The sequence below is a fragment of the Pocillopora verrucosa genome, chromosome 4 (assembly GCF_036669915.1).
Source record: "Pocillopora verrucosa isolate sample1 chromosome 4, ASM3666991v2, whole genome shotgun sequence".
Lineage (NCBI taxonomy): Eukaryota > Metazoa > Cnidaria > Anthozoa > Scleractinia > Pocilloporidae > Pocillopora > Pocillopora verrucosa.
In genome coordinates this window covers 24,892,234-25,171,648 of record NC_089315.1, presented here as the reverse complement: position 1 = coordinate 25,171,648, position 279,415 = coordinate 24,892,234, and the positions used below count along the sequence as shown (strand labels likewise).

The 279,415-nt window shown below is 37.5% G+C and overlaps 25 protein-coding genes, 3 long non-coding RNA genes and 3 other non-coding genes across 66 annotated transcripts; 19 read left to right on the top strand and 12 right to left on the bottom strand.

Annotated features, from left to right (window-relative positions):
• Nucleotides 1-4,113: 4,113 nt before the first annotated feature.
• LOC131774669 (uncharacterized) lies at nt 4,114-10,885 on the bottom strand. Its single transcript, XM_066165238.1, has 11 exons — nt 10,422-10,885; nt 8,967-9,075; nt 8,426-8,539; nt 8,106-8,151; nt 6,593-7,485; nt 6,418-6,510; nt 6,242-6,334; nt 5,741-5,914; nt 5,006-5,103; nt 4,653-4,783; nt 4,114-4,364 (listed from the first exon to the last, which is right to left on the bottom strand). The coding sequence occupies exons 1-11, from the start codon at nt 10,883-10,885 to the stop codon at nt 4,204-4,206; spliced, it is 2,376 nt and encodes a 791-aa protein (XP_066021335.1). The 3' UTR covers nt 4,114-4,203.
• Nucleotides 10,886-15,040: 4,155 nt separating this feature from the next.
• Nucleotides 15,041-24,641, top strand: LOC131774678 (uncharacterized). The gene is made up of 13 exons (XM_066165407.1): nt 15,041-15,144; nt 17,002-17,508; nt 18,882-18,990; nt 19,120-19,128; nt 19,352-19,585; nt 19,879-19,924; nt 20,174-21,207; nt 21,293-21,385; nt 21,483-21,575; nt 21,841-22,014; nt 22,515-22,612; nt 23,739-23,863; nt 24,191-24,641. The coding sequence occupies exons 2-13, from the start codon at nt 17,042-17,044 to the stop codon at nt 24,349-24,351; spliced, it is 2,643 nt and encodes an 880-aa protein (XP_066021504.1). The 5' UTR covers nt 15,041-15,144; nt 17,002-17,041; the 3' UTR covers nt 24,352-24,641.
• Nucleotides 24,642-26,200: 1,559 nt separating this feature from the next.
• LOC131774691 (uncharacterized) lies at nt 26,201-32,607 on the top strand. The gene is made up of 11 exons (XM_059090747.2): nt 26,201-27,127; nt 27,575-27,683; nt 27,893-28,009; nt 28,302-28,350; nt 28,471-29,480; nt 29,573-29,665; nt 29,764-29,856; nt 30,122-30,295; nt 30,640-30,737; nt 30,975-31,105; nt 31,394-32,607. Exons 1-11 carry the CDS (start codon nt 26,607-26,609, stop codon nt 31,546-31,548), a joined length of 2,550 nt encoding a protein of 849 aa, XP_058946730.2. The 5' UTR covers nt 26,201-26,606; the 3' UTR covers nt 31,549-32,607.
• A 4,042-nt stretch (nt 32,608-36,649) lies between these two features.
• On the top strand, nt 36,650-52,823 carry LOC131774694 (TNF receptor-associated factor 2-like). 5 transcript variants are annotated; one of them, XM_066165186.1, is made up of 10 exons: nt 39,639-39,684; nt 40,867-40,971; nt 42,189-42,326; nt 46,092-46,279; nt 46,532-46,586; nt 46,715-46,819; nt 47,255-47,419; nt 47,812-47,889; nt 48,267-48,356; nt 48,702-52,823. In XM_066165186.1, the coding sequence occupies exons 4-10, from the start codon at nt 46,140-46,142 to the stop codon at nt 49,755-49,757; spliced, it is 1,689 nt and encodes a 562-aa protein (XP_066021283.1). In that variant the 5' UTR covers nt 39,639-39,684; nt 40,867-40,971; nt 42,189-42,326; nt 46,092-46,139; the 3' UTR covers nt 49,758-52,823. The 5 variants fall into 5 exon arrangements, with proteins under 5 accessions (XP_066021284.1, XP_066021283.1, XP_066021281.1 ...); XM_066165184.1 differs by lacking the exon at nt 42,189-42,326; XM_066165187.1 differs by lacking the exons at nt 39,639-39,684; nt 40,867-40,971; nt 42,189-42,326 and adding an exon at nt 36,650-36,721.
• A 2,154-nt stretch (nt 52,824-54,977) lies between these two features.
• LOC136276922 (TNF receptor-associated factor 2-like) lies at nt 54,978-68,275 on the top strand. Of its 3 annotated transcripts, XM_066165190.1 has the most exons (10): nt 54,978-55,108; nt 55,672-55,817; nt 57,484-57,604; nt 61,274-61,461; nt 61,734-61,788; nt 62,169-62,273; nt 62,689-62,853; nt 63,238-63,315; nt 63,689-63,778; nt 64,124-68,275. In XM_066165190.1, the coding sequence occupies exons 4-10, from the start codon at nt 61,322-61,324 to the stop codon at nt 65,177-65,179; spliced, it is 1,689 nt and encodes a 562-aa protein (XP_066021287.1). In that variant the 5' UTR covers nt 54,978-55,108; nt 55,672-55,817; nt 57,484-57,604; nt 61,274-61,321; the 3' UTR covers nt 65,180-68,275. The 3 variants fall into 3 exon arrangements, with proteins under 3 accessions (XP_066021287.1, XP_066021286.1, XP_066021288.1); XM_066165189.1 differs by lacking the exons at nt 54,978-55,108; nt 55,672-55,817; nt 57,484-57,604 and adding an exon at nt 59,977-60,038; XM_066165191.1 differs by lacking the exons at nt 54,978-55,108; nt 55,672-55,817; nt 57,484-57,604 and adding an exon at nt 60,645-60,754.
• Nucleotides 68,276-69,253: 978 nt separating this feature from the next.
• Nucleotides 69,254-92,605, bottom strand: LOC131774697 (mediator of RNA polymerase II transcription subunit 27). Of its 3 annotated transcripts, XM_066165197.1 has the most exons (9): nt 92,384-92,605; nt 90,509-90,656; nt 90,037-90,158; nt 89,665-89,755; nt 89,265-89,372; nt 88,466-88,504; nt 87,941-88,018; nt 87,400-87,578; nt 84,070-87,331 (listed from the first exon to the last, which is right to left on the bottom strand). In XM_066165197.1, exons 1-8 carry the CDS (start codon nt 92,581-92,583, stop codon nt 87,429-87,431), a joined length of 936 nt encoding a protein of 311 aa, XP_066021294.1. In that variant the 5' UTR covers nt 92,584-92,605; the 3' UTR covers nt 84,070-87,331; nt 87,400-87,428. The 3 variants fall into 3 exon arrangements, with proteins under 3 accessions (XP_066021295.1, XP_066021294.1, XP_058946736.2); XM_066165198.1 differs by lacking the exons at nt 84,070-87,331; nt 87,400-87,578 and adding an exon at nt 69,254-69,371; XM_059090753.2 differs by having other exon boundaries at nt 84,519-87,578.
• LOC131774703 (TNF receptor-associated factor 2-like) lies at nt 77,050-84,002 on the top strand. Its single transcript, XM_066165192.1, has 8 exons — nt 77,050-77,089; nt 79,267-79,454; nt 79,744-79,798; nt 80,185-80,289; nt 80,705-80,869; nt 81,259-81,336; nt 81,710-81,799; nt 82,145-84,002. Exons 2-8 carry the CDS (start codon nt 79,315-79,317, stop codon nt 83,198-83,200), a joined length of 1,689 nt encoding a protein of 562 aa, XP_066021289.1. The 5' UTR covers nt 77,050-77,089; nt 79,267-79,314; the 3' UTR covers nt 83,201-84,002.
• A 134-nt stretch (nt 92,606-92,739) lies between the features above and the next one.
• On the top strand, nt 92,740-100,924 carry LOC131774699 (glycosaminoglycan xylosylkinase). Of its 2 annotated transcripts, XR_010717202.1 has the most exons (9): nt 92,740-93,553; nt 94,364-94,450; nt 94,969-95,078; nt 95,826-95,997; nt 96,619-96,731; nt 97,369-97,450; nt 97,781-97,840; nt 98,584-99,781; nt 99,834-100,924. XR_010717202.1 is itself a non-coding variant. In XM_059090756.2 (8 exons), the coding sequence occupies exons 1-8, from the start codon at nt 92,952-92,954 to the stop codon at nt 98,807-98,809; spliced, it is 1,452 nt and encodes a 483-aa protein (XP_058946739.2). In that variant the 5' UTR covers nt 92,740-92,951; the 3' UTR covers nt 98,810-100,924. The 2 variants fall into 2 exon arrangements, 1 of the variants encoding a protein (XP_058946739.2); XM_059090756.2 differs by having other exon boundaries at nt 98,584-100,924.
• LOC131785022 (tumor necrosis factor receptor superfamily member 23) lies at nt 100,923-105,269 on the bottom strand. 2 transcript variants are annotated; one of them, XM_059101867.2, is made up of 5 exons: nt 105,138-105,269; nt 104,010-104,097; nt 102,659-102,963; nt 101,810-102,207; nt 100,923-101,386 (listed from the first exon to the last, which is right to left on the bottom strand). In XM_059101867.2, exons 2-5 carry the CDS (start codon nt 104,082-104,084, stop codon nt 101,316-101,318), a joined length of 849 nt encoding a protein of 282 aa, XP_058957850.2. In that variant the 5' UTR covers nt 104,085-104,097; nt 105,138-105,269; the 3' UTR covers nt 100,923-101,315. The 2 variants fall into 2 exon arrangements, with proteins under 2 accessions (XP_058957850.2, XP_058957851.2); XM_059101868.2 differs by having other exon boundaries at nt 104,010-104,094; nt 105,138-105,252.
• Nucleotides 105,270-105,384: 115 nt separating this feature from the next.
• LOC131774681 (uncharacterized) lies at nt 105,385-114,898 on the top strand. 4 transcript variants are annotated; one of them, XM_066165193.1, is made up of 7 exons: nt 105,385-105,688; nt 107,360-107,399; nt 108,676-109,459; nt 110,238-110,324; nt 111,246-111,323; nt 111,774-111,860; nt 112,760-114,898. In XM_066165193.1, exons 1-7 carry the CDS (start codon nt 105,678-105,680, stop codon nt 113,077-113,079), a joined length of 1,407 nt encoding a protein of 468 aa, XP_066021290.1. In that variant the 5' UTR covers nt 105,385-105,677; the 3' UTR covers nt 113,080-114,898. The 4 variants fall into 4 exon arrangements, with proteins under 4 accessions (XP_066021290.1, XP_066021292.1, XP_066021291.1 ...); XM_066165195.1 differs by lacking the exon at nt 105,385-105,688 and adding an exon at nt 105,888-106,002; XM_066165194.1 differs by lacking the exon at nt 105,385-105,688 and adding an exon at nt 107,067-107,201.
• A 5,254-nt stretch (nt 114,899-120,152) lies between these two features.
• On the top strand, nt 120,153-126,767 carry LOC131785020 (uncharacterized). 3 transcript variants are annotated; one of them, XM_059101862.2, is made up of 7 exons: nt 120,153-120,532; nt 122,191-122,230; nt 122,835-123,582; nt 123,760-123,846; nt 124,803-124,880; nt 125,273-125,362; nt 125,720-126,767. In XM_059101862.2, the coding sequence occupies exons 2-7, from the start codon at nt 122,207-122,209 to the stop codon at nt 126,028-126,030; spliced, it is 1,338 nt and encodes a 445-aa protein (XP_058957845.2). In that variant the 5' UTR covers nt 120,153-120,532; nt 122,191-122,206; the 3' UTR covers nt 126,031-126,767. The 3 variants fall into 3 exon arrangements, with proteins under 3 accessions (XP_058957845.2, XP_058957843.2, XP_058957844.2); XM_059101860.2 differs by lacking the exon at nt 120,153-120,532 and adding an exon at nt 120,724-120,853; XM_059101861.2 differs by lacking the exon at nt 120,153-120,532 and adding an exon at nt 121,879-122,023.
• A 3,966-nt stretch (nt 126,768-130,733) lies between these two features.
• Nucleotides 130,734-135,182, bottom strand: LOC131785015 (tumor necrosis factor receptor superfamily member 19-like). 2 transcript variants are annotated; one of them, XM_059101853.2, is made up of 5 exons: nt 135,007-135,182; nt 134,392-134,469; nt 132,906-133,210; nt 132,075-132,484; nt 130,734-131,704 (listed from the first exon to the last, which is right to left on the bottom strand). In XM_059101853.2, exons 2-5 carry the CDS (start codon nt 134,443-134,445, stop codon nt 131,625-131,627), a joined length of 849 nt encoding a protein of 282 aa, XP_058957836.1. In that variant the 5' UTR covers nt 134,446-134,469; nt 135,007-135,182; the 3' UTR covers nt 130,734-131,624. The 2 variants fall into 2 exon arrangements, with proteins under 2 accessions (XP_058957836.1, XP_058957837.1); XM_059101854.2 differs by lacking the exon at nt 135,007-135,182 and adding an exon at nt 134,595-134,622.
• Nucleotides 135,183-135,945: 763 nt separating this feature from the next.
• LOC131774685 (uncharacterized) lies at nt 135,946-144,525 on the top strand. 3 transcript variants are annotated; one of them, XM_066164852.1, is made up of 6 exons: nt 135,946-136,133; nt 139,017-139,071; nt 140,543-141,458; nt 141,918-141,995; nt 142,451-142,510; nt 142,762-144,525. In XM_066164852.1, exons 2-6 carry the CDS (start codon nt 139,069-139,071, stop codon nt 143,088-143,090), a joined length of 1,386 nt encoding a protein of 461 aa, XP_066020949.1. In that variant the 5' UTR covers nt 135,946-136,133; nt 139,017-139,068; the 3' UTR covers nt 143,091-144,525. The 3 variants fall into 3 exon arrangements, with proteins under 3 accessions (XP_066020949.1, XP_066020948.1, XP_066020950.1); XM_066164851.1 differs by lacking the exon at nt 135,946-136,133 and adding an exon at nt 138,657-138,835; XM_066164853.1 differs by lacking the exons at nt 135,946-136,133; nt 141,918-141,995 and adding an exon at nt 138,657-138,835.
• Nucleotides 144,526-146,484: 1,959 nt separating this feature from the next.
• Nucleotides 146,485-152,702, top strand: LOC131785018 (uncharacterized). Its single transcript, XM_066165833.1, has 7 exons — nt 146,485-146,641; nt 146,743-146,802; nt 147,287-148,061; nt 148,861-148,932; nt 149,283-149,363; nt 150,201-150,284; nt 150,699-152,702. The coding sequence occupies exons 1-7, from the start codon at nt 146,639-146,641 to the stop codon at nt 151,031-151,033; spliced, it is 1,410 nt and encodes a 469-aa protein (XP_066021930.1). The 5' UTR covers nt 146,485-146,638; the 3' UTR covers nt 151,034-152,702.
• A 5,055-nt stretch (nt 152,703-157,757) lies between these two features.
• On the top strand, nt 157,758-160,482 carry LOC131774702 (uncharacterized). Its single transcript, XM_066164998.1, has 3 exons — nt 157,758-158,695; nt 159,124-159,189; nt 159,936-160,482. Exons 1-3 carry the CDS (start codon nt 157,783-157,785, stop codon nt 160,262-160,264), a joined length of 1,308 nt encoding a protein of 435 aa, XP_066021095.1. The 5' UTR covers nt 157,758-157,782; the 3' UTR covers nt 160,265-160,482.
• On the top strand, nt 160,235-169,541 carry LOC131774682 (uncharacterized). Of its 4 annotated transcripts, none has more exons than XM_066164997.1 (7): nt 160,235-160,253; nt 164,042-164,096; nt 164,846-165,761; nt 166,204-166,269; nt 166,872-166,949; nt 167,381-167,440; nt 167,704-169,541. In XM_066164997.1, exons 2-7 carry the CDS (start codon nt 164,094-164,096, stop codon nt 168,030-168,032), a joined length of 1,452 nt encoding a protein of 483 aa, XP_066021094.1. In that variant the 5' UTR covers nt 160,235-160,253; nt 164,042-164,093; the 3' UTR covers nt 168,033-169,541. The 4 variants fall into 4 exon arrangements, with proteins under 4 accessions (XP_066021094.1, XP_066021093.1, XP_066021092.1 ...); XM_066164996.1 differs by lacking the exon at nt 160,235-160,253 and adding an exon at nt 161,076-161,208; XM_066164995.1 differs by lacking the exon at nt 160,235-160,253 and adding an exon at nt 163,176-163,656.
• A 1,237-nt stretch (nt 169,542-170,778) lies between these two features.
• On the top strand, nt 170,779-175,566 carry LOC131774696 (uncharacterized). Its single transcript, XM_066164999.1, has 5 exons — nt 170,779-171,418; nt 171,535-171,594; nt 171,990-172,767; nt 173,306-173,386; nt 173,941-175,566. The coding sequence occupies exons 2-5, from the start codon at nt 171,568-171,570 to the stop codon at nt 174,312-174,314; spliced, it is 1,260 nt and encodes a 419-aa protein (XP_066021096.1). The 5' UTR covers nt 170,779-171,418; nt 171,535-171,567; the 3' UTR covers nt 174,315-175,566.
• Nucleotides 175,567-176,014: 448 nt separating this feature from the next.
• LOC131774704 (tumor necrosis factor receptor superfamily member 16) lies at nt 176,015-183,705 on the top strand. Of its 9 annotated transcripts, none has more exons than XM_066165967.1 (6): nt 176,015-176,220; nt 176,344-176,403; nt 179,419-180,241; nt 180,550-180,630; nt 181,083-181,178; nt 181,548-183,705. In XM_066165967.1, exons 1-6 carry the CDS (start codon nt 176,143-176,145, stop codon nt 181,880-181,882), a joined length of 1,473 nt encoding a protein of 490 aa, XP_066022064.1. In that variant the 5' UTR covers nt 176,015-176,142; the 3' UTR covers nt 181,883-183,705. The 9 variants fall into 9 exon arrangements, with proteins under 9 accessions (XP_066022064.1, XP_066022063.1, XP_058946748.2 ...); XM_066165966.1 differs by having other exon boundaries at nt 181,080-181,178; nt 181,548-183,703; XM_059090765.2 differs by having other exon boundaries at nt 181,080-181,154; nt 181,548-183,700.
• On the bottom strand, nt 183,354-187,451 carry LOC136280557 (uncharacterized). Its single transcript, XR_010717298.1, has 3 exons — nt 187,352-187,451; nt 186,855-186,920; nt 183,354-183,468 (listed from the first exon to the last, which is right to left on the bottom strand). It is a non-coding gene; the product is annotated as an uncharacterized lncRNA (long non-coding RNA).
• Nucleotides 187,452-188,737: 1,286 nt separating this feature from the next.
• On the top strand, nt 188,738-193,843 carry LOC136276738 (tumor necrosis factor receptor superfamily member 16-like). Its single transcript, XM_066164910.1, has 6 exons — nt 188,738-188,855; nt 188,979-189,038; nt 189,879-190,704; nt 191,227-191,307; nt 191,738-191,821; nt 192,234-193,843. Exons 1-6 carry the CDS (start codon nt 188,784-188,786, stop codon nt 192,566-192,568), a joined length of 1,458 nt encoding a protein of 485 aa, XP_066021007.1. The 5' UTR covers nt 188,738-188,783; the 3' UTR covers nt 192,569-193,843.
• A 3,402-nt stretch (nt 193,844-197,245) lies between these two features.
• Nucleotides 197,246-201,767, top strand: LOC131785019 (tumor necrosis factor receptor superfamily member 16-like). The gene is made up of 6 exons (XM_066164911.1): nt 197,246-197,352; nt 197,476-197,535; nt 198,252-199,062; nt 199,583-199,663; nt 200,097-200,180; nt 200,601-201,767. The coding sequence occupies exons 1-6, from the start codon at nt 197,278-197,280 to the stop codon at nt 200,933-200,935; spliced, it is 1,446 nt and encodes a 481-aa protein (XP_066021008.1). The 5' UTR covers nt 197,246-197,277; the 3' UTR covers nt 200,936-201,767.
• Nucleotides 201,768-202,429: 662 nt separating this feature from the next.
• On the bottom strand, nt 202,430-208,805 carry LOC131785013 (uncharacterized). 4 transcript variants are annotated; one of them, XR_009340246.2, is made up of 11 exons: nt 208,540-208,805; nt 207,982-208,011; nt 207,006-207,047; nt 206,332-206,481; nt 205,942-205,992; nt 205,321-205,387; nt 204,999-205,040; nt 204,279-204,334; nt 203,576-203,618; nt 202,871-202,959; nt 202,430-202,541 (listed from the first exon to the last, which is right to left on the bottom strand). It is a non-coding gene; the product is annotated as an uncharacterized lncRNA (long non-coding RNA). The 4 variants fall into 4 exon arrangements; XR_009340245.2 differs by having other exon boundaries at nt 205,004-205,040; nt 208,540-208,804; XR_010717154.1 differs by lacking the exon at nt 203,576-203,618 and having other exon boundaries at nt 208,540-208,804.
• On the bottom strand, nt 204,017-204,089 carry LOC131785024 (small nucleolar RNA SNORD24). The gene has a single exon (XR_009340250.1). It is a non-coding gene; the product is annotated as a small nucleolar RNA SNORD24 (small nucleolar RNA).
• LOC131785026 (small nucleolar RNA snR60/Z15/Z230/Z193/J17) lies at nt 205,105-205,178 on the bottom strand. Its single transcript, XR_009340252.2, has one exon. It is a non-coding gene; the product is annotated as a small nucleolar RNA snR60/Z15/Z230/Z193/J17 (small nucleolar RNA).
• LOC131785025 (small nucleolar RNA SNORD24) lies at nt 206,817-206,894 on the bottom strand. Its single transcript, XR_009340251.2, has one exon. It is a non-coding gene; the product is annotated as a small nucleolar RNA SNORD24 (small nucleolar RNA).
• A 435-nt stretch (nt 208,806-209,240) lies between the features above and the next one.
• On the top strand, nt 209,241-213,473 carry LOC131785014 (endoplasmic reticulum chaperone BiP). The gene is made up of 5 exons (XM_059101851.2): nt 209,241-209,473; nt 209,721-210,057; nt 211,116-211,413; nt 211,649-211,884; nt 212,097-213,473. Exons 1-5 carry the CDS (start codon nt 209,328-209,330, stop codon nt 213,087-213,089), a joined length of 2,010 nt encoding a protein of 669 aa, XP_058957834.1. The 5' UTR covers nt 209,241-209,327; the 3' UTR covers nt 213,090-213,473.
• A 937-nt stretch (nt 213,474-214,410) lies between these two features.
• On the bottom strand, nt 214,411-227,991 carry LOC131785010 (E3 ubiquitin-protein ligase COP1-like). The gene is made up of 23 exons (XM_059101849.2): nt 227,708-227,991; nt 227,488-227,547; nt 225,480-225,577; nt 224,990-225,060; nt 224,703-224,766; nt 224,432-224,484; nt 223,845-223,913; nt 223,572-223,631; nt 223,149-223,238; nt 222,740-222,816; nt 222,238-222,413; nt 221,641-221,776; nt 221,276-221,336; nt 220,635-220,717; nt 220,282-220,390; nt 219,934-220,015; nt 219,193-219,309; nt 218,541-218,658; nt 217,374-217,498; nt 217,019-217,107; nt 216,131-216,190; nt 215,608-215,652; nt 214,411-215,145 (listed from the first exon to the last, which is right to left on the bottom strand). Exons 1-23 carry the CDS (start codon nt 227,845-227,847, stop codon nt 215,128-215,130), a joined length of 2,001 nt encoding a protein of 666 aa, XP_058957832.1. The 5' UTR covers nt 227,848-227,991; the 3' UTR covers nt 214,411-215,127.
• A 1,317-nt stretch (nt 227,992-229,308) lies between these two features.
• Nucleotides 229,309-236,520, bottom strand: LOC131785009 (WD repeat-containing protein 5). The gene is made up of 12 exons (XM_059101848.2): nt 236,237-236,520; nt 234,951-235,047; nt 234,243-234,316; nt 233,851-233,940; nt 233,413-233,502; nt 233,030-233,113; nt 232,482-232,537; nt 232,014-232,060; nt 231,789-231,864; nt 231,555-231,663; nt 230,746-230,833; nt 229,309-230,264 (listed from the first exon to the last, which is right to left on the bottom strand). The coding sequence occupies exons 1-12, from the start codon at nt 236,360-236,362 to the stop codon at nt 230,164-230,166; spliced, it is 1,038 nt and encodes a 345-aa protein (XP_058957831.1). The 5' UTR covers nt 236,363-236,520; the 3' UTR covers nt 229,309-230,163.
• A 439-nt stretch (nt 236,521-236,959) lies between these two features.
• LOC131785012 (phosphatidylinositol 4-kinase beta-like) lies at nt 236,960-251,523 on the top strand. The gene is made up of 20 exons (XM_066165202.1): nt 236,960-238,266; nt 239,439-239,482; nt 239,830-239,920; nt 240,404-240,510; nt 240,897-241,059; nt 241,671-241,817; nt 241,957-242,047; nt 242,331-242,473; nt 242,838-242,935; nt 243,572-243,623; nt 244,238-244,315; nt 245,075-245,171; nt 245,268-245,349; nt 245,979-246,057; nt 246,846-246,886; nt 247,240-247,357; nt 248,282-248,388; nt 248,942-249,074; nt 249,165-249,285; nt 249,932-251,523. The coding sequence occupies exons 1-20, from the start codon at nt 237,838-237,840 to the stop codon at nt 250,114-250,116; spliced, it is 2,406 nt and encodes an 801-aa protein (XP_066021299.1). The 5' UTR covers nt 236,960-237,837; the 3' UTR covers nt 250,117-251,523.
• Nucleotides 251,524-252,562: 1,039 nt separating this feature from the next.
• On the bottom strand, nt 252,563-266,514 carry LOC131785006 (uncharacterized). Of its 3 annotated transcripts, none has more exons than XM_059101844.2 (17): nt 266,426-266,512; nt 264,528-264,609; nt 264,034-264,109; nt 263,842-263,893; nt 263,121-263,683; nt 262,136-262,432; nt 261,483-261,767; nt 259,074-259,358; nt 258,279-258,569; nt 257,793-257,964; nt 257,404-257,612; nt 256,620-256,804; nt 255,677-256,186; nt 254,333-254,544; nt 254,168-254,208; nt 253,846-253,942; nt 252,563-253,209 (listed from the first exon to the last, which is right to left on the bottom strand). In XM_059101844.2, the coding sequence occupies exons 2-17, from the start codon at nt 264,573-264,575 to the stop codon at nt 253,068-253,070; spliced, it is 3,465 nt and encodes a 1,154-aa protein (XP_058957827.2). In that variant the 5' UTR covers nt 264,576-264,609; nt 266,426-266,512; the 3' UTR covers nt 252,563-253,067. The 3 variants fall into 3 exon arrangements, with proteins under 3 accessions (XP_058957827.2, XP_066021677.1, XP_058957828.2); XM_066165580.1 differs by lacking the exon at nt 266,426-266,512 and adding an exon at nt 264,874-264,981; XM_059101845.2 differs by lacking the exon at nt 253,846-253,942 and having other exon boundaries at nt 266,426-266,514.
• Nucleotides 266,515-274,543: 8,029 nt separating this feature from the next.
• Nucleotides 274,544-276,156, top strand: LOC131777439 (uncharacterized). 2 transcript variants are annotated; one of them, XR_010717316.1, is made up of 3 exons: nt 274,544-275,058; nt 275,227-275,268; nt 275,545-276,156. It is a non-coding gene; the product is annotated as an uncharacterized lncRNA (long non-coding RNA). The 2 variants fall into 2 exon arrangements; XR_009339628.2 differs by having other exon boundaries at nt 274,549-274,912.
• Nucleotides 276,157-279,415: the final 3,259 nt, after the last annotated feature.

Below are 279,415 nucleotides of genomic sequence, written 5' to 3'. Positions count from 1 at the left end.
ATTTCTCTTGTACGCATTGTAAAATCGAGTCTCCTTGGTCTGGACACGCATACTCTCTCTCTCTCCTTCACTTAAGAATGCTTCGATTCTAGGGGAAGCCCATTTCTTCCACTTTTATATGGGTGTGTGACCAAGGGTCTGTATAATTGCCAAGAAAAACTGATGATTGATGATAAGTAGACTAATTATTGAAATTTCCATGATTGAAAGGAAGTTGATTGAGAAACATTGATGGAAATTCGAATCGAAAGTCACGTTCAAGGCCACCTTCCATGACCTACATTTGGCGGATTATTAACTACTGCTTTTAAAACATTGACATTGGAAATGAGTTAACCATCTCTTTGGAAGAAGAAATATGAACTGAATAACCTCCTTCGGACTGTCATCGTTACTTGGATATCCAAGTCACATGTTTATATAGTCAGTGAACTGACCCTACGTAATTGGAAGTGCCAAACTAAAATGGTCACCATAACTACAGGCTGAAACGCGACTGATTTTGGCTTGTTTTGAGTCATTGATCCAAATTAGAATAATTTAGAGTTGTGGATTGCAAAAGCAATTATTTGAAGTAAAATGCAGTTCCAAACCATCTGTTCACTTTCAACTTTCTTTCATATGCAGGCAATTTAATCTTAAGCAAGTAATTGCACTATGTCTTTCTTGAAAGACAATTGTTAGACAATGTAGTTCTATTCGAGCAACCATTGTTTGTGTCCATCAGTAAAGATACCACCGTCTCAGAACTCAAACATCCCGTAACCATTTACTTAACTTTACTATAACCTTGTGTATGGTTTATCCAACAAAACCCACGCATATTATATTTCTGGAAAGAAACTATAGTTTTGTGTCCTTAGAAAAAGAATGAACTGCAGCGACGGAAGAGTTTTGATTTGCATCATACCACAACTTTGGCGTTCCTTTGTTTCGGAGAGAAGCTGAGGAAATGAAACATCAACGATAATTGATCTGCTTGAGCCTCAACATCCTGTGTGTCTCCACAGGAGAAATGGCACTCGTAAAGGTTACACATTGGAGGGCATACAACAATATATGAAATAACACTCCAAACTTACTTTCAAAAACAGAGGAATTAGAACAAAAAGCAGAGAAAGTCTTTGCGTGGGTATACGGTATCTTGCGTAAAAGAATATATTTTTTTTGACCATTCGCTTGGAGAGGAGTCTGTGTATATTCAATCATTCTGCGTAATTACCAGTATGCTAGACAGGCATGTGAATTAAGATTTAAATCAACGTTGTTACCTTTCGTTTGGAAGCAAACTTTTGACGGTTGGAGAGGCAAAACCAGTAGGAATTCCACCAAACAGAATACTTCAAATGCCATTGCTTACGCATTTTGCACGCATTTGCCAACAGCCTCGCTTGAGCTAATTTGAATCGAGAGTAGGAAATTGGGTACATCAGAAAATAGTAGATTTTAAAAAGTTGAAAGCTGATGAAAAAAATTTTAAGGGTGAACTCGAGCCTATAGGGCACTTTTCTGTGCAAAGTGAACATGAAATTGAATTCATATTTAGAGTTCTCATCAATTCAATAAATTTGCATTGCAGCCATCAATTTATAATTTGCTCTTGTCGCGCGGTTGTTAAGTAACTACACCGACATTAGAAATTTACAGAGTGCTGTTCTATTATGGAAAAAAAAGAAAGGTTCTGGGGAAATTTAGATTGACTATTATGTTTTAGTGTTTATTTTGCATTGGCTAGGAAATGCATGCGATTTAGAGAAAAGAAATGGTGCGATTCGTGACCCCAGTCAGATTGCAGGAATCACCAGGGATTTTCAAAGTGAATATAGTATGCGCATTTATTCTGCATACTCTGTCTGCTGGTTCACGATATTTGGACCCTTGAAATACGCTTCGAGATCTCTAAGCGAAATCAATCCAGAAATCTCTCTGGGAAAAAAAGAGCCAGGTAAATTGACCGTAATAACGAAAGCTCGGTTGGAAAGTGTCTTTTCAGTGGCCTGCACTCGAAAAATTGCTAAGGCAAGACAACTTTCCGACCTGTCTATGCGATGTGCCAGTGTCGTAACAAATAAGAAATTTCGGAAAGTATATGTATATTTTTTTTTTCAGTAATTGAAGTATAAGTTTACTATAAGGTTTGGCAGATTTTCTTTACTTGGGTCACGTATCCTGTCCAGTGCAAACGCATTCATGAACATATTCAGTCTGACAGATTTACTCAGTCAAGTCAATAAGGCTTGGGGACTAGGCGACTAGGCAATTAGGTTCTCTGAAACCCAGTCAGGTATGGTTAATCGGAACAACCAGACACTCCTTGGCTCGTAACTAGCTAGGTCAACAAGTTGGAAAGTTCTTGAATTTTTGCGGTGCTTTTAATGTCCACGTACATTAAAAGAGAAAGCAACCCATTTTTCTTGCGACTAAATTTGATACCACTCAACCATAGAATCGAAACGTTTCAATAAAGGAGAAAATAGAAAACCATTGGAGACAAAAGGCCCTGATTCCTTCATTCGTTCTCAGCCGTACTCTTACTACGCATGTTCAAACTAGCGAGCCTAAAGCTCTGTCAGGTTCGATCATCCGGAAGGAACAAGCAAGCACGTACGTTAAGATAGTTTGGATTTATTTATGACTGAGTTGATAATGTAAATTGACCACGGTAGAGAGTTTCAAAGCTGACGTTTCGAGAGTTAACCATTCGTCGGAGCGAATCGTACTCGGCCGTACTCTTACTACGCATACTCAAATTAGCTAGCTTGAAGCTCTCTCAGGTTCGTTCACCTGGAACAAACAAAGACGTATTTTAACATATATTACTTGGTTTTATTTATAACTGAGTTGATAATGTAAACTGGACACGTTAGAGAGTTTCAAAGCTGACTTTTCGAGTGTTAGCCCTCCGTCAAAGCGAATGGAAACACCCACCTAAGATTGTCTTTTCCTGTTGCAAACTGAGGACGTCCAAATGAAGTATCGCAATGGTTGTCTTTATTTCCAGTGTTAAAAGAAACGCACTACCCTTAATTGTAACTCAATCGTAAGGAATGTCTCTCCAACTGTCATCCAGCCTTCTTCAGAGACAGTCGTCCTTTCAAACAACCCTGAGTATAATTTTCCTGTTTCTCATCAAAACATGCGGAGGTAAAGTAAGTTACATGGGCTGGAGTGTCATTTGACGATAAGCACACGATTTAGGTATCAAATGTTTCAAGGGTCGATGTCAGCATTGTCGGATAGTGACTTTGTTTACTGAACACGTGTTGTCACGCAATTTCACGTGTAAAGTAGCTAATTGAGCGTGACCCTCGTGGTGAACACCAGCTGGATAACAACAAACACCAATACTAGCAACCTATCTTCGTTCGAAGTCTGATGTTTTTATTAAAATAATAACCAAAGAAACTTTTTTACCCTAACGTAAGAAATTGAATTTCAAAACACTTTAACTAAAATGAGGAGAAAGGAACAAGCTGGGTACGATCAGAGGGTGTGAACTGTAATATTTTTCTTACATTTCAGTCTGCAATAGACTTAGTATTTCCACGGCTAATTTTTATTTTTCACTGAAATCTTAATTAAAGATTCGTCAGTTTACATTTAATCTTGTTCTTGTTACATTTTTTAAGTAGGATATGCTGGTGTAGATATTGACTCTAAACAACCTTATTTCGAAGCCTGAACAAGGAATCTTTCCCCCCTTTCCCTTCCTTTCACCCTCCCTTCCCTCCCTGCCCTCGCTTCCTACCCTCCCTGTCCTCCTCTCCTCGCCTCATTTTCTTATGGTTGAAAATTTGTTTCAAGCATAATTAGGACTGCGAACATGACCATTACCAGTTATTCAAAACCAAAAATGTCATAATACATGTAACTATAATCTATGAAAACTTCTGCTTGCATTTTCCACCATTGATCTAAAGGGTTCACATTATTTATTCCGAGATGTGAACAGTTTTCTGAGCACGAGGTTCGAGGAAAACTTTGAGCTATCAATAGAAAACAAGAAGATCTAAACAATTTTGAACATTGATAGACTCATTTTCAATTTGAAATCTAAACAAGAACAGACAGAAACGAACTATACAATCTCTTTGATTTTAAAACGAAACAATTAGCAGTCAAATCGTGTAGGCCAAAATCGTGGGCGTGTTTGTGCAATGACCTTCAAGTAGGTCGACGGATCCTCCACACATAATGCAATTTTCAAAGTTTTGAGTCCTCAGAACAAGAATCCACCACCACGATGGAGGTATTGTGACTATCATCCAAGCTGTGGTTTGACGTTGCTTTGACTCCCAATGGACATTGGTAAACTTGAACATCAAACGACGATTGGCCGTGTAGAGCCTCAACATCTTCTGAAACTAGAAGAATAAATTAACAGAAGAAGTTTTCGTTGACAACAAAGACAACCAAATGTAATACTAACTAATAAACCTGAAGCTCTCAGTATAAAACCGGCAGTACTAAATAGACGCACAACAATCACGAGGTAAATGCATTTACACAGGCTTGTGTCATTTAATAAGATTATTAATTTAAACAAAGGAACGCTTGTTACCATTGCGTCAGAGGGTAGTTCAGAGTATTTGCAGTGATTCTCCATACGTTACCCAAGTTATAGACGTCTAACAGCTTGACAATGTACTTACCTTTACTTTTGCAGATAAAGTTAGATGGTTGGAAAAACAAAACCAGCAAGAATCCCACCAGAGTTAACACTCCAGGCGCCATTACAAACACATGCTGTACGTAGTTGCTAACCGCCTTATTTGAGCTGGTTCTAAATTGAATAAAGGAATTGAGGAGTTTACTAATCGTGCATAATTTTGAAACTGTTGTTAAAATTTCAAATTGTCAAGGATGGCCTGGTCAAGCCGGTAAAGACAAACATGTTGAATGTACTTTTCGAGTTTTAACAAATCGGCTGGTCATCCAAATGTTTTAAATACCATGTTTCTTGTTCCTTCTAGGGTAAATTACAGTAAAGATTTGATAGACCAACCTTTCTTCCGGATAAAATTCCTGTATACCAATGATAAGTGCACCGCTTGAGATTCTGGCGATTACAGTGATAATGGAAAACACTGATCCACTGGTTTCCTGACAGGAAATCACCGTATTAACTCATTGATCTCAGATGAGAAACCATCATTAGTACTAACATTTACGTATATTTTGATTCTTTACTCAATAAGACCAACAGGTCTTTAACTTCTCCTGACAGTGTCAATGCTGAATTAAACATTTACGTCAAGAGACAAAAAGGTAAATGATCGCCAATCAAAATAAAGGTCTTGAATGTTAGAAAAATTCTCCTTGTTAGTTTCATGGTAAATTTATAGAGAGCACTATGGAAAAATATTCACCCTGATCATGGGGTTAGCCAAGTTTCGGAACTAGTCCGCGAATGAAACGGTTCTTTTTCATTACCCTCTGTGATTAGCCTTGAAAACTTGCAAACAGTCTCTCAACTGATCAGATGTAACTCGAAATTTTACCAAACTTCAGGCGACCTAACTGTATCCACTTTAAACTCTCAGTAGCTGCTTGTAAGAGTTTATTTCGTTCTGACATAGAGTTGGGATTAGTTTGGATTTTGTTTTGCGATATTCAAAAGAAATTCCATGTCATTTCAAATTAAAAAATGGCTGGTTGGAAATGCACTATAACTGAACTGATCAAAGTTTGCGACTTGCTCTTTCTTCGAAACCATTCAAACTTGTTTCAAAATACTAACCTTATTTTCCCCGATCAGCTCGGTGATGAAGACCAGTGCCATGACGTACATAATGGACAGACCACTTCCTATCATAACCACTGGTGCATAAGTTGATTGTCTGATGGAGAAGGTTTGAAAATAGCTCCAAACAGCGCCACCCATCACTAATAAGCTTGCCAGAAGGTAGCTCCACTAGATGTGCATATCAATGAAAGTATGAAAGTTACTAAGACTAATTTAACAAATAAAGTTGTTCTTGGTTCTGTAACAAGCAAGACACAAAGAAAAGATCTGAGAATCCTTTGAGGAATCGAACTTCTAACTATCGTAAGTTGAGAAAAGATGGTTCATTTGTCGAGTTAAGTTAAATAAAGCCATTAAGATGATCGTTGATTTATTGACCCTCTCAGCCACTCATCATCAACAAGTAAATAAGCTGACGTTTGGCGCAATCAATGCATTTCCACTATCACAAACGTGGAGTGACCAGCTACAAGAACCTGTTAATCTAGATCTTACCTTACTTCCAATTTTCCTTTTCAGTTTCTTACAGGCTGAACTCGCTAAAGAGCCACTGGTTAGGAGGACGAGTGGAAAATAAGCGGTAGCTGCCTGATTCAGGATAAAAACACGATGAGATTATTATAATTATCAATGAGTTTTAAAACAACTGAGCACATCAGATTGAACTATACCTTGGGGAATGATAATCTCTCTGTGAGGAATAGCGGTAAATAGCTGTATACAGAGTCCTGTGCAAGGCGTGTACATGTAAAGATAATGGCTACCTGAAAATTGAAACAGGAGAAAAACATCACAGAGTGTCAACTAAATCAAGAAACAACGATAGTTGGAAACGGGAGGGTTTACCATGTACACGTTTGGATCTTTTAGCCAGTTTTTGATTCCCTTTGGACGTCTTCCCTCAGATGTAGAACTTGTCGATTGAATAGGGAGACCATGAAGATCAGGGTTATCCGCTGAAGTTAGTGAATTATCTGTGGTATCGGAACCTTCTATTCTTTCGATTTTTCCGCCGTGTTGTTTTGGAATACTTTCATTCAGACTCGTTTTGTTGTCAGGCGTGTGATCGAGATTTAATCTCTGTCGTTCTGTTCCGTTCATTAACAGCATTTCAAGAAGTCCAGAAGGATCGAAAGTCACAGACTTTTTTTGCTTCCTAACTGATGTAACGCAAAGGCTTTCCTTCTTATCATCATCATCTCCATCATCTTCAAATCCGGAGTTAGAGAGACCAAATTTACCATCATCCGGAAAAAGCACCATTCCATGTTTTCTTTGCTTAAATACGGTACAAAAAGATGTTTTAGAGCCCGCGCTGTTGGTCATTTCCCACATATCTTTTTCAGTAGTGTTTTTGATCTCTTCTTGTCTAGCGTTCCACAACTCTTCACCAGTTGCATGATCGTCGGCTTTACCGTCTATTGTAACTTGGTTTTCCATGACACCAAAACATGTTGGTTGTTTCTGCTTTTCGTGTTGTAATCTCAACAGGATGTCGTCAAAATCAAGCGTTAGTGGACTCATCTTGTGTTCACGATCAAGAAGCTGTACTTCTAGATCAGTTTTCCCCTCAGCAAACATAGCAACGACAAACTTCTGCAGAAGACTTCGCTTTCTGACACGCAATTCATGGCTTTTAGTTTCTCCACATCCGTCCATCTCACTTTGATGTTCTTCATATTCAGTTGAAGCCATAGCCATGTTAATAAACTTAAAAGCAAGACTGGTCCGTCTAGAATCTTGAGCAAAAAAACAAAACAAGCAATTAACGAGCGTCTGTGTCAGGGTTCAACGGTGGAACTAAATCGTGTCAATTTCAGGAACATTAGTTTTTGTTCTACTTCTTTTCCCGTTGGAACTTGTTAGTGAAAAATCTGAGTAACCCAAGCTAAGCTTAAGGTTTTGCGCTTCGCTGAGAAAAAAGTTTTAGTAAAGTTGTCTAAAAAGACGATCCCTAGAAGGGTAGGTTGACGGATGAAATTCTTTGCTCCATCCTTGCCATCTACTTGGCTGGTTCTTCGAAGTAAAACTCGAGCTACTAATGTAGTCGACATTAGCCTGTTAGCGGAATGCAGTCTAGAAATAACTGAAGAGAGCTTGAGGGTTGGATATCCTTACTGTGACCACTAATCTTAATCTCCAGTTGACATGCACTTCTGAACTAGATATTTTGCTTTAAAGAGGACGTTGTCTAAACATTTCGAGCAAAATTGGTGCTGTCTCCTGATTGGACAACCTGTATCAAACTTGTGGCATGCCTGCACACAGTCATGAAAAATAGATTCTCAAAAATACCGAGGCAACAATACGTTTTTGCGTTTTTCAATTTTTGTCGTTCATTATATATCCATAGCCTTACTTGCATTTTCGGGTCCAGACTCTTCAATGAATTTTCCAGGAGCTTTCTGCAAAATAACGGGAAAGTGGTCAGAGTGAATTACAGGTTGCTTCAGATAATGTGTAGACCATACCTCTATCCCTCTGGTCACGCTATGTAACTTCAAGACCCGTTCAGATTAATAGACCTGTTGTATATAAATCAAATAAAGAACGAAGAAACAATCGCACGTGCGCGCCGCTATTAGCTCCAAGGTGTTGTCTGCTTTACGAACGCAAAAATAAGCTTTTGTATGACCATTATTTGAAAAGGAAATATCTTTTTTTTGCTTCCTGTCTTACCGTAAGATCCGTTGTGGCGCTTTCTTTACTCTGACATTTTTGAGGTTCCTTTGTACCAATGTGGAAGATGGCTGCAAAGAAGAGTCCTGTTCCAGTAGCAATCCACGAGAGGTACTGAATAGAAAAGAATTAACCGACAAGCATCTTAACCCATTAACGCCCAGAAATGGTTAACTTGTAACCTCTCTCTCTTATCCATCCAACAGCTGATGAAAATACTCATACCTATCAGATAGAAGTTTTTAATCTTGATCTAACACTAAATTCTGAAAATTAATTTACAAGGAGATGCAAAGCAGCTCTAGGAGAGAATTGACAACCAGATCTTGAAAGTTGGGATGTTAAGCACAAAAAAAAGATTTTTAATGCCAGCAGAGATGTGTGAAGGGAGGCTGACAGGCTGACAGGCAGTGCAGGGAGAGAAAACTAAATTGCTGCAACCTTTTTTTAGTTGCTTTTTTTTTTAGTTCATCGTATTGAGATTCCGCCTGTTTGTCAAAGCATATCGTGGCATAGAACTATTAACGAAGCTGCTACTTACTACAAAATCTGGAAGGCTCTGAGGTCCCAGAGTATCGCTATTGTCTTGTCCGAAAAGGCTCCAGGCGATCACGTATATGTAAATACCACTAAGGAAGCTGAACATTGTCCTTTTGAACAAGAAAAAGAAAAGAATAGGGAAAATTGTTCTTAGATGTCACGTTTATCATTCAGGATAAGTTAGGTAAAAATGGCCTCAGAGTGTCCGTGCTTGAGTTGAGTTATATAAAGTTATACAAGTGATTTATACAAGTATATTTAAAACAAATACGATTGCTGTTTGAACTATGTGTCTTAAAAATAGTCTTTTTAAGCAAACCTCATGGCACTAAGAGCTGTACATTCTCGACGGATTCAGTTACAGTTGTAATAAAGGTGATTTATCTCCACAATACTCAAACAAATGTTATACACCGAGATCAAGAAGATGTAATAGACAATTGAAAGCCACCCATCATGATTTCTATTACAAAGAAAACAGCGGTTAAAGAAAAAAGGAATGATAATGCTCATTAAAACTGTTATAAAAAGGTGCCAAGATTTTCGCCCGCCGGGATTCTTTGAAAGAAAACTTTTAAATGAAAAATTAAGCTGCCGCCAGAGGTCGTTGAATAACTTTCCTACCGCGCACAATAGCGAATCTCTTCTCCGCATTTTAACCAGAAGGTAGACGTAACCAGTTCATATGAAAACTTCGCAAATTAGTTGGATAAAGATTCAACATAATTATCTCGAATCATGTACAAGTTAACTTGATGCTGTTCTTAAATGCAACTTCAAAGACAGATCCCTGCGTAATTGGCTGCTTGAAACTTCGTGGGGTGTTAGAACTGGAGCAACTGATCCGAAACTTGAAGACTCACACAGGAATACAATTTGCAGTCCATTATGGCCAATAAGGTCAATCAACGGCTGAATGCATGATAAAAACTGATGAATATATACGAAGCTTAATTTCACATATGTGAGCACTTAAATTGGAGGTCTGACAGACATACAGATAGGTAGAAGGTTTTTCATTAAATTAGTGTTATTTCACATGACTTTTACGAAACAAGAGGCAATGGTGCTTAAGTCAACCGACTTACGCTTACATTAGCGGTGCAGTGAATAGTAACTTTGGGAGAGTTTGATTATGAAACAAAAACTTTGCGTCATCATCTGATTAACAAAATTATTACATTATGACGTGCTTCCGTTTTGTTATAGATCAAAGATGACGTCAGAATGTGCTCGTGGCACACGAGGCGCAGCCGAGTGTATAATTGGTGTTCTTACCACAGTTTGACATATTATTCAACAAGTAATCTGTTTGTTTTAGATGATAAAAACACAAAATTGTGCGGATGGCGACGTAAACTATGCGTCTGTCCTCCAATAGATCTTTGGTACGAGCCAAACAAAATGGGTGAGCAGTTAAGTTTAATTTGATATAATACTTTTAAAAATAGCAAACCTCGTGGCGCTAAGATCTGTTCGTTCCTCAACCGACACAGCTGAAGTTGTGATGAAAGCCAGGTGATTTATCTCCACCACGCTGAAACACATGCTATACAGTGAAAATAAGAAACTGTAATAGACGATGGGAAGCCAAGTTTGATGACTTTCACTACAGAGAATGCAACGGTTGAAGCAGAGAGGAACTACGATTCCCATAAATACCGTTGCCAGGAGATGCCAAGATTTTCGCATTCCAATTTTCTGTGAAAGAACGGGTACTTTAACCATATCACCGAGATAACCAGAGATTACTGAAGCCAACGAGTCGACAACTTGTCCAATGAGTATTATAAGTCCGGTGTCCGCGGCTGAAAGTTCCATTACCTCCATGAAAAATAAGAGACAAAATGAAAACATACGCTTGCAAAGGTCATTGAACATACTTCCCGCTGCACACAGTAACATTTCTCTTGTACGCATTGTAAAAGCGAGTCTCCTTGGTCTAAACACGCCACTCTCTCTCTCTCCCTCACTTAAGAATGCTTCGATTTTATCGGAAGCCCATTTCTTCCACTATTATGTAGGTGTGTGACGTTCCCACCTGATATGGAAATCGTGCACCAATCACAGCTCGCTTTTTGTTTTCCAGATTTCCTACCCCAGCCCTCACAATATTTTACTCTGACTAAAACGAATCGAGCTCGAAACGCATTAAGTTAATCTTTTGCGTCATTTGAAAACCTAGATACTATGACTGAGTGCTTCTTTTCTTGGCGGTTTTAATGACTTTTTTAGGATATATAATGTTTGGTTTCTCCATTGAAAATCACAATAGATCGTGAAAGACCACAGAAATTTAATTTGATTTCTGGTGCAATTCGTATCCACAGTAAATTTTTTGTTCTTATTACACACACAATAAATTGACCTTCCTTAGAGGAACTCGCTAAATCATAGATTAACGCTAGAACTTGGTTATAGTTTATTATTCTTGACAGTCATCAAATTGATAAAGATCGAGGTTGATGATAAGTAGACTAATTATTGCAACTTACGTAATTAAAAGGGAGTTGATTGAGAAACATTGATGCAAATTCGACGAAGTCTCGTTCACCGCCATCTCTCATGACCTTCATTTGGCCGATTATTAAGTAGTGCTTTTAAAACACTGACATTGGAAATGAGTTTACCATCTCTTCGGAAGAAGAAATATGAACTGAATAACCTCCTTCGAACAAGGAATTATCGTTATTTTGATATCCAAGTAAAATGTTTGTTTAGCCAGTGAACTGACCCTAAGTAATTGAAAGTGCAGAAGCGCGATTGATTTTGGCTGGTTTTGAGTCATTGATATAAATGAGAATAATTTAGAGTTGTTGATTGCAAAAGCAATTATTTGAAGTGATATGCAGTTTCAAACCATCGGTTCACTTTCAACTTTCTTTCGTATGCTTGCATTTTAATCTCAAGCAAGTAATTGCACTATTGTTAGACAAGGCAGTTCTATTCGGGCAACCGTTGTCTGAGGTCTACTTCAGTAAAGATACTGCCGTCTCAGAACTCAAACATCCCGTAACCATTAACGTAACTCTACCATAACCTTGTGTATGGTCTGTGCAACAAAACCCACGCATATTATATTTCTGGAAAGAAATTATAGTTTTGTGTCCTCAGAAAAAGAATGAATCGCAGCGATGGAAGAGTTTTGATTTGCATCTAACCACACCTTCAGCATTGCTTTGTTTCGGAGAGAAGCTGAGAAAGTGGGACATCAAACGATAATTGATCTGCTTGAGCCTCAAAATCCTCTGCGTCTCCACAGGCCGAAATGGCACACGTAAAGGTTATGTATTGGAAGACATACAACCATATATGAAATAACATTCCAAACCTACTTTCAAAAGCAGAGGAATTAGAACGAAAAGAAGAGAAAGTCTTTGCGTGGCTAAACGATATCTTGCGTAAAAGAATAAATTTTTGTGACTATTCGCTTGGAGAGGAGTCTGTGTATATACAATCATTCTGCGTTATTATCATTATGCTACACAGGTATGTGAATTTAGATATATATCAACGTTGTTACCTTTCGTTTGAAAGCAAACTTTTCACGGTTGGAGAAGCAAAACCAGTAGGAATATAACCAAACTGAATACTTCAGACGCCATTGCTAACGTACTTTGCACGTAGTTGCCAACAGCCTCGTTTGAGCTAATTTGAATCGAGAGTAGGAAATTGGGTACATCAGAGTATAGTAGATTTAAAAAAAGTTTAAAGCAGTAGAAAAAAAATTGTAAAGGTGAACTCGAGCCAAGAGGGCAATTTTTCTGTGCAAAGTGAACATGAAATCGAATTCATCTTTCGAGTCCTCATAAATTCAATAAATTGGCATCGTAGCCATCAATTCTTAATTTGAGTAACGGCGAAACTAAAAGAGACTCTTGTCGCGCGGTTGTAACGTAACTAGACCAACATTAGAAATTTACAGAGTACTGTTCTATTATGGATAAAAAGAAAGGTTTTGGGGAAATTTCGATTGATTATTTTGTCTTAGTGTTTATTTTGCATTGGCTAGGAAAAGAATGTGATTAAGAGAAAAAAATGGTGCGATTCGTGACCCCAGTCAGACTGCAGGAATCATCAGGGATTTTCGAAGTGAATGTAATATGCGCATTTATTCTGCATAGTCCGTCTACTGGTTCACAATATTTGAACCCTTGAAATACGGTTCGAGATCTTTAAGCGAAATCACTTTAGAAATCTCTCTAGAAAAAAGAGCGCTATGTAAATTGACCGTAAAAACGAAAGCTCGTTTGAAAAGTGTCTTGAAAAGTCTGTTCAGTGGCCTGCACTCGAAAGATTGCTAAGGCAAGACAACTTTCCAAGCTATCTATGCGACGTACCAGTGTTGTAACAAATAAGAAAGGTCGGAAAGTATATGTTTGTGTCCAGTAATTGAGCTGTAAGTTCACTGTAAGTTTTGTCAGATTTTCTTTCCTTGGGTCACGTATCCTGTCCTATGTAAACGCATTTATGAACATATTCAGTCTGACAGATTTACTCAATCAAGTCAATTAGGCTTGGGGGACTAGGCAACTAGGCAATTAGGCTCTCTGAAACCCAGTCAGGTATGGTTAATCGGAACAACCAGACACCCCTTAGCTGGGAAGGTCAACAAGCTGGAAAATTCTTGAATTTTCGCGGTGCTTTTAATGTCCACGTACATTAAAACAGAAAGCAACCCATTTTTCTTGCGCCTAATTTAGATACCACTCAACCATGGAGTCGAAACGTTTCAACAGAGGACAAAAATGGAAAATCATTGGAGATAAAAGGCCCAGATTCTCTCATTTGCACTTGGCCGTCTCTTACTACGCATGCTTAAACTAGCTAGCTTGAAGCTCTGTCGGGTTCGATCACCTGGAACAAACAAACAAGCACGTATGTTAAGATAATTTGGTTTTATCTATAACTGAGTTGATGATGTAAACTGGGCACGTTAGAAAGTTTCAAAGCTGACGTTTCTAGTGTTAACCCTTCGTCAAAGCGAATCGTACTTGGCCGTACTCTTACTAGGCATGCTCAAATTAGCTAGCTTGAAGCTCTCTCAAGTTCGTTCACCTGGAACAAACAAAGACGTATATTCACATATATTACTTGTTTTTATTTATAACTGAGTCGATAATGTAAATTGGCCACGTTAGAGAGTTTCAATGCCGACTTTTCAAGTGTTAGCCCTTCTTTAAAGCGAATGGAAGCACGTATCAAAGATTGTGCTATCCTGTTGAAAACTAAGGACTTCCAAATGGAGTATCGCATTAAATCACTCTTCGTTTCAATGAAGTCGATATTCCCTGAATGTTGCACGATTGCGGGATAGATTTAGATTGAATTTTAAGCGTTCGCGTGTGCCGCAAGAAAAAAAAAAGTAATTATAAAACAATAAAAATGATAACAGACTTGATAAGCACGAGAAATATAGCATGTTGAATCTTCTTACCCTTATTAGATTTCTGCCTTGTCTCTAACGGCCGTTTGTAACGATATTTCATCAAATTTCTTTGTACCGCGTGTTGTGCACCATAATGATAAGGATTTTGGCTTCTACTTCACTTAATTAACATGTGTTCAGCATTATAGATATTCCTGCTTATGACATCTAAACCCCGAAATCACACATGATACGCTTGGGCCGCCTGTAATATACCCCGTTTTGTGCACACGGAAAGCCAAAGATATAATCATGGCGATACAAATCGTTTCCGTCCTTATCTCCCTTATAAGTTTATCCTTAATCTCCTTTCGCCAATTTATTTTTCGACATTTACAATTCGGTAATACCTGTAAGAGACATATAGACTTTAAGTTGCATATCAATTTCAGTCTAAAAATATAAACTTGGTTTGTTGTGATTCAGTACTTTCGTGTTTCAAGCTAGTATTTCCATCCCGAGCATACCCTGTTCATCAGACTGTCTCAAATCTAATTCGCATGAGGGCATTCTAATATAGTCTTTAAAAATCCTTTGAAAACTGAATTGATTAACTGAAAACAACTTTTTTAGCCCTTGTTACTATCCTATACAGCGAAAGTGTGAAGCCTTAATGAGTTCGAACCTCATTTCCTGTAGAGGAAATGATTAAAGATAGGTACACGTAAGTAACGTAACGCTGACGGAGACGAACGCTCAATTCCATAGGAGATTGTCTCACTATGCTAGGAGATTTTTAGGCCAACAGCAGGTAAGGAATTTCAGATGTGCAGAATGTCATTGATCATTACGCATGATGGTTATGTATAAGGCATCAGTCGTGTAACGATACTCAGAGCTGTTGAAACGGTTAAATTTCAAGACAAGCTTCGTCCAAACGTTGCATAACTGATTACACAGCAACCCGCAGGAAGAGTCTTGTAAAAAAAAAAAGAAGGAAAAAATGAGAGCTTAGGTGATCCCGTAGGTACCTCTATGGTTTGGACCGATTTGAACCATTGACACGGCATTTTACATGCGTTATTAGAGATACAAAGATCGACAATGGGTTGATATATCAGTGCAGCGAGGCAGCCAACAAACAGATACTGCGGAAACGCCTCTCATATGGTTTCATTACTCATTATATTCCTTCTGGATCTATGAGTCAAGTTTGAATGCCAAATTTTGCTTATATGAAGTTTTCGAGGAAAAAAGATGGAAATCATGTCCAGTTTATTTTACGCTTTCACGCGGTCAGATTGAAATAGCAATGTGGGTACGGAAACTGACTCAATATGTCTGCAAGTTCAAACGCAAATTATTTACGATTGGATTGAACTCGCTCACGCATTTTTAGGCTCGTGCTACTGAGGCTTTGTATTTTTTTTAACCCTCTAAAAAGCCGGGAGACTCAAGCGAACCTGACTAAGATTATGAAACCCTTAAAGAGGCAGAGTATTGTGGTATCCAACTGAGAAAAAAATATACATTATAACAGAGCGCGCGCACAAGTCCTACCTAATTCCTTTAGGAGCTACTACTACGGGTGTTTTTGGTAAATGAAACCCTTCAGGCGGCTGAAATGTCGGCTGATAATGTCTGCGGCTGAGATATTGTTCGAAAAAATGAATATTTGGCCGAGAAGTGAAGCGTCGAGGTTAAATGTGAAATTTTCAGGATAATCTTTCAGCCAAGGACATTATCAGCCGACATACCAGTAAGCCAGAAAGGTTATAAAACATTATCATATTCCCTTGATTTATTTTACTGCCCTTTAATTTTCGTAGCGCGCGTTGACAAAATTATGTTTACTTTTTGGACTTTCCACAGCAGCATTACCACCCTTTTAATGTCACTACCTGTGAACTCAACGGAACGAGTTCGCTTTTCTTCGATGTAGAGCAATAAAGGTGAAAAAGTGAAGCTATCGAGCAGGTTTTAGCTTTTTTTCTTTTCGGCGGAAATAATCAAAAGACAAATAACGACTTAAGGGGGGTTAATGAGTAATAACTGTCCGGTGATTACGTACCACGTGACGTAAAGTAGCTGATATACTCGCACGAAAATTAATCGGTGGGTTATAAATCTCTACATATATATACGCACGGCCGTGCGCACATAACATGACGTGTTTAGTTTAAATTAGGCTGCAAGTTTCTGTAAAGCTTAGCCGCGAGGTTTCGATCCTTTCAAAATTGTTTCTTATCAACAGTAATTCGAGCGCGGTGAATCTACCACGTGGGTCTCTTAAAAATATATATTGTACGTTTATTGAACAGTAAATATTATTTTCAAGTGTTAACATGTCCTGAAAGTATTCTCTTAATTATTTGAAGATTTGGTCTCTAAATATTTCTTTTCTTTCGCTTTTGCCTTACCTTCAATCACAGTTTTTGGTTAAAAACACGATTACTCGGTAAACCCGACATTATTGTAAAAACAGTCTTTCTTCGTGCACTTGGGACGTTTGGAAAGCACTCCACGAGCTAAATTTGCTCTGGGCGACGCCCTGAACAACTCTTACAATTCTCTTGTGCTCTCTTACAATTCTCTCTTGTGGTTCAGAGAAATCTGCTTTTTCTTTTTTTCTCTTTGCGTTTTTATTATTTCTCTTCCTATTTTATAGGTTATCGAGGACGAGAGGATTGGATTAAAGCTTGTTGAAGATGCGAATTAAGGAACGATTGTCATGCGCGGTTGGAAATGTATTCAACGACCTCTTCCGGCAGCTCGGACAATCATATGAACTCTTTTTCTTCATGAAAATTGTTGAACTTTCCCCTTCAGAGGCAGCACTGATTATTCTTATTGGACAAATTGCAGACGCGTCATTCTCACCCATTGCTGGATACCTTGGTGATAGTGCAAACGTACCTTTTCTTTCTAAGAAAATTGGCAGACGAAAATCTTGGCACTGTTTGGCAACAGTATTCATGGCCATCGGACTTCCCTTTTTCTTCAACCGCTGCTTGTTGTGCAGTGTCAGCAATCAAAACTGGCTTCGACTATTCTATTTCTGTTTCATTTCAGCATTGATAAACATCTGTTTCAACGTAGTGGAGATTAATCATTTGGCATTTATCACGACTGTAGCTGCTTCTGTGGAGGAATGCACAGTTCTTAGTGCGATGAGGTATGTTCTCAACGTTACAGTTTGAATCTTAAATCATGTCCATTTGAAGCACACTTTTGTTTTCTCCATCTATGTCCAGTATTTTCATGATCATAATACAGTAGGAAAATTATTAGAAGAGTTCTTACCTGCGGTTCTGAAAGTTAAGAATTAAGTTTGATTATTGTAAGCAGTATTACATCCTCTTCTTTTTTGACGGATGAAAACGAAATTCAGGTTGAAGATTCTTACCCCTAAGATGAAAAAAGTGGTTTACTTAATTGACTGTATAACGAGCCTATGACTGAAATAAGTGAAAATTTATATGAACATACAATGTAATAAATTGCGACATGCTGCGGGCGTAAATATTACCTAATTCCAAAGGAGATACTATGGCGTAAATCTGTATGTACGCACAGCTGACGGCATTCACTACATGATGTGTGCAGTTTACTTCGGCGCAAGTTCCTGTCGATTTTAGTCGCGAGGTTTCAAAACCTTTTAAATTTTTTTCCGCCATACGGATTGAGATGGACCATTCGGAGCTCAAAATGAACGTAAACAAGCTAAATACCACTCGAAAACAGCGAGCATGTAGCTCTTTCAAGCGACCAAATTAGTTTTGGAGTTAACGATATTTCATTCCCAAAGGTGTGAGAAGGTTTTGTTCTAAAGTCGTACATTTTGCAGAATTTCAACACAGAGCTACGCAATTTTCTGGTCATTGGTCCTGGTAAACAACAATTCAATTATGGTAAACCTAACACGAGGGTCTCGTAAATGCAAGACATTTTTACGTTTGGGCTTCGTTTTTCGAACGGTAAATATCATTTTCAAGTGTTGATATGCCCTTAGAGTATTATTACTCACTAAATTTAAAATAAATACTAAATACTTAAAATGTCAAATTTCAGAATTTTCACAATTTGCAACACAATTTTATGTGCATTTCTGTCCATGAATTATAGTACACAACGATTCTAGGTCTCATACTTACAAAAAAAATTCCTTGCCTTCGGTTCAATTCTTTGATTATAGCTTAGCTCTCACAATATTTCTTGGTCGTTTTTGCCTTGTCAGTTATTGCTAGTTTCCGAGTAGAACCCGACACAGGGTCTACCAGGGTTTACTTTTTTCCGTGCCCAAATTGTGTCTCTATACTATGTTACAAAAGAATTGGTTTACGCTTTTAACTGAGCGTATATCGATGAAGTATATCGTGAAGTTTGGAGAGCACTCAAGAGGCTGCGTCACGAACAACTCTTACGCTTCTCTATAGCTCTCGAATGCGCGCTAAGCATGAACCAACTCATTAATGTATGTACGCGCCATGATGATATTCATATAATCTTAAATGAAGTTCTTCTGCTTCCTTTTTCTGTCACCTTTAGGACTGTGTTCAGCTTCCTAAGTGGTGTCTTTATTTATGCAACCGCCTGGGGTCTTCTCGGTCTTGATAGTGGCGATGCTTCGGGACCTAACAGCCCTTCATATCTTACGGTTAGAAGCTTTCCCCCTAATCGTTTTAGAAGTAATATACTCCAGTGAAGAAACCTTGCTCTAAGCGAAAATAAATACACTTGTCAAACAGCTGAAGGTAAAGTCACTTTATGACCTATCAGAATCCAGGATTTTGCGGTAAAAAGCAGCTCTCGAGATACTAGTTTAAATGAAATTTCGCGTAGAAGTAAAATCGTTGCTTCTAGGAATCGCTATCTTCCTCTGCTGAACTAAAACTACATAATGTGCCTGAGATACGCAGTCAGGATTATCTTCCCATTACTTTGCTAGGACTTCCTTTTCTTAGCTCCACCCCCGTAAAGACGCCCTTTTTGTCATTTCCCTTGCTACTTATTTGCAGTACCTCTCATGGATAGCGACTGGAACAGGAGTCTTCTTTGCAATCATCTTTCTCATTGGTGCAAAGGAACCTCAAAAACTGAACGAAGTGGAGAAGCAACCAACATGTGTTGGTAATATTGAAGATCATGTTGCAATGAGTGACGAAGATGGCAAGAATGATGAAAACAGATACCATGCTACAAAAGAACCTCAAAGACGTGTACGCACAAATAGCACATATTCAAGTATTATGGTAAGTCAAGATCAAGATCCTTGTGGGAAAGCCCCGAAATGATAGTTGTGCCCGATAAAATATTTTGGTATTAGCAGCTCCTTCATCTCATTTTGAACAATACTCGTATTACTCGAAATGAATTAAAACCTGAAGGACTTATTACGTACCCCGCACTCTTGTAGCCGACATTTTCAAGGCAGGTATTATGATTGCAGAATCTTTAGGGGATTCTGCAAATGTCACAAGTTCTATTCGTTGCTCGAGTTGTGAAGTGGAAAAACTCAGTCAGTTACCCTTCTTTTTCATTGCAGAACGCTGCTGGAATGATATTGACACCGTTTGAAAGTAAAAATACAGGCAAGTTTATATAAAATGTACGCTTTTAAACTAATCGCTTTTACCTTTAGGAACCGGCCGGTTCCACAACTTACACATCTTACTATAATAATACACACTTTAATTTGGATAACCATCGTTGAAAAATAATGTCACTTCCGTCAACAGTGTAAAAGCATTGCTGATGCCATATATAATACTGAAAATATACAAGCTGAGCTTTAAACAAAAGTATATAAACTGATTTTGTTCATTTCTTCAATTGGAAAGACTCTTCTAGGGACGGTCTCGCCCATAGATTTGTGGGTATGACTATGGCTTCGTCTCAATTTGAAACCTACCACTATGACCTCAACGGAAGTGAAGATATCCGATGCCATGGGCAGCGTGAAAGAAAGAAAAATTTATTGCAGAAGTTTGTTCCTGCTATATTGAATGACGAAGGAAATGATTCGGGACACAGTCAATCAAAAGTTGACGCTGAAGGCGCAGATAACAATCAAGAAAGTGAGAACACGAAAAAACGGATATGTTCAGAGGCAGAGCATTTAGATCGTGAGCGCAAGAAAAGTCTCCTGTTGTGGGTTTATGACGGAATCTTATCTAGAATGCAACACCCAGAGGAAAGGCAAACAACATGTACTGGCAGCATTGGACATCAAGCAGCAGAGGGCAATAAATATGACGGGTATATAACTGGAGCAAAGTACTATAGAAAAGAAGAGGTGGGAACCATTCCTGAAGAAAAACACAGGAAAACTTCCCACAGCATGGATTCAAGCAAAAAAGGGAAGAAGATAGGAAATGATGATGAGAAAGTGATCAATGACATCTTTGAAACGTCAATTTCGTTCGACCACGGGCAAAGTGAATATGGCCACCCTACTATTCCAGATGAAGATGATCGTGGGCTGCCTAACTTTGGATCTACCTATGATACTAGTGCAGATGAGGTGAAAGGAGACTTTTCCAATACTTCAATTAGGAAGCCGAAAAAGGCCGTGACTTTCAGTGCGCCTCTATTACTAGAAATTCCGTCAATACGCGAGGACCAGACAAAGGAATTGGATTTTTATGACATGGCTGGAGAAGCAACGCTCCTGAATGAAAGTGCTCGTAATTATCTGAGACAGAGTTGCAAAAACAACGATACTATAGTATCCTACGAGAGAAGCAAAAATTACTCATCTTCAGAAGCCAATCCTGATCTACATAGTCCTCATGTTTCATCAGAAAATTTTCGGTCTGAGCGAAAACATCCGAAAAGAATCAAAGATTGGCTGAGAGATCCGAACTTGTATAAGGTAAAACCAAATAAGCCTCTTAATTGTCTTGTTTGTTTGCTCCTAAAGTTCTTCATCTTTTTTTCTGGTGTGATTTTTTTTTCAGGTAGCTATTATTTTTACATGTACACGCCTTGCACAAGACACTGTGTACAGTTATTTACCGCTATTCCTCTCAGAAAGGCTAAAATCTTCAAAGGTATGATATTGAAGTCCCTTCACTTTACAATATGCAATGTTCACTTGCTTACAAAATGAATGGGTGTGATTTCACTGTGTTTTTTCCCTCTTATCAGGAAGCTATCGCTTATATCCCACTTATTCTCCTTGTCAGTGGCTCCTTGTCAAGTTTGATATGTAACAGACTTTGTAGGAAGATCGGAAGTAAGGTATGGCCATTAGATAAGTCTCATAATGAACAGTTATCTTCTATCAAGGGGATTGTGTGACCCTAGGCCTATTTCCAAATTGATGTCCAAACTGCTTGTTACCATAAATCCATTGGTCATTGCTTATTGGTACCCTTGCCAAGTAATAAATCAGTGAATTTTCGTTTTTTTAAGTACAGAGAAAAGTGACGTTTCCCAAAATAAGCCCTACTTAATTGTGTGAGTCTACTAAATTTCAATTTTTTTAATTGGTCGCGAAAATAAGTGGAGCTTTTTACTGGCGGCTTTCCTTGTAATGGGTGGTGCCGTTTGGAGCTATTTTCTGACCGTCTCCCCCAATCAGTCAACCTATGCGCCTGTAGTAATGATAGGAAGCGGTTTGTCAGTTATGTACGTCATGGCACTTGTCTTCATCACAGAACTGATTGGAGAAAATAAGGTTGGTGTTACCATCGTTAAACTAAATTAATGGTTTTTTGGAAACAGTTGATATGAGAACCCCTAAAACAATTTCCTCGTAACAAGCTCTCCCATCGACCGCATGATGAGTAATCACTAGCGGTGTTGGAACTAATTTTAGAAATCATCGGTAACATAATGAAGTCAACGAGAAAAAAAAATATTAGACAATTAGTCTGCTACCAGGTAGTCCGAACTAAGGAGTGTGTAGCAGTATCGCAGCCTAAGCAACATGAGGCGACTATAATTATTGCTTATTCCCCTAGAAAATTATCCTAAGTATTTCGCCAGTTCTCCCTGACAGTTTCTTACACTTCTGAGTTGAGGGAGGCACCGGGAAATGTTATTTCCTGTGCAGGAATGTACATTATAAATACTACCACTAGCCAGCGTTTGAACCTGGATGATTAGACCCAAAGTCCGCCGCCTTTAGCTCTACACTATCGTATATAATTTCGGTCAATAAATTGTCAATTTCAGGAAACCAGTGGATCAGTGTTTGCCATTGTAACTGTGATCGCTAGAATTTCAAGCGGTGGACTTATCATTTGTATACAGAAATTTTACCCAGAAGAAAGGTCAGTCAGCCACGTATGATCGACAGGTCACGTTACAAGAAAATAGACTTGTACTAATATGGACAATATACGAAATTCTAAGGTTACAAAAGCTCTAACTAAACATCAGACTTTTCTTTTGGCCCACTTTGCAGAGGGAAATGCCTGCTATGTTCTTGGTCGAATCCACTTTTTTGCACCATATGAAAATATCGTACACGCATAAAACTTTTTTAATTTACTACATCTATTTTGAAATAGCTGGTGACCCTTGCAATCTGATGGGTTCCCATCGGTGCGATTTATTGACAAATCGCACCATTTTATGCTCTAGCTCGCGCTCATTTGATTTTTAAACCATGCGTATGATTTCAGGCCTAATCATACACATGCAAAAATTTCAGCATGCTCATTGGCTGAGAGCACGTAAATTAATCTCAAGCATTGCAGAAAATTGAAATTGAGAGCAAAAAGTTGAAATTAAATTTACTGACAGCTAAATCACGAAAGCACAAAAAAACAAACAGGAGGACAGGTGAGGAGAAAGTAACATTTTCTCAGAGTTTGAGAGAGAATGCAAAAAAATAAAATTCTCGAGTTTTTCGTAACAATTCGACCGATACCTAACAGAAAAAGAATACAAACGCTCAATTATTCGCGAGAGAGGTTTATAATTCGAAGCAAATTCTAGAGGAACAAGCCCCAACTCTCCGCAACAAAGAAAATATAAAGGCAAGGAGCCGCACTGGTGAGCCACAACCACACCACTAATAAAGACAACTGAAACGGAAAACAGAGTCATTTTTGCTTGTATAACCAGTTATTTTAAATTCTTTTAAATTTTTTTCAAAATATAGCTATAGCCTTTGAAAAATTTATTCGTGCTGATCCATCCCAAATTGCACTCGAAATCATGCAATTACCTATACAAATTGCACTCCACTCGTTCAATTACCATTATTAATCACTTATGTAATGTTCTGATTGGCTAAAAATTCTCCTCTCGATTCAAACCAGCGCAAATTTTCTTGGTCGAGTCCACTTTCTGTATCATATGAAAATACCGTAGCGACATCAAACTTTTAATCATCTTCGAAAGCCTGTAATGTTCTGATTTGCTTAATTTCCCCCTCTCGTTTCAAACCAGCTCAAATATGGCGGTTGGCAACTACGTGCAATATGTGTTTGCGATGACGCCTGGGACGTTAACTTTGGTCGGATCCATGTTGGTTTTGCTTTTTCAACCATCAGAAGTTTCCTTCAAAAATAAAGGTAAAAACACAAATGTTTTGCTGTAGTTTGCTTCTTGGGCTAAAATATCATCGTTTAGAAGAAGTGCATGACACTCCCATATCTTTAAGAAATCGGTCTTAGCCTTTTCAGGATGTGCAGACAATATCTTACTTTGAAATGAAAGGGGCTATGCAATTTCATATTGTAATGTTTTAAGTTACTCCTCTGGTAATTTAAGAGGTTGTTGTGTGTTGAATGATATCCTTCACAGTGTTTCATAAAGAGGACATGATGTTCTATTACAGCCTCATGTGTTTGTATCATTTCCGATGCATAAGCTTACCTTCTGCCATTTCACCTGTTAAGGCTCACAGAGTATCGAGGATCAAGCTGACCAATCATCGTGTGACGGCCAAGTTCCTCAGTGTACGTGTGAAATTGAGACAACGCCAAATGTCTGCTTGGATGAAAATCAAAATTCTTCCAGCGCTTCGGAGCTTTCTTTTTCTGAAGACACAAAACTTTAATTCCTTCCACTAGTTTATTATGTGTCGGCGATGTTTAACCGACCATTCAAAAGCTCGTTACAAAGTTTGTTCAAGGACAACATTTCTATCAAAATAAGTATTTGTGACTGATCTTTCTCGGTGTTGGGAAGAAGGGGTTAATAAAATTATATATCACAAACATATTATAATCAAAAAATAATTTTACAATCTCTGAATGACGTGGAAATAGTATTCTAAGTTCATACCATTCAACTCATTGTTAGCTGTTATCAATTTTTATTAACTCATACCTCCTCTAGATCTGTACGTGAAATAGGTAGGGAACATTTGATCAGATTCTTTTTGAATGGCCATTCCAGTAAAAATGCGTCGTCTTAAATGTTTCCTGAATGTAACAAATAATTTGGATGCACGATGCACTCACTTTTACTCAGTTTTTTTTTCTGAACCGGAAGTTCCTGGAAATCAGTAGCTTTTAGAGGATTATTAATGGTTACTACTTTTTTAAGTCTCTTAAAGTTTTTTAGTAATCTAAAGTCAGATTTTAATCCTTTCATGTCGATTTCGGTGAAGAGTAACGCCGAATATTCTAGATGTTTTTACGCGCGCACAATTACTGTTTTTTTGAATTCGTGATGGGTTCATGCGTCCCGTGTGCAAGTAGCGCGATTCTAAATTGCAAAGGGCAGAATCTTGAACCTTCCTCATGATCTTCAGCTATGATCTGTCAAAGAGTCTTTGAGCAGTATTTCCTTAAACTGTACAAATAATATTAACAATTGTTTTTATCCTCATACTGCTGCTTTGCTAGATCCCAAAATAGTTGTATATTAAATTGTATGGTGCTTACAGTTAAGATAGATCTACAAGACTAACATTGCGAAGATAATGATGTCTATCAGTTATATAAACCCTGATCGCCGTGATTGAAGCCAGTAAGACAACAGAGGTGGATAATCATCACAAGGTTTACAATTGCATTTCGTCTACCGTAGTTGTCGATTCGAACAGCTATTTTGAACTTATGTTATATTTAACCATCCATGATCCTTATCAGTAACAATTATACAACTTGCAGCTTGGATGGAAGTTTGCATTTGAACCACTCGCTTTCCATGTATTCCTCCGGATATTAAAAAAGCGATAACTCTTGATTCCAATGAAGCCACTTTCTTAACTTTTTGTTTTTCAAGTAAGGCACGCTAGAGTAATTTCCATACACTTATAATTGATAAAATGCCAATGTCTGAAGGGCACAATCCATTAGGGTCATGGGATTTGTCTCATTAGCAACAATATTCTCAAGGCACTTTACAAAACTGATTTCATAATCAGCGTTCTTAAAAAAGAAGCAAACTGTAACAAGATAATTTTGTTTTTATCAACTGAGTTATCCGGAGTTCACATGTATGATTTTCATGTATTTACAGTCAATTGGGTCGAATAATGTAAATTGGCCACCATAAAGAGTTTCAAAGCGAAGGGCTCTGACCAAGGGCTAACGCTCGAAACGTCAGCTTTGAAACTCTTTACGGTAGCCAATTTACGTAATCAACTCAGTCGATAAAACAAAGCAGAATTCAAGATCTAAATGAGTTCTATATTGCTGATAGTTTAATTTAGAATCGCTTTCTGTGTTCTTGGTAGGGAGCTGAACTATAAGCTAGCATGTCATGGGATTGGGGTAAAGAACGCGAAAGTTCTAGATGTATTGTACACACGTTATAACAATCAGTTATGCAAATAACAATATTTGTTTGGGTAATTAACCGCCCATCTTTAGAGAGTTGATACCTTTCCAACAACCAGATCTAGTCATGCGGCAATTCACGGTTAATAACTCCGTCTTTACTGAATGAGTGGGCATTACCTTGAATGTAAAAGTCACAAAATTAATTTGGAAGCATTTTATGCTTGAATTTCACGCTTTTCAGCATCGAACTGAAAGCATCGTGTTCCTATGAAGTTTTTCAGAAATTCTCCACCCAGAAGGAATCAATGAAACGAGGATCAGTACGTTGATTTCATTCTATTGAGTATCTAGGAATGGTTCTATTGTCTCTATCTAGGGATAGTTCCATTGTCTCCAAAAGACACATTTTGACACGCATTGTTTTGTATGATTCTATGGGCAGAGTAAGATTTTGGCGGGCCGAGATAGCATCCATCGCCGTCTTTCATTTCTTCTACCAAGGGCTCTTTGGAAGCCATTTTGTAAGCTGTATCTCTTTAACCATTCCGCTGTATTTAATTTTACGGTCGGGGTCAGTTTGATGATACGGAATGGATTGAGCTCGGCCGCAAGATTCTTCCTGCGTTATTTTAAGATGCGCGTTTGGGTAAGGTTATCGTGTGCAGTTGGAAATGTATTCAACGACTTCTACCGACAGCTCCTCCAGTCATTTGAGCTTTTATTCTTCATGAAAGTTGTTGAACTTTCAGCCTCAGAAGCAGGACTAATTATACTTATTGGAGAAATTGCAGACGCATTATTCTCTCCAATTACTGGGTATCTTGGTGATCTAGTAAACTTACCGTTTCTTTCAAAGAGGATTGGCAGGCGAAAATCTTGGCATCTTTTGGCAACAGTCGTCATGGCCGTCGCACTTCCTCTTTTGTTCAATCGGTGCTTTCTTTGTGCTGGCAACCATCAAAGCTGGCTTCCCCTCTTTTACTTCGGATTCTTCTCGGCGTTGGTAAACATATGTTTCAACATGGTAGAGATAAATCACATGGCTTTCATCACAGCTGTTGTCGAGTCTGTAGAAGAGTTCACAATTCTTGGCGCACTTAGGTTTGTTCTGAATAATTTGTTTGAGTTTGTATAATTTACGTCGTATTTGAAATATCTTACTTTGCAATGCATGCCTGTCTGTCTCATCCGTGTACAGAAGCTAACACGAATATGTCGTTGAGTTTTCCTCACCGCTGTGTAAAAAATGCCAAATTTACTGAAGTATTACGACGGGTGGATGTTTAGGATCAAGTTTGATTATTTTTGCCCCACAATATCATGAAATAAGCTGATAATGATAAAGCAATTCAGTTCAATGACTAAGCCACTTAAATGAGAAGTTTTTATTGATTAGTTTATTTACTATCGGAAAGTTTCTCAGGCGTATTGTAATAAATGGTGGTGGGGTGTTATAATGAATGTCAATTTGATGTCTTGTGTTCCGCAATGATGTTGCTCGTGATATCTGACAATAATATTTTCCTGTCTCGTAATCGGGTCATTAAGGACTGTATTTCGCTTCCTGAGTGGTATTTACATATACGCCATCGCCTGGAGCCTTCTGGGACAAGACAATGCAGCTGCTCTTGGACCTGACAGCCTGTCAGATTTTGCGGTTAGTAGCAGCTCTCAATAATTTATTTTGAAAAAAGCTTCGCCTGAAAGGGAATCCAAAACTTCAGGAAATGCCTTATTTTCCTTTGCCTCACTCAAATGAAATCGTTGGTTTCAAAATGGCGAGAGAAAGAAAAGTGAAGTAGTGTCTCCATTTTTTCTTCTGAAATTTCCCCTACAATTGTAATTTTACTCTCTTTGAATTTGCAGTATCTCTCGTGGATTGCTACTGGAACTGGAGTCCTCTTTGTAACCGTCTTTCTCATTGGCAGCACAAAGGAGCATCAGAAACGTTTGAGAAGAAGGAGCAGATTATCGGGTATTTTGGTAGGTCAAAACCTGAATGGAAAAACCTTTTGATAAATTCAAAGTCATTGATCAATGCAATCAAACATTTTGGTGGATCTCTGTTTGAATCATGCATATCTTACCGTAAATGACTTCTACTTTATTGGTAAATACTTTTTATTTCATATCCTAGTTTTGGAACCCTCGTATTTGGGTAACTAGATTGTTGCAGGCAGTGCATATAAAGGCATTTTGAAAAATGCTGTATGTACTATTTGACTAGATGGTTGTGGAATAGACGAACTCAAACTGACATTTTCCTTCATTGTAGAACACTCCTGGGATATTTGTAACAACACCTTTGGGAAGTGAGAACGCAGGCAAGTCTTTACTCGTCATACAAAATAACGTCAGTCTCGTTCGAGAAGTCAGCTTCAAATCTAGCTCCTTGCAACATGTTGCTGTTTATAAATGATTTTGTCTTTTTTCTAATGTTTAAGGTTCTCTCCAAGACAGCCTTGCTCATAGATTTGTGGACATGATCATGGCATCGTCTCAGTTGGAAAATTATAAGCAAGAGATGAACGATTGGGAAGAAAGCCAAAGTCGAGAGCTGCATAATAGAAAAAAAAGTGTATTGCAGAAGTTTGTCGCTGCTATATTTTCTGAAGGGGATAACTACATTGTTCATGCTCGATATAAACCCGTCTTCGAGGAAGAAACGAAGGACCCAGAAAGAGTGGATACAAAAAAACGTATGGTCTTAGAAGTACAACAATTAGATCGTGAACGTAAGAAAAGTTTGATGATGCGGGTTTTCGACGGACTTCTGTCAAGACTAGGACATGAGGAGGAGGAGGAGCAACCTAAACTCACTGTCGGCATTGAACACCAAGTTTCAGCAGACAATGAGCATGAAAGGTATCTAGCCGATAAAGAGTGCTGCAGACATGAAGAGAACGAAACCTTTCGTGAAGAGGATACATGGAAAATGCCCAACAACAATAAAGCTGTCGACGAAGAGGCGGGAGATGGTGTAGAAGAAAAGTTCCCGGGCACCCTAGAAACATCCATTTTGTCCAAACGTAAGCAAAGAAAACATGCTATCGTGATGACTTCAGTTAATGGTCGTAATAGCGTATTAAACTTGGGATCTGAATATGATACAATTGATGATTCGGAAAAAGAAAACTTTATACGCACTACCGTTAAAAACCAGAAGAAGTCTGTGACTTTTGATGAGCCAGGACTTTCCAATATTCCTTCAATGGATGAGGGGACACAGAAGAAATTAAGTCTTGAGGACTTGCCTAAAGACGGAAAGATCCTCAGTGAAAGTGCTCAGAGCTATTTGGCACAAGATTGCGCCGAAGATAACACAAGAGAATCGGCAGCTTTAGATGATAATCCTGATCTACATAGTCTTCCTGTTCTTTCGGAAATTCTTCCAACTGAGAGAAAACGTCCAAAAAGAATCAAAGATTGGCTGAGAGATCCAAACCTGTATAGGGTAAGACCAAACACATTGCTATCTAGTTTATTTCCACGTTGAAGACTTTTAATTTTAACTTTCTCCTTTTCTGTGCCGTGTGTCCTTCTCAGGTAGCCATTATATTCACAAGTTCACGCCTTGCGCAGAACGCTGTATACAATTACTTACCGTTGTTCCTTACAGAGAGGCTGCTATTTGCAAAGGTATAATAGTCGAATCTTCTCTTATCCCTTCACTTCATTTCATAGTTTGTAGTGTTTATTTGTTTTATGTTCACCGCTTTTTTTTTGTCTCATACAAGGAAGCCATCGCCTATTTCCCACTTATTCTCCTGATCAGCGCCACTTTCTCAAGTTTATTCTGCAACAGCCTGAACAGGAAGATTGGAAGTAAGGTATGATGGTAAGATTTTTCCCATAATTAACTGATACTTTTTACCTTAGCATTCCCAAGTTTGACTTATTTTTTTATTTTTTGTAAATTGAAGTAAATTGTTTTTAATGCATTGGTGCGCTCATTCATCTCTCTAGGGTCAGTTCCTGATCTGCACGTTTTAACATCGCGAGAAAAATGAAAATCTTGTAAAATAAGCTTCAATAAGGTTGAATGCGTATATAAAGTCTTCTAAGCGTCATTTCTACTTTGGTTTCGACATTTAGTGGAGTTACCTTTTGGCGGGTTCCCTGGTGATGGGCTGTTCTGTTTGGAGCTATTTTCAGACTGTCTCCACCAAGCAATCAGCTTATGCAGTGATGGTTATAATGGGAAGTGGTCTTTCCGTTATGGACGTCATGGCACTTGTCTTCATTACAGAGGTGATTGGAGAAAATAAGGTTAGTGTTGTAAAACGAATTTCTTTGTTTTTGGAAACAATGAAATTAAATCATCTCAAAGGTTCTTTTTCTGACAAGCCATTCATTAAACAGTCCAAAAGTTGGAATTACTACAAACAAACATCGGTATGTAAAGAAATTTTAGTGTTGAAAAAAGTTGAGAGCTGTGCTCTAACCAATAACCCGGACAACTTAGCCCTCTCGTAGTAGTAAATACTAACATGGTGATCCCTGGTGAAATGTCTGGTTTCAATGACACGACGCTGGATCCATTGGTGTAGAGAGACACTGTGCGGATAAAGTCTCCTGTCCAATAACGCAACAGTAGGATCCTTATCTTCTAGGAAACCAGTGGATCAGTTTTTGCCATTATTACTGTAATTGCGAGACTTTCAGGCGGTACATTTATCATTGGCATACAGGAATTTTACCCAAGAGAAAGGTTGGTACGCCATTATCAAGTCGTCATACAAATAATTTAAATACCGTATATTCCTTTCAAAGTTGCAATGGGTAGTTGGCGAACCTACCGAATTGACAAGAATCCTAAGTTTCTACGGTACAAATGATTTTCTAGTTCTTCTGTGTTTTTAGGCGCAATTTCACAAATATGGTTACAGCTCTAAACTTTTAGTTATCCTTAAATTTTTATCAACGCACTTTAATTCTCTCAATTCAGAATCAGCTCAAATGAGGCGGTTGGCAACTACGTGCGACATGTGTTTGCACTGGCGCCTGGAATATTGACTCTCATTGGATCCCTACTGGTTTTGCTTTTCCAACCGTCAAGAGCTCACAGCAAAAGTAAAGGTAACATCGTCAATGTGTATACTTTATTCTAGGCTAGCTCTATAATAGAGAGAATAAGTGCGTACCGCGCTTCGTTTAAGTAAAAAATAGTCTTAATCATTTCTGCGCCTCTAAAATATCATCCTATCATGTAAAATATGACCATGAAAATAAAAAATGTTTTTTTCTTTAATGAAGCAGAGTGTACGTTAGGAGTGTTTTAGAGTACGTCCACCTTTTTCCCTAACAGCCACACGACGTTGCAAGTTTTCTGATCCATAACGTCCTTATGCCAAATCTCCTATGTAGGCTTCCAGGATGCCGAGGCTCAAGCTGACCAATCGTCGTTGGATATTCCTCAGCATCCACGTCAAAGTGAAGCAATTCCAGACGTCCGCCACGATGAAAATCAAACATCTTTCATCGCTACTGTGCATTCTTATCCCGAAGACACAAAACTGTAATTTCTTTTGTTCTATTGCGTATTCATCGGTGTTTTCTTATTTGAACTATGCATAGTTTGAAGATTTTAGATATATGAAAATTTCACATATTTGCACTGCGGTGGAGAGATGAAATTAGGAGATCCTCGCAGCTAAGAACAGTACTGAAAAGAGTAGTTGTAAATAGGACCTGAAAAAAAATTCAGGCCCGTACGGGATTTGAACCCATGACCTCTGCGATACCGGTGCAGCGCTCTACCAATTGAGCTAACAAGCCAACTGGGAGCTGGTCAATGAATTGGGTACAAATAAACATCCAAGTGAATGAAGATTTTTTTATGCATAGTTTGTTAGAGACAAAACTGCTACCAATACCCTTTCAATTGAGAACGTATTTGCAACTTATCTTGGTGGTCCCGCTAAGGATTGACGTGACTGACGTGTCTGTATGACTTTAATTAACATGATTCGTTAAATCGGTGTGACATGATGATGATCGGTTACCACAACCTTAAAAGAGGAAGATAAAATTCAACCAAGGACACAATTGAACCACAGCAAAAAGAAAGCCAAGTTTTCCTTACGTAGTTCTGTCACATGCGTTGGTCACTTAATTCTCACATATCAATGTTTTTGCTTCTTTAATTCCGTAAATATTTACAATTCTGATCCTATGTGATGAGTGCGTACGTATAGTCTTAACCATTTCTGTGCCTCTAAAATATGATCCTATTATGTAAAATATCAATGTTTGTGCTTCTTTAATTCCGTAAATATTTACAATATTTACACCGACGCAGATAGTGGCGTAAAATCGTAGAGTCTATAGACTGTGTTAGTCACATATTACGTTGTTATCTAACTACCGAACTGCACGGAAGATTCGTTCAATAACCACTTTGCATTTCAAATTAAATTCAACAGCATAATCTCACAAACAATAGATCCTTTAGACAATCATTTGTTGTTGTTACCCAAATGACACTTATTAACGCAAAAAAAAAACAAACTTTAACACTTGACAACCATATTTGGTTCGGTTGGAAATTCATCAACGCCGATGATAACGTCTTCAACCACGCGTTCCATCCAGATGCAACCTAAAGATGGTAATTTTCCCCTCCTCCTCCGGTAATTGCACCATAGTCGATCCAATAAACGAACTTCCTCAACAAATGTTTTTCAATTTTTCTCGCGAACAGTCACTGAGGCATCAGTTTGTCCGTTACAAGTACAAGTTTGCGTTTGGTCTCAATTCCAGAAGGAATATTCTGAGCTGCATTTTTCCTCAAACAGTGGATTTTAAGGTAAAAAAAAACTTTTATTTACAAAAAGCTCGGTAACTGAACTACAGAGAAAGAATTGCGAGTGTAAATCGCGAAACTGATATAAAATATGTTCATGGCTTTGGAGGATATATGCAAAGGCTGACAACTTTTCTGTCATCAATGGGCTCTTGCAGTCCTTTATCTGTTTTGGTTGTTGTTTTTTTTTTTAGTGTTTTATTCGATATTTGTCTCTTTCTTTACGAATTTGGCTATCTGCCTAGCATATTGATATATTTAGCCGAGCCTTAAAGTGGAGCTGTAACTCTCACGGTGACCATAATAGTAGGATACTTTGCTGAGTCTGGGTCATTTACAAAAAAAAAGTTTTAACGAACCGACGGACATAAGTAGTTACCTTTCGAAACAAAATGGAAGTTCCTCAAACAGAATGTCTCTGAACAACACGACAATCATGGTCCATTCAGAAAAAAAATAAATTATGTTCGAATTTAATATTACGAACATTGATTCAAATAAATTTAAATTTCTCTTCACTGACTATTTCTTCAAAACAATCATTATCCGAGAGACCCGGCGGAGGGGAAGGGGGCATTTGTAACAGCAGACTTTGAGACAGACTCCGAAAATTCGGAAGGAAATAAATGTTATCAAGCTTAGAAAGGAATTTTAAGGAAAAATTTACAAAATATGCACGTTTGCATATTAATTCAATATACCGCAAAGGTTTTCCGGCGAAGAGGTTTCCACCAGAATCTTCCATAACTGAAAATACTTCATCCTACTGATTTTTTAATTGATCATGAAATGTGTCAGAGCAACTGCAGTATATTTTCATAGTTTGTAGAGGCGTCACCTTGAATATCGTTTATTTCAGAAACAAATTCCAAGTCTCTTTTGCGTTTTATTTGGCGTTATCTTGAGGGTCTCAATGGGGTTAACGGTCAGCCGTAAAACGACTAACATATTTAGTCGTTAAGCGTAAAAACTGACAAATTGTAACCGTTATTCGTTGAAAAAAATAACAGTAAATTAATTTTCTGGTTCCAACAATGGAAATATTTTAACTGTTGGCCGTAACAGCCATCACTCCATTGAGACCCTCTTAAATAAGAGAGACGTTGCGATCGATTGTGTGATACTTGCAAATTATTGATGGACAACGGAATCACTGACTGTGCAAAACAGAAGTTCTGATTGTTGTAAGTTTACCCAAATGACACTTCTTAACGCTACCATATTTGGTCTGGTTGGAAATTCATCAACGCGACTGCATATATATTTCCCAGTTCGCCAACAGGAAATACATAAACCCAGGAAAACAATGGTCCGCCGCTGAGATCGTACTGTCCACATCGTTTCACATGGCTCGTAGGCAATACATAAATTCAGGAAAACAATGCTACTAAATTACTGTCCACTACGTTTCACGTGGCCATCAGGAAATGAGTAAGTTCATGAACACCATGCTACTAAATTATTCCGCCACCGTTCCGCATGGCCTACTTCTACGCCCACACTAATCCTCTTATCTGCCTGTTGACATAGTACGTACGTGTACGAAAGTGCAATGTGTCAGGCAGATGCGTCGAGGATGAACGTGTAAAACACCTCCAGACCGTTTCAAGCGAAAGATAATCAAACGAAGCCATTTCAGAAGAAAATGCAAATCGTTTCCAAGGTTACTAGAAAATTTTTTCGATTGCTTTTAGTTATAATGAAATTGTGCTTGTCCTCCGCTTGTCGTCTGATGAAATGCATTATGAAGGACGATCAGCAAAAGACAGGAGCCATCGAACATGACTGGGGTGAAGGTAAGAGAAGGTGAACTTGGATATGATAGGTGATATTTTCACATGTAAGCATATTTTTCCTAAGTCAGTTTAACTCTTTCCAGTGAGAAGCGAAGTATTTTTATTTCATGGTCATTGGTAATAGATATGTGCTATGCAAAATAACAAAAGCATCCTATCAGTCACAACGATTTTCTACTTGGTCATGAAGTGCTGGAGTAGAAATCCTCGTACAAATATCTTGGAGTGCACTTGGACGATCAAGTGTCTTAAGCGTCTTGGGAAATTTTTAAGAACTATTATAGTATCTCTATTCATTCTCAGGCTACCAGTAGCAATGGCATAGATATTTTAACTCCCAAGGTTAGAACAGAAGTGGTAAAAAAGGGCTGTTTTTATGCTGGGGCCGAAGCATTCAATGATTTGTCGCCTGAATTGAAATAAACTAAGTCATTATTAAATATTTCAATAAAAATAGGAGAATTTGTAAATGATTTTTAGTCATCATATATACATATTTAGATTTTTAATAATTATCTTTGATTACGATTGATATTTTAGATTTATTTTTTTATTCACTTCAGGATTGTTTTGTATAATTTACCAGGGCACCCATTGATATCAGCAATTGCTGACGGGTTTACCCGGGCTAAAGATGTCATTAGTATCACTGATATTCTTTTTAATGCCTCTTCGAAATTTTATCATTTTACTTTTATCAGAGAGAGTCCCCGTTCAGTGCTCAGAGGATGCTTTAGACGACCCACTACTTGCTGACTCGTTTCCACTAATCCACAAGCAGAGTAGCGTAATCAACGAGAGAAGCCAAACAAGCCAGGCAGAGCGTGTGATAAATCTCTAACACTGATAAATCAACAACACAATGGAAGAACTTTCTTAATAGCTCATCTGACAAACACCATAGTACTTAGTGGCTGTGATTTTTATTCATTTAATTTTAATAGTTGTAATATCTCTCCACTACAGAAATGCTATAATTTTTTCATTCGCCATAGTCTAAGAAGCTTATCACGAATAAAGCGCTTATTGAAATACCACTCACTTCATTATGTAAATACTTTCTGTTGACTGGTTGATATGTCGGACAGGTTTTATTTAAGGTGATGATAGTGTCTAGAAGTCACACAACAGCGATAAACTAATTGTAGCATTATGATAAAAGTCGGTTGGTTGTCCCATATCCTTTAACTACACTGAGGCAGTAAATAGAAATATCGATAAACCTTTTTTGCGCTGATTTCAGAGGATCTTCTTGTTAGTATGCTCATTTTTAAAAATGCAATAAGCTCTATAGGATGTTACCACTTGGACGCGCATATCAAAGTTTGTCCTTTTATATTGTTATGTTCCCGCAATTTTGGAAATGCCCTTCAGATTAGATTTCTTGTACATCCCTAATAATGCACAGAACGGCCTGTCCCCCAAATGATCGCCAGCACCGCCTAACGTTTCAGAAGATATGGATCACCCGGTTGATCCCTCAAGGAAAGACTCGTTTACATCTGGAGGATCGTTGTCGTCCTAATCCAACGGGTCTTTATTGATAATCATGTGCCCTGGTTTCAAAATAATTGACTCGATCGTTTGAAGCGATCGCTGTGCCATAAGATCATGCAAATTTTCTGTTGTAAATTTGTTTCTTAGGAGTTATCCGAACTGCATGAATCTTTAGTACACTGTGAACTTGTGGTCGCCTTATTGCGAGTGGCTTTGTCGGCGTCTGAGAAATTTATGATATTGCAACTGTGGTTAATTTACAGTCAATACCGCCTACCTAGTTTTCACATTTGATCCACACCGCGCTTCTGTTTGTCAAATGCTCGGCAGTTATTTTTGTTCACTCTTCGACGGTTTTTAATCATGCTGCGAACGACTTGTTTCTAAAACACAGTGTAGGACAAAAAGAAATTCAAATCACCCTGTCTTATCATGCATCGATTGGCTTTCGTTACTCGGGGATTCCCCTAATGAACAGAATACAAACAAAAACATATTTTCTTTCATATTGGCGTTCCGCTTCTTCTCAAAGAACCAGGATCGGCACAGAATGCTGCACTCAAATCGTAGAAGTACGTAAAATCAAGACATCTGAAGGTAAAATATATATCTTTAAATTTTATTTTTAAGTTTTTAAACAAGGATAGCACTAAACTGCGTTTAAATACGGTTCGTAAATCGTGATCACTTTATTATTTGGTGGAGTCCAATTACCGATTGAATGTGGCTTAGACTCTCAAATCTTATACTACTGCTTTTTGTGCATCGTAAAATGATACTTCAGAAATATATTTAAATTTAATGGTGACCGAACAAGCAAAAACTGCAAGTCTTGAATTGTTAACCATTGCTGTCCAAGTGAAACCCGGATTCTCCGAAATAACTGAATGTCGCGCCCTGGCTCGTTGAAATATCAATAATGTTTTGTTACCCCAAAAATGTCTTCAGATTTTCCCACCCGTAGCAAAATATAACACTGTGGAAACTGATTGGGTTTGCGCAGTGAAACAAAGTAGTTTCATTGCTCCGAGCTTTAGACCAAATAAATGTCTTCTTCTACTGCGTTTCGTCGCTGAAGTAATTTTTTTCTCATTTCCTGTTTTCGCCAAACGTCTTCGACAAATTTCATTCTGTTTATTTACTCAAGTACTCTGTTCGATACTGAACAAAATCTTTGGCGATGTTACTCTTGGTTTATCATCAAGAGTAGTCTTTAGGACCCACAAAAGCAGTAAGAGGTTTCTATATTGTAATTATTGCAAACAGGAGGTTTTAGCTTGAATCATAAGCCGTTTCATTTTCCATTTGAATACCTCTCCAATAAGAGGCGCATGTATCGTTATCTATATCTATATATATATATATATATATATATATATATATATATATCCAGTGCTGTTCGCTTGAAGCATTAGTGTTGAAACGAAATACTAGTTTCCGCTGATTTTGTTTAAATGACTTTTTTGTATCACTGCCTGATCAATGTGAAACTGAAAATCAACTACTACCCTTTGGATGCGCAGTTGATTTGCGTTAAACTTCGGTTTCGTCCGAGAAAAACTTTTGTTGGCATTATTACTGCCCACCTCGAAACCATAAATTTAAATGCATTTTGCAAAGGTGTTTGCAATTCTGTGAAGACCTTGACAGATTTTACAATTTCAATCAAGTGAAAATGGAGTTTCTCTGGATATAAAAAGGCTAGCCGGAAAGCACAGACGATTATTTCAGCGCTGTCTGGGAATGATGTACTGATATGAAGAGATACTAATTAAAAGGATGAAGTCACACAACGCCCGCCGGTTTTTTTTAAAGAAAGTTCTCGGTCGATTATACTTATCGTCTGTCCTACGTCACACGCAGGGGGCTTAGTGGATTCTCAAGTAACCTCAGTTAAACATTGATAAGAACAAGTTTTCTCTGGAAATACAAATTAACACCACTTAAGCAGAACTTTGATTCAGAAAGTTTGAGGGAAAGCATGCCGTTTCTTCGCCGAGGACAAATAAAATTCTTTCGATGCTGTTTGGGAATAATAAAGTGGTGCATCACGATCGTTTGGCGTCTGACGAAATGCATCATCATGGAAGGTCGTCAAAGGACAAAGCCTACTGAACATTTCTGGCGCAAAGGTAAGAGAAACTGAATTTAGATATTTTGGAAAATATTTAAGCAGTAGGAAAATTGATTGTGTATGTGCGGTTAACGGTTTGTATCATAAAACAAGTATCAATAGGCTTTTACAAGTAAGGAGTGCCAAGTATGCACTGTCAGTGACAATAATAAAGGAAACATTTTTATCGGGATTTTTTCGTTTTGAAAAGCCTTGCTGAAATTGAGGGATTGATACAAGTTTTTCTTTCTTGATCAGAGAAAATCCCTGTTCAGTGTACGGAGGATGGTGTATATGACCTGCTGCCAGTTTGAGAAAACGCAAGCTTCCTTCTTCCGTAGGATAATTGCAGAACAATGTCTTCGAGGAGTAAACAAGAATAGAAAAATGAACTTGTTGTAACTACGGGGCAAATAAAGTCACTTCTGTATCCAAATGCAAGACTGATTGATTGAAGAGGCGCTATTGATGTTTGCAATAACTTAGTAAAATGTTCTCCGTCGAGTTGCTAATTAGATTGTTCACTGTTGGGATCTCGTTCATATCATAGTGTTATTTCGTAAGCTAGGTGCTAAGGTTGATTGCGAAGAACTGGATAACGACTGGCTGTGCATATGAGATAAAAGGAGAAAGATTAGTCTCTACTATTAAACTATTACAGGATGCCAATATAAAGTTCGTATTATTGATGGTAGGCATTTTCCTCCCGGTAAAACATCGCTGAAAATGTCATTGTGATTAGAGAATGTAACATCAGCATGATAAAAAGTTCCTCTGTTGGATTTCCGTTTATTCTCGTTTCATTATTCACGTTAACACGTATAAACATTCCTTTTAAATCTGAAACTGAGATAATATACTGACAAAAATTTCAGCACGCTCCATGGCGGAGAGCATTTCAAGTAATCCAAAACACAATAAGAGGAATACATATGCTTTAAAAAAAGTGGAGAAAGCCGCGCAAGATTCGCGTCCCCAACCAGTGATAGAGATCGCTTGTAAAAATTCCATTTCATCTTCCTCGTCAAGCTTTATTTTACACTAGGATAATCTATTTCCGTTATATTAAAAGCGCGAAACTCGACTTTGTCACTTTCCCAACCAAATGTTTGCTTAATAAGTGTAACTTAACGCATAGAAAATAACTGTATTTCGAAGTGCACAATTTTTGACGGCAGAGATCAATTTCCGAATCGCTTAATGAATATCAACGGAAGACCTATCAGTAAAAATACTGTCGTTATAATGGCTAGAACGACTGAAGTTCGACCACCCAAGGGTTATGAACTGGCGCGATTAGTTCCCTAACGGCTCAATTGCTTTATGGTGATTGGATGTATCCAAATGAGCGTCGAATTCAAACTATCAAATACACTTACGGAAGCAATTTTGCTGTGACTTGCTGTTGTGTGCAGGCTAAACTTATGAAGAGAGAAAGATCACGAAGGTAAGGCCTCTTTAGTCTCGTAACTCTGAACATTTCAACATAAAAGAAAAGGATTATCGCGATGGATAAACTAAAAGAAAACGTAGACTGCACAGTAACGCTGGAAGAGTGCAAGCGATACGTACCGTCAAAACGTAAGCCAGTGGGCAGAAGAATGTCCATTTAGATCGAATTGCTATCAAATCCTCTGTACCCTTGGAGATAATTTACCACAGCCTTACTTTCTGAGGATTTAAAATTGATTAACAAGTAAGCTTCAGCCGTGTATGTGTGCTTCTATATACGATAAATACGTCAGATGCAGCATTCGACGACATCAGGAATCAGTAACGTGAAACTCTAAAATTAATTTCGCCAATTCATCGCTACTTGCTTCAGAGATATGAACCTTTCTAGAAACAAACTCCGCGCAAATGACTCAAAGGCAAGGGTTTCTTTAATCCTCTGGTCTCAATTCTACAACTGTTCTTGTGGATCTACCTTCAAATGCTCTCTCAGCTAATCAAGATTTGGCGGTCGATCTCTTGTCAACTAGCGTAAATGAGATATCAAGGTTAATTCCCCTCCTACGTTCATTATGTCATCGCTATAAATGTCAAACATGCAAAATATATTGGAAATGGCTCCTGCCTTTCACTCTATGGTGGAAAATTTCTATTCAAAAAATTTACCGTTCACAGTCGACATCAAAGTACGATCGGGCTAAAGTGAGTATTGAAACTGAAAGTCGACCTCTACTTTCGCAGTTGATTAGTTACGAAAATTTGCATATGAGTGAAAATACCGTGACCCTGACTCTTAAAGAAAACAATGAAACATCCAGGACCGGCAAAGGGAAATATTTTACTCTAGGAAGATGTTCCCGAATAAGAGAGACTTATATGTACCAAAGCTTATTGAATGAACAGATCTATCTAAAAATGAGTAACGGAGGGTCGAAAGATAAATCCCTGTTTCCTTCACACCGCTTAGTCATTATGACTTGTTGCGTTATTTGTTACGGGCCGTTTCGTACTTTCGTCTCATGGATGTCTCAGCGCAGGGATTATACCTTCTTCAACCAAGCGTTCCATCCTGATGCAACCTAAAGATGGTAATTTTCCCCTCCTCCGGTAATTGCACCATAGTCGATCCTATAAACGAACTTCCACAACAAATGTTTTTCAATTTTCTCGTGAACAGTCACTGAGGCATCAGTTTGTCCGTTACAAGTACAAGTTTGCGTTTGGTCTCAATTCCAGAAGGAATATTCTGAGCTGCATTTCTCCTCAAAGAGTGGCTTTTAAGGTAAAAAAAAACTTTTATTTACAAAAAGCTCGGTAACTGAACTACAGAGAAAGAATTGCGAGTGTAAATCGCTAAACTGATATAAAATATGTTCATGGCTTTGGAGGGAAATATGCATAGGCTGAGAACTTTTCGATCAGTTATTGGGCTCTTGCGGTCCTTTATCTGTTTTTGTTTTTGTTGTTGTTGTTGTATTTTTTTCTGTGTTTAATTCAATATTTGTCCCTTTCTTTACGAGTTCGGTTATCTGCCTCTCATATTGATTTAGCCGAGCCTTAAAGCGGAGCTGCAACTCTCACGGTGACCATAATAGTAGGATACTTTGCTGAGTCTGGGTCATCAACAAAAAAAGTTTTTACGAACAGACGGATATAAGTAGTTACCCTTCGAAACAAAATCTAAGTTCCCCAAACAAAATGTCTCAGAGCAACACGATAATCATGGTCCATTCAGAAAAAAGTAAATTATATTCGAATTTAATATCACGAACATCGAGTCAAATAAATTTAAATTTCTCTTCACCGACTATTTCTTCAAAAAAACATTGTCCGAGAGACCCGGCGGAGGGGAGGGGGCATTTATAACAGCAGACTTTGAGACAGACTCCGAAAATCCGGAAGGAAAAAACGTTATCGAGCTTAGAAAGGAATTTTAGGGGAAAATTTTAAAAATATGCACGTTTTCTTATTAATTCAATATACCGCAAAGGTTTTCCGGCGAAGGGGTTTCCACCAGAATCTTCTATAACTGAAAATACTTCTTCCTACTGGTTTTGAATTGATCATGAAATGTGCCAGAGCAACTGAAGTATGTTTTCATAGTTTGTATAGGTGTCATCTTGAATATTGTTTATTGCAGAAACAAATTCCAAGTCTCTTGCGCTTTATTTGGCGTTATCTGAGGGTCTCAATGGGGTTAACCGTCAGCCAAAAAACGACCAACAAATCTAGTCGTTAAGCGTAAAAACTGATAAATTGTAACCGTTAGTCGTTGACAAAAATAACTGTAAATAAATTTTCTGGTTACAGCAGTAGAAAGATTTTAACCGTTGGCCGTAACAGTCATCACTCCATTGAGACCCTCTTAAATAAGAGAGAAGTTGCGATCGATTGTGTAATACTTGCAAATTATTGATGGACAACAGAATCACTGACTGTGCAAAACAGAAGTTCTGATGCAATTCGCCGACAAAACTATTCAATTGCGTTCTCTATCAGTAATTACAACCTACGTGTTAAACCGTGACTAGTATCGGCTGCAGTAAATGTTGCTTCATCACAAAACTGAAATCAGCGATACCAACCGAAGGAACAGATCGTCAAAGGACTTAGCTGCGGAAGAGGAACTCTCGGAGTGTAAGTGATGCTATACTTTTATCATGGGTGCTTTATATTAAGACATTTCATTGATACGTTCACTTATTGTAAAATAGGAAGAGCTTGGCTAGTTTACTGAGTCAAACAAACCAGCGACAAAGATGCTAACACCTAACACAAACAGTACAGCCAAACCTGTATTAAGCGGTACTGTATTTCGCGGTCACCCTGTATTAAACGGTCAAAGTCCCAAATTTGTTTCTCTTGGTCACTTTTCTTAAGCGGTCACCTCTATTAAGCGTTACCCTTTTTTGGTGTACCAAGTCTATGATTTGGGAAAACATTAGGTTTTGGTTTTCTGAAAAGTGTACTACACTGGATGTTTTCAGGGATTTGAAGTCATGATTATCTGTCTGAATTTACCGTTCCCTTACCCACCTGCATGCGACAAAATTTTGTTGTTATAACAACAACACGAAAGATCGCCAATCGAAGAAGCAAATACACAAGTCAATAATTCATGTTTTTATTTGTTGTAACACAAAATAAATACGGAGATTGAACTGCTTATCACCTGTTACACGATTAGGGCGCATGTCGGGCTCGGTAAGCAGTTTTATAATTTAAATTAATGCGCCATATGCGTGTTATGTATTGCACACTGTCATCTGTAATCCCAAACCATTGTGACATAAACGAATTCTGTGGTTAACCCTATTGACCTCGGCTTTTTTATGTTATTGATTATATCTCAAAGAAGGATAATGATACGCATATATTAAATAGTATACAGAATGACCATTGGACCGGACCTTTCCTTTCTAGCTGACCGATTTTTGATGAACCCCTAAGCGTATCGAAATTATGAACGACCAATCATAAAACAAACGGCGTGTTTATTTGTGACTGACCACAGTGTGTGTGACAGCGTGGTCCTCACACTAGAAAGAATTAGCTGAACTGCAAGAGAAGAACGACAGAAACTTTCCTTGGCACTTTCGTCAGAAGAGAATAATGGTCATGAATCGTCACCTTTGCAGAAAGATCTCTCGATGCTCCTTGGCAATCATGCAGTTGTGCTTCGCGTTATTTTTTTGGTTATACCAGTTTATCTGCGGGCCGAATGATCAGAATAAACCAGATCCCACTGAAAATCATTGGTTTGCAGGTAAGAGTCAATCACTTTGGTTAAGTGACGAATCGTTTTGATCTGAGGGACAATTTTAGATCATTTTTCAAGTTATTGGTTTGGAGTAGCCAACCATAAATCTCTCGTTTGTTCGCTTTCCTCCTCTACTTACAGTAATTTTTAATTCTCAACAAGCCATTGGACAAATTCGTTGAAAAACGAAGTTACAAATAAAGTTGAATGCACTTCATATATTTGCTTTTTTTGTTTTGGTAGGCACAAACCCAGTTCAGTGCACAGAGGATGTCGTAGATGACGTTCTAGGCTTGAGAAAGATCAAGATGGGAACGTTGACCAGAAACAAACAATAATATTTGGTTTCGTAAATTGTGAAGAACTTAATTGTGGAACGTTTTATAAAATATCTCGCTGATTTCAAATCAAACCCATAAAAACTCACTTGTAATCGTTAATCGAAAATTTAATCATATTAGGTCTAAAGAGCGTCTGTCCCTGGTTCCTCTTCAATTGTTATGTCCGTTTCGAACTTTCTACCACTAAACAGTTGGCGCGTGAAGATTAGTCCATATGTAAATAATTTCTGTTCATAAGCCAATCAGTTAGCCATAGCATACAGGTACTTGGTTTAAACAATGACATCATCGTAACTTTAGGGAAGCCAAAGAGTCGCTGTCACAACTTTGCTAGATGAAATGAAAGTCTACTTTGTAAATTTCCTTTTTAGGAAATTGACTATAAACACGATTATATCTTTACAAATTTACAATCATACATTTGATCAAATACACTTCTACTATACTGGCACATTATAGTGTAATGAAGTCCATTTTTGTCATAAATAGCAAAACCGTTGATAACTCTCGGTCAGTTTATTATTACAACAATATGTGCAATAAGTGGAATATGTGTTATTAGTAGTTAACGCGAAAGCTTCTAAATAACAGTCACAGTCTTAAGAAGTGGATGTACATTATTCAGGCCAGAACTTTCGAAGTATTTTTGGCTTGATCAGTTTATACCAACGAAGCAAAACCAAGAATATTTCCACACTGAGTTTGCGACACAGTCCATCGGCGCGTTTCCGTCATCGCACATTTAACAGGTGACGGTGGTCTTTCCATGTGTAAACTGTTTAAATCAAATCAAATTTTAGCCCTAAATTCACTTAGGCAAACTACAGAGTATAACGGAAAATAACCGTACGAGACAAACCCATCAGTAGCAGTTGCAGCGCTTTGTTTTTTGTCTTATTGTGTGACCTCCGAAGATAATTCGGGGATTCCCCTTATAAAAGTTGAACAATACAGTTTAAAGTCTCAAAACGTCTGGAATATTTATTTACAAAATACTGTGCCTTGACGCCCACCTTGTTTTGCAGAGATGAAATTCTCCGATAATCAATCTTACACATGTAAGTGAAGAATATTTATATGTTGTAAAAAGAAGAGTGGGTGTAGGTACAACTTGCATTTGAACGAATATGGCCCGATATCGACAAAATACTAATGCTAATCGCACATTTGAATTATTCCTAGAATTACATGAATTTCTTTCTAAGATCATAATATACTTTACAGTAAAGTTTCTCCGACCTTAAATCGCTTCGTTCGGTTGCATATCGTGTGCTGCTGTGCCTAGGACCTCTTGAAACTAAAATACGATCGGAGAAATAACGAAAAAAGGTTTTAAACCATTGATCGTTGGTATCAGTGCCGCTTGATTTCTCAGAATTCGAGTCGTGCCTCGACTCGTCGCAATTTACATTTGTTTTATTACTTTAGTTCTTTCTTTTAGTCATCTCCCTCTTATTTACACATAACACTGCTCTAACCGACTGGGGCTTAAGTGATGATCAATGTTTTCTATGCGCCTTAAACTAGGATTGTTTCCTCGATATCTACAGCTCTGAAGCGAGATATTGATGCAGAAGTAAGCAAGGCTTGTCTTGTTTTGACAAACTTGCTTCAGTTACTAAGCAGGGGGAAAGAACAACATCGACGAATGAACACGCATTGAGAGTGACCCTAGGAACCCATAATACTAAAGACCCTAGGAACCACAAAAGATTTTTTTGCAAACGTTGCTATCCGCTTGCTTACAAATCGAGTTTCAAAAAAACCTCCAAATTTCAGACAGAATGAACTCTGGCGAAATGATGATTGACCAATTTAAAGCACTGCTACGCTGTCATACACACTAAGTATGTGGTAAAGATAATCGCCCCAGTTTTCTGACTCTTCTGTCGATTAACTGAAGCTTGAGTCGCATTCATAACTAGCAAAGGCTGGTCATGTTACTCCGTAGCATATTTTCAATCCCCTAATTTCAACCTTACACCACTGAGTTTTAAATTTGCATTGGCAGGTTGACATTTTGAACTGTAAAGTAAAACTTCTTTGTTTATTTTAATAGGCCTCTGTTCACACTCATCTGCGTATCTGCGCATCTTTGGTTTTCTTGGGACCACACAACTCACGCACTTGCTCGATCCCGGGGCACTAAGTTCCGAGTTGGGCCCACTCTAAATTTCAGTTATTATCAGTATTTTTAGGAGCTAATTTACAAACAACTACTATGAATACGCTGAATACAATTACTATAAATACATGTCACTTATTAGCTGATTTCAAATTCTCTTATCCATTTCTTTTAAGGGAGTCATCAACACCAACCTGGAAGGATACACCACTGATATCTCCTGAATGCCAGGGTATACGTTTTCTATGAACAGCGCCGTTGATTCACGCTATTTGTGTTTACTGTGCAAAAACATCCTCAAAGATCCTGTCCAGACGGGTTGTGGCCATGTTTACTGCGCCTCTTGCATTCCTCGCCTCAAGAGGTAACCGAGTCACTGATCATAATTTCAATAAATTTCGAAAAACAAGCCTAAACAAGGCTTTGTTATAGGAACTCTGCAATGCGAAATAATCTCAAGGGTTCATGCACCTTTTGCAGAGGTGTGTAGTAAATGTAAAAAGGTTTTGGTTGGCCGAGTTAGCGTGGGATTAGTGAAATCAACTGTAGAATTGCCTCTATCAGCATCATCATTAGTGCATCCAAATTTCACCGTTACGAATTTTTCAATTAACAGGGATGATGGGACCTATATTTGTCTTGTTGACAAGATACCCTTCGCAGCAGACCAGGTAAATTTGTAAGGACACATTCTTAACATGAAATGGTATAGTTGGTGTTAAAGGATCCAATATTAATCAGGCCGAAGACCCGCTTTGATAACTTTTTTAACGGAAACGTCTCTTTAATTTGTATGCAGATATTCCCTGACAACTTTATGAAGCGCGAAGTTCTTTCCCTCGTAGTCAAATGCCCTAATTCACCGGATGGCTGTAAGTGGAAAGGAGAAGTAAGATATATTGAGGTAAGTCATAGTCAGAAAAGCCAAAGAACCAATCACGCTACAAATCGCAAGTAGGATTTACCATCTGGTAGAGTAAGGAGAAAGTCTAAATTTCATTGGTTGAGAAGGGGGCCCAATCCTTTGGAAAAACAAAAGTGCCAATGGCGATCGAAATCGCTATCTCTTTTACCTGTAAATCATGTCTTCATATTCCCTGCTAATCTCCTCTCCATTTTTAGTCTGTTGTTTTTCAATGCGTTCTGACAAAAAAATATAAACTTTTCCCAGCCACGCGCACCAATGGGCAAAGAGAATAAAACTACTGAGTTTTCTTAATTGTACAAAGTGTATTCTTAGGACTACTGTAAAACTATATCAAGCGAGGAAAAAGTCAAACAATACACAAAGAACGGCGCTTGATGGAGGCATTATGATTTTCTTTTCTGTCTTGTGTAGAAACACCGGTCTACCTGCCCTGAGGAAAAAGAAAACTGCTCCAACCGTAACTGTCAAGAACGTGTGAAAAGATCCCATCTTCAGCGACATCAGGAACATGAGTGTCTTTATCGCACCCAACAGTGCTCCTTGTGCGGTGATTCTATGACTGCTGCTGTTCTTAAGGTCAGTTTGATCACCCCTCTAAAGCTACTTTTACCGCAATAACACTTCTAATTCAGGCGCTTTTTAAATCATATGACCAGTGTGGTTTAGTTTGTTTCAAGGACAACATCATAATGCCTTGCTTTTCGTATATGCGTATGATTAAAATTAACTCTACACCATTTGTAATAAGTGACAAGAAATGGCCAACTCCTTTTAACATGTCGGAAGCGCCTCTTTCCTTTATCATCGGTTTTCCACGTACACTTGAATTCATGCGTACCTTTATTGAATCATCTTCAAAACAAATGAATTCTCACCAAGAACTTAACAGAAATTATGACAAAAATGGTTCCGATCCTCGTTCTTGTTTGTTATTCACTTCTGTTTTTGCCTCGATTCCAAATTTTTAGACTCATCAAATACAGGATTGCAAAATGTATCCCATTCAATGTCGCGGATGTGGCAAAGAAGGAATTCCGCGAGGAGAGGTAGCCATGTTTAAAACGTCAACTAATTGCATGCACATTTCTCCTGGTGGACAGCCAAAACAGTTGAACAGAATTCGATTATTACTTTCAGAAATTTATCTCAAAGCTAAGGAAGAAGTTTTACCCTATTCTTATGAAGCGCTACATTTGCATCAGTATGTGTTATTTTTGTTGTTGATCTATTTCATTTTTATAATGCACTTAAGTCTGCAGAATTAGATCGTACAACTTAAGTGTCCACCTTTCCTTCAAAAAAAGCAATAAACCAAATATTACACTGCTCTTCTAAGACACGGAAATTTAGAGAAACCCTTCAGAGTTGTCGACATAAGCTTACAAATAAGATTTTTACCCTCCTTTAATTTCAATCCTCACAGATGGATAGCCATGTTAATCCCATTCATGGTGACTGTGAGGCAGTCGAGAGGACCTGTGCATTTCAACAGATTGGTTGCAGCAACAACAAGGTTCGTATCATAATGAAGGTTTCACCTAGTTGCCTTTTTAAAACTATTGAAATAAAATTTATCCTTCGTATGGGCCACCTACCGAAGTGATAATATAGTTCCCCGGTGTTTCACTACTCGAAACACTGGCGTGTTAAATGAAGTCCCCTTAAAAGCCGTTTTATTGAGATGTCTAACATCTTCAAAAACGGCTGAAAAAGAAATTCAACCGGGGACACTAAATCTACGAAAAGTTGCAATAAAAGTATCAAAAAAGCAAAGACGATTTGTCAAGTAGAAATTTCGTTTACACACACCAACTACCAAATAATCAGGGATGATTTTCTTAAATCCCTGCACTAACAGAAAATGAAGCAATCCGAGGTCAAGAAACATAATGAGCTGAGTGCAATTTTGCACATAAATCTACTTTTGACGAGTGTTCTTCGGCTGGAGGAGCAAGTTAAAAGTCAGCTCTCTATGGGTGGTGCATGGGGTGGTGGCACCTCCGATCAGTGGATGAGACGATCGGAGATGACCATCGCTAACGCCATATCAAGCATCGACACAGTGGTACGCGAGCAAACCGATTTACGACAGAAGCTAGAAGATAATTCTATGAGACTTGTGTCGATGGAAAAAAGAGTTTCAACCCATAGAGACCAGTTCCCACAATCGGCAACTTTCTCTTCGTTACACCCACTCCCCATTTCGGACGAGATTTCACGACGTCTCACAAATGCCGAAAATGGCACCAATAACATCGAGTTCTTAGTAAACGAAACAAGGCGTGAGTTGAACGAAGTGAGACAAGAAGTATCGTCTGTTAAACGCCAATTGGATGGCGCAGTGGACAGTATTAGACAAATCGAACGAAGAATGGAGTCTGTGGAACACAATTTGGCGCTCAGAAATGTTGTTTTGTCGGATATCGAAGAACATGTTCAACAGCAGCAAGTTTCTACATATAATGGGATCTTACTCTGGAAAATATCGGATTTTGCACGTAAGAAAAATGATGCCGTAACTGGGCGAGAGGTCTCAATATATAGCCCGTGCTTTCATACCAGTCAGCATGGTTACAAAATGTGCGCGCGACTTTACTTAAACGGCGATGGAATGGGTAAAGGAACCCATCTGTCGCTGTTCTTCGTTGTCATGCGTGGAGACTACGATGCATTGCTCCGCTGGCCATTTAGACAGAAGGTGACCTTCATGCTGTTAGATCAAGATAACGTAGAGCACGTGGTCGATGCTTTCAGACCCGATCCAAACAGCTCATCGTTTCAAAGGCCACGAAGGGAATCAAACATTGCGAGTGGGTGCCCGATGTTTTGTTCTCTATCGGAGTTAAATAACCACGCCTATGTGACAGACGATGTTATGTTCCTGAAAGTTATTGTAGACACGACAGATCTCTGAAAATGTCGGAGCTTTGAGTGAGGGTGAGGAAAAAAACGGTAGAGATATCTAAGAAATATCCAAAAAATTGAATACTTTCATGAAGAAAAGGCGAGTAGTTTCTGTGAAATTATGCGAGAAAAAACAGAGTAGAAAAAAAATGTTCCATAACATTCAAAAAATTTTCCTTGACAATCATTGATATATGGAATGCCCTATTAGTTCTTATAACACAGTAACTGTAGGAACGACTTAAAATCGATAGAGTAGTCCTCCGCATGAGAAGCGCATGCGAAAGGTATGTAAAGAAATGTAGTGCAAATGCAAGATGGATAACTTTGTAAACTGCCGTTCGTTTGAGGCACTTTCACGTAGGGCCCCTTTTGACATTCTATATAGAGCCTTTTATAATCCTGGTTACGCCGAAACAGGATTCTGGTGTAGTGCATGAATACTCTACGAAAAGGTTTATATGAAGCCAACTGATTAGTCGTATTTGATGCGGCATCAACAGTGTGAATTTGACTTTGTAAATCCCCTTTAAAACTTTTATCCAGCATTTAACTGATCACATATTTTTTGAAAGTCTTAAGCGATTTACGTAAGTATTTTCCGAGCTCTGCCCCAGGAAGAAAAAGCAGGGGAAGCTAAGAAAAATACAGCGTGAGGGTCGAATTGTATTGAAGCACCAAGTAATTCACGAGTAGAAGATATTCAATATTTTACAGCATTTTCGCACAACCGAGGGGTGGCTGACCTTAGCTAAATTCGCCGGTAATTCCAGTAGATCCTTGGAATGCAAATTCTGCAAATTAGAGCCATATTCAATATTGCTGAACAATTCTTTTTATCGATATTCTCTTCACCATATCAACCATTCATCGAATTATACCAAAATAGTTAGAATGTACGTTACGTTTGCATGTAAGGCATCAGATACAAAGTTTTTTTGGAGTAATCGACTTTGATGTGTCATTACAACGTTTTCGCTTACAAAGGCAAGTTGCAGTAATTCATACAGTGAGGAAAGTGCCCTTGTTGTTGTTGTTTTTTTTAATTTTATTTTTCAAAACCTAAAACCCATACAAAAACCACTCGAAGCCAGTTGTTACAGTGGGAAAGATTTTTTTGGTCGCTTCAACCGATAGCATAATATGTGCCATCAGCTGACAGTTGTCACCAGCAACGGCGATTTTTTAACGTCAGTGTCAAATGAAATTTTTCTCAATATCTGATAAAGTTTCAATGATAAGCCAAAATCTTTCAGAACAATGAAATTCACACGTTTCATGTCTTAGCGTTTAAAACGAGTGAAATCTGAACTATTTCTATCTTTACTTATCTATCTTACTTTACATCATTATAATTATTATTATTATTATTATTATTATCACTATTATTACGTTTATAATTAAGAGTTTATAGGTTCGAAATGTCTATTACGCACAGCAATAGACAGCGATTGATCTAATTGCTTTCGAAAAAGCAAAGTTTTTCAAATCTCAGCAATAAGGCAGGCTCATTTCTTCATTGAATAATAGCTTATCATACGTGCCACACACTTTACTAAATGTTTAGAAACAAATAGAGAGCAAGTAGCGCAGCCAATAAGATTGCAGCATCTTTCATAGAATGGTGGAAGATTATGTCAAGTACTATCGTTTGTATTTTTGTCATAATTTGTCTCTGCATTGTTTAAAGGCAGCGAACTTTTTGCTTTTGAGTGGTTAAATATAATCAATTAAAGTGGTAAAAAAGTCTGGTAAGAATAGAACATATTCTTCTAAGAAACTAATAAAACGATGCGGACTCATTTGATAAACATGGCGAGTAACAAAATAGAGAGAAATTTATGGTTTAAAATTTACGGCATAAATTTCGTGTTTTATTTTGATTTGGCTGGTCTTTGTTCATGTCTTATTGAAAGAAGTAAAATAAAACGGGGAAACTCCTAAAAAAAGTCTGTAAAAGTCGGTAAAACAAAAGCACACCCCGTTAAAATAGAACCAGGCCTCAGTTTGATGGTGAGTTTTGGAGGCCAGAAAAGGAAATTACAATGTCTAATTTCCAGTATGTCCACTACGCTTTGCTACAGTGTAGAGGTTGGATATGTCAATATATATATGAACTGAAGATTATCATATAGCATTGTTACACTGAGTGTTGGGAGTAGTCGAGACCTCCTCGGTTTTCCTTTTATGACTTGGAATATTTTCGATGATCACTAACATATATATATAATATATATCGCGCTCTACTTTTACGTATCGAGCACTGTAAAACGGAAAAATCAAAACAAAAGACTTCCTATATATATATTTACTTTGCAGCTTCATGTTATAAATTCAGGTTCTAGTGTTTTAGGCACTACAAATATAAGAACCCTTACTATTAGGGTACTTAGTTGTGGTAGTCTCGTTTATCATTTTAGCGTTGTAAATAGAGTGAGTTTGCTAGTATTGTAAAAGCAAACAAAAAAAAAGCAAAATATATTGTCGCGTTTTTTTGGATATAAACATCACCATGTTTCATAATTAAATTGTTGTAGCTTGTTTGAGATGTGATAATAACTGTAATTTTCGCCATCTTATTAATGTTCCAGTTTTGATGACCATGTGCTCTGCACTGCAATCGTCTCTGTTAGGTTTTGTCGTAGTAAACAAATGTCGCATTATGGAAATACCAATTTAGACAACTGCTAAACAGGAGAGCATGACGCTTCTCCTTCGGGCGTTGAAGAGACCCAAATTTTTCGACCAGACCCTAAATTCTTGGCTTTTTCTCGAGGTAATTTCGTTACTAGAATAGTGCACTCGTATTGCAGGGATAACACTTTGAAATCAAATAAAGCCCTGATTTTTCTCATTTTTTTGAGTTCCTTTATCCAGTTGCATGAATTGGTAATTCCACCGCTTAGAAACAAGGCAATGTATCATAACATGCTGGATCCTTACACAACAGTAATTTTAATACTTCTTTAAAATACTTGAAATATTGTAAGTATTCAACTAGATGTTAAGTTTGTGATTAATTTTTTTAACTATTGCTTAAGAATTACTTTGAATTAGTTTCTAGCGCTCAAAATTAGTTTAGAAAAGAGAAATTAACACAAATAAAGTTTCTTACTCTATCTTATCTCATAGTTTTTTCAGCTGTTTTCCTTTAACGAAAGGAATATCTAGAAACGTATCTACCCTACAATTCTACGTTCTTTTAAATTAATATATTCAGTCATCTTTCACCACGCTATGAGTTCGTTTTAAAAGACTCTAGGCATAGACAAAACTGAGCACTGCGTGATATTGTCTAAATGACTTATCTAAAGTTCTAATAACCCCTGCTTTGAGTTTTTTCTTTGATTGCACCGCTCTGTTTCCTTGTTTGCAGTCTGTCTGTAATTTTTGATCTCGTATTGGTTGATATTAGGGCACCATCACTACCGTACCTATTTACTGCTGTGATTCAACTAAGAAATCATGGAAATAGCGCCTCGAGTCGAAGTATAATGTTATCTCCACAATGTGAGCGTTTTCCAAAGACTTAATTAGAGGTAGTTAATGCTGCATGTAAATTTTTCCGCGGATGGCAGCTAAAATATCACACCACCACACAGGCACCTTACTGTACAATGTTCTAGACTTTGGCCTACGCTGTTTTCGCCAGCAAAATTCTTCGTTTCAGTGCACAGACAATGGCAGCAGTACATCTTCTTACCACGGTCGCAAGTTTGAAATTAGTCACTTGCCTGGTTTAGATTTGGAATTGTACCAATTCCTACCAAACATACTGCATTTATTATTTAATAGACTTACTGTTTGACTCTTCTCCACCTTTTCACAAAATAAACACTTTATAGGATTTCCAAACTGAGATCCTGGGTCAACAAGATAATAACTAAGAGGTTTCTAGGCAGGGCAGCTCGAAGTTTAACTCTCTATGTAGCATATTGTAAACCTCGCACAAATCGTGCGCCAACCTCGTCCCATTGTTTAACCAACCACGCATCATTATTATGACAACTGTTTACCAGTTTTGACTGAACCTTGCACAAACGATATCTCTCCTAGAAATGTGTGCCATTTTTTCCCCGCACAAAAACCTGCGCAAATGCTACCAAAGCGGCACAATGACCAAGGTCTGCATTGGTAATGATAGAGTGATAGATCTTCGAATGTCCGCCAGCCAGGGGGAAGGAAGACATTTTCTGTCTCCTCCTTTAAGTGAAAGCCACAGCCGACACACTTAAAGGAGAAAAGAGCTTGAAAGCTGTTCAGCCATTTTTGAAGGACAAAATAAAAATGATCACGCAAGTTTCGTTTTTGTACCGATAGATCAATCTTAGAAGTGTGCGCTTCAGGAAGTTTCCTTATTTCACTTCCAGCTCTACATTTGCGAATGGCTCCGGGTCATATTTTCTTCGTCTTTTACTGCCACTGGATATCAATTTGGTTTCGATTTCACCACGATGCTCTCCAAAGAACAATCACACTTGTATTTGCGTCAACTCAGGCGTAAAAAGCTGCATCCATTGAGTTCAAGCTGCGATGTTTTCACCATGGATATCTGAAAATAATCTCCTTAAATTTTAAAACCACCCAACCCTTAGAACTAATGCCAGACAAAAAATTATACTTAACTTACCAGTAAGCCTCTCACTTGAGATGTAGGATCACTTGGGATTAATGGTGTGATACAACTGAAGTTGCAGAATCTGTTATCTGATGGATAACAATTGCATGTGAGCCATCAGATATCGCCCAATAGCAGTATAACACGAAGCATCCGCTAGTTATACATGTACATTAACTCTTCCCAGATCATGTGCGCTCATTTCTTATTCTGTAATATCACTTTTAGTTCGCTTCTCTCTTCTGTCATTTACCCACCCTTTCCCACCCGTGGACTGCATCAGGGGAAAAAGGGCTTCGGTCCTACATGTACCTACCCTTGATGAAGCTTTGCTTGTTCTGGAAAACAACAAGATGATTTTGTATATGTCTGTACGATTGTTGTTTCTTAGTGCTTAGGATTATAAGAGAGAAGGACATAATTATTCATTTTTGTGCACACATTTTGTTCTAAAAAGCAAAGTCACTTAATAAGCTTCTAAACACAACTAAATTCTATGCACGACACGAAAAGATACTCACCTTTCTGAAGAAAGCATTCAAGAATATTTATATGTAAGTTTTAATTTGTAAACTTATCAAATTGATTTCAACACTTCATATCAACTGTTTTAGCATAGGCTGGACACAAAACTTGTCATACCTCAACAACAGGAGCTCCATGCGCTATTGATGTTGACAGCTCTAAGCAAGGATACAAAGATTTGCCTTCACCCAAAGCTTTCTGAATTTCCCTGCAACATTGTGAGTAATCAAAAAGTCATAATCAATATCGCACACGTTGCAGAGTTGTTCACCTGCCCACAAACGTGACTTTGTCCATTATAACATGGCAATCCATCACACTACATGAAATAGCAGACTGACAATATCTGTCAATCCAACGGGCCAAATGCACCCTAGAAAAAGCAACATTTTTGCAAAAAAACGACCCCTGCGCTACTTTAAACATTGTGCATATTGCATTTCAAGATTAAAATTAATGAAATAAAGGTTGTCATAAGAACCTTTTAATTTTTTTTAGAGTCTAGTCTGAAATGTGCATGCAAAATGCCACTAACCACAGTCTTGTAACGACAACTAGTGTTAATTAGTAACACAGTATCAGCAGCTTGCACCGACCAAAATGTCAATATTTAGCAATTATGAAGCAAGGCTGAGCAAAACATCATTACATGTCATTGGTGAAAGGGTCAATCATACCCCAAAGCCCAATTTATCTTCAAGACACAGACTAGTCACTCTATTTTGCAACAACAAGTTAGGCATTCAATTTGCCAAGATTGTTTGTCACATTTATTTTCCAGAATCTCAGACAGCTTTGGCAAGTAATCTGCCATTTTCCAAATACATAACTTCCCCAGATCAGTATAATAACTAGCAGCGAAACTGGGATAGAAGGTGTTACCCAAGAGGGAACCCTTATTTGAAGGAGGTTATTCACCCGTCACAGGTAAGCTCTTGGCCAATGACAAAAATAAATGCAGCGCATTATTATAATATTGTGCAGCCCCAAATATTGACACAAATGCTATCTCTTAACACTTAAGGAATACATATGCTCAAAAGAAATGGGAGGAAGCCATGCAAAATTCACGTCCCCAACCAGTGATAGAGATCGCTTGCAAAACTCCATTTCATCTTTGTCGTCAAGGTTTTTTTTAAGTTAGGATTATCCATTTCCGTTATACTGAATACGGGTAACTCACTTTCCTGATTACACGTTTGCTTAATATGTGTAACTTGAAGCATAAGAAATTATCGTATTTCGAAGTGCTGGATTTTTTATTGTATCATCGTCTATCCTATAAAAAAAACTTTTACAAAAAATGCTTTTCAATTTTCCTCTGGAAAAGTAACTGAAGCATCAGCTTGTCCGTTACAAGTACAAGTTTGCGTTTGGTCCTAATTCCAGAAGGAATATTCTGAGCTGCACGTTTCCTCAAACAGTGGCTTTCAGTTGAAAAAAAATTGTTTACAAAAGACCTGGTAATTGAACTACTGAGAACGAATTGCGAGTGTAAATCGAATAACTGATGTAAAATATGTTCATGGCTTTGGAGGAAAATATGCATAGCCGGGCTGAGAACTTTTTTATCATTATTGGGCTCTTGCGGACCTTTATCTGTTTTTGTTGTTGTCGTTTTTTTTTTAGGGTTTAATTCAATATTTGTCTCTTTCTTTACACGTTTGGTTATCTGCCTCGCACATTGATGTATCTAGCTGAGCCTAAAAGTGGAGCTCCGCCCTCAACTGATCATGCATCCTCAAACTTTGATCGGACGCGAGTATTGGAGTGAAAAGTTTGCATCATAGAACTGTCAAGATCTCACGGCTCCGTGAGTTCCCGAATTTATTTCGATATAGGTGTTCTCAGTAGCTCTGCAACTCTCACGGTGACCATAACAGTAGAATACTTTGCTGAGTCTGGGCCATCTACAAAGTTAAAAAAAAAAAATGTTAACGAACCGACGGACATTAGCAGTTACCCTTCGAAACAAAATGTAAGTTCCCCAGACAGAATGTCCAGAATGAACCCGACAATCATGTTCCACTCGGAAAAAAATGAATAATGTTCGAACTTAATACTACGAATATCGTATCGACAAAATCTTGACGGCCCCCGTACTCTCCTTTAAGCTCATTTAACCCGCGGTTACCAATTCATCGAATGTGCAGCAAAAAGTAAATAACAAAAATTGAATATATAAACTCAGGATGATTGCATCGTTGTATTTAGAATAAACGCTTCAGGTATCACCAGTACCATAAATTATATACATATTTTGAATGAGTAGAAGCCTTTGTCGCTCTAACTACGAGTGCAAACCAGCTACCTTGTATGGGTAGACTCCATCACCTTTTTAGTTGAGGTGTAATCTCGAATATCGTATATTTCAGAAACAAATTCACATGCTATTCCAAGTCTCTTGCGCTGTATTTCGCGTAATAAAAGACAAACGTTGCGATCGATTGCGTAATACGTGCAAATTATTGATGAACAACAGAAAACAGGGATATGCTAAAGAATATCGCTGACTGTGCAAAACTAAAGAAGTTCTGATGCAATCCGCCGACATGCATAACTGTTTTATTACGTTCCCTATCATTATTTACAGCTTACGTGTTAAACCGTGACTACTCTCGGCTGCAGTAAATGTTGCTTCATCACAAAACTGAAAACAGTGATGCCAACAAGAGAAACAGATCGATGACTAAGCTGTAGAAGAAAAAATCTCGGTGTGTATATAATGTTATATTTTTAACATGGGTGCTCTTATATAAATTTCATTGATTCATTAACGTATTGTAGAGTAGGAAGAGCCTAACTAGTTTGCCTAGTCGAAAAATCTTGTGGTTTGATGTTTGGAGGGATGAAGATGCTAGTACTTACCACAGGTAAATATAATTATGGCGCGCCAGCTGTAGCATGGCGCCATACGAAGCGGATTATTATGACATTGCTACTCATCCACTGCGAACGATGATGACGTTCGAAGAAGATTATCATTAAGTTTAATAATTACCCGCTTCGAAACTGATTGTCATGGAAATGAAATATGGGACCGATTGGAAGTGAGATTCAAAATGGTTAGTCGTTGCCTTTGCGTTTAACTGTGAAATGGCGAAGAGTTGTCGTACCACCCGGCGACCGTTCAATGCAATAGTTGTTTCCCTCTTAGGTTGATTTTTGCATAAAAGGGTTATAAAAGGTAGAAATCAGTGAAATAAAAGGCTACTTCGGTCTCTCTTCTACTTTAACTGTTGGCGCCAGTAAACAGAAAATGACCAAATGGCACTCCGTTCCGAATAACTCCGGTAACAAACGTAAATTTGATTAATTAAGTTGTCTTTTTTCGAAAATCTTAAGAGTCTGAACCTGTCTTAACTTGTAGTCATCGAGAACCATAAATGTTTCCTCTAACGAAATTCCAATTACTCCTAATACGTGAAATAGTCTCTTTCGCAGTCGTTCTTTGGGTTGTTATTGTCGGCCTTCCGCGCCATGTGTTCTTTACGCGCAAACATATAGCTGTTGCTATTTGACACAGACACAAACAATGCATTTATGCAAAAAAGCGACCAATCAAAACACGAACAGTGCGTATTTCATGTAAGTGAAAAAGAGCAGTCCAAGTTCAAGAGGAGGCAGCTAAACTGCAAGAGAAGAACGAACGACAGACACTGCTCTTCAGTTGACAACTTTGTCAAAGAGAATAATGTCCATTAATCGTCACGTTTTCAGAAGGATGTCTCGATGCCCATTGGGAATCGTATAGTTGTGTTTCTCATTATTTTTGTGGTTATACCATCATATCCTCGCGCCGAAAGATCAGAATTGAGCATCATTGGTTTGAAGGTAAGAGCCAATCAGTTAGGTTACGTGACAAATAGTTTTAATCTAAGGGAAAATTTTAGACTAATTTCTACAGTTATTGATTGGAAGAACCCAAAGATAAATCTTTATTTTCTTCGCTTTCTTCTCTGAAATCTCTGCAATCATGTCAACAACTTACCTACCATACGCAATTTTTTCCATTCTTTTGTAATTATTCTAGTGGACAACATTTTACCAGTGTTATTCGTTAAAAATGTCCTAATAAAGTTTAATGTACTTGATACATTTGCTTCTTTTTGTTTTGTCAGACACAAACCCAGTTCAGTACACAGAGGATGTTGCAGATGACGTTGTGGTTAAGAGAGAGAAGATGAAACAATGTTTGGTTCCGTGTAGTCACGTTTTGTGAAAAATTCAATTATGGAACATTTTACAAAATACTTAATTAACTTTTAATCAAACCGTTCACAAACTCAAGTCAATGATAATCGTACCTACATGCAATTGTGCGGGCCAAAGGAACGACACGGTGTGTTAACTTTTTAGTGCCCTCTTTCCGCTTGTTTATGTTAATTTCTCGCCGGATACCGTCGGCTAAGCTAAATGAAACAATGATGTCATAGAAATTCACTGGAAGCCAGTGGATCGATGCATATAATGAAAGTCTATTTTGATAATTTCGTTTTCGGGAACTTTACTGAACAGGATCACATCTCTACAATCCTAGATCTTGTTTTCGACACTTTTACTATACTGGCACATAATTCGGAGTTTAAAGCTCTTAAGTAATATTTCCAGCATAAATTGACATAACGATGCCAACTCACATTCAGTCCATAAAACCCTACCTGCAATATGTGAAACACGTTTCGTTAGTGGTTAAAACGGAAAGTTTTCAATATACGTCAGAGTCTTGTTTAAAACTAGATATACCTAGCCAGAACTTTCCAAAAAATATTTTTGGCTTGGTAAACGAAGCGAAATCAATTATATTGTCATTGCGACACTGTCCATATTACCTTGTTCCCGTCAACACAGGTTTAGCAACTTATGGAGTTCTTTCTATCTATGAGTTTTTATATTGTTCTTAGAAAATCACCAGTTACAAGCGAAAAATCACCGAGAAGAACCCCGGCAAACACATCAGTCACAGATGCAGCGTTTACGTTGCTTTGTGTGACTGTTGATAAGATTCGGGGATTCCCCTTCAGTAGCTAAAGTAAAACAATATGTTTGACCTAAAGTTCTCAGTGATATTAGCATATGTCACAGTGCCTTGACGCCCTCTTTGCTACGAAGAAATGGAATCCTCTGATAATCGAGCCTGAAACACATGTAAGTGAAGTGTATGAATGTGTTCTGAGAAGAAGAGAGTGTACAGGGAAAACTATTGGATTTCGACAATTAAGGAAGTCGACTACACTACCGAAGAACCCATATTTTGAGCACTCCTAGAGTGCTAATTAGGCACCTAATTTGTTGTGAAGAACATTAGATGCATTGTAGTCAAGTTTTCCAACCTCACGTCGCTTCGTTCGGTTGATTATCGCGTAGTGATATCTTGGAAACCTTTTCATAGTCAAAAGCGATACGAAACAACTAATTTAGGTTTCAAATTATTAATTATTGTCGTCTGCGTCGTCCATACTTGAATTCTCGGAAATGGGGTCGCGCCCTGACTGGTTGGAGTTTCGATTAGGTTTGTTATTTCAGTTACCCAGGTATCTAATCCTTATTCACACATAACACTGCTCTAACCGACTGGGCTTTAGTGTTGAGCAACGTTTTCTATGCATCTTAAACTAAAAGTGTTTCCTCGTAAGCTGTAGCTACGTAGCGACGTATTGAGGCGGAAGTAACACCTATCTCTTACTAGTTTATAAAAGCTCAGGTTACAAACTTGCTTCAGTTACCTAGCGGAAGACGAGACCACTATTGACAAGTGAACAAACTCTGTTATAGCTCCTACTTCATCATCAAGAATGACCCTTCGAACCCTCGTTCACAGCCGCCAAAGAACATTTTTATTTCAAAAGTTTCTTCTTTAAACTGTGAGGAATTTGTCTTTACTACTTTCGTGTTCTAGTCATTATGTGTTGAAAATCGATTTTATAGGTAAATGCAAGCGCATTGAGACTTGAAATGCGTTCATAGAAACGTCATTATTATTATTATTATTATTATTATTATTATTATATTGCTAAATCATTTTTACTTCCACCTTCGTTTGTTTCCTACGAGGTAGATAACGTTATCTCGAAACCAAACGGTCTTTTATATAAAGCTGGTCTTTTATATAGACATTGAAGTGCCATATTGATGTACTAAAGCTAAGTTTGAGTATGAGATGATTCTATTTTAACTTGTTTCATTGTTAGTGCGAGTCACATTTAACATTTTCAGGAAAGGAAAGTCGTGTTCGTGTGAAGTTTGTTCGGACTGAATGATGTTTATTCAAGTAACTTAGGGGGTCTTTAAACACAAGGCCTAATCATCACCGGAATTCCTTCTTTCTTTCAAACATGTCACTTATTAGCTGATTTCAAATTCTTGTATCCATTTCTTCTAAGGGAGCCATCAACACCAACCTAGAAGGATGCAGCACTGATATCTCCTGAATGCCGGGATATACGTTGCCTATGAACGGCTCAATTGATTCACGCTATTTGTGTTTGCTGTGCAAAAACATCCTCAAAGATCCTGTCCAGACGGGTTGTGGCCATGTTTACTGCATCTCTTGTATTTCTCACCTCAAGGGGTAACTGAATCACTGATCATAATTTCAATAAATTTCGAAAAACAAGCCTAAACAAAGCCTTGTTATAAGAACTATGCAATGTAAAATAATCTCAAGGGTTCATGCACCTTTTGCAGATAATGTATGAAGGTTTTGGTTGACTGAGTAAGCGAGGGATTAGTGAAATCAACTGTGAGATCTTTTGCTCACGTGAATTTGCCTAAAGAACTGCTTACATTAGCATCATCATTAAAGCACCCAAATTTCAACATTACGAATTTTTCCATTGACAGGGATGATGGAACCTACATCTGTCTTGTTGACAAGGCACCCTTTGCGGAAGACCAGGTAAATTTGTAAGGACACGAATATGGAAACGATCCTCGCAGTTACGAACACTACTTCAGTACGCAGTGAAACTAAGGCCTGAAAAAATTCAGGCCCATGCGGGATTTGAACCCATGACCTCTGCGATACCGATGCAGCGGTACCAACTGAGTTAACAAGCCAACTGGGAGCTGGTCATTATGTTGTCATATACGCTTCCATATTCGTTTCTTCAACCACAGTTCACACGTATGATTTCACATATTCACAGTCATTTATTGCAATGACACATTCTTAACATGAATAGATATTGTTGGTGCTAAAGGATACCATAATAATCAAGCCCAAGACCTGCTTTGATAACATTTTTTAACGGAAAACGTTTCTTAATTTGTATGCAGATATTCCCCGACAACTTTATGAAGCGCGAAGTTCTTTCCCTCGTAGTCACGTGCCCTAATTCACCAGATGGCTGTAAGTGGAAAGGAGAAGTAAGATATATTGAGGTAAGTCAGAGTCAGAAAAGTCAAAGAACCAATCACAATACAATTCCTAAGTAGGATTTACCATCCGATAAAGTAAGGATAAAGTCTGAATTTCATCGGTTGAGAAGGGGAACCAATTCTTTGGAAAAAAAATGAGGCAATGGCGATCGAAATTGCTATCTTTTTTACCTGTAAATCATAAGCCTTCATATTCCCTACTAATCTCCTCTCGAACCCTAGTCTATTGTTTTTCGATGCGTTCTGCCGAAAAAAAAATTAACTTTTCCCAGCCACGCACACCGGTTGGCAAAGAGACTAAAACTACCGAGTTGTTCATAGTGTATTCCTACCACTACTGCAAAACTATATCACGCGAGGAAAAAGTCAAACAGTACACAAAGAGCGGCACTATAATTTTCTTTTCCTTCTTGTGTAGAAACACCGATCTACCTGCCCTGAGGAAAGAGTAAACTGCTCTAACTGTAACTGTCAAAAACGTGTGAAAAGATCCGATCTTCAGCGACATCAGGAACATGAGTGTCCGTATCGCACCCAACAATGTCCGTTGTGCGGTGATTCCATGACTGCTGCTGTTCTTGAGGTCAGTTTGATCACCCTCTAAAGTTACTTTTACCGCAATAACTCTTCTCATTCAGGCTTTTTTTAAATCATACGGCCAGTTTAGTTTAGTTTGTTACAGGGACAACAACATAAAGCCGTGCTTTTCATATCTGCGTATGATTAAAATTAACTCTAAACCATTTGTAGTGACAAGAAATGGCCAACTCCTTTTAACATGTCGAGTGCGCCTCTTTCTTTATTACCAGTTTTCCGCGAACACTTGCATTCATACGTACCTTTATTGAATCATCCTCAAAGCAAATGGATTCTCATCAAAAACTAAACAGATGTTAACAAAAATTGTTCCGATCCTCGTTCTTGTTTGTTATTCACTTCTGTTCTTGTCTCGATTCCAAATTTTTAGACTCATCAAATACAGGATTGCAAAATGTATCCCATTCAATGTCCCGGATGTGGCAAAGAAGGAATTCCGCGAGGAGAGGTAGCCATGTTTAAAACGTCATCCAACTGCGTACACATTTCTTCTGGTGGACAGCCAAAACAGTTGAACTAAATCCGAGTATTACTTTAAGAGATTTATCTCAAAGCTAAGAGAGAAGTTTTACCGTATTCGTGTGAAGCGCTACATTTGTATCAGTATGTGTCATTTTTGCTGTTGATCTATTTCATTTTTGTAGTGCACCAAAATCTGCAGAATTAGATCGTACAACTTAAGTGTCCACCTTTTCTTTGAAAAAAAACAATAAACCAAATATTACACTGCTCTTCTAAGACACGGAAATTTAAAGAAACCCTTCTGAGTTGTCGTCCTGGGCTTATAACTAAGATTTTTACCGTCCCTTCAATCCTCATAGATGGATAGCCATGTTAATCCCATTCATGGTGACTGTGAGGCAGTCGAGAGGACCTGTGCATTTCAACAGATTGGTTGCAGCAACAACAAGGTTCGTATCATCTGAAGATTTTACCTAGTTGCCTTTTAAGAACTATTGAAATAAAATTTATCCTTCGTATGGGCAACCTGCCGAAGTGATAATAAAGTTTCCCAACATTTCACTATTCGAAACACTAGTGTATCAACTGAAGTCCCCTTCAAAGCCGTTTTATTGAGATGTCTAACGTCTTCAAAAACGGCTGCAAAATATATTCAACCGGGGACACTAAATCTACGAAAGTTGCAATAAAAGCATCAAAAAAGGCAAAGACGATTTGTCAAATAGAAATTTCGTTTCGACACAAACCAACTACCAATAATCAGGGATGATTTTCTTAAACCCCTGTACGAACAGAAAATGAAGCAATCCGAGGTCAAGAAACATAATGAGCTGAGTGCAATTTTGCACTTAAATCTACTCTTGACGAGTGTTCTTCGGCTAGAAGAGCAAGTGAAAAGTCAGCTCTCTATGGGTGGTGCATGGGGTGGTGGCACCTCCGATCAGTGGATGAGACGATCGGAGATGACCATCGCTAACGCCATATCAAGCATCGACACAGTGGTACGCGAGCAAACCGACTTACGACAGAAGCTAAAAGATAATTCTATGAGACTTGTGTCGATGGAAAAAAGAGTTTCAACTCATAGAGACCAGTTCCCACAATCGGCAACTTTCTCTTCGTTACAACCTCTCCCCATTTCGGACGAGATTTCACGACGTCTCACAAATGCCGAAAATGGCACCAATAATATCGAGTTCTTGGTAAACGAAACAAGGCGTGAGTTGAACGAAGTCAGACAAGAAGTATCGTCTGTTAAACGCCAATTGGATGGCGCAGTGGACAGTATTAGACAAATCGAACGAAGAATGGAGTCTGTGGAACACAATTTGGCGCTCAGAAATGTTGTTTTGTCGGATATCGAAGAACATGTTCAACAGCAGCAAGTTTCTACATATAATGGGATCTTACTCTGGAAAATATCGGATTTTGCACGTAAGAAAAATGATGCCGTAACTGGGCGAGAGGTCTCAATATATAGCCCGTGCTTTCATACCAGTCAGCATGGTTACAAAATGTGCGCGCGACTTTACTTAAACGGCGATGGAATGGGTAAAGGAACCCATCTGTCGCTGTTCTTCGTTGTCATGCGTGGAGACTACGATGCATTGCTCCGCTGGCCATTCAGACAGAAGGTGACCTTCATGCTGTTAGATCAAGATAACGTAGAGCACGTGGTTGATGCTTTCAGACCCGATCCAAACAGCTCATCGTTTCAAAGGCCACGAAGGGAATCAAACATTGCAAGTGGGTGCCCGATGTTTTGTTCTCTATCGGAGTTAAATAACCACGCCTATGTGAGAGACGATGTTATGTTCCTGAAAGTTATTGTAGACACGACAGATCTCTGAAAATGTCGGAGATTTGAGTGAGGGTGAGGAATAAAACGGTAGAGATATCTAAGAAATATCCAAAAAATTGAATACTTTCTTGAAGAAAAGGAGAGTAGTTTCTGTGAAATTACGCGTGAAAAAACAGAGTAGAAAGAAAAATTTCCATAGCATTCAACATATTTTCTTCGACAATTATTGATATATGGAATGCCGTATTAGTTCTTATAGCACAGTAATTGCAGGAACGACTTGAAATCGATAGAGTAGTCCTCTGCATGAAAAGCGCATGCGAAAGGTATATAAAGAAATGTAGTGCAAATGCAAGATAGGGCCCCTTTTGACATTCTATAGAGCCTTTTATAATCCTGGTTACACTGAAACGGGATTCTGCTGTAGTGCATGAATATTCTACGAAAAGGTTTATATGAAGTCAACTGATTAGTCGTATTTGATGCGGCATCAACAGTGTGAATTTGACTTTCTAAATCCCCTTTAAAACTTTTATCCAGCATTTTACTGATCACATATTTTTTGAAAGTCTTAAGCGATTTACGGAAGTATTTTCCGAGCTTTGCCCCAGGACGAAAAAGCAGGGGAAGCTAAGAAAAACACAGTATATGGGTCGAATTGTTTTGAAGCACCAAGTAATTTACGTGTAGGAAATATTCGATATTCTACAGCATTTTCGCACAACTGAGGGGTGGCTAACCTTAGCTAAACTCGCCGGTCATTCCAGTAGACCCTTTGAATGCAAATTCCGTAAATAAGAGCCTTATTCAATTTCACTGAACATTTCCTTTTATCGATATTCTCTACACCATATCAATCATCTATCGAGTTATAATAAAATAGTTAGAATGTACGGTACGTTTGCGTGTAAGGCAGCAGATACAAAGTTTTTTTTGCGGTAATCGACTTTGATGTGTCATTACAACGTTTTCACCTACAAAGGCAAGCTTCAGTAATTCATACGATGAGGAAATTACTTAGTTGTTGCCCTTGTTGTTGTTGTTGTTTTTATTTATCTTTTCTTTTTCAAAACCTAAAACCCATACAAAAACCACTCGAAGCCAGTTATTACGGATTTTTAAAGATTTTTTCGGTAATTTCAACCGATAGCATAATGTGTGCGATCAGCTGACAGTTGTCACCAGCAACGGCGATTTTTTTAACATTTCTCAAGTTAATTTTTGCTCAATATCTAATAGAGTTTCAACAATGAGCCAAAATCTTTCAGAACAATAAAATTCAAACGTTTCATGTCTTAGCGTTTAAAACGAGTGAAATCTGAACTATTTCTATCTTTACTATCATCATCACTATAATTATTATTATTATTATTATTATTATCACTATTATTACGTTTATAATTAAGAGTTTATAGGTTCGAAATTTCTATCGTGCACAGCAATAGACAGCGATTGATCTAATTGCATTCGAAAAAGCAAAGTTTTTCAAATCTCAGCAAGAAGGCAGGCTCATTTCTTCATTGAATAATAGCTTATCATACGTGCCACACACTTTACTCAATGTTTATAAACAAATAGAGAGCAAGAAGCGCAGCCAATAAGATTGCAGCATCTTTCATAGAACGGTGGAAGATTATGTCAATTGCTATCGTTAGTATTTTTTTCATAATTTGTCACTGTATTGTATAAAGGCAGCGAACTTTTTGATTTTGAGTGGTTAAATTTAATCAATTAAAGTGGTAAAAGACAACGAAAAAGATTAATTCTGGTAAGAATAGTATATATTCTTCTAAGAAACTAATAAAACGAGGCGAACTCATTTGATAAACATGGCGAGTAACAAAATAGAAGAGAAATTTATGGTTTAAAATTTATGGCATAAATTTCGTGTTTTATTTTGATTTGGCTGGTCCTCGTTCATGTCTTATTGAAAGCAGTAAAATAAAACGGGGAAAATCCTAAAAAAAGTCTGCAAAAGTCGGTAAAACAAAAGCACACCCCGTTAAAATAGAACCAGGCCTCAGTTTGATTGTGAGTTTTAGAGGTCAGAAAAGGAAACTACAATGCCTAACTTCCAGTATGTCCACTACGCTTAGCTACAGTGTAGAGGTTGGATATGTTGAACTGAAGATTGTTATATAGCATTGTTACACTGAGTGTTGGGAGCAGTCGAGACTTCCTCGGCTTTCCTTTTATAACTCTGTCTTGGAACATTTTCGATGATTTATATATATATATTATGTATTGAGATAGGGAAAATCCCTATCTCAATACATATCGCGCTCTACTTTTATGTATCGAGCACTGTAAAACAGAAAAATCAAATCACAAGACTTCCTAGATGTAGATGTATATATTCATTTTCAACTTTGTAGCTTCATGCTGTAAATTCAGGTACTAGTGTTTTAGGCACTACAAGTATAAGAACCCTTACTATTAGGGTACTTACTTATGGTAGTCTCGTTTATTATTGTTAGCGTTGTAAATAGAGTGAGTTTGTTAGTATAGTAAAAGCAAACAAAAAAAAGCAAAATATATTGTCGCGTTTTTTGGATATAAACCTCACCGTGTTTCATCATTAAATCGTTGTAGCTTGTTTGAAATCGGATAATAACTGCAATTTTCGCCATCTTATTAATATTCCAATTTTGATGACCATGTGCTCTGCACTACAACCGTCTCTGTAAGATTTTGTCGTAGTAAACAAATGTCGCATCACGGAAATGCCAATTTAGACAACTGCGAAACAGGAGAGCATGACGCTTCTCCTTTGGGTGTTGAAGAGACTCTTCTTGGCTTTCCTCACGGTAATTTAGTTATTAGAATAGTGCACTCATATTGCCGGGATAACACTTTGAAATCCCATAAAGCCCTGATTTTTCTCATTTTTTTGAGCTCCTATATCTAGATGCATGAATTGATAATTCCACTGCTTAGAAACTAGGCACTGTATTATAACATGCTGGATCCTTACACAACAGTAATTTTAATACTTCCTTGAAATATTAGAAATATTGTAAATATTCAATTAGATGTTAAGTTTGTGATTAATTTTTTTAACTATTGCTTAAGAGTTACTTTGAATTAGTTTCTAGCGCTCAAAATTAGTTTAACTAGTGGAAATTAAACACAAATAAAGTTTCTTACTCTATCTTATCTCATAGTTCTGTCAGCTATTACACTTTCAACGAAAGGAACATCTAGAAACATATCTACCCTACAATTCTATGTTCTTTTAAATTAGAATATTCAGTCATTTTTCACCACACTATGAGTTTGTTTCAAAAGACTCTAGGCATAGATAAAACTGAGCACTGCGTGATATTGTCTAAATGACTTATCTACAGTTCTAATAACCCCTGCTTTCAATTTTTTCTTTGATTGCACCGCTGTTTCCTTGTTTGCAGTCTGTCTATAGTTTTTTTTTCTTGTATTGGTTGATATTAGGGCACCATCACTACTGCACCTACTTACCGCTGTGATTCAACTAAGAAACCATGGAAATAGCGCCTCGAGTTGAATTATAATGTCATCTACACAATATAAGCGACTTAGAGGTAGTTAATGCTGCATGTACATTTTTCCGAGGATGTTAGCTAAAATATCGCGCCACCAAACAGCACACTGTTCTAGACATTGGCCTACGCTGTTTTCGTCAGCAAAATTCCTCGTTTCAGTGCACAGACAATGGCAGTAGTACCTCTTCCTACCACGGTCGCAAGTTTGAAATTAGTCACTTGCCTGGTTTAGACTTGGAATTGTACCAATTCCTACCAAACATATTCTCCACCTTTTCACAAAATAAACACTTTATAGGATTCCAAACTGAGATCCTGGGTCAACAAGATAATAACTAAGAGATTTCTAGGCAGGGCAGCACGAAGTTTAACTCTCTTATGTAGCATACTGCAAACCTCGCACAAATCGTGTGCCAACCTTGTCCCATTGTGTTACCAACCACGCGCCATCGTTATGACAGTTGTTTGCCACTTTTGACTGAACCTTGCACAAATGGTATCTCTCCTTAGAAATGTCTGCCATTTTTCCCCTGCACAAAAACCTACGCGAATGCTATCAAAACGGCACAGTGACTAAGGTCTGCATTGCTAACGGTAAGGTGATAGATCTTCGAATGTTCGCTAGCAAGGGGGAAGGAAGACATTTTCTGTTTCCTCCTTTAAGTGAAAGCCACAGCCGACACACTTAATGGAGAAAAGAGCTTGAAAGCTGTTCAGCCATTTCTGAAGGACAAAATAAAAATGATCACCCTAGTTTCGTTTGTAATTTTGCATTATAACATACAGCTTAGGAATGTAATCTGCCTTTTTCCAGGAACAAAACTGCTCCAGATCAGTACGATAACAAGCAGTGAAACTGGGATAAAAGGTGTAACCCAAGAGGGGACCGTTATTTGAAGAAGGTTATTCACCAGTCACAGGTGAGCTCTTGGCCAATGAAGAAAATAAATGCAGCGCACCATGATGATATTGTGCAGCCCTAAATATTAACACATATGCTACCTCTTAACACTTAAGGAAAACATACACTCAAAAAAAACTGGGAGGAGGCAGTGCAAGATTCACGTCGCCAACCAGTGATAGAGATCGCTTGCAAAAGCTCCATTTCATCTTTCTCGTAAAAGTTTATTTTAAGTTAGAATTATTTATATTAAAGTTCACACGGCAACCAGGTGGACAATCAGACATAGTTTGAAGCTACACTGGTTTGCAGATTTAATGAATGTAACCGAAGAAGTTACAATTCATAGACCCAATGAATATGTTAGAATTATTTATTTCCATTATTCTGAAAGCGGGTAACTCGACGTTGTCACTTTCCTGATTATACGTTTGCTTAATATGTGTAACTTGACACAAAGGAAATTACCGTATTTCGAAGTGCTCGATTTTTGGCAGCAGAGATCAGTCCGAATCGCTCGATGAATTTCAACGGGGAACCTAACAGTAACAATGCTGTCGTTATCATGGCTGGGACAACTGAAGTTAGGCCACCCAAGGGTTATGAACGGGCGTGATTAGCTCCCTAACAGCTCTCAATCGCTTTATGCTGTTTGGATGTATCCAAATGAGCGTCGAATTCAAAATATCAAATACCTTTACAGAAGCAATTTTGTTGTAACTTTTTGATGTGATCAGGCTAAACTTATGAAGAGAGAAAGTTCACGAAGGTAAGGCCTCTTTGGTCTCGTGACTCTGAACATTTCAACATAAAAGAAGTTGGTTATCGAGATGGAAAAACTAAAAGAATACGTAGACTGCACAGTAACAATGGAAGAGTGCTAGGAATAAGTACAAAACGTAAGCCAGTAGGCTGTAGAATGTCCATTTAGATCGCCTTGTTGTCAAATTCTCAGTACCCTTGGAGATAACTAACCACAATACAAACTTTACTTTCTGAGGGTTTAAAACTGATTAGCAAGTAAGCTTCCGCCGTGTGTGTTCCTATATACAATAAATACGACTGGCAAAGCGTTCGACGAATTCAGGAATTGGCAACACATGAAACTTCTGAAATTAATTTCGCCAATTCATCGCTGCTTGCTTCAGCAGTGTAAACCCTTCTAGAAACAAACTCCGCGCAAATGACTCACAGGCGAAGGTTTCTTTAATCCTCGGGTCTCGATTCTACACCTCTCATTGCTAAGTCAACTTCAAACGCATTCTCAGCAAATCAAGATTTGGCAGTCGATCTCTTGTCACACAAGGAAAAGTTAGCGTAAATAACATCAAGGTTAATTCCCCTTCTACGTCCATTGTCTCATCGCTACAAATGTGAAACACCTAAAATAAACTGGAAATGGCTCCTGCCTTTCATTCCATGGTGGAAAATTTCGATTAAAAAAATTTACCGTTCACAGGCGACATTAAAGTACGATCGGGCTAAATTTGAAACTGAAAGCCGAACTGTACTTCCGCTGTTGATTACTAAGGAAAAAATTGCATATGGTTGAAACTACCGTGACCTCTACTGATAAACAAAACAATGAAACGTCCAGGACCGGCAAAGGGAAATATTTTACCCGAGGAAGATGTTCAAAACGTTCCCGAATAAAAGAGACTTATATGTACCAAGGCTTATTGAACCAAATAACAAATGAGTAACGAGAGGGTCGAAAGATAAGTCTCTGTTTCCTTCACACCTCTTAGTCATGACGACTTGTTGCGTTATTTGTTACGGGCCGTATCGTATTTGTCTCATGGACGTCTGAGCGCCGATGATAACTTCTTCAACCACGCGTTCCATCCTGATTCAACCTAAAGATGGCTATTTTCCCCACATCCAGTAATTGTGTCATTATCTATCCTATAAGAGAACCTCTAAAAAAATGTTTTTCAATTTCCCCGGCTCTGGAACAGTTACTGAGGCATCAGTTTGTCCGTTACAAGTATAAGTTTGCGTTTGGTCTAAATTACAGAAGGAATATTCGGAGCTGCATGTTTCCTCATCAAATGGTGGCTTTTCAGCTTAAAAAAGATATATCAAGCTGTGAACTTTCCATTTTATCAAAGTCGAAAAACAAACGTAGCAATAAAAACAGTCGAAGATTTAAAAGCTTTTTTTCTAAATTTCGTCCCTGAATCGAAATGGCTACGCGGTGTAGAATCATTACCAAAGTCTATTATGAACTAATTACTCAAGGGTAACGCCATAACAAGAATACAAAGTTACCAAAGCAACGATGTTCAATTAACACACTGATTTGTCCATGATTAAATTTATTGATCATTTATAAGTTCATCAGAGTCAAAGTCAAAGTCGTCAAAGCTGAAAAGTGCACCATTAATCAAACATTGAGCAAATTCAGTAGCTTTGAGGGTTATCCGTTCAACTTGGCAAAGGTCATTTCAGCTTGGGATATTGATCACAACTTTAAACTTTGACAAAGCCGAATAAACTGCATCTATTGTTGATCGGCAGTAGACAATAATACACAAGAGTGTAACGGTATATTATTAAAAACAAATGACAACTCAACGGTGTCGGGAAGCAGGATTAGGTGGGTTCTTTGGTTCTTGTTAAACGTCACCCTTATCACTTGCAAAGGTGAGTTAAAATATATTTCTTCTTTTTGTGATTACAAAGTATCTTATCATAATCTCGCCTCAGCAACGATTTACCGAAGAAGGTACCAGATGAACGTTGCTGCAAACAGAAAGCGGAAAATAATGTCGCGTCTACGAGTTGTTCATGATTTTTTTATGAAGTCCTGCTCAATTTCCTGCTGCCCTTCAGGGTTCGTCCCCAAATCGTGTCTGCAATAAGGAACAGTTGCAAAAAATAGTGCATAAAACAAATAGTGCAGCCAAGTTTCATTGACGGAAAACAATTAATGTGCTGTACTCTAAAGTTAGGATCTGTTGTTGAGAAATACTTCTGAGCTACCAAACGAGACGCAGAAAGAGGTTATCGCATGTACCATGTTTAGATTTTTAGCATTTCGAGCTATGTTCATTAACAATATCTCCCGAAATCTTTATTTTGATAGGATATGGTTTAAGATAAAGCTGGTACAACGTTGTCTAATTCAATGTATGATCAAAGCGATTCTCAAAAATACTTAAAAAATATAATCATAGAGATTAACAAATGCCCATTAAAGACAGCTAGACGTGATTAATATTTTTTTCTATTTTATCTCTGACAAATGTGTTAAATGAAAGCGTGTGCTCTGTTCGCTGTGGAAAGAGAGCCATAGAAAATTTCAAATAAATCAAAAATAGCGTGATGTACTGTAATTACAGTCTGTCAAGGTCTTTTGCGATGCTTTTTTTCATGCAAATTATCAACAAGTGACAACATGATTTCTCGTGTAAATTCTGCCCTTAGGGCTCGTGCAATCTTATTGTCTTTGAAAATTTTACTTTTGTTTTTTTCACACCAACTTGCACTCGACATCATCCTATTACCAATAAAAAAAACCAATTATCGAATTTTTCCGTAGATTGACACAAACGAACAATATACTGACGTAAGCAACGCTAGTGAGAAACAAGCGACCAATCACAAACGAACAGTCCAACTATTTGTCTACTTGAGTGCAGCTAGACTGGAAGAGAATAACGAACAACAGACGCTGCCCTTCAATTGGCACCTTTGTCAGAAGAGAGTAATGCCCATTAATCGTCACGTTTTCAGAAGGATGTCTCGATGCCCATTGGGAATCGTACAGTTGTGTTTCTCTTTATTTTTGTGGTTACACCAGTATATCCTCGGGTCGAATGATCAGAATAAACCAGGTCCTGTTGAGCACCATTGGTTTGAAGGTAGGGGCCATCACTTTGTTTACTTAAAGAATATTTTTAATCTGAGGGAAAATTTTAGATCATTTCTCAAGTTATTAATTGGAAGAACCCAACGACAAATTTTCATTTTCTTCGCTTTCCTCTCTGAAATCTCTGAAATCATGCCAGCAACTTAACTACCATACGCTATTTTCTCCATCTTTTGAAATTATTCTAGTGGACAACAGGTTACCGACGTAATTCGTTAAAAATGTTATAAATAAAGTTGAATGCACTTCACACATTTGCTTCTTTTTGTCCTGTCAGGCACAAACCCAGTTCAGTGCACAGAGGATGTGGCAGATGATGTTCTGGTTTAGAGTGAGAGGATAAAACAACGTTTGGTTCCGCATGGTCACTTTTTGTAAAAAACTCAATGACGGAACATTTTACAAACACTTAGTTAACTTTAAATCAAACCGTTAACAAATTCATGTTAATGATAATCGTATATACATATAATCGTGTGGGCCAAAGGAATGACACCGTGTGTAATCTTTATCGTGTCTTCTTTCCTCTTGTTTATGTAAACTTCTCGCCGGATATCCCCGGCTGGTTAGTTTAGTTCATTTGTATAAATTAGCTAAACCGCGCAGGGGTGACTAAATCAAGATAATGATGTCATAGTAATTCACTGGAATTAGCCTAGCTTAAAAGTGGATCTCTGTCTTCAACTGAGTATCCTTAAATTTTGATCGAACGTGAGTATTGGAGGGAAAAGTTTGCATCATAGAACTATGAAGCTCTCACGTCTTGATGAGTTCCCGAATTTATTTCGATACAGAAGTTTCTCAGTAGCTCCGCAACTCTCACGGTGACAATAATAGTGAGATTTTAACAAAGTTAACAAAATGTTAACGAACCGACGGACATTAAAGGTTATCCTTCGAAACAAAATGTAAATTCCTCAAACAGAATTTCCCAAAACAACATGACAATCATGGGCTTCTCAGAAAAAATTGAGTAATGTTCGAACTTAATATTACGAACATCAAGTCAAGAAAATCTTTACGGCCCCCATACTCTCTTTTAACCTCATCGAACCCACACACACCTATCACACTTTAATGTCATTAAAAAACTGGATAAAGCTGGCATAAGCACGCAATGACAAGCAAAGTCTACCAGCCAAGTGCCAGATTCCCAAGTTTGTAGCTCTCATAATTCGAAGAACAATAATAATATTCATCCCGTTAATTCATCCGGCAGAATATGCCTTGAATTGCTGGACTCCAAATGCGGCTTCTTCCCTTCAATAGTTCAGTAGACCATGTCTGCTATATGTAAGTCCATATCACTACACGATCTAAGCACTTGTAAATTTATTTTAAATAGTGCTCGTGCAGTTTTTTTTTCTCTTTGAAAATTTCACTTTTAATTTTTTCACACCAAATTGCACTCGAAATCATCTTATTACCTTTACAAAAACCAAGCATCGAATTTTTCCGTAGATCTGTTTCGCTCCGTCGTAAGAACTTGATTTATACGCTGAGCCGGAAAATATAGTAGGGGTTAGCCCTTCAAGTAGGTAACAGATATGCTTTTTGTATAGAGCCAGTGAAATTTACGAACTTTCTTTCAATAAATAAATTGTGTGTAAGGTACTGAGCTGGCCCTTAATTGTGTTAGCAAAAAATGGAATAATATCACAAGTTTACATTCGAAGAATTTTGCTGTTACTCAACGCTTATGTTAAGATTTGTACAAACAGTAGGGAGTTATTCGCGAATTTAAAACACTCAGTATAGATAATTTCAAAATGGCGAATACATTTCTTCATAACATCACCTGTATTGAAACACTTCGCAATTGACACGAGATAAAGGCAAACACGGCTACATATGAATCCGATAGATAGAAATACGAAACTAAATGTCCGATTTCTACGCCCACACAGATTGATCGATCCATATACATTGAAAACGGCTATCTTCCAAGTTAACTATCAAGCTGTGAAGATGAACTTTCCATTTTATCAAAGTCGAAAAACAAACGTAGCAATAAAAACAGTCGAAGATTTAAAAGCTTTTTTTTCTAAATTTCGTCCCTGAATCGAAATGCCTACGCGGTGTAGAATCATTACCAAAGTCTATTATGAACTAATTACTGACGGGTAACGCCATAACAAGAATACAAAAGTTACCAAAGCAACGATGTTCAATCAACACACTTATTTGAGCTTGGGATATTGACCGCAACTTTAAAACTTTGACAAAGCCGAATAAACTGCATCTATTGTTGATCGGCAGTAGACAACCATACACAAGAGTGTAACGATATATTATTAAAAACAAATGACAACTCAACGATGTCGGGAAGCAGGATTATGTGGGTTCTTTGGTTCTTGTTAAACGTCACCCTTATCCTTATTTCTTCTTAAGATCATGCCAGCAACTTAACTATCATCTGCAATTTTTTCCATTTTTTTGTAATTATTCTAGTGGACAACATGTTACCGGCGTAATTTGTTAAAAACGTTATAAATAAAGTTGAATTCACTTCATATATTTGCTTATTTTTGTCCTGACAGACACAAACCCAGTTCAGTGCACAGAGGATGTTGCAGATGACGTTCTGGTTAAGAGTAAGAAGATGATGAAACATGAATGTTTGGTTCCGTGTAGCCACTTTTTGTGAAAAACTCAATTATGGAACATTTTAAAGAATATTTGGTTAACATTCTATAAAACCGTTTAAAGGTAAACGTTAATCGCACATAAATATAATCGTGCGGGCCAAAGGAGGAACACGGTGTGTAACGTTACTGCGCACTCATCCTTCACTTGCTTTTGTTATTTTCACTGACGTGATAGATCGGTTACACGTGGAGGCCCATAGGTATGAAAATACATGTATTTTTAGTTCACTTACCAAAGCAAATGGGCTGAATAATTCAAACAATGATGTCATAATAATTCACTGAAAACCAATGGGTCAATTTTTCGGGAACTTTACTGAACTGGATCACATCTTTACAATCCTACGATCTTGCTGTCTACAATTTTACTATACTAGCACAGAATTCGGTGTTCAAACCTCTCAAGTAAAATTTTAAGCATAAATTGAGATAACGACGGCAATTCACATTCAGTTTATTGTTAAAATCCTATGAGCAATATGAGGAACATGTTTGTTAGTGGTTAAAACGAAAGCTTCCAAATACATACGAAATTCTCGTTTAGAACTGGATTACCTGCAGCTCACCTGCAGCCGGAACTTCCAGATATTTTTGGTTTGGTAAACGAAGCGAAATCAATTATATTGTCACTACGACACTGTCCATATTGCCGTGTTTCCATAAGCACTGGTTTAGTAAGTTATGGAGTTCTTTCTATCTGTGAATTCTTATATTGTAAGTTATGGAGTTCTTTCTATCTGTGAATTCTTATATTGTTCTCAGAAAATCAAATTTTGCCCTAAATTCACTTACGCCAACTACGGTTACTAGCGAAAAAATCACCAAAAGAAACAAACACATCACAGTCACTGGTGATTCGGGGATTCCCCCTCATTAACAAATGTCAAACAACAAGTTTCCGATTTCATTCCCGCATGCAAAACTCTCAAAGATATTTGCATATGTCACGGTGCCTTGAACCCCTTTCTTGTTTCGCAGACGGAGATGGAATCCTCTGATTATCCAGCCCGCAACACATGTAGGTGAAGTGTATGTATGTGTTATGAGGGGGAAAGCTATTGCATTTCGACAATTAAGGATGTCGACTACACCAGCGTAAATCCCAGATTTAGAGCAACCCCAGAGTTCTAATTAGGCACTGGATTTGTTTCGGAGAACATAGGATGCATTGCAATCAAGTTTTCCAGCGTAAAGTCGCTTCGTTCGGTTGAATATCGCGTACTGATATCCCGGGAACTCCTTTATGGTTAAAAGCGATTGGGAACAACTAAAGTAGGTTTTACTATTAGTTATTGTCGTCTACGTCCTCCATACTTGATTCCCGGAAATAGGGTTGTGCCCTGACTCATTGGAATCTCGATCGGGTTTTGTTATTTTAATTACTTCTTTTAGGTATCTCACACATATTCACACATAACACTGCTCTAACCGACTCGGCTTTAGTGGTGAGCAACGTTTTCTATGTGCCTTAAACTAAAAGTGTTTCCTTGTAAGCCGTAGCTCTGTAGCAACGTATTAAGGCGGACGTAACACGGGTGATGTCTTAACTGTTTACAAAAGCTCAGGTGACAAACTTGGGTCAGTTACTGAACGGAAAACGAGAACACGATCGAAAACAGAACAAACTCTGCTATAGCTCCTACTTCATCATTAAGAATGACCCTCAGAACCCATAAAAACTGTGGAAGATTTTTTTGCAAACTCGAGCTTTTCATATTTTTCAAAAAACTGCCGCACGTCACACCAGCCCTTCGAGAACTTTACTGGCTTAAGGGTTGAGGCATGGATAATGTTCAAAGTTCTTATTACCTTCGAGACTCTTCATAGACTTTCTCCGACCCATTTATTGACACGAACGCTACGTTCATCCTCCAAATCACCTCTTATAATTCTTACCGTAAACTCTGTGACACACGGTCAACGTGCGTTTTCCTTAGTCTATGCACCTTCATTATGGAATACTCCCGTCCATTCTCTTAAAAGTGCTAGCTCAGTTTCGCCTTTCGAAGTAGCCCAAAAAACATTTTTAATTCTGAAGTTTTTTCTTAAAACTATGAGAAATGTTTCATAGGTTTCTAATTATTGCATGCTTTAGCTATTTTGTGTTAAAATTGATTTTATTGGTAAATGCAAGCGCATTGAGACTTGAGATTCGTTCATAAAAACATTGCTATAATTATTATTATTGTATTGGTTAAGCATTTTCACTTTCACTTTCGTTTGTTTCCTACGAGGTTAATAACTTTACCTCGGAAACCAAATGGTCTTTCACATAAAGCTGGTCTTTTGGATAGATATTGAAGTGTCATACTGATGTACTAAAGCTAAGTTTGAGAATCAGGTGATTCTAATTTACCTAGTTTCCTTGACTGTGCAAGTCAGATTTAAAATTTGCATATATGGAAAGTCGTGTTCGTGTGAATTTTTTTCCGAGTGAAAGATGTTTATATTCAAGTAACTCAAGGGCTCTTTCAGCGTTTGTGAGAAATAGACATTTGTTCACGCTTAACTGCGCATAAACCAAGTAACCACTCTACTGTGACCGAAAAAAATTATATCATGTTTTGTTGTTATGACAAGTATACTATGTTGCTTACTTATCGAGGTCGTCAATAAATATCGGAGTCAGCTCACTAATCTATCGAGTTTCAATGACACCTTCAACTTAATTTTCATCCGAGAAAAACTCTGGCGAAATGATGACTGACCAATTATGACACCACAGCTTTAGATTTTGCCGGATCATGGTAAAGCACCTCTCTAGTGCATGATGTGAGCAAAAAAATATCAGGGTCTGCTTGCTAACATATAGAGTTTCAACGAATCCTTCAAACTTGGGTCTCATACAAAATAACTAATTGATCATAAAACATTGCGACACTGGGAAACAACCCATTGAGTAGGCGAGAAAGATAATCGCCCCAGTTTCTATCTGAGCTTTTCTCTTCCTCAGTACATTAGCTTGAGTCGCGTTCCTAACTAGCAAAGGCTGGTCATTCTTGTGACCACACAACTCACTCACTTGCCCGATCCCAGAGCACCAAGTTCCGAGTTGGGCCCATTCTAATTTCAGTTACTATCAGCATTTTTAGGAGCTAATTTACAAACAACTACTATGAATAGGATGAATACAACTACTATGAATACATGTCACTTATTAGCTGATTTCAAATTCTCTTATCCATTTCTTGTAAGGGAGCCATCAAACCCAACCTAGAAGAATACAGCACTGATATCTCCTGAATGCCGGGATATACGTTGTCAATGAACAGCACAGTTGATTCACGCTATTTGTGTTTCCTGTGCAAAAACATCCTCAAAGATCCTGTCCAGACGGTTTGTGGACATGTTTACTGCAGTTCTTGCATTCCTCACCTCAAGAGGTAACCCAATCACTGATCATAATTTCAATAAATTTCGAAAAACAAGCCTAAACAAAGCTTTGTTACAGGAACTTTGCGATGTAAAATAATCTCAAGGGTTCATGCACCTTTTGCAGAGGTACGTAGTAAATGTATGAAGGTTTTGGTTGGCCGAGTTAGCGAGGGATTTAGTGCACTGTGAAATCAACTGTAGGATATTTTGCTCATGCAAAAAACCTATAGAATTGCCTCTATTAGTATCATCATTAGTGCATCCAAATTTCACCGTTACGAATTTTCCAATTAACAGGGATGGTGGAACCTGTATCTGTCTTGTTGACAAGACACCCTTTGCGGCAGACCAGGTAATTTTGTAAGGACACGAATATGGAAGCGATCCTCGCAGTTATGAACAATACTTTAGTAGCAGTGAAACTAAGGCTTGAAACTGAAAAATTCAGACCCGTACGGGATTTGAACTCATGACCTCTGCGATACCGGTGCAGCGCTCTACCAACTGAACTAACAAGCCAGCTGGGAGCTGGTCATTATGTTGTCATATACGCTTCCATATTCGTCTCTTCAACCGTAGTTCACATGTATGATTTCACATATTTACAGTCATTTATTGCAAAGACACATTCTTAACATGAATACATATTGTTGGTGCTAAAGGATACCATAATAATCAAGTCGAAGACCTGCTTTGATAACATTTTTTAACGGAAAACGTTTCTTAATTTGTATGCAGATATTCCCCGACAACTTTATGAAGCGCGAAGTTCTTTCCCTCGTAGTCACGTGCCCTAATTCACCAGATGGCTGCAAGTGGAAAGGAGAAGTGAGACATATTGAGGTAAGTCAGAGTCAGAAAAGCCAAAGAACCAGTCACGCTACAATTCGCAAGTAGGATTTACCATCCGATAAAGTAAGGATAAAGTCTGAATTTCATCGGTTGAGAAGGGGAACCAATTCTTTGGAAAAAAAATGAGGCAATGGCGATCGAAATTGCTATCTTTTTTACCTGTAAATCATAAGCCTTCATATTCCCTACTAATCTCCTCTCGAACCCTAGTCTATTGTTTTTCGATGCGTTCTGCCGAAAAAAAAATTAACTTTTCCCAGCCACGCACACCGGTTGGCAAAGAGACTAAAACTACCGAGTTGTTCATAGTGTATTCCTACCACTACTGCAAAACTATATCACGCGAGGAAAAAGTCAAACAGTACACAAAGAGCGGCACTATAATTTTCTTTTCCTTCTTGTGTAGAAACACCGATCTACCTGCCCTGAGGAATGGGTAAACTGCTCTAACTGTAACTGTCAAAAACGTGTGAAAAGATCCGATCTTCAGCGACATCAGGAACATGAGTGTCCGTATCGCACCCAACAATGTCCGTTGTGCGGTGATTCCATGACTGCTGCTGTTCTTGAGGTCAGTTTGATCACCCTCTAAAGTTACTTTTACCGCAATAACTCTTCTCATTCAGGCTTTTTTTTAAATCATACGGCCAGTTTAGTTTAGTTTGTTACAGGGACAACAACATAAAGCCGTGCTTTTCATATATGCGTATGATTAAAATTAACTCTAAACCATTTGTAATAAGTGACAAGAAATGGCCAACTCCTTTTAACATGTCGAGTGCGCCTCTTTCTTTATTACCAGTTTTCCGCGAACACTTGCATTCATACGTACCTTTATTGAATCATCCTCAAAGCAAATGGATTCTCATCAAAAACTAAACAGATGTTAACAAAAATTGTTCCGATCCTCGTTCTTGTTTGTTATTCACTTCTGTTCTTGTCTCGATTCCAAATTTTTAGACTCATCAAATACAGGATTGCAAAATGTATCCCATTCAATGTCCCGGATGTGGCAAAGAAGGAATTCCGCGAAGAGAGGTAGCCATGTTTAAAACGTCATCCAACTGCGTACACATTTCTTCTGGTGGACAGCCAAAACAGTTGAACTAAATCCGAGTATTACTTTAAGAGATTTATCTCAAAGCTAAGGGAGAAGTTTTACCGTATTCGTGTGAAGCGCTACATTTGTATCAGTATGTGTCATTTTTGCTGTTGATCTATTTCATTTTTGTAGTGCACCAAAATCTGCAGAATTAGATCGTACAACTTAAGTGTCCACCTTTTCTTTGAAAAAAAACAATAAACCAAATATTACACTGCTCTTCTAAGACACGGAAATTTAAAGAAACCCTTCTGAGTTGTCGTCCTGGGCTTATAACTAAGATTTTTACCGTCCCTTTAATCCTCATAGATGGATAGCCATGTTAATCCCATTCATGGTGACTGTGAGGCAGTCGAGAGGACCTGTGCATTTCAACAGATTGGTTGCAGCAACAACAAGGTTCGTATCATCTGAAGATTTTACCTAGTTGCCTTTTAAGAACTATTGAAATAAAATTTATCCTTCGTATGGGCAACCTGCCGAAGTGATAATAAAGTTTCCCAACATTTCACTATTCGAAACACTAGTGTATCAACTGAAGTCCCCTTCAAAGCCGTTTTATTGAGATGTCTAACGTCTTCAAAAACGGCTGCAAAATATATTCAACCGGGGACACTAAATCTACGAAAGTTGCAATAAAAGCATCAAAAAAGGCAAAGACGATTTGTCAAATAGAAATTTCGTTTCGACACAAACCAACTACCAATAATCAGGGATGATTTTCTTAAACCCCTGTACGAACAGAAAATGAAGCAATCCGAGGTCAAGAAACATAATGAGCTGAGTGCAATTTTGCACTTAAATCTACTCTTGACGAGTGTTCTTCGGCTAGAAGAGCAAGTGAAAAGTCAGCTCTCTATGGGTGGTGCATGGGGTGGTGGCACCTCCGATCAGTGGATGAGACGATCGGAGATGACCATCGCTAACGCCATATCAAGCATCGACACAGTGGTACGCGAGCAAACCGACTTACGACAGAAGCTAAAAGATAATTCTATGAGACTTGTGTCGATGGAAAAAAGAGTTTCAACTCATAGAGACCAGTTCCCACAATCGGCAACTTTCTCTTCGTTACAACCTCTCCCCATTTCGGACGAGATTTCACGACGTCTCACAAATGCCGAAAATGGCACCAATAATATCGAGTTCTTGGTAAACGAAACAAGGCGTGAGTTGAACGAAGTCAGACAAGAAGTATCGTCTGTTAAACGCCAATTGGATGGCGCGGTGGACAGTATTAGACGACTCGAACGAAGAATGGAGTCTGTAGAACATAATTTGGCGCTCAGAAATGTTGTTTTGTCTGATATCGAAGAACATGTTCAACAGCAGCAAGTTTCTACATATAATGGGATCTTACTCTGGAAAATATCGGATTTTGCACGTAAGAAAAATGATGCCATAACTGGGCGAGAGGTTTCAATATATAGCCCGTGCTTTCATACCAGTCAGCATGGTTACAAAATGTGCGCGCGACTTTACTTAAACGGTGATGGAATGGGTAAAGGAACCCATCTGTCGCTGTTCTTCATTGTCATGCGTGGAGACTACGATGCATTACTCCGCTGGCCATTTAGACAGAAGGTGACCTTCATGCTGTTGGATCAAGATAACGTAGAGCACGTGGTTGATGCTTTCAGACCCGATCCAAACAGTTCATCTTTCCAAAGGCCACGAAGGGAATCAAACATTGCGAGTGGGTGCCCGATGTTTTGTTCTCTATCGGAGTTAAATAACCACGCCTATGTGAGAGACGATGTTATGTTCCTGAAGGTTATTGTAGACACAACAGATCTCTGAAAATGTCGGAGCTTTGAGTGAAGGCAAGGAAAAAAGGGTAGAGGTAGCTAAGAAATATCCATAAAATTCAATCGTTTCATGAAGAAAAGGTGAGTAGTTTCTGTGAAACTATGCAGCGAGAGAAAACAGAGTAAGAAGAAAACATATTCCATAACATTCGACAAATTTTCCTTGACAATCACTGATGTGTAGAATGCCCTATTAGTTCTTACAATTCAGTAATTGTAGAAACGACTTGAAATCGATAGAGTAGTCCTCTGCAGGAAAAGCGCATGCGAAAGTTATCTAAAGAAACGTAGTACAAATGCAAGATGGATAACTTTGCAAACTGCCATACAAGCATTCGTTTGAAAGTGCTTTCACGTAGAACCCCTTTTGACATTCGATAGCGTCTTCTATGGTCCTCGTCACACTGAAACAGGATTCTGTTGTAGTGCATGAACACTCCACGAGAAGGTTTGTGTGAAGCTAACTAATTAAGTCGTACTTGATGCGGCATCAACAGTGCGGATTCGATTTTGTACATTCCCTTTAGAACTTTTATCCAGCATTTTACCGATCACACATTTCTTGAAAGTCTTCAGCAATTTACGGAAGTATTTTCCGAGCTCTACTGCAGAGAGAAAAAGTAGCGGAAGCCGGGAGAGCTACAGCCTATGGGTTCAAAGTGAGCCTGCGTTATAAAGATGACAATTGTTTTGAAGCACTGAGTAATTTATGTGCAGAGGATATTCAATATTACACACCACTTTTGCACGACCAATGGGGTGGCTGACCTTAGCTAAACTCGCCGGTGATTCCAGTTAGAGCCTGATTTAATTACACTGAGAAACTTCTTTAATCGATATTCTATACACCATATCAACTGTCTGTCGAATTATACTAGAATAGTTAGAATGTACGTTATTTTGCGTGTAAGGATGTCGACGTGTCATTGCAACGTTTTTACCCTAAGAGACAGTCTCATAGTTTCAGTAGTTCATACTACCATGAAATTGCTTATTTGTTGCCCTTGTTTTTGTTGTTGTTTTTTTTTTCCCATAACTTAAAACCCATATATAAACCCCTCGAAGCCAGTTGTTTCGGTGGGAAAGCCTTTTTGGATATTTCAACCAATAACATGATGAGCGCGATGACCGATACTTCTCACCAGTAACGGCAACTTTCTGCCATTTTTCATGAGAATTTTTTTTATTAATATCTGATAAATTTTCAACAAAAAGCCAACATTTTTCAGAACAATTAAATTCACACGTTTTATTACTTAGCGTTTAAAACGAGTGAATTATGAATTGTTTTTATCTTTACTATCATCATCATTATAATTATTATTAATATTATTATCACTATTATTATGTTTATAATTAAGAATTTATTGGTTCGAAATTCCTATCATTCACAGCAATAGACAGCGATTGATCTAATTGCTTTCGAAAAAGCAAAGTTCCTTAAATCTTATCAACAGGGCAGATTCATGTCTAATTGAATAATAGCTTATCATAGGTGCCACACTTTTTACTCGATATCTATAGAAAACTAGAGAGTAAGTAGCGTAGCCAATAGGATTGCAGCATCTTTCATAGAACGGTGGTAGATTTATGTCATTTATTATCATTAGAACTTTTATAATAATTTTCATTATTCTCGTCACTGCATTGCAAATAGGCAGTGATTAAGTATAATCAACTAAAGTGATAAAAGACAACAAAAAAGATTAAGGTCTGGTAAGAATACATTCCTCTAAGAAAGTAATAAAACCAGGCGAATTCGTTTTATAAACATGATGAGTAACAAAATAGAAAAGAAATTGAATTTAAAAAGACGATGAGTGTTCGAGTAATGTTTCCTTTCTAAAAAAGGATTGAAAACCATACATGTAAACAAGTAAATGGAGTTTGAAATCGTTCATCACTAGAATTATTTTCCGCTGAATTTGGCCATGGTTTGTTTACTGTTACAGTCCATTTCGATAAACTTAGGGTCCTAGATATTTGTGGTTAGAAAATTATTATTTAAAATTTACAATATATACATATATATAGAGGGTGCTAGTTTGAGCACTCTGGCATGGCTTAGATGATACAAAAGTGTGGGATTTATTTGGGGTGGCTATATAGCTTTACCTCCATCCACGCATCAGCACTGCACTAATGAGGCCCTGATGACCGAAACAGTACTGTCTGGAGTTAGATCGATGTAAATATGTTTGTTCATTTAAAACTTTGTAGATTCATGCCATAAATTCAAGTACATAGTTTTAACTTGGGAATATAGAATTTCAAAAGAACTCCAAAAGATGACAATAAGTACTAATGTTTTAAGCAAAAACTGAAAAAAAGCAAAATACATTGTCGAATTTTCTTGTATATACATGTAAACATCACTATATTACATCATTAAATCGTTGTAGCTTGTTTGAGATGTGATAATAACTGCAATATTCGCCATCTCATTAATGTTCCAATTTTGATGACCAAGTGCTATGCACCACAATCGTCCCGGTTAAGTTTTGTCGTAGTAAACAAAACACGTGAACATGAAAGTTACTACACTTTTCGCAGAGTGGAAATACCAATTGAGGCAACTGCGAAACAGGGGAGTATGACGCTATGAGACTGCATCCCCCATAAAGGCCTGAGCCTTCAGTAATACCTCTTTAAGCTATTGTTAGATCACGCAAGTTTTCTCCAAGATTTCAGCAGGATCTAGAAATAGCCATCAGGAGTCGCAATTTGCTCACATGGATATCACGTGCGACGTCTGTTCGTGCTCTGACACGCGAGACGAAATATTTTGAGTCTAAGATGATCTCTTACGTTGAATTTAGTCTCTTAACTTGATCTTCTCCTTTGGGTGTTGAAAGGACCCGAATTTTTCGACCAGGCCCTGAATTCTTGGCTTCTCCTCATGGTAATGACTATAGAGTAGCGACTACAAAGCCCTGATTTTTCTCATTTTTTGAGCTCCTTTGTCCAATTGCGTGAATTGGTAATTCCACCGCTAAGAAACAAGACACTGTATTATAACATGCTGCATCCTTACACAACAACAATTTTAATAATTACTTAAAATAATTAAAATATTATAAATATTCAAATGAATGTTAAGTTTGTGATTTTTTTTTCCAACTGTTGCTTAAGAATTACTTAGAGTTTTTATTGAGCGCTAAAAATTAGTTCAACTAAGAGGAAAATTAAATAAAAATAAATTTCCTTACTGTATTTTATCTCATAGTTTTGTCAGCTGTTATACTTTCAACGAAAGGAATGTCTATAAACATATGTACCCTACAATTCTACGTCCCTTTAGAGTCATTTTTCACCAAGCTGTCAGTTCTTTTCAAAAGACACTAGAAAAACTGAGCACTGTGTGATATCGTCTATATCTATCTATCTATATCTATATCGTCTGTATCGTCTGTATCGTCTAAACTACCTATCTACAGTTCTAATAACCCCTGTTTTGAGTTTTTTCTTTGATTACACCACTGTTTCCTTGTTTGCAGCCTGTCTGTAATTTTTTTTCTTGCATTATAAGGGCACTATCACTACCGTACCTATTTACTGCTGTGATTCAACTAAGAAACCATGGAAATAGCGCCTCGAGTTGAAGTATGGTGTTATCTCCACAATATAAGCGTTTTCCAAAGACTTAATTAAAGGCAGTTGATGCTGCATGTACATTTTTCCGAGGATGGCAGCTAAAATATCGCACTACCACAAAGGCACCTTACAGTACAATGTTCAAGACTTTGGCCGACGCTGTTTTTGCCAACAAAATTCTTCGTTTCAGTGCACAAACAATAGCAGTAATACATCTTTCGACCACAGTCAAGTTCTTGCATGTTTGAAATTAGTCATTCACCTGCTTTAGATTTGGAATTGTACAAATTCCTACCAAACATACTGCATTTAACTTCGACTCTTCTCCACCTTTTCACAAAATAAACACTTTCTAGGATTCCAAACTGAGATCCTGGGTCAACAAGACAATAACTAAGAGGTTTCTGGGGAGGGCAGGTCGAAGTTTAACTCTCTTATTGCATACTGCAAACCTCGCACAAATCGTGCGCAAATTTTGTCCCACTTGTACCAACCACGCGCTATCGTTCTGACATTTGTTTGCCAGTTTTGACTGAACCTTACGCAAACGGTATCCCTCCTCAGAAATGTCTGCCATTTTTCCCAGCACAAAAACTTGCACAAATGCTAGCAAAGCGGCACAGTGACTAAGGTCTGCATTGGTAATGGTAAGGTGATAGATCTTCGAATGTTCGCCAGCAAGGGGGAAGGAAGAAATTTTCTGTCTCCTCCTTTAGGTGAAAGCCACAGCCGACACACTTAATGGAGAAAAGAGCTTGAAAGCTGTTCAGCCATTTCTGAAGGACAAAATCAAAAACGATCATGCAAGTTTCGTTTTTGTACCGATAGATCAATCTTAGGAGTGTGCGCTTCAGGAAGTTTCCTTGTTTCACTTCCAGCTCTACATTTGCGAATGGCTCCTGATCATATATTTGTCGCCTTTTACTGGCACTTGATATCAATTTGGTTTTGGTTTCACCACAATACTCTTCAAAGAACAATCACACTTACATTTTCGTCAACTCAGGCGTAAAAAATTGCATCCATTGAGTTCAAGCTGCGATGTTTTCACCATAGATATCTGAAAATAATCTCCTTAAATTTTAAAACTACCCTACCCTTAGAACTAATGCCAGACAAAAAATTAGACTTAACTTACCAGTAAGCCTCTCACTTGAGATGTAGGATCACTTGGGGAGTAATGGTGTAATACAACTGATGTTGCATAATCTGTTATCTGTTGGATAACAATTGCATGTGAGCCATCAGATATCGCCCAATGGCAGTATCACACAAGGCATCCGCTAATTATATATGTACATGAACTCTTCCCAGATCATGGGTGCTCATTTTTTATTCCGTAATATCACTCTTAGTTCGCTTCTCTCTTCCGTCATTTACCCACCCTTTCCCACCCGTGGATTTCAGCAAGAGAGAAAATGGTCTCGGTCTAACGTACACCTTCCCCTTGATGCAGCTTTGCTTGTTCTGGCAAACAACAAGATGATTTTGTATATTTCTGTATGATTGTCATTTCTTAGTGCTTATAGGAGAGTGGTTACTGATTATAGGAGAGAAGGTCAAGATTATTCACTTTTGTGCAAAAATTTTGTCATAAAAAGTAATGTCACTTAATGAGCTTTAAAACAAATATATTCTATGCATGATACATAGAGATAATCACCTTTCTGAAGACAGCATGAGCTGACTGAGACCATGATTCCTACGAGGAAAATGCATTCATTGAAAAAAAAAAACCATAAATTGATCCAAAGAAATATTTCAAGTATTACCATTTTGTGGTTTCTAATTCCTGGATGTTAAAATTCACCATCGTGGATTTGGTGAGTTTCACACTAGCTAATTTGCTAATGATCGACTCTAAGCTGTATTTTAGTAAAAGTGAGGCTTGGATTACATGTTGCACAATGAAATTGTACTATAAAATTGGATAAAGATGAATTTAAATGTAAGTGTTCAGACGTAAACACTGTGTATTACACCGGTACATATAGGTCTTAGTCTTTAGCTCACATGGCTTCCTCTATACATGTACACGACTCCTAATACCCTATGCCAGTCTCTTGGTCAGTGGAAGCAAATGAAAAAGTAGGCACATGAAAAAATGACATGGTTCAGGCAAGGAAGGAAAAAGAAGAAAGTGAGCCTGTAATACTTGTTTGCCACCAACCACTAACAGGGAGGCTACCACAAGCTAACTTCAACTGGAAAAATACGTGTGTGTGGAAAATTCTAATAACACTTACTTGTGCTTCGGATATTTTCTATTATTCAATGTGACGTTGGCTGTGTTCAAATTTGATTCATGGGATATTTGAGAGGGCTTGCCTTCCAGTCTTCTGGAAAGGGGGGGGGGTTAATTGTCTACCATGTTAAACAATGGACCAACCTTTTTTCAAGTAAGTAAATTCCACCGAACTGTGAGTAAAAGAAATACTTTTAAAGGTTGATCAGCTATTTACCTCCTTATCCAGGAGCTTGCTCTCCTGTATTCCTCTTATTACGACTTGGTCAATTTCTGACATATTGCGAAGAATCATTGTCGCTTTCAATGTCTTTGGTACAACAACCTAGTAAACATTATTAAAGATCTCCTTGAGTTTCACTCAGTACCACATTTATGTAAGGGCAGTCAGAAAAAGTTCTACTTATTCCTGTGCTTAAGTTGTACTTCAATCAAGTAACACAAACATTACAAATGCAATTTGAGTGAAAAAATATAAATAACAAGACTTGCACTGCTAATAACCAATCACATTCAAGAATACTTATATGTAGGTTTTAATTTGTACTCTTATCAAATTGACTTCAACACTTCATAGAGACTGTTTTAGCATAGGCTGGACACAAAACTCTTCATACCTCAACAACAGGAGCTCCATGCGCCATTGATGTTGACAGCTCTAAGCAAGGATACAAAGACTTGCTTTCACTCAAAGCTTTTTGAATTTCCCTGCAACATTGTGAGTAATCAACAAGTCATAATCAATATCGTACATGTTGCAAAGTTGTTCACCTGCCCACAAATATTACTTTGTCCATTATAACATGGCAATCCATCACACTACATGAAATGGCAGACCGACAATATCTTGTCAATCCAACAGGCCAAATCCAACATAGCAAAAGCTACATTTTTGTAAAAAACTACCCCTGGAAATTACTTTAAACATTGCACAAGTTGCATTTCAAGATTAAATAGATTTATAGAGTTTAGTTTGCAAAAACATTTACCCTCGTAGGAACTCCCTTGAGTTTGCCTTTGCCTTCTTTGGAGATGGTGAAGAACGATCTGAACCATGCAAGGGATGATGTCTTTTCAAACATGATAATGCCTGTTGAGCCTCTGAGGTCAGCTAACATAAAAATTAAAATAAAACAACAAAAGACGTTATTTCTAATAGTGCAGTAAGAGATTGTATAATCATATGCACCTGCACAACGTAAATTTACACACCCAATTTTAGTGCAGAAACATTTATTGATTGAAAGGTTGATGTGACATTGAATGAGCTCTATTTGATCTTGACTTGGCTCAATCAATAACTTAAAGACCATTTGATACTGAGACAATATAAACTGAACTACTTAATTTAATGTATCTCTTCATTTGAGGGATAATTTTCATTTCTCTGGTCTTGTACTGCAATAATATGACGTTAAAGCCTGTATGCATCAGTCACTAAAACTGAATTATCATTAATACCTTCTCATGCCAGTCATATGTGTCTAGAACCTTGTCATACAGTGCAGTCTTGTCTTCAATAGGATCCAAGCTTAATAATCCTGTATTTCCCAAAGAAAGAGAGCCACTTGATGATGTTGGTAGACCCTCGCATGTTTTATCCAACTCACTGGCAAAATTGAAATATAGCAAATCAAAACACTCAAGCATTCTTTGTTACTTTAGTTAACAAAATTAACTTTGTAACTTTGTAACTTAAACTTAAGATGGAGGAAATCTGTCAAATACATGTAATACATACATTCTTGAGATTCACACTGAAAGCTAAATTTCTACTTATAACAAGCAGCTTCCTTATTCTTTTTAGGTTGATTTTTATTGGTGACCGAGCTTGAGTCGGAGTCTAAATCATAAGATGCAACCAAGTGAAAATCAAATCAACAGAATCAAAAGAAAAATACTTACTACTCTGTTGCTTACGATTCAGCAAAAACTACAGTAAATTGTCTGAGTGGTACATGGAAGACTGTGCTGGAAGGGCCTGAGAACTGTTATTATGATTGGGTGATTCTTCCTAGTCTGCTTCTATCTCCAACAATCAAGTTTTAACTGATCATAAACATCAGAGTCATAAGTAGTCTAATCCAAAGAACATGAAACCAATCTGATTCTCAATACTCCAAATCTGCCTAGCTTATAACTCTGCTTATGACTTCGACTTTCAATTTTCACTCAGCTGGAAGCACTCTTACAACTCTGATGACTCTGACTACAACTCTGACTCTCACTCTGTGGCCAGTAGACACCAGCCTTACATTCCCTTGTTACAGGCCCTAGTTTACTGTTTTTGCATTTCTTGATTTGAGGGAAAAAGTTATATAAGGAAGTATATTTCATAATCTTAGGAGGTACTTGAAATAAGAGAAAAATTGCCAAAATTACTTGTTTTAAAAATCATTGTCGTTTTGGGATGTTTTAATTACTATATGCCCTTCTTTTAAGCAAAGAAGTTAACTTATATTCTAAATTTTAAAATCAGGATAAGATTCATTGAAAATCAATGATTGGAAATCTAATGAATCAATCAGTTTCCATAGATGTATATCAGTTAATTATTATCAATTGGTATCATACAATCGATAATGACATGAAAGTGATTTGTGTTTGTCATTTATCAGATGAGGGATTGGAAAGAACATTTCTCTCCACAAAATATCTTAACTGCTTTCACCTTCTGCATCAGGAGAGTGATCACTAGGTGGCATGATGTGTGCTGTTGTGTGAGAATGCCATTTCCTATTATAAATCTGAGTAGACTTCAAGTACACGTGATTGAAGTTCACTTGAAATTTGGTTTTCATAGTATTTCTTTTCTGTTGGGGATGAAAATCGACTATATCGATAATCGATGAGAATCGAAAATCACAGAAACTTTCAAGTTCGGTTGTTTATCGATTATCAATATCAATCGATTCATTGTTATCGATTTTCACCAATCATCGATCTCATCGATTGTTCGGGTCCTGTCACGTAGTAGCTCCCAAATTTCAATGGAAGTTTTAATTTTCTTTCGCTTAGTTTGCGTAGAAAGCGGGTACTTCTTTATGTTTTTTTACGTTTTATTTACAAATTTTGCACAGGAAATTTGCGCCCAGCTGGCTAGAATGGATCTCTTCGTGCATGTCTGACGTTTGACATTGATGCTAAGTTTTACACACTACGGAAATGCTAAGTTTTACACACTACGGAAATGCAAAAGCTGTCCAGTACTTATATCTGTTTTCTTTTCAACTTTGTGTTCGAAAAACATTTTTAAGCGACCTTGTAGAGTATGAAATAATTATTTCAGCAGCAGTTGCAAATTATGGAGATAAATCGGTCTTAACTAGAGCGTACCTTAAAACCTTGTGAACTTCGGTGAGATTCTTCTTTAAAAGTCGGGTGATATTTTCACCTTTACTAGACTCTGAGGATTCTGCTTTTTCTCTTTTCACTCCAGGAGAAGCTGCAAGATCTTGAAATACTTTTCTCACGGTTGTTCTTAAGTTGTTTGCAGTTAAAATGCATTCATCAATACTCTTCACTTTGTCCGCCATTTTGCACTAAATACGACAAGAGTTTCTGTCTTCGAGGGAAATCCGCTGAGCTTAGATTAAGGGAGTGATCTGGGAACGAGGAAAATAAAGTATACCATTTTGCTAATCAATTTAGGTACAAATTTGTGAATATTTCCCTTCAAGAGAGCCGATATGAATATAAAATTGCATTTCTTCAACCAGATTACTTTAAATATGTATCTTTATGGATGATATGTCACGAATAATCTTTCAATATCTCCGAAGAGTGAAAAGTTACTGTACAATGCGGGCTCGTTTACTTTCATCAATTACTAATGCAATACGCCTGGTAAAGATCGTACCAATATGAAAAGAACCATCGACACGATGGTAGGTGGCTCTTAAAAATGTTGGACCTTTGGCCGTTATCCGTCTTTTACCGTGTATATTTTGGAACTATGAAGTTCAAAGAGCGTTTTGCGTTTTGTATTTGTATTGTTCTTCTCGTTATTCCATTCATTTGGTTACGAATGCGCGCGGCGGACGAAAAGCATCCATTGTTGTTTTCTGTTAGTAGTCAGAATTCACGATTTCTTGCGGATGAAACGGATTATAACGGAATTGATCATTCTCATGTCAATATACAACGATCAGAGGAAGGAACAAATCATCTCAAAACGAACCGAAAAGATGTGGATCGATCGCTAGAAAAAAGATCTGCACCTACGGTTACGAATCATGAGGACAAGGACGGTGAAAAGAAAGTAGAGAAAAATATTGGAAAAAATAACGATATAGACTACGAATTTGATGATCCCTGGTCTTTATGGGAAAACATGGTAAAGTCACGACAAATAACGTCTCCAGACGATGTAGATGGGGTGAATATGATACTAGAGGGCATGATGTATAAACCGATTGTGGCGGCCAACGTTGGCGTTAGAGGGACGCAGTTAAAAGCCACCTTAACTCTTGAGGGTAAACAGAGAGTAGTATTTAAGCCAATGCGGTAAGAGTGAGAAGCTATCATGCACTGAATAATAATAATAATAATAATAATAATAATAATAATAATAACTATTAAAACCCTTTATAGGGTCAAAATGGCTCTCAAATGATAGATTCTTGTTGTGAAGTGGCTCACTTGAGTGGCAATGTTAATACAATATCAACATCTTTATTTTTCTTACTTTAAAATGCTCTATGGGGCCAATGTTGTGTAAACAAAGTATGTTAAAATAGAGCTGAATAGAGTTAGAAGGCTAATGGGTCTTTTCATATACATGATCAATGAAGAATGAAGAACGTTTGAGCATCAGACTGAAAAATTTGTTTGGCTTTGATCACATGTGTCTCTCTAGCTTGATCTAAAACAAGGCTAGATCAGGCCTGAAGCTATCCCGAAGATGGGGTAACCATCCCACATTTCTCTCATGCACCAAATTTCAAAAATCAAGGATGAACTTTTATAGCATCACACCTCACCTACAAATTAATTTCTTATTATTTAAGTACTATTTTTAGTAGTATTTTTTTGTTGCTGTTCGTTTTAATTCAAAGAGGGCGGTAGTCAATGTAATCCAACCAATGTGATGCCAGTGCATCAGTCATTTGCATTGATTGGAACCACACTCACACTACTAAACATCAGAAGAAAAATTAATTTGCATTAGGGTTAAAAGCTTCTCAACTGAAGTGTTAATCAAGACATGTATGTACTTAGGCTAAATATTGCATTTGATATTGAGAGTATCATCTAAAATAGGCCTAGGTGAAATAAAGCAAAGTCAGATTGATTTACAATTTATGTTTTCTTCAGGTACCGCAGAGATTTTATAGTAGAGGGAACTCCATATGCTGGTTTTGATAGACACAATGGAGAGATTGCTGCATTTCATTTGGATAGGTAAATCATAAAAATGTCGTAGAATGCTATGATAAGAGAGCCCTATCAATACACTTCCTGAATCCAGTTGTTGTTAGACAACCAGATCTTGGCTCATAATCCACTAAAACCCCATCACATTAAACAGACTTTGTATGGAGATGTTTATCTCATGCCATCCATCTTGGACACAAACACAGAAACTGATGACTAAATATACTTTTTCATGGAAAATTATGTAAATAAAAGTGAGAAATAACTAATGATAGTGATAAACAAATGATGAAAATTATGATAGTAACAATTTAAATATCATAGTAAAAAATATTTCATTAGTAATAATTATGAATTATAATTATGTTGTTACCATTGTTATTATTATCATAATAATTATTAAACAATACAAGATGTTTAGTTTAGTTTTGGATCTAGTGGAAATTGAGTTTTGGTAGCTATTTATTTTCTTGATTATTTTGGGATTAAATTCTGATCACACAATCATGAAATCAATTTTTCTTACTATCAATTTATTTTTGAAGAATTTTAGGTTTCTACCGGGCACCACCAGTTGTTGGAAGAAAAATAAACTTAGAAGATGAAATAGAACCAATTGGAGACAAGAGGCTTCTGGACACATTCTTTAAGAAAGGTAAGGTAGCTTTCAACTATTTAAAGAAACTGAGAGGGGAATTTTCTAAGCATGTCCTGTTTCCTTTTCTTTTTTTGTTAACAAACTTAAGCTCCAAAATGTATATAACTGAAGTATCTGCATTGTGTCTTTGATAAGCTCTAGTCTACCTCTCATAAATTGTAATTTCTTTACCAAGTGTATAAATAAATATTGGTTAATATGTAGAGTAAGCTAATTATTGATTTAAAATTTGTAATGCAAGTAGGGTAAGCAGCATATAATTGGTAATGCAAGCTAGTTTAAGAGAAAAATCCCTTCGTAAGTATTCTTAAACATGAGTATTGATAAATAGAAATAGAAATAGGGTTTGTATAATAAGTAACATAAGCATTGTTAGTATCGTAATTATTATAAAGACAATTTCAGAAAAAAATGTTTTCTTGTAATGATCCATAAATATGAATCAGTTAATCACAGAAGACTTAGCAATCTACAGCTGTAAATCTTACTTAATGTAACCCTTCACACCCTAACATCAGTATCCACATTCTCCATAGTGTTCTTTATACCTTTGTTTGGTACTGAAAAGGAGAATTTGTATGACAATCAAGAACATCATAAATTTGTGATCATTTTCGTTATTCTTATGACCTTTAAATTTGATTTAAGGGTGGTACTGTAAGGAGAAATTAGAAGCCAGTCGCTTGTAGTGGTTGAATGGTTAAATGAATCAAAATGATGTGGTGATTGTTGTTTTTCTTTCAGATGGAAATACTTGCTTCTATGGCCAATGCTACTATTGTAACAAAAAGGATGCTGCCTGTGCCAATGGTACAATCATGGAAGGCTCAGTAACACTGTGGCTACCAAAAGGATGGAATCTTGGAAAGTGGGCACATCCTTGGATAAGAGCATACAGTGGCGCCAGAAAGGCTCTGTGAGTGAATTGTATGATGCATCTTGTGTATAGTCCCTAACATCAGTATGTATATTCTCCATACTGTTCTCTATATATTTCCTTGCTTACAAGGAGAATTTTTTTAAACAATCTGAGGCTTCTTTAGTTGATGATCATTTCTTTGATTCTCTTGACCTTAATGTATGATTCAGGGGTGATATTGTGAAGAAAAATTAGGCGGTTGTCACTCTTTGGGCTTAAAGGATTTATAGTATGCAAAGGACTGACTGTTGAAGTCATGAGGAGAAAAGTGTTGGGAAACAGAATGAAATAAAGACATCTTACTATTTTCAGAAAAACAAACCATTGGGAAAAAAACTTGTCTTTTTGGTATGGAGTTAGATCCTTGAGGGTGAGCTCATGGGGACAAAGGTGTCAGGAAATTGGAAGAGATAGAAACATCTAAATCTTTGAAAGAAGAAAAAAAGGAGCTAAACTTGTCATTCTGGTTTCTTGCATCTGTATATCTGTACATAAAAAAAATGACATACCAGTGTAGTGCATGTTAGTGGCAAAGTTGTTTACAATTTTCTATCAAGAATTAAACACATATTGAACAGAGAAAGGATTGAACCCCTACCGATGGTTATCTTTACACAGATGGGAGACTGACAATAACTACTGTAAGAACAAGGTATTGAACAAGCCTCCATATAATTTTGGTCCTCGCTTGTTAGATCTCTTGGACACAGCACTGTTTGACTTCCTAATCGGTAGGTACTCCGTTCTTGGCTGACAGTATTCATTTGGTATTGTCTGTGAGGGAAATGGTGGGCATTTGGTGCCGCTCATGCTCATCAGAAATCTTACAACAAAATAAGAGTCAGATCTTTTTGTCTTTTTACACACTATTATGTCTCAGTAAATGCATTTACTGAATTCTAGTTGACTGATTTCGTGTAATTTACACGCGTTTTGCACATAGTCTAGCATCTTTTGTTACGCGTAGGTGCGTGTAGTGACGCGCAGTCTTCGTGTTTCGTGCGTTTAGTGTGTGGTAAGTGCACGTGAGTTGAGCCCGTGTAATGCTATTGTACGTTATAGCGGCACTATAAGTAATGAGGGTTTTCGTTAATTTAGCGTATTTTGATCAGTAACTGGAGTAGAGAATGTGCACTATTCTTTCAACTAATCACATACAAAAACTAAAAGTATTTTGGCTTGGTCATCCGCGTTTTCCTCATTTTTATGAATCTACCTTGAGTTCTCATTTTGTTTCTGTGATTACTTCCCTTGCTCCAGAATGATCCATTCCAGCTTCAATTGTTCAAGTTCTAATTAATAATCCTTGAATATTGAATATTTTACGCTATTGAAAACTTAGAAAAATTCGAATCTATGATTCATTAGGCAATGCAGACAGGCATCACTACGAAACCTTTAAAGACGAGGGAGACACTGGAATGCCACTGCATCTGGATAATGCTAAGAGGTACGTGTTTTGCGATGAGTCGTTAGAACTTTATAGAGCGTTCACTGATCTGTTTATTTTATAAGTTCATCATTGTTTTAGAAAGACAAAATCAACAGACACAGTAAGCTGACCATTTCATTTCTTAACAGTGTGTAACAAGTGACAACTTATCCAAAGCGAAAGACATTCCTGAAGGTTGCCAGCCTAAGCTGTTATCTTAATATGCCAGCCCAGGAATACACCTTTGTTTTATTTCTTCCGCTCGCGTGGTATAATTTACCATTTCACATTAACATGAAGTGATCTAAAATGAGGGGAATTTTATTATCCTTTTTTTTCCTCTTTCAGCTTCGGCGATCCTTATCGCGATGAAATGTCCATCTTGGCACCTATCTATCAATGTTGCAGGTAAGAAGGAAAAGAGGCATCTTAGATGAAATTAATATCTAAATTTGTGTGAGAAATATAAGTGGCCTCGTGGTAACACCTCTTTCTCTCTCGTTAATAAACCACCGTTTCTTTCAAAGGCTCATTAAGTTTCTTTCTCCTGCTATCTCTCCCTGTTAGAGCCCTACAGGCTGTATATCTGCTCAGTGAACTCGAGAAATTGACCAATCAGCGCTTTTGCTTGGATTTACTGATTTCGCTAATAATAATAATAATAATAATAATAATAATAAAATATTTATATAGCGCTCAATCCACTATTTGTCCATGGTGCTTTACATTAAAAAAGATATTTAAAAAGCTAAAAGTTCTACAACATTATAAAAAGAAAGCATCACGTAAGTTACATCTGATGTTGCATTTAGTTTTAAACGAAAAAAGGAGCTCAGTCTCCGACCTCCTTGAATTTTCGCTAGAGAAATATCAATTCCCCTTTTTTAAATTTAATTTTTTGTTGAGGTGGTTTTGAACAAAAAAAAAGTGTGCTGTCGGCTGTTATGTCGTCGTCAATCAGAACATCAAATCGAGCTCTCTTGGCATTAATGCGAACGTCTCAGAAAATACATTTCCGTTCGAGAGACTGTCTTTAAAAAGCTTATGGGCATAGATATATCCTAAAGGCTGAACTCGAGCTTTGCTCTCTCTCTTTCTCTCTCCTCTCATTTTCTCTTGGTTGACTGAGTAATCTCTTACCTCACTTTTAGACTTCGCCTTTCCACTTGGAACCGCTTTCAATCTATCGCCAGAGGGAAGATGTCTCTAAGTGAACTTTTACGGAAAGCCACCGAGAATGATCCTGTGTCACCGGTACTTTCCGATCCACACTTCAAAGCCATCGACAGAAGATTGAAAATTATTGTTAACACAGTAAATAAGTGTCTTGAAGATCATGGAGAGGAAAGAGTTTTAATTATCGAAGATATGGTTTAAAATTTCATCTCAAAAGCAGTATTTATTTGGAATATGTCGACCTTAATTAGAAAATATGTTAGGTCAATCTATAAATGTACTTTCGTGGATATTTTTGGAAAGGGGGGTTTCACGTTCTTCTCAAGAGTACATGATATGTTTTATGTTATACTGTAAGAATGTTTCGTTGAAGTTCACGTTTCATCTATAAATCCCATGATCCGAATAGGAACTTTCCGCTCAGCTGCTTCATATTATTTTATGGACTATACGCCCTTTTGGCTGATTCGTTTTTCTATTCTCATTACCTGCGGGCTGGATACGTACTAAAACTGTGAGGAGAAGTTAAGCTTTAATTAATTGCAGAAGATGAATGTTTGTTGCACAGGTTCTCTTCGTATGCCTGGGAACTAGGCTGGCTTTTACTCGGCTAACAAGCTTGTTCCAGGCGTTCAGTCAGTAAAATGGAGCGAAACAGTAAGCGGCGCGATAAAAAAAAAAAAAGCGAGGGAGGCCTGGGTCGCGTCGACCCAAGCCTCCCTCATTTTTTCGCTCCTCCGCTCCTTCTCCCCATGCTTACTATCACGCTTCGTTTAACTACTAGAATGCTTGCAACAGGCTATCGGCTAACCAGTCGCTCTAACGGAGGGCTAAGGCTCGAAACGTCATCTCTGGAATTTCTCTGCCGTAGCCAATTTACATTCACCCGAGTTGATGAAGCGTAATTATTTCTACCTCTCAAAACTTTCTCTCTCTTAGGTGACCCAAAAGAAATTTCTCCTCACAGTATACATGCGTTTATAGCAGAAGGGTGATGAAAAGAAAGAAAGACATCAACTTAGAGATAGTTTGATTTGACATTAAATTTTAAGAACGAAAATTATTAGAAATGGATTGCAGATAGTGAGGAGAATTTGTATTTAGATCATGGGATTGAAAAAGTTTATCTAGTATTAGGCTCCTTGTGGGGAAGGACTCCTTTGGACTCTTAAGGTCCCTTATGGCACTCGTGTGGGGCAAGGAAGGACTCCTTTGGACTCTTAAGGTCCCTTATGGCACTCGTGTGGGGCAAGCAAGGACTTATAAGGACTCTAGTGGGGCGAGTCATTTTTCAACGCCTGGGGCGTGGAGGGAGGATTTTGGATTTTAAGGGGATCACATGGTTTTTGGGGGAACAAAGGGGAAATCAGTCGTCGCCAACAGAGTATGGTGGGAATCGTATGTATTGGGGGGGGGGGGGGTTCCAGGTAAATTTTACTATGACACAATCAAAATCCTCCTAAACCTCTTCCTTTCCTCCTCCCCTAACCGAAGGCTGAAGTGAAAAGTATTAAACTGTTGGGTCCAAGATGGGCTCTCTATGAAAATATGAAACGTAGAAAAATAACTTATTGAATTCCTTTTTGGAAGATATTTTCTTTGTAAGGGCTTAGTTATCCATGTTTGCAAGAAAAAAATGCTTGAGAACAGGATGATTGTGCCTTTTGTCTACCAGACTAAACCCTCAAATAGTCTATTTGAAGAGTTAAAATTTATATCCGAGACGTATTCATTTATAAATGGATTTATCTTCATACTTTTCGTGAAATTATTCAGAAATACACTCACGTATGTTAAAAGACCGTTCAAAACTTCTTAGAGACATACTTACGTCATATTTAATGAAACCAAAGTCAAATGCAAACTACGGTTAAAGATAATGAATCATATAAGAGTTATTTTAAAGATTCATGAGATCATGCTGTACGACTTTTTAAGGGGGTGAAATTGGTTTTGATAGCTTAATTTATTCTATGAGTCAAACGTCAAAATTACTAGTTTTGCAGGTTATTAACTTATTCTTATATACTTTATCTATGAATGTGTTATCCAGAATTCTAAAGATGTTAAGTTATTTTTTCAATTTAGAAAAAAGTTGGTTATGGATAACCGTTTATGCCGTCAATAACCGTTTGTGAATGAAAGCTCTAATGTCAATTCGTCGTACACAAAAACACGTTAATATATTTTGATAGGGTTTTTTCCATGGGAACATATCTACCAATAGATATCGCGTGAATTTTGTGAATATTGGCCATAGGTGTAATGGGACAGAAATAAACAGTAATATATATTTCACACAATAAAAAAGTGATTTCAAACAAAACAGACTTTAATTGACACTCATTTATAGTATATTCGCTTTACTGTGACCGCGAATTCTAGGAATTCCTTGAGCGAAGTCAATTTAGATTTAAGCCCTAAATGTCACCCAGTCTAACTCTCTTCTTTGCAAAACGTGGTCTTCACCGGAGGTGAAAGGCGGTCTTTCCAACGGAAATTTAAGCTGAATTTTTTTTTAACGTGTGAAGCGTCCTCTTAGTCAATATAACTGACCACGAAGAATATCAGCAGCCTACACTGTATGAGTGGAACTTTAACTCAACTTAGTACACTGAAAAGTCGTAAAGGTATAATGTCAGGAGGTTATCTCATTCCTTCAAGTGTACTTGGCTAGGAAAGTTAATGGGTATGGGAAATCGTAAGTTCATTCACACGCTTTTTCATTCCCAAACACAACCTTGGTGGTCAAAGGCTGATTGCAATCCGCTTGTGTTGCTGTAAGAGATGCAGAGGTCAAGATCAGAGATGCAGTATCAGATTTATTATACTGTGCAATTCTAGGGAGATTACCCTTGGTTGCACAAGTAAACTAGCAAGACACAAGTTAGCTGAAACATCCGCCGAACTTGACGGTTTCTTCTAATACTCCGGAGGCAACGACTTACAAAAGCTTAAGTTTATGTTGTCCTATTTGTTCATTGACTAAAATAAGATTAAATTAGATCCCAGTCGAGGGAGATACTCATAATTTAGAGGGATGAGTATGAAAGTATAAATTAATTGATTTTCTAGGCTCAAAACTCACGATTTTGGTAAGGAAAGGGAGGGAGGTCCGCGTTAGTGTTGTGGAGAAATCATTTTTACCAGAAAAAGTCTTACAGGCTTATCTATGAGATTCTCTCGCCCTTGAATACTTACGAGTTATAATCACACGGTCTATACGTCCGGAGCACCAAAGCGAGGTTAGTATTTTCTTTTTGTAACAAAAAGCCAACATCACTGCAAGTAAAAGACACACCAAGAAAGCAAGACAGCTTGCAAACGAAATGAACCACAGGGTGCTACCACTCTTTCCCTCTTTAGTGCGGGCAGCCATCATGTCTTGTGACATTACAGGTGCCGTGGATACCAACACAGCAGGCGCAGTTGTCCTGTATGCTGTAGGCGCGCATTTGATGGTGTCAACATCGTATCGACATATTTGGTTTGCTGGGAGGTTGGTCTGTGCTTTGCACTGTTTCTCTATATCTTCGTCCTTACTATCAGCACAACATCTCATGCAAGGTTTGCAATCTCCAGTTGTAGCTCTATAGAAGCTGTTATATGAAAAGTTGAAACATGAAATCAGCCTTTACGATAGGTTTTTCATCAAAAATGCGCTTCACATCTGTCCTGTGAATAATCCTGGCGGGCACAAAATAGTAAAGGAAGATTTGATTAAGTCAGTCGATACAGACGAGGTAGAGTTGGACAAAAAATCTCAGGTCAGGCTCTATTTTGATGACCAAACTTACATACATGTTTCCGATATAAGAACACGGGACGTACAACGATAAAGGCACAAGCTGAGAAAGTTGTCTTCCTGCTGACAACTAATGATTGAAGGGTCGGGAGTAGGGATAAACTCTTCAAATAATGAAACTGAAAATGATTTATTATCGATACGTCTCAGTTACTGAGTATCTATTCTCGAACCTGAAAAACGACGAGAGAGATTTTCATCCCAGATGCCGCTCTTCTGGTAAAATTCAGCAATGACTTACATACCCAGCATTGCATTCTCCACAAACCGCATTCTTCGTGGCAGTACAAGGGCTGATCGTTTCTTCGTTAGGGTCACAGATGGTGCATGGCTTACACGAGGAGATATCTTGCTTATCCGAGTACGATTTGCCAAGTTTACATTCTACACACTCCACTGTGACGTCAGCAGTTATACGCGAGCCACACTGCGGGACCATGCCTTGACCCTCGGGACATTCTGGACAAGGAGAACATACGGCTCCCTTGGGACGCAAGATAGTCAGCTGATTCCATCTGCAGCTTCTGTTACATGCCACTTGCACTGGAAACTGATAATGTAAGAGTTTGCGCTAATCAGAAAGCAGACATTGACAAGTACGAGTTTTTCCCCTCTTTTTTTCTCTGAGTCCACAAACAACTCAGTATTTTATGGTTTTGTCACCCATTGGGTAATGTGATTCATAGCCTAAATTTTCTTCGATAAAGTTTGAAATTTGCAATTAACCATAACTCTCTCTCGTTTTGTTGGTTAAGAAGGAGACGCAGTTTTTTCAGATTAATCATTCAGCGAAGCAAATGCAATTTAAAATGGCGGGAATTTTTCACGGTTTTATCCAAGATCAAGGTCCTCCGTACATTACTGCGCTGACAGTCATTTCTTATTCTATAAACCCGGAAAAGGCGAAATTAACAGGCTGCGGCAAAACCCGCAAACGCAGGTGATATTTTTAAACCTACCCATGACAACCGGATATTTGATATCTGAAGGGACACGAGTATTTCACGTGAGAAGAAAATATTGTGGAAAAAAAAAAGTTTGTGTTCGTTCAGAGATATGGACTATCCAATTTTTTTTTCATTCCCATGCATGTTTCTTCAGTTTTTGTCCATAGATAATCTGATCTTCGGATCTTCATTGTTTATTTTGTAAGTTTGATTGATTAAGTTCTCAACCAGTGACAATCGAGTCGACTTAGGAGGTATTTTCCCTTCTTCCTCGGAGACAATTAAAGTGTCATCAAACCTTTGTTTTCGATGGCTCTTTCGAAAGTGAAAGTAACCGCACTTTGATAGGAGGAGGAGGTTTGTAATACTCGCTGCATTAGTTCACCCACTGTTTAAGTTTCTGTCAGAAAACAGTATTGCAAGTTCGTAAACTATCGAATCGAATCGAATAACAGCACCTGACCTAATATGCTGACTATGCTACTTCTTTAGTAGCTTTACGGAAAGTTAAATATAATTATACGACGCCCGCAGTAACTCAGTTTTTTATACTCAGTATTTTCCACAGAACGATGAATATAATACAAAGATATACCTACAATCAAATGAATTTTCATAAAAATAGTTAAAACATAATTTACGTACGCACCATATAAACAGTACAGATGCTAATCAGCATGAATAAATCAGTGTTCATCTGAGCAGACATGACAGGCTGTGCCATGTACCTTGACCTGCTTTGCAAAAACATGCAGAAATGTCATTATTTCTGAATAGTTTTAGTACTGAAAATTTCTTTCATCTGTGATTGCTTTTAGCCACCATAAACGTTATATCTTAGCAGCTTTGTTGTACATATTTCAAATCCAACCATAGCGTACCTAAAATGCAACAGCCCACGCAATAATGCCTAAAATTTCCTAAGAAAACTCTCTTTATCCGACTTCTTTGTTATATAGCCCTTGTTCATCATTAATTCCACAGCCACTTTTCTTGTCTAACTCGAATTAATCATTTTATTTTTTTCCTCTGCCGTTAGAATGAGCACATTCATGAAATCCGCGAATTAAACTAGCTTCGTTTACATAATTTCTGATCACAAATAACTCATAATATTATATTGAAACGGAAGTCCTTATTTCTTTTTCTTTGGCGTATGTGTGTTTTTCAATCCGAGTTTCAAATTTCGAAAGAAATATTTCTCTTTTAAAATCACGTAAGACAGATTGTTTTAAGGGAATATTTCCGACACAAGACAACAGCCCACGCAAGTATGTAAAAAATTTTCCCAACAAAATTCACTTTATTCGACTTCTTTGTTATGCAGCCCTTGTTTATCATTGATTCCACCGCCACTTTTCTTGACTGACTCGAATTATCCAATGAAAATGTATCATTTTTTTCCTCTACCGTTAAAACGAACACATTTATGAAATCCGCGAATTAAATTTGCTTCGTTTGCATAATTTCTGATCACAAATAATTCACAATGTTATCTAGAAACGGAAGTCCTTTTTTCTTTTTCCGTCGCCTCTGTGGTTTTAAATCCTAGTTTCAAATTTCGAGAGAAATATTCCTCTCTAAAATCACGTAAGAAAGGTTGTTTTATGGGAATATTTCCCCCACATCCAATGTGCTTAGTCATCAGTTTTTTAATCAGTGTCCACCACGTAAGAAAAATGAGATAAGTGATTAATTTTTAGAACAAGACCTTCTCAGTAAAGCTACCTCGTGCACACAAGCAAACCTCGAGAAATTGAATGTTAAGATTAAATACCTGTTGCTGGAAAGCTTTCTCGAACAATCTTCAGTGCCCTAGATGCGGCTCGTTTTGCTAAAATATGCATACGAAGGTCACTCAGGCGCGAGCGTCTTGATGGTCTCGAAGGGAAAAACCCCTAAGAGATAACTTGTAACTTAAGTAATTTGATATGCTTCCTTCTTTTCGATTCAATGTGAACATCACTTACACCAGTTCTTGGCTCTCAAACAGAAAGAAATCGAGCTCTAAATATGCTTCACTTACTCTCCAATTTAGCCTAAGGCAATTTTTCAACAATGTTTCGAATCACCGCATTTCGAGGAAATTGACAGTTCAGATCAGACATGGGTTGCACAACCAAAATAGCGCTACCCGACTCCGCTATTTCTTTACCTCGTGACTTAGTGTAAGAATGGACTAATACATGAACTGACATCAGAAAACTGACATTAATGCAGTCTGTCAAAAAGATAGATTCATTTTGTACGAAGGTAAAGACGCGATGGAACGTTCAGCCTTGGATCGCGCCTCAAACAGACGTCGCAAGGACACAAAATGTTGTCAAAGTAAGCTTGTTTACTTATTTCGTTGTATCTCTCCATCTTCTTTGGCGATGTTTTACGTTTTCCACACAAACATCTTCATATGGCTGATTACCTCAGCGCTAAAATTGAGATTTTCAACCGCCAATGTTGTGACGTATAAAGATTTCCGGTTCTTTGTATTTGATAACTAATGAACTTCGTTCACAAGTTCTACTTAACGAAGGGAAACAAACGATTTGAAACTGATAAACTCCCAAAACTGCGAACAAAGATCCAGCTTGGTTATAAGTTGTACCTCACAGGAGACCCCATTAGCCAAACTTGTGAAGTGAACGGTGAGATATCAGCCAGACCTGGCTTTTTCAGATTTAGATAATACTGGAGTATATCACGGCTTTACAATACTATGTTATCGTAGCTAATTAAGCTTTAATACCCATAGGAGAACAAATATATTATACCACCCTGTCATTTGTATTTCGAATACATTTACTTCCGCTTTCGTTTGCCCACACGAGTGTTTTCGAAAAGTCTACTCTGAAGACCGTTTTAGTGTGAAAGGCTAATCTCACCAGGTTAAAATGCGTTCTCGGTGTTTGAAAAATTTTGTATATAATATTGGAAAATTTTCATGCAATTTCCCTTCCTTAGAATGTTTAAGCTTCTTAAATTTCGCTCGACAGTTTTCCACTTTTCTAATTAATGCTCCGTTCACTCTTGTCCGAATAATTTTGCTAATGTTTTTACTAACTATGCCTTATTATCATAATTTGAAGAAGACTTACAAGTGTTTAATCATTTGTTTCATGATTTAGAGTCCCTATTAAGTGTAGATCACTATACTATTAGTTTTAGTCACTCGTAGGAAGCTTGGTTGACAGGAACAAGGCAGATCAGTCTTTTGTTGATCATATGCAAGGATGTTGTTGGGATATCTTTGCTGACCATGATGATAAAAAGGATGCTAAATCGTCCCACTAATAATTCAAGCGTCACTGTCAATTGTAAATTCAAGACGTCAATTGAAGATCGCAATGTTTCGACCATTATTTAAATTGCTAATATTTGAGGGGCGACGAAGATTCGTTGCACATAGTAAATCAATCAAAACGGGGCCCGGATAATTCTCTTCTCTATTTGTTTGTTTTTTCATATTTTTGTTTGAAATTTTCACGTCCGCATCAAGTGTCACCCATCAAGAACTAAATGTAGATCGTTTAGCATACCAGACAACCTTGAGTCATCAATGGTCACGGGTGAACGCACGAACATTCGTTGAAAAGTCAACAGAAAATTTACTAGTCGCATTCGTGACGTCGTGTGACTCATCTGCTTAGGGAAATCCCCCAGTCTTCCTTGCCTGCCAAAAAGCACCCCGCGTCATTAGTTGCACCATCACTTTCCCGTGCGCTTCTATCATTAAGATCGTCAGCGGAATACAATAAATCAACTTGGAAAGGGTTTTAATTACCACAGATTTTCTCTATTCAACAAGAAGAAACCTTAATTTCAGTATCCAAGCGGGCTAGAATGGGTAAGCAGTGGTGTGGCCTAAATCTCTCTTTTTGCCGTTCCTCCCGATCGAGTCGATTCCCTTTTTTGTATGCATTTATTTTAGTGGACTGGCTATTCATACCGCTAGCAACCTGTGGACAATTTTCGATCAATCTTTCACGTTTGTTTCTCTTACAGTTTTCTCTCATATGGTATGAAGAGCGACATCGAGCTCAAGGTAAGAGGGGATTTGTGTACTATTCAAATTTTTGGTCATATATTTCATCGTCGCGCAAAAGAATACATTCGAGTTCGACATAGATACCTGGTCATTGTGCAGAATGTTTGTGTTATGAACCTGTTGAAAAGCCAAACTACCACGACCCTCCTTAGGGCCTGTTTACATAGGTGAAGTAACCCGCCTTGCCGTGGTCGAAAAATAACCCGCGTTTACAGACAACCTTACAAGCCCGGGATTCTCGAGGTTGTCATCGCACTTGTAATTACAGAGTTAAAGATGTCACTACGGCGACTTGTGGGAAAACTTTGCCGAAAAAACGTGATGTATTTTGCTCTAAAATTTTCGCCAATAGCTCGATGCGTCAACCGTACCATGTCTTCACTTCGGCGTAATATGTGGATGGACTAAAGAAATGGTGTCTTAACGTTTTAGCTTTGTATGGGACGGGTAGGAGATGTACAAAGTTTTGACACTCTCGTGTTTCGCAATTGTTTGGCTCATTTGATCTTTTAGTAACATGAACACAACACCGGCAACGCGCCTAGGTGGGTCACCCCACCTATCATGTAAACGCGATCAAGATGAAATAATAGATTATATGGACAAGTGGGTTACCTCAACTACCTGGGGTTCCTCACTTTCGTGTAAACAGGCTCTAAATATCCATTATAGGGGCATCCGAAGACATAAATTCCACTTTGGTTAGGTCATTCTTGTCATACTAAGAAATTTCATCTTTCAAAATTATTGTATAATCTTCAGAGGGTATATTATAATGAAGGCATTGAAAGCCTTCTCTGAAACCAGCATCCCTGTTCCACTTAAGTGAATACAATCATGACTTTAAATTGTCTACAAGCTTGAGATACATGTATGAAAATGTATTTATATGAAATAATTTGTACTTCAGGTTAAAGTCCTACCAAAGGGATGAACAGTAAATGGTTATAGCAGTTGCCCATTTCCAAATCACCTTTGGCCTTTTTCAAAGCAAGACCTGGTGCTCATCCTTTCATATGATTATAACTTTTCATTCCTATGCAAAATAACTTCATTTTCATATGAATGATTGAGTATGATGCCTTATTTTGGAAAAGAGGCAAAAGGTAATTTGGAAATGGCTTATTGAAAAAGGAATAGTGTAACAATTTAACCCCTCCTAATGATGTGGCTTTTTCATCTTTATGTCCCACTGCATCAAGAATTTTGTTATAGATATTTTCTAGAATCATGCTCACAACGGATTAATAGTTCTTCTTTTTCTTTCCCTTAGATAACACTACTTTGGTTACTATGGCTGCAGTCTCTGGTAAAATGTAGACCCATACCTTGTCCTCTGTCGAAAAACATTGTACGGTATGGTCCCAATGGTGAAATAGTGGACTGTGTTCCTTGTGCAAACTGTCCCATTGGACAGGGGTTGTCATTTCCTTGTGGATCCAAGGTGTCAAATGACTCAAAAATTGAGTGTGTATTTTGTGAGCCCAACAAAACTTACTCTGATGACCATGGAAAAGGACACTGCAAAACATGTCAAGATTGTGGTGTTAGGAATGTGATTCAGGAATGCACAATCAACCAGAACCGTGAGTGTGGGAAAACATGTCCTAAAGGGTATGATTTTGATAATACATTTGATGACTGTGTGGAAGAGCCAGAATCAGAGATGTCCACAGCTATTTCAACACATTCCACAAAAACTGTTAAACTGGAAACCAGTGGCAAAGAAACAACTGAAACACCATATAAAAGAGAAGCTCATGATGTTACCACTACTGCCTCAAGTAATTCTATCAATATAAACAGCAGTCAGCCAAAATTTCCATCAACAGGTGTTGATAATACCCCTTCACAAGGGACATCACTGAAGGGAACTAATAACTCTCCATATGTGTGGTCAACAAAGGAAGTTCAGCTTCAACAGGACCACAAAGCACTTTTAATAGCTATCTATGTTTTAATAGCTGTAGTGATTGTTGTGATTATCGTAGTGCTGGTGATTGTCTGCAAGAAAGGGCAAGATCACAGCACTTCAAAGAGAGATGGAGAGCCAAGAGGTAGGATTTTAATACTTATATGGTCAAAAATCCTGGTGGCAAGTCCTCTGATCTTGTCATCAGGGAACTGATAGCAGGAAAACCTCAACCCTTTAACTCCCACAACTGACCTGAACATAATCTCTTCCCACAATATCATCACAACATGAAGCAGACAAGTGATGAGAATAAAGCAAAATATAAATTAGAGGATTATTTATTGATCCATTACCAATTTCTCCAATATCACTCCTGGAGAATTGTATGACAGACAGTAAGAAGAATTACAAATGAGATCATGGGAGTGAACAGCTTACCTGAAACTGATAAAAAAAATTAACATCCAGTTTTATGTCAAGAGATTTAAGTTACCCAGTAGTTTGGGAAAGCAGTCAATTCTTAACATTCCCCAAATTGGAAATGTTTTATTTTAGATCACATATTCACCCTCTTCTACCTAAATTTTGCCTTTTCAACTATTTCAGTAAAGGCATCTCTCAATTTGACAATAAGCCCACATCTCAATCATTTAACCCTCTAACTACAGGGCAAGGAATGACCAAGACAGTAAGGTGAATACATTATGAGATCTGGGAGTGAGAGGGTTAAGATCTTAATCCTTGTGACAGACTGAATTTATTCATAAAATTCTATTAAGATTTTAATTTTGGTGATTGTAACTTTAAGTTTGTTTAACAATTAATTTTAGCTCTCCTGTTTATATTTTTGCAGAAGTCTATATACATGCAGTGCTTGCCTGGTCAATAATTGCAATTAACTCAAAACATACAATTTTTAGATATTGCAGAGGAAAATATTCCACTGACTGAAATTGATGAAAGTGAGGGTTCATCACAAGCCACAATTAGTAGCTCTTCAACACAAGGTATTTCAAAGTTTGAATTCAACATAGGATAGGTTAGCGTCATCTTACAAAAACAAAAAAACAAAAACAATAAGGACTGTTTTGCTATTTTTTTCTAGTTCTGGGGATTGAAAGGGGTTAAGTTTCTGGTGAAATTGCCATGCTGCGTCGGTGGGAGAGTACAACAGGGTAATAATTAATACCATGAAATGAGTAACAAATGTAAATTGGCCACCATTAAGAGTATAAAAGCTGACATTTCAAGCATTAGCCCTTCCTCAGATTGATTGGAAGAATTGTAGGTTAATTGTGTGTTTATATATGCGGATATTATGGAGCCACACTATTTGTGGGAATATGGTGAAGAGATAACAAGAATAAATTTTAGTTAAACTCTCTCGAACTAGAGATTTAGTTTGCTACTCAGTATAATAAAATTCTATCATGACACCTCATTTAGCATAAACCAAGCAGCAGTCACCCTTTGATCAGCTATCCAAACCTGGCTTCATTTAATTTTCATGACCTGAATTGGTAATTTCACCTTAAATCAAAAAGATGTATGTATCACGTATTGCTTTTATACAATTAGCATAAATATTTGAACCAAAAATTTCATTTTTTTGTCGCAGTGCAACAGTTATCATTGTATTACCAGAAATTGTGGCTTTATCAATTAATGGAGTCTAAATATTGACTTCTTAAACTCTAAGATCTGATTCATTTTAAATTCTCCCTTCTATAGTGGCATCTGTTTATTCCAGCCCCTAGAAATCAGGAAGCCAGGAGTATTTTCTTTAGCTGCCGACAAAGTTTGAATTCTCATTACCCGGTGGCTGGTTCAAATATCAAAATTGTGTGGATCGAGAACATGTTAATTGCACCAGAGAAATTAAGAGAAAGAGCTTCAAGTTTTTATGCTTTTTTCATTTTTTTCATTAGAGGATTTGCGTGATCCTGCTCTTGAAGATAATGCCACAGAACCTCTTTTAACACTGGCATCAGTGGACATTCCTACAGGTACAATTGAGTCGAATAGGCCATTTTACAATTGTGTACTTCATTGCCTTTGATTGGAGTGAGGCTGAAGGTGACCATGTTGTAATAGAGACCAGTATCTACTGGTAGTTGGTATGATAACAAAGTAATTAATTTACATTTGAAAGCAGCAAGGTTAACTTTGTATCATAACAACGTCACCCTTATCCTCACTCATGTTTGAAGGCTTGGCAACCAAGCACACAACTGTAAAATGGACTATTGCATTATGACAGTTTTTCTTTTCAATTTTTTTCTCTATATATCTCAGTATCCCTACAATTGCCTTCCAGTAAATTAACCGAAAGGTTGCACATTCTATGAAATATTCTAAACAATAATTAAAAAAGGCCTGCATTTTGTTGTTTGCTTACCAATGATTTTCTTGAAATAATATGTAAAAATAATATCCATCAACAATTATCTTTTTAGATAACAACATATCAAGAAATGAGGTGTCTTCTCATGCCAGTGATGCTCAAGGGGAGGATGACATGAATGTAGAAAATATTCCTGCAGGTGATAATAATTTATAGTCATAATAGCAAAAGCCTCATTCCAAGGTTGTAAATCTTAATATAAGGTGATGAAAACAGTACATGCCGATACTTGTATTGCAATGATAACATGATAAAAACTCATGCAACTAAAATGGAAGATGACTTTGACCAACCATTTATCCATACATCAATACATAAATACAGTTAATATCCTGGCACCTCCCTGTAATTCATAAAAACTGCATAATTTATTATAAGTGATTCCACACAAATGTCCCCAAATCTGAAAAAATTGTGGATGTGAAATGCACACAACTCAAAATTGTGAAGTGAATATTGGTCCGTCGGATGAAAACCAAATTACGTGACTCTGAACAATCCCGAATCGTATGAATTTTACAAGAATTTTATTCGATCTGAAATAATAAAATAAATAACATTCCTAAACAACAGAACCTAACCAAAAATAAGAGACCTAAGTACATCATATAATCTTAAAAACAAGAACAGATTTAACCGCTAATTACATGCGGCCTTACAGAAATTACACCAACAGAAATCAACGCGAATAATTGAATGTAACAAAGCCTAAGAAAACCAAAAACGACTTAAAACAACTGACTTACTTCGTGACGGGATTCCAGAGTTAAACTGAACTGTGTAACCATTAAAAACGGGAAAGCCATCTTGATTCATACCTCCGACACGACACGTGTAAAAACTTACTAAAAACCACAAACTTACTCATGTTTCAATGTCAATCAATGTGATCAATAAGTGAAAAGAAAAAGTGAAATATTAAACTAAATAAACTTTTAAACGTAACGCAAATGTCACGCGAGCAATGTTCTTCTCGAAACAAACATGCCCCAAATAATTTCAAATATTTATTAACTTCCTTTCCTCTCTGTCTCATAGATGTTCTTGTCTCTGGTATGGAAATGTTTTGTGATAAGAATGGTAACTTGTTCAATTATGTTCAAAAAAAACTTGATGCCCTGGAGTCCCATACTCACAAAACATGGCGCAGCATTGGAAGAGAGCTGAAGGTTAATCCTGATACTTTAAACTTGATAGAAGCTGACAGAAGAAGTCCCACAGCATGTCTACTTGAAACATTAAAAACTTCTGCAAAGGAGCCTACAATGAGGGAATTTGTTCAAGCCCTCAAAAATTGTGGAAGAAATGACATTGCAAAATACATCTGCAACAGGCCATGGGCCTCAACAGAACATTAAGGGAGAAAGGAAAGAATACGTGATATTTATCTCAAATAGTATTTTTGAATGATAATGAATTTTTTACAGTCGTGCACCTAGTTTCTCCCTCAATAGCATCAGAACCAATCAAAATATTTCGAACAAAATTCTCAGACAGAACAAGACAGGGGAAAGTGAGAAAAATTCTGAGAATCTGAATGAAGGCATGATTGCATTATGCTTTAAGTGCAGTAGACAAATGGTTTCTTACAAAATAGACTCGGACAAGGATGAACAAGTTGAGGGATAATTAATATTATTAGACGTAGTGTGGCCACTATAAGCCAATTGTATCCCAGGGTTCAAAGATGAAGTTCTCTATGGAAGCTTCTGGCAGCTTGAGGCTATAAGCACACTAGCTATAGTTGGCTACCACAATGCTGGTAAAATTGTTACATACATGTACACTTTTATACAATTGACCTTTAAAGGCTCATAGGACAAACAGAAGTATACTCATTTGAGTTTCAACTCAAAATCCTCTAACAGATGCAAAACTCCAGTAAAGCAAAAAAGAGTAACAAGCAAAAAACCCACATACAATGCATGCACAATACAATGGGAATTTCTGTACCAGAAGAATATTGTTGATAAAATATTGATGTTTCTATGCATGAAGTTATTGTGTACGTTTTGTGAAGCAGTTTAACTTAAAACACAAGTACGTAATTGCTTAATATAGCTATTACAGCATATAAGTGAGTATGACTTTACTTAACAAGATGCTAACTGGGATAAATTACAAGTACGTAATTGCTTAATATAGCTATTACAGCATATAAGTGAGTATGACTTTACTTAACAAGATGCTAACTGGGATAAATTAACAAGCATCTTTACATCAACATTAACAAGCATCTTTTATTTTCATTTCCTAAGGATGGAGTAATGGCAGCAAATTCAGCGTTCATATTGGTGTACAAAATATTTGACAGTTGCTGTGGCAACAACAGAAATGAGATTATAACGTGGCATGGTTTACTAAATTAGTCAGGGCAGACTGGAGCTGCATTAAACCAATTCAAGTTAAACATATATTTAAAGAAAACAATATATGTATCTCAAATAGTATTTTTGAATGATATCTTAATTTTGTTAAACCATGAACCTTTCTGGTATTTTGTTCTGAAAAATGGTATGGTATAGATAATTTAATTGATACATAACTAATGCCTTAAGATTAAGAACTACACATTAGAGACAAAGTGTTTGGGTTAACTTTTGGCATCAAAAGCTGTCTTTCTGATTTAATTGATGAGTGTGAATTAATGAGAGGTGGTTATTGATGAGAATTTCTGACCTCTATTTTTACTTAAAATGTACTTTATTAGGGATTTGTATCATGCAATCTTCTTTGTTTAATTTTTTAAATGCTTACTTGAAAATCACTCTTAAATTTAATAAGCTATGGGATAATAATTTAAAGCTATATGAAAATTATTTAATGCTAGGAACTTTTCAACATTTAGTGAAGAAATGATGTTTCCACTGTGACTCATTACATGTCTTTTACACTGCTTATTAATGTCCAGGATTGTTTACAAGACACCAAGGGAAAAAAAGACGATTAATGCAAGGTTAAGATTTTAACAGTGTTACAAGAATTAGAGAACATGATTTGATTGGGTGAAAGCTGACTGAATATTATTTGTCATCACTGGCTTTCAAAGGTGTATTTTGGACCTCTTAAACCTTTCAAAATTTCATTCTGTTCCATGATCTTTCCTACGAAACAAGGTTAGGAGGGTGAAGCAAAATAGGACGTCCATGTGAGCAAAACTCTAATTGGAGAATTGGTAATTTCCAGGCTGCCCCCAGGTAAAAATATAAGGTGGGATCCCGCCAATCCCACCTGGGATCCCAGGTGTGTCCCGGGTGGGATCCTGCCTTTTTCAGGTGGGATCCCGGGTGGGATTATGGAACATCCCGCATGGGATCCCACCTGGGATTATGGAACATCCCGCATGGGATCCCACCTGGGATTATGGAACATCCCGCATGGGATCCCACCTGGGATTATGGAACATCCCGCATGGGATCCCACCTGGGATTATGGAACATCCCGCATGGGATCCCACCTGGGATTATGGAACATCCCGCATGGGATCCCAACTGGGATTATGGAACATCCCGCATGGGATCCCACCTGGGATTATGGAGCATCCCGCATGGGATCCCACATGGGATTATGGAACATCCTGCATGGGATCCCACCTGGGATTATGGAACATCCTGCATGGGATCCCACATGGGATCCCGCCTTAAATTCCTAATAGCATCCCACCTGGGAAAGCACATCCCGGGCAGGATTAAACCTAGAATCCCACCAATCCCTCTTGGGATCCTGCCTCAAATTTCAGATAGTTTCCCACCTGGGAAATCATATCCAAGGCGGGATTGCATCTGGGATCCTGCCAATCCCAGTTTAGACCCTGCATAAAATTACAGATGGCCTCCCACTTTCAGAAAAATCCTTTGAGGGATCCTGTTTATCACTGGAGACCACAGATTTATAAAATGTACCAGATAGGATATCTTATCAATTCCTTTTGTAACCTAATCCGTAAAATTAAGAGGATAAATATTTTCTAGGTGAGCTATAGACCCCATCAATCCACTGAGGGTCCAAAACTTTCCAACTAGGTATAGAACATACTGACACCTCCAATGGGATCCCATTGTCTTACCAAGCTGTTGATCATAAATGATTCAAACAGTACATGAATACACAGACTACATGTGATAAAGATCTCATAATTTATTTGCAATGAACCAGCATGTGTTTGATATGTTTCATTAACAAATTTCTTAACCGAACATTGTTAAATAATAACAGCACAACTCAGCATATTACTTTTTCTTCATCATTTAAGCAGACCATCTACAGTGTAATAAGGCTCCACGTTTAAAAAAATTGGCTGATGTGTATCAAAGAAGAGAAGAAAGACAAAACCTCAATAATTCATGTTATCAAAATTTTGACAAAGGTACTGATTGAAAGTCTGCTCTCTCTTCAGTCGAATTGTTCAAAGCAAAGCAAGGTCAGAATGTTCCCAAATGTGACTAAAGTAATCTTGAAACCTTACTCATAGATTTATTTCATTGTAAAGTGTAAGCTTAGGAAACTGCAGCATGCAAGTGACCAATTCGATTCTCAGAATTATTTGAGTTTCAGTTGCGCTGAGCGTTAGGTAAGCTTAATCCAAGCCGTTATTTCTATTCTTTGATAAGATTTTGATCACGTAACGAATATGGCAATTTGTACTCACCACAAACTTCTAAAAATCCTAGCTTTAAATGGCCACTCGATCGTTGTTTGAACCAGTCGATATGTCAACTGTTAATTGTCCCTTCTTTTAATTCCACGGCGCCAACGACTTTCTTTTCATTTAAAACACTCACGCTGTTCTCGTTTTCCCATTGAACCACAATAAAACTCATCTTTAGAAGTGTTATATTACGCAAAACAATTGAGAAAAGAAACAACTTCAAGCAAGAGCGGTTAACCGACGAAAAGTACATTCAAAGATGAGCGCCAAATGGAGTTTTCTTTGTTTCCGATCACGGGCATGATCACGTGGACCTTTTAGCAAAGAGAATCCGCTGGCTTGACCCATTGCAGTCTCAAGAGAAACGCGCAACATTATTCTGTCTCTTCTGATCGGTTCTCCTCTCATGTTTTGATGATGACATAAATAATAATGTGAATTCACTCTATGTAGAAATAATCGACAAGAATCAAACAAGAATGCACGATTTGTGGCCGAAAGTTTTCGAGGAAAGAAAGACTCGAAACCCACTTGAGTTATGTTCACGGCGAAGGTGAGAAACAACACAAGCCAATCACATTAGGAAGTATAAGAGATACCTAGATGATCCCAGTGTACCAGTACCCAAATCAACAAGGCTTGACCACAACAAGCGTTCAGCAACACGTTCCAACACAGCTAGCCATCTCGATTCCTCAGTCGGTCTTTCCACTGAACTAGCAGTGGTGCCAACAGAGTCGAGTGCGTCTCATAACGGAGAAAACATTTGCACGAGAGACAGAAGCAACTACATGCGATTACAGAGGTGCATTGGAATTCTCGTCTGCAAATGGTTTTGCACAGTCCGAAGTGTTCCCGAGCTTGGAAAGGGGTGGAGAGGACGAAGATACAAGGTTGTCATTTTATACTACAAGTAAAATTTTATACCAGACCTACAAGGTATAGAAAAATTTTGTTGATCGCTGACTCAGAGAAGAACAACAAGTAAACTTTAGAGCTGTTATTATTGAACTGTGACTTGTACTTTTCATTTGTATGTAAAGAAGGAATTGTATTTTGCACCAAAAATATAAAGAAGTAATATTTTTTAGGAGGTCCAGTGATTGGGACATTTAAGAAATTAAGTAATGAAAAGAAACTCGGTTTGTACTTCTCACTACTAACAAGGCTTGTTTTAAAAATATTTTCAGATCAGAGTTTCAAATAAAGCAAATTGAAGAAGTCATTTAAAAGGTGTATTTTCTCGAAGGGAACAGTAACCACCTCTGTCTTGTCCGCATGCCAAATATTTGCAGAGTGTGTGGATGATCCATAAGTATTGGAACTCTCACAAAAATGTTTTGTAAGAATAAAAACAGAAAAACAATATTTTCGTGGGTGGGATAAAGAATCCCAGGTGGGATATGTAAATCCCGACCAGGATCCCAGGTAGAATGCATAAGTCCCACCTAAGATCCCGGGTGGGATGCAGGAATCCCGCATTAAATGCGGGATCCCAGGTGGGATCAAATTTTCATCCCAGGTGGGAAAGGTGGGATCCCACCACCTAGGGCGGGATCCCACCATTCCCACCTGGGATCCTGGGTGGGATTGCCGGGATCCCGCCTGACATTTTACCTGGGCCTCCTAATAAAATTCTGAGAGGGATGGGAGTGACATAGACTAGCAAGCACAGAACCATGCAATTGGTTATGTATTACAGATTTTGATTTATCTTTGTATTCAGGTATCATTTAGTGAAGTGTAAATAGGTTTAGTCTTAATTCTTCAGAGCAAGAAAGGTTCTCTTACAAATTATCCAGAGAGTATCTTTGAGCAACCAATTTTACAAGCGAGAATTTTAATTCAGGGATTTCACCTTAGCTCTAACGTGAGACAACACTGGAGGAAAAAATATGCGCAATTAAAACTGACTACAAAGCTGCAAAGCTAGATGAAAAATTGTTGGCTAACCATCGGTTAGATTTATCGTGTTTTGAACAACGCGGCCCAAGCCCACATCAGGCAGCACCTTGGACAGGAAGAGGCCTCTGTTGCGTTGTTCTCCTTATTCATTTGCTCACTAGTACTTTTGAAAGCAAAAGCTTGTTTCCACACGAAGAATCTCAAAGTCTGCAATAAACACCTCTAATCATACGGAAGCCGATAAGGGGAAATCCCAAAAACCTTTTAATTTATTCTTGTGTTCAAGATTTGTAAATGTTGTTTAGATCGTAAATCTTTTCAAACAGGATTTTTATTTTTTAACCTTTGAATTTCAAAAACATTTTGGGATTGCGCCTGATCCCTTATGGACTTTCGTAAATCAGGGCTTACTTATACATTTAACTAAAGCAAAACAGTCCGCGGCAAAACTGTTTGACACATATCATAAGCATCATTCACGCTACTCCTATTAGGAAGATACAGGATCATATAAGGGATGGAATTGATGAGCTCTTCCAGACTATGAATGTGGTCCCTCTGGTAATGTGGCAAAAATTTTGTTGCCGATCGTAGCCTCCCATATCTGATCCACAATGTATCTTATGTGTTGTGTTAAAGGCTACCATAAATTATGTAATTTTGAGTCCTAACGAGAGAAAAAGGATCCCGAGGGAGCCCTCCTTCACGCCTTGTTTACACCTTAAATAGAAGCTCCGTGCCAAATTTCGTCGCATTTGCAAATAGCTCACTAACATAACTAACATAGGATTAAAAAATAAACATGAGCTAATACTGTAGTCTAACCCAAATAACTTTATTTTCCTCTTCTTTTATAAATATAATGTTGAGTTAAAATATGCTAACATTTTATCCACGGGTTTCAGTCAGGTTTTTCGTCAGGGACCAGTCATTTTTTATACCCTGAGGAGGGGGAAGGGGCGGAGGATGGGGGGGAGGTCGGGGGGGATTAGTCGTGTCCAACAGAATGTATAGGGGAGACTATAGAAAATCGACTGCCAATTAATTTCCGATGAGGTGGGGTGGGGTGGGGTGGGGAAAAACTATAAGAATATTACAGAGCCTCGTGGGGGCCCTTAGTAAATTTTGTAGTGAAACAACCATTTTCCCCTAGCCCCTCTTTTCCCAGCGATAACTAATGGCCCCTTAGATAGAATCCTGAGTGAAATTAACCGAAGCATAAGCAATGTTTGTTTCTATGTTTAGCTCCCTTTTGGAGACAACTAGAAGCAGCACCTCTAACGGAAATCTGTTGTGAGAGATTACTCAGCGTTAACTGACTTCCGGTTGATTTTTTGCGGTAAGTGACCGATGATTGTAGATATCTCCTCCTGTTCACTTGGCTATGGAAGTTAAGGAGTTCATACGATTTGCAATTTAGGAGAGTCATTTCCAGTCACAATCGGAAGACTTGGAGGCTGATTACATACCATTTAGGTTGCTGTAAAGGAAGCAAACTTGTACGCTTATTAAAACTAAAAGTGTAACTTCTTTTCTACGCTCTGACGAAGGGCTAACGCTCGAAACGTCAGCTTTTTTACCCTTTACGGTGGCTAATTTACGTTTTCAACCCAGTTGTTAACACTAAATTAACTACTTTTGACAACAAGACCTTTTTAGTAAGGCTGCCTCGTGCATAAAAGAAAACTTCAGAAAAATGAATATTAGAATAAGACACCGGTTGCTGGAAAGCTTTCTCGAACAATCTTCAGTGCCTTAGATGCGAGAGGTTTTGCTTCAGTACGCATGCAAAGGTCATTCAAGCATATTGGAGGGAAAAACCCCTTTGGAGTGATAAGTAATTTGATATACTTCTTCCTTTTTCATTTCGATGTGAACGTTACTAACCAGTTCTTGGCTTTAAAAGCAGAAAGAACTCGAGCTTTAAATATGCTTCACTTAATTTTCAATTTAGCTTAAAGCAATTTTTAACCAGTGTTTGCGAGTCGCTGCAAATTATGGCAACGGTTTCGAGGAAATTGACAGTTCAGACATGGGTTGCATCACCAAATTAGCGCATTTCCGACTTCGCTACGTCTTTGCCTCGTGTCTTCTGCAAGAATGGCCTGATAGTCATGAACTGATAAAAAAAACTGACGTCAATGTAGTGTGTCAAAGAGATGGAGCTAGTTTGTAAGAAGGTAAAGACAAGATCGAAAACTAAGCCCTGGATCGGATCGCCTCAAACAGACGTCACATGGACACAACACGTCGTCAAAGTAAGCTTGTTTACTTATTTCGTTGCATCTTTTCTTCTTTGGCGATGTTTTACGTTTCCCACACGAACATTTTCATATTGCTGATTACCTTTGCGCTCAAAGGATATGACGTGTAAAGTTATGTTAGCGTAAGATTTCCGGTTCTCTGTATTTGATAACTAATTAAGGGTTCACTCGTTCTTCTACAAGTTCTACTTAAAGAAGGAAAACAAACGATTTGAAACTGATAAACTTCCAAAACTGCGAACAAAGATCCTGCTTGGTTGTAAGTTGTACCTCACAGGAGACCCCATCAGCCAAATATGAGAACTGAATAGCGAGGTATCAAAATATCATTCAAAATAATATTTCGGCCAGCCAGACCAGGCTTTTCTAGATTTAGATTATACTGGAGTATATCACGGCTTTACAATAATATGTTATCGTAGCTAAGCTTTCATACTTATAGGAGAACAAATATATTGTACCACCCTGTCATTTGTATTTCGAATACATTTACCTCCGCTTTCGTTTACCCACACGAATGTTTTCGAAATAATCTACTCTGAAAACCGTTTTTAGTGCGAAAGGGTAATCTCATTAAGTTAAAATGCGTTCGTAGGAAAATTTTCATGCAATTTCCCCTCCTCACAATGTTTAAGCTTCTTCCTCCAAAATTTTCGCTCGACAGTTTTCCACTTTTCCAATTAATGCTCTGTCCACTCTTGTCCGAATGATTTTGCCAATGTTTTCATTAACCATGCCTTATTATCATAATTTAACAAAGACATATGAGTGCTTAATCATTTGATTCATGATTTAGAGTCCTTATTAGGTGTAGATCGCTATACTATTAGTTTTAGTCACTCGTAGGAAGCTTGGTTGACAGGAACAAGGCAGGTCTTTTGTTGATCATATGTAAGGATGTTGATGGGATATCTTTGTTGACCATGATGATAAAAAGATGCTTAATCGTCCGAACAATAATTCAAGAGTCACTTTCAATTGTAAATTCAAGACATCAATTGAAGATCGCAATGTTTCGGCCATTATTTTAATTGCTAATATTTGAGAAGCGAGAAGATTCGTTGCACATAGTAAATCAATCAAAACGGGTCCCGGATAATTCTCTTTGTTTGAAATTTCCACGTCCGCATCAAGGGTCACCCACAAACAACCAAATGTAGAACGTTCAGCATACCAGGAAACACGAAGTCGTCTATGGTTATAAGCGAACACACGTACACTCGCTGAAAAGTTAAAAAAAACTGACAGAAATCGTTTTAGGGGAATCCCCCCTAATCCCCAGACCCTACCTCGTTCCAGTCTTCCTCTACTGTCATAAGAGCGATCCGCGGCGTCGATTGCACCATCACTTTCGCGTGCGCTTCTGTTATTAGGATCGCGAACTGAATACAAATAACTCGACTTGAAAAGAGTTTAAGTTACCACAGATTTTCTCTGTCCAGCAAGAAGAAACCTAAATTTCAGTATCCAAGCGGGTTAGAATGGGTAAGCAGTAAAGTCTAGCGAAGGGGCAGAGGTCCCTCTTTTTGCCGTTGTTCTAATCGAGCCGATTCCCCTTTTTATCTGCATTAATTTCAGCAGACTGGCTATTTATATCTCTAGCAACCTGTTGACAGTTTTCGATCAATCTTTCACGTTTGTTTCTCTTACAGGTTTCTCTCACATGGTATGAAGTGCGAAATCGAGCTCAAGGTTAGAGGGGATTTGTGTAATTAAAATGTTTCGTCACATATCAGTTTATCATCGCGCTAAAGAATACATTCGAGTTCGACGAAGAAACCTGCTCAGTGTGGAGAATGTTTGTGTTATGAACTTGTTGAAAACCCGAACTACAATGATCCTGTAGGGGCGTCCGAAAACATAAATTAAATTTCAGTTGGGCCATTCTTGTCAGACGAAGAAGTTTCAAAATTATTGTAAAATCTTCAGAGTATATATTATAATGAAGGCATCGAAAGCCTCCTCTGAAACCAGCGTCCTTAAATACTTAGGTGAATACGATTGTGATTCTAAATTGTCTTTAAGTTCGAGATACATGTATGAAAAAACATTAATGTGTTACAATTTATACTTCAGTTTACTATCAATACTAAATGGCTACAGGCCTCATTTTGGAAAAGAGGCTAAAGGTGATTCGCAAATGGCCTATTGAAAAAGGAACAGAGTAACAATTTAACCTATCCAAATGATATGGCTTTTTCATCTTGGTGTCCCACCGCGTCAAAATTTTTGTAATTATTATTTTAGAGAATCACGCTCAAAATGGATTCATAGTTCTCCTCTTTCTTTCCCTTAGATAACACTACTTTGGTTACTATGGCTGCAGTCTCCGATAAAATGTGAACCCATACCATGTCCTCTGTCAAAAAACATTGTACGGTATAGTCCCAATGGTGAAATAGTGGACTGTGTTCCTTGTGCCAACTGCCCCATTGGACAGGGATTGTCAGTTCCTTGTGGATCCAAGGTGTCAAATGACTCAAAAATTGAGTGTGTATTTTGTGAACCTAACAAAACTTACTCAGATAAGCATGGAAAAGGACACTGCAAAATGTGTCAAGATTGTGGTTTGAGGAATGTGATTCAGGAATGCACAGTTAACCACAACCGAGAGTGTGGGAAAACATGTCCTAAAGGATATGAATTTGATATTAACATTGATGACTGTGTGGAAGTGGAATCAATGATTCGCACAACTACTTCAACACATTCTACAAAAACTGTTAAATTGGAAACCAATCGCAAAGAGACAACTGAAACACAATCTAAAACGAAAGCCAATGATGTTACCACCACTGCCTCAAGTCCTTCAGTCAAAGTCAAGATAAACAGCAGTCGGCCACTAACAGGAAATTATGACTCTGCAAATGTGTCACCAACAAACAAAGTTCAGCCTGGACAGGACCACAAAGCAATTTTAACAATTAACTATGTTTTGATAGCTTTAGTCATTGTGTTTGCTCCAACTATCTTAGTGCTGGTGATAGTGATTTTCTACAAGAAAAGGCAAGATCACAGTACTCCAAGAGATGAAGAGTCAACAGGTAAGATTTTAACTCTCAAAAATTGGTCAAAAATCATTGTAGCAAGTCCTCTGATCTTGCCGTCAGGGAACTGATAGCATGATATCACAAGTAAAAATGCAAATGCGAACCTCAACCCTCAAATGCATGCAGTGCTTGGTCAAAAATTGCAATTAACTCAGAACATACCATTTTCAGATAATGCAGAAGAAATTACTCCACTGACTGATACTGGTGAAAGTGACGGTTCATCGCAGGCCACAGTCAGTAGCTCTTCAACACAAGGTATTTCAAACTTTGAATTCAACATAGAATAGGTTAGCATTATCTTACAACAAGAGAAAAACAAAAACAATAAGGATTGACAAGAAGTAATTTTAAAACATTTTGTAATTTTTTTCTTTATCTCAAGTTCTGGGGATTGAAATGGGGTAATTAAGTTCTTTATTGGAAGAGTATAACAGGGTAATAATTAGTAATATCAAATGAGTTAATAATGTAAATTGGCCACCATAAAGAGTTTATAAGCTGACATTTCAAGCATTATAGCCCTTCATTAGAGTGATTGGGAGAATTGTGGCTTGTATGTGTTTATACATGCAGATATTATGGAGCTACGCTATTTGTGGGAATATGGTGAAGAGAAAGCAAGAATGAAATTTAGTTAAACTCTTTCGATATAGTGATTTAGTTTGCAACTCAGTATAATAAAATTCTTTCATGATATCTCATTTAGCATAAACCAAGCTGCAGCCAGCCTTTGATCAGCTATCCAAACCTTGCCTCATCTAATTTTCATGACCTGAATTAGTAATGCCACTTTAAATCTAAAAGATGTTTGTATCTTGTATTGCTTTTATACAATTAGTGTAAAAATTAGCGTAAATATTTGAACCAAAAATTATATTTCAGTTTTCTGTCATAGTTCAACAATTGTCATTGTATGACCAAAGATTGTGGCTTTATCAATTAATGCATTTTATATATTGAATTCTTAAACTCTAAGATCTGATTCATTTAATTCTCTTCTATAGCTGCATCTGTTTATTTCGGCCCTTACATATCAGTAAGCCAAGAGTATATTCTGACAAAGGCCCTTTAGCTGCCAACAAGCTTTGAATTCTCATTACCTGGTGGCTGGTTCAAATATCAAAATTGTGTGGAGAACATGTCAATCACACCAGAGAATTTAAGAGAAAGAGCTTCAATTTTTTATGTCTTTTTTCATTTTTTATAATTAGAGGATTTGCGTGATTCTGCTTCTCAAGTCAACGCAACAGAACCACTTTTAACACAGACATTGGTGGACATTCCTACAGGTAAAATTGAGTTCATTAGACCATTTTACAATTGTGTAAATTGATTGGAGTGAGGCTGAAGGTGACCACGTTGTGATAGAGACAAGTATGAAGTTGGCATGATAACAAAGTAATTCACATTTGAAAAACAGCATTGTTTGTTTGCTTGGCAACCAAGCACACAACTGTAAAATGCACAATTGCATTATAACATTTTTCTTTTCAATATTTTTCTTTACATATCTCAGTATCCCTACAATTACCTTCCAGCAAATTAACCATAAGGTTACAAATTTTATGGAAATGTTCTAATCAATAATTAAAAAAAGCCCTGTATTTCATTTTTTTGCTTAACTATGATTTTCTTAAAATTATAGGTACATAATATTATTCATCAACAATTGTCTTTTTAGATAACAACATATCAATTAGAAATGAGGTGTCATCTCATGCCAGTGATGCTCAAGGCGAGGATGATGTGACTGTAGAAAATATTCCTGCAGGTGATAATAATTAGTCACAATTATAGCAAAAACCTCACTCCAAGGTTGTAAATCTTAATATGATGAGATGAAAAAGCACATACATGTATTGCAATGATACATGATAAAAACCCACATAACTCAAATGGAAGACAACTTTGATCAACCATTTATCCATATATCAACACATTAAAGGATACAGTTAAAATCCTGGCACCTGTAATTCATAAAAACTGCATAATTTTAATGATTTAACACAAAAGTCCCCAAATCTGGAAACTTATTGATGTGAAATGTGCACACCTCAAAATTGTGAAGTAAACATGTCTCAAATAATTTCAAATATTTACTACCTTTCCTTTTCTTTCTGTCACGTAGACGTTCATGTCTCTCAGATGGAAATGTTAGGTGATGTGAATGGCACCTTGTTCATCTATGTTCAAACACAACTTGATGCTGGCGAGACCTGCACTCGCAAAACATGGCGCAGTGTTGGAAGAGAGTTGAAGGTTCACTCTGATAAGTTAAACTTGATACAAGCTGATGGAAGAAGTCCTACTGAATGTCTACTTGAATATTTTAAAACTTTAGCAAAGGAGCCTACAATGAGGGAATTTGTTCAAGCCCTCAAAAATTGTGGAAGAAATGACATTGCAAGATACATCCGCAATTGGCCATGGGCAAATTGAGGAAGAAAGGAAAGAATACAGTATATGTGCCTCAAATAGTATTTTAAATGATAATTAATTTAATTTGTACAGTCACGAACCTTTCTCCTTCAATAGCAACAGAACCAAAATATTCCAAACAAAATTCTCAGAGAGAACAAGACAAGGGAAAGTGAGAACAATTCTGGGAATTTGAAGGAAGACATGGGTACATTATGCATCAAGAGCAGTGAGACAAAATGGTAGTCCCTTCTGGGACAAGACCATCTTTTACAAAATAAACCCAGACAGGATCAACAAGTTGAGTGATAACAAATACTATTAGACATAGTGTGGTCGCCATAAGCCTTGTATCCCAGAGTACAAAGATAAAGTTCCCTACGAAAGTTTCTAGCTGCTTGAGGCTAAGCGCACTAGCTATAGTTGGCTACCACAATGCTTATAAAATTAATACATACACATACACTGCACTTACATACAACAGACAGATAGATTAATTGATTGACAGATAGAAAAAAGTAAATAGACAGACAGATTGCTCAATCAATAGGTCAAAAGATAGATAGATAGGTAGATAGATAGATAGATAGATTTATTTTGCCAGAAAATATTTTCAATATTTATAATTGAATAACAATTTTGTTTTTCTGACAAGGCAGCTTATTTGCAAACCATGGGGCTTATGACTATGAGCTGCCCTAAAATACATTAATCATGTGTGGAATTACTAGTGGAACAAAGAACACAATAAATCTTTATTTTGATCATTGTTAAGTTCGACTTACAGCACAAACAATTCAATTTGTTCTTTGAAATTCCAACAAGGTTGTACAATAATTATCAATCTAATTAATGTATTTAGAGTACAATTTTTTCTGTCAATGTGCTTCGCACAAAAAAATGTTTTCTCTTACTCAACCAAAATAAGAGAAAATTACAACCAAAAAGTGCAAGGCTCAAGATTATTTCTTAGTATTGTACTGTGCATTTACACTGCCATAAAATGGCAACTTTCCACTCTCTGGTGATCCAAAGTTCCCCTGGGAGCAATATCTTCAACAGGGAGTGCATTTACCTAATTATGATTCATGCTCCATATGTCTTGAAATCAAGGAATAATTTGCTTCTCAAATTTTGGTTCTTATACTTTGGTAAGAAGATAAAATGACAACCTTTGAAAATTGTCCTGCTGCTCCCAAGAGAGTAAAATGGCAACATTTAAGGTTTCTGAGATAATCTACCAAAGATAACATTTGACCAAAGTCAATGTGCACATTCAATTTCATACGAATGACCTTTAAAGGTTCATAGGACAATTGGAAGCATACTCATTTTGAGTTCCAACTTGAAAATCCTCCAACGGATGTAAAACTACAGTAAAGCAAAAAAAAAAAAATAACAAACAACAAACAAAAAAACCCATATACAATGCATGCACAGTACAATATGAATTTCTGTGCCCAGAAGAATAATATTTTTGATAAAATATTGATGTTTTGAGATACATGTAATTCTCTATGCAGGAAGTTATTGTACACACTTTGTGAATGCCAGTTTAACTTCAAACACAAGTATGTAATAGCTTAACATAGCTATTGCAGCATAGTATAACTATACTTAACAAGATGTTAATGGGGTAAATTAAAAAGCATCTTGAAGTTTATGACACAGATTGTGAAATTTGCAGTTTTTACACAGCCTCCACTAAGGATGGAGTAATGGCAGCAAATTCAGTGTTCATATGGGTTAACAAAATATTTGCCAGTTGCTGTGGCAACAACAGAAATGAGATCATGACGTGGCATGGTTTACTAAATTGGTCAGGACAGACTAGAACTGCATGACCTACCCAAGTTAAACATGCATATTTTTAAAGAATACAATACATGTATCTCAAACAGTATTTTTGAATGATATATTAATTTTGTTCAGTCGTGAACCTTTCTCCCTCAGGGTGTTTTCGTGTCTTGTCCTGCATTTGGGTTTTCAGCAAGCTAAGAAGATTTTTCCAGTAAACAGCAAGCACAGTCATTCATTAAACTCTTAATTAAGATGACTTATGTGTATGATAAAACTACTGGTATTTTTTTATACGTATGGTATAGATAATTTAATTGATACGTAACTATTGGCTTAAGATTAAGAACTACACATTAGAGATGACGTGTTCAGGTTAACTTTAGGCATTAAGAGCTATCTTTCTGATTTAATTGATATGTGTGAATAAGAGGTGGTTATTAATGAGAATTTCTGACCTCTATTTTTACTTAAAATGTACTTTATTGGGTATTTGTATCATGCAATCTTCTTTGTTTTGTTTAAATGCTTACTTGAAAATCACTCTTAAATTTAATAAGCTATTGGATAATAATTTCAAGCTATATAAAACTATTTAATGCTAGGAACTATTCAACATTCAGTAAATAAATAATGTTTCCACTGTGACTCTTTTACATTGCTTATTTGTCCAGGATTGTTTACAAGACACTTAGGCAAAAAAAAAAAAAAAAATGAATGCAAGATTAAGATTTTAACAGTGTTACAAGAATAAGGGAACATGATTTGATTGAATGAAAGCTGACTGAATATTATTTGCCATCATTGGCTTTCAAATGTGTACTTTGGACTTCTTATACTTTCAAAATTTCATTCTGTTCCATGATCTTTTCTGAGAAACAAGGTTAGGAGAGTGAACAAAAGTAGGACATCCATTTGGATTGGTAACTAATCCAAGCCGCTTCCTAATAAAATTCTGGGAGGGATGGGAGCGACATAGCAATACCTTTAGAGACTAGCAAGCATGGAACCATGCAAGTGGTTCTACATCACAGCGAGAATTTTAATTCTTGCATGTAGTATTGTTAAAACAGTTAAGCATTATAAAACCTTTAACCATCAAAAGTGATTAACATGTAACTTCTCCCCTCATACATCCATACATTATCCAGAAAATGCTCAGTGAATAGTCAGACATATCAAGTAGAAGATGTTATCTTGATTTAACACCAAATTCTCGTAAGCAACTCACAAGGAAGTGTTTAACAGTTAGAGGGGAGAATTAACAAATTATCAAAACTTGGGAGCCTAATAGGGTTAATTTTCTAAAAGCTCTTATTTCCAGAAGATACCTAGGATGAACCTCTCTACCGCGTACTGGTACAATTTCAAGCAGAAAAGTGACGATGGTGAAGAAGAGAGAGAGAGAAATATCAGTTAAGGGGTCACAAGAAATTTACGGCACACAGTGCAAAGAAGTTATATTTTGATCTCGTTTGGGAGAATTGGGATAGCATAATGCAAACCGTACCAGTTCTGACATTAGATATAACAATTTTACGTTTGTTACGATTATTTGCATTTACTTGATTATACTGCGGTAAAATCGAATAATTTTTCACTCTGATGAACTCACCAACCTTTCCTGAGCCTTAAAATGAGTCTCGAGTTTTGAAAAAGTGCTAATTTGGGACTAGCTTATCAAAGAAGAACCTTTGTGCAGAATTCTCCTGGCGAGCATTAACTGCCACATATTTTTCATTCTCGGTACGATTGAGACTAAGGTCACTTCCTAGCCCATTTGGATGCTTAATAGGCCGATAAAAATTCAGCTGGTACTGGATACAGCAGGAACCTTTCCTTTTTCTTGTGGAGCTAGCGGTTATCGTTGTTGTCGTGTAATAGGCGGGTAATGTACTGTATAGTGATGGCGATGATCATGATGATCATTCTAAACATTTATGTGATCGTTATTATTATCATAATTATTATTATTACTATTATTGACACCATTATTGATATTATTATTGTTATTGCTATAATAATTACTGTTATTATTGTTATCGTTTGTATTTTCATTGCCCGTGCTAATAAGACAATTGGCATCTCTGATCTTTTTTTCCGCTGGCTCTTAGCAATTAACTTGTAACGGAATAAATTAATTAGTAGCTCTTGCGGTTCTGGACCAGAACCCGATAAGAGCTTAAATAATTTCAGTGCATTATGCACCACTACAAACAAAGGGTTTTTTTCGTTTTGTTTTTATTTTTTATTTTTTTGTTCACAAATTTTTAGCCAATCTTTTTGGCTGATTTTTACCATGTTACTCTTAGGTAAGGTTTTTTTTTTGCCATTACTTTATCTCGATTATGAAAGCGATCTTACTTAATCCTTTAGCGTTGCGCATTTTCGCCTAAGATAGAAGTGCATTATAAAGCTTTCTTCGAACGCACCAGAGCCCAGTTGTGCAAAAAGACGCCGGCAATAATCCGCGATTAAAAGTTTAACTTGTCATTGTCTTGAAATAAAGCGTATATTTGGGCTTACGTTTTCAGGGATTTCACCTTAGCTATAGCGTGAGACAAAACTGGAGGAAAAAATATGCGCAATTAAAACTAACTGCAAAGCTGCAAAGCTAGATGAAAAATTGTTGGCTAACCCTTGGTTAGGTTTATCGTGTTTTGAACAACGCGGCCTAAGGCCACATCAGGCAGCACCTTGGACAGAAAGAGGCCTCTGTTGCGTTGTTCCCCCTATTCATTTGTTCACTAGTACTTTTGAAAGCAAAAGCTTTTTTCCACACGAAGAATCTCAAAGTCTGCAATAAACACCTCTAATCATACAGAAGCCGATAAGGGGAAATCCCAAAAACCTTTTAATTTATTCTTTTGTTCAGGATTTGTAAATGTTGTTTGGATCGTAAAACGTTTTAAACATAATTTTTATTAAAAAATCCTGTTTCTACGATTAAACAATTTTTTGGATTTCAAAAACATTTTGGGATTGCACCTGATCCCTTATCGACTTCCGTAAATCAGGGCTTGCTTATACATTTAACTAAAGCAAAACAATCCGCGACAAAACTGTTTGACAAATATCAATGGCATCGTTCACGCTACTCCTATTAGGAAGTTTTAAAAAGTAACATGATAAATTAACGACAGTTCTCTTTAATACCCTCTTCTTCAATTCAATGTTGCACAATCAAAGGAAACAAAGTGCAATATTGAAAAACTGGAGAAAGAGGGATGGAGGGATATAAGGGATGTAACTGATGAGCTCTTCCAGACTATGAATGTGGTCCCACTGGTGATGTGGCCAAAATTTTTTCGCCGATCGTAGCATTCCATATCTGATCCACAATGTATCTCATGTGCTATCAAGGCTACTATAAATTATGTAATTCTGAGTCCTAACGAGTGAAAAAGGATCTCGAGGGAGCCCTCCTTGTTTACACCTTAAAGAGGAGCTCGGTGCCAAATTTCGTCGCATTTGCAAATAGCTCACTAACATAACTAACATAAGATTAGAAAATAAATATGAATTAATACTGTGGTCTAATCCAAATCACTTATTTTCCTTATCTTGTTAAATATAACGTTAAGTTAAAATATGTTAGCATTTTATCCATGGGTTTCAGTCAGGTTTTTCGTCAGGAGCCGGTCATTATTTATCCTCTGGGCTGCATCGTCTTTGTTAATAATGTTGACTTGGGTAAATGTCAGTAGTTCTTTATAATCAGAATATTAACCAAAAAAGGCTACGTGGGCCGCAATGCCATGCAGGTGTAGTGTCTGTAGATATCCCACCTGTTCACTTGGCTATGAAAGTTACGGAGGTCATACCATTTGCAATTTAGGAGAGTCATTCCCAGTCACAATCGGAGGACTTGAAGGCTGATTACATACAACTTGAGTTGCTGTAAAGGAAGCAAACATGTCGGCTTGTTAAAATCAAAAGTATAACTTCTTCTTTTCTACTGTATATTTGAGGGGAGATTACACTCAGTTCTACGAATAGAACAAATGCTTACCTGTCCATCCACCAAAATCGATGATTTCATTTAATTTATCAGAGGAAAGGATAGACTTAAGCTAAAGAGTTTCTATAAATGACCTATTCTAAAGCAATTTTAACTCCGAGAGAGGGGTATGGTGTGAAAACAGCCGATATGATTCAAAACATATTTTGGTCGCTACTTTTAATTTTGTAACCAAAATATGGTTAAAAATATGAAAAGATGTGTGTAATTTCTTTTATCCTGGTCCTGAGCATGACTAGATACTTACGAGTTGAAGTCACGAAGTCTCCGTCGGCATGCGCTCTTGTGTAGCACAAATACAGTGACAAAAATTGCTTTCTGTAGCAGACAAATAACATCACTCCAAAGGAAACACACACAGTAAAAGCAACACAAGCCACAACGGCTATAAGCCAAATAGTACTAGCACTGCCTCTGTCCTCAGAGCGGTAGGCCATCTTGTCATGTGTGATTGCAGGAGCCGTGGATACTAACACAGCAGACGCAGTTGTTCTGTAAACAGTAGACGCGCATTTGATGGTGTTGACATCGTATCGACATATCTGGTTTGCTGGGAGGTTGGACTGATCACTGCACTGTTTCTCTATATCTTCGTCTTTCCTGTCAGCACAACATCTCATACAAGGTTTGCAATCTCCGGTTATAGCTCGATAGAAGCTGTCACGAAACGCGGAAAAACATTCAGATAACCTTTAATCATGATATTTCACCAGTATTGCGTTGCGTATCTTTTCTATGCATAATCATTATAACGCGTGCATGATAAAAAAAATTGCGCTTTGATAACTTCAATTGATGAGGATGAGGTAGAGTTTAAAAAAAATCTCAGCTCAGGCTTTTTAAAATTGACCTTTTACCTCCCAAGATCCGATTGTTAATTCTCCCCTCCAGCTGCTACATATCTCCTTTTAAATTAGTTACGAGAATTTGGTGTAAAAATCAGCATAAAAATTACTCCGACAAATGAAAGTTGGACTAAACTGTACAAAGAACAGCACTGCAATTTTTCAACTGACAGCATGATGATACACTATCTCTTTAGAGATTCTTTTGCCCAAACACCGCTTTGTTTACATACCCAGCATTGCACTCTCCACAAACTGCATTCTTCGTGGCAGTACAAGGGCTGATCGTTTCTTCGTTAGGGTCGCAGATAGTGCACGGCTTACACGAGGAGATATCATGGTTATTCGAGTACGATTTGCCAGGTGTACATTCTACACACTCCACTGTGACGTTCGTGGTGACACGAGATCCACACTGTGGGACCATGCCTTGGCCATCGGGACATTCGGGACAGGGAAAACATTCAACTCCATTGGTGCTCGAGATAGTCAACTGATTCCACCTGCAGCTCCTACTAAACGCTACTTGTACTGAAAACTAACAATGAATTGTTGTTTTAGCCAGTGCATTGTTAAATAATTGATGTATGGTTCAGCATCTGTAGATAACTTAACAGACTATACATTTGGGGGTGAAATATTTTCAAAATACTGAGGAAACAAAAAGAAGGTTCCATCCGCCCCGTCCTCGGTACTTTATGCGCCCGGGGGGGTTGACTTGATCCGGAAAGCAGGTAAAGCAATGGTATAAGGAGGCAGGAAATACCTTTCTGAGGCTGTGTCTTTACTTATTAAACGGTCGGTCACTTCACAGAAGTCAAATCTTGCCCGGAATGTGTTTTGATCAATGAAGAACGACGCCCAACATTTGGCAGCTCTGTCATTCGAGATAGTGCTAACAATGGTGAAATTCAAGTTACCGTATTTATTTTGCTATAAGCCGAGACCCCTCAGCGGCACCATCACGAAAAATTAAACCAAAACATTCGGTTACAAGCCGAGACCTTTTCCAAATATTAGTGTGAATTTTTGTAAAAATCGCTCGGCTTATAGCCAAATAAATACGGTGTGTTTCTTGCCGTTGTGCAAAGCGGGCGAAATATTACAAATAGTATTACGGAATTTCTTGTTTATTTTCACTTTCGATATAGCTCATATACTTGTTGAGATCGCATCGAAAGTGAAGGGAAAAATCCCTTTTTAATCAAATAATTCTTTACTGGTTGCGGATTTGAAAAATAATCACTGAAATAGCTGCGAATATCATTAAAACCTTATCCAAGGCTAAAAGATAAGTAAAAAAATGGAAAGAAAAAAGTAAATACAAAAACAAGTCAACAAGCTCCCAAACACGTTTTGCTTTCGCTTTCTTTACAGCTGTCGGGTTCAACGAAGTACTTCCTTTAAAGCAAAGTCCTTGCTCGATCCCTAAAATAGGTTGCCTAATCTTTAATTAGATGATCGGGAAGTTTGTTGGGTTTTAGCGAATTGTCTGCATTTTTCAAATAATACAATCGCAAAGGAAACACTTTTTCCGTTCATGAATTAATCCTAACCGCTCTCGGAAATAGTTTAGATGGTCTTTTTGTAATGCAAAAAACTGATAAATATTCATTCAACGAAATCTTTTTGCCATGCATAATTGAACATGGCTTACTTCGTGTTTTGAGTTACACCAGGAGGCAAATATTTTTAATGAAGATTTGCTTATCAACCTACCATGTAAAGAATTGAAATCGTCACAAACAAATCTGTATTAGGTATAGCAGACATGACGTACGTTTCTTGTACTTTGACCTGCCGAGAATAAAAAAAAACAGTGATGTAATCAAACTAAAATCTAAGAAACCTTTTAAAAAAAACATAAATTTGAACAAATGCATGGTAATTTTTAGTTTTCAGTTAATGCGCAGTAAATTTACCAGTCATTGTTCTTGGATGACAAAGAGAGACAGAATGCATTCTCCTACCCAAACGAGAAGAAATAAACTCTATCAACACAATTAAATTTTATTCTTTTGAATACCTATTTCAAAGATCAAAAGGTACAGGTAAGTATTCTGTGTGCCAAGTCTTTCGCTCGCCTACCACTTCCTTTTTATATTCGTTTTTAAAATCTCCCCGTTGTGAGTACTTATTTCCGTTACAAATGTTTCGCAATATAAATTTCCTTGTAGGGATGACTCCGTCAGTTGCGTAGTCGGCAAAACTGAGTTGAATTGAGGTTTGACGGAAGAACAGTTGAATGTGGCTATCACAACGCGAATTGTTGTGCTATTTGTAATTGTTCGAAAAAAGTTTGAAAATATTTATCCAAATGGAAATAACTCATACCTGAGAAGGCTTCTAAAACGATCTTGATTCTCGGGAGTAATCAGTCTGTTTCAGTGAGCCAGCAAATTTCACAAGCAAATAATGCCCCCGCGGAATCCTATTTGATTTGATGACGCAATGTTAGGGGAAACCCCGCATTCCACAAGGTCTGAAAAATTACTTTCCTTTTGCGAAATTAAGGTTTTATCCACCTGAATTAAGATTTCTAACCAGCGAAACCTATGGATTTGTTCTCATTCGTATATCTTATAAACCAATTTGAAATCATTGAAAGATTACCGATGCGCTACGACCTAAGAACCTGTCTTCCCTGGCATGTTAACTTATTAAGCTAAACACTACTGCGGCTCACGAAAATTTGGTACATCGTTAAGAATCTTCACTGAAGGCGTCCGTTCACTGACAGAGTGTAAGAATTGACGCATTAATACAATTAAATGTGACTTGATTTTATATATTGTCAGTTATTTTGGCGATACATGCAAATGAGGTTATTTGTGTTCTTGATCAAAGATCTCCGTTGGACAAGTGTGAACTTGTTCAAGTCCGTGGACTGGAAACTTCTAGAAAATTTGCATGTGGGCCTAGTTTCTAACATACCGATGATGTCACGTTTTAGGTATTTCTCTAAGATCCTCTAGAAAGGTGTCGCTTGCGGAAATTGAGATATCGTGAATTGCATCATCAGTCATCATTGACTTTGAAGTGATTTCAACATAACAAATCTGATTGAAATTTTCATTGTGGTTAGATACTAGGTTGAAAACGGATACAAGCACAAATTTTCACAGTCTTTAAATTTAGATAGACGAGCTATCGAGATAGATAAACATCTAAGAAATGTAACACCGGATGGGTCACGATTGCGTGGTCCGCCCACTCGCATATGTCATCGCTTAAATAAAATCGAAGACTGCTTTTTGTGCTGCGTAAGCATCTAGTACTTTTACTTGGTGTAATCAGGAGCCATAACCTGGTGCAATTCGAACTTAAGTAGGACCAAGGCACCAATATCGTGGTGAATTACCACAAGCAGAGGACAGCTTTAACTAAATTGCCAAAAAGCAACTCTCATTGAGACTGTAGCGCAAGAGTCAAATTGTCACGAAATCAAGCCTTGTGTTTTGGTGTGTGTATGCCTTAAATGGCAAAAGGTTTACCTTACCTGTCAAAGGTTTGATCATCATTTATTACCAAGCCTGCAAAAGCTTCAGTTTGCGTGTTTCTTGGTGGGGAATAGGGATAGAGCTGGAGATTTCAGGCAGTAAATATCACGGCTGGTGGCGAAATGCGTAGTTTGCAGAACGTAACATTAAACCTCAAGACTCTGAAGAGTTTTCCCTTAATATCAAACACAGTCACAATCATAGTCGGTCAGAAGCTATCTTTCTTGAAAGCTTTTTACGAATGTGCTTAAGATCGGCATTTTTTCCTGTTTCGTCATATGCAATTCATGCCGAGCAAGCATACTTCCTCCCTTCGTAAATAGTCACGGTGAACTGTGCGTCGTTAACAAAAATTATTGCAAGTCTTTGGTAAAGACCTTGAATAGCATTACTAATTAATAGTTTTGGTCGAATTATGCTTTCAGTCATCGATGATTAAAAAAGAGTCAAGTTCTGATAAACTTAAGCGGCTATTTGCCAAACTCGCTCCACTTCCTTGCACTATTCCTACTACTCAGACACAAATTTGCATAACTATCTAATCTAACCAGTGTTAGCAAATGATACCTGAAAAATCGTGCGATCCACCTAGCTAATTTTATCCTATCTTGAAACCTCATTGACCTTTGCGATGAATCTTCATATCTCTCAAGTTTCTTTCAAAGTTCTTTAAGTGTAGGGTTTGCTCTTACAGGCGAGGATCTAAAGTGTAAAGTAGCTTGGAGTTGTGGTTATGATCAACTAAGGTCTGTGTATGATCACCTTCAATCGTCCATAATTAATGCGATGTAAAAGGTGATATATCGCTGAAAGGAACGCATAGAGAATGTCTAAACTCTGATGCAATATCTTTGCCCTTATTTATTACGGTACCACACAAGAATGCGAATGAAGTGATGGTAATAACTGTAGAGTTCTCGGTTTCGAATTTTCAGCGTCTCACGAGTCTTGGATTTCAGCATTCACCACCCCTCCTGTGGCTAGACTGTGAAATTTTGCATTTGAAATAATGCTTAATTTCTGAACCTACACAATTTGAATTTTTCGCCTTCAATCACACGCAAAATGAGCTGTGTAGTACATATTTATTCTTAGAGGTGTATTTTCCCTTCTCTCGAGAGAATGACATGAGAGTTGAGCCAAATTTTCATATGACCTTCGTAACCAAATCCCAGCATTTTGATTTGTTGTTCGTTTGTTGTTGTTATGTCTGAGGTCAGACTTTTACGGTGGTTGATAAAATCGAACATTGACAGTTCCTGTACTCGCCCTGTACCGTTTAAAATGCTAAAACAAGAGCTGTGCAGTAGTTCAGTTGATATTCAAGGGTGCAGAATTAGCTTCATTCTCCTTACGGTTGCCTTTGGCGTTTCACGAATCAAGAATATTAGCCACGATGACAACAGACTAAAATCAAGTAAACATATTTTTTGGAAATTAAACATTTTGCTATACTTCTAAAAAATATATTAGACCTAAATCAAAAGAGGATTCAAATTATGCCAACTAAAGACAACGTAGGGGATTTTTTTTTTCTCTCCAACATATAATCGACATTTCACTGCTATTGAATATTTAAAGAAATAAAGTGATTAAAAAAGAAGAAAGTCGTGTTTTCCCATAAGCAAGCCCGCATCCGGTTCAGTAAACACACCAAACAGAATAATCCTGTTAAAAAAAAAAAAAAACAGCTCGTTTACAATTATTTGTTGGTTTTGGCTATGATTTTCTAGCTCAGCAATATTTCATAAAATGTTTATTCGGCGTTAAAATCGCTGAGGAGTGGCACGTTCTCAATAGCTATGATCTCTATTATGATCTCTCAATCTCGGTCGCTTACGACAGGCATGTCATGTCTATTCTGCTTAACAAAGCTTATTCAGGCTGATTTATACTCTTTGTACTGTAGATAAAACAGATTTAACTCAACATGTTTGTCTCTGTAAGAGCATTTATACTTCTGTAAGAGTGTTCATAAAAAGATTTCGTTATTTTTCATAAAACTACTGGTCGCAGATTTTACCATATTTTAATAATGCAGAGGTTAAATACCTCATTTTCAAACAATTAAGTGTTATTTATTAATTAACCCTTGGCGGAAAATGGAGGAGAAGTGTCAATTTTCAAACACATCAATGATGTCGTGTCTCTAGACCACCCGAAAAGCGAAAGCGGTCATTTATTTTGGAGTATGAACTCGCGAGTTGAATCGTCAAACTTTCGCAGGCTAGGTGCATAAGTGACCTTGAAGTGATTTCAAAATAACAAAGCTGATTGAAACGCCCGTCGTGGTTGTGTTTTTGAAGGTTGTAACTGCGACGCACAAATGCAGTAATAATTGCTTCCTGTTTTTTTTCCTGCGAGGTTTTCGTAGATTTAGCGCAAACCCACGTCTAACAGAGGACGATCACATGACTGATTGATCCGCCCCCTGTCGTCTCACTTTGCGTCATCCCCAAGTAAAGAAATATTCTGTCAAAGCTCCGTAAGCAATTAATATTGCGATCCAATATACGCCGGTAGCACTGATAAGGTGGCGAGATATCTCAAGCGGAGGACAGCTGTGACTTAATTTGGCAAAAAGCGATTTATTTGTTGCTCATACTGCGAGCATACTTCAAGAATCAAAAAGCACACCGTCACGTAATCGTGATTGCAAACGGGTATGAGTATGCTATACTTTGAAAGCGATGACATGTTCCCTCGTCTGCGGTTTGATCACTAACTAAGACGCGACCTTCAGGAACTTTGAAAGATTTTAGCTTGGATAAGTAAATACTTAGCCGAATTTCCCCGGCAATATATATCACGGTCGATATTAAAGTGTGTGTTTCTTGTTTCCAGAAACCGTCACGCCGCAAGCCTTTTCAAAAGGAGTTTCTCGTTGATATAAAAAATGGTAAGTGTCCGATCCCTAGACTGTTTGAACATTTCATTAGCTATTAATAATGTACCAATATATATAAGAGAAGGATTTCATTTTTTTTTCCATCATTTTGAAATCACGCTGAGTTAGCACATTGTTTTCTTTCGCAAATATATCGCCTTGGGGAAATCAACAGTTTAGTTTTGTTGTTTGTAAACTCTTAGAAGTTCTGCTCGCCTCATAGTCTTACCAACAACGTTGACTTGTATATTTAGTTCTTAAAGGAAAAAAAGAATCTAGATCCTAAAGTTTATCTCGCTCCGCTGCATAGTATGTAAATGATTATTTAATGCAAATTATCATGTGATTATTTCTCTAGTTAGCCTAAGTGTTGATTTTAAGTTCACTACATGCCTATTTTCAGGATTATATCTTGTTTCGTTAGTCTCAACCAGAGTTTTCTGTGTATTATATACGGAAAAATTAATGGCCCTCTCTCTCTACTGTGACGTATGTCTAGTACACACTTATATTTACATGTTTAATTAAGCCCGGCGCACACTAGAGCTATCAGCTGAGCTGAGCGTCACTCGTGGCTGTTGGCATAAGCTGTTTCCTCAAGTGTGCGGTGTCATGTTCTGCGATTTTTGTCACGCGTGCCATGAGCTCAGAATATTCAACATGTTGAATAATTTCGTGCACGAGTGAACATTGACTCACAGTGTGCGCGCGTTTTGAGCTATCAGCTTAGGAATCAATGCGAACGCGCATGCGTCCTTGCCATGTTTTATTGAAGTCAAGATGGCGGCAAACAACTCGATAGTTGCTGATGCAGTGCTGGAAGATAAATTAGCTGATTTATGGCCCGATTATCCTTGTCTTTACGACGTTCGGTGTCCAGAATTTAAGAATCGGGAGTTACGAGATAAAGCGTTTCAAGAACTGGCCGAAAAACTTGGAACAACATGTAAGATAATTCAAAATTTTATAAGTGTAAAAAATACCAATATTTGGGGCCGTTTTGACCGGACAGCAATTCAATTATTCATTCTAGGTGAGTGGGTCAAAGCTATTGATTCCTGAGCTGATAGCTCAAAACGCGCGCACACTGTGAGTCAATGTTCACTCGTGCACGAAATTATTAAACATGTTGAATATTCTGAGCTCATGGCACGCGTGACAAAAATCGCAGAACATGACACCGCACACTTGAGGAAACAGCTTACGCCAACAGCCACGAGTGACGCTCAGTTCAGCTGATAGCTCTAGTGTGCGCCGGGCTTAAAGCTGAAACAAAGAGTTTCCGGTTGGGTGGTTGATAGCTCCTTCCGGTCACAGACGGATCGGATCCAGTCTTCGGTCCTCCTGCGCGGGAAGGAGCACGGGCGCAATTGCCGAACAGCGGTTAGAAAGCGCACACGGATTAAAATGAACTGTTTTTTACGATTAAGTACAGAAATTGTAAAGAATGGTCAATTGTATTGCCTTCATTTTAATTTTTCAGAAAACAATTCAACGTCTGTTTCTTCTCTGGATGATGGCATCCGTGGTAGAAGGTCAACACTTATGTCCAATGGCTCAAAACTTTTGGAAACTGAGTACCAGCGGTGAATTCAAAGCATGTATACCGTGTCCAGAGTGTCCTGAGGGTAACGGGCTGAACATTCAATGTGGTTCATTGATCACAGATGATACTAAGATAGAATGCGTCCAATGCAAAGAAAACGTGACCTACTCCAATAGCCATGGAGTGGAAAGCTGCAAACCCTGTCAGGACTGCGGTCTACGAAATGTCCTTCAAGAATGTACCTCGGACCAAAATCGCAAATGTGGACGTAAATGTCCCAAAGGGTATTTCTTTGATGGCCACATCACTGATTGCAGAGAAACTACGCCAGCAACAGTCTCAAACAAAACTTTTTCAATACAACCTTCTCCTAGCATTTGGCCACAACTTTCATCTCCTTTAGACGGCGGCTCGTCTACAGCAATTGTAGCGTCTATGAAAGATTTATTATCAGTAGAAAGTGTTACCTCGACGAGTATAGCGTCGACTCCGAGCTTAAAGCCACAGCGTTCGTCGCTGATGAGCGTTTTGTCTCCACTGGTACTAGGAAACCGTTCCTCTACAAGCATAGAATTCACGCAGGTTATCATGCCAAGACCATCGTCATTGTATCGTGGAATCGTATCAACTTCGATTCCTGGAGGTATAGGAGTTCCAATACCTAAAGGAAACGACGCCTCTGCTAGTGTTCCGGGGGAAAAAAAGACTCAGGGACGGAAAGGCAAAGCTTTGACACTGTTGACTATATTGGGAATAATAGGATCGATAGTTTTTATCGTCATCTTTACACCGACTGCAATAGTTTGCTGGATAAAATGCAGAATTTTTGAGAAGACAAAGCCAGAACAGACAGGTAGGATTATACTAAAATAAATGAGGATAGGAAAAGCGTTAGTGAAGGGTTCTAAATAATCTAAGCGACAAGGAGCCTCGGTCTAATAGCCCTCTTGAGTGACTTGAGTGGGATCCATAATTTGCTAACTCGAAATATATATATTTTCGTAACATTTTCCTTCGCAACGCGACAGATATCATGATAAAAGCCCGAGTCTTCAATAGTTAACCCACCCTGTCTTCTCTGGAATGGAAAGTTCAAGCACAGGAGACTGAATATTTCATACGTAGTCGACTTTTTATCTTTTTATCTCTTTTTATCTCTTTTTCATACTTTGACTTTTTATCTCTTTTTCATACTTTTTGGTACCTGCTGAACGCTCAGACAAAATGACCCCTGTGGAGGTACCTGTATGAGTCACTCTAACTCTGAAGACAATCTCATTTGGGTTTTTTTTTTTCACCATTTGATTTTCAGAAACCGTTGGCTCTTTTCATAACAACACTGACTCTGCTGAAAGTTTAATGGCTTCTCAAGGAAGTGAGTCCTTAGATGGTGGGTGGTTCAAAATTTTCACGTGCCTATTTACTAGGTTTATTGATTTTCTTTAGCACTCAGATAAATGGAAGCCAAAACCGCACTATTGTTTCCCTGTGAAATTGCCTTCTTGAATTCTTTTAGTCTCCGTTTGACCAAAATGGTAACCGTTAAACACCCGTGAAATAGTTCTCTGAACAAAGCCCTTCATTTGGCGCAGTTCCTCATGAGCGCTGTTGCCTCTTCTCTGATATCTAATGCAATCAAAAGGTTTTATTTTTTTAAAGTTTTTAACAAGACTTGCAAAACAAATTGCCTGATACTAACCGTTAAGTTTGATGAGGGCCAAACTGAATGAACCACATACACTCTCTCCCTTATCATCATACCTTTCCATTTATGCAATAATCCCCGGCAACTGGAAAAGCCAAATTGTCAGTGAATTCACCATAATTAAATTCATTTAATTACAGTTCGCCGTGATGGTCAAGGAGACGACAAAGATTTTGTTCTTACCAAGGACATCCCCGAAGGTATGGAAATAAGTGACAAGTAATGAATCCCCGTCCTTTGAGTGTAAGATCAATGTTATTAGCAACTTAAGAAGCCTTCATTACTCCCTGTTCCCGCCTGCAGTACCCACTCGTCTTCTAGGCGTTAGCGGGCAGCTTCCACCGGGGGTGTCCTCAAATGAGCATTATTGTGATGATGATAATGATGATTATAATTGTTACTTTTTTTTCCTTTTGACTTTGTCAATTTGATTGTTCTTTCGTTATATTAGACTTCAAGCTCGCCGACTTTCCATATGATGTCGAAGATTTTATTCTGCAACTAGATTCTGATTCCTCGCCAGTTCAAAAGAACTGGAAACATGTCGCTTACGGGTATGAAATTACCAAACAAGACATTCAGCTGTTGGAGATAGAGAGCAGGAAGCCAGGAGTAAGCGCAATAAGGCTTTTGATTGAAAAGTTGTGTAGTTCCAAATGTGCGACTCTAAAAGAGTTCGTGGACGTCCTCCAGGAGCTGGAACGCAACGATGTTGCCAACGACATTATCAGCTGGTTTAGGAAAAAACAGGACAGATGTTCAGAGGAGGGTAAGAATTGACAATACCCAGGAGGCTGTTGGGTGTTTCTTTAATATCATGTTCCACGCATGGACTTTAAGAACAGTGACAGTTGAGAGTTATTGAGTTGGTCTTGTAAATAACGTAACTGATTTTTTGTATTAAGTAAAATCAAAGTGATCTGAACAAAATTTTTGGAAAGTAGGGATACACGTTGTTCGAGAGATTTGTTTTAAGATTAGACTACAGGATCGTTTTAAACAGGTGTTTTGAAGATTTAGGCAATTTTTGTTTTGAAATTTATGTTAGGTAGTTCGATGAAAATTTTACATAATTTTTCTAGGTTTTTGTAACCTTTTTTAATCTTTGCTCTTAGTTGTAAGGTTGTAAATAATTTTAGGTAACGCTCTTAAGTGCAATTGAGGACGAAATTTTTTTAATGTTGTGCATGGTCAGAGTTTCTTTATTGTAGCAAAATATGCCGGTATCCTATATATCTGAATGTTTCAAATTTCAAACAGGCCAGTGGTATAGCACACGGAAGGTTGTCTGAAGTTATCTTTCCTTGTGGTATTCCTTAAAGTACTATGAGAGGTTAAGAAAATACTGCAGCCTAATTCGCTTGGCATTGCTTGATCTCACATTGAGAAGAAAGTAAGCACTGCGTGCTGAATCTACTTTAACAAGGATGTTTTCGATTTTATGCATGCTCTGAGGTCATCCTGTATGTGACCAGCAGAAGTTTTAAACTTGGCTTAATTAGTCAGGTTAATTACTTTTCAATCGAGTGTCGATGTAATTTGGCTTGTTGATATTTTCATCGTGCCGTCGAGGAATTCGCACCACCACATAGCCAGATGCAAAACTGAAACCAATCGCGACTTAGTAAAAGGAATTTTTCCAAGAGTACAAAGCAGCTCTAATGCGTTAATTTACAGACTTTAAGCTCTCTCACAGGTTTCTCAGTTATGACGTTCAAATTAAAGTTGATTGCTTGGCCACTGTGAGTACTTTGCTTTTGATTTTACGACCCGCAATTAAAACGTTCCTTCTCAGTGATCAATTCTGAGGTAATAATGAGTTTTGTATCATTGTAGTTAATCTTTTCTAGTTAAGTATTGGGGCATAGCTTAGTGACGTTTCCTGGGGTGCTTCTTCTGAAACCCCTATGTGAGGTTACTTTTTTTTTTAATTTTTTTGCTATCAATTCTGTACAAAACTTACACTTCAGGTTTTCAAAAACAGACAAATCCGAGGAAACCTTTAAAAAATCCAAGCTACGCCCCCATTTGTAACCTGTGCTTGCCCTTATCCGCTCTTCCAATCAATTAAATATTGGTGGGCAACTTAGGTAGTCATGCCCTTTGAAAAATGGTAATCAGCACTCTAAGATAAAATAGTAAATTTATATAGACGCAACGAAATTATTTTTGTTTATGAGTTGGGTAGTAAACCATTAAATGCTGAAAGAAACTATCTTGGCTGTAGTTTGGAGTCATCTTTTGTGGTAAACGAGAATAGAAAACGAGAATAGAAAATCTTCAGGGCGCAGAAATTAAAGAAAAATGACTGAATTAATCACTCCTGAGTCACTCCTGAATCACTCCTCCCGCTTGCAGGGGCTCGGTCGATATTTTTTAACGCGACTCAGCAAAACTTGGGCTGGCAGAAGTCGTCGAGGTAGCGTGAGGTTAAAGTTTCCGGAAAATAAAAGCTGCAAATAGTCGTTCTCCTATTAGGCCAATTTTACTAACTAACCCTCAGACAGTGTAATTCCAAGAAGCAAGCCCTGAGCATCACCCAGGTACCTTATGATAGACGTTTTGATTCACTAATAGGAAATTGGTCAAACCTTTCTCCTTTGTCGTGGTAAAGTCATGAGATAGGAATTTTACACAATAAGCAACAAAAAGAAATTCACGATAGAGGCCTGTGGAGCGTCTTTAACGTGGAGAGGGGTCAGGCATCGTACTAACTAAGTCTTGGACACACGTTAACTTCGTAAGCCTCTTCACTCGTATTTTCAAAGTTTTACATATTGCCGAATTTTTGAAAACTTTGAAAATGCGCGTTGAATCACCCTTAAATATCTCTCGTGTCCATGGGAGTTCTGCAGTCAAACCATCGAAGGCTGGCAAATCAGTGATCTTGCAGTAATTTCAAAATAAAAAAAAAACTGCTAAATTGGCATGAAGTTACCTTCAGTTCTCTGTTTCAGTAATGGCCGCGGTGAAATCTACACCTCTCTCTGCAATTGATGTAGAAGCTTACAGTGGTAAAAAGGGACTCAGTAACAACAATGCTGATCAATAGTTTTTGGTCGACCCAGGCGAGGGTAACCGACGACTTCAGACTTATCGAGTTCTGATAATTAAACTTTGAATGTCACATTATGTAAATGTTTCTTATCAAGGTAGAATTGAATCTCAGTCCGGGTTGATACACGTGCACATGATCGACACTAAATCTATATAGGATCTTTCTTTCTTTATTCCTTTGTCTTTTATCAAAGCAGTCAACTAAAATCATTGCATCAAGGAATAACTTAAGTATTTGTGTGATCATAGCTTAAAGAATAATCTCAATTTGGAAACGCGCTTGTGGAACCAAAATAGAGAGATAAAAACTAGCGATGACTTTCGCTTTGAATCACAACTACCGAGTAACACAAGCACAAAATAAGTTGTTGCTAAGCAACCTTGGCGGGTGTTGATTACTTTATCAGGTATTCCGGTGTAAGACTTGTCTTCTATTCCAGAAACGATCTTGATTACACGGGGTCTTATCCTGAACTGAAACACTAGCTGTAATTTTCTATCTAAAGGCACTAATCACGGACGCGTCAATAAAACCAGAAAATATTTCGCAGCTTCTCTTGGAAGCGGTATAATATTCAGCTCTATGGAAGCGGTTACGCAATATTCATCTTGCTCAAATTCACAGAAAGTTAATCGATTATTCAAATGCGTATTTGCATTTGACTCGAATTTTCTTTGGCCACCGGTATTTCGTGGCGCAGCAGCACCAGGAAGCTGAAAACCTTAAGATTATCTCCTCCGTTCTTGTCAGGTATCTTTTAACCCTTAACTCCCATGAGTGACCAGGACAGAATTTCTCCTTACAATATCAATATAATATCAACCAGATAAGTGATGAATATAAAGAAAAATATAAATTTGGGGATAATAAGTTGATCCAATACTAAATTCTCTGAACTAACATAATCAGAATTGTGTAGTTGACAGGAAGGAGAATGACAAATTTTATCTGGGAGTTAAAGGGTTAATTTATGACTCAAGGCAAAATCTTGATTCGTAAGAGATGAAATAACAAGGTAGTTGCTAAGATGTACGTGCACAACGTTGACCTGATGGGTCACGTATGACGTAAAGACGTCCTATTGATGATAGGACGTAACTGTTATTTCCGGCAACTTATATAAGACTGTTACCTACGGCTAACGTCCAGTATTTTCAACTTATTGTTAGGAAGCTTTCTATCGACGAAATTTTCCGCTCACGAGATCTGGGAATTATAGTATCTACTTTGACATCGATACGAACAGAAACACAGGCTGAGCCGTACACAAATGGTAGGTTACCGAGTACTCAATCCATAAATTTTTCCTACGAATAACTCTGGCAGACTTTTAGTAAGGTTCGAATAAGCATGTGTGTTTATTTCTTTTTACAGGGCAACAAACGAAGCAAAAATAACAATAGTGGCATGAAGGCTTTTAAGGGTGCCGTAAAGGTGAATATTTCCAAATACTCTGTTCACCGTAGTTCGTAAGCACGTCAGTATGTAACCATTTTCGCAATCTTAATCTAGTTCAGATTTCTCGACGAACTTGAGGACGTTTATAACACGTAACATATAGACTTCACTGATTTCACTTATCGGTTTTTGTAACTGAAACAGTCGACGAAGATTGGCTGTTATTGTTTATGGTAATTGTGAAGAACAGCTGCCCTCCACCGACAGGCAGCCAACTGTCGGCCAACTGTCGGCCAACAGTCGGCCGCCTGTCGGTAATCTGTCGGTCAGTCACTGCCAGTTACATATAAATTATGTCTGACTGGTTATCTCGATAAACAAGAGTGGTCGAAAAAGATTCTATTTAAATTAAATTTTTCCTATTAAATTTCCGACTCGAATGTAATCGTAGTTACTTGAATATTATGTCGCAGTTTCTTGAATTTTTTTCTCAAAATGTTTTATTTCTCTTTAATTTCAGCTGATCTTAGTGATAGTCTTGTGGTCACAATCTGTGTTAGGAGGTCCCACAAGATGTCCTTTGATGCAAAACTTCCTGAAATACTACCCGGATGATCCGGAAGCTCAAACGGAGTGTATAGCGTGTCCTGAATGCCCGCCAGGACTAGGACTCGTACCACAATGTGGTTCCAAGATCACTAACTACACCACTATTAAATGCGAACCATGTCAACTGAATAAGACATTTTCAGACAATCATGGCTTTGAGAGTTGTAGATCCTGCCACGACTGTGGCTTAAAGAACGTTATTCAGCAGTGCACGCCATCTCAAAATCGTAAATGCGGCACCAAGTGTCCTGAAAGACATTACCTCGATGACAATGGTTTCTGTCAAGAGTGCTACTTTTGTTGTCCCAGTGTGGACGAAACAGGTAGAATGAAGAAATGTAAAGAAATTGGAATGGGAGAAGACTGGCAATGTCTTAAGAACCACCAAAACAAGCTCTGCAAAGAAGCTTTGGAAAATTCTACAGAAGCCAGTGTTGATACAACTTATGTCACGGCTGTTACTCTTCTTCCTGGTCACAATTTTGAAGCAAATAAAACTGAGAGTACTTCTAGTGATAATGTCAGGAAACCTACTGCATCATCAGAAAATGTTACATCAAATGGAAATATAACACCTTCAATAATAGTTGGGATGATCATAGCGAGTATCCTTGTGCTTATTTTTGTTTTATACGCGATTAAAAGAATTATTTCATGTAGGAATGGTTCAACACTGTATTCTGAAGGTAAGAGAAAGTCGTACCTTGCAACACTGTTGTTAACTTTTTTGAGGATAGTATCTTAAGCACTGAATTCGTATTAACAATTTGCAACACAACATGATATTTTAGCAAACTGATAAGTTTTTTTCATGTAGTAATGTTTCCATTATTTTCAGTTGACAACACAACCTTTTTTCTTTGGAAACTTTTGACTTATTTCTAGGTTAAAGAGACATTTATTTAATACACTGTCACCAAAGTTTAAATACTAATGAAAAGATTTTCTCAAATAAACCTACCCTAACGAGAAAGCTGGTCTGGAAAATTTGAGGCAGGTTGTATTTGAGTGGCAATGCAATTTATTCTGGGAAATGAATGTTAGACTTACACATCTGAATTTTATTTCATCTGAACCCTTATTTCAAACTCTCTCTCTCTCTCTCTCTCTCTCTCTCTCTCTCTCTCTCTCTCTCTCTCTGTCTCTCTCTCTCTCTCTCTCTCTCTCTCTCTCTCAGATGCACACACACACACATAAAACAATGAATAGAGGGTTCTTGGGGAGATGTTTTAAGGGTAATCCGAAGTGGTGCTAAGATCTTGAAGGGTGATGGCACATACCAACTAACATCTATCATTATTAACAAAGGATAATTGAACCTTATTACTGTGATAAAACAAAACCATTTCTCGGATTTACTCTATGGGGATCTTGGATAGTCGTACAAATCATTAATCACTTATTTAAATAAACATTTTGGTATTACAATTTTATCAATTAACAGCCAAGCCATTTGTGGTGATATGTCAATAAACTTTTTTGTAGGTTTACATGAGCATGTGCCACTGCATGGGATAAGATCCGAGGGAAGAAAGGACAATGGTGGAACTGTTCACGGTATGGCTGGTCAGACTTACTTTCACAACCTTCAGCATAGTACTTAGTTGACAGTGATGATAGCTTAGATAATGCTAGAGTGGCATCTGTACTCAAGGAAATTTAGCTTAAGTAACTCTGAGCAGCAAAGGAGTGCACTTCCTTGATTTATCACATACTGGAAGATGTAAAGAGCCTCACAATCTTCACTAGTATTTCCCACAACTATTAGCTTTTTTAGGCACCTATTTGTAGTTAACCTCATCATGGCCGTATCCTCCTTAAAATCAGTGTTTGTGGACTAAGCTAAAAAGACATAAGGGTCGGTTATATTCTGGACTTTTGAAAAATCGATCATTCTTTTTCTGCAGATAATCGAGAAGATGAGCAGGAGCAGTTTCTCCTTAGACAACCCATGAATAACAGGCCAAATATTGGACTAATTCCAACAGGTGAGGAGTCACTCCTTCCTTCTCCACATTCATCCTTTCACACTCTAACATCAGTATTCATATTCCCCGTACAGTTCTCTGTACATTTGCTAATATGCTGGCAAGGAAGTTTGTTTAACAATCATGAGGTTCTTCAGTTCATCATCATTTCCTTTATTCTCATGACCTTAATGTTTGATTCAAGGGTGATATTGTAAGGAGAAATTAGATGTTAGTCACTCTCAGGGATTAAAGAATTAATCCTGAATTCTCCGAAGAAGAAAAATAATAAATAAGCAGAATAACTCTCCCTCTGAGGCCTTTTAAATGTGAAAAATTTCAGCTCAGACTACCGAAAGTTTTATCGACGCCTCATTTACCCTTTCGAGATAACACAATTAGCACTGTTAATGATATTATGTACAGTGATTGTGTGGTAGTGAGGGTTATTCTCAGAATGAAGGAACCCCATAGTAGATCACATTTTTTAGCTAAAATTTGCTTTATTCTTTTGTTACAACTTTAATGTTACAAATGACAGGTCTGTTTTTTAAATGTAACTCTGTTTTCTAGATTGTGATGTCTCAGAAATGTTTTACGTTTCTTAATGATGAAAATGAACTAATGCTGCACAAAATTCAAGACATGCTTGTTATCCAACAAATTGGTAATGAGAATAATCTAATAAATTTGATTATTCTCATTACCAATTTGTTGGATAATGTATGGATATCACAGGGAGAAGTTGTATGTTAATCACTTCAGGGCTTTAGCGGGTTAAGGCTTTCCTGATTGTATGGTAATCAGTAAGTTGCTTTCTAGGATAACCAAAGTGTTTCTTAATTTTATTTCTCTCAGATGCTCAAGCAGCTGATGACTACAAGGAGCCTCACACTAATGAGCTTAGACAAGACCAGACAAAAACTGATCTGATTCCAGCAGGTGAGGCGTACATCCTGCCATTTGGTAGACCCAAGTTGATTACTTGTTTATTCTTGTTATGCAATGGGATGAGTGTCCCACTAGTCATTCAGATGTTGCATTTCATCTCCTACACGTACCCTCCTCTTAGCTTGGTGCAATAAAATGCACAATTGTAGCCTCGTAAATGGGTGTTAAAATGGAAGTAAACTCATCCCCTGAATTAATCTGTTGTACCTGGACTGTGCAGACTAAGTTTCCAATCACTGCCAAACATTGCATTCTTAAAAATAAATCAATTTTAATCCTTGGCAATTCTTAACAATTAAAGCATGTCTTTTTCCACCAATAGTAATACAAAAAAGCATATTTCATGTTACAATTCTAACCCCATTACCGTTTGTTCATTAACACTTTTATCCATTGAACTCTTAGATTGCAAAGTCTCTGAAATGCTACAGCTGCGTAACCATGAAAATCAGAGTCTGTTGCACTATGTGCAAAGGATGCTGGATCCACTGGAGAAACAGACAAAGAAAAATTGGCGCTCTGTTGGGCAAATCTTGAATGTTTCAGAAGATGACTTGGAATTGATAGAAACTGATTACATAGCAGGAAGAAGTCCTACAGTTAGTCTTATTGATAATTTGAACACCTTTTCAACAGTACCCTCAATGAGAAGCTTTGTAGAAGCTCTTGTTTCTTGCAAAAGGTATGATGTGGCCACCAATATTTGCAACTGGCCATGGGAGTTACGCACTATACAATGAGGGAAACTATTCAGCAAGCTTGAAAGAAGAAATAATTAAGTATCTAGCTGTAGCCTGCTGCTGTTAGTGCTGTTAGGTCTACAGATAGCCCCCCTTCAACAAAAAAATTCTCATATAACCTCCGCAAAAAACAAGGCACACAGAACATGGAACTAACTATAGGCTGAAGGCTTCTAGAATCTCAATATGAAGAAAGCCAGGGAAAATTAAGTGACAATTTTTCTTTAAGTTGTATGCTAAAGCCACTTTAGACAACATTTTGAAAACACAAAGTAAGTTGCAGGTAACTTTAAAAAATTACTATCTTCCCAGTTTATTCGTCAAAAAGACTCATATTCTGACTTGCAAATGCAAATGCTATGTTTTACACAGCAAACTTTGCCTTGCATGATATTATGCTGGCTTTCTCCTAATCTTTTAATGACATACTTGACTTTAATTCTCTCCTGTCAGCATCTTCTGTATACCAGTTTTTAAGTTCATAATAATAACCACAAATAAGAGGAAACAAACAAACAAACAAAAAAGATACAAAATGCTAAACAAAGCAGAAAGGAAAAAACCAAAAAATTCCAGAAAAGAAAAGTTGGTCACAGAGCGTACACTAAAATGGTTCCAAACCAAAAATTACCAGTAAGTAAAAAATTGGTCACAAAGCATACACTACAATGGTTCCAAACCATTTAAAACCTGCCACATGCCATTAAAGGTTTCAAAGAGGAGCTTTGTGAAAACAACTTTTGCATATGAAAACAAGGACATCAATAAGAAGAAATAGTTATGTATATATATATAATTGTTATTAATCATCACAACAGTGAGTGGGTCATGTTCCTTGTAAATATGTTATAAATGGTGATGCTGTTTCTGGTGATAAATTATTACAAAATTAAAAGTAACTCTAAGTGATATCTTTATTATGCAAGTAAATGTATTTTTCTTGAAGCAACATTATTTATAAAAGTATAATGTGTAGATATTTACTCCTGTCAGCATCTTCTGTATACCAGTTTTTAAGTTCATAATAATAATAACCGCAAAAAAGAGGAAACAAACAAACAAAAAAGATACAAAATGCTAAACAAAGCAGAAAGGAAAAAACCAAAAAATTCCAGAAAAGAAAAGTTGGTCACAGAGCGTACACTAAAATGGTTCCAAACTAAAAATTACCAGCAAGTAAAAAATTGGTCACAAAGCATACACTACAATGGTTCCAAACCATTTAAAACAAGCTGCATTCCATTAAAATTTTCAAAGAGGAGCTTTGTGAAAACAACTTTTGCATATGAAAACAAGGACATCAATAAGAAGAAATAGTTATGTATATATATATATATATATATATTTGTTATTAATCATCACAACAGTGAGTGGGTCATGTTCCTTGTAAATATGTTATAAATGGTAATGCTGTTTCTGGTGATAAATTATTACAAAATTAAAAGTAACTCTAAGTGATATCTTTATTATGCAAGTAGATGTATTTTTCTTGAAGCAACATTATTTATAAAAGTATAATGTGTAGATATTTACAAAAAACTATTTTTAAGACAGCAGATTATTTTTATATTTGTGCTACAAGAGGCATGATAAGTACATCTTTATTCTGCTTACAATGTCAACTGGTAAATGGTGATGCCAAAGAAAATAAATTCAAGTTCTAGAATAAGTGCCTGCATTGACTGTATCTCCACTGACCCAAGTAAGTGGGAAGTTCTTGCTTTCTGCATCTTTTTATAACAGATGTGAAAGTTGGAACAACAGCATATCAGAACAGTTAACGTTGTTATACAGACAGAACTGTATATTACTGTCAATGGTACACAAGCAAGTAAACTTCAAAAATACTGTTTGGAACATTTTATTGCTGTGAATTACTCAGTATACAAAGAAGAAATCAGGTCTTAAGTCTTGATTGCAAGACATTCAAGTTACACAGTTCCTGTTAAAAGACACCTGGAAAAGAAGATAAAAAGATCATGAGTGCAGGGAATCTGATTTTGGCAAAGTTAAAAAACAGAGTTAAGAAGTGTGGTTTTATTAGAAGAAAGCCACAGTATTTAAACAGTCTTCAGAAGTACATATCAGTGGATTATGACTGAATATATCAAGTCATCACTGGCTTTTAACTGAGGGTTTGAACAAGGGGCATAATCTTTCACACTAATGATAATACCATCATTATCCACAACCTTTTCCGAGAAATTTTTTTTTCCATTGTAAACAATCAGGGGTTGGTTGAAAATGCTGCAAAAATTATTATTTACTCAATATATTTCTCACCTTGCTACATGTACTCTGGGAAAATTGTCCATCTTCCCATGATTTCCATGACAGAATCAAGTTTGATGGACCTAGAAAAATATGAACACAACTTTCATTTTTCTTCTATTTTTTCTTTTTGACCAAAGCCCCTTTACAATAGAACTCTTTTCTAAGAGAGGCAACTACTGAATTCTCCCACTTACTTCTAGTCTTTGGGTCCGTGTTGGAGTTAACACCGTTCTAAATACCTATTTAACTTAATCTAATTAAATACTATTACAAAAGGTCTTTGGGGTTAAAACTTTTTTTTTATAAGAATAGGCAGATTTCCAAGCTAGACGGTCAGTCAAGAAAAAAAAGCTAAGTGAAAAAATCTTCGAAGTCAGAACTTTGTACATCAGGAGATAGAGTGTGCATACCTTCAAAAATGCGGAATGTTTGCGAAGTTAGGACATCACATTAGTAAGCATTTCGGAGGACGCATTCCTAAACTTTGTTTGCACAGTGACGGTAAACCGCTTTCTCCTGATCAATAAAGCTCTTCAAAAACCTTCTCAGGTAAAGGTAATAATATTTATGTGAATTTTTTTCCACCGTTGAGAAAAAACATGTAATAGTATGACTGAAAGCTCACTCTCTTGGTCAATACATATTCCCTTTGTTAGGCCCGCTGACAAGTAACTGTGGGAATTATCCCCAAAAAGGAAACTTGTTTAACGTGACTTTTAACAAAAATAGGTATTAAGAATGGTGTTAACTCCAACACGGACCCAAAGAGGACTGTAGAAAACGAAAGAAAGTCTCCGGATATATGCACTATACTTTTCTAAACTTCCCTTACTTTGAATACTTTCACACATCCGCTTTAAGTTACGTACTTCAAATTATGCCAAGTTTAGACCACTAGGTTGAATTTTTTCCTCTCCAAAAAATAACTGTCAAAACACCGTGGAATATTTGAAAAACAAAAGATATTCAAGAAATTGAATAAAACTATTTTTTTTCTTTTGAGTTCCACTCCAGAACGGCCCCGCATTCTGATAAACTCACCGTTCGAAATTTTCCTGTTCTAAAAATACAACTCAGTAGCAATCATTTGGTTTTAGCAAGGAATAGTATTTTTTAGGTCGGCGATATTTCATAAAATGATTTTTAGCTTTATCATATTAAATTATGCAGAGGCTAAAGACCTAAACAAACGAGTATTAGGTCCAAGTCGCACCACAGCCTAAGCCAAAAAATTTTCGAAAAGTTTAAACCGCAACCGGAAGTGCCGAAAAATGTGACACAACTTTTGGGTCGCACTACCGAAATACAAGAATAGGTCAAAATGAACACAGTCCTTTCTGGCGCGTATTGTGCGGTAATAGACATAAACCCAAATCAGGCATTTTGCTTTGCTATTGCCATTCTACTTCTACAAATTATCGACATGTAACAGCAGCAAATGTTTGCCTTTTTCATCCTGTATCAATGATGGGTAAATGAATACATGCAAATCCTGAATGTCGCATTTCTAAGAAGACGGCAGCATTTACGTAGAATTCGTGTTGCACCTTACACGTGGACCATTTCTCGCCCAGCCGAATCATGGTTTGATATTCATCGGCGATTTTGTACCGCTCGATACGATAATTCATCTTCTTTTTTCATTTATCGCTTGTGCGCTTGGTTCAAAACTTGCGATTTAACTCACGCGCAATTTCTTCCCACATCTCGTGCGTCTTTGCTCTCAAGTAGCTCATGACGTTCTGCCCATAGACTTACTAGAGCCCTTTTCTCTTCTTGCGGCCATTTTTCGTATTTTTTTTTGTCTTTTTTGCCAAACCTTTAGCTGACCCGGAGCTGGTCGGGCTATCGCTCTCACTTACCACACTTGCCGGAATATCGGACCAATTAAGCAAAATTCTGCTGGGTCGCGCTTGAGATCTAAGATCTGTCCGGCCAATGTAGGGTGGAAACGACGAAAATCTTGGCTTGGAAATGATCCCGGCGCATAATAAAAAGGAAAACGTCCATCCATGCACCATGAGGCAAAGCGGGTCAAACGTTATCTTTAACGATGACAGGGGCGGATGAATCAGTCAATAGATCGTCCTCAAAGTCGCGTTCGGTAACCTCGCGTAAAAAAGCGTAAGCCATCATCACTGCATGTGTTCGTTACAATAGTATAACCAAGGTGAGCTCTTCAATTATCTCTACTATCTTGAAACGTTGAAAGATTACTAATGCTTCTAGCCTGTAACAGTTTGACAGCTCAACTGGTCAATTTTGATCTATTAGCCGTAGTTACACACACCATGGCTTTGGGGCCTTGCGGAGGGTACATGGCTTGGGTTTGATTAAGCTCAGTTTTCATGTTACCCTTAGGGATGCGGTTACACAGTAAAAGACTCCCCTCAGGGTCAAATATAATTAGATATGAGCGCACTGACAACGTTTACCTGTATATTTTGTTCTGGAAAAATTAAATCTAGATTCTTCGCCACTGCATAGAACTTAAGTGATTATTTAAATGCAAATTACCATATGATCATTTCTCTAGCTAGCCAAAATGATATTGAAGCTCACTACATGCCTTTTTCAGGATTAAAAGAAAAATCATGTGTTTCGTTAGCTTCAACCAAAGTTTTCTGTGTAATAAATACGGAATTATTAATTCCCTCTCTCTTTCAATAAAAATTAAAGTCCGGTGTTTACGTGGCAGTTTCGCTTTCGCATGACAAAAAAATGAAGAAACGCAGCGGCCCAGCGCTAAAATTTAGAAATACAAAAATTCAGTCGAAAAACCAATTAAAATAGTTTGTATGATCGATTAAAAGCTCCATTAACCAGTAGTGTTTACTATCACAACCACCTCCCACCCCTCCCTGCGTAGTAATAGTCCGTCTCTCGCCCCTCCCTGGGTAATAACACTCTGCTTCCTACCCCTCCCTCAGTGCTGATAGACTTTATCCCACCCCTACCTCAGTACTAATGGTGTGCTCCCCCCTTTAAAATGGTCCAAAAAAAAAATGGTCCAAAAAGAAATTGTTCCAAAAAATGGTCCAAAATACACGCACTATTTTTATGTCATACACCTAAAGGCGTAAATACGGGATTCGCGAAAGGAGAAGCCCAAATTCGTCACGCTTAACGTTTAATTAAAAAACGTGCAGATGTTCAAATATGCTTAAAAGAATAAAGAACACTCAGAATAAGGTTTTGAAAACCGTATCTCTGGAGTTATCTTCTGCGGGAGAGACAGTATGTACTTGAAAACAGAGAAAATAGCGCGTACACATGAAAATATTACCTTTTTACCATGCTTTGCCAAACCTCAAGAACGTACAGACAGGGAAATGACAGGAAACTAACTCTTATTATCACATCGCAAAGGAAAGTCGTTTAAAGATATCTTAATAACAGCTAAGTTTTCAGGTCAGAACCTGAAGAAGATTTAAAAGCGCAAGCAAATGGCAGGATTCGCACAAGCATATCAACACCTTTTAACGACTGCTTTTTGCTTTCCAGCTTACCCGGCGTGTCGCCGTGTGCATTGTAGAGTTATTCAGTGGTCAGGTGACTCCTTTCATTGTTCTAATTCAACTGTCCTTCATTCAATGATCCAGAAAATAGATTTACCATACAAAACTCGCGATTAGCTAGTTTGCTTTTACCTAGAAAAGTAGATTTACAACACAATTGAGTATACAATACTAACGCTGTGTAACGCAACAATAGGCCTTTTCTCGGTCATAATCGTCTCAAACACTAGCACCTAAAATGCGAGAAACACATGTACCGTTGGAGAGCGTTTGGTAAGAGCTGTTGAGGAAGGATCAAAGCGGCCATCCAAATCTTTCAAATGCTACAAACTACGACGTACATAAAATTTGACCTTCTTCCTTCTTGGTCTCAAATTACATACTAAAAAAAACAGTGATTGCGTTTGTCCTTGAGAACTATAGAATACGCGACGAATACGTTCAAAAAACTTTTATATTTACCACTGGTGAAAGGGAAAAGGAACGGCCTAACTTCTACGGAATGTTCTGTCAAAATCTGCCGATTTCTACCGCTTTCATCGCCATATTGAAAATGGAGCTACCACAATGCAACGCAATCGGAGTGCGCACAACGCCTGGTTTGTAATTGCTATTTGGGGGGTGATTGCCATTGGAAGTTGACAATTTTCTCTCCTAGTGTTTACTACAGATTGAACCGTTTTGTTTAATGCTGAAACAGGTGGTTTCCGGTTGGGTGGTTGATCTCTCCTTCCAGTCACAGATGATATAATTTCGCAGTTTTTTCGGATCCAGTCTTAACTCCTCCTGAGACAGAAGGAGCGCGGGCGCAATTCCCGAACAGAGGCTAAAAGACGCACACGGGTTAAAATGCACTGTTTTTATGAATAACAACATGAATTTTTTTAATAATTAATTGTATTGCCTTCATTAAATTTTTCATTTCAGAAAACCATTGAACGTCTGCTTCTTATCTGGATGATGGCATCTGTAGTAGAAGGTCAATCCCCATGTTCATTGGCTAAAAACTTTTGGATAGTAAATAGCAGCGGTGAATTCATAGAATGCAGACCGTGCCCAGACTGCCCTGAGGGTCTCGGGCTGAACATTCAATGTGGCTCATCGACCACAAGTCATACTAAGATAGAATGTGTCCAGTGTAAAGAAACAAAGACCTACTCCGATAGCCATGGAGTGGAAAGCTGCAAACCCTGTCAGAACTGCGGTCGACGAAATGTCCTTCAAGAATGCACCTCGGTCCAAAATCGCAAATGCGGCCGTAAATGTCCCAAAGGGTATTTCTTTGATGGCCACATCACTGATTGCAGAGAAACTACCCCAGCAATAATCTCAACCACGACTTTGTCAATAGAGCCTACTCCTAGTATCTGGCCACAACTTTCATCTCCTATTGGCGGTGGCTCGTCTACAGCAATTACAGCGTCTATGAAAGTTTTATTTTCAATAAAAAGTGCTACCTCGACAAGTATAGCGTCGGCTCCAAGCATAAAGCCACAGCGTTCATCGCTGATAAGCTTTTCGTCTGCAGAAATTCCAGGGTCTGCTGAAGTTCCACTGTTAATAGGAAACCGTTCCTCTCCAAGCGTAGAATTCACACAGGGCATCATGCCACAACCATCGTCATTGTATCGTGGAATTGTATCAACTTCGATTCCTGAAGGTGTAGAACTTCCAATACTAAAAGGAAACGACGCCTCTGCAAGTTTCTCGGAAAAAAAAGAGACTCAGGGACGGAAAAGCAAAGCTTTGACACTGTTGATTATATTGGGAATAAGAGGAGCGATAGTTTTGATCGTCATTTTTACACCGCCTGCAGTACTTTGCTGGATGAAATTTAGAATGTCTAAGAAGACAAGGCCAGAACATGAAGGTGGGATTAAACTAAAATTAATGAGAATATGAGCATTATTCAAGGGTTACACAGATCCTAAGCGACGAGGAGCCTTGGCCTAGTAGCCCCCTTGAGTGACTTGGGTGGGATCCATTACTAGTTAATTCGCAATATTTTCGGAACATTTTCCTCCTCAATACGACAGATATCATGATGAAAGCCCGAGTCCTCAATAACCAACCCAGCCTGTATTCTTTGAAATGGAAAGTTTAAGCACATGGGGACTGAATCTTTTTTATGTGGTCGACTCTTGAAGGGTAGAACAGATCATAGACATCATCAGGCAAGCCAAATAGAATAAGCAAAAAGAGACTTCATCGTCCGTGGCTTGCTCACTTTTTGACCGTTTCTCGCACTCACGAGGAATGCAGATCGTTTACAAAATGATTTTGAACTTGTTTTTGCAGATTCTGCTAGAATACCACTAAACCCCTTTCGAGTCACTGAGAATTCACCAAGCTGTTCTTTGCTGGGTAAGATTATGATGCTGATAATTTTCTATTCGTTTACCGGGAAAAGGTCGGATACCGTAGACCTGATCGGAGTTCTAATCCCCAAATTATGTTACAGCTACTAAGCTAGTTGGCAAACCTTAAATTTTATGTACATTGTCTTCACTGCATTGAGGATTACTACTCTTTTCCTCTTTCGAACTTGTACGTGTTCGTCATGTATTACCACAACTTTCCAAACCTTTTGAGAACTCTTCACCACTTCAAGAGGGTTACGCATTTGTCACCAGGAATATTACTTTTATTGTGTGATTAGTATTAATGATAGAAATGTTGATAGTCAGGCCTCGTTAAAAATGTCAGAACCGGGACGAGGGTCACGATTTTGAAGTGAATCGTTAAACGAAGATAAAAAGGATAGTTTAGGTGCCACGAGGTCACATGCACTCTCTCCCCTATCATCGTACCTTTCCATTTATGAGATATCCCCTGCAACTGGAAAAGGTAAATTGCCGGTATGTAAATGAGTGACAAGTAATGAATCCCCGTCCTTTCAGTGTAAGATCAATGTTACTAGCAACTTAAGAAGCCTTCATCACTCCCTGTTCCCGCCTGCAGTACCCACTCGTCCTCAAGGCGTTACCGGGCAACTTCCACCGGGGGTGTCCTCAAATGAGCATTATTGTGGTGATGATAATGATGATGATTATGGTTCCATTTTTTTTCCTTTTAACTTCGTCAATTTGATTGCCCTTTCGTTATATTAGACTTCAAGCTCGCCGACTTTCCATATGATGTCGAGGATGTTATTCTGCAACTAGATTCTGATTCCTCACCAGTTCAAAAGAACTGGAGACATGTCGCTCACAGGTTTGAAATTTCCAAACAAGACATTCAGCTGTTGGAGACAGAGAGCAGAAAGCCAGGAGTAAGCGCAATAAGGCTTTTGATTGAAAAGTTGTGCAGTTTCAAATGTACGACTCTAAAAGAGTTCGTAGACGTCCTCCAGGAGCTGGAACGCAACGATGTTGCCAACGACATTATCAGCTGGTTTAGGCAAAAACAGGACAGATGTTCAGAGGAGGGTAAGAATTGACAATACCCAGAGGTTGTTGGATTTTTCATAGACATCCTATGCCACGCATGGACTCTAAGAACAATGACAATTGATAATAATTAAGTCGGTCTTGTAAATAACGTGTAACTGATTTTGTGTATTTAGAGGAATCAAAATAGTGTAAACATATTTTTGGAAAGGAAATTTTTGTATTGAAATTTATATTAGGAAGCTCGGTGAAATTTTTAAATTAATCTTCTAGGTTTTTGTTACCTTTTTAACAGGGAACACGCAGAGAGAGAGGGGCTGGGAGGGCTTTAGGCCTCCCCCCCCCACTGTTTTGCAAAAATAAAAATAAATTAAACAAAAAAATTATTCAACGAAAGTAACGGAGCCAAAAAAGGCCCCCCACACTCTCAAAAACTTGCTGTGCGGTCCCTGTTTAATCTTTGCTCTTAGTTATAAAGTTGTAAAGTTTTTTTTTTTTTGTGCATTGTCAGAGTTATTGTAGGAAAGTATGTCGGTATCCTATATATCTGAATGTTTCAAATTTCAAACAGACCAGTGGTATAGAACACGGAAGGTTGTCTGAAGTTATCTTTCCTTATAGTATTTCTTAATTTCGGTTTTTATCGTCCTAAGAGAGGCTGAGAAAATACTGCAGCCAAATTGCTAGGCATTGCTTGATCTCACATTGAGAAGAAAGTAAGCACTGCGTGCTGAATCTATTTTAACAAGGATATTTTCGATATCATGCATGCTCTGAAGTCATCCTGTATGTGACCCGCTGAACTACTTTTACTTGGTGTAATCAGGAGCCATAACCTGGTGCAATTCGAACTAACTAAAGTAGGACCAAGGCACCAATATCGTGGTGAATAACCACAAGCAGAGGACAACTTTAACTAAATTGCCAAAAAGCAACTCTCATCGAGACTGTAGCGCAAGAGTCAAATTGTCACGAAATCAAGCCTTGTGTTTTGGTGTGTGTATGCCTTAAATGGCAAAAGGTTTACCTTACCTGTCAAAGGTTTGATCATCATTTATTACCAAGCCTGCAAAAGCTTCAGTTTGCGTGTTTCTTGGCGGGGAATAGGGATAGAGCTGGAGATTTCCGGCAGTAAATATCACGGCTGGTGGCAAAATGAGTAGTTTGCAGAAAGTAACATTACACCTTAAGACTCTGAAGAGTTTTCCCTTAATATCAAACACAGTGATTTTGAATCATAGTCGGTCAGAAGCTATCTTCCTTAAAAGCTTTTTACGAATTTGCTCAAGATCGGCATTTTTTCCTGTTTCGTCATCTGCAATTCATGCCGAGTAAGCATGCTTTCTCCCTTCGTAAATCGTCACGGTGAACTGTACGTCGTTAACAAGAATTATTGCAAGTCTTTGGTAAAGACCTTGTATAGCATTGCTAGTCAATAGTTTTGGTCGAATCATGCTTTCAGACATCGATAATCAAAAAAGATTTAAGTTCTGGTAAACTTAAGCTGCTATTTGTCCAACTTGCTCTACTTCATTGCGTTATTTCTACTATTCAGACACAAATTTGCATAACTATCTAATCTAATCGTATCAGTGTTAGCAAATGGTACCTGAAAAATCGTGCGATCCACCTAAACTGTTATCCTATCTTGAAACCTCATTGACCTTTGCGATAAGTCTTCATGTCTCTCAAGCCTCTATGTATGATCACCTTCGATTATGCATGATTAATGGGGTGTAAAAGGTGTATATCGCTAAAAGGAACGCATAGAGAATGTCTAAACTCTGATGCAATATCTTTGCCCTTATTTATTACAGTACCACACAAGAATCCGAATGAAGTGATGGTAATAACTGTAGAGTTCTCGGTTTCGAATTTTCGGCGTCTCACGAGTCTTAAATTTCAGCATTCACCACGGCCCTTCTGTGGCTAGACTTTGTGAAATTTTGCATTTGAAATAATGCTTAATTTCTGAACCTACACAATTTGAATTTTTCGCCTTCAATCACACGCAAAATGAGCTGTGTAGTACATATTTATTCTTAGAGGTGTATTTTCCCTTCTCTCGAGAGAATGACATGAGAGTCGAGCCAAATTTTCATATGGCCTTCGTTACCAAATCCCAGCATTTTGATTTGTTGTTCGTTTGTTGTTGTTATGTCTGAGGTCAGACTTTTACGGTGGTTGATAAAATCGAACATTGACAGTTCCTGTACTCGCCCTGTACCGTTTAAAATGCTAAAACAAGAGCTGTGTAGTAGTTCAGTTGATATTCAAGGGTGCAGAATTAGCTTCATTCTCCTTACGGTCGCCTTTGGCGTTTCACGGATCAAGAATATTAGCCACGATGACGACAGACTAAAATTAAGTAAACTTTTTTTTTGGAAATTAAACAATTTGCTATACTTCTAAAAAATATATTAGACCTAAATCAAAAGAGGATTCAAATTATGCCAACTAAAGACAACGTGGGGGATTTTTTCTCTCTCCAACATATAATCGACATTTCACTGCTGTTGAATATTTAAAAAAATAAAGTGATTAAAAAAGAAGAAAGTCGTGTTTTCCCATAAGCAAGCCCGCATCCGGTTCAGTAAACACACCAAACAGAATAATCCTGTTAAAAAAAAAACAGCTCGTTTACAATTATTTGTTGGTTTTGGCTATGATTTTCTAGCTCAGCAATATTTCATAAAATGTTTATTCGGCGTTAAAATCGCTTAGAAATGGCACGTTCTCAATAGCTATGATCTCTATTATGATCTCTCAATCTCGGTCGCTTACGACAGGCATGTCATGTCTATTCTGCTTAACAAAGCTTATTCAGGCTGATTTATACACTTTGTACTGTAGATAAAACAGATTTAACTCAACATGTTTGTCTCCGTAAGAGCATTTATACTTCTGTAAAAGTGTTCATAAAAATATTTCGTTATTTTTCATAAAACTACTAGTCGCAGATTTTACCATATTTTAATAATGCAGAGGTTAAATACCTCATTTTCAAACAATTAAGTGTTATTTAATTAACCCTTGGCGGAAAATGGAGGAGAAGTGTCAATTTTCAGACACATCAATGATGCCGTGTCTCTAGACCACTCGAAAAGCGAAAGCGGTCATTTATTTTGGAGTATGAACTCGCGAGTTGAATAATCAAACTTTCGTAGGCTAGGTGCATAAGTGATCTTCAAGTGATTTCAAAATAACAAAGCTGATTGAAACGCCCATCGTGGTTGTGTTTTTGAAGGTTGTAACTGCGACGCACAAATGCAGTAATAATTGCATCCTGTTTTTTTTTCCTGTGAGGTTTCCGTAGATCTAGCGCAAACCCACGTGTAACAGAGGACGATCATGAGGGATGACGATCATGACGATCATGATCAGAGGACGATCACATGACTGATTGATCCGCCCCCTGTCGTCTCACTTGCGTCATCCCCAAGTAAAGAAATATTCTGTCAAAGCTCCGTAAGCAATTAATATTGCGATCCAATATACGCCGGTAGCACTGATAAGGTGGCGAGATATCTCAAGCGGAGGACAGCTGTGACTTAATTTGGCAAAAAGCGATTTATTTGTTGCTCATACTGCGAGCATACTTCAAGAATCAAAAAGCACACCGTCACGTAATCGTGATTGCAAACGGGTATGAGTATGCTATACTTTGAAAGCGATGACATGTTCCCTCGTCTGCGGTTTGATCACTAACTAAGACGTGACCTTCAGGAACTTTGAAAGATTTTAGCTAGGATACGTAAATACTTAGCCGAATTTCCCCGGCAATATATATCACGGTCGATATTAAAGTGTGTGTTTCTTGTTTACAGAAACCGTCACGCCGCAAGCCTTTTCAAAAGGAGTTTCTCGTTGATATAAAAAATGGTAAGTGTTCGTTCTCTAGACTGTTTGAACCTTTCATTAGCTATTAATAATGTACCAATACATATAAGAGAAGGATTTCAAATTTTTTTTCCCATCATTTTGAAATCACGCTGAGTTAGCACATTGTTTTCCTTCGCAAATTAATACACTGCCTTAGGGAAATCTACAGTTTAGTTTTGTTGTTTGTAAACTCTTAGAAGTTCTGCTCGCCTCATAGTCTTACCAACAATGTTGACTTGTACATTTAGTTCTTAAAGGAAAAAAAGAATCTAGATCCTAAAGTTTATCTCGCTCCGCTGCATAGTATGTAAATGATTAGTTAATGCAAATTATCATGTGATTATTTCTCTAGTTAGCCTAAGTGTTGATTTTAAGTTTACTACGTGCCTATTTTCAGGATTATATCTTGTTTCGTTAGTCTCAACCAAAGTTTTCTGTGTATTATATACGGAAAAATTAATGGCCCTCTCTCTCTACTGCGACGTATGTCTAGTACACACTTATATTTACATGTTTACATTTACATGTTTACATTTGGGTGGTTGATAGCTCCTTCCGGTCACAGATAATATGATTTCCGCCGTTTTTTCGGATCCAGTCTTCGATCCTCCTACGCGGGAAGGAGCACGGGCGCAATTCCCGAACAGCGGTTAGAAAGCGCACACGGATTAAAATGAACTTTTTTTTACGATTAAGTACAGAAATTGTAAAGAATGGTCAATTGTATTGCCTTCATTTTAATTTTTCAGAAAACAATTCAACGTCTGTTTCTTCTCTGGATGATGGCATCCGTGGTAGAAGGTCATCACTTATGTCCAATGGCTCAAAACTTTTGGAAACTGAGTACCAGCGGTGAATTCAAAGCATGTATACCGTGTCCAGAGTGTCCTGAGGGTAACGGGCTGAACATTCAATGTGGTTCATCGATCACAGATGATACTAAGATAGAATGCGTCCAATGCAAAGAAAACGTGACCTACTCCAATAGCCATGGAGTGGAAAGCTGCAAACCCTGTCAGGACTGCGGTCTACGAAATGTCCTTCAAGAATGTACCTCGGACCAAAATCGCAAATGTGGACGTAAATGTCCCAAAGGGTATTTCTTTGATGGCCACATCACTGATTGCAGAGAAACTACGCCAGCAACAGTCTCAACCACAACTTTTTCAATACAACCTTCTCCTAGCATTTGGCCACAACTTTCATCTCCTTTAGGCGGCGGCTCGTCTACAGCAATTGTAGCGTCTATGAAAGATTTATTCTCAGTAGAAAGTGTTACCTCGACGAGTATAGCGTCGACTCCAAGTGTAAAGCCACAGCGTTCATCGCTGATGAGCGTTTTGTCTCCACTGGTACTAGGAAACCGTTCCTCTACAAGCATAGAATTCACGCAGGTTATCATGCCACAACCATCGTCATTGTATCGTGGAATCGTATCAACTTCGATTCCTGGAGGTATAGGAGTTCCAATACCTAAAGGAAACGACGCCTCTGCAAGTGTTCCGGGGAAAAAAAAGACTCAGGGACGGAAAGGCAAAGCTTTGACACTGTTGACTATATTGGGAATAATAGGATCGATAGTTTTTATCGTCATCTTTACACCGACTGCAATAGTTTGCTGGATAAAATGCAGAATTTCTGAGAAGACAAAGCCAGAACAGACAGGTAGGATTATACTAAAATAAATGAGGATAGGAAAAGCGTTAGTGAAGGGTTCTACATAATCTAAGCGACAAGGAGCCTCGGCCTAATAGCCCTCTTGAGTGACTTGAGTGGGATCCATAATTTGCTAATTCGAAATATATATATTTTCGTAACATTTTCCTTCGCAACACGACAGATATCATGATAAAAGCGCGAGTCTTCAATAGTTAACCCACCCTGTCTTCTCTGGAATGGAAAGTTCAAGCACAGGGGACTGAATCTTTTATACGTAGTCGACTTTTTGAGGATAGAACAGATCATAGACATCATATCAAGCCAAAACGAATGAGCAAAAAGAGATTTTATAGCTCATGGCTTGCTCATTTTTTGACCGTTTCCACTCAGTGACCTGGCACAAGGAACGCAGATCGTTTTCAAAATGATTTTTAATTTGTTGTTGCAGATCCTGCTGGAATACTACTGAACCCCTTACGAGACACTGAGAATTCACCGAGCCGCTCTTTGCCAGGTAAGATTATGATGCTGATAATTTTCCATTCGTTTACCAGGAAAAGGGCCGATTTCGTAGACCTGATCGGAGTTCTAATCCCCAAATTACTTTACAGCTACTCAGCTAGTTGGCAAACCTTGAATTTTGTGTACGTTTTCTTCACTGTTTTGAGGATGACTACTTTTTTCCTCTTTCGAACCTCTCCGTGTTCTTACAACTTCCCAAACAGTTTTTGAGAACTCTTTACCTCTCCAAAAGGGTTACACATTTGTCAACAGGAATATTGCTTTTTTCGTGTAATTAGTATTACTGGTAGAGATGTTGATAGCCAGGCCTCGTTAAAAATGTCAGAACTCGGTCAAGGCTTGTGATTTTGAAGTGAATCGTCGGTTGAAAAAAGAAAGGGTCAGCCACCGGGCCAGACGTATAGACCTAAATGTTGTGTGTGAAAAAATGCCCCCCTTTTTATCTCTTTTTCATACTTTTTGGTACCTGTGGAACACTCCCGTTCCCCCTTCGCTCAGACAAAATGACCCCTGAGGAGGTACCTGTATGAGTCACTCTAACTCTGAAGACAATCTCATGTGGGTTTTTTTTTTTTTTCACCATTTAATTTTCAGAAACCGTTGGCTCGTTTCAAAACAACACTGACTCTGCTGAAAGTTTAATGGCTTCTCAAGGAAGTGAGTCCTTAGATGGTGGGTGGTTCAAAATTTTCACGTGCCTATTTACCAGGTTTATTTGATTTTCTTTAGCACTCAGATAAATGGAAGCCAAAACCGCACTATTGTTTCCTTGTGAAATTGCCTTCTTGGATTCTTTTAGTCTCCGTTTGACCAAAATGGTAATAGCTAAACACCCGTGAAGTAGGTCTCCTAACAAAGCCCTTCATTTGGCGCAGTTCCTCATGAGCGCTGTTGCCCCTTCTCTGATATCTAATGCAATCAAAAGGTTTTATTTTTTTATAGTTTTTGACAAGACTTGCAAAACAAAATGCCTGAAATTAACCGTTAAGTTTGATGAGGGCCAAACTGAATGAACCACATACACTCTCTCCCCTATCATCATACCTTTCCATTTTAGCCAAATTGTCAGTGAATTCACCATAATTAAATTCATTCAATTACAGTTCGCTATGATGGTCAAGGAGACGACAAAGATTTTGTTCTTACGAATGACATCCCCGAAGGTATGGAAATGAGTGACAAGTAATGAATCCTCGTCCTTTGAGTGTAAGATCAATGTTATTAGCAACTTAAGAAGCCTCCATTACTCCCTGATCCCGCCTGCAGTACCCACTCGTCTTCTAGGCGTTAGCGGGCAGCTTCCACCGGGGGTGTCCTCAAATGAGCATTATTGTGATGATGATGATGATGATGATAATGATGATTATAATTGTTACTTTTTTTTCCTTTTGACTTTGTCAATTTGATTGTTCTTTCGTTATATTAGACTTCAAGCTCGCCGACTTTCCATATGATGTCGAGGATTCTATTCTGCAACTAGATTCTGATTCCTCGCCAGTCCAAAAGAACTGGAAACATGTCGCTTACGAGTATGGAATTACCAAACAAACCATTCAGGTGTTGGAGAGAGAGTGCAGGAAGCCAGGAGTCAGCGCAATAAGGCTTTTGATTGAAAAGTTGTGTAGTTACAAATGCGCGACTCTAAAAGAGTTCGTAGACGTCCTCCAGGAGCTGGAACGCAACGATGTTGCCAACGACATTATCAGCTGGTTTAGGCAAAAACAGGACAGATGTTCAGAGGAGGGTAAGAATTGACAGTACCCAGGAGGCTGTTGGGTGTTTCTTTAACATCATGTACCACGCATGGACTTTAAGAACAGTAACAGTTGAGAGTTATTGAGTCGGTCTTGTAAATAAAGTAACTGATTTTGTATATTTAGGAAAATCAAATTGATCTGAAAAAAATTTTTGGAAAGTAGGGATACACGTTGTTCGAGAGATTTTGTTTTAAGATTAGACTACAGGATCGTTTTAAACAGGTGTTTTGAAGATTTAGGCAATTTTTGTATTGAAATTTATGTTAGGTAGTTCGATGAAAATTTTACATAATTTTTCTAGGTTTTTGTAACCTTTTTTAATCTTTGCTCTTAGTTGTAAGGTTGTAAATAATTTTAGGTAACGCTCTTAAGTGCAATTGAGGACGAAATTTTTTTAATGTTGTGCATGGTCAGAGTTTCTTTATTGTAGCAAAATATGCCGGTATCCTATATATCTGAATGTTTCAAATTTCAAACAGGCCGGTGGTATAGAACACGGAAGGTTGTCTGAAGTTATCTTTCCTTATGGTATTCCTTAATTTCGGTTTTCAATTTACTATGAAAGGCTGAGAAAATACTACAGCCTAATTCACTTGGCATTGCTTGATCTCACATTGAGAAGAAAGTAAGCACTGCGTGCTGAATCTATTTTAACAAGGATATTTTCGATATTATGCATGCTCTGAGGTCATCCTGTTTGTGACCCGCCGAAGTTTTAAACTTGACTTAGTCAGATTAATTACTTTTCCATCGAGTGTCGAAGTAACTTGACTTGTTGATATTTCATTGTGCCGTCGAGAAATTCGCACCACCACATAGCCAGATGCAAAACTGAAACCAATCGCGAATTATTAAAAGAGATTTTTCCAAGAGCACAAAGCAGCTCTCATGCGTTAATTTACAGACTTTAAGTTTTCTCACAGGTTTCTCAGTTATAACGCTGAAATTAAAGTTGTTTGATTGGCCAGTGCGATTACTTTGCTTTTGATTTCACGTCACTCAATCGAAAGGTTCCTTCCCAGTGATCAATTCTGAGGTAGTAATGAGTTTTGTATGGTTGTAATAATCCTTTTCTAGTTTATGTATTGGGGCATAGCTTGGTGATGTTTCCTGGGGTGCTTCTCCTAAAACTCCTATGTGAGGTTACTTTTTTTAAAATATATTTTTGCTATCAATTCTGTACAAAACTTATACTTAAGGTTTCCAAAAAAAGACAAATCCGAGGAAACCTTTAAAAAATCCAAGCTACGCCCCCATTTGTAACCTGTGCTTGCCCGTATCCGCTTTTCCAATCAAGATCCGGGAACTGGCAATTAAATATTGATGGGCAACTTAGGTAGTCATGCCCTTTGAAAAATGGTAATCAGCACTCTAAGATAAAATAGTAAACTTATATAGACGCAACGAAATTATTTTTGTTTATGAGTTGGGTAGTAAACCATTAAATGCTGAGAAAAACTATCTTGGCTGTAGTTTGGAGTCCTCTTTTGTGGTAAACGAGAGTAGAAAATCTTCAGGGCACAGAAATTAAAGAAAAAAGAGTGAATTAATCACTCCTGAGGTAACAGCCCGCTTGTAGGGCTCGCTCGATATTTTTTAACGTGACTCAGCAAAACTTGGGCTGGCACAAGTCGTCGAGGCAGCGTGAGGTTAAAGTTTCCGGAAAATAAAAGCTGCAAATATCGTTCTCCTATCAGGCCAATTTTATTAACTAACCCTTAGACAGTGTAATTCTAAGAAGCAAGCCCTGGGCATCACCCAGGTACCTTAAGATAGACGTTTTGATTCATTGATAGGAAATTTGTCAAACCTTTCTCCGTTGTCGCGGTAAAGTCATAAGATAGGAATTTTACACAATTAGCAACAAAAAGAAATTCACGATAGAGGCCTGTGGAGCGTCTTTATCCGGGAGCGGGGGTCAGGCATTGCACTAACTAAGTCTTGGACACACGTTAACTTCGTAAGCCTCTTCACTCGTATTTTCAAAGTTTTACATATTGCCGAATTTTTGAAAACTGTGAAAATGCGCGCTGAATCAACCCTAAATATCTCTCGTGTCCATGCGAATTGTGCAGTCAAACTATCGAAGGCTGGCGAATCAGTGATCTTGCAGTAATTTCATAATAAATAAAAAATGCTTAATTGGCATGAAGTTACCTTCAGTTCTCTGTTTCAGTAATGGCCGTGGTGAAATCTATACCTCTCTCTGCAATTGATTTAGAAGCTTACAGTGGTAAAAAGGGACTCAGTAACAACAATGCTGATCAATAGTTTTTGGTCGACCCAGGCGAGAGTCACCGACGACTTCAGACGTACCTAGTTCTGATAACTACACTTTGAATGTCACATTATGTAAATGTTTCTTATCAAGGTAGAATTGAATCTCAATTCCCGGGTTGATACACATGCATATGATAGACACCAAACCTATGTAGGATCGTTCTTTCTTTATTCCTTTGTCTTATATCAAAGCAGTCAACTAAAATTATTGCATCAAGGAATAACTTAAGTATTGTGTGATCATAGCTTAAAGAATAATCTCAATTTTGGAAACGAGCTTTTGGCAATTAAAGGAACCAAAATAGAGAGATAAAAACTAGCAACAAGTTTCGCTTTGAATCACAACTACCGGGTAACGTAAGCACAAAATAAGTTGTTGCTTAGCAACCTTGGCGGGTGTTGATTACTTTATCGGGTGTTCCGGTATAAGACTTGTCTTCTATTCCAGAAACGATCTTGATTACACGGGGTCTTATCCTGAACTGAAACGCTAGCTACAATTTTCAGTCTAAAGGCACTTATCACGGACGCGTCAATCAAACCAGTTAATATTTCGCAGCTTCGCTCGGAAGCGGTATGATATTCAGCTTTACGGAAGCGGTCACGCAATATTTATCTTGCAGTTAATTGATTTTTCAAATGCGTATTTGCATTTGAATGATGAAACAGTGCAATTTTTTGTCTGCTTCCAAAACTGTGTGTGACCTCACTCTAAGAGAATGGAATGGTTCAGATCGAAGATGATCGAGCCTGTCCTCATCTCTAATGTTCTTTGGCCACTGGTATTTCGAGACTCAGCATCACCATCTTCCTTCATGTCAAGTATCTTTTAATGTATAACACAAGGCAACATTTTGATTCATAAGAGATGAAATGTAATTTAACTCAGAAATTCGTGGGCTAATGAGTCACGTAGTGGCGTCTGAATATATTGATGACGTACTTGTTTTTTCCGTTTTGCTCGTTATAAAAGACTGTCATCTACGGCTAACATGCCGTATTTCCTGAGTTATCAACTTATTGTTAGGAAGCATTTTGTCGACGAAATTATTCGCCTATCGACATTGATGTGAAGAAATACACAAGCTAAGCCGTATACAAACGGTAGGGTAGCCATTGCTCGATCCTCGAATTTTGCAGTTGCTTAGTCAACATACGAATAACTCTGGCAGACTTTTAGCAAAGTTCGACTAAGCATACGTGCTTATTTCTTTTCACAGGGCAACAAAAGAAGCAAAAATAACAATGGTGGCATGAAGCCTATGAAGAGCGCCATAAAGGTGAATATTTCCAAATACTCTGTTCCCTGCAGTTCGTACGCACATCAGTATTCCTGTAACCTTTTTCGCACTCTTTATCCAGTTTCGATTTCTTGAAGAAGTTTAGAACACATAGCATATGGACTTCATAATGTCATTGATCTATTCAGTTTGTAAACAGTCAACGAAGATTCGAAGTTTTTGTTTTACATCAGTCACTGCCGGTTACGTACACAACAGTCTGACAGGTTACCTCGGTGGCAAGATTGGCTGAAAGAGATCATTTAGATTAAATTTTTTCCGATCAAAATTTTCGACTCGAGACAAATTGCCGAATGCAACCGTACTTAATTGAGTATTATGTCGCAGTTTCTTAAATTTTTTTATCAAAATTTTTTACTTCTCTTTAATTTCAGCTGATCTTGGTGATAGTCTTGTGGTCACAATCTGTGTTAGGACGTTCCACAAGATGTCCTTTGATGGAAAACTTCCTGAAATACTACCCAGATGATCCGGAAGCTCAAACGGAGTGTATAGCGTGTGCTGAATGCCCGCCAGGACTAGGACTTGTGCCACAATGTGGGTCCAAGATCACTAACTACACCACTATTAAATGCGAACCATGTCAACTGAACAAGACATTTTCAGACAATCATGGCTTTGAGAGTTGTAGGTCCTGCCACGACTGTGGCTTAAAGATCGTTACTCAGCAGTGCACCCCGTCTCAAAATCGTAAATGCGGCACCAAGTGCCCTGAAAGACATTACCTCGACGAAAATGGTTTCTGTCAAGAGTGCTACTTTTGTTGTCCCAGTGTGGACGAAACAGGTAGAATGAAGAAATGTAAAGAAATTGGAATGGGAGAAGACTGGCAGTGTCTAAAGAATCACCAAAACAAGCTCTGCAAGGAAGCTTTGGAAAATTCTACAGAAGCTAGTGTTGATACAATTAATACCACGGCTGTTACTCTTCTTCCTGGTCACAATTTTGAAGCAAATAAATCGGAGAGTACTTCTAATGATAATGTCAGGAAACCTACTGCATCATCAGAAAATGTTACATCAGATGGAGATATAACACCTTCAATAATAGTTGGGATGATCATGATACTGATTGCCCTAGTGCTTATTGTTGCTTTATACAGATTTAAAAGAATCGTGTCATGTAGGAATGGTTCAGCACTGTATTCTGAAGGTAAGAGAGAGTCATGCCTTGCAACACTGTTGTTATCTTTTTTGAGGGTAGCATCTTAGGCACTGAATTCCTGTTGACAATTTGCAACCAACACAACATGATATTGTAGTAAACTGATAAGTTATGCTCATGCAGTAGTTTTTCCTTATTTGTCAGTGGACAACACAATCTGAGGGAAGAGAGGAAAATGGTGGAACTGTTCACTGTATGGGTGGTCAGACTCACTTTCACAGATTTCGGCATGGTACTTAGTAGACAGTAAGGATAGCTTAGATAGTGCTGAGGTGACACCTGCACTAAAGAAAATTCAGCTTAAGTTACTCTGAGCAGCAAAGAAGTGCACTTTCTTGAGTTATCACACACCGGAAGATGTGAAAAGCCTCACAATCTTAGCTAGGATTTCCCACAATTATTAGCTTTTTTAAGCACCTAATCATAGTTGACCTCATCATGGCCGTATCCTCCTTAAAGCCGTGGTTGTGGGCTAAACTAAAAATAGATAAGAGTCGGTTATTTTCCGTTCATTCTTTTTTCGCAGGTAATCGAGCAGATGAGCAGGAGCAGTTTCTCCTTGGACAACCCATGAATGATAGGCCAAATATTGAACTCATTCCAACAGGTGAGGAGTCAGCCCTTCCTTCTTCACATTAATCCTTACACACTCTAACATTAGTATGCATATTCTCCATACTGTTCTCTATACATTTCCTTAGGTGCTGGCAAGGAAGTTTGTTTAACAATCATGAGATTCTTCAGTTCATTATCATTTCCTTGATTCTCACGACCTTAATGTTTGATTCAGGGGTGATATTGAAATGAGAAATTAGGTGATGCTAGTCACTCTCAGGGATTAAAGAGTTAATCCTGAATTCTCCAAAAAAGAAAATAAATAAGCCGAATTACTCTCCCTCTGTAGCCTTTTAAATGCAAAAACTTTCAGCACAGGCTACTGAAAGTTTTATCGACGCCTCGTTTATCCTTTCGAGATAACACAGTTAGCAATGTTAATGATATTATGTATAGTGATTGTGTGGTGGCGAGGGTTATTCTCAGAATGAAGGAAACCCATTGTAGATCACGCATTTTCCTAGCTAAAATTTGCTTTATTCTTTCGTTACAACTTTAATGTTACAAATAACAGGTCTGTTTTCTAAAAGTAATTCTGTTTTTCAGACTGTGATGTCTCCGAAATGTTTACACTTCGTAATGGAAATGAACTAATGCTGCACAAAATTCAAGACATGCTTGATCCAAATCCACCGCTAAAGAAAAATTGGCGACAAGTGGGACATCACTTAAACGTTACCGAGGGAGACTTAGACTTACTGGAACTTCAATATAAGTCAAACGGCAGTCCTACGGAGAGTCTTATAGAAACATTGAAGAATTTTACACCAGAGCCTTCAATGAAAAAATTTGTCGAAGCTCTGATCAGTTGTGAAAGAAGTGACGTGGCCAAATATATTTGTGACTGGCCATGGGTGAAACGTAACTGTACTGAACTGGAGAACCATGAGCAACCAGATACGGTCCAGCAACCAGCCTGAGGATATTTTTCTCCCCAGCCAGCCGTTCTTTTGAAGGTCACACAATCAACGCAACCCAAGTGCGTTCCGTGACATCCGAATACTAGCCCCAGGCCGTATTATTAGTACGCACTTCTATAATGTTATCCTTTTTGCATATTTGTGAGGTAGCTTCGAGAAACCTATTATTTATTTGGGCTCTATGCAACAAGTGCTTTTATTTATTAAATAAAGCAACGAAACAAAACAAAACAAAGAAAAAAGCAAAAAAACACAAAGCTAATAAATAAATGAAAGTTTAGTCGTTTGTCTCTCGAGGTAAAAGAGTCAGGCTTATCAATCGTGTATTGATAAGCCTGACTCTTCTTTACCCGTGACCTTCTTGTATAAGAAGATTCTGGAACGTTCTATTTCTTATGTAATTACTCAAATTTAGAAACTGTGTTAATCTACTGAATTTAGTTCTTTGGAGAAGTTTCTAGATCCTTGGACTTTATGTATATAAGAGCGATAGTTTCATCAAAACAAAAAAAAAACAAAAATAAAAAAACAAAAAAAACAGAGAATTGTGAAGAAGCTTATTGCTGTAAAGTCGAGAAGCCAACTACGTGGAAATAAATCAGTTTGTTACTGTTACCGACGATCCTGAGTTTTGTCTAGGAACAACCCTGCTCTACATCGACACCCGTAACAGTGTGTTATGGCGCGTTGTCATCGGTGCATTTTGATCCTTATTAGTATTCTGAGAATTAGATGTTCTACCCTCTTAGGTCTGCTTTGTTACCCATTGCCTGTAATGGTTTTTGAAAAAGAAATCCATCCTTCTTGTTAATACAACTTCACTTTTTTCGATGGTCAGCCTGGCAGATGAATAATTAACAATGTGCTCAACAATTAATGCGTTCAGAAATGTTTAATATATTTTCGTCTATTGTGACAAACTACTAAGGTAATTTATGTTTAAATATTTTTTATCATTTAAATATTTCATTGTATCTAATTGTTTATTTCTACGGGGATTTGTAATTGCCTTTCTAGAAAATAATACATGGCGCGCGTAGATATGGAATTTCTCGTCGAGTGTTCGGCTCGATAGCCTACGAGTGAGCACAGTTGTCCTGAGTAATTTCCAACTCTGATGATTAGGCGTCGTATCCTATCTTCATCATAATTTTATAGAGATTTTTGTGGTCGTCATAATTTTATACAGATTTTTATAGTTTGATATTTAGACATTAGAGAGACATTTTATAGTTTGATATTCATTTTATAATAAAAGAACACCTGGCATACCTAGCATTCCATTTTCGTTATAATTTTAACAATTTTTTTGAAGCTTGATATTTAGACATCATAGAGACATTTTATAGTTTAACATTCAATTTTCATTAGCTCTTTATTTTTATGTACACGTCATACACGTAGTATCTTATTTCTGTTTATAGACTTTATTTTGCCCGAATATATCCTCGTATATTTGTCTTTGGACATTATCAGTTCCTCGAATTTCCCAGGAAAAGAAAAGAGAGTGTTCAGAAAATATGTTTGGAAAGTGGAGAAAATGGAGTTCTTATTCTATCGAGTTAAATAATCACCTTCCGTGATTATAACTTAGAGATGAAGAAAAGGGGAATCCCCCACCTACGCCGACCCCCTCACTCCATAAATAATTCTCTAAACGCCCACAAAATACTCGGTGTCATCTACAGGAACCCTCAATCCATGGATGAATGATTAATTAATTTAGAATGATCTTTTCGGTCTTTTGCAAGCCCATAACTCCCCTCTGCCATTAAGACTGTTCATTAGGGCTTAACAAAAGCGTTCTAAGTATAACGGCTCTATATCGATGGAAATTGATGCTATCGAGACTGACAACTCCATAATTTTCAGCATGGAGAGTACAAAATTGAAGCAGTACAGATCGGTAAGTGAACAAAAGTGATTGAACTCTTAAATTTACACCTGCTCGATCTACAGTTGTTTAACTATGTTCTGGTATACTTTCGGCGAGACTCAACTGAGTTTGCACGTTTATTTCTTGACACAGGTTAACAAAGGACGCAAACTCACTTATGATGACAAGCACAGTATGAAAGGCGCTTTTAAGGTAAGAGAATATTTGTAGGTACCGTATTTATTCGATGAAACATCTCGGTTGTTGTATGGTAAATGTACTATCTTGATCTTTGAATGAAAGACAGTTGAATTAGAGCAATGAAAGGAGTACTTTGACCAGTGAACAACTCTACAATGCACACGGCAACACGCTGGGTAAGCCGAAAAGCAGGAGGCAGTCGATCGTTGAAAGGTGTCGATAGGCTTGTGCGACTCCTGTCATTCGCTTGCGCTTTTAAATCTTCTTACCTGGAAGCTTAGCAGTTATTAGGACATCTTTTAATGACTTTCGTTGGCGATGTGATTATAAGGGAATGACATGAAGTGTATGGCATGTAAAATAGTTCGCGTATTACTGTAGAAGGTCGCTGTCTCTTTGTAATGCGTTTCATGTCAAGGGTCGATTCCCCGTTAAATAACTCGCGAATTTGATATTATTCGCACAGCTATCCACTGAGAGTGTAACTGCCGCCAAATGAATAAATTCCTATGCAAGGCTGAAGTTTCTATCCTCTCTGAATCTCTCCAGTTGCCTCCTAAGAACGAATATGTTAAGGAGGAATATCTAAGGAATCGCGCAAACGGGCAAACACTAGTTATAGTTTGTTAGGGGTCAGAGTATGCAAATTTGTCACTCACTTAGATGTAAACAAGTCGATATGTCAACGGCAGACCAATTGATTTTCCGCAATAATACATATCGACTTTAGACTTTCAGAAGTAAATGCTGCGACGTTGAAATATAATTCGACCATTCATCGAGGAAGTTTCGACCAATACTCGTCGCAGTCAGCATATCTGAAAGCGAGTCAAAGCTGTGTTAAAGTTTTGTCTAGTACTGAGTGTAGACGCTAACTGCGAAGAGTCTTTGACTCTTTGAGACGTTTGCTCGTCGATCCTCCAAGCCTATAGGGGGTTTATAAATGGTGAGCCTTTTATGAGTGAATCTGAAGAGCGAAACTTTGATCGAACTGATGAGGGAACCTATGAGCACCCATATCAGCTTAAGTATGAATCAACATGAGGTCAAACAAAGCTATTAGAAACATCAGTAGCACGACCAATCAGTCCATGATATCCAACCAAAACACTCTTGTGGCCAAGCAGAACGAAACGCAGTCAGAAGACTGATCTGATGGTAACAGAAATCAAACCGGAAAATTACAGGAACGAACAAGTAGGTCAAAGTCTAATCCTTAGAAAACGCGTCCGCCATGATAGAGAACCATCAAGATTATAGTGGAAGAAAATTCTGAACTTTTTTAAAAAGGGTAGAGCAGTTAAGAGGTATGTAAGGTCTCATATTATGCATGGTGCACCACATTTGTCAGCGTTGAAAACGATTTTATCGTTCAGTTAACGTTTGATTACCATAATTATCTTAAAACCAGAATGTGTAGTGGTAAACCAATTGGAATCACTCATGCTAAAGGTTCAAGGTTGTATTTTGCTATTGATCATGTTAATGTTTTCAAAACAAGAACTGCACAGCATAAAAAGACATGTAAAGAATCAGTTGTTTTTCATGATGAATTTGAACATGTTGTTCGATGTTATACAATAAAGTGTGAGAAACGAAATCACAAGTATTTTGTTTCAAGGGCAAAGTTACTTACTTCAGGTGATATTGAGTTAAACCCGGCCGGCCGGACCTGTTACTCACGGAAATAGTCCGAACAATCTTAATGAATTGTTACAATCTCGGTTAACTTAACATGGCTATAGAATATTAGATGTTGGTGGTGCCGGTGATTGCTTCTTTAGAGTTATGTACCATCAGTTGTATGGTGAACCTAGCTATTACATGAATGTTCATAGTACTGGTGTTCAATATATGAGAAACAATTCAGAAAGATTCATCGAAAGTAGTAAAGACCATTGATGGTCAAGGTGTTAACTAATATATCAGGGTACATGGGCTGATGCACTTGTCATTCAAGAATGGAGTGAGTAAATCATTCACAACCTGCAGCACATTCATACAAATTTTACATTAGAAACCTGCTATAGTATACGCTTTAATGGCAAAAAGTGAAGTTAAGGAATGGTGTAGGTTAAACGATAGCCAGCATGTGAATTCTGACTATTCACTCAACATCAAAAGGGCAGTTCCAAGAAATTCCAAGTAGTTTTAACTCTATCCAGTTACCCATTGGCTACCCATGTTTACGTGTAAAAGTGTATGTTATTGTAAAGAGGAGTTCAATTATCTCCAAAATCCATTAAAACGTAATGTATCCGTGACGAGTTATCCACTATTTCCTTCGATTTATATTGTTCTCAATTTGACAATTTGCATGTTAATACCACTGCAATACATAAGGAGAATAAAGATCTTATGTTGGATATGCTTTCTCAACATTAGAACTAATACATTCAAAAGGAGTTGTGTTTGATTCACTCAAAATTTCCAATTGTAATTGAAGCAATGATCACTGTGTGTTTTTTGAGTTTATTATTTCAATAAACAGTGCATGATGATGCAGCATTTATTTTTTCGTGGGCAGTGTTTATTAATATTTTGGTTTTAAAATGCGGCATGTATTTTAGGGCAGCATTTAATGAAATAAATATGGTACTTGTTGGTAAGGCATGGGTAAATTATGCTGCATAATTTTGAAGATAACTAGGCATCTTGCATAGCAAGAATTACGCCACCATAAAGCTGCCTTTCAACTAGGATTTTCAGCAGAATTTTTGAAAACCAGCAACACAGACTGAAAGCAATCAAACAAGTTAATAAATATGGAGATAATTTCCCACTGCTGTGTTACAGAGTTGCTCACACTTGGTTATCTCTGCTGAAAATATTGAATAACTTGTTAGGTTTTTAAGAAATGTTAAAATTCATTGTTGTTTGAAAATATTGTACTTGAAGTTATGTTTTGATTAAACATGTAATGTAGCTCTAACCAACATTTATAGCATACTTTTTCTCTTTGTCTAATATTTCTGAACAGAATTTGTGCAGGTTTGCAATTAATAGATGCTGATATTTTTATCTTAGCTGATCCTGTTACTAATATTGTGGTCACGATCTGTGTCTGGAAGGCCAGCAAGATGTTCCCTTGCGCAAAATTTCTTACGATACTTTCCCGATGCTCCAGAAGCTCAAATGGAGTGCAAAGCATGTCCTAAGTGCCCAGCAGGAATGGGACTCACACCATTATGCGGTTCAAAGATTTCAAACTACACCATCATCAAATGTGAACCTTGCAGAGAGAATGTGACTTTCTCTGAGACACACAGCATTGAAAGCTGCAGACCCTGTCATGACTGTGGATTAAGGAACATTATCCAGCAGTGTACCCTTTATCAAAACCGTCGATGTGGAAACAAGTGCCCTGAAAGACATTTTCTGGGCGACAATGGTTTTTGCCATGAATGCTATTTTTGCTGCTCCAACATCCCCGAGTCTTCCAGGCTAAAAAACTGTAAAGACATTGGAATGAGCAGGGACTGGCAGTGCCTCAAATCCCAAACGAATGGGCTTTGCAAGGAAATAAGGGAGAAAAATGCAGAAAATGCTACTTCAACTACTCATGACGTAACCACACCTACTTCTAGTGCTGATCTCGCTGTCTTTGATTTTAACTTGAACTTGACTGGTATGGTTTCAAGTGAAGAAGACACCAGGAAACCTGTATTCAAATCCGAAAAAAACAATTCACTTCCAGCAACAACAAAGACAGGTACAGACAAGAGATCAACAAAAGAAGAAGGAGAAACAGTGACATCTACATTTATAGTCTTGATAGCTATTGGGACTGCCATTATATTTTTTTTGGGTGCAATCATTTACTACTGCTTTAAACGTTCGCATCCAAACGGTAAGAAAAAGATATACTTTTTTCTTCTTTAATTGCGCAAGTATATTTTGTAACATTTATGGAATAAGTAGACCCTTTGAGAAAATTGAGTAATTTAATGAATTCTTATCATAATCATGTTTAAGTGCTATTTCACACGGATGTACACAAATTGAAACTTAGAAAATAGTGATTATACTATGACCATCATATGTCAATTGTCCTCAAGCAGGAGTCCATCACCCAGAGCCTCCATACCAATTATACCCTTGAGTCAACCCTGTCCTGTATCTTTTTATTTTGAGACAATAATTTATGCTATGTTGCAGTTACAAATTCCAACGAGCGTATACCCCTGAGAGGTATGCAAGGTGCCGAAGATAGAGATGTCTCAACAGAAACCGCAGAAGGTAATGATAACCATCATAATATTTATGCATCACGCATTCTGCTGACAAGCTTTTGGACAAAAATGAATCTATTTCAAGATGTACATCTCTTGAGCAGACTTTTCTTCAAGAGGAGAGAATTGACAATTAGATCTTGAGAATCAAAGAGTTAATAATCCCTTTAACTCTCCAGTTCTAACTGTTAATTTTCGCCTCTAGCTGCTACACATTTCCCTTTAGTTTTGTTACAAGAATTTGGTTTGGGATCAAGATAACCTCTACCTGATAAATTTGATTATTCTCATTACCTATTTGCTGGATAATGTATGGATATTACAGGAAGAAGTTGCATGTTAATCACTTTAGGGAGTTGGAGGATTAAGATTTTTCCAATTTTATGGTAATCAACAAGTTGCATTCTGAATAACTGAAGTGCTTCTTAATTTTATTTTGTCTCTCAAATGTGCTAGAAGGTAATGACAATCAAGAGCCTCTCATTAGTGAGCTTAGACAAGACCAGCCAAAAACTGATCTGATTCCAGCAAGTGAGGTGTACATCCTGCCATTTGGTAGACCAAGTTGATTACTTGTTTATTCTTGTTATGCAATTAAGATCATGCGATGACTGTGCCATTAGTCATTCAGATGTTGCATTTCATCTCTTACATGTACCCTCCTCTTAGCTTGGTGCAATAAAATGCACAATTGTAGCCTCGTGAGTGGGTGACTTAAAATGGAAATAAACTCATCCCCTGAGTTAGTCTGTAGTACCTAGACTACAGAGATTAAGTTTCCTTCACTGCTGAACACTGTACTCCTAAAAATAAACCAAAAAACTATTCTTAATCCTTGGGAATTCTTAACAATTGAAGCATGCCTTTTTCCACCAATGGTACTACAAAAAACTCTGTTAACATCATTATCTATTGAACTCTTAGATTGCAAAGTCTCTGAAATGCCACAGCTGCATAACCATGAAAATCAAATACTATTGCACTATGTGCAAAGGATGCTGGATCCACTGGAGAAACAGACAAAGAAAAATTGGCGCTCTGTTGGGCAAACCTTGAATGTTTCAGAAGAAGACTTGGACCTAATAGACACTGATTACAGAGCAGGAAGAAGTCCTACAGTTAGTCTTATTGGTAAATTAAGCACCTTTTTAACAGTACCCTCAATGAGAAGCTTTGTAGAAGCTCTTATTACTTGCAAAAGGTATGATGTGGCCACCCATATTTGCAACTGGCCATGGGAGTTACGCACTATACAATAAGGGATATCATTCAGAAAGCTTGAAATGAGAAATAATTAAGTAACTGGTCATAACCTTCAGCTGTTAGGTCTTTAGAGAGCCCCCCACCTTCAAAAAACAAAAAACAAAAACAAAAAGATTCCCATATAACTTCTGCAAAAAACAGGGCACATGGAACAAGAAACTAACTACAAGCTAAAGGCCTCTAGTATCTCATTATGTTGAAAGCCAGGGAAATGAACTGACAATTTTTCTTTGGCTAGTATGCTAGAAGCCACTTTAGACAACATTTTAAAAACACAAAGCAAAGTTGCTGGTAACTTTAATAACTTAATATGTTCCCAGTTTCACAACAAAGAGTCATACGCTGACTTGCAAACAGCAATACCATGTTTTACACAGCAAACATTGCCCTGCATGATATCATTTCCCAGTCCTTTAATAACATCCTTGACATTAATTTTCTCCTGTCAGCATCTTTTGCATAACAGTTTTAAAGTTCATAATATTAACCTCAAAGAGGAAACAAACAAACAAAAAAAATACAAAATGCTTAACAAAGGAGAAAAGAAGGAACCAAAAAATACCAGAAAGGAAAAATTGGTAACTGAGCACACACTGTAATGTTTCAAAAACCATTTTAAACATTCACTTGTGCCATTGAATTCTATAAAGAGCTTTTTGAAAACAACTTCTGCATATGAAAAAAAGAAGAAAAAAAACAAGGACGTCAGTAAGAAGAAACATTTACATACACATAATTGTTATTAATCATCCCAATTATGAGTGCATCTTGTTTCTTGTAAGTACTTTCAGTTAAAGAGGAATAATGTGGCTGAATATTAAATATTTATCAGGACTTTATTTACTAGGTGGTGCTATTTAACAACATTAGCTCAAAGCAAACAATATTGCAATCTTGAATTTTTCAATAGCAAACCACAAAGGCTTTTGGTTAAGAATCTTGATCAGACCTTGACAGTTAAATGTAAAATGCTTCCATTTGTAGCTTCTGTATGTCAAGTGTCATGATCAAAATAATTTTTTTTCATGAACATGAACATGAAAAGTAACTCTAAGTGATGTCTTATAAGTATGCATTAAGTAGATGTATTTATCTTGATGCAACATATTTATGCTATCAAATATTAGGTGTAAATATTACATTAAAAGATTTTTAAGCCAGTAGTTCTGAGATCTGTGCAATTTATATTGTGTTTACATCTGTGCTATAAGGGGCATGATAAGTACATCTTTATTCTGTTTACAACGTCAAGTGGTAAATGTTGATAACAATGAAAATAAATTCAGGTTCTGGAATTTAAGTGCCTGCATGGACTGTATCTCCAATGACCCAAGTAGGTGGGAAGCTCTTGCTTTCTGCATCTTTTGATAACAGATGTGAAAGTTGAGACATGGGCAAATCAGAACAGTTATAAGGACAGGACTGTATGTTACTGTCAATGGTACACAAGTAAGTAAACTACGAAAATACTGTTTGGAACATTTTATTATCGTTGTGAATTACTTAGTTTACAAAGAAGAAATCAGGTCCAAAGTCTTAATTGTAAGACATTCAAGTTACACAGCTTTAGTTTAGAAGACACCTGGAAAAGAAGATAAAAAGATCATGAGTGCAGGGAATCCCATTTTGGCAATGTTAACAGAGTTAGGAAGTGTGATTTTATCGGAAGAAAGCCTCAGTATTTAAGTAGTCTTCAGAAGTAAATATCAGTAGATTATAATTGAATGTTTAACAAATAGAGAAGCCTTGACTGTGCTCTGTTCTGTTATAAAGCACGCTGGAAGCAGCTAGAGCACGAAAGAAGTGTAGGGAGAAGCACGAGACGTAGTAGAGTGTTTCCCTATTTGTTTTATAATAAAGAATCCGTTAGATTCCCCAAGCATTACTTTCAATTTTCAAAAGAAACTTTATTTCCAAAGCGATCAACAGTGTCGTCAGCATGCTCGGATCAATATTAGTATCTGGGCAACTACCCACCTACCCCTCCCCTAACCCAACATTAACCCTAACTTGCTATCAATTGACCGTTCTTGAGTTAGGGGAGGGGTAGGTGGGCAGTTGCCCAGATACTGATATTGATCCGCATGCTCTATACTCTCATAAAGCACGCTACAATAAGCTAATCAGAATCCCTGTTAGAATAGTTCAAATAATCTGATTGGCTGTACAAGACTAAAGCTGTCAAAAGTGTCAAACCATCAAAATTCAAAAACCATCAAAGTTCACATTCTGCGATAGTTTACAAACTAAAATAGTTCGGCAGGTCGAATTTAACACTTTTGCCTGAAGTTTTTAAGTTCCTTATACAGAATCTTGAAGTGAAATGTTCAGTGAACTTCAGCCGAATTATGGCTCATAAAAACACGCAAGTTTTTTCACATGACATGATAGAAAACAAACTGTTCAAGGCGAGTGTTTTTTGAATGAACGACAGCTGAATTCACCGGAACATGAAGATCGCTCGGGATGACAGCGCGGCAAAACTCGGCTGCAGTGACTGATGTGACTTTCCACTCAACGCATCGGAAAGGATATCAGAGCAAGCTCTTATTTTTTCACTCGAAGGGCGGCCAATGTAGTTTCTGAGGCTTTCTTTACTGCGATGACCGGAGATCGCCATGATGAGCGAGCCGCGATGGACTTTAGCATGATCATATTCGCTCAGACACCGTCATGATTAGAATGAATTTTAACAGTTATGCCAGTTTGGTTATATTTTTCACCATCTCTGTTTTGTTCTGTCTTTTTTTTTTTTTTTAACACTGTACTTTATATATTGTACAAGTGTTAGCTGTGTTTGATTTTTATTACCGTACGTAAGCTTGCAATCTAACTGAGCGTGTGTATTTTGTTTTTCCTTTGAGGATTTTCGTTTCTGCTCACGTTTTAATAACGTAAAATTACGGAGCCTGGTATGTTTATAAACCTTTGTTTGGTTCTTCTGTTGCTACTTGCCGGCTCGCTTGTTCCGAAATTTCACTTTCAATTATCGGGAAAAAGCGAAAAAGAAGTCCCGGAAAAGGTCGAACATTGTACAATTTGGCAGATGGCATGACAGCTTTAGCTCAGCTCTATGCTCTATACTCTCATAGAGCACGCTCTTTCAACCAATGACAGCGCGCGTTATATCATAACTTTATTATAAATTAAGTTATCACTGGCTTTCAACTGAGGGTTTGAACACAGGGCATAATCTTTCCAACTAATAATAATATCATTATGATCCAAGAAATTTTTTTGCTGTTTTCCATCGTAAACAATCAGGGGTTGGTTGAAAATACTGCAGAAATCATGATTTACTCAATATATTTCTCACCTTTCTAAATGTATTCTAGGAAAATTGTTGTCCATCTTCTCCCATGATTTTCATGAAAGAATCAAGTTTTTGAAACAAGTTAGATGGACCTTGAAAAATATGAATACAATTTTCTTTTTTCCTTTTTTTTTTTTTGACCAAAGCCCCTTTACAATAGAACTCTGAAATATAGTGATAATAATAACTTTATTTACTTAGGGTGACACATTACAGTTCAGAACTGGTGAACTTGTGACCCTCCTCTAAGATATAAAACTAATTTATAAATATTAAAAAGGTAAAAGCAGTTAAAAATGGTAAAAACGGGAAGAAAAAAAGGGTAAATGTAATATATCAAAAAGGGGTCCGAATATTATATATATTATAATATATATATATTATATTTATAAAATTACAAATAGTTCTGTTTGAATGCATTTATACTGGTGCTAGCTCTTATATTAATGAGTTGAGAGTTCCAAAGTTTTACAGCTGTAACAAGAAAAGTTTTTCCATCTTCTGTGTATACCTAGGACAGCATATAGTTATATCACCATAGCAACTACTCTATGAGAGGCAACTACTGAAGTCTCCTACTAACTTTTAGTCTTCAGGATATGCAAACACAATGCAAATACAATAATTACCATGTAAACTAAAGGAGCAAAACACTTGATCCCAAATCACAACCTACATGTACAACAGCAGTTATTTGATGAGACGTAATGAGAAAATACCCTGCTATCACATGGAAATAGAATTAAAAATCAACAATCAATCATGATTGAGCACTTCCCCATTAAGGCTTCTCGGGGTCACCCGAATGCTAGTTCAGCAACCAACCACTTTGCCATTCTGCATATCTGCAGCATGCCTTGGTTAATCATTGACTTCCTGCATCGCAAACTTGTCATGTTTGATCTATTATAATATTCAAACATACCCATTTGCAAGATAATAACAAGAGTAGGATCCATCATTGAACCCAAGAACTCTAATCTGTTATTATCAAAGTATGAACTCATCACGAACCACACCAAGTAATGGAACAACTTGTAAACTTCCTTAAAAACATTCAAGGCCAGCCTCTTAGAGGAGCAAGGTGCCAGATTATATTTGCAAATTAATCAGCCAAAAGAAATCAACAGGATATTCCCTCAGATCCAGAAAAAAAGTTATGCTTGAGGTTCCAAGAGGCAAGATACTCCCAACACTTGGTGGTAGAGCATTCTGTTATACAGCCCCAAAGCGCTAAAACAATTTACCCGGCAAGATATCCAGCCTTGACTCTCTATCAAATTTTAAATGCCATGTGAAAACATATCTTTTCAAACAAGCTTTTAATTTGTAGCAGAGTTTTTATTTCGTTTATTTTATTATTTATCATTTACTGCCATTTTATTTCATTTTAAATTTCTCTATCTGCTTGTAAATTTTATTTCATTTTAAGTCTTTTTAACTTATTGTAAAGCACGTTTGATCATGTGCCATGGAAAGTTGCACTACATAAGTTTTAATTTATTTTAATAAATTGTAAAAGAAATTGTAAAATTAATTAAAATTTAAAAAATTAATTGTAATTGTAAGAGAAAATCTAATATCACTAATGACTTAACCACTGTGTTGTATCAGAGAGAACCTTATAATTATTTTATAATTTGATTTTACCTCACCTCATTACAAACATAAGTAGAAACGACAACAAAAAATCTGTGCAAATTCCTCATGTCATCCACTCCCTCGTTTGACATGACAAAGAAACTTGGAAGTTTCTCAATCAGACCTTTGGGGCGGTTTGAGATAGGGGCGAAAATTATCATCACCAGCAATCAGCTGAACTATGAACTCATCACAAGAATTATCAATAATCGAGTGTATATCAAAGCGGTCAACTAAAATCATTACATCAAGGAATAACCTAGGTCTTGTGCCAGCATAGCTTAAAGAATAATATCAATTTTGGAAACGAGCTTGTAGCAATTAAAGGAAACAAGTTTCAAAGTTACTCTTTAAATAAAATGTTGGATATTTTGACATATACAAGTGTATCGAAATGTATCGGTGCCTGCTTTTAAAAATCAACCCGTAGTTCAGTTAACACCGAGAATAACATTGTTCGGTGCCAGTATCGATGTATCAGACCACAGGCAATTGAAAACAAATATCTTACCTGGGAAGCTCAGTATTTTCGAAAGATATGACGATTGTCCTTTGACTTGATGTGAAAAACGTTTCATTAAATTAACAAAAGTGTTAACTTAGAATGGGAGTTTGCGACCGCTGATCAATTCGTCCACAGTAAAATAAGCCGGCGGGCATAGTCAGCAATCAAACGCAAGAATCCAACACCTAGTGTTGGTAATCGGGTAGAACATTCCGTTGGGACCCTAAGAACCGAGTTTCGAGTTTTTTATTTATATTTGTTATTTTTTAATTTATTCATTTTTCATACGTCCCGGGTTTTAGTAATTTTGTGTTCCGGGTTTTAGTATTCCGGCGTTCCGGCATTCTAGCGTTCCATGTTTTGGTACAAGCCAGCTAATCTCGCTTGTGATCTTGAGAAGTTATTCATGGATCGATTTTTCGCGGTTGTGTGTACGTGTACGTGAGGACGTGTACGTGAGGTCATGCACAAGAGGATGACCTCATACATGGTAACAGGAAATGAAATTTTAGAGAGTGCATTTTGTCTAAATTTATCAGCCAATTAGATAGCAGGATTTTGTAGTCCTTCCTAACCTTATAAAAAGGAATCATTCTGTTGAACGACAGTGTGGTAGTACGAACTGCAGTGTTGTAGTTTCAGGACGAAAAATACGCTCACAATCTTGCGTGCGGTGAAGGAGTTTCTCGTTAATATCTAAATGGTAAGTGTTCCTTATGCTGTTTGGACCCTTCATTTTCTTAGAGCTCCTTATTAGATGTTCTTCTCTCTCAGATCCACTTTGTTGCCCATTGCCTGTTATGTTTTTGATAATAGACATCCACCCTTCTGGTTAATGCAACTTTACTTTTGGTATTTCGATGGTCAGCTTGGCAAATGAATAATTAACAATATGCTCAACAATTCATGCATTCAGAAATACTTAATATATTTTCGTCCATTGTGACAAACTACTTAGGTAATTTATATTTAAATATTTTATTGTATCTAATTATTTATTTCTATGGGGATTTGTAATTGCTTTTCTAGTGAATACTGAGGCGTACATGCACGATGATGCATGCATGACCTATGGCACGTAGTAGTTCGGGGTACGGGGAATCCCCACCTAACCTCCACCGACTGAACCCAGTCCCTCCATAAACCGTTCTCTCCTCTGTGATCTTAACGCCCACTAAAGATAGTCGGCTATTTCATTAAAAGTTTTAGCCATATGAAGCTTCAAGGTTCGAAGGCGGCCCACTAAAGACGTTTTATCTGCATGACCTCCGTTGATTTGCAGTGTTAAGGGAAAACCCCTTACATAATGAATGCGAAATCAATTTGGAGCGAACTTTCTCATCTTCTGTACTAAGCCCATAATTCTCGTATGTCATTAGGACTGTTCATTAGGGCTGAACAAAACCGTTCTAAGTATAACGGCTTTACATCGACAGAAATGCATGCTTTCGATATCGAAAACTTCATGATTTTTAGTATCAAGAGTACAAAATTGAAGCAATACAAAACAGTAAGCAAGTAAAAGTGATCTAACCCTTCAATTTACACTTGCTTGATCTACAATTGTTTAACTATGTTCTAGTATACTTTCGGTTAGACTCGATTGAGTTTGCATGTTTATTTCTTGACACAGGAGAACAATCAACACAAACTCACTTATGATGACAAGCACGGCATGAAAGGTGTTGTTAAGGTGAGATAATATTTGTAGGTAATTGTTGGTGAGGCATGTGTAAATTTCGCCGCATAATTTTGATAATTAGGCATCTTGCGTTGCTAGAATTATTCTGGTGTCACAGCGGATTTGGACCCCCCCGGTCCAAATCCACTAACGGGTTTTAACGGGGGTCCAAATCTAGGGGGGGGGGTTCAAATCCGCTGGAACACCGGCAGAAAACTGACCTTCGACTAAGATTTTCAGCAGAATTCTTAGAATCAGCGGCACAGACTTAAAGCAATCAAACAAGTTAATAGATATGGAAATAATTTCCTCACTGCTGTGTTGCGAAGTTTCTCACTGTTCGATTATCTCCTCTGAAAAAAATTGAATAACTTGTTTGGTTTTTATGAATGTTAACAGAATGTTACTTGTTGTTAAGGCATGGGTAAATTATGCTGCATAATTTTGAAGATAATTGGGCATCTTGCCTGGCGAGAATTATGCCGGCAGAAAGCTGTCCTTTGACTAGAATTTTGAGCAGAATTCTCGAAAACAAGCGGCACAGACTAAAATTTAAAGCAATCAAACATGTTAATTAATATGGAAATAATTTCCCATTACTGTGTTGCGGAGTTGCTCACTGCTCCGTTATCTCCGCTGTAAATATTAAACAAGTTGTTGTGTTGTTGCGAATGTTTATTGTAGTTTAAAAATACTACTATTGAAGTTGTGTCGTGAATAAAGCGTATTATAGCTCTAACCAACATTTATATCGTACGTTTCCTCTTTACCTAATATTTTCGAACATAATTTCACCAATTTGTGCAGGTTCGCGATCACTGCAATTAATAAATACTGATATTTTTATCTTAGCTGATCCTGTTCTTATTATTGTGGTCACGATTTGCGTCTGGAAGGCCGACAAGATGTTCCCTGTCAAGAAATTTCTTACGATACTTTCCCGATGCTCCAGAAGCTCAAATAGAGTGCAAAGCATGTCCCAAGTGCCCAGAAGGAACAGGACTCGCACCATTATGCGGTTCAAAGATACCTAACTACACCATCATCAAATGTGAACCTTGCAGAGAGAATGCGACCTTCTCTGACACACATAGCATTGAAAGCTGCAGACCCTGTCATGACTGTGGATTAAGGAACATTATCCAGCAGTGTACCCCTTATCAAAACCGCAAATGTGGAAACAGGTGCCCTGAAAGACATTTTCTGGACAACAATGGTTTCTGCCAGGAATGTTATTTTTGCTGCTCTGATGTCCCTGAGTCTTCCAGGCTGAAAAGCTGTAAAGACATTGGAATGGGCAAGGACTGGCAGTGCCTTGAGTCCCATGAGAATAGACTCTGCAAGAAAATAAGGGAGACTGTAGAAAATGCTACTTCAACTACTCCTGAAGTAACCACACCTACTCCTAGTGCTGATCTCCGCCCTGCCTCTGATTCTGACCTGAACTTAACTGGTATGGTTTCAAGTAAAGAAGACACCAGGGAACCTGTACTCAAATCCGAAAAAAACAATTCGCTTCCAGCAACAACAAAGACAGGTACAGACAAGAGGTCGACAAAAGAAGAAGGGGAAACAGTAACATCTACATCTATAGCCTTGATAGCTATTGGGGCTGCCACTCTAGTTTTTATTTTGGGTGCAATCATTTACTACTGCTGGAAACGCTCACATTCAGACGGTAAGAAAAAGTCATACTTTTCCTTCTATAATAGCCCGAGTATATTTTGTGACATTTATGGAATTAGTAGACCCTTTGAGAAAATTGAGTAATTTAATAGATTCTTACCATAATCATGTTTAAGTGGGGTTTCACACGAAAGTACACAAATTGAAACTAAGCAAGTAGCGATTATACTATGACCATCATATGTCAATTGTCCTCAAGTAATAAAATTATGTCATTTTAAATTTGATCTGAGGGCCCACAACCATCTCTTTCCCTTAAGTAAACTTAAATCTTGACGCTCGAGCACATTAGTATGTCTCCTCCATACAACTTTTTCCAGTGTTTGTGTAAGTTAATTTTTTTTCATTCATTTTTTTTAATCAGGTAAACCTTTTTGGTTGGGTCCATAGTTTGACTCCCATTAATATTATTAAATTCATTTTTGGCTTCATCAAGGTGTACTTTGTTGATTAATAGACACTTAATAGTAACTTTCAGTGTAGCATACAATAACACAACAATGCTTTGTTGCAGTTACAAATTCTAACGAGTGTATACCCCTGAAAGGTATACAAGGCGCCAAGGATAGAGATGGCTCAACAGAAACTGTAGAAGGTAGTGACAACTAACATAATATTTATGCATCACACATTCTACTGACAAGCTTTTGGACAAAAATGAATCTACTTCAAGATGTACATCTCTTGACCAGCTTTTTCTTCAAGAGGGGAGAATTAACAATCAGATCCAGAGAATCAAAGAGTTTACCCTTTAACTCTTGACTTCTAACTGTTAATTTTCTACTTTAGCTGCTACACATTTCCCTTTAGTTTTGTTAAAAGTATTCGGTGTGATATCAAGGTAACCTGTGCCTGATAAATCTGATTATTCTCATTACCTATTTGGTGGATAATGTATGGATATTACGGGAAGAAGTTGCATGTTTATCAATTCAGGGAGTTAGCTACTTCCCCGATTGTGTGGTAATCAGCAAGTTGCTTTCTAGGATAACCAATTAGTGCTTCTTAATTTTTTTGTCTCTCAGATGTGCTAGAAGCTGATGACCATGAGGAGTCTACCACCAGTGAGCCTAGAAAAGACCAGCCAAAAACTGATCTGATTCCAGCAGGTGAGGTGTACATCCTGCCATTTGGTAGACCAACTTGGCAACTTGTTTATTCTTGTTATGCAATTAAGATCATGTGATGAGTGTTCTATCAATCAGATGTTGCATTTCTTCTCTTGCATGTATCCTCCTCTTAGCTTGGTGCAATGCAATTAGAGCCTTGTGAATGGGTGTTAAAATGGAAGTAAACTCATCCCCTGAATTAGTCTGTTTTACCTGGACTATGGAGACTAAGTTTCCGTTCACTGCCAAACATTATAATCTTAAAAATAAAGCAATTTTCAATCCTTGGGAGTTCTTAACAATTAAAGCATGTCTTTGTCCACCAATAGCACTACAAAAAAGCATATTTCATGTTACAACTCTAGCTCCGTGACCATTACTGTAGTAATACTGCTTTCCTTTGAACTCTTAGATTGCAAAGTCTCTGAAATGCCACAGCTGCGTAACCATAAAAATCAAATACTATTGCACTATGTGCAAAGGATGCTGGATCCACTGGAGAAACAAACAAAAAAAAATTGGCGCTCTATTGGGCAAATCTTGAATGTTTCAGAAGAAGACTTGGACCTGATAGACACTGATTATAGAGCAGGAAGAAGTCCTACAGTTAGTCTTATTGATACATTGAGCACCTTTACAATAGTACCCTCAATGAGAAGCTTTGTAGAAGCTCTTGTTGCTTGCAACAGGTATAATGTGGCCATTAATATTTGCAACTGGCCATGGGAATCACGTACTGCACAATGAGGGAAATTATTCAGCAAGCTTAAGACGAGAAATAATTAAGTAACTAGCTGTAACCAGCAGCTGTTTGGTCTATGGAGAGCCCCCCTCCGAAAAAAAAATTCCTGTATAACCTCTGCACAACCACTGTGCCCTGTCACAGAGCATACACTATAATGGTTCTAAACCAAAAAATGCCAGAAAGGAAAAATTGGTCACGGAACATACACTATAATGGTTCTAAACCAGAAATTACCAGAAAGAAAAAATTAGTCACAGAGCATACACTATAATGGTTCTAAACCAAAAAATGCCAGAAAGGAAAAACTAGCCACAGAACATACATAACTATGGTTCCAAACCAGAAAACATCAGGAAAAAAAATTGGTCACAGAGCATACACTATAATGGTTATAAACCAAAAAATACCAGCAAGGAAAAATCGGTCAGAGAGCATACATAGTTATGGTTCCAAACCAGAAAATACCAGAAAATACCAGAAAGAAAAAACTGGTCACAGAGCATACACAACACTATAATGGTTCTAAACCAGAAAATACCTGAAAGGAAAAATTGGTCACAAAGCATACATAATTATGGTTCCAAACCAGAAAATATCAGAAAGAAAAAATTGGTCACAGAGCATACACTATAATGGTTCTGAACCCAAAATACCAGAAAGGAAAAATTGGTCACAGAGCATACATTAAAGAGGGGCTTTTTGAAAACAACTCCTGCATATGGAAACAAGGGCATCAATGAGAAGAAACAGTTACACACACAAAATTGTTATTAATCATTACAACAATGAGTGATTCATGTTCCTTGTAAATATTTTCAGGAAATGAGCAGTATGTGGCTGAATATTTATTATTATCAGTACTTTATTTACTATGCTATTTAAAAGCATCCCAAAAGCCAACGATATTTCAATTTTGGATTTTTCAATAACCAACCACAAGGGCTTTTGGTAAAGAATCTTTGATCAGACTTTGAAAGTTACACGTAACGTTAAAATATTTCCATTTGTAGCTATTGTGAGTCAAATGTCATGATCAAATTTTTTTCCTAGGATAAATGGTAACGCTGTTTCTGGTGATGAATTATTATTAAATGAAAAGTAACTCCGAGTGATATCTTTATTATGCAAGTAGATGTATTTTTCTTGAAGCAACATTATTTACATACGCTATCAAGTATAGTGTATAGATATTTACAATTAGTAAACTATTTTCAAAACAGTAGATTATTTTTATATCTGTGCTATAAGGCATAATAAGTACATATGCTAAAAGGCATAATAAGTACATATTTATTCTGCTTACAATGTCAAGTGGTAAATGTTGATACCAAAGAAAATAAATTCAGGTTCTGGAATCAGTGCCTGCATGGACTGTATCTCCCCCCACCCAAGTAAGTGGGAACCTCTTGCTTTCTGCACCTTTTGATAACAGATGTGAAAGTTGGGACATCGGCAAATCAGAACAGATGTTATACAGACAGGACTGTATAGTACTGTTAATGGTACACAAGTAAGTAAACTACAAAAATATTGACTGTGAATTAATCAGTATACAGAGAAGAAATCAGGTCCAAAGTCTTAATTGGTTGCAAGACATTCCAGTTACGTGGCTGTTGTTAGAAGACACCTGGGAAAGGAGATAAAAAGATTATGAGTGCAGGGAATCCCATTTTGGTAATGTTAACAGAGTTAGCTAAGGGAGTGTGATTTTTATTAAAAGAAAGCCTCAGTACTAAAGTAGTCTTCAGAAGTAAAATATCAGTGGATTATGACTGAATATATTAAGTCATCACTGACTTTCAGCTGGGAGTTTGAACAACGGGCATGATCTTCCAAACTAATGATATTACCATTATGATCCACAACCTTTTCCAAGACAAATTTTTTTGCTGTTTTCCATTGTAAACAATCAGGGGTTGGTTGAAAATATTGCAAAAACGATTATTTACTCAATATATTCCTCACCTTGCTACATTTATTCTGGGAAAATTATCGTCCATCTTTTCCCATGATGTCCATGACAGAATCAAGTTTATGAACCAATTTAATGGACCTAGAAAAATATGAACACAATTTTCATTTTCCTTTTATTTTTCTTTTCGACCAAAGCCCCCTTTACAATAGAACTTGAACTCTAAGAGAGGCAACAGCATGCTGAAGGTTCCTGCTAACTTTTAGTCTTCAGGATATGCAAACACAATGCAAATACAATAATTACCTTGTAAATTAAAGGGGCAAAACACTTGATCCCAAATCCCAACCTACATGTACAGCAGCAGTTAAGTAATGAGACGTAATGAGAAATACTTTGCTATCACATAGAAATAGAATTAACAATCAACAATTAATCATGATTGACCTCTTCCCCATTTAAGCTTCTTTGGGTCACCAGAATGTTAGTTCACGTTTTAGTCGAGGTAAAAAGAGTCAGGCTTATCAATCGTGTATTGATCGCCACGTGCTATTTAAAGCGCCTTAGTTTGTTGTTGTCATCGGTGCATTTTGATCCTTATTAGTATTCTGAGAATTATATGTTCTACCCTCTTAGGTCCGCTTTGTTACCCATTGCCTGTTATGTTTTTTGATACTAGACATCCATCCTCGTGGTTAATACAACTTCACTTTTTTCGATGGTCAGCTTGGCAGATGGATAATTAACAATGTGCTCAACAATTAATGCGTTCAGAAATATTTAATATATTTTCGTCGTTTGTGACAAACTACTAAGGTAGTTTATGTTTACATATTTTATATCATTTAAATATTTAATTGTATCTAATTATTTATTTCTACAGGAATTTGTAATTGCCTTTCTAGAGAATAATACATGGCGCCCTTAGATATGGAATTTTTCGTCACGTGTTCGGCTCGATAGCTTTACGAGTGAGCACAGTTGTTCATGAGTAATTTCCAACTCTGATAATTAGGCTTCTAATGTTTAGCTTTCTAATTAATCTAACCTAGTATCCTATCTTCGTTATAATTTTGGACAGATTTTTATAGTTTGATCTTCAGACATCAGAGACATTTTATGGTTTGATATTCAATTTATCATAAAAGTACATCTTGCATACCTAGCATTCTATTTTCGTCATAATTTTAAAAAATTTTTTAGCTTGATATTAAGATATCAGAGAGATATTTTATAGTTCAACATTCAATTTTTCATTAGGTCTTAATTTTTACGTACACTTCATACACGTAGTATCTTATTTCTGTTCAAAGACTTTATTTTGCACGAACGTATCCTCGCAGATTTGTTCTTGGACATCATCTGTTCCTCAAATTTCACAGTTTTCCTCGACCTTCGCTCTAGGAGAACTGTTCGCATCTTGGAACAAACAATGTGGCCAAAAATTGGTACATATTTTCGCTCCAAATAGAGGCCGTCGTTTAAATAGAGGGCCACAATTATATTGGTCATTTTTACTATTCAATTTCATCCTCTTTAAATAAAGTGTACTATTATTGTTATCATTATATTTGTTACTCGGACCAAATTTAATTATTTTTAACTTGCCGGCTTTCGCCAACAAAGATACACAACTTATGACCGTAAGGCAAAATACCCACTAAGTATGAAAGAACGAATCAGAACATTCTGATTTATCTCATGATTGCCTTGCCATATAATGAATTGTTCTTCCTGGATTTTTCAAACTATCGAACATCACCATTCACTTTTAATACAAAACCTCGGCAGATGGTGTTTGAAAGGTTGGTTAAACTCTCAGTTGGCACGTGCGAAATATTCCTTCATCAAGGGCGCGTAGGAGGGATCAGGACAAGAAAAGAGAATCTTCAGCAAATACGTTTGGAAGGCGGAAAAAATGTACTTGTTCTATCGATTTGCATAATCACCCTTCCGTTATTATGGCTTACAGATGAAGAAAAGCTTGGAGATTGCAATAGCCGCCGTATCTTAACTATTTTGGATTGCGAGCCTCAAGCTCCATAAAATGACCAGAACCGTTCGACATCTTTCAAAAAAGGCCGCAATAACAACTGTGTGAATTATTCATTTCGTACGCACGATTTTCTTTTCTTTTTTAACCCATGCGACCTTTACACTCCCAAAGAATAGACTACGTAGGAGGTTGACCGCAACTCGCATGAAGTTTTACCGTAAGCACGTAGCAGCTAGCGCTAAAGGGACGGGGAAACCCCTCATATACGTAACCCAGTCATGCATGCACTCCATAAATCGTTCTTTCCCCTGAGTCGGTGACTCAACGCCCACTACAAATAGTCGGCTATTTCACAATAAGTTTCATCCATATTGAGCTTCAAGGTTAGTTCGAAGCGAGCCCATTGAAGAAGTTTTATCTGCATGTCCACCTCTGATGGCAGTGTTACAGGGAAGCTCTTTGTCCATGGATTAATGTTGTGTCGTCTAGACTCAGTCAAGTTACTTCTTTCATTGCTATTGCTCAACTGAATTTTATTAAAGAATCAACAAGCTATATTCACAATACAGTACTAGGAATCAGTAATACTACTTTTACATAGGAATGTACTTTTACAATCATGTACCGATCGTGTCTTACAGGATATAGCGTGACTATAGTAACGCTTAGGTAACGCAATACACTACAGATTAATACGTAATCAATTTAGAACAAACTTTCTCGTCTTACGTAAGCCTACATTAGTTCTGGTATTTCATTAGGACTGTTTATTACAGCTAAACAAAAGCGTTCTTTGTACATCGATGGGAATTTATGCATTCGAGATCGAAAACTCCCTAATTTTCAGCATCGAGAGTACAAAATTGAAGTACAAAACGGTAAGAGAGCAAAAGTGATTTAACCCTTACATTAACACCTGCTTTATCTACAGTTGTTTAACTATGTTCTGTTATACTTTCGGCAAGACTCAATTAAGTTTGTATGTGTATTTCTTGACACAGGCTAACAAACGACACAAACTCACTTATGAAGACAAGCACGGCATGAAAGGCGCTATTAAGGTGAGGGAATGTTTGCAGGTACTTGTTGGTAAGGCATGGGTTAATTATTCTGCACAGTTTTGACGATAATAAGGCATTTTGCATAGCGAAAGTTATGCCAGCAGAGAACTGCCCTATCAGCAGAATTCTCAGAGCCACCGACATAGACTCAAAACAATCAAACAAGTTAACAAATATGGAAATAATTTCTCACTGCTGTGTTGCGAAGTTGCTCACTGTTCGATTATCTCCTCTGAAAAATTGAATAACTTGTTTGGTTTTGTGAATGTTAAGAGAATGTTACTTGTTGGTGAGGCAGGGGTAAATTATGCCGCATAATTTTGAAGATAATTGGGCATGTTGTGTAACGAGAATTATGCAGAAAGCTGGCCTTCGACTAGAATTTTCAGCAGAATTCTCGAAAACAAGCGGCACAGACTAAAAGCAATCAAACAAGTTAATAAATATGGAAATAATTTCCCATTGCTGTGTTGCGGAGTTGTTCACTGCTCCGTTATCTCCGCTGTAAATATTGAATAAGTTATTTGGTTGTTGCGAATGTTTATTGTAGTTTAAAAATACTACTCTTGAAGTTATGTCGTGAATAAATGCGTAATTTAGCTTTAACCAACATTTATAGCGTACGTTTCCTCTTTTCCTATTTTCGAACATAATTTTACTAATTTGTGCAAGTTCTCGATTACTGCAATTAATAAATACTGATATTTTTATCTTAGCTGATCCTGTTCTTATTATTGTGGTCACGATTTGCGTCTGGAAGGCCGGCAAGATGTTCCCTGTCGCGAAATTTCTTACGATACTTTCCCGATGCTCAAGTGGAGTGCAAAGCATGTTCCAAGTGCCCAGAGGGAACAGGACTCACACCATTATGCGGTTCAAAGATACCTAACTACACCGTCATCAAGTGTGAACCTTGCAGAGAGAATGCGACCTTCTCTGACACACACAGCATTGAAAGCTGCAGACCCTGTCATGACTGTGGATTAAGGAACATTATCCAGCAGTGTACCCCTTATCAAAACCGCAAATGTGGAAACAAGTGCCCTGAAAGACATTTTTTGGACGACAATGGTTTCTGCCAGGAATGCTATTTTTGCTGCTCCGATGTCCCTGAGTCTTCCAGGCTGAAAAGCTGTAAAGACATTGGAATGAGCAGGGACTGGCAGTGCCTTGAGTCCCATGAGAATAGACTCTGTAAGAAAATAAGGGAGACTGCAGAAAATGCTACGTCAACTACTCCTGACGTAACCACACCTACTCCTAGTGCTGCTCTCCCTGCCTTTGATTCTGACTTGAATTTAACCGACAGGGTGTCAAGTAAAGACATCACGAAACCTGTATTCAAATCTGAAAAAAATAATTTTCTTCCAGCAACAACAAAAACATTTACAGACAAGAGGTCAACAAAAGAAGAAGGGCAAACACTGACATATGCATCTAAAATCATGATAGCTATTGGGGCTGCCACTCCAGTTTTAATTTTGGGTGCAATCATTTACTATTGCTGGAAACGCTCACATTCAGACGGTAAGAAAGAGTTATAATTTTTCTTTCTTTAATTTCCCGAGTATATTTTGTAACAGTTCGGAATTTGTAGACCCTTTGAGAAAATTGAGTAATTTAATAAATTTGTACCATAATCACGTTTAAGTGGAGTTTCACACGGATGTACACAAATTGAAACTAAGCAAGTAGCAATTATACTATGACCATCATATGTCAATTGTCCTCAGGGTAATAAAATTATTTCATTTTAAAGTTGATCTGAGGGCCCACAACCATCTCTTTCCCTAGTAAACTCAAATCTTGATGCTCAAGCACATTAGTCTGCCTCCTCCCTATAACTTTTTTCAGTGTTTGTGTTAGTTTATTTTTTTAATTCATTTTTTTTTATCTGGTAAACGTTTTTGGCTGGGTCCATGGTTTGACTACAATTAATGTTCGTTAATTTATTTTTGGCTTCATCAAGGTGTACTTTGTTGATTAATAGACACTTAATAGTAACTTTCATTGTTGCATACAATAACACAGCAATGCTATGTTGCAGTTACAAATTCCAATGAGTCTATACCCCTGAAAGGTATGCAAGGTGCCAAGGATAGAGATGACTCAACAGAAACCATAGAAGGTAGTGACAACTAACATAATATTTATGCATCACACATTCTACTGACAAGCTTTTGGACAAAAATGAATCTACTTCAAGATATACATCTCTTGAGCAGACTTTTCTTCAAGAGGGGAGAATTAACAATCAGATCTTGGCAATCAAAGAGTTCACCCTTTAACTCTCCGGTTCTAACTCTTCATTCTCCTCACTAGCTGTCACACATTTCCCTTTAGTTTTGTTACAAGAATTTGGGGTGGGATCAAGATAACCTCTACGTGATAAATTTGATTATTCTCATAGACTATTTGCGGGATAATGTATGGATATTACAGGAAGAAGTTGCATGTTAATTAATTCAGGGATTTGGAGGGTTAAGGCTTTCCCAATTGTATGGTAATCAGCAAGTTGCTTTCTAGGATAACCGAAGTGCTTCTTAATTTTTTTCTCTTAGATGTGCTAGCAGATGGTGACCATGAGGAGCCTCTCACTAGTGAGCTTAGACAAGACCAGCCAAAAACTGATCTGATTCCAGCAGGTGAGGCATACATCCTGCCATTTGGTAGACCAAGTTGATTACTTGTTTATTCTTGTTATGCAATTACGATCATGAAATGAGTGTGCCATTAGTCACTCAGATGTTGCATTTCATCTCTTACATGTACCCTCTTCTTAGCTTGGTGCAATAAATTGCACAATTGTAGCCCCATAATGGGTGTTAAAATGGAAGTAAACTCATCCCTGAATTAGTCTGTTGTACCTGGACCACAGAGGCTAAGTTTCCGTCCACTGCCAAACATTGCTCTCTTAAAAATAAAGCAATTTTTAAACCTTGGGAATCCTTAACAATTAAAGCATGTCTTTTTCCACCAATAGTACTACAAAAAGCATATTTCATGTTACAACTCTAACCCCAGTATCGTTACTTTATTAATACTTTTATCCATTGAACTCTTAGATTGCAAAGTTTCCGAAATGCCACAGCTGCATAACCATCAAAATCAAATACTCTTGCACTATGTGCAAAGGATGCTGGATCCACTGGAGAAACAGACAAAGAAAAATTGGCGCTCTGTTGGGCAAATCTTGAATGTTCCAGAAGAAGATTTGGACTTGATAGAAACTGACTACAAAGCAGGAAGAAGTCCTACAGTTAGTCTTATTGATAAATTGAGCACCTTTCCAATAGTACCCTCAATAAGAAGCTTTGTAGAAGCTCTTGTTTCTTGCAAAAGGTATGATGTGGCCACCAATATTTGCAACTGGCCATGGGAGTTATGTACTATACAATGAGGGAAATTATTTAGCACACTTGAAACAAGAAATAAGTAACTGGCTGTAACCTGCGGCTGTTGGGTCTACAGAGAGCCCCCCTCCAAAAAAAAATTCCCATTAACCTCTGCACAAAACAGGGCACATAGAACATGGAACTATATATAGACTGAAGGCTTCTAGAATCTCAATATGTTGTAAGCCAGGGAAAATGAAGGGACAATTTTTCTTATAAAGTATGCTGAAAGCCACTTTAAAAACACAAAGTTAAATTGCAGGTAACTTTAAAAAATTATTTCCTTCCCAGTTTCTTATTCAAAGAGTCATATTCAGACTTGCAAATGGCAATGCCATGTTTTACACAGCAAACTTTGCCCTGCATGATATTATGCTGGCTTTCTCTTAATCTTTTAATGACATTCTTGACATTAATCCTCTCCTATCAGCATCTTCTGTATACCCGTTTTTAAGTTAATAATAATAATAATAATAATAATAATAATGATAATAACCCCAAAAAAGAGGAAAAACAAACAAACAAACAAACAAAAAAGATACAAATGGCTAAACAAAGCAGAAAGGAAAGAACCATAAAATTCCAGAAAGGAAGTTGGTCACAGCGCATATACTAAAATGGTTCAAAACCAAAATATACCACAAAGGAAATATTGGTCACCGAGCATACACAATAATGGTTCAAAACCATTTAAAAACCTAGGATGTGCCATTAAATTTTTTGAAGAGGAGCTTTGTGAAAACAAGGACATCAGTAAGAAGAAACAGTTACATACACATAATTGTTATTAATCACCACAACAATGAGTGGGTCATGTTCCTTGTAAATATTTTCAGGGAGTAGGTTGTGACTGAATATTTATAATTAGGACTTTATTTACTAGGTAATACTATTTAACAACAACCCAAAAGCCAACATTTCAATTTTGAATATTTCAAGGGCTTTTGGTAAAGAATCTTTGATCAGACTTTGATGGTTCTTTGTAGTGTTAAAATGTTTCCATTTATAGCTTTTGTGTGTCAAGTGTCATGATCAAAATTTTTTTTCCTGTTATAAATGGTGATGCTGTATCTGGTGATAAATTATTACAAAATGAAATGTAACTCTAAGTGATATCTTTTTTATGAAAGTAGATGTATTTTTCTTGATGCAACATTATTTATGCTATTAAGTACGTGTAAATATTTACAATAAACTATTTTAAAACAGTAGATTATTTTTATATCTGTGGTATAAAAGGCATGGTAAGTACATCTTTATTCTGCTTACAATGTCAAGTGGTAAATGTTGATACCAAAGAAAAAAAAATAAATTCAGGTTCTGGAATCAGTGCCTGCACGGGCTGTATATCCACTGACCCAAGTAAGTGGGAACCTCTTGCTTTCTGCATCTTTTGATAACAGATGTGAAAGTTGGGACATTGGCAAGTCAGAACAGCTGTTATACAGGTAGGACTATATATTACTGTCAATGGTACACAAGCAAGTGAACTACAAAAATACTGTTTGGAAATTTTATTATCACTGTGAATTAATCAGTATACAGAGAAGAAATCAGGTCCAGTCTTGGTTGCAAGACATTCCAGTTACACAGCTCTTGTTCAAAGACAACCTGGGAAAGAAGATAAAAAGATCACAAGTGCAGTGAATCCCATTTTGGCAAAGTTAACAGAGTTAGGAAGTGTGATTTTAATAAAAGATAGCCTCAGTATTAATGTAGTCTTCAGAAGTAAATATCAGTGGATTATGACTGAATATATTAAGTCGTCACTGGCTTTCAACTGGGGGTTTGAACACTGAGCATTATCTTCCAAACTAAGGATAATACCATCATGATCCACAACCTTTTCCATGACATTTTTTCGCTGTTTTCCATTGTAAACAATCAGGACTTGGCTGAAAATACTGCAAAAATGATTATTTACTCAATATATTTCTCACCTTGCTAAATGTATTCTGAGAAAATTATTGTCCATCTGTTCCCATGATTTCCATGGCAGAATCAAGTTTATGAATCAAGTATGATGGACCTAGAAAAATATGAATACAACTTTTATTTTCCTTTTATTTTTCTTTATGACTAAAGCCCCCTTTACAATAGAACTTGAACTCAAAGAGAGGCAACTGCTCTGGTTTTCCACAAACTTTTAGTCTTCAGGATATGCAAACACAATGCAAACACAATAATTCAGGGCGTGAAATTGATTTTTTTTTCTGATAGCCATTAGGCTCCTAAATTATTCAAAGTGGTAGCCAATTCAAAAAAAGTTGGTTGCCATTTTCAAAGACAAACAAACCCTTTTTTTACACTGTCATCGTTCTAGGAATTAAGTTAGGGAAAAGATCTTTAACATACTACAAAGTGGACAATAGAATGGATGATATGCAACATTTAAGCTCGCCTAAATCCATCCTAAATCTAGTTATCAATTGAGATGCATGTGCTGTGTTTTGGAAACAAACTTAACGAGGAAGTTTGCCACGGATTTATCTTTGCAAATCTTTTTAATTTACTATATCTCTAAGTACGGTTATGATGAAACATTCTACTCGCCAATTTGGCAATTTTCAGGATTTGGTTGCCAAAGTAAAAAATTTAGTCGCATTGGCGCCTGTATTAGGCGCAATTTCACGCCCTGTAATTACCTTGTAAACTAAAGGAGCATAACACTTGATCCCAAATCACAACCTACATGTACAACGTCAGTTATTTGATGAGACATAATGAGAAAATACCTCGCTATCACATGGAAATAGAATTAAAAATCAACAAGTAATCATGATTGACCAATTCTCCATTAAGGCTTCTCTGGGTCACCAAAATGCTAGTTCAGCAATCAACCACTTTGCCATCCTGCATATCTGTAGCATGCCTTAGTTGATCATTGACTTCCCACATCACAAACATATCATGTTTGATCTCTTATAATATTCAAACATACCAATTTGCAAGATTGTAACCAGAGAAGGATCTATCATTGAACCCCAAGAACTCTAATCTGTTGTTGTCAAAGTTTCAACTACAGTAATTGGTGCATTTTAACCTTTGTGCCTTATAGAACATCCCTGAAACAGTCTCCACAAAGTGGCCTCAGAAATTTTGGTGATATTTATCATCAGCTATATTCAAGAGTAGCAAATACTTTATGCATCATTGGCCACATCCATGATTGACAAACATCAAAATAAATACATCTTGTTAAAAATTTCAATTAAATCACAGGACCAGTAGAATCACTGCCATCAATTTTTTTTCAAAAAATCAAAGCACTCAATAATTAATTGATGAAAATTTTCAGATATACCAGGAATGAAAAGGGGAATCAATTAGCAATAAAATTTCACTTACCACGACAGTGGCTCAACTTCTGATCTTTAACCTGCCTGCTTTAAACCACTGGTATTCTAAACATCCAGGACAAAAAGGAAGAACAAGTGGTTAAAAAAATACAAATGAAAAAACCTTGTGTACAATTAAAACCACAGAGAGGAGTTTTTAAGTTTAACCCTTTACTGTTTTCCCAACATTTCCTGAGGTGCTGATTAGGAGAATTTGTTTGACAATCAAGAGCTCCTTTAGCTGCCTATCGTTTCCTTTATTCTTGGGATCTTAACCCTTTAACCCCTAGGAGTGACTAGCATCTAATTTCTCCTTACAATATCACTACTGAATCACACATCAGTGTTAAGAGAAGAGAGGAAATGATCACCAACTACAGAAACTCTTGATTGTTAGACAAATCCTCCTTGTCAGCACCTTGGTAAATGTACAGATAACAGTATGGAGAATATGAATATTGATGTTAGGGTATAAAGGGTTTATGTTGGATTCCAAGATGATGCTGTAAGGAGAAGTTAAAATCCAGTCATTCTCAGGGGTTGTAGGGTTAAAGATCATGACATGTACCAAACAATTTGAAAACAGGATACCAAATACAAGAGGTGCATCAGGCAAAACCAGATTTTCTAATCAAGTCACAGAGTGACTTTATTATGTCCCTATTCTGGAGGTCATCACTTGCACCAGACTCAACAATACAAGTTGTCATCACATGTTGATCATGCTTACCTCACCTCAAAAATCTTGCTTGGTTAGGTCTTGGCAGTGTACCTAAGATAAGTACCCAATCGTTAGACAAAGAAAAGGAATTTCAACTTTTTCAGTTAAACCTTTTTGGTGGTTTCAGATAGGGGCGAAGTTTATCGTCACCATCAATCAGCTGAACTATGAACTCATCATGAACCACACCAAGTAATGCAACAGCTTGAAAACTTCCTTAATAACATTCAAGGCCAGCCTCTCAGAGGAGCAAGTCAAGAAAATCTATGATCACTGATGACTTGTAGCAAAGGCAACTGTATTATCATTTTATAATTTGACTTTACCTCACCTCATTACAAACACAAATAGGAACCACAAAAATAAAAGCTGTGCAAATTTCTTATGCCATTCACTCCCTGAAATAAAAACAATTAGCTTCAATTAGAATGAGACACGCAGTTGTTTGTTAGACACCAGAAAGAAACTTGGAAGTTTTTTCAATCAGACCTTAGGGGCGGTTTCATATAGGGGGGAAAATTATCATCATCAGCAATCGGCTGAACTATGAACTCATCACAACCCACATTAGGTAAGGCAAAAACTTGTAGACTTCTTTGAATATGAAGAAGGCCAGCCTCTTACAGGAGCAAGTTAAGAGAAAATCTAAGATCACAAATAACTAAATCACTTTGTTGAAAACAGAGAGCCTTATTTACAGAGATTTAACCCTTTACGCACTAACATTAGTAGTTATATTTTCCCCACTGTTCACCACACATTTCTAATAGTACTGACTAGGAGAATTTGTCTGACAATCAGGAGCTTCTTAAAGTTGTGATCATTTCCTTTATTTACACGACCTTTGCATTTGATATAAACGAGAAATTAGCAGCCATCACTCTTAAGAGATTAAAAGATTAAATATCATTTAGATGTAATTTGCATGTTTTTGGATCAAATTACCACCTACCCCAAAAGAAAACCACACCAAGCTTTGCAAGTTTCTCCATTCAAAAGCTCCCTGAAACAAAAAGAATAGCAGATTTAATTAGGATGTGCATGTACCACATTCAAGAACAGGGTTAGGCATGTTAACTACATGATTCTAACCCCTTGTTATCACAGACACAGTGTCAGATAGAGCTAATGTCAACCTCATTACAAAAATGTTCAGTTGAACTATGCAGTCATCACACACCAGTCATCACACACCAGTCATCAATCAGAGCTCTCTTAAATACTGAGAAGGGGAATACTTGATTATCTACATGTAGTAGAGCATATGCAATCTTGAATGACAAAAATTAACGTATCTACTTCTATCAATAGTCTACTGAGTCTGATAATTGATGACACTCACTTTGTTCAAGGAAAATTGAGAGTAAGAATCCAGGGCAGCTTTTCTAACATGATGTGACGATGAAAACAACGATGACAGCACACCCAGTAAAATCTACCCTCAAATCTTGTTGGACACATCCTGCATTGGCTCATGAAATGCACCACTGACCTTGGACATTGAAACATACTTAATATAAGTGTATGAACACCTGCCCTAAACAGAAATAATTTAATATAAAATTCTCTGTGACCTGAGCAGTCTTAACCCTTTGGCTCCCAAGATCTAATTGTTAATTCGCCCCTCTAGCTTCTACAAATTTCCTTGTAAATTAGTAATGAGAATGTAGTGTTAGATCAAGATGAAAACTTCCACCTGATAAGTCTGAGTATTCTCATTACCTAAGGTATGGATATTATAGGGAGAAGTTCCATGTTAATCACTTCTGAGAGTTGAAGGGTTGAAAAAGGTTAAGTCAGCTCTTGCACTTTCAGACTGTGTAAAAGTGCCTCAGCGATCTTGGTGGAAAAAGTTGTCATCACATCTCAATGATCAACTAGCAAATATTGAAATCATCACTGGCACAAGAAACACTGTCAATACCAATGAATCACACACACTTGAAAAACACAACAATGGTAATTTTAACTCCACCCCAAAAACTAATTTGAATCCAATATTTGAAAACTTCTTACCGGTTTGCCTTTCTCTGAACCGTTATTCACTTTGACCTTTCTCTGTAAAGTAGAGAAACGATCGAATCAGCACAATTTTTTTTCAATCACTTTTGTAACCATGAAAAATATTTAACAAAGTTATCATGCATCAGGCCTATCGATCACACATCACAAAGCTTCCAATTTCAAAGCCTTCTGTGTCATAGGTTATTTCATCAGGTGCACATAACAGATACTGGGGTATTCTCATCACTAAGTAGCATGAAAAACAGATTAGGGACCAGTTGTTGTTTATCCCCTGATGTGAAGGGGGTGGGGGTCTACAAACATTTTGAGAAGGGATAATATGGCTCTCAAGGGCAACCCAGGGGGTCAGTTCTCACCAACAGAGTACTGCACCTTATGGGAGGATCAGGTAAATTCTGTTCTGACAACCAAAATCCTCAGAACCCCCCCCCCCCCTTTCACCCCAAGCAATAGAGGACCTAGGGGACTTGTATTGCTACATTGAATTTTCGCTGATATCTGAGATACTAGGTAACTGAAGTTCAAGATAACTGAAATTTTTGCTAGGAACTCTTTTTCCATTTTCTCTTCAAGCAGAAGATTAAGAGGGAAGGAATCCTAATATACTCCAACTTCCTGACTTGTCAAATCATACAGTAGCCAGCTTTATAGAAGTATAAGGATACTTTCAGCAAATCTAAATATAATAACACTTACTGACACCTGACTCACATGCCCAATTTTTTCATTTGATTAGGGATGGTTCAATTTTGGAGTGTGTTATTTTGCTGAATTTTATACTGCTGGAACTGATTTTTGCATATCAAGGACTGTTTGCATGAGATAGATTGTCTGCAAAAACTGAAACTCACATAATTGATATGCTTCACCATGTCATAGTCTTGCAACAGTAGTATGACACGTAATGCACAAATTAACTGTCTTTGCTACTAAAAATAGCTCACTTAATCAAAGCATTAGAACTTACCTTTTAGGAAGGGTTGTCTGGAGTTTTCACCTAATGGGATAAAGGATGTATTTGAAATTTCAAAGAGTAAAAAAACTAAAGTGGGGCTGTTTTTAGAAGGACAGAAAAAGTGTACCTTCAGTTAACACAGTCATGATTCTCTTCACTGACGCACTAAGAGAGATTCCCATTTAACAAGTTCATCACTGGTACACAGTCAACTCACTGTTCTCGCTTGATGCCGTGATTATTCACCACAATCTCAATGATCTTTCCATCTGGTTCTTAGTTCTCATTGGGAAAGAGTTTCATGATTATGGCGAACAATACTTGAGAGAGTTCATTTACCTTTGAAAACGGCTGTTTAAGATAAACGAAATGGTCGACTTCGTACTCTGCATTTCATTTAATCAATCGTAATACCACGTGCTCTTGGTCTAATGTGCTCATTAACGGGACAATCTACACTGAAACTTTTTTCAATTTGGGTAACTACAAAAGACAGTTCAAATAAAAAAGTTTATACACCTTTAGCAAAAATGACATCAATCAACTTATAACGACTTCAATATATAGTACCTTGCGTCGGTTATCAATAGGGGAGCTGGAGCGCCATCTTGGAAACGACCTTGAGACTTTTAAGTTTCACCCCATTTAAAAATGGGGCGAAACAGCGCGTAGTATGAGTCTGCGCTTTTCTAACGAGCAGTTGAGGTCTTGAACAGATATCACGCACAAAAGTAAGCAATATTTTAAAGCAGTTCACTACATCTACTTGTTGCCATTCACCCTCAAGTCGTACCTTACAACCTCGTGGGCCGCGCTTTGTACGTTAAACCTCGTTTCCACACATCACTTATCATCGTCCCGGTGAACAACGAATTTTACCGGAAAAAGCCGAAGATTCATCGTAGAAAAATGATGTTACTGTTAATATTTCCTTATCTTCCTTGAAAAAGAATTCTATCACATTCGCCCCGAGAAATTTGATTTTATTTGAAAATCACGCATGTTTCGTTTGAAGTAAGACAAAATAAAGCTATTTGATGAACATGCAATTCCTTTTTCAGTTTGAACGTGACTTGTGAGTCATTTTGGGGGTTCAGGGAAACCGGAAGTAAGCTGTGGCAAACTCTTGCTTTGACACGACAACCGAACTTCATCCGAGCAAAATGACGAAACTCTATGGCGTGGACCAATCAGAATAGGCCACCAGGAAGCAGCTTGGCCAATCAGTGAGGGCCACGCGTGATGGCGAGCGAAATATCAACCGGCTCGAGTCTTCCTTGTCAATAATTTTGTGTAGTTTTCTGAGAGTTTGAACTGTGTCAGAGTTGTCGGAAGAAAAATTCAACTAGATTCCAAAGATGAGATCAATTTGCACATTCTGTGCGTTAGCTTTAGCTAGCAGTTTAATTTTAGTGAACGCAGAAGAAGCAAAAAAGGAAGAAAAAGACGGCAAAAAGGATGTAGGAACTGTAATTGGTATCGATCTTGGAACAACTTATTCTTGGTGAGTAAAGTAACTGATGTGGGAATCTTGAAGTGAATTTTTTTTCTCTGGTATTCGATCGTTTTCTTGTTATCTTTCCGAAGCGTTCAGTCTCGGAAAAGTCGCTAAAGGTTGATTCTTCGGTTGAACTTCTTTTCATGTCCTGAGTGTTACAGTGGACTCGTAGCTTTAAACCGATCGTGTAAATTGCGTAATCTTTGATTTTCACTATACTCAATCCTAAATTATATCTCTTTCAATGTTGCAGTGTTGGTGTATTTAAAAATGGCAGAGTTGAGATCATCGCAAACGAACAGGGTAACCGAATTACCCCATCTTACGTGGCCTTCACTCCAGAGAACGAGCGTCTCATTGGTGATGGAGCGAAAAATCAGCTGACTACAAATCCAGAAAATACTGTTTTTGACGCGAAACGGTTGATCGGTAGGACATGGGATGATAAAGCTGTTCAAGGCGACATCAAGTTCTTCCCATTCAAAGTTATCGAAAAGAACAAGAAGCCACACATTCAGATTTCGGTGAAGGGAGAACAGAAAACATTTGCAGCTGAGGAAATCAGTGCTATGGTTTTAACGAAAATGAAGGTAAGATCAACTGATGGTTTAAGGGGAAAAAATTAAGAAATGTTGTAGAAAGATTTGAAACCGAGCATTAGACCCTTGAAGGTGCTTATTCCTTTTAAGGTTACCGGTGCTGCGATCTTAAATAATGACTTCACAGGTTCAGGGAAATTTATTTATAAACATTAACTTAATTATTCAGTTAGGTTTTCAAATTGATGGTTATTTTATCACATGTATCCAATGTCTTCACTGTAGCTTTACTGGTACTCAAATGAACCCTTAACAATCTAATATCACTATCCATATTCTCCTAAATCTTCTCCATACATATCCTTGGGTACAGATAAGGAGAATTTGTCAAATAATCAAAACATATTGGGTTGGTGATCATTTCCTTTATTCTCATGCTCTCAGTGAATGACTTGGCAGTATTACTGTGACAAGGAATTGCATGCTAGTCACTCTTTGGGTTGAAAGGGTCAATACATATGAGTTTCCTGATATGTGTTGCATAATTTCAACTAACTTTGAAAACAGGTAAAGGTGATACCCATGGTTCTGGGGCTCCCTCATCATTTCATGACAGAGTGTTGCCCCGCGTTGTTCAAAGACAAAATAAGGTTGAGCATGAGATAGATTGGCTTGCATTAGATTCACTTCAAGCTAAAAATAGTACATTATTTAGTGGTTTATGTTTTATCTCTTGGAAAGCCTCATCCTATTATTCGTCAACAACTGACCCACCAGCCATAATTGCTTTTTTTAACCCTTTAACTCCCATAAGTGATCAAGACAGAATTTCTCCTCACAATATTAACTTAATATCAAGTATACAAGTGATGAGAATAAAGGAAAATATCAGTCAGGGATTATTTGTTGATCCAATACCAAATTTTCTGAACTAACTTTACAAGAACCTTATGGAAGAGAGGAAGAAGAATTAGGGTTGTCTGGACCTTAAACAGGCATTGTAACAAACCCCAGGTTTCCAAATTTTGACAAATGAGTTGTAGTATTTCAGATTTGGTTGGCATACTCCTTCTTTTGCCCTGATGTAACTGAAATTATTGACCTTGTAGGAAATTGCGGAAGCCTACTTGTCAAAGAAAGTTACACATGCTGTGGTTACTGTCCCTGCCTACTTCAATGATGCTCAGCGTCAGGCTACCAAGGATGCTGGAACCATTGCTGGCCTTAATGTGATGAGAATCATCAATGAGCCAACAGCTGCTGCCATTGCTTACGGTCTTGACAAAAAAGAGGGAGAAAAGAACATCTTAGTGTTTGATCTAGGAGGTGGAACCTTTGATGTGTCTCTTCTGACTATTGACAATGGAGTTTTTGAGGTGGTAGCCACCAATGGTGACACTCATCTTGGTAAGTTGCTTTGATATGAAGATTGTAGTGAATGGTTAACTTTCCCTGGTAATACTTCAATCAAGGAAAGTTCCTGAAAGAGATCGTATTGAATTGTTTACAAGGTCAACTAACAGCCAAAAATAAAATGCAAGTCAAAAGTCTTGATATTTAATGTTACTTTTCAATTCGTAGAATTTGATTTGTTATAGTACTCCTCCTCTCTAACTTTTATCCTGTATCTTTATCTTGGTAGGTGGTGAAGACTTTGATCAGAAAATCATGGAATACTTCATCAAGATGTACAAGAAGAAGAAGGGCAAGGACATTCGCAAGGACAACAGAGCTGTTCAGAAACTGCGTCGTGAAGTTGAGAAAGCTAAACGTGCCCTTAGTACACAGCACCAGGCTAGAATTGAAATTGAATCATTCTTTGATGGAGAGGACTTCTCAGAGACTTTGACAAGAGCCCGCTTTGAGCAGGAAAATAATGTAAGTGGAAAGATATTTTGTTCACCTTCATTTTTGATGGGCCCTTCCTTTTGAATGAAGTAAGTCTGTTGTTAGATACTTGGTGAAGATTCTGACATTTTATGTAAACATTTTCTGGCACTGTTAAGCATGTTTACTCATTTTCTCTTTTTCTCTTTCAACTGGTTGCTTTAGTTATTGTTTCTTATAGTAATGTCACTTAATATTTGCAGGATGCTTTCAAATCCACACTGAAGCCAGTGAAGAAGGTTTTGGAAGATGCTGACCTGCAGAAGAAAGACATTCATGAAATTGTTCTTGTTGGTGGCTCCACCCGTATCCCAAAAATCCAACAGCTTGTCAAGGAGTTCTTTGAGGGTAAAGAGCCAAGCCGTGGCATCAACCCTGACGAGGCTGTAGCTTATGGAGCAGCTGTTCAGGCCGGAGTATTGGGTGGAGAAGAAGATACTGGAGAAGTAGTGCTTCTTGATGTTAATCCCCTTACTTTGGGTATCGAGACTGTGGGTGGAGTTATGACCAAGCTCATTAACAGAAACTCCGTCATTCCAACAAAGAAGGCACAGGTATTCTCCACAGCTGCAGACAACCAGAACACAGTTACTATCCAGGTTTATGAAGGTGAGCGACCCATGACCAAAGACAACCATCTTCTTGGCAAATTTGACCTGACTGGAATTCCTCCTGCTCCTCGTGGTGTACCGCAGATTGAGGTCACCTTTGAAATTGATGTCAATGGTATCTTGAGAGTGTCAGCAGAGGACAAGGGCACTGGAAACAAGGAGAAGATCACAATCACCAATGACCAGAACAGGCTGTCTCCAGAAGATATTGAACGTATGGTAAATGATGCAGAGAAGTTTGCTGACGACGACAAGAAAGTTAAGGAACGTGTGGAAGCACGGAATGAGTTGGAGAGCTACACATACTCATTGAAGAACCAGGTTGGTGATAAAGAAAAGCTTGGTGGAAAACTTTCCGAAGAAGACAAAGAAACAATCAACAAAGCTGTAGAGGACAAGATTTCCTGGCTTGATAAGAATGCTGATGCTGAGGCAGAAGATTACAAAAAGCAAAAGAAAGAGCTTGAAGACATTGTTCAACCTCTTGTTAGTAAGTTGTACCAAGGACAAGGAGGCCCAGGTGGGGAGGGAGCTCCTCCACCTGAGGAGAAGCCTGAAGAGGAGCAAGATAAAGATGAGCTTTAACTTGGCTTATGGTAGAAAAAGAGACTTAAACAATTTGTACCCTTATACAATCGGGGCACACTCTTTTTACAATTCTAAAAAGCACCTTGAAAAATTGGTGAACATTGCTTGGTGGTTATGTTGTTAATCACTTTGATCAATGAAATGTCTGTGCTGCTAATGGACATGAAACAGAAAGGAAAGTATAATATAGTGTGTACAGCTTGTTGGTAAATCAGTTGATTATTCTCTCGCTCTTTTCATCCATTGTAAAACTCTCGATAGTTTGGGTTCTTGGAGGGCATCAGACTACAAACAATTCCTTTTATTTATCCCTTTACCCTCTCAATTTGAATTTCAAGAGAGCTAGAAAATTTTTTCATTAATAAAAAATAACTACATGTACATTTGTCTTCTTCTACGAGTTTACACGATAGTACTAATGTATGATAGCAGTTTCCTGTTTTTGGAAACTTTGCATTGCCTTATGGGTTGCATAGAGGTTAAAGTGTAGAAAACGGGGGGGGGGGGGGTAATTATTGCAATCCCAAGTTGGTCACTCTTAGTAGCAACTTCTTATCTGTAAATCTTCGATTCAAAATCCTTACCTACCTTAACTTTATTACCACTAATATCCTGAAACTTTGCAACCCCATACTGGTAAATAGTGAAAATGCAATCCCGTGATAGTCAATCTAGTTTCAAGAACCTCAGTGGCGCATCACCATTAGCCCACCACTACAGGCTCCTTCCTCTCACTCCCACCCCTCTCAGCGAGGCGTAAAAAAGGTGGATTGAGACCCAGAAAATTATGGTACGTTCGGTTACTTGTGACGTGTTGTCCTCCAGAAGACCAAGTGTACTGACCTTTTTGTCAGTTAAGACTGCAGAAGCACAGGGTATGATTCGCTTGAGGAAATATTTTTTTCAAAATTATCTGTAATTGAGGTCACAATTGAAGCTGACTCTGCTGCTAGCAGCATATTCCCATGGCTTTCAACACTATATGGCCCTCACAGTTGTCGATGGGCTTGCAACAATCAACACCAGAAAGTCTGGAGTCAAGAGTATGTGATAGCTTGAAACATCGCCCTAGATTTGACTTATGCGGGATTTTCCCCCTTCCGTTAAACAATAGTAGGGAAAACTCTGTTTACAAGCGGTTGAGGGAGTCCCAGACACTCAGAATCCTGAATTAAGATTGAATGGAGGGATTGGAGTGAATGTGATTGTGAGAAATTGAAACTCTCATAAGATTGGATACACCATACAGATAATTCAAAAGGAAAAACTTTCAGACACTTTAGCGCCATGAAAACGTCAATTTCATCTTGTACAACTGCAAAGCTTTATGTTTATTTCATTTTTATCTCTTCGCTTAAACGACACTGTCCTAAAGAACAAGACTGTAACATAGAGAGACGTTTTCTTCGTTACGTCAGGATACGATGGATAACCTAAATACAATGGTACAATTCAATATTTTTCTTGCAATAATATACCGCCATATTCTTTCACTCTTAAATCTTTAACAACATCAGTATCGATATTCTCAATACCCGTCTCTTCTCTATACATTTCCTTAGGTATTGACACGGAGAATTCGTTTAACAAGCAAAGCTTCTACGGTTGGCGATCATTTCCTTAATTCTTTTGATCTTAATGAATGATTTAGCAGTATTACTGTAAGGGGAAATTAGATACTGGTCTCTCTTAGGGTTTAAAGGGTTGAGGGAAGATAAAATTAAACGCCGTATTTGAGTATGATACAACAAAGGCATTTTGCGACTGTCGACTAAAATACACCAAAGTCACCGAGTCGTTTCGTAAGGCAAAATAATTTTGATTGTTTTTGTTCCTCGAATTTTTTTTAGCATGCAGATATTTTTTATTATGACGTAAATAGCTTTGTAGCGAGCTGAATAGTTTGTAAACTATGCTGTCTATACTTTGTACATATATTCCACACTTCAACTACGACGTAACATAAGCCTTCAGCACAACTGAGCTTCTGACTAAGCAAAATATATACAGGGCTACAACTTATATGAAGTCCAACTCAAACCAGTTCAAGAACCTGTAAAAAATAAAAAAAAGTAAAAAATTTTAAAAAAAAGCAAAAAATTAAAAAAAAAAAAAGCAACGCTGCAAATGAGCCTTTAAAAATAACTCTGCATTTTTCTTGAGGTACGTAACCAATTATAGCAACCTACGAACGAGAATAAACTCTGCGTTTGGTTGTTTGAGCGATTTTTAACCATCCATTATCTAGAAGTTATTAAAATGGAACTTCTCCCCACAAGATCGATACATTTAACAAATAACAGGTGACGAGGGTTTAGATACTCGTCGCTTAGATGCTCCCTAAATATTGAATTTATAGGAACATGTTGAGCATTTGTAAGCCGGATAATTACTTATCACATCAAAGTTCAAAAGCGGAGGACAGACAAGAAAAAAGAAGAAACGGGCTGGAAGAGGTAATATAACAAAAAGAAAAGCGCCGTAAATCACGGCTCGTTAACAAATGCCACCGTACCTTAATTGTTCCTTGACTATTTGCGGCTACAACTACATTGGATCCCTGTTAAGAAAGCGACAAAAAGGCATATTAATGTGCACCTCGTACGATTAAAAATACGATTGGCTAGGTAAGTGCGCCGCCAGCCTCGTTTCTAGGTTTAGAAGTATCCTCAGATCGAGGCTGCAGGTCACTAGTCATCCGTACGCGTGCTCGCCGGCGCTGCGTGACCGGAAATTCGGTCTCTTGAAAAACTACATCGGTAATGTAGCTGCTTATTCGCCAAATTGACTGTGCTCTCCAAAAAATTTCAGTAATCTTTACAATGGTTCACTGCTCACTTGAATTCTTGTTCTTAGAAAGTCAACTACTTCAATCTGCCCTAGTGGAATAAAAACTTTTTCGCTAACTTCTTGTGGGTTAAATTTCTACCCCTTTGCCTTTACACTTTGAAGTACCTTATATCTTAAGTATTTTTGATGCTGAAATAACTACCGGTAGTACTCTCTAGGTCATTGTCTAAAGACAAAGATTCACTTACGGTTCTCCAGCAAACCGCGCTCACAAATTCATTCGCATCATCTTCTTTCTTATCTTTCTCCTACAAAACCGTAAAGCAACGAAATACCTAAGCAGATGTAGCAATGATCAACTGAAGAGTGGTTGTTATATAGACCATGCGCGTAAAGGATAATGTCGGATCAATGTCAATATCTGAGCAACTGCGCACCTACCCCTCCCCTAACCCAACTAGGGGAGGGGTAGTTGCGCAATAGTTTAGGTTTGATTCGTAAGCTGCTTTCTCGCCCAGTGCAGATGACCTAGATTCAACCAATACCCTTGAAGTGATTTTCAGTCTAGTACAACCAAACTGGCAAATCAGCACAAAATGTGACGAGGGGAACCAATGGGTTGTCAGATCCACAACATTTAACTGCCAGAAGTGCGGGAAAATACAGGGAGCAAATCGTGATGCGTTTTGGCAAATCGTGATGCTTTTTAGCAAATCGTGATGCGCATAAGATTGGCTAGAAGGGTGGCACGCCTTTTCTAGACCAATCAGAGTAAAGGAGGTAAGTTTCTAAAGAGGTTGTGGTGCTGCGTTGGTGGGAGAGTATATCAAGATAATTTGGTTTTATTAACTGAGTTTTTTGTGTAAATTGGCCACCGTTAGGGCTTTCTTAAGCTGTTTCGAGCCAACGTTCGAAGCGTCAGCTCTAAAAACTCTTTACAGTGACCAGTTTACGTTATCAACTCAGGTGATGAAACCAAATTAACTAGAAGCCCGCAGAATAGGCGTCATTTTTGCGTTTTTCAAGACCAGAAGAGGAAGGCGCAAGGCAGGGCGCCAAACGCGAGTCACGAGCTACTGCCTCGCGTGCGATCCACCCAAATTTAAGTTAGTATCTATTTGCGGATTGCAACTCACCAAAACACTCCTTACAGTATCAAACTTGAATGTTAGCAGCTGTTTGGAAAGTCCTTTGTAGTACAAGTAAAGTGAATTGTTTTCACTCCCTGTGAGGAAAAGGAAAAAAGTCCAAGGTTAGTTAAGTTTTTGGATGTCGCTCGCCGAAATCACCATAAAAGCGTCGCCAACAGAGTACAAAGGGGAAACTGTAGAAAATTGACGGTCCGCTAAGGAAAACTTTCTGTTTTCCGCCCTAATTAAGTGGTCTCTCTCCAACCATTTACGACTACAGCTGTTCTGACATGTTTTAACTAACAGGCGGAAACAATTACAAATTATCGTTATTTTAAAGAAGATACACTGGTCAGTTTACCGCAGGCAATGTAGTCTCCATTGGAAGCCAGCCCAACGAAGTTCTTTTCATTAATATGGCCTTTAAAGGTTCGAAGACAATGCGGCTTGCTGATATTCCAGAGCTTTAATTGACTGTCTGTGGATCTAAAAAAAAAATCAAAATTAATTAAAAATAAAAAGATTAAGAAATAACTCGGATCAAATCCTGCAAACAGACACAAACGAGTTGCCAGTAAAAAAAACGTTTTTAGGCAACCAAAAAGTACACTTTCTGGGAAAATGAAGAACAGTACTACTGCAATAACGAATGTCGTTCGCTAGAGCGGAAGTTGTCACCGGAAGTTGTCACCGGAAGTTGTCAAGTTGTCAGTGAGTAGAATCTGTTGGTCCGACGTTCTAGTTCCAAGTCTGGCTCGTGAAGCTGGATTGGTCAGTTTTGCCATGATGTTCTGAGCCCTACCTTCACTTAAACAATCACACCACACGATCAAACTAACAAAGCGTTTTGCTTTTCCATTGATTGTCGTAAAACCAAAACCAAATAAATCACAACCACCCATCAGAGGAAAGGGAAATAGTAGAAGAGGTCAATAAGGACTCGGGTCGAAAACAAGCAAAGACACAACTGGTTTTAGATTTACATCTGATTGGTTGACAGGATGGCGGAAGTTTCCTCGACCAATCACAGAGCAAAGTAAAGCAAACCCAAATACAACCACGGGCTACTTTCGACTTTCAATTAAAACTTGCACTGTGATACCGGAGGTCTGATATTGCGAACTTTGAATTCTGGTACTAACGCCAAGGAAATAATGCGTCGTTGTACAATGCTTTGACTAACCTATCTCGTTCCGACAGGTGAATAAAGGGGGTAAGCTTCTAAAGAAACTGTGGTGCTACGTCGGTGGGAGAGTATAACAGGGTGATTTAGTATTATCAACTGACTTGATAACGTAGATTGGCCACCGTAAAGAGTTTAAAAGCTGACGTTTTGAGCGTTAGCCCTTCGTCAGAGCGATTCATTTGACGCTCGAAACGTCAGCTTTTAAACTCTTTACGGTAGCCGATTTACGTTATCAACTCAGTGGATAATACTATATTACCTCGTTCCGACAGGGTTTAACGATCATGGCTTACGCTCCAATCAAAATCTTATACGAGTTAACTCATAAGAAACTTCACTTACGCAGAGACAATTTCTTCTGTGTTGATAAATTTTGTATATGATACAGCCTTCCTATGGCCTTTGAAGACTGTTATTGGCTTGGTCGTGTTTCGTAGATCATAATAATGGACGCAGTGATCTGTGAAGAGAAACCTCAAAGGTTATGAAGGGAATATCTAGCCTGAGTACTGTCAAGAGTGGGCCTTTTTGTCTTCTTTGCACTTTAGAGATTTGATCCAATAAAATGTTGTGTTCTGAACTTAACTAAACCTTTTATTCTAAACAAGTTTAACCTGCTGGTGGTAGAAATGGAAGGGAAAGTTGAGGGCTTTGATTTGAGCCTACTGAAAAATGTTAAGCACTACTTTTGGCATAACGCCATGTTTTCAGGAGTACTGCTCTAAAGTGTAGTACTCAAATTTTCAAGCATAACGTATCTGACCCTACAACAGGGTACCTTGTGAATGAAGCTTAAATTCTTGGGAAAAGGTTTCCGAGCTGGGCCCAGTTGTTCAAAGGATGCATAACGCTATCCGACGGATAAATCGCTATCCAGTGGATAAGTGTTCACAAAACGTACTGCGCTATCCACTGGATAGACATTTATCCAATGGATAGCGTTATCCATCTTTCGAACAACTGGGGCCAGATGGATACTGTACAAACTACATACCTGCAGAACCGAAGGATAGGTGACATCTACTTTCTGGGTTGAATTTTACACAACAAACATTAGCTTTAGCCTCCAGACAAGCCACAGAATGTTCCATGTCTGTTGACCATAACTTAACTGAAACAGAAACCAAAGAAAACAGAACAATAAATTAAAGAGAAAAGAGAATTTTTTTAAAATTCGATTATCAACACAATTAAGATCAATGTATATATCTGCGCAACTGGCAGCTACTCCTCCCTTGATCCAACATGAACCCTAACTTGTTATCAGTTATTGGGTTACGGGAGGGGTAGGTGCGCAGCTGCTAAGATACTGACATTGATCCCACAATTCTTTGCCCATTGGTGAACCCCACATTGAATGCAGACTTTTCCCCCATACTAAAACAGAGAATAGACAAATAAATTCTTCTTCCTACCTATTAAAGGGTGGCCAATCTAATCTACGCTTTGAAGTCGCATTATTTTCTATTGGTGATAGCATGAAGATTGGTGTAAGAAACACTGTTCCCGAAGAAAGACCCAAGTGACCTTTAAGAGGCTTGTTATTCCAAAAAGGTTTCATGCTTGAGTTGGAAAATTAGAGTGATAAATACGTCTTAGTTGTACAGACGCTTTTAAAAATTCTTGCGGAAAAGCTCCGACGGTATGCTTAACGGATATTTTGCTGTATTGAATTCAAACAGGAAGAAACAACCAGAGTTTTCTCAACTACGAACTAAATTCCGAGATTGATTACCTTTAGCATCATCAGACCCTGAAGCCAAAAGTTTTGGATCAACGTGATTGAAATCCACGCTCCAGCATCTCTTTTCATGTTCCTTCGAACAAAGACAAAGGGCCAAGAAGTTATTGCATGTAGGAGTGAAATGATGGGACTTACACTTCAATTATTTTTAAGGTTTACAAGAACATGTGTGATTTCAGTCTCCTTCTCCTCCTTAAATACTAATTGTTCATAACTGGAAGTCATTAATATACCTTGATAATTTGGTATTGTCAACTGAGTTGATAATGTTTATAATGCTGGGGGGGGGGGGGGGGAAAGGCGTTTTTGTCTCAAATACGCAAAACTGGCAAGGGGTACCTGAAAAGATCTGGTCTTTGATCCAGTGAAAGCATCCCACAGAGTCACTGTGCCTTCATAATCGCTGCTGGCAAGTAAACCTTTGTGATACGAGCTCCAACAGATCGAACTGTGAAACAAGCAAACAAAAAAAAATACAGGAAATTTCTTGACCAACAAAGCAGCTAATATCACACTAGTTTCAAAAAACCCAAAACAAAAAACAAAACAAAACAGATACAAGACCAAGAGAAAGCAAAAATTCTTTCTGCATATTTTTCTGTTCTTAATTCGAAGAGAGACATGGCTGGATTGAAACTGCTCATCCAAGGGCACAAATTTAATGTGTATCAACTTCAAATTCTTCACCTCACCTGATTTTGGAATTGCACACCATTTCATTCACAGGACAATGAATATCCACCACATCTCTTATCACCATTCCATACTCAAACACCTGATGTACCAAAAGAGAATATAAAAAGGTTTGATAGATAAGCAGTACTTATCATTATATGAGGTGTCACATCTTGTGAAAGTTAAATTTGAAAATGAGATTTCAATGCGTGGTGTGATGTCATAACGTAAGGTTAGGGGATTTGAGGTGAAAACCTACACATGCGTTACAGGGAAGTTGTAGGTGTAAATAAAAGTGCTAGCATGAGCATACAAGATGATCCCATCTTGGCCTGCTAGAGATTGCCACTTTAATCCCAGCAAAAAATCCCTTGAAACTCAAAGCTCAATTCTTGAACTTCACTGATAGAGTTCTTCTGTTTCAGGAAGAAAATGTTTTCAAAAAGATTTTTGAAGAGCAAGGGATTCATATTCATACTGGGTTCTGTGAGGGTGATGAGGCTTGGATACAAAGATCCCCCTGAATTGCTGACTGCCAAAGATACTCATCAAAAGATGAGAGATAACAAAAAGAAGGGTTCTTTGCTATAATGACTATTTCTGAAATTCTAGATGTAATAAAATAAGCCAGAAATAAAATAAAGTGTGATAGGAGTACCTTGATTTTCTTTGTAACCCCAGCAATGGCAAAGTAGTCAAAATCACGGTCAAATTCAATGCTGTATGTTTGTGGAGAGAATAGAATTATTGAAAAATATATATGTACATGTATATACAGACTTTTAACCACGGATGATTTCAAGAAACATTGAAAGGCATTTAGAAAGAAACAATAAAACAAATTAGAATTTCATACTAGAAATAGTAAAGTTACAATCTTTTCATAGAAGCATTTCAAAATATCTTGTTTCTTTTTTGATAGTGACAATAATAACATCTGAAATGGGAAGACTGGGGTCACTTGTAAAGGCACCTTTAACGTTTAACCATCATTTGCCAACAAATACATCTAAGGAAACAAACCTTGATACTATGCTTGAGCTACTATAGATGTCAGTGGCATAACTCAGTGTTGCCAAGCAACGAAAACCACTGAACTTTGTAAACTTGGCTAGACTTTCTGTGAAATAATCCAGGGCATCTGAGGTTCCTGCATCACCTGGAAACATTCAGAAATTCAATACCAGCAGTGCAGTCTCATCAACTAGGACACAAGCGCAATACAACTGGGAAGGAATTGCAGTTTACAGATGTACAAAAGAACCCTGCTAACTTGAACTCATTTACTCAAACCCCCTGCAAACTTGAACAAGACCTGATTTCCCTTGACCCAATTTTTCAGTTATTTACTACCAACTCACCCAAACAATTTTTTGTTTTCCTTGGGAGTTTGAGTTGGCACGGTTCTACTGTATGTGTTTGTGGGGATAGGGCTGGTTCCTATAAATGTTCTTAGGTGAAGAGAAGCTGTTTAAGAGTAAAGTACTTTGCCCAAAAACACCCACAATGGCCAAACTTTAGCTTAAGGTTAGGTCTCTCTAACTGGAGTTCAGGGTGCTAACCATTGTGCCCCTATGGTATGGTATGTGGATGCAAATACATCAAATTTCACTTTCTCACTTGGTAAATCTCCCTGCCTAATGGAAAAGTAGCATCTCTCTAGATCATCAAAGTGTTGGTGAATTCTTTTCCTTCTTGACGCTAAACTGGTGCTGCACCAAAGGTGTTTTGCTCCATGCTGGCTTCCATTAAACCCATCTTGAGCCCCCTCTGTTTGATCGCATGATTCATCATGACTGCAAGTGGACAAGTACTGCATTACTTTATACACATAGATTTATAAATAAACACTTTTGTTCCATTTCCTTCTTGGTTGCCAACATTTCAAAAAAGTTCAATTAAATATTTTTTTACACAAAAATAAATATCAAACAGTCAATAGTCAACACCTTTTAAACCTATGGATACAGTGCATATGTTTTTCTAGAGTTCCATGCATGATTAATGTAGCCTTTCAATGATATTTCTACAATTTTACAGGTTCAGTGTTACTGGCTGCTACAATAAAATACTCAACATTTACCAACAGTCAATAGTAAAACCTCTACAAATGGTTTGTCACCTTGTTGAAGGTTCCATATCCGAACCCACTGCCACTGGGGCATTTTTAGCTGTGGGTGTGGTAGGTACAGCATGATCCTGAAGGAAATAAACAGTTTATTCATATTGTGCTCCTACATGTCAGCAATGTTTTTTGGGGTTGTCTTGTCCTGAATGAAGTATGTCATTAATGTTTCACTACTTTTCCATAGAGATCAGTTGATATTTAAAAGATAATTGTCCACACTAAAAAGACAATTTTGACACACACAAGCCTTGATTGATTACTTCAAATAGTAAATGTAGAAGTGTGTGTGTATTGTAGCAGTTTTCTTAACTTTGCAAATACCTTTTACTCTTTTGCAAAAATCTGACCCTTCTTTTGGTCATTTACACCATGCTAACTGTTAGTGGAAACAAGAACTACATACCACTTCACCAGCCATAAGTCTTTCAGCACCAGGGAGGAGAGTTAAGGGAGCTGGTTTTGAATATTGTCTGTTGTGACTTGCTATCATTTCCTGAAAGATTGTAGAGTAATTGTTATAAGCCTATCAACACCAGTCTATTGATATCAAGTTACTGCTATCAGTAAATTTCTTATCTGTATGCTTCACCAAAACCTCTTCCAGTTATAAAGCAGTAGTAATGTGGATAAATAATTGAAAAAAAACAAACAAACAAACAACATTCACAACTTCACTCTGAAAGTAGATTCTATCCCCTCTAAGGAGTTCTCCCCTCAAACCTGTTACAACTAGTTCAACCTGTTCTGAACAACAGACCCAAACTGAGAGGTGCACTTTCACTGTGTACCAAACATGGGAAATGAGCTGAACTCATGTTTCTCTTACCGAAACTCTCTTCATGTCTTCATCAATTAGTTTGACTTCTCGCGTAAGCTGATCAAGTTGCTATTATTTCAAAGGAAAAAACATACAAACTCGATAAGATTGGGCTAAAAATTTGTCGAACAGTAGATGCACAAAACAAGCATTTTAACTTCTAAATGATGTTAATGATTATAAGTTTTTTTTAAACAAACTATACCATTGAATGCTCTGACAAACATCTTCATGTGAATGTACATATAATTTGCCTGCATGTTATGGATGGCAGTACCATACCTCTTGCTTGTGTCTCTTTACTTGTGAGAGGAAATCTTTCAGCAACTCATGTTGTATTGCTTGGCTATCCTAATAGTTACATTAAACAAAAGAACCTCAATGCAATTTGCATTTTGTATAAATCGGCATTACAAGATCACAAAGAGGAACTCTGTTTTCTGTCAGGTGGCTTTAGAAGGTCCCCCACCAATGAGGAAAAGAAGGAGCAAGGGAGAGGATGTGAAAAAATTTGTATTTGAGGATGGAAATTGACAGACAGTTACTTGTAATGACTGAATTGGCACCTGTCCCTGAATAAGCTCCCCCCTTGTCAGCCAAATTTTAAAATTGGTGCCATCAAGTCAATCGACACTCCACCAGCTTTTCATATTCAAACTGTCCTTTTTTATGACCAATTTAATCTTGGAAATATAAAGAAGTGTACCAACTCTAAAACTATTCCAATTTAAGCATTGCTTTTTTATTCATCTGCAATGTTGTAGTTTTTTTAACACAAAAAAATGATCTCCCTCCTGTCATTTCCTTCTTTTTAAATACATGTCCGGACCACTACTGAAGTCCAAGAATTTAGATTGTTTTACACTTACTGCTTCCAGCATTTGTTTCTTCAGTGTCAAAACTTCCAGCAAATAATTGACATCTGTAACAGGAAAGGTAACAAAAGTCTCAGAGAGGCATCTTCACAATGAACATACGGATACAAGTTATCTACCAAGAAGTGGATCTGGGCCATAACACTGGTAGAAAAATTACAATTTGATTTCATAGCTTGCCTCCAGCACTGAGAACCAAACTTAAAGCATAGAAGAAAAAAGAAAACAAGAAGTGTCCTACACAGAATTTCATAAGAAATTTTACCCGCTAAGTCCCATTCATGTTGTCCTGCCAAAAGTTCCTGCAGTCCACTTCCTGCCTCATGTAGCTTTGTAAATAAAAAAAAAATTCACCAAACAGATAATGGGATTACTGAAACTTATTAGGTAGAAGTTATCTTGATCCAAAATCAAAGTCTTGTAACTAATTTAAAAGGAATTGTGGAGCAGCTAGTAAGGATAATTTACAATCAGATCTTGAGAGTTAAAGTGTTAAGGAGCTGTCAGTTCAATCTCTCAGTTCACCCCCCCCCAAAACACAAAAATCTTCACCTGAGACTCCAGAACCATCTTGCTCTTTTTTTGTCCGGTTCTTTCTTTAACTTTTTGTACCAATTCATTTACTAGGATTAGCAGAAAACAAAATACATGATACACATATTGCACCTCTATAGAGCAAAAAAAAAGGAACAACAGTACAACTAGTACAACCACAATAAGTAAAAATACTCCTTCCAGTTATAAAGAAGATATCAAAATATCCCAAGCACAAGTAACTACAGTCACACGGGTAATGACGGGGTGACCAGTTCATACAGGTTCCACAGAATGGGATCAAAAGTGATGATAAGATGCTATTTTCAACCGTTATTGGTCTCCTAATGTACAGTTTCTTCAAAATCGTGCTAAAAATGCATTGCATCTTCATTGCTTCACATTAACAAAATGACAACTGACCACTATGTACAGGACGACCACTTAGTACAGTGCAGTTTAAAAGGAGTTTGACTTTATTAACTGTAGTTTTTCTCAAAATACTTACATAGAAAGTTAGGAAAGATTTGATCTGGCTTGTCTATGATGTAGTTACATTTAGGACAGCGATTGCTTTCCTCCAAACTCCTTGTGATGCACTGATAACTAAAGGGTAAAAGAGACATGAGGGTAGTTTTGCATAAATGTTGCCACATTCAGCAACAAGTTACAGTAACAATATTCACAAGAATAAATTAAATGATCACTAAATATAATGAAGCTCTTGATTGTTGAACAAATTCTACTTGTCAGCACCTTAAGAATTATATACAGAATAGTATCAAGAATATGCAGACTGATATTAGGGCATAAAGGGTTAAAATGTGCCCAGACTCAAAAAGATTCGTAGTGGTGAGGGTGTATAAACAGGGCACATGCAGTAGGCTGATTAACCCTACATCAATGATAGTGGATAGCATACCTAAACTGGGCAAGACATAAATTTTACCATTTACTACCCCTATGTGTATGTTAATTGACCTTGGTTGTCATGAGGAGGTATCCCAGCTAGGATCATAGTTATAAAAATTAATGTGATTTCATGATTTGTATACAATAGCTAAATGGATTACAGATGATTTTAGGAGTTAGAAACACTTCTCAAAGATATCATCCTGGATTAAGATCATGTTACTTTACAGACTGGGTTTTATTCCTTGATAACCACCAGATAACTTGGAAACAACTACTGGGTTGTATTGATTGGCTGCACTCTTCTTGTCTGACCATTGTGCTGTGGTTTACACATACATATACGGTCTAACCACAATTATCTAGATTATTTGATTATCTAGACTCACTTCTCTGGTCCCATTTTTTCAGCAATACTAATTAGGCACATATAAGATCTGTAACAACTTCTACCCATGAAACAAAGCAAATGTACTTAAACAATGTGGATGCTATTCTAATGATGAAGCTTCAAAGAATGATAGAATTAGCAATGCTAATCAATCACCCAGTCAATCTTTATTCATTACAATTGATATGAATAACTCAGAGTCAGGACAAGGTCAAGGTCAGTAATAGTTCACAAACATGGTTATTGCAATAATCCAATTAAAGTACACTGCTTAATAGTAGAGAACAATTTGTTCAGGCCAGAAGGTTAATGATGAATGCATTCAAGAGGATTTGCACTTGTAGGAAATCCTGTAATAGGATTATAGTGTCTGAGAAAGAGATTGTTGGAATCATATTAAAGGATCAGCTGTTCAAGTCCAACTATCAAACTTGCTATTGTGTGTAATTTTTTATTCACTGCAAGGGACAACAAGAATTTGTTCCACTTTGTCCTAATGGTTTGGGACACAAATTTATACCAATTACAATTTATGCAGCCAGACACAGGGAAAAACTAACTTGAGAAAGAAATGATTTTTGATCAAGCAGTATCAAATAGAACTGTAAATGTAATGTATGTGTATCTTTAACCTCACATGTCCTTGCAACCAATCACTCAGATTTTTAGGAATGAACTGTGCTTGTGCATGTATTTATGTCAGGTAAAGGTAAGATTTTTTGCACAGCCCTGTACTATTGTAAAAACAAAGCTGCGGTCCCAAAGATGACCTATTGTTTACCCAATTGTTTTCTTTATCCAAGAACTGCATGCATTATGAAGTACAAGGTTGTGCAGAAATCTTACCAATGTAAATCCTTTATCTCATGACCCACAGCTACATGTCCACAAGCAACTGACCTTCACCAAATGTCTTGCCGCATTGTAATTCATTCAAGCATAAATGGAATTTTGAACTTGAAAAGGCTGAATTTTATGGAATTTTTTTTAACCCTATCAGTGCTGAAACAAATACTAGTCATCATTGCTGGTGGGACTACCCTGGCGTGCATGACAAAGTTTACATATACAAATTAATTGGCATGGAAAGCTCAAAGACATCTAACTATGCAAAAAATTTAGGGCTTAACTGTGAGACAATCTCAGGTGATGTGCACACAACGAGCCACTAGGGCATTCTGATATTCAAAATTCTAAGAAAATAAATCCTTACCAAAAGGTATGTCCACATTTTGTCATGAAAGCTTCATCGATGGTGTCAAAACAGATCGGACTGTAGAAGAAAAACAAAAACAGATAAGCTAATTTGTACCACAGAGCAATTAGACTGGTTTTAAATCACGCAACATTCACTGGGAAAAAATGCACGAAGGCAAAGATTACTGACCCATTATGAGCAGGAAAACGTATCTAATCGATAATTTTGCTCTTACCAAACGAAATCGCTATTTTTATCACTGAAAGAGTTCATAATTCCACCATAAACGGGAGGATGCGGCCTCTTCCGACGACGTCCTGCTCGCCCCTGACTCGTCTGAGCAGATGTTGAATTCGAGGACGACATTTGAGCCATTACAGTCGGGATTGTGGACGTAAGAAATCAAAAATGTTTTCTGAGAAGTATTGGTGTCATCTTCGGGGGAGCTTCCTGCGATATTTAACGTCAAGCCAAGCGAATGAGCACAGGAGAACAGAGAAAAAATATTGCTCCGAAAGTCACGCTTGATCTGCGCACGCGTGTTAAGAGCCCGGGAAATACGGCTTACCGGATCTCAGACCCAGGGCTCCCGCGTGATATACTGAGATTCGTGTTTGCTTACTGGCTGAGAAAGGGTCGATCCTGAAACATTTGACGTTCGCTTCCAAAACTGAAATTAAATTACGTGAAATTTAAATGTTTATTATACCTGTTATGAAATCACTGGTAATCCTCGAAATCCAATTGGGTCTTAGCAGTGCCATTTTTTAGGAATTACACAATTTTTTCTCTAAATCATCAAGCCATCAAGGAAACATTAAAAGAAGTCAAATCCCTAGCAATCACCATTACAAATCTATTTTTATCATAAACAAGTAATCACATATTTCTTAAATGGTCTTAAATTTGCTTAAAGCACAAGTTCCGCGTGTTTTTCTCTTGATTTGCCTAAGCTTAGTTATACCAAACTGTACTCTTCAACATTTGATAACTTATCTTTATGTTTCAGATATCAAATAAATCTCGTACTTGTGCAAAATGACAACGCAAACTTTCATACAACTTCAGAACAATGTTTCCTCTATTTTAAATCTTTATGTTGTAAAAACTTCAAGTTTTGTGTTGTTCTAATTGAGGTGCACTTCTTATTTTACAGCTGTTAATAAACATGTGTTCTCTGCTTCTTTCCGTGAAATGTGGCCGTCATGATTGGAATTCCCTTGAAACATATTCTCCTTAAAAATTGACTTTTTTATGCTAATAATTGGGACAAGTTAAACAGGATCAATACCATATTGAACATTTTAACCCATACAGGTGTACTTAGACTGATATTGTTCCTGTATTAATAACGGTTTTGATCTTTAAAGTAATTTATAAGGAATTAAAGGTGACAGTGAGCTATTTAGGGAAGCTATCATTTACAATTACATTTATATCCTGACCTGACACTTAAATCGGCACCTCTAAGCAACTCAAAGACTATGGGAGAAGCTCATTGTTCCTTCCTCCCAAAGATTTTCTTTCATGTTTCTGATTCCAGTTTTTTTATTTGCAACAATAGCAGTCATTCTTTCTATTTACCACCACTTTAAAGAAACAAAGGATAAGGAGATATGATTTAGTCAGTATTGGAGGAAGTGTTGTCATGACAATGATGTAAAACTCATGGTAACAGGGCACCCTAAAACTCAGAGAAAGTATACCTGGTGTGAAAAAAGCTCTTACTTCAGTAGAGATTATACTTAAAACTTTCAGCACACTTCATCAGACAAATGATTGTCTAATGAACTTTAATATACAATGTGAACACGATCAAAAACTTCTTTACTGCAATATTTTTCCAATTTTGTTTATTTTCTTTAGACTAATTACAAGTAAGGATTGTATCAGAATCTATGTCCTGTTTTAAAACACAATTACACAATAATACAATATAATACAAACATTAAAGGGTATTTATGCAACACAAAACTTGAGTGAGAACTAAAAGCCAGAAATAAGTACAAAATTCAGCCTTGCATTCCCATGTATGCAATTTACAAATCTCCGTAGGAGAACTTAGTTTCTGAAATTGCCTCCTAAGTGATAAGTGACACTTCTTAACAAAGAAGTAGCTTGTGTAGTTGCTTAATTTGGTTCTGACAACCTGAACTTGTGTCACCTAATCATAACAAGGTTTGCACATGCTCAGATGTTTGACCACCATGTTTCAGGCCACTGTTCAAAGTAAGCACACTAGCTACTGCATCCTATTTCTCTCCAGCCCTTTGACTGGCTTGGGAAACTCAAAAAGAAAAGATGACTATCAATTGAGTAAAATGTAAGCCAAGGATACAGTTAAAGTGGTGCTGACAACAGTAGCTCTACACAAAAAGGGGAGAAATGGTTTGTCACTACTGGCAGCAAATCTGGCCATAACTATCAACCCTTCACCCCCAAAATCAGAAAGAGAAGTCTCCCTTATACCAGCTGTAAATTCCTTGTGAATGAGTGATAAGAATTGGGTGTATTATCCAGAGAAAACTTTTGAAGTTATATGAGTTTGTCTATTCTGATCACCTGCTTTCTGGAAGTATTGATTTTGTAAAAGGGACGTTACATGGAAGTAAGTGTTAAGGTTTGAAAAGTAATACTATATTTCCTTAGCACAACAGCATTGCAGAAACTCAGGTGCTTGCATTGCTCCTGTTATGAATCAGATTTCCAGATTTTTATAGTTTTGTCATTCTCTAGGGCACCAGATGCTATGATATTTTCAGTTGGATGGCAGGCAGAACAAAGGACCACATCTAAAACAAAAAAAATGATTTAAGTAAGGCTTGGCATCCTCTTTGCTAACTATTCTTCATATCACCAGCAGCTTTGATTAAGACAGTTCACATTAAGCACTTGTGATGCTACATTTATTTGTCCATGCAGTCAAACTATGCATTTCTTAGGCTCCAAGTATATTAACCAAGTCAAGCAATTTTCATTAGTTCCAAAAATCCATCAGATTTAAACAAGTTTGTTGTGGAAACAAATTGGAAAGAAAAATTTTCAGCTAACTTCCTGAGGTGCATTTCATTCTGTTCTTCTAACAATACCTGTACTTTTACCTCCCAGAGATTAGGCCCTTAAATGCTCTGACAGAAACCTTTCATTTTTTGATGCATTTAATTCTGTTCTAAAAACAGTCCCCATACTTTCATCCTTTAGAGGTCAGGCCCTTAAATACTTAAATAGAAACCTTTTATTTTATTATGTTCCACAACAAAAGACACAACATACCACTGTGCCCTTCAAGTGTCTGCACAACTTCTTTGGATTGCAGGTTCCAGATATACACCAGGTTATCTTCTGACCCAGACACTATCCACTGTGAACACAAAATAAACATCATCACAATGATAAGAAGCTGTCAAAAGCAATATTCTTCTACACGTAACACTCCTGAATTTTACTGAAGAAAAGATATCCCTTACAGTGAAATGGCTGTTCTCGATCTACAACTAAGTTTGGGCTACAATGTCCAAGAACACTTTTAAATATACTAAATAAACAAAGCAATCACAACGACCATTCAGAACAAGGGTACCTATTTCTTAGAGCTTGTGACAGTGCACAGGTACTAAAACCAAACTGCCTCAAGCTAAGCATGACAATGATCACCAAGTCCCAATTAGTTTTAAGATCTGATTGTTAATTCTTCCATCTCACTGCTAAACATTTCCATCTAGAGAAGTAAGCTGTTACAAAAATTTTGGAGTTGGATCAAGATAGCAACTATTGCTGATAGATTTAAGAATTCTCATTACCTGTTTACTGGATAATAGATGGATATCATAGGAAGAAATTATACATATGTCAGTTTTGGGAGTTAAAGGGTCAGGCTGGTTATGCAAGTTTCCTAGACTAATAAACCACAATATTGTAACCCTAAATATATTTGGACAATGCACTAAAAAGTGTTCTGGTAGAGTTACAACCCAAGGTATAATAATTGGCTCTTTTGAAATAAAATTAAGTATCAAAGTATCAAAGTATCAACTGAACTACAACAACAACAAAAAAACAAATTCTACACAGTTATACAGTACCTTGCCGCCAGTTACTGAGAAATTTGCAAAAATACAGTATTTCTCATTCTTGTGACTTGTATAGGTTTTCAAGCACTTTCCTTTGCTGTAATCCCACAACTTCAATGTACTGAAAAGAAATGAAAGAGATATATTTCATTCAAGTACCCAAAAGGAATTTCCATGGAATATTACCACTTACAGCAAATGCTCTAACACTCCATACACAAAATTGACCATGGCAGATAAACTCACTTGTCTAATGTGGCTGCTAATATATACTTTCCATTGGGTGAAAACTTCACAAATGATACTGGTGGGTTGTCATCATCTAAGAAAAGATCCAACATTTCATAAGTCAGCGATGGAATCACTATCAATATTTTAATTATGTACATTTCAAATAATAATAATAATAATAATAATAACAATAACAATAACAATAACAATAACAATAATAAACAACTCAGTTTCACTTACCTATTAGAGTTTTAAGGCACTGCCCTGAAGCTGTATCCCAAATACGACTGAAGAAAAAAACAGTCAAACTACATGTAAATAATAATAATAGTAATGACCATAGTGCTAAAACTACAAACACATTCATAGGCACTTTACATAAGGACTACAAGCTTCTACAGAGAGCTTTCCCAAAAAGAAAGTTGTTTTATTAAAGTGGCAAGGGTGCTACATGTTCTAATTGAAAACAGTAACAAGTTCCTTAAAACAGGAGCAGCATGAACAATGGCACGATCCCAAAGTGTAAAGTAGTTGACCCTTGGAATGAATAGAAGAACTTGTGTTGATGAGCAGTGAATAATTTAATAAGAGACACTTTTAAGAGACAAATGATCTTCAACAAAACAAAACAGATAAAAAATTCAAATCAAAACTGTATCATGCAGGTAATATCAAAAGAATATCAGAAAAGCAACATTTTAAACTCACCAGAGGCCATCATAACTGCTTGACACAATCAAAGCACCATCCCTATTGAAATGAACCTGTTCATGAAAAGTCACAAAAATATATCTTAATGAATAAACATCAACTTAAGTTCACCATTCTGTAGTACATAGAACACTTGTTAATGGTATCGACATACCTGACCAAAAGGAGCAAACAGGCAAAATAAATGAATCATGACATGAACCAGAATTACCAGCCTTAACTTAATGGGACATAGGCTGGGAAAATTAATACAGTGTAAGGAGTATAATGCTACTGCTATCTTAACTTTAACTTAGATGATTAAATCATTACATGAACCAGAATTATTAGCCTTGATTTAACAGGGATCAGGCTGTGAAAATTCAAGTGAACTATAATGTAGCTAACTGCTACTGACAGTAACGGAAGAGAGGAATCATATTTCATTAAAAAAAATGGAGTTGTAAAGGGAAACATACTTTGAATTCCATGATCAATACAGCATAAGAATTTTAAAGCTACTGCAATCTAAACTTGCACTTATCAAATTAAAAAAACGTTCTTACCGCTGTCACAGGGTCTGAATGAGCTGGTAATGTCTTCAAGCACTTTCCTGTCTTGACATCCCAAATACGTACACTCTCATCAAACTGAAGAAAGATTAGGCTGAGAAATTTGGAACAAATTCTCCAAGGAGTTTATAACCTAAAAGCACTTGCTTAATGAGGATTTCCTCGAGTTGGAGGGCATGACTAGCCAATCAGAATTAATTTACTAATATAGAACTTCCCTGTTTGTAAATGTGAAATGAGTAACAATTCATGTTGCATTGCTGTTAACAATGCTTGATAAAAGTGAAGTTTTCATACAAAGAAAATGAAAACACAAATGTCACATCAACAAGCAAGATAATTAATTTCAGACCTGGAATAACAGTTATGGCACTCACCGATCCAGACACAATGAGGTTAGATTGGGGGTTGAAATTACAACAAAACACATAGTTACTGTGTCCTTTGAGTGTCTTCAGACACTTCCCCTAGAATGAGAAAACCAAGATCTGATTAATAATTCTCCTTACTGCCAACCATACAACTCTCATAATGTTAGTTTGGAGAATTTGGTGTTGGATTAACCAATAATCCCTTAAATTACATTTTTCTTCATTCTTGTGTTACTAGTCTACTTGATATTGTGTTGATATTGTAAAAAGAAATTCTGTCTTGGATGCTTAAGGGAGTTAAACAGTCACCATAAACACACTAATAAACTTACTTCAAACAACTACGCATTTTAAAAAAATGTGCACCAAGCTCTTGTGAAGTTTAATCAAAGAAATCACAAAATTGCTATAAATTATTGGCTATGAACATGGCCAATGACTTACAGTGGCAAAATCCCAAATTTTTAGTGTTTTATCATCAGATGCGGAGACAAGTAGCTTTGAATCTGAAGACCACGACACATCTGAAATACCCTGAGAAAAAAACAAAGACAATAAATAACAGGATGCCTGCTTGTTCCTTCTTTCAATTTTGCTTCAAGGGGAAACAAACACAGTATACCATGGGGAATATAAATGGTGAATTAATTACAAAATATTTAAATTTAAAAAATACACACATGTATCATTAACACAGAATAAGCTTATTTTAAAACACCCTGATTTAATAAAACTTTCAAATTGACAACCACAAGCTTTCCCATAATGAGAGGAGATTTACCAGGAAGTGGAAGTCAAAGAGAAATAATACCACAAACAAGTCAAATTTCTCATACCAGTTTGTGTCCTGAGATTGTTTTCTCAAATTTTCCATCATAAGCTCCCCATATTTTTATATACTTGTCTGCAGCTGTAACATTAAAATCAAATCCTATTACAAGACAATGCAATACATTTTGCAAGATACCAAAATGATCAAACCTAAAGTTTAAATAATGTAGAAGGATTATGGTTGTTGTTCATGTCTCAAAGATTTTACAATCAGTAATTATAGCCCTTTAATTTTGAAACTAGGAGTGTCTTGGAAAGCAGTGTGTACAATGTTATCTCACTCCTGGTGGGCAGATTTAACAACTTGCATGAACATAGGGTTAACCCTTTCACTCCCAAGATCTAATTAGTAATTCTCCTTACTATCTGCCATACAATTCTTATGATGTCAGTTCAGAGAATTTGGTATTGGATCAACTAATAATCCCATGATTGATATTCTTCTCTATTCTCATCACCTGCCTGCTTGATATTGTACTGATATTGTAAGGAGAAATTCTGTCTTGGTCACTTGTGGGAGTGAAACGGTTAAGGAAATGCTTATTTGTTTATTAACTAAGAAGTTGACAAAGGTATAAACTGCTTAAACTAGTTTTGAAGAGCTGGACCTCACAGCAAAGGGCTCATATCAGACTATGTGTGGAGAAAGTCAACATCACCATAAGAGCATCACTTGCAAAGAAAAGTCAGATGTAATCATCATCAAAACTTACATGAACTTGCCAGCCAGTCTCCATTTGGACTGAATTTCACAGATGAGATGGCCTTTGTATGTCCTGATAAGGTGTATTTCAGTATATAGTTTGGTTTCTGAGTGAAAGAGTCAGAAAAATAAGACAAATTTAATTCTAAAACCACAAAATTGCCATGATTAAAAGTTAAAAAGTGATCCATTCAAAGTCTTATATAATGATATACATTGTACAGAGACACAAAAGCAAATGCATGCAAGCTACAATCTTTGACAATATGTTTGGGACACTCTTCCTTCTACTGTTGAAAAGTGGAACATCCATTACTATTCCCCCCCCCCCTTCTATTACAGGGTTGCTATTTTTTTGTGATGTCAAATGTAGCATGTTTAAAATGTAACAAAACTGCAATGAAGGGGGGAGGAGAAAGGGGAAAAAGAAGGAATTTGGAAAGTCAATATAGCAATTCAGTCTCACCAGGAAATAGTACTACTCTGTCAAAGATTGTGGGTTTAACACTTCTGATAAATCAATAAAAAACTTGGTAACATACAACTTCCTGTACTTTGCACCAGATTCATGTACTGGATTGAGTTCAAGTCCAGTCTGCTGAGTACAGAACTCTACAAGATCTTTTGTGCACAAAAGCAATTCTGCTGTGTGAAATGTATGGTAACAAAGGAAAAATCGAGTGTGCATCTGCCTGACGCTACAGACAGGGTTATAGTTGGTTTGAAGACTAAGCTATTTCCATACATTGTGACAAGGCACTGAAATGACGACTGTAAAATTGTGGTACCAAGTCTCACACAGGATATAACTGCACAGGCATATGTACTGGGATTATGTGATTCCAATGTATTAGTTACAATTAACTATGTTAAGATAAATCGTAACTTAATATAGAGTTAAACTGCTTGTCATCCATCATATCATACCGTTCGTGACAAGTTTGTGGTTTCCAATGAGGAGCATATAACTTACAGAGACGATCTAAGCTAACGACTGAACCATGCATCAAAATAATCCCTTTAATCATTGATTTCCAACAGAAATAATTAGGCTTTCTAATCATAACGTTAATTGCCTTAAGCTGCAAAGAATAAAAAAATAAAACAAAGCATCATGTTCTACGCCTAGCATCATTCAGAAAATTAATCTATAAATGTAACTGGTTCTTATCGCGAAGTCGACATTAAACCAAGTGCAGAACAGTTTTTCAAACTAATCAAGACGTATGAATGTAATTTAGTTTGGGCAGTAGAAAAAAAAAAGAAATAAGACAAAAACTGGAAAACTTTTATCACCTTTACAGCGCCAGTAGATGTCACTGGATTTGTGGCAACGGGCTGAGCTGGTTTCGCTGTTTCCGATGGGTTACCTGGTTGGGCGGACGAATTCTCACTTTTTACCGCTTCTTCTGTTGATGCCATGTGTGTCTTGACGCCCTCAAGATACCGGGCCTTTCTGCCAGACCAGGAAACTCTTCTTAATCTCTGAAAAACGCTTCTTTTGGCCCGAAAACAACAACTCCACAATGAAACCAAAGAAAAGCACACGTGAAAAGCAAGCTTGACTTGGAATTGCAATGGGTTGTGGGATTGAGTCCGAAGCACGAAATCATAGGACCGCAATGCATCAAGACTATCCTCGAACATTTTTCACGAAATGAAAAGAAAACAATGCAAATCTCTGGTGGCATTCATGATGGAGTTTACCATAAGATCTATTCATCTTTGAATAATTTTTTGTACTTTTCGTATTCTTAAATATCAATATAAAAGTAACAAGCCAAAAAAGCTTGCCTACCAATGAAACACAAAGTTATAAGACATTCTGGCCTCATTCTGCATTGGCTAGTGGCGTTAATGGTGTATTTGTTAGTAATAGGTAAACTTCCAAAGGTTTTTATCGATGAAAGACGGAATTTTGAAAACGAAACTTTCGTTTTTATAACTTGGTGGGATCCAGGTCTCCACGGCTTCACATGGCCAGGCCTCGCTCAGCATTGTGGGTAATTTACAGCGGCAGCTGTTCTTCCTGCCATAACCATCACATCGGAGTTGTATAGGGAGAAATCGTTGAATTTATTTCCCTGTGGCTAGGATATCAACAGGAGATAATAGCTATACGGTTTCCTTCTGCAGTGATTTGTGCCTGAGATGATAGGGTTTACAAGGGAATGACCGGAGTATGGAGACATCGTGAGTAGTACACGGACCGTATCAAAATCTGTCATTTGACTAAAAAGTACAATTCGCTTCACTGAACCATTGGAAAAGTCGTGCTTTCCTGGACAATCAGGAAAAATTTTGTTAGCACGTGAAAGGAATCGACTTAGATCTTCGTTAACGCTGTTGCTGTGAACATTCTAGAGGAATAGTAACTTCTGTGAGTGAATTCCATTCCGCCCTTTCCAACGACGACCACAACATCAGCTTCACTTCCGATTTGATACTAGTAACTCCTCTTGAAATTCTTCACACCATAAGAATTTCTTTTGTCTGGTATTGACACTTTCGGCGTCGTAACTGGTACTAACGACATCACTGCTCGGCTGAAAGAGAAGAAGAGAGTCTGTATTAATTACAGTGCACTGCTTTTTGGTCATCTTAATTCTGAAAATTTCGATACATCGTTTTCGTGCCATCGTGACACGATAAATAAACTTCATAGAGAAAACGTGATTTTTCATTTTGTTTCCCTTTCGCAACAACAAGTTCAAAGGTCCAGTTTTGAAATAGAAGCCAAGCAAGTTGTGCGTGGTTTGCGGTAATAAACCTCCTAAGTCCATCTATACAGAGTAATTTGTATTCCGTGCACTAAATGTTGCAGGAGCGCAATACAGCGTCGGAATTGGCCTGTCTAAGATTTTTTTCCCAGCGGTGAAGAATTTATTACAACGGTTATGACAGAAAGTGAAGCATGTTGCACTTCACAACCAATTCCGTCCTCTCCCAACTCAAATCCTTTCAAGACTTGGCAAGATGTTGTAGGAACTGACTCACAATCTAGTGAAACAAACATACCTGTGAACAATAATCCAAATGAAGAGGGTAACACTCTCCCTCTTCCTAATGGTGATATGTATCATACGGAAATGGACTCACAATTGACAGAAAGTGATATGCAACAAAGGACTAAAGATCTTCGAAAGCAACTGAAACTTGACCTAGCTGAATCAAACTCTGATTCAAACTCTAGCCTTCCACCACCAAAGAGTTCTTGGTTATTGCGGCTGTTTGAATCAAAGCTATTTGACATGTCAATAGCGATTGCGTATTTATTCAATTCCAAAGAACCTGGAGTTCTTACATACCTTGGAAACAAACTATTTGTGAGTATTATGAGGATTGTTATTCTGAGATCAAAATGGATTGCAATAATTTACAACAATCCTGTTTTGATATCTCAATTCAGACACAGTTTGTAATTTTGCTGTAATTTAACTGTTATTATCTTGCATGCACAAACAATGATAATACTCTCCTTTGTGAGTAAGTCACCATGCCAGTAGTTTGACCTGTTGTAAACACTTACTCCAAAATAGGAAAATTTTTGGAAAAAACCTTTTTAGTCCTGCAGTAATTGTTTTAACTTGAAAATGACAGACTAAATGTAGAATCTAGAGCATATCTTAATAAGATTAAGCTGAGATTGATAAAGTAATATTGATTCAGAACCACCTTTAATTTGTGTGAATTTCAGATTTCTGATTTAGCTGCCCCTCTTTATTCCTGATAACTCCTAGAGCCATTTAATTTTATTATACAGAGGTGCGATTTATTGTGAATTTTCAGTTAGGTGTCAAAGCAATCTAAGATTGCTTAGGTTCTTGCTGCATCAAGGCTGGTGATTTTTTCATAAACTTAATTCTTACCTCTTGGAAAAGTAGATATAGAGCTTAAACCATTTGCAGCTTAGTCATAGTGAAACAGTTTGTATGTCTTCAGTTTGAGTTTGTTGTGGTTCCTTTTGATATTGGACTAATTGGAGCGGTTATTGAGTAGTCACGATTACTTTGATTTTGGTTTTATAACATCCAATTGATATATTCTCAATTGATAACCTCTGGTAACATTGTGTAGCTTCATGAGATAAAGAAGACATAGCTTAATATTACATACTGTCAGGTATCACACAAGTGATAGTGCTTTTTGAGCACACCAGTTGGTTAGCTTGGAATGACAAGAAAGTAGACTTAAACTCCCAGCAGCCAAAGAGACAAAATCATGCATCTGGATTTAAATCCTTTTTTTTTTTGGTATTGACAGATTTGAATTTTATATTTGTTCACAAATACAATTACTGACTTCAGTGTGCATGAAAGTGGTAGATACATGAATCTGTCTCAGGACTTTGATTTGTAAACAATCACCACTAATCACCTCCTCCTTGATGAATGATTTTTAACTAGAATTTACATTTTTCTTGATATCACACATGTGAAGATAGAGCAATACACAATCTCTTAAACAATTTATAATTGGGTATGTTTTTTTCTCCTAGACCTTTGATGATGAAGATGTGAACTTCTATTTGCCTCAGCTAATGTAAGTTATTGCTGTTTTGTGTAGTTTATGGTTATCACCCAATAAATTTCATTGATGTCTTTTGGTACTGAAATTTCCCCAAAGGTTAATTGCATAGCCAAAAATTTATGGTGGAGAATTAATGTTCGAAAAATTTCTTTCAATTTGAGTTTTGGATTTGAGTTTCCTTTTTGTGTGAATCTCTTGCTTACCTTTGACTTTCATGCTTAGATCAACAAGATGACAAGGAGCTGTTTATTAATTTATTATGTGCTTATGTGCTGTATTAACTTACGATACATTTCCTTTTACAACAGTATTATAGTCAGCATATTCTATAATTACTTGGCTAAAATCTTGTGTTCTAGTAACATGTACATCCATGTGGAAGAAGTGTCAGAGGCCCTTCATAGATATTTGGTGGAGAGATGCAAAAGAAGTTTTGCCTTTGCTCTACAGGTATGTGAGATTAATTAAACAGTTCACTTATTTACAATACATTAACCCCTTTTTTGGGCATTTTTTTATGTGTAATATGTGTGATTCAAACCCTGCACACACTTTGCCAATGAAAGTAAATTTTACTGCAGAGGCTCTTTTAGACAGCTTTGGTTACCATTATTATCCTAATCAACCAGCAACTGAATACAGCTCAAGAATCTTTGAATATGTATTCCTATAATATGTAATGCATGCTAGAGTACTGGTTGGAAGTTTAAAAGTTCAATGGTGATAGGTAACTGGCATTATCATTGGGAAAGGCTTAGTACTCAACAAACAAATTTATGTTTTATTGCTTTGTACACAACACTTCATGGGTTAGACTATAAATTATGGTAATCTGTGGCATGGGTTTTAGTAAATTCACAGTAGAACTTGACAATTCATGCTCAATGGAGTGAAGCTTTACATGTAAATTTATGGCTTTTAAAAACTCTCCAGGCTTCTTGGCTGTTGGAAGCTTACTGTGCTGATGGATGGCTACCATCAAGAGAATATGCCAGAGGTGTCAAGTTACTACAAATGATTTTGGATGAGCTCAGGCCAAGGTACACCTGCATTTCATAACTTCTCTTCTATAGCTGTAGATTGAATTCTGGTTGAGTAATTTCATAGTTCCTAACTGACAAAGTTAAAGTTAGGAATGTTGAGGGAATTATTCAAGAAACATTGTGATGGGATGAGTGTTCTGCTGCTTCAAAGGACAGTTTTTATAAATGCTCTTGCCTAACATTGAAACATAATTTTAAAAAAAAGAAGAAGAAAGAAAAATGCCCCATGCATTCATACAAAATTTTGCTGGTATGTGATTGAAATTCATTGCATGTTGAAAAAGGAAACATTTTCTATAATGCATCAAGTGCAGTAAGTGTTGACTAACATTTTTCATTAATCTATGCATGTATTTATATAATATCTATTTTACTTGTGACAGGTCACCCTTAAGTCCATCTGGATCTGCTGGTTCTCACACCTTACCTTTACCTGCTTCTCCAGGAGCCACAGGCTCAACATTTACCACTCCACCAAAGAAAACTCACCAGAGATCAAAATCAGATGCAACTGCTGCTATAACAGCTTCTAGTCGTCTGATGCAAGTTAGTGATAAATAGGAGGGGACTTGACAGTGAAAATGAATGATTTAACAAATAAATGAATTAAAGAGATTGAATTTTAGCATGGGCATCCTGACAAGGTGGATTGTTGTCCACTGTTTTCAACCTGTTGGATTGGAATTTGAAATGTTGAATTTTGTTGGTACAGGGAAATTAGAAATCTGAAAAAAAAACTTTTGGTAAGGATTAGAATTTACAGTGAACTCAGTTCCATGAAGCATCATGCTTAGGATTGAAACCAAGGACATTACAAGCCAAATGTTCTCATTGCAGTATCATTCCTGCCAATCCCCTAGAAATTGCAAGCAATTTTGCATATCCGTAAAATACTGCACAAGGAACTCACATTGACGTAAGGGTGACCAGCATCTAATTTCTCCTCACAGTAATGCTGAACTAAATCTAAATCATTCATGAAGATTATGAAAATAACAGATGATTGTCAACCTAAGAAGCTTTGATTGCTTAAGAAATTCTCCTTTTCATTACCTAACCCTAAGTAATAGAGAATAGTATGGAAAATATGGATACTGAGGTTGGGGTGTAAAGGTTTTCATATTTGCAGATGTCTCACAGCTTGTCTTTTTTTTCAGTCAAATGAATATGAATCCCCAACTGGAGACCTGAGATATGGCCATGCATTTGATAGCCGCTGTGCCAAACACTCGCCAGCAGTATCTCCCAATGCCTCAAGTCCTGTTCTTTCTGAGCTAGATCGCACTCCAGATTGTGGCTGCCAGGTTAGAATTCTCTCTTGGTATTCTTACATCATTTCATACAATCATGCTTGTTTTCTTTTTTCTTTTTTTTTTTGCATGACGTGTTTGCAGTTGAAATAGCCATTTGATGATTTGTCTTCTTCCTTTATCCTTTTTTCAGTCCCCAAAGCTGGTAGCTCAAAGAGAGTTCATAAGTGCATTGATTGCAGTAGGAAAGAGGCTCACGTCTTTGCCAACAAAAGAACTTAAGAGTGAGTTTGTTTAACCCTTTAATACTAACAGTGATCAGCATGTAATTTCTCCTAACAGTTATACTGTTGAGCTGTTCATCCAGATTATGAGTCAGAGTAAAGGAAATGATCGCTAATGTTAGAAGCTTTGATTGTTAAACAGATTCTCCTAGCCACTACCAAAGTAAATGTATAGAGAAGAATGCAAAGAATATGGATACTGATGTTAGAGTATAGAGAGTTAAGTACAGTGTATGTAAATTCTTACTGACATGATTACTTTCCTGTCTGACCCTTTCCGTAGCCTCTAGACTGTATGCAGAGTTATCACTCTTAAATCTGAACTTGCCAGCCAAAGTGAGCTTACCAGTTCACAGTGGAATTGGAAATCATTATGTTGTCAGAATACCACACACTGCAGCAGTGGTTCTAAACTCCAAAGATAAGGTTAGCCGTCTTAGAGTGGGATACTAACAGTTTCTTACCAGTGCTTATAAGATTAGGTAATTATTTTATGGCAAGGTTGTTATGAGGTAAATCTGAACATTCTGATTGCTTCTTACTTGGGCAGGATTTTGTCATAAGGATCATTACCATGGAAACAGTCATAAGCTGTCAATTTTGTTCACCATGTTTGTTTTGAATTGATTTGAATTAATTGTATCTCACAGATTTGTAAATGTATTGAGACTTGTGAAATGTATCCTTAGAACTGTTTATTATTATCATTATTAGTAGTAGTGGTAGTAGTATTACTATCCTCATTTAAAGACACTGTGTGTGTCTTAACAATCTGTCTGTTGCATTGCAGGCTCCATACATGATATATGTTGAGGTTTTGTGTACTTCAGGAAATGGAGATGATCCATTCCCAACAAAACAGTTCCAACCTACATTGCGACAAACAAGGTAACTCAGCAATAATAACATTGTGCTGTACTTCATTTGTATTCATTTGTACTTCATTTATAAACATTCTATTGTAAACAAACACTCAATTCTAATTACTTTGTAACATAGATGGTGTAAATGTGGGTATTTTATATCATGAGTGTTGTAAAATTGCATTATCTACTCAATATGTTGTAAGCAGAATAACCTGGAGTCTAGTGTAAGTACTGTGTATGAAGTAATTGTTAACATAAGTTTCTTTTTTCTTTCTTCCTTCTCATAAATAAATAATTAATTAAAAATAATAATTATAATTCCTTTGGGAGTGAGGATGTGCAATGGACTTCCCCTTGGACATGTAGAGGTTAATAGTTACTATTATCATCATCATTTTACACTTTATGTGCACTACTGTTTTAGGAAAACAAGAACAATGTCATACTATTTCACTGTCAGCTCCAGTATCACTAACAATGTTGTTATCTCCTATGGCTTCTCTATATGACTGATACATTCATTTTTTAATAGTTTATAACAACTGTTTTCGTTACAATTGTCTGTGTTTCTTTCAGGGTCACTTTGACTTCAGCTGACCATCAGTAACACACACACGCGATTCCTGATTACTAATATTCTTCAATTTTTTTTCTGTAGGTCTGAAGAACATTTGCCAACTTACTGCCGGTCAGAAGTTCCCCAGTTTGCAGTGAGTAATTGATAAATTCAGTTCGATAACCTGTATTAACAACTGCATCACTAAGTGGAGGTTGAGTGCCTGAGACATTTGGGAGCTTCCACTATTGGCAGCCAGTGCCTAGATGGAGACTGCTCCAATGGCTGGCAAATTCTGGCAACCTAGCCATGAGCCTCCATGCAGGAAAGAGAAACAGGCACCCATCAAACTGAATAAAAATTGAAAAGAGAGGGGGAAGAAGTAGGGAAAACTGTCTGGACGGTGAGCCCCCACTCAAAACAACACTGAAAGTTCATGCAAGAACGCCTCAATCAAATGGCACTTGGAATTCTGAGGCATGCACATATGCAAAAACTGTAAACTTCTAGAGAATGCTGTTGTTCTTTGTTGTTAACTCAGTCTTTTAAATTGCATTTGACTGCATTTATGTTGAAGGTCTTTCTGTCTTAGGATCATATAAAATGATAAGTGCTATACCTGTTACACATACCCACACCTGTTACTTCAATCATAGAGAAAACTGTTCAGAAAATTAAGCATAGAAAGTTTCAAAAAGGGCACAAAGTGGTGTTCACTATCTGAGAGAAAATTTAACAAGAATTTCATTTTCTTTGTTGGTGCAATAGATATCATCTGGTGGTGACTCTGACGATGAATGCTGGTCTACTGTGATAGAAGATAAAACAAATCAAGACTCAGAGGATGTAAGTTTCTCTTTTTGATTATTTATTAACCCTTTAACCCCTAAACGTGATTAGCATCAAATTTCTCATCACAATATCACCCCTGAATCAAACATTAAGGTCATGAGAATAAAGGAAATGAAAGTTATGAGAATAGAGGAGATGATCACCAACTAAAGCAGCTCTTGACTGTTGCACAAATTCTCCTTGTCAGCCTCTTTTGAAATGTATAGAGAACAGTATGGAGAATATGCATACTGATGTTAGGGTGTAAAGGGTTAACAACATTTTTCTTTTGTTTTTCCTTTCCATGGGTCTGTTTACCCAATATGTGTGTGATTTGATAAGAACATCAGTGACACTTTTTTGTTCCTGCCACTTTTGGACATCATTTGTGATCTTTTACTGAACAGGCGCACAGTAACATGTAATATATTTGTTAGTTATGTAATCCTTAACCCTTTAACTCCCAGTAGTGATTAACATGAAACTTTTCCCCATAATATCCATACAGTATCCAGCAAACAGGTAATGAGAATATTCAAACTTATCAGGTAAAAGCTGCTATCTTGATCTGGCAACAAATGGGAGAATTAGCGATCAGATCTTGAGAGTTAAAGGGTTAATATTGCATTGCACATCATTGCTAAAGTTTTGCCCACGGTTAGCGCACGCATTATGAAAAAATGACAGCTTTTTCAGGGAGCATCCGAATGCAGGTTCTCTGTCAGCAAAATGACTTCAAGGTAGTTTATTTAACGTATCTGTTGCCATTTGTAGGGCCCTTTTGTCGCTGCTGGGGACATAAGACGAAGACTCTCAGAGTCTCTCAGTGCGCCTCAGGCCTTGTTCAAGAGAGACCCTGAAGATCCTTCAGGTAACAAGTCGACATGTTATTTGAAAGTGCTCTGTTGTGCTTATCCTTTTTTCTTCATTTGCTGATGTGTTTTATTCGGCTTTGGTCTCATTTTAGCCGCTGTCCTCAAGGAACCTTGGGAAGAGAAAGAGGCAAGGATTCGAGAAGCATCGCCTTATGGTCACGTGCCTAATTGGAATATCCTCTTTAACCCTTAACCCCTAAGATTGACTGGCTTATAATTTCTCATAAGAGTATTTCCCTTCAATCAAATGTAAAGTTCACGAGAATGCAGGGCATCATCGCCAATTTATGAAGCTCCTGATTGTTGCACAAATTCGCCTTGTAAGTACCGATAGAAATTGTCATGAGAACAATATTAGTGTAAAGGGTTAATGTCGGTGGATACGGGTGCGTTTGGAAAACAATGTTCCAGAGTGCGCCATTTTAGATGTGTGATATCATTCACGTTTTTTGTGATTTAAGCGGAGATTTTAAGTGCAATTTATTTTTGCAATTGTAACAAATGGAGAAATTCTTGGTGACATGTTGGCAATACCACTGTATCTCCCCAAATGGAGGGAAACCAACAAGTTGAAATGCCACACGTTTTTCGGACAATTTATAAAACAACTATGACATAAAAAGAGCCCTCCAAGAAAAATCAGAACTTCTTCATAATCACAGGGCTTTAAAAATGGACAAGAATGCGATGAAATTCAAGATGCAAACTTAAATTACCGTTAAAAAACGAGGTAGCTTTTGTCTTTTTTTAACTCAAATAAAGCGTGCGAATTCTTAGAAATTTTCTTGACTGTTACGTTCACAACTGTTACCGATGATCGTAAAGTGTGGCGATGATCTTCGGCAAGAACTTCTGGCCTATCAACTGTTGCTGCAATTCCAGGTTTGTTGTACACCGTTATCGCTCGTTATGCCGGCGTGGAATTATTTCAGTATCGCTCATTATCTTATACTGGAGTTTCTGTTGATGATGCAAGCGAAGGTTAGTACCCCCTTCCCCCGCCCCAATCTTTAGTATGAAGAGTAAATGCAGTTGCCACACGTCGTGTGAACATTGCGGTTTAGGTGGACGTGACTAGAAAAGGATTGCAGTGAATTTGAAATCTTTTTAAATCCCTTGGACCCCTAAGAGTGATTAGTATGTAATTTCTCCTTGCAATATCTCCCTTAAATCACAAATCAAGGTCGCAAGAATAAAGGAAATGATCACCAACACATGAAGTTCTTGATTGTTAAACAAATTCTCCTAGTCAGCTTCTACGGAAATGTTTCGAAAACAGTGTGGAGAATATGCAACCTGATGTTAGGGTGTTAAGGGTTAAAACTAAGGATGTCACAATGGTTACGAGTGTTTTAGACTCCCCGAGAGGGTTTCTTTGCGAGTTACCGAGGATCTTAAGGGTAGAGTTTCCAAAAGGTATTTAAGTCGCATTAATGTATCTCTTGGTGCATGGAGGGTCTCCAGCATTTACCAAGGGGTGAAGGATATCACTTAGTCAGCCTGGCCCAGAAATATATCTGTGACAGACTGTTGAGACTGTTGCCAACTCTTCACACAACAGAGCAATTGGGGTGTAGAGTTAAACTCTTGCAAATAGTGTTAGTATTCAGTTGCAAAATTAATAGTCTTCACTTCCCACAATAAGAGTGCAATTTGTCTCCTTACTGCAGGCCATTTGGAAACAGGAAAGAGTTCCCCTGCGTCTTCGACCGTAAGTAGAACATTACAACATCTAATTTCCCCTCACAGTACTACTGCTGAATCATTTATTTGAGATTATGAGAATAAAGGAAATGATCACCAACTGAAGAACCTTTTTTTTTGGTAAACAAATTCTCCTCGTCAGCAACTTAGGAAATGTATAGATTACGGTACGGAGAATGTGTATACTGATGTTAGGGTGTAAAGGGTTGATGTTTTGTCTCATAACTAGTCAGCACCTGATGACTCTACTTCCCAGTTGACTATATTTTGTGCCCTTGTCAAGTCATGGAACATCTATGTTACGTTATGTTTCAAAGGATTGCGTTAAATCTTTAAAACACTTCATCTTTTCAATGTTAGGTACGCTGTTATGGTGACCTCGAGCGACAGTGGGCTTATTGAACCTGTAGTGAACGCCGTGTCACTCCATCAGATCAAGAAAAACAGTCAGATGTCACTCTTGAAATACTTCATCAAGGTACTTAATTCTCACAGGCTCACGTAACTATGAAATTAACCCTTTCACCTCCAAGAACCCATTAGTAATTATTTTGAATGTCTTTCATACAGTTCTTTTGTTGTTAGTTTAGATCACCTAATAATCCCTTAATTGATATTTTTCTTCATTTTCATCTCGTCTGCTCGATATTGTGTTCGTATTGTTAGGAGGTATTGTTAGTATTGTCTTGGTCTCTCATGGAAGTGAAGGGTTAAAGAAGTCTGGTGTCTTAAGTTGAATCTTGGGTTCACACATTAAACATTTAAACTGGTCGAAAAATGACGCCATTGTCTCTCTGATCCAGCTCATCCAATTCAGTTCCACTGAAACATGGTCTGTTGTAGGCAAATGCTTTGAATGAGAAATCATGGCTGAAAAAATTGTTTATGAAATTGAAACGCAAAGTATTAGCAGGGTGCGTTGGGCCTTAAAAAAGCATCCGAATTCAGCGAGGAGGAGAGAAGTTTTTCACCATAGTATCACGTCAAGTTTGAGAGTTCTAAATTCTAAAATTTAGCCAACAGGAACAGCGTCAGTAAAGGTTTCTTTTGAAAGTTATCCCCAACTGGGGTTTTTGGCAACTGTATATCGCAAGTTTTCCTTCAAGGCAAGAGTACTTGTTGAGAAAAATAGGTGTTTACTATCTATTTTTGATAAGTGTCGAAGTTATCTACACTTGCAGACAACTTTTGCCTCTCCTTACTCAAAATCTGACACTTTAGTTGTTAGAAGGAAAGAGCTCTCGTGTTCCGTCAGTCAGATTTTTTTTTTTTCGGTGGTGGTGGTGGGGGGGGGGATTCACCAAAGACAACTTACGAGTATGAATGCGGATTTATTCCCTTTAGATTTGATTTGTAGTGCTTGTGCAGATGTTTCAATTGAACTTTTATTCCCCGTTTTTAGGAGCACGGAGAAGTGAACTCGGAAGAGTTCCTCAACGCTCAGCGAAATTTTGTCCAAAGCTGTGCTGCTTACTGTTTGATCTGTTACTTCATGCAAGTTAAGGACAGGTAATAACAATATGTTTTTGACTCTGATGATAACCTCCGCTCAGGTTGTCAAGCGTTAGTCACTACTACCGACAACAGTCCTTCTCAGAACTACACTTACCCCGACGATCAGACTACACGATCACATCTCACCCCCGGGTTCAACAGTTAACTATGTGCTTTTCCTTAGTGGTCAAATAACTTACTCTTAGGGGTGATTTACATCCGATCTGAGAAGCTGTATCTTGGTATTTTTCAGAATCTTGTAGGTAGTTAATCTTCATCATAAACCAATTAGAATATTTCGGTAACTTCAGGGTTGTGCTCTAACAGAGCGCGGGTTCTACATGCACAGGCGACTGGCTTTTGTTTTGTGTGGCTGATAAAACTTTGCTTTTATGAAAGCTTTTAGAGCTGAGTATCCCAGATTTCTAAGACTTTGTAGGTATTTTTGGACCATATTTGGAGGTGTTCTTTCTTTAACTACGCATCTTTCCATAGCTACAATTTGGGCTCTTTCTAGACAGAACTGTCTCTTGCAAATTAAATGACCTGAATATTGTTTATGTTTTAGACACAATGGCAACATTTTATTGGACGGAGAAGGCCATATTATCCATATCGACTTTGGCTTCATTCTTTCGTGTTCTCCTCGAAACTTAGGCTTCGAAAGTTCCCCCTTTAAACTCACGCACGAATTTGTAGAGGTAACGTCATTTTGTCCTTCCCATTCTCGTTATCTTTATTTTGTGTTCTAGATTGTATTGAGTAATAAACGATTTCTGTTCCATTTGAAGGTTATGGGCGGAATTGACAGCGACATGTACAACTACTTCAAAATTCTGATGCTTCAGGGCTTCTTAGCTGCGCGAAAGAACATGGACAAATGTCTTCAGATAGTGGAGATTATGCAAACAGGTACATGATTGGGTTTGCCCCTTTTCTCATAAGAATCTTAGCACCAGAGTTCGTATAGAGTGTTGAATTCTTGAAAGAGTACGGAAATATCAAAACTAATTTTAAAGACGTGGGAAAAGTATTGATCCTTCGCGCGAGTCAGGAGGAAAAGCAATGATGCTATTGTTTTTTTGTTTTTTTTTTCGCTGAGTGTTTTGATTCGCGCGACGGAGTTCCCAACAAAACAGGGACTGCTCGTAGTCTAAACTCTTGTGGAGAAGGGGTTCTCTTGCAAGAGAAGTGGTTCATTCCAATTTGAGATCTTTGTTGGCTAAACTGATTTTATGCAAATTACCTTTACGAAAACGTTTTACCTGTATTGTCAGTTAATTTGCAATTTTGGGGCAACCCCCTGGCGTCTGCTATTCTGCTCAGGTCATGTCATTGGGCTCACTCTATAAAATTATAATACTGAGTGGTCTTGAAAAAGTCTTGAAGGAGCTTTGAATCTCATTGTGATATTCTGTCTGCCTGAGCTAAGTAAGTAGTATTCCTCATCACATAGGTTGAGGAAACCTTACTGAGGCCATCGAGGAGGACGTTGGGAGAGAGGCCTAGTACAGCCTATTATCAAATTCTGATCTGCATTTCGTGTTATTGTACTCAGGTTCACAGCTTCCATGTTTTAACCGAGGCTCGTCCACAGTCCCCGCAATGAGAGAAAGATTTCATATGAACCTAACAGAAGAACAGCTTGACACGTTTATCAATGAATTAGTTGAGACTAGCATGCACTCATTGACTACTAAACTTTACGACGGTTTCCAATACCTCACGAATGGTATTCTTTAACACGAGACTGGCTCGGCAGGCAAGACGGCTAGTTTCTAATATGGTCAAAGAAGTGTACCACAAATTTGCACCGAACAGGGAGATACCCCTCCCTCCCCGACTGAACGTTCGACAGTTCTTTTAATTAAGTTTTGAAAGCACAGGGTACAGAATGTAACAAGCCAGGGAAGGCTTCGAGAACACTTCAACAAATGAAGGAAAGTGCATCAACTCAGATGTAACAGTCAATATTGGGGGTACATTTGATCAATGCGCTGTATGCTGAAAAGGCAGACGGGCTTGCATTCATCTTTTTTTTTTCCTAACACTCGAAGGGAACCTACAGGTACCCAACATAATTGCAAAGGATACGGGTTGGATATGTTCTTTTGTGAAGGAAAAGTCACTGGACAACGAATTGGATGGAATAGCACCACAAACTTTTACCAGGAAAACGACAATTTCTCAGTTATTGAACTAATGTTGTAGATAAAGTTTAAGTCAGCTTTGTGCTCCTTCAATTTAAATAATGAGCTTCTTCGCAACGTGTCCTCATTAATTTTTTGGGGGTCGTGCAACGATTTGTCATGTATAATTCGGCGATGTTTGGTAATTTTGACGTCGTTTCCAATTAATTTGACTCTGATGTTTTCTTCAAATCCTTTACTTAATTTGAAAAATATCATCTAAGTATTTTTAAAAGAATTAATATAATGACTGAAAAGAAACGGGTTTTATTAGCTAACAATGACAACCGTTGTGGGTGGTTAGTTCTAATCGGCACCAATAGGCCATTTTTCAGTTGTGTGCTTAGTTGCCAAGCCTTTGATTTGGAGTGAGGCTGAAGGTGACCTTAGTGTGATAGAGACCAGTATCTAGTTAGCGTGATAACAAATTAATTTGCATTTGAAAAGCAGCAAGGTTTGTATCATAACAAGGTCGCCCTTAGCCTCATTCCTGTTCAAAGGCTTGGCAACCAAGCACACAACTGTAAAATGGACTATTGTTAGTGTGAAAAGGAAATGAAACAAGATACATGGACTCAGGATAAAATACTTGTAAATGCAATGTAATTATAAATAATTCGAGCTTCCTCATTTTCAAATCGCTGTATATTGTTACCTCTAGAATTATGGATTCGGTTTTATTTTATTATTATTTTTCAAAAGGAATACACTCTTCACTTTCATAAACCTTTCATCATGGACCTCAAAATGAAAGATGATGTGATGTGGCTAGATTCTTGAGAACTGCCTTAAGTTTAACCTTGATAGTTTTACTTAGATCGTCGAAATTGCTACCATTTGATTGCAGGCACACGTCTTGGTTTTCGTGCTTTTGTAATGTCAAAAAAACTATTGATTATCATTTTGATATTTTGAACAATTTGGTTAATAAAAGGAGCTGTTCTTGCTCGCTTTTTCCCACTATCTGTCCTCGTAGTTAAAGAATTGAGCTAGTAACCTTTCAGGATTGAAACGCAGGTTTATCGATTCATTTCGATCCATTTGGGGTCTGAGTTCAAGAGCGTTCAAAAGTCGAGCATGCGCGACCGGATCAATTCTGGCCGGCCGTGCGCCAATATCTCGCGCAGAATTTCAAAGGAACATATCATAAATAACCGCTGTCTTGCAAACAAGAGAAAGAAGACTGAAACTTTTGTAGAAATCTGTAAAAGGAAACAAACGTAGGGAAAAGAAAAAGCTGGGGTAACCTGTCGATTAACCATTCTATTTTGAGCTTTACTAAAACACGTTATACGCCTTGTACACACCATGACTTGTTAGCTTGTGTGACTGTTTATACCTCTTGCCTTTGACGGAAAGAGGCTGTGCCTTGAATACCTTCAAACGGCTGCATTTCGACTTCAAAAGGGAAAGCGTGCGCTGTGGCATGTTTGTAAAAGCTTCATCCAAGGAGATTGCGATGGGGAATGCGGCCGATCCCATGACTTCCACTACAGGGACCGCACAGAGGGAGGGGCTGGGGGGGCTTTAGCCCCCCCACTTTTTGCAAGAATAAAAATAAATTAAACAAAAAATAATTTAACAAAAAAATTTTCCTTCACGCATTCTTCTTTACCCCCCCCCCCCCCCCCCCCACTCGAAAACTTGCTGCGCGGTCCCTGACTACAGAGATAACCAGGCAAAAACGGAAGAAGTTGGACTTCAATGTTTGGCGAATGAATTACTTAAGAACATCATTGCCTACAGCTTGCTTCAGGTTTGAAGCCTTCATCTTACTTCTGTGATTTACTTTATTTCATCTTGCAGAAATATCTAAATAGGTTTGATCTGCACATCGTGGAAACTTTGAATAAGAAAATTGTATTTATTTGAAAAGAGATCATTCTATCATTTCAATCGGCGACAAATACTCAAAACAGCAGCTAAATTTGAAAAGCCAGCAAAGTCCGAAATACGATACGTTGAGTTCATAAGGGTAATGCCATTCAATGGAATGATGAAGTAGTGGAATGACGGAATATTCTACAACGCGTAGTGCCTTGTTGTATGAAAAAAAAAGTCTCGCAAAAATGGAATTGCAAAGAAATGAGAAAATGATTTGTAATCAACAGGCAAATCATTATTAAAAGAAGGCTAATTTAATCATTATTAGATCCTAGGGATAGATCGACAGAGGAACAGTGAGGTTCTTGAGCTAGCTCCTAGCCCCTATAAGTTATTATTACGATTACTTTGGTTATCATCATCATCATTATTATAATTATTATTTTATTATTAATATGATAACTTGTTACCATTTCATTAGTAGTTGAGTGTCAATTATTCACTATATTCTTGAATCGTCTTTTTCTTGTGGAACAGGGCTCTCATAGGTATGTGGGGTGTGGCAGGTTTTCTGTTTTGCATGCGAGACAAATCTTCTGCAACGCTACCTCATCATCATATAACCCCTGGTTCTTTTCAATGCTACACAAAATTGTGCTATACCAGTAGCCATATGCAGTCTTAACTGTCTATCGTTGTTATTTTGTTTGGATCAAAGTAAGGCGTGTCTCTTGTCATCATTTCTTCAAGCGTGGATATCAATTGTTCAAATGTCGGTCGATCGTCTGGATTGTCTCTCCAACAGTCTGACATGAAAGAATATCTAAATAGGGTAAAAAAAGAGAGTGTTTGTGATTCGCAAACGTGATTTCCCTTTAAGAAGGTATATATTGATATTGAGATGTACACTATTAATTGTATTGGTCTTGAGTGAATATTATTTTATTCAGCAAATCTGTTTCATTGTAATGTCGTGGTATATTGATTGCTTCTTGGAACCGCATTTGTCGAAGTAGTCTGACCATAGTTAACAAAGAGACGTTCTGCCTAAGATAATGTAACGCTTATCCTTCCGGAGGGGTTTCAAAACACCGCTTTGTTTGAGTTATGTGGAGAAAACAAGCCATAATTTCTGCTAAAAGGTTCGCACATGAGGCTTTTGGATCTGACGATAACCGTCTGCTTCTCCAAGGATTATTGTCTTCCCCACCAGATATGGCGAAATCAAAATGATGCGGTGCGTCTCTTAATTGTGGAATGTTTTAACTCTCTATGCCTTTTCGTAAACTATATTTATGTCATTCTCGTTTTAAGCTTTTAGTTACATCAGAAATGTTCCCACAACCTACCTCCTCCTAATCTGTAACTCTTAAATATTGTTAGAGAATTTGAAACCACGATAGTTTGTTTAAATTGAAAAACACTTATCAGTCTGCGAAGATTTAATAAGCCGACTTACAGTTCTTCAGAACAAATGTTTGGTTTCTCCAAACGGTGTCCCATTTTGAGAAGAACAAACAGATCTTTGTTGTCAACCCCCGGATACGGGGTGTCTCCTATAACGGGGTAAAAAGGAAATGTTTTGACTTGGAGACACTCGATTAATACATAAAAATACAGAAAGTTTTGTATTTTTTTTCGAGTGATTTTATAAAGCATAAATGGTTAAGAACCTTAATCTTGAATAGCAACTTTAGATAAAAGCCAAAGAGGAGTCGTACTGCGTTAAACCACAACGACAACAAATACAACACCAACAAAATTCATTTGCTTTGTCTTACCCATTGTTGCTAATTCCCACACAAAAACTCCATATGACCATCTGAAAAAATTGAAAAATTTTCTGAACGAAACATCGAAGGTTGCACCGAATAAAGACAGATAGATAACAATTAGCAATTTACTGGTTGGGAAATGAACACTGTATAAAAATATTGTGAACTTACACATCGCTTTTGGAAGTGAATTTATTGGTTGAAATGACCTCAGGTGCCATCCATTTAACAGGTACTTTCTTCGTATTGTTCATTTCGTATATATCATTTGCGGTGTGACGTAGTAGGCCAAAGTCGGCAATCTTTACTACTCTGCCCTCTCCAAGAAGAATGTTGCGGGCAGCCAGATCACGATGAACGAATCCTCTGCTGGCCAAGTAATTCTATGACAAAGAAAAAACATTCTGTCTCAGAAAACAAGCGTTAAGGTGTGATGCGCAAGGTGTACTTCGCGCTTGCGCGAGGTGATATTTAGAATCCGTCTTCTGGACTGAGTTAAAAAAAATTATCTGGAATCTTTCGAGACACTACTTTCTTACATTATGATATTAGAGATAAATCTGAATTAATATTCCTTCATTTGTTCAGTACGTGATGTGCTTGAGATAGTAACAGGGCACTCAATCTGTGTTATGTTGCCTTTAGAGATTTGTGATTGTTGTTAGAAGCAAGGAAACAGCGTTAGGCCATCTTTACAGTACTTTGTTGTCTACGTGGCTGTTTTGTATATACTAAATGAGCTATTGTAAATGAAAACAATACCTCATCATAAGAAATGATGTCGCATCTATACAATCGTATACCTGTTTCTTCTAAAACAGCATGCAGAAAGTGACGCTTATCTCAGTTACTACATGCTATTCTTGGTGTGTTCAGAAATTCGTATGGCATTGACTGCCAATCGAGAAGGCTACAGAATTAGCCTTCTCGAATAGGCGATTTGCAAGTTCCAGAACCCCTCAATTTTAAAATGAGGCCAATTACCAATCCGTTTCGTGAACGAGTTTATATTTGCATGAGGATATAAGTAGGGAGTTTAAGAAACGACGACGGCGACGCCATGGACAATGTCGGTTAAAAATGAATTTATATTTTACCTACGAATCATACGAATCTCGCGATACTCTTATGCCATTTAGTTTGTTTCTCACCAGCAAAACTCTCTCGAAACTGAATATGGAACCCGGCCTTAAATTAGGAATAGAAATTTTAAAAATTAGCTGTCGTTCACCTTCTCCAGACAACGCAAAGTTTGGTCATTTCACGTTGTTGTTTTGCAGAGGACGCAAAGAAATTTACAAAGTCTTAAAACGCTCGTGCCCAGCCTTTGTTTTGCTCATTAAACTCTGTGTTTTTCTGTGGCGTTCCCGTTGCCGTCGTGGTTTTCTTAAACTCTCTAATATCATTTTCATACCAAAGGCTTTGCAATTTCCCTCATTTTGAAAAGGACTGAAACCTGGGACATCTCGGAAGTGCCTAGGTATTCTTAACCTCTAAGACCCTGTGGATGCTCACCATTCCTTCCGCAACCTGCCACGCAAAGCAAAGAAGGTCCTTTGCTGATAGTTCCTCATTTTCGTCCTCACATTTCGAGGTAGTCGTGGTTTCTATCAAGTTAACAACAGAGGCGGAACGACCTGAGGTATGCCTTGGTTGTGGAACAGCGTTGTTCATGAGACTCCACGACGGACCGCCAATATCACCCTTTGTCACAACTTCCTTTCTAATCAGTTCTTCTCTTTCCTCGTCCGTGCCCTGTTCGCAGGTATTTGTTTTGATGGTGTTTTCTTGGACCGGAATGGCTTGTTTGTCTATGAATCCTCTTGTGGTTTCATATCCATGTTTTGTCTCCATCGTCAATGGCTCTCGTTCTTCCAGACTGAATACATCGTGCTCGCCTCTTACTAAATCTGGGTGGTCTGTTAGAAGTTCACAGTCGTCCATTCCTTGTCCATTTTCAGCTGTTTTCGAACTTGTAGGTAATTCTTTGAAGACATCCGAGGTGGCCTCATTTCTCGCTCTAATCTGAATGAGAAAATATAAATTGTCTAAATATTTTTGAGATTGACGCTAGATTTCTGGTCTAATTCTGCGTACGTTGTACGAGTTTGTTGATGAGTTTGTTGCACTTAGCGGAAGAATTGACCCATATCGATGAGGTTACTTTACTATTCAAATCGCAGTCGCAGAACTCTCACCAAACTTCATTGAAAGTTTTATCATTGCATAAATGTAGAGTTTAAGGGTATGAAGAAGGTCTGACCCTCCACGCAAAGATAGGAAGGGGAAAGGCAAACGAGACAAACGATTAAACCCTCCCCGCCCAGGGGGCTTTAGTCAAACCGTTATGACGTTATGAAGACAGGTTTGCATACCCAGATTCCTTCACTATCTCATACCAACAACAGCTGGAAGATATCTCGAGCAAATCGGGTTGCCACGGTACACCTTGCCTCACCTGACTTCTTTGGCTTCTCAGCCACCGAAGAAGATCCCCATGTGGAAGATATTCCACTATTAAATAAATGGGCTCTGACTTGACCCAAAAGCCCAGCATAGGTAACAAATTCTTGTGAAAACCAATTTCCTTCATGAGTTCGATCTCCTGTAGAAGTTGCCTTTTGCCTTCCTCTTTCCGCGTTTCTACAGATTGGATGAAGAAAACAATTGTTATCAAGACTGTTTCTGTAACTGATCCGTTTTAGCTCCTTATTTCATCCCTACCGCCAAGTAGAAATTAATAGTTCTTGCCTTTGAAATCTCCTGCTGAGAAAAAAATCCTAAATCTTCTTTTAATTTCTATAAAAAATCCCTTAAAATTATCATGCTTGAAAACTATACTTATAATTGATAATCATGGCTTTTCCAATTTGAGGAATGCTTTCTGTTTGATAGAAAATTTTTTAAACTCGAAGTGTAACTACATTCTGTTCTAATGGTCTTTACTCACTCACTATAAATGCTTTGACATATTAATTCTTTGTTTTTAATGCATTGCTTTATCCAATCAGGGCACTCTATAGCTAGTTGAGATGAGTTAAATACGTAAATTTGATTTGGTTTCACAAACGCCTAAAAACAAGTGAAGCCATCGTTTGGATACCTGCATCCTTTTCGAAAACGGGGTGACTTGTCGGAAGCAATCATATGCAGATCACGATATTTGCTTAAATTGAACCCGCGAGGATAACGGACAGAATTGTTCAGCTCCAAATGGAACAAATTATGACTGCAATAATTACCTAGAGGTGTTTTAATAGCAACAACTATGCCTTCACTGATATCCAGTCTCTCTTCTTTGGGTTTGAAAAAAACCTCGACGCTTGCAATTTTCATCATTACACCTTTGTGGACTTTTCCGTATGCACCACGACCAAGCTCTTCCATAAAAGTCACTCGCTGAGGTGGGGTCTCCTGGTGGAGAAGGTGGACAATTTCCCACTTTGCTGATCTAAGAAATATATGTTGAATATGTTGTAAGAGTGACTTAAATTCATTAGTATCGTCAAGGGCTCGACTGAAAAACATTTATAACTCTTTGGGAAGTTTGTGGCAAATAGAATTCCATAGAAATTGTCAGTCTTATTTGATCTTGTTATCGCATAATAAAATGTTGTTAAAAAATCCTCACCTTCCACTGGTAGAATTTGCTTTCTTTTTCCTCCATCTTGCGATTAGGATCGTTAAGGACACAAGCAGGATAATTACAACACAGCTACTAACTATACCAGCAATGACTACGTTGGAGTCGTTGGTACCACTACCACTTCCTTCGTTTGTGATTGGTGTTTGGCCTAATAGGGCTAATTGATATTTCATATTAATTCTTTTGCAGCGAAAAATAACCTACCTTGTCATAATAGGCGGTCGGATAAAAGTAAAAAAAAGGAACAAGACAATTTCCTTGCATTGATTTTGACAAAGTCTCCGACACGTTCTCAAGATAGGAGAGGGAAAAACATGGAATGTACAAAACTGTGTTGGTTCGTCATCAAGGCTCGGAAAAGAGTAAAAAGAAAGGAACAAGATCTTTTTTCATTAACTTTGTCAACGATTTCAAACGGTTCTCAAGTAAAATAGAAAAAACATTAAATGCGTAAAAACCGCTTTGAAATACCTGTAGTTGTTATGTTATAAGGAGGTGACATTTTGCTTTCTCCTGCAGAATTAGATGCAGTCAGTGCTAGCTGGTATTGCTGACCACACTTGAGCGGAAAAATTTTGTGAGTTCGTCTGACGTCAGGTATACTTATTTCGTGCCACGTGCTATATGAGTCTGGAATCTCTCTGTAGTAAATTGTGTACTTCTTTAAAGGGCAGCCATTGTCCTTCGGGGGATTCCAAGAAATGTTCACTTTACAGTCTTCTAAAATTGTGATTGAACTGTGTTCAATAGGCGATGGTGAATCTGTAAGAGGAGGTAACGCATCACACCATCACAGAATAATGTTTTCCGGCTAAGAGCTTGAATTGCTAAATCTGATTCCAGTGAGGTTAGAAATGAGGTGCGTATCAAGAGAAAATAAGGGGCATAGAAGGAAACTCCCACCGCAGGCTTAAGATGTGTCAATTTCTCTTGCCACACTTATACTTGCAGTGAAGTGTAGCGCCTAGAGCAGCATAAACATTAAAATGTTTGGAGCGAGTAGGATACGATTAATTAAAAAAAAAACAATTAGTTGAGAGAAAATTTATTGCGATCGATGACATTCCTGCGTTCGCACGCATGTTAAACTTATCCCGTTTCGTAAACCCTTGTGAGTTCAAGCTGATCATGGACGAATCTCTGCATACTGCATACTGCTGTTGATATTAGGGACTTTATAATGGCAACAGAAGGACGTTCATTCGCTCGCCAATGGGCCGAAGAAAGAAAAACAAGTTGATCTAAAACGGTCTGGGATCAGAGTACCTCCAAAAGTCTGCGTATTCTTTATGTTTCCGTCCAGCAGCGTTTCTCCATGTGAGCTCCATGCCGTGACTGCAATTTCGTAAACCGTTGTGCAATTCAACTGAAGAGTCGTTTGGAAGTCGTCTCTTGAAACTATAACTTTTGTCCAGTTTACAGACTGACGCTCCATTGTTTCTCTGTAGTACACGGTGAACCTTGAAACATTGCATTCGCCAACGAAGGGATTTTCCCATCTGACCGTCACATTGCTCTTCCTAACCTCTGGTTTTTTCATTTTCGGAAAGTCTTAGAAAAAAAGTGTTATTGAAAATCAATATTGCATGAAACAGACACTGCGAATGATTTGCCCGCCCGTCGCTCATTCGTCTGTGCTTCTGTCTGTTTATCTCCTGTTTCATTTGTTCAGATTATCGCCCGTCTACCAGTCTCTCCGACCCTGTTTGATTGTCTTCCTGTTTGCAATTATGTCTTAAAGTTGAGTTCGATTAAAATCGACAATTTCAACTGAAACCAGTTTGCCTTGAAGCGTTCAAAGTTCCTCAATTTACCAACTGTTTTCGGTTGAAACGTGTTGATCCATGGGAATGTCCATTGCAGAATCAGATTTTTGCAAGCAGTTATGGAAGGTCAACATAGCGACCAGTTTTTATTATATCTGGCTATCGATACGAAGTTTGGACGGGAAATTTTGGCTGAACTTTACTCTTACGCTATCAGTTGACAGTTTATTTTTCCAAATCCGGCATGAAATACGAGCTTGAGTAGGTTATCGTTTTATTGTTATTTATCGCCATTTATTTTTTTATTCTCCAACAATTAAAGCTCGCCACCTATACTGTTTCAACGGCAACCGTACAAGTCGCCCGAGAGTCATCACGCCCGAAGTCATGTCGCCCGAAACCTGAGTCATGTTGCCCGAAATTTTAGTTATGTCGCCCGAAAAAAAAGTCCAGTCGCCCAAAGAAACAAATATTAAAAAGATCAGAATTTCAGACTGTAAATAGGCAATGACGTTAAGAAATTTTTTATCACTAAAGCGCTGTTTGTTTCCGACAACACCATGAGGATGCTTAAAGCACTGTTCGTTCCTAACAACAAAGGGAAACGTTGTTCGTTTCCAACAGCAAAATGAAGCGTTGTTCATTTGGTATGTAACAGTATATAACAGTCTATTGTTTATGCTTGTGACTTTTTTCACAGTAGTAGTCTGATAGCATCATTTCCCTTAGGATCAGAATAGGCAAAAATTATGTAGTTGTGCTCTGTTTCCTCTGGCGGTCGCATATATATTTTGATCCGATCAAAGTATATATGAAAAGGGTAATGCTAGCTACAATACGAATACAAACTAATCAAAATGAGCATTCATCCCTGCATTGAGTGTGATGACGAAGTTAGACCACGTCAACAAGGCCTATAGTGCGATGATTACGGTCGATCATATGGCCTTTCTGACCATATGATCGATTTCTGTGTAGTCAAAGTCTTCATGGCTTTGTTAGAAACCAAGAAAAAGTTTCTCATGCTTACGAAACGTCTGTGAGTAAGAAACGAGTACGTACCAAATAAACAGCGCTTCATTTTTTTGTATGAAACGGAGAACGCTTCCCTTTGTTGTTAGAAACGAACCACGCTTTTAGAATCGTTACTCAAACATATTTCAATTCCGAACTTATGATCGATTTCTGTGTAGTCATGGTATTGATAGAAACCAAGAAAAAGTTTCTCAAGCTTACGAAACGTCCATGAGTAAGAAACGATTACATACCAAACGAACAACGCTGCATTTTGTTGTTGGAAACGAACAACGTTTCCCCTTGTTGTTAGGAACGAACAGCGCTTTAAGAATCTTCATGGTGTTGTCGGCAACAAAGAGTGCTTTAGTGATAAAAATTTCTCAACGTTATTGCCTATTAACAGTCTGAAATTCTGATCTTTTTAGTATTTGTTTCTTCGGGCGACTTGACCTTTTTTTTCGGGCGATATAACTAAAAATTTCGGGCAACACGACTCAGGTTTCGGGCGACATGACTTCGTGCGAGATGACTCTCGGGCGACTTGACTGTAAACCGTTTCAACCTGTAGCAGTTTAGCAATTTGTCGAAACATTCAGTACTACCGACAACAGTCTCTCTTGTCTGGATGATCAGATGCACGATTTAATATTTAATGGTATTCCAGAGCTCAAATCATATACTGCTTCATAATGGTTTTAGGTCGGCTCAGAAAAGTGATTAATCAAATTTTGGCCTTTAGCCAGTAGGATTCGAAAATGCTCAGCCAACTCAACCCACCAAAAACAGTTGATCCCACTAGAACACGAGCTCAGAATAGACCGGCAACAGTCTTTGAACTTTAAGACTCTTTAACGGTACACTATTAACACCTTATAGGACCAGTTATAATTACCTTGTCCGGTTTTGACCTCCCACCAACTGCTAGGTGTTAGAGGCGTCTCGCCAACTGCCGTCCTGGCGGTGACTGCAATTAGGTAGACTTTATGGCATTTCAGTTTAAGTGTATGTTTAAATTCCGTCGCAGGAACTTGTTCAGTTTTTTCTGTCCATTCTTCTACGTTTTTATACTTATACCTGAGAATATGGTTTTTCACATCGCAGTCTACAAGGCGTGACCATGACACCGTTACTAAGTTTCCCTTTACCTCCGGGTCGTGATTCAAAATTTCTGGAAAATCTAGAAAAGGAAAGAGTAACTTCGTTGACTGCACCATTATTATAATACGTTAAAGTTAGGTAGACCTTGCCGCGAGAAACCCTTGGGGAGTCATTTATTTTAACATGTTATAACTGGCTATACACACTTTGGCGGGCTGCGAACCTCAGTCCAAAAATACGATTTTGTAAATGACTCGCGCGTATTTCAACATTTTACCTACATTTTTCTTGGAAACTATGTTTAAAATGATAAGACTTTGTTTACCATAGAAAAAAAATAAAATGAAATAAAATTGACCGTCGAAGGTCTACCGTATCCTTAAACTTTTCTCTCGTGGTATTAGCGCTTTTTTTGACCAATGAGAACGATGGATTTTGTTTTCTTACCTTGTCCAGTTAGTACCTTCCAATGATTGCTGGCATCTCTTGGAGCGTCTACATTCTCACTATTTTGTGACCTCTCGGCAGTAACAGCTACATCATACTTTCTAAAACACTCCAGCTCAAGATCATATTGATTAGCTCCCTTGGACACGTTTCGGAACTTCCATTGAGTGGAGTTTACTTCTTTGTAATATACAAAGAAGTTGTCAGAAGGACACTGTCCTTCAAAGATTCTCTTCCACTTGACCATGACATGTTTCCCTGGGACACTGACGGTTTTCTGCGTCATCAGTGGAACACCTTAAGGAGGGAATATTCAGTGCTGGATTTCTTTCATTCAATATTATGAGACTTGTGGGCGAGTGTATCAAAAGGGTGAAGCCAATCAGTAAAACCGAATTTGAACATTTGTTCCATTTGATCTTACAACCTGAACCCTTTCTTGTTAAACGAGGAAATTTAATTTCAAAAGGGGCACGCCCTCAAGGTTTCTTTTTGTTTAGTGTTTTTAAGATTTGATTTTATGACGAATGGAAATCAGAAATTGAACCGCGGTAATAACAAGAATGAAAATTGACTACAGACTCAATTCGTTTGTGATTCGAGGTCAGGAAAATAAAACCGGGATACAGCAGTAAGCGAGTGTTTGTGTGCAATCCCTGCACAACCTATGCATTAAATGAACTCATTGAAATGTTTGCCCAGTTGGAAAACACAGGCTAGTCAGTTTCCCAATACTGGATCTTTCGTTTGCCCATCTCGTTCTTGTAGAAGCAGGGATGGCACAGATGCGAGAGCTACCTCCCAGCACAGTGGTGAATTGAATACCCGAATTCACTTCCCCCCCCCCTCCGCCCCTCCGCCCCTCCCCCCACAACAACCAAAACTCAAAACCCTAAGTTCTACCTGGAAGAAAGTTGTTTGGGTTTGAAGTGCCTCCATCAAATTCAAATTCATCTTTTTTCTAATTTCTTATTTATGAATTCACCTTTAAAGACGCTCATGATGTTAGCCCGCGAGAGTGCCGTTCCAATGACAAATAGATCCATTATTGATCCGTTGAACTGGTGAAGCCCCGGGTATCCTCCTATGTAAGCTGTTTCACTCTCAAAGGAACCTTCATTTTTCAACGAAGAATCTAACGTGTTCCCATCCATTTCTTTACCATCTACATACAATTTTATTTCATAACCGTCCCAAGTCGCAGCTGTATGGACCCATTTATGTAGACGAACCTGCTCATGTGCTTCTTTTAATCTCAAGGTACTTTTTCCAAAGACTCTGCTGTTCAAGGACAGCTTACCGCCATGAATGATTGCAAACATATACTTTTGCGTCGTCAAATCTGCCAAAATGACTTGATAGGAGTCAGTTTTTGTGTTGTACCTTTTCAATTTGATCCAGCACATTATTGTATACGACTCTCTTTCGCTGATATCTGTTTTGGGCCGAATTTCAGCGTAAGACGCGCTACTTTCTCCTTCCTGCCCAAATATCAGCGCCTTGCTTCCATTACACCTGCTGTCTTTTTCTAAGTTCACAGCGCTGTAGCTATAAGATACATAATGGTAAATATGAATATTGCATCTACATTTGTTCTCCAATTCTTGCATTTCCCCAAGAGAAACCAAGAGGAAAATATAATCAATGCTTAATGCTCAAGGCTTTGTTTTTTTGTGGTAATAAAATATGGCTTGTATTTCACCGACCTTATGTTCAGCTCTTCACCATTTAGTTTCCAGTGCATAAGAACATCAAAGTCTGCAAAATAACAAAGATCACCTTGATAAACACGATTCTGGAAAAATAATATATTTTTGCTCTCAAGACTTAAAGTGGAGCTACACTGAAACTTCAAGGTTTTGGGGGACCAGTAACTTGACAAGCATAAAATTAATTACCTTTCTCCCTATTTTCTCGCGGGTCTGATATATTCTCGGTTGACTCTCCGGAACCGTTCCCAAATTGGAAAGCAGTCTGAAAACATAAAAGGTAATATTTTAAGTCTTAAAATAGAGTGTGAAGTGACCAACGATTAATTTACTTGGAAAATTCTGCTGAGTAAACAACTTTTTTGAAGTGGAAATTATATACGGAAATATGATATCACGAGATGGCAAATAGGGAAGGGCAATATCATATTTGGGTTTTTCTCGCCGCACTCCACCCTCTCGGATTGAATCGCTTCAGTACTCCTGCGTGTTCGGTTTTTTCTGAGTCATTTTTTTAAAATCGTTTTCCCTTAGCACTGGTTAGCCTTCGGGAGTACTTTGGTTTTGTTCGAAAAGCATTCTATTACTATCCATTTTTCAACCATTTTTGGACAAAGGTAATAGCCAAGAAGTGTAAAATATTCCATCAAACAGAAATCCATGGTGTATCAGGTGTAACTCACCCCAAAAAATAAACTTCCTGCTATAATCAGTTGTAAATTGATGTCCATAACGTTAAAACTTCCTGTGTTTTCCTTGTATCACCTGCGAACATTTGAATAGAAAAGAAAGAAAGAAGCAAATTAATCAATTGAATTCTCTTTAATACAAATTGTTAAGTGACAGTACTCTTCATAAATACATACACATTTTTTGCTGTAAATGATACATATTTTAAAACAATTTTCAATAATCTCTAAAGTCTAAATCCTTTTAAGTTGTTCAGTTTATCTGTTTTCACTCGGAACCTTCAAAAAGACGCCAGAGCGTTTTAATGCATTATCACGTGAATTGATACAGAGCACTTACGACTCTTACGACTCCTTCCTGCTAGCAGTGGCACGGCTTACTGAAAATTCGCTTCCAAGGCGAACGAAGTGTTTGCCGGTAGAATTTTATCAATGCTTTTCTGGGACTCATGAGCAACGGTAATATTCACAATAAGACGTAGTGTCAGTTATGACATGCACACTTACTAGCACGGACGTCGTACTGTCAACTTTTTAAAAATTATAAAATCTAAAATACGATGTAGAGGTTGAAACGCACCAAAACACTTTACCACTCGCTTTCAGGGACTTATGATCTAGGCAGGCAGTTTTAGACATGCTTTTCTTTTGATTATTTGCTTTGAAAATTATTCGTTGATCTGTCATCGATATTTGAACCTCAATTGTTTTTATGCAAAGCTTAAGCTCGACAGAAGAAAAGTCGAATAAATTTACGAACGATAGTATACAGATGGCGGGTCAAATTGGCAGTAGACAGCTGAAATAGGCAGTTACGAATACCGATCTGAAAAGCATTTTCAGCCTCCAAGAATTTTTCTACGCTTCTGGTTGACATTTCGTAAACTCTATAGAATAAATTAAGCACACTAGCATCTTTTAACTCACGCGCCGATACTGCGTGCCAATTCAAGACGCATTATTCTCTGTTTGACAACATTGGTATCAGGTATCGGACAATAGTCTTTTACATAAAATATTTGCATGGAAAATTACCTTATATCATGCCTTTCAAAGAAAGCCCTCATTCATAAAGTACACAGTTTAAGTGGAGGATGTCAGTTTTATGACTTGTAAAACCAACGTCGTCATCTAACCGCAATGAACATATGAACGGATGAAAGTACTAATTACAACTCAAGTCATGCCTCAAAAAAGATAAAAATTAAAATTTTAAATTAAGGATCACTCCATGTCTTTTATAAAATGCTGATCTAAAAGTGAACAAAAAGCAAGCGCCATATGGCACACACGAATATCATCTTTTCCCGCCATTTAATTTCAAGTTTTCTCTTGTTGTTGGAAGATTAATTTATAAGCTATATTCCTAGGCTTGGGTTTTTACTTCTCTAATGCCAATTAATTACAAATGTTATTACGAAGTAAACATTTTAGTTTTGTATTTTAAAGTCCTCAAGGTGCTTTTATTAGAAAATTATACAACTGAAATAAGAAAACACTGACTCGAATTGTCTGTTCCTCGCCAATCGTGTTTTTTTGATATTTTACCAAAACTATTTAAAAACAGTTTCGGAACAAAAAGTAAAGGAGAGTTTTTATTTGCTTATTTTACTCCTAAAATAAGCATTGCTTTGACAGATGTTACATGGAACACACGTGCACACTTTTCGCTTTCATATCGTATGAATATAAGGTTTAAAACAAACTTAAAGGTTCGAGAAATGATGAAAGAAACTAGACAGGACTTTGATGAGCTTCTCTTTCTAGGCTAGAATAAAATGTAATGAGAAGCTGGTATGTAATTCCAGTTGCCTTTAGAACTTGTAACCAGTATGCAACTTTGTGTCTTAAAAGATCTTGAGAAAGAACGAAAGAAGGAATATTTTAAATACCTTCTAGAGAAACCAAAAGAACGTCGTCTGGTCGAGCGGAACATATTTATAGTTGGTACATAGGCAGCAAATTATTGCAGCTTATATGTTTTAAGTGAGCAGTGAACTTTAAGTTATTCAGTAAGATCGAGAGGGGACTGAAATGGTGAGTGGGGTATTACCGCTGGACAAAATGTTCGGCGGGATATCTTTCTCTATTCAAATATTTAATCGTTAATACACTTACTTTTATCTATTTAGCGTGATATTTTTTATTGTATATTCATCGATTCCATACACTTGAGCAATTTAAAGAACGCAATATCATTCCATTTTTTAAGAGGCCCAGACACGAGGAAAAATTGTTCCTCGTGATCTCTACGGAGATGAAAGATCAACGAGGCACATTGAGTGTTTTGAATTTTATGTTCATTTTTTAAAAGCAGAAGGGGCGAACCCTCCTTATACCATTTTTAAGTTTTTTATTAAAACACTTAATTTTTTTATTTTAGCAATTCTTTAACGGCAAGCTGTGTTGCAAGATTTATGATTTGTTGAGTGTACCGATTATATTTTTCTGGATTGGTTTGCTCGGTGCTATCTCTAGATGAGTGTCTGATTAAAATTAACTGTGGACGATTTTGTGAATGTTTTCGATGCCTGAGAGAAAGTGATCTTGTGGAGTCGTTTGTGTTTGGACGAATTCGTTAGCATGTTTATTTGATTTTGTTATGTGGAATGAATGATTTACAAGGGTTAGTTAATATGACGTGATCTACTAACGTCGAAAATATATCAAGTCGAAGGAACAGTTTTGGTCTCGGTTCGCATTTTTGACAACAAAATAAACATATTCCGCTTAAAAAAGATGATACTACGGACCATGTGCAAAGCTGTCAATTGTTTCTCGAATGTTACGCGTGTTAAATATTCAATAGTGACATCTCGTTTAAATCTACATCTACTTTTATTACGTTGGTAAAATCTGTACAGACATCACACCAACCAACTCGCGCGCAAAGTGAGAAGACTATATGAAGGCTTGAAATTATGTAACGATCGATTTTCATCATGAAATGCGCTAGGAATATTCCAAAATAGTGCAAATAATCGTGAAAGCTAATTGCGGAAATGCGATTGCGTGACGCTCGGTAAGTTGTAAGATGACATGTTATTTCACATACTAGACGAAAAAACTCTTTAGATTGTCAGTCTGCGTTTTGTACCCACTCTGCAGTCTGCAGTCTACATTAAGTACCTAGTCTACATTTTTATCCGGCTGCAGTCTGCATTTTTTACTAACAGGTATCCGTGGCACCAATACAGTTTATTTTTGGTTACAGTTATTCGCACAACACACACAATCTACCACGACTACCTGTGTGTGAGTTAATCCGACATTTTCGTTCTTTTCCGCATTAATACTCTTCTTTCCTTTTGTAAGAATGTAGACATCACTTACAATGTTTCAAGTAATCCACCCACCCCCCAAAAAATTACTCTTGTATGCATAGCATGCCTATGTTTCTTCTTAGCAGGGGATCATTGGCTGATTTAAGGGTAACATTTGAAATATGCGAGAGAGATATTCATCATCTTGGTAAGAGTTTAACGCAGTAAATAAAAACTGCTCAGTTCATATTAATTGACTCGGTACGACTTAGCGACTGAAAGAGACTTATTCTCTTCGCTTCATTCAGAAGCTAAATCGGCGGGTTTCTATCACGTTGATTGAAATGCAGCATTCAACAAAGTCTAGATTTGGCAGCTAGAATGAAAAACAACGCTGAGAAATCCAATTCTTGATTATGATGCAAATAACGCCCCACCGAAGAATCAAATTTGGCAGTATGAACTGGGTATTGACTAGGAATAGAATCTATTTAGCCCTTAAATCATGCTTACACAAGATGGAGAACAGCCTTAGTAACCATCACTTTGCTTTATTCAATAGTCATGCATATAGTGTAGCTTAGTGAATTGGTGCCTGTCTATAAAATTTATTAAGAGTGACACGAGTAAATTCTTGTCAGAACTGTGATTGCTGTAGAGTTTTCTTCGCCCAGACATAAGAGTATTTTAAAATTTTGTACGTCTTCATTCACTCGTTTACCAGAATATACTACGCTTTCCTGTGAAGCGACGTGTACTTCGAGCTAACACGACAGACATAAGAGTTGTCTGAAAATTACTTTGTAGCTTCAACTACTTGTTTACTAAGATATGCCACACATGCTTCAAAGGCAGCAAAATTGCACTGAAGTGTGAGACAAGTCAACTGTATTCTAATGTTCTCACAAGCGGGGGTACCGTTTTACCGAGTGCGCTAGAATCAAATCAGAGCACGACGACTGAATATAAGCATCAGTGTTTCAGCTCGGCAAACCAACCGCTGGATGCGTTTTCATATCGCGAACTCATTGTAACGAACACTGAGGAGTAATCAACTTCCATTCATTAACTTGCCTCAATTTACACGACTCGGTGGCTCTTTTGAAACCTTTTTTGGAGAAACTAAAGGTAGCAAAATATGCGTGCAATGGACCAGACTGCAGGCGCTTTCAACTTATGGAAGTGATTTCATATGCCAATGTGATGTTTCATGGTCATGTTGTTAACAAGGCTACTAAGTCTTCAAGTCCCATCATTTTCTCTTCGGCTACTAATGCTAAGGAAATAATTATTAAAGTGCATCACAAACAAATAGTTTTTCTACTGTAGTGATTCTAAGCGAGAGTGAAACATACAGACCAATGCGGAAATATTGTAAAAGTAAAAACTCAGTCAGTCACCTCTGTATATGTATAAATGTTTATTGCATTTGATTATGCAACAAATTTTTATTTGAAATTTAGTTTAATTTACTGACTGTTTGAGTTGTTACGCAGTTCGAGACATCTGATCAGTTTGACTAACTTTCGTCAGTACAAACTTGCAACAATTTTCCGACCGCTGTGAGTCTTGTAAATCATCTGAAATCTGTTTTGAAGAAGCCAACTGCAAAAAAAGTATAAGTGGAGTGTGTTAGACTCTTTCAATTGACAGGAATGATTTCATATGCCGACTTTCAAGGCAGTTTTATACGCCAATAGACAGCTAAAATTTGATGGATGTGATATCATCATGACAAAGGCGATTGTTTCACGTTAGCGATGTATCAATCAAGTAGTCATCTTTTAACACGGCAATTGCTACATGTCTTATGTCGATGAATCGTTGTAAAAGATATTGAGGAATGATTAAAGAGTACTGCAAACAAACCGGTTTTTTGAGATTCCATAGGAACGTGAAACAGCCCAGTGCGGAAAAAATGTAAAGGTCATAGGTCAGTCGGTCTCGACAAAAGATAGCGTCCTGCACCATTTTAATTGCTTCCTTTCACGTAACTAGGAATACTAGGAACGCTTAAAGCTACTATAAGTCACAGTTATGCAAAACAATCTTGTACTGCAAGAAAATCTTACCAAAAGAAGTGTTTTGTATTAATGCACGGGACATTCTTCCTTCTTTTTCGAAAAGCATATTCTAAGACCCAAATTTTTGTTACGTTCTAATCATTTCGAAAACAATAGAAAATTTCTTCTAGAAATTTAGTTTCCTGTTTACAAATGGCCCACTTAACGTGATGGGAAATGTGTAGTTAAGACTGATCACGCAAATATGAAATAAAACCTATCATAGGTCAAAGGTGGAACAACTTGCTGTGAAGCTCAGTTTCTGAGTTACTATTTCAGGAAGATGCTACTTCTTTATCGAATAGAATAACATTGTTTCCCACTGCTGTACGAGATGTGTTTCTTTTGCAGATGTATCAATGCACGGAACATCCTTCCTTCTTCTTCGAAAAGCACATTCTAAGACCCAAATTTTGTTACGCTTTAATCATTCCGAAAACAAAAGAAAATTTCTTCTAGAAATTTAGCTTCCTGTATGTAAATAACCCACTTGACGTGATGGGAAATGTGTACTTGGGACCGATCACGCAAATAACACTTATAAAAGGTCAAAGGTATAAGAACTTGCTGTGAAGCTCAGTATCTGAGTTACTTCAGGAAGAAGTTTTTTTTCATACAATAGAGTAACATTGTTTCGCTGTGCGAGATGTGTTTCTTCCGCAGATAAACCACTCCTCATTTAAATTGCAGAGACAAATTTGGCAGTTAATTCAGCGGCACATTCTTATATAGTACGAGTCTCATTTTACGGAATTTTCAAAAACTTTCACGGTCCAAGAAATCTGCTCGGTTAGACTACGTTCAAAGTATAGTTGCTACCTTCTTGGATACGTCCACAAAAGAAAAAGGAAAATTTTGTCAATATTCGAACAATGAATTGACATCACATTTTCGAATGCTTAGTGTTGCATTGCGGAAGTCATTCTAACCACAACGACTTCCCTTCAAGCAAAAGAATAACGACAATGAAAACCACAGTTGAAACATTTTATTCTATTGCCCCTCCCTCCACTAACGAACAAGCCATAATTAAATTCAGCGTCCATAAAAGCCCGATCTTTTTCCTTTGGATTGCCTTCTTTGCAGATACTCAAGAAGAAAGCTTTTATCAGCTGCAACCACCAAGTCGACAATATGTCTGCCAATTCAGATTATCCGGAGATCGTGCCGAAAAGTGCACCTGAGGCTAAAGGAACAGACTTCTGTGGTGATAAAAACAGCTTCTATATCATCCGTTCTGATGTGGGTGTCTACATGAGGTGCGAAGATATTTCCAAGGGAAAAGATATCAAGATTCACCGTCTAAGTGAGGCCTGTAGATGGGGCGATCACTACTTGGCCACTGACTCTCATTTCTACATCATTAAAGGAGATGAGTATCGCAGAGTCACCGACCTGAGTAAAGACGAGGAAGCTGTGGTTTACTCTCTTCATCGCAATTGTCGCGGAGGAAGCGGCTACTATTTTGCCTTTGGTTATTGGTACATCATGTTTACCAACAGAGGCACCTACAGACGAGTGAGTAACATGAACAAAGATGAAGACGCCGTTGAGTACAAAATCCATCAAGCGTTCCAAGATGGCATCTATTTCTGGGGTACCAATGATTATGTCTACTGTCTGAAGCAGGCTGGAAAATGGGGTGTCACCTATCACAGAAGCACCAACATGAACTTGAACAAGGATGCTGACAATGTCACCGTTCACGAGTCAGTACTCAAGTTTCTCCCCGGTGGTATGGCGCACATCCATGGAAAAGTGTTCGGGAATTGGAAAGAAGTAAAATGTATTCAAAACGACTCCAAGACTGCCATTGAATGGGAACAAAAACTCAAGAAAACCGTTGGATTTGACAGGAGCAAAATGTCCTCCATAGAGTTGGAATGGTCCATCGAGATGGGAGTAAGCGAAGAAGTTGGAATCAAAGCCCAAGCTTCGGAATTGCTTAAAGGTCTCTGTAAAGTTCAGTATAGCCTCAAAGAGAAGTTTGGCGGAAAGATGGTCGACACAGAGAAGCTCAAGTGGAGTGCAACCACTGAAGAAGAAGAAACCCTAAAGCTGAAAATCCCACCGAATACCAAGCTGTACGTTTGGCATTTTCAAATGGGCTTTGGAGAGAATATAAACCTCTTCAGTCGTGAGATTGCGACCACATACAGCCAAACACCACCTGAGGAACCATCAGACCACTTCAAGCATTAGCCGTCATCCTGAGTCGGGCTAAATCGGCGCCTGTTTAAGAGTGTGTAAAAGTGTGACATAAACGAATCTTAGTAAGAACTGTGAGTGCTAAAGTTTTTACTCTGAGTGGAAATAAGTGTGTTTTGAAATCTCTTATCTTTTTCATTACTCGTTGAGCAGTATACACTGCGCTTTTTGAGGAGTAATTAAGTTTTTCCCGTTAACTATAAAGTCGATCAATTTTTTGAGTAGACATGAATGCAATGTTTTTGCTTCGGAGTCTGTCATTTACACTTTAATCATTATATGCTGTGCTAGTTTGAGAAGCAACAAACCCTGTTTCAAGTATGAGACAAGTCAATTTTAGTTTATTAACTAAGGTGTTAGTGTGTTTTCTTTGGAGTGTTTTTTATGGTCATTTACTCCTTGGTTCAGTAATATATATATCGCGCTTGCATGTTCAAAAGGTTACCAGTACTGCTGTTAAGCGTAAGACAAGTGAACTTTAGAACATAAGTGCATGTATTTTTTAATTTCGTGGCTATCCCAGTTATTTGTTCACTAGAATATACTACATATGTTTAAAAAGATATTAAAGGGCAGTTAAGTGTGAGACATGCTATTGCACCAAGGTCAGAATTGTTATTAATCGAGTTTGGTTTGAGTGAATATGAAAGTGTTTTGAGTGGCACTATGATACTTTTAGGGAAAGATTGTTGAACTGGCAATGTAAAAAAAAGCCTTAAATAGGCAACAAATCAAGCGGATGAATGTTTTCATAAAACTAACTGATTGTTAAACCCTGAGGAGTGATTAAAAAGGTAACACAAACTAAAAGTTTTGATGACCGAAGCGATTCCGAGCGAGATTGAAAATAATTAGTGTAAACTTCTGTTGGTCGCAACAAGACGTGGCTTCGTGTTCGTGGACAACTTCAATTTTTTCCTTGTTGACAATTTAAAGAAAAATGCTTGAAATTCCTTTGCATAGTTATTATGTTACAATACAATCTTGCCGAAGGGAACTTTTATGTGCCACTGCGATGAATAATCATCCCGTTCTTCTCGTGCAGCATATTTTAAATTTTCTAGCGCTGCAATCATTATTAAAACCCCAAATACTTTCCTTTGGATATTTAGCTTCCTTTTCCTGTCCCCTTTTCATGAAGGGAAATGTTTACACGAGCTGTGAGGCTATGAAAGCGGAAGATTTAAGAGTTTACAGTTACACTTGTTGAGCTTTCATTTCATCATGAAGTTATTGCTCTTATTAAGGAGACGAAATTGGCTGGTGCGGACGAGTTAATTGATTAGGTCCGATTTTACATATAGTGTAGCGGGAATCAAGAAGCTATACGGAGCTTATATTCTGACCGGATTTGCGGTTCAGAGGGAACAAATTGAAGGCCTTGCGGTTTTCAGCAAACTCGCTGTTAAGTGCTGTTCATTGTTTATTTAACATGAAGAGTTATGGAGATTACAACTTTTGAACAAGTTGATGCCATGACAAATTGGAAATACTAAAGTCGCTACATAAAATACGGGCACTACCGTAAGTACCGCGGCAAAGTCAACAGAAAAGGACTAAGTCACTCTGTGACTTAACTTGCACTGTAAAATGAAAAGAGCCAAATTGACCCCGAAAGCCAAATTGGCCCCAATTTCTCGAGGGCCAGTTTGGCCCATCAAGGTTCGTTTTGGACTATTTGAGCCAAAACGGGCGGGACAGGTACCATTTCGACCCCTCCAAAATCTGAATTGGCCCCTATGAATTCTACTTTGGAACTTTTTCTCAATTTGGCCCTTCCAAGAGCCAAGTAGGATTGACCAATTTGGCCCCAACGAGGTGCAATTTTTGAAAAAAAAAGAAAAAATAATTTTCTTTTTTCGACCATATTTCGTTCCCTATACTATTCCTTATAAAGTGTTCAAATTTTCAACGGTTCCTCTCGTAACTGAACACCGAGTCACACAACGAATTAATCGTTGGCTTTTTCTCGAGACGTGAGCGTGAGCTGCCTGTGATGGCATTAGTCGAACCTAGACCACGTGCGTCGGAAACAATGAATTATAACAGCGAATTCGTCACTGAAGAGGCTGTTTCTTGGCTACAGTCGCATGGAATGAGACTTAAGAAAGGAAAGGTAGGCAAAAGAAATTTCTTAACAACGTATTTTACTGCAACTTTACATTCACAAACTTGACCGCTCCATTGATCTTTGTTCGTATCTTATCTTGCAGAAAAAGACGGTTGCGATGGCCAAGATCTCCTTGCCATCGCCCAAGATGCAGACGTACCAAGGCACTACATCCCTATTATAAAAGAGCGTCTAAAGCTCAAGAAATTGATTGCAATGAACGCTGAACGTAGAGATGACACGAGTTCTTCGTCGGTACGATGATTAATTTTCCTACCAGAGAATTTGACGCATGAACGGTTCGCCTCTTCTCCCGAGTCTTGTTGAGTCTCAGCGGTTTCGCAACTAAAGTCACGTGATCAAGTTTTGGCGCCGAGAGATAGAGACGGTTACAGTTCGAATACTGCATTTGCACAAGATGGATTTAACTTATTTCAAGATTCTCTGATTTTAGGATCTCTCACTCTGAATTCTTAATCATTTTCTTGAAAAGATGAACTGATATTTTTATGTCTATGTCTTTGTTTGCATCCACTTAAGCTGATTTTTTGGCTCTCACTCTTTCAGCGTGCAGAATCAAGTCCTTCGAGTAAGACGATTCAAACGTCGATTGATGATTCAGATAACATCAGCGATTATGAAAATTTAGAGGTGACATTGGCACCGAAAGAAAAGGGTAAATCGCCCAAGGATCTCTGTTTTACGGACGAGGCGACAGAACTGAGCACTGTCTAAGTAAGTTCTTGTATATTAAACTTAGCAGGATGGTGAAGAGTACATTATCGATTACTTTCTTTCGATTATATCCTAAAGGAAAACACACAAGGTGCCAGTTGGTCAGTTAAAGATGACAAATCTCGGGGATTGCACCTACAAAAATGGCGAGATTTGCTTTATTTTTATTGAAATATATTAGATATGTATTTACTTGCACCATGCATAAAACAAAGTAAACCCAATTTTTAAATCTGGTAAATTAAAAAATTAGTGAATTGATAGGATGTTATCAGACAGTTTAATTTTTTTCGAAAACAAATATTTACCTACAGGTTCCTCCTGAATGGCTTTCAAAATTCCAACTACCATCGAGGGTAAGAAACTTTTCTTTGTTTTGTTTTTAAGTCTGCAAGCAATCCTTATTTATTCATGAATACTGAACTAAAACTGAAGTGCATAGAGGTATGATTTCTTTTCTTGATAAGTACATAATACAGTTTGGTGAAAATACATCATTGATGATCACCATTATTGTGTTTTTACTTCTTACGCACAGTTTGCTTACAAGTATTTTGCAACTTTGTAGTTGCAAAAATTTACTGTTCTCCAACAACAAATTAATTTGCTCATTTGTTTGTTTTTTTGTACAGTTCTCTGCCTCAGTAGAGTTGGATACCAAGAAGGGATATCTCATCAGCAGCCTAAAGTACTCTGAGAAACAGTGGATTGCAAAAAAAAATTATTGCAGAGTAGCTTTGTATGGTTAGCAGGATACTAGACTAAGTTGACTTGGAAACTGAATGGATTGGTATGGTCTAAAAATCTATTGCTTCACCTCTTCTGCTTGCAGTGAAGAGAGACAATTTTGTGGTGCTGAATCTCTTGCCTTAAACTAAAAAGTTGCAAAATAATCACTCTCACCTTTTAAGTTCATGACCTTTGTTCTTGTGTGTTTGTCATCACATGCATTTAATGAAGTTGTGACCATTTTGGAGGTACAAGTCCAAAAAACTGCTACTTTGGTACTAAGATGAACAGCTAAAATTTCTGAGCCCATTTGCCAATGAAGTCCAGATACAAAGGTTCAAGTACTTTGGGGTTGTATTAATTTTGCCTTTTTGTTTAGTTTTTTTGATTTTGCAATTTTTTAAAATATTCCTGTTGTCAAACCATTAGATAAATATTGGACATAGAATAGCTGATTTTTTTCAGATATTTTGGGAGTCATACATTAGTTTTTCAAGTCTTGAATGGGAGACAAATTACACACATTGAGCTAAACTTCCACTTCCATTTCTGGTGTTTTAGCTTGTAGTTTTAGAAAAACAATATATATATATATATATATATGTAAATGTGGGGGTAGAGTCTACCTTGGCATAAAGTGCTCAATGCTGCGGTAGCAGAGCTAAGTATACATAAGTTAAAGAATTAAAGAGGACACATCAGTTCTATGTGACTCTGAATTTCGCACTTAAGCGCTTGTCAGACAGAACTTTTCTGTCTGACAAGCGCTTAGGCACAAAACTCAGTCACAGAGAATTGATGCGTCCTCTTTAATTCTTTAACTTAAGTGTGTATATATATATTCTTTTTTTTTTTCTGGCTACAGGCACTTTTTGTACTTTGGCTTGATTTTAATGTGGTTGTAAAACTTGTTTTTATTGCATAGAGTAGCTGATGTTGATTCAGCAATCAGAGATTATGTCCAGCACAAATTTTAATTGTTGGAGATCTTCAATACATCAATCACCTGAATATAGTAACAGAGGGAAGTGTAATTTTGTCACTTCTCACAAGAAAAGATTCTTGATGCTCTCAGTGGGTTACTTGGCTCATTTATATTTTCTTACAATCGGTCAAAGGCAATTTGGACTTTTTTTAGAGCAAGCATTGCTTGAAATTGGGCACAGGCAGACTCTTGTCACTGTTTCCTCTATTTTCAATGACTTGGCAAATACCTGCGGTAGTACTTGCTGATAGTTTATATTTTGATAATATCTAAAGTAGCAATATGAGTGCATGTATTCTCAAATCCACTGGAAGAATACTCTTTGCTGCTCTAAGGCTCTTTGTTTTTCATATGCACAAATCAAACAAGATCTATATTCTTGTGCAGGAACTGGACCATTTGTTGCCTCTGTCTTATTTTGATAATTTTCTGTACTTTAAATCAGTCTTAATTATAAGCTGCTTTACATTACCGCATTTGCTAAGTCATTGAAAAGGGAAGCTTTACTCACAAGTGTCTCTTGAGTGTAATTTCTTGCAATGCTTGCACTGTTAAGAAGTATACTGATTTAGGGAAGAGATCTATTTTAGAAAATGGTTGAATTAATGTTAAATATGTATGTATGTTATATTCTTTCACATGATGTTTTAAAGTTTGTCTGTTTTATACCACAATTAAGATTCGTAATAACTGTAAAATCAGGTAGCGTAAAAGGTTTTTACATGAACAATATCTAGAACCTAATAAATGAGTGTTTGAAAGATAAAGTATGTGGTGTATTTTCATTATTTGAATGTAAGGGGGAAAATCAGCATGGAGAGGAAAGAGCCCTCTACTTCTGAAGTGGCCCACATTGGAGCTGAATTGGCTCTTTTTAAAGGGGCCATTTGTGAGAGGGCTGAAATTTCGGGGGCTGTTTTGGCCCCTATAAATTTCAAAGTGGCCCCTGTATTTTTCAAATTCACCCTTCACATTGTCCAATTTGGCCCCTACAACGGGGTCAATTCAGCCCCAAAATTGGTGCCAAAAACAGCCCCATTTCAATGGGGCCAAATTGACCCTAAGCGAGTGCCAAACTGGACTCACTCGTTTTGGCCCCATTTTTGGGGCCAAATCAACTCTTTTAATTTTACAGTGTGAGTCACGGAGAAATCCAGAAGGATGGTAACCATCCAACTTCGCATAATTAAACATATCTCGGGCGTTCTACAAAACCAGTATTTCAAAGAATCTTGCGTTTATCAAATTTGCGGTTGCAAATTCATCAAATTTTAACGCTGCGACTCGAATCTTTCATTACTTGCACGAACAACATTTCCCTTTTTTCCATTCTTGTGTCAAGTTTCGCTTGACAGTCGGTCAGTGAATATTTGCATTTGAACGTGATGATATTTGTTTACAAAGTAATCTACTGATCGATCCATCGCCAATGTTTACAAAAGATATTGAATTAATCGAATTAAATCAATCAGCCAATAAACTTTAACTGTTCCCACGGTTGTTGTGTTTAAAAGTACACACGAGTGACCACGAATGACCACGAATGACCACGAGTGACCACGAATGACCACAAATGACCACAAGTGAAAAAAGTTTAAAAAGTTAATTATTAACTTAAATAAAAATAATAACAAGAAGAAAAATATTACAGTGAATTTAATAGGAAATATTAAAGGAAAAAGAACTGTAGCCCTCATTCATTAAAAAACCCCGAATAAAATGAAAAAAGTTAAATGCTCCGATGTTTCCGTTTTTCGAATCATTTATCGACTTCGGGCATGACACGTGATTTTATTATAAGTTTTTATGAAAGCTCATAACAAGATCTAAATTTCTGTTAAGTTCGGATGTGATTTTTTCCTTGTATACTGTAATAAGGAAAGTCTAGTTGTCAACGCTTCATTCATAGTTTGATCTTTCGGCCGTCGACTGAAGTAACGCAGTCGTATCTTTTTGCCGCAAGAAATAACTTTTGAAAATGTTTTAAGGATCTATTGATTAAATTTAAATATTAATTATATTAAATATATTTTTTTTAATTACATAGTCATTCACAAAGCTTAAAATCCTTTTTTAATCTGCCATAAAATACCTGTTAGTTAATCCGACATTTTCGTTCTTTTCCGTGTTAATACTCTTCTTTCCTTTTGTAAGAATGTAGACATCACTTACAATGTTTCAAGTAATCCACCCACCCCCCAAAAAATTACTCTTGCATGCATAGCATGCCTATGTTTCTTCTTAGCAGGGGATCATTGGCTGATTTGAGGGTAACATTTGAAACACGAGAAATAGATATTCATCATCTTGGTAAGAGTTTTACCCAGTAAATAAAAACTGCTCAGTTCATATTAATTGACTTGGTTTGATTAAGCATCAGAAAGATTAATATTCTCTTCGATTTATTCAGAAGCTAAATCGGCGGGTTTCTATCACGTCGATTGAAATGCAGCATTCAACAAAGTCTAGATTTGGCAGCTAGAATGAAATACCAACGCTGAGAAATCCAATTCTTGATTAAGATGCAAATCACGCCCCACCGAAGAATCAAAATTGACAAGGAGAAGAATCTATTTAGCCCTTAAATCATGCTTACACAAGATGGAGAACAGCCTTACTAACCATCACTTTGTTTTATACAATAGTCATGCATATAGTGTAGCTTAGTGAATTGGTGAATGTCTGTAAAATTTGTTAAGTGTGACAAGAGTGAACTCTTGTCAGAACTGTGATTGCTGTAGAGTTTTCTTCGCCCAGACATAAGAGTATTTTATAATTTTGTGCATCTT

What these genes read in the sequence shown, in the direction of transcription:
- LOC131774669 (XM_066165238.1), bottom strand. Translation starts at nt 10,885, where the DNA reads ATGCGTACAAGAGAAATGTTACTGTGTGCAGCGGGAAGTATGTTCAAT. An exon ending in ACAGATCTTAGCGCCACGAG is followed by an intron (nt 9,076 to 10,421) that starts GTTTGCTATTTT and finishes CTTGTTCAAAAG; the next exon opens with GACAATGTTCAGCTTCCTTA. An exon ending in CTTTATCTGCAAAAGTAAAG is followed by an intron (nt 4,365 to 4,652) that starts GTAAGTACATTG and finishes TTATTCTTCTAG; the next exon opens with TTTCAGAAGATGTTGAGGCT.
- LOC131774678 (XM_066165407.1), top strand. Translation starts at nt 17,042, where the DNA reads ATGCGAATTAAGGAACGATTGTCATGCGCGGTTGGAAATGTATTCAAC. An exon ending in GCACATATTCAAGTATTATG is followed by an intron (nt 19,586 to 19,878) that starts GTAAGTCAAGAT and finishes TTTTCATTGCAG; the next exon opens with AACGCTGCTGGAATGATATT. An exon ending in GTAGGAAGATCGGAAGTAAG is followed by an intron (nt 21,576 to 21,840) that starts GTATGGCCATTA and finishes CGCGAAAATAAG; the next exon opens with TGGAGCTTTTTACTGGCGGC.
- LOC131774691 (XM_059090747.2), top strand. Translation starts at nt 26,607, where the DNA reads ATGATACGGAATGGATTGAGCTCGGCCGCAAGATTCTTCCTGCGTTAT. An exon ending in GCAGATTATCGGGTATTTTG is followed by an intron (nt 28,010 to 28,301) that starts GTAGGTCAAAAC and finishes CCTTCATTGTAG; the next exon opens with AACACTCCTGGGATATTTGT. An exon ending in GAGATCCAAACCTGTATAGG is followed by an intron (nt 29,481 to 29,572) that starts GTAAGACCAAAC and finishes TGTCCTTCTCAG; the next exon opens with GTAGCCATTATATTCACAAG.
- LOC131774694 (XM_066165187.1), top strand. Translation starts at nt 46,140, where the DNA reads ATGCCAGGGTATACGTTTTCTATGAACAGCGCCGTTGATTCACGCTAT. An exon ending in GAGAAGTAAGATATATTGAG is followed by an intron (nt 46,820 to 47,254) that starts GTAAGTCATAGT and finishes TGTCTTGTGTAG; the next exon opens with AAACACCGGTCTACCTGCCC. An exon ending in TGACTGCTGCTGTTCTTAAG is followed by an intron (nt 47,420 to 47,811) that starts GTCAGTTTGATC and finishes CCAAATTTTTAG; the next exon opens with ACTCATCAAATACAGGATTG.
- LOC136276922 (XM_066165190.1), top strand. Translation starts at nt 61,322, where the DNA reads ATGCCGGGATATACGTTGCCTATGAACGGCTCAATTGATTCACGCTAT. An exon ending in CACCCTTTGCGGAAGACCAG is followed by an intron (nt 61,789 to 62,168) that starts GTAAATTTGTAA and finishes ATTTGTATGCAG; the next exon opens with ATATTCCCCGACAACTTTAT. An exon ending in GAGAAGTAAGATATATTGAG is followed by an intron (nt 62,274 to 62,688) that starts GTAAGTCAGAGT and finishes CTTCTTGTGTAG; the next exon opens with AAACACCGATCTACCTGCCC.
- LOC131774703 (XM_066165192.1), top strand. Translation starts at nt 79,315, where the DNA reads ATGCCGGGATATACGTTGTCAATGAACAGCACAGTTGATTCACGCTAT. An exon ending in TGCATTCCTCACCTCAAGAG is followed by an intron (nt 79,455 to 79,743) that starts GTAACCCAATCA and finishes TCCAATTAACAG; the next exon opens with GGATGGTGGAACCTGTATCT. An exon ending in TTGGTTGCAGCAACAACAAG is followed by an intron (nt 81,800 to 82,144) that starts GTTCGTATCATC and finishes CTGTACGAACAG; the next exon opens with AAAATGAAGCAATCCGAGGT.
- LOC131774697 (XM_066165197.1), bottom strand. Translation starts at nt 92,583, where the DNA reads ATGGCGGACAAAGTGAAGAGTATTGATGAATGCATTTTAACTGCAAAC. An exon ending in GAAGTTCACAAGGTTTTAAG is followed by an intron (nt 90,657 to 92,383) that starts GTACGCTCTAGT and finishes CAATTTTGCCAG; the next exon opens with TGAGTTGGATAAAACATGCG. An exon ending in CTCAAGTGAGAGGCTTACTG is followed by an intron (nt 87,579 to 87,940) that starts GTAAGTTAAGTC and finishes TTTGTCCTTCAG; the next exon opens with AAATGGCTGAACAGCTTTCA.
- LOC131774699 (XM_059090756.2), top strand. Translation starts at nt 92,952, where the DNA reads ATGTTGGACCTTTGGCCGTTATCCGTCTTTTACCGTGTATATTTTGGA. An exon ending in GGACACATTCTTTAAGAAAG is followed by an intron (nt 95,079 to 95,825) that starts GTAAGGTAGCTT and finishes TTTTTCTTTCAG; the next exon opens with ATGGAAATACTTGCTTCTAT. An exon ending in ACTGTTTGACTTCCTAATCG is followed by an intron (nt 96,732 to 97,368) that starts GTAGGTACTCCG and finishes ATGATTCATTAG; the next exon opens with GCAATGCAGACAGGCATCAC.
- LOC131785022 (XM_059101867.2), bottom strand. Translation starts at nt 104,084, where the DNA reads ATGGCACAGCCTGTCATGTCTGCTCAGATGAACACTGATTTATTCATG. An exon ending in TGTGGAGAATGCAATGCTGG is followed by an intron (nt 102,208 to 102,658) that starts GTATGTAAGTCA and finishes TTCATATAACAG; the next exon opens with CTTCTATAGAGCTACAACTG. An exon ending in AGACCGTGTGATTATAACTC is followed by an intron (nt 101,387 to 101,809) that starts GTAAGTATTCAA and finishes CATCTCTTACAG; the next exon opens with CAACACAAGCGGATTGCAAT.
- LOC131774681 (XM_066165193.1), top strand. An exon ending in AGAGCGACATCGAGCTCAAG is followed by an intron (nt 107,400 to 108,675) that starts GTAAGAGGGGAT and finishes TCTTTCCCTTAG; the next exon opens with ATAACACTACTTTGGTTACT. An exon ending in TAGTAGCTCTTCAACACAAG is followed by an intron (nt 110,325 to 111,245) that starts GTATTTCAAAGT and finishes TTTTTTCATTAG; the next exon opens with AGGATTTGCGTGATCCTGCT.
- LOC131785020 (XM_059101862.2), top strand. Translation starts at nt 122,207, where the DNA reads ATGAAGTGCGAAATCGAGCTCAAG. An exon ending in AAGAGATGAAGAGTCAACAG is followed by an intron (nt 123,583 to 123,759) that starts GTAAGATTTTAA and finishes TACCATTTTCAG; the next exon opens with ATAATGCAGAAGAAATTACT. An exon ending in TGTAGAAAATATTCCTGCAG is followed by an intron (nt 125,363 to 125,719) that starts GTGATAATAATT and finishes TCTGTCACGTAG; the next exon opens with ACGTTCATGTCTCTCAGATG.
- LOC131785015 (XM_059101853.2), bottom strand. Translation starts at nt 134,445, where the DNA reads ATGTCTGCTATACCTAATACAGATTTGTTTGTGACGATTTCAATTCTT. An exon ending in CGATTTCAATTCTTTACATG is followed by an intron (nt 133,211 to 134,391) that starts GTAGGTTGATAA and finishes ATTCATTGTTAG; the next exon opens with TTTTCAGTACAAGTAGCGTT. An exon ending in AGACTTCGTGACTTCAACTC is followed by an intron (nt 131,705 to 132,074) that starts GTAAGTATCTAG and finishes CTTCCTTTACAG; the next exon opens with CAACTCAAGTTGTATGTAAT.
- LOC131774685 (XM_066164852.1), top strand. An exon ending in GACAAAGCCAGAACAGACAG is followed by an intron (nt 141,459 to 141,917) that starts GTAGGATTATAC and finishes TTTGATTTTCAG; the next exon opens with AAACCGTTGGCTCTTTTCAT. An exon ending in AGGAAGTGAGTCCTTAGATG is followed by an intron (nt 141,996 to 142,450) that starts GTGGGTGGTTCA and finishes ATTTAATTACAG; the next exon opens with TTCGCCGTGATGGTCAAGGA.
- LOC131785018 (XM_066165833.1), top strand. An exon ending in TTCAACACTGTATTCTGAAG is followed by an intron (nt 148,062 to 148,860) that starts GTAAGAGAAAGT and finishes ACTTTTTTGTAG; the next exon opens with GTTTACATGAGCATGTGCCA. An exon ending in AACTGATCTGATTCCAGCAG is followed by an intron (nt 150,285 to 150,698) that starts GTGAGGCGTACA and finishes TTGAACTCTTAG; the next exon opens with ATTGCAAAGTCTCTGAAATG.
- LOC131774702 (XM_066164998.1), top strand. Translation starts at nt 157,783, where the DNA reads ATGATGGCATCTGTAGTAGAAGGTCAATCCCCATGTTCATTGGCTAAA. An exon ending in GACAAGGCCAGAACATGAAG is followed by an intron (nt 158,696 to 159,123) that starts GTGGGATTAAAC and finishes TTGTTTTTGCAG; the next exon opens with ATTCTGCTAGAATACCACTA. An exon ending in ACCAAGCTGTTCTTTGCTGG is followed by an intron (nt 159,190 to 159,935) that starts GTAAGATTATGA and finishes TCGTTATATTAG; the next exon opens with ACTTCAAGCTCGCCGACTTT.
- LOC131774682 (XM_066164997.1), top strand. An exon ending in GACAAAGCCAGAACAGACAG is followed by an intron (nt 165,762 to 166,203) that starts GTAGGATTATAC and finishes TTGTTGTTGCAG; the next exon opens with ATCCTGCTGGAATACTACTG. An exon ending in TACGAATGACATCCCCGAAG is followed by an intron (nt 167,441 to 167,703) that starts GTATGGAAATGA and finishes TCGTTATATTAG; the next exon opens with ACTTCAAGCTCGCCGACTTT.
- LOC131774696 (XM_066164999.1), top strand. Translation starts at nt 171,568, where the DNA reads ATGAAGCCTATGAAGAGCGCCATAAAG. An exon ending in CTATGAAGAGCGCCATAAAG is followed by an intron (nt 171,595 to 171,989) that starts GTGAATATTTCC and finishes CTTTAATTTCAG; the next exon opens with CTGATCTTGGTGATAGTCTT. An exon ending in TTCAGCACTGTATTCTGAAG is followed by an intron (nt 172,768 to 173,305) that starts GTAAGAGAGAGT and finishes CTTTTTTCGCAG; the next exon opens with GTAATCGAGCAGATGAGCAG.
- LOC131774704 (XM_066165966.1), top strand. Translation starts at nt 176,143, where the DNA reads ATGGAAATTGATGCTATCGAGACTGACAACTCCATAATTTTCAGCATG. An exon ending in AATTGAAGCAGTACAGATCG is followed by an intron (nt 176,221 to 176,343) that starts GTAAGTGAACAA and finishes TTCTTGACACAG; the next exon opens with GTTAACAAAGGACGCAAACT. An exon ending in GGTGTACATCCTGCCATTTG is followed by an intron (nt 181,179 to 181,547) that starts GTAGACCAAGTT and finishes TTGAACTCTTAG; the next exon opens with ATTGCAAAGTCTCTGAAATG.
- LOC136276738 (XM_066164910.1), top strand. Translation starts at nt 188,784, where the DNA reads ATGCATGCTTTCGATATCGAAAACTTCATGATTTTTAGTATCAAGAGT. An exon ending in AATTGAAGCAATACAAAACA is followed by an intron (nt 188,856 to 188,978) that starts GTAAGCAAGTAA and finishes TTCTTGACACAG; the next exon opens with GAGAACAATCAACACAAACT. An exon ending in CTCAACAGAAACTGTAGAAG is followed by an intron (nt 191,308 to 191,737) that starts GTAGTGACAACT and finishes TTTGTCTCTCAG; the next exon opens with ATGTGCTAGAAGCTGATGAC.
- LOC131785019 (XM_066164911.1), top strand. Translation starts at nt 197,278, where the DNA reads ATGGGAATTTATGCATTCGAGATCGAAAACTCCCTAATTTTCAGCATC. An exon ending in CAAAATTGAAGTACAAAACG is followed by an intron (nt 197,353 to 197,475) that starts GTAAGAGAGCAA and finishes TTCTTGACACAG; the next exon opens with GCTAACAAACGACACAAACT. An exon ending in AACTGATCTGATTCCAGCAG is followed by an intron (nt 200,181 to 200,600) that starts GTGAGGCATACA and finishes TTGAACTCTTAG; the next exon opens with ATTGCAAAGTTTCCGAAATG.
- LOC131785014 (XM_059101851.2), top strand. Translation starts at nt 209,328, where the DNA reads ATGAGATCAATTTGCACATTCTGTGCGTTAGCTTTAGCTAGCAGTTTA. An exon ending in TGGTTTTAACGAAAATGAAG is followed by an intron (nt 210,058 to 211,115) that starts GTAAGATCAACT and finishes TTGACCTTGTAG; the next exon opens with GAAATTGCGGAAGCCTACTT. An exon ending in CAATGGTGACACTCATCTTG is followed by an intron (nt 211,414 to 211,648) that starts GTAAGTTGCTTT and finishes TTATCTTGGTAG; the next exon opens with GTGGTGAAGACTTTGATCAG.
- LOC131785010 (XM_059101849.2), bottom strand. Translation starts at nt 227,847, where the DNA reads ATGGCTCAAATGTCGTCCTCGAATTCAACATCTGCTCAGACGAGTCAG. An exon ending in GACTTATGGCTGGTGAAGTG is followed by an intron (nt 222,817 to 223,148) that starts GTATGTAGTTCT and finishes TATTTCCTTCAG; the next exon opens with GATCATGCTGTACCTACCAC. An exon ending in GCGCGGTTTGCTGGAGAACC is followed by an intron (nt 215,653 to 216,130) that starts GTAAGTGAATCT and finishes CTTTCTTAACAG; the next exon opens with GGATCCAATGTAGTTGTAGC.
- LOC131785009 (XM_059101848.2), bottom strand. Translation starts at nt 236,362, where the DNA reads ATGGCATCAACAGAAGAAGCGGTAAAAAGTGAGAATTCGTCCGCCCAA. An exon ending in AGACTGGCTGGCAAGTTCAT is followed by an intron (nt 234,317 to 234,950) that starts GTAAGTTTTGAT and finishes TTAATGTTACAG; the next exon opens with CTGCAGACAAGTATATAAAA. An exon ending in ATTCAGACCCTGTGACAGCG is followed by an intron (nt 232,538 to 233,029) that starts GTAAGAACGTTT and finishes TTTCATGAACAG; the next exon opens with GTTCATTTCAATAGGGATGG.
- LOC131785012 (XM_066165202.1), top strand. Translation starts at nt 237,838, where the DNA reads ATGACAGAAAGTGAAGCATGTTGCACTTCACAACCAATTCCGTCCTCT. An exon ending in CAGAAGTTCCCCAGTTTGCA is followed by an intron (nt 243,624 to 244,237) that starts GTGAGTAATTGA and finishes TTGGTGCAATAG; the next exon opens with ATATCATCTGGTGGTGACTC. An exon ending in GTTCCCCTGCGTCTTCGACC is followed by an intron (nt 246,887 to 247,239) that starts GTAAGTAGAACA and finishes TTTCAATGTTAG; the next exon opens with GTACGCTGTTATGGTGACCT.
- LOC131785006 (XM_059101844.2), bottom strand. Translation starts at nt 264,575, where the DNA reads ATGGACATCAATTTACAACTGATTATAGCAGGAAGTTTATTTTTTGGG. An exon ending in GGTGAAGAGCTGAACATAAG is followed by an intron (nt 263,684 to 263,841) that starts GTCGGTGAAATA and finishes TGTATCTTATAG; the next exon opens with CTACAGCGCTGTGAACTTAG. An exon ending in GGCAGGTTGCGGAAGGAATG is followed by an intron (nt 254,545 to 255,676) that starts GTGAGCATCCAC and finishes TCTTTGTCATAG; the next exon opens with AATTACTTGGCCAGCAGAGG.